General features: G+C 44.1%; 1 protein-coding gene across 1 annotated transcript; it reads left to right on the top strand.

Annotated features, from left to right (window-relative positions):
* Positions 1-64,802: 64,802 nt before the first annotated feature.
* On the top strand, positions 64,803-273,094 carry TMEM132D (transmembrane protein 132D). The gene is made up of 9 exons (XM_048322962.1): positions 64,803-65,539; positions 115,221-116,109; positions 148,879-149,025; positions 189,817-190,000; positions 236,073-236,216; positions 264,397-264,602; positions 265,615-265,888; positions 267,206-267,397; positions 270,228-273,094. Exons 1-9 carry the CDS (start codon positions 65,461-65,463, stop codon positions 271,395-271,397), a joined length of 3,285 nt encoding a protein of 1,094 aa, XP_048178919.1. The 5' UTR covers positions 64,803-65,460; the 3' UTR covers positions 271,398-273,094.
* Positions 273,095-288,358: the final 15,264 nt, after the last annotated feature.

The following is a 288,358-nucleotide window of genomic DNA, read 5'->3' as shown; positions in this document are numbered from 1 at the left end:
TTTCCTAGTGTGTAAAGTTTTGCATTTCATGACTTGTAAATTTAGGAGACTGTCTTTTCTGAGAGAAATTAATACAAACATTATGGGATCTTTTACCTCTGTTGTTTCTAATTCCTTCTACACAAAACCTGTTTTTTTGATGGCTGTATTAGTGAAGGAACGTGTCTGCCAAGCCAGATGTTTGTATTTCCACTGAAACTTGTGTTAGGATGCTGGGAGAGTGCACAGAAAAGTGCATAGAAAAGTGCTAGAAAATCAAAGCTTAAAAAAGCAAAAAATCAGTGGAGACTTGAAACCAACACTGCCATAGAGTGCAGAGAGGTTCAGTAATTAACTCCTCCTCACTACCCCATGGCCTCTTCTAAAATCCACCTCCACTGCCTGTCCTGGGCTTTGGATCAGGCTGTCAACAGAGAATGCTCAAAGGAAATGCATCTCTGTGGCTTAGAAGTCTTCATAGCACTGTGGTGGATAATAGAATATATTCTGCTGTTTTTGTAGTTAATAACTGCCCTAATCAGTGACTCCTCTGCAAGTCTGAAGTTCTGTTTCTGTGCTGGGAGTCTCTAACCTCTGAGATGGAGCTGACAGCTGCACACAGCAGACTGCACTGTGGCAATGTGCACACTGCTACAGTCAAGCTCTAATAACAAGCAGTTAATGCAAGACAGTTCTTGATTACAGAATTTAAGAACTGAGTCTGGTGGTCTCTAAACACAGCTTATTAATGTCTATAAGAGATCTATTTGTTCTCCTTCCCCCCAGTTTCCAAGCTCTGACACAGAAGTGCCCTGCAGCACTGTGCCTTGATGACTCTTACTGCTAGAAATTTCAGTAGGAGAACCAAATTTGGATAAAATTCTCTTTCTGTCTGTGTAACAATGTCAACACAGTTAAGATTTTAGAAGCCATTAACCGTGTCTCCAGATCCAAGAATTGAATTCATCCTATCTTTAACATCTGTACTTCTTTGTCATAAGGTACAGATAGACTCTTGTAAAATAATTTTGTACAGGTACTTGTGCTTGGTTATTTTCAGATCTGTAAGGCTGTGATTGTACAGAAAAATCCCCATTAATAGCTGTTCCTGTATCAAGGAATACCTGTTGATAGTCAAGCCTCAGCCACAGAGCAGAAAAGTCACATCAGCCCGGCTATATCTTCCTCCCTGGAATAACCTCAGGGCTGAACTGGAGGGACAGGCATGGGCTGTGAAGTCAGAATTATCCAAAGTCAGCAGGACAGAGGTTTGGGCTTGATCCACTTGCAGTGGGTGAGCTGCAAGGTGCAAGGTGTGCTCACCTTGCACAGAGCATGTGGTGGTGCAAACCCCATATCTGATGTTCCAAGAGAACTGCTGCTGCTCAGACCCTCCTGTTCCCACCCTGCCACCTCTCAGCTGTACTCCACTCTTGTGGCAGCAGCATAAGGTTTTACAACACGTAGAAAACAGTATTCATTTTCTAAGAAGCACCCCTGATAGCAAATGTGGTCAGGTAGAAGCCGGAGGGGTGAACAGTGTGCCAGTAAAAGTTTGTTTTCTTCTGCCAAGGAAACTGCTGTTTCGAAGGCAGATTCAATGAAAGGCAGAGGATGTTACCTTGAGGAGCCACTTTGTTTACATTTCAAAGGCCTAGTGCTCTTGTTAGACTGATCCTGTTTCATGCAGCTCGTTAATGAAAAGCATTTGTTTGGTATTATACCTCAACAGCAAATTAGATTCTCCCAAGACAGTTTGACTATGTGAGAAAGCTTTTGTGACTGCCCAGATTTCTGCAGTGTCATTAAGATAACGACCCTCACATCTGCACTTTCAAATGCTCTTCCCAAGGAAAACATAAAAAATATTCAGATCTATTACAAACTTACAGGATTTATCACCCCAGCTTGATTTAGATGATGTATTTTCCCTCTAAATTCCTGAACTCAACTTGAAATAAATTACAGTACTGAACATTTTGGTAGTTCTTCTTACCCACTGCCTTTAAGCAACGTTTCTTTCAGACACTGACAGTGTCTGATTCTGGCCAACAGCAGCAGCAGCTTTTTCAGAGGGTTTTAGAAGGGTTCTCACTACACCAGGAAATGAAATCGATGGACAAGTGACAAGGAAAACGACTGCAATCATGGCACATATTTCCTGTCTCTTGTTTCTCTTGTATGATCACGAAAAAAAAGGCACTCTCTGCCTCTACTGGACATTTCCACTACTGATGGCTACAAAGTAAACTGAAAGTCTACCTGTAAGTTACATTCAAAGAATTTTTGTGATAAGGTCCTCAGAAAGCCACAGGAACCCCACGTATTTAGAGAAGCAAACTCTCCTGTAATGTCAAATACCTATAGAAGTGTTATATAGATCTATATAAAAGCTAGTGAGGAAGCATTTTAGTGCCCATCACTTTGATGTCTAGAAAATAACTGTAATTTATTTGTTGAGAGATCTATACAGTCAGTACTGTTCTGGAGTACATACTGATCAAAAAGCCCTCCATCTAAATGCTCACTAAAATCGAAAAGCCAGGCTATCATTTTTTTATTCCTGGTATGCTGCTGCAGCCTAGTTTGGAGTGCTTCCTGAGTGAAACACGGCAGGTTCATCCCAATACGCCAAATCTATTCAGAAGAAAACACCACAAGCAAGATTTATTTATATTCGCCTCTCTTTGGTATTGTTTGTTGCACCCAGAAACTGAGCCCGTGTGGGTCAGTTGCCAGCTCTACACTCAGTGGCTGGGCTTGCTGAACGAGGTACTTTTGGCTGTGCCAAACAAAGCTGGAAACGCTGTATCCTCAACCAGAAGAGCTTGAATGACAAGTGACTCATATTAGGAATTCCTTGTGTTCAATCAGCTCCCCTTGATGTGAGATAAAGAGACTTGATGAAAACAGACAGAACCCAGTTTCAGTCTCCTCTTGGGAGGAGTGAAGACCTTTTTTACATAGGGACAAATTCATTCCTGGCATAAGGCTTTTTACTCGAGCGGAATTATAGCAAGGATGAAAACAGGTCATCTTGTTTTGTAGTACATGCTTCACATCAGTGATGAAATAAACTGGGTCTCAAAGGAGAGGTGATAAAAAGTCAGCCCTTGTGCTTTTTTGTGATTTCTTTTAAACTATAAAACCTCCTAATGCTTAGTTTTTAAAATATATTAGTTTGATTTATCATTGACTTACACAACACTGTGCAATGACAACTAAAAGCTTTTCATGGAAAATAAAACACTCTCTGAAATCATCCAGACCCAGCAAAGCATATGTATCATAGCTCCCACAAAGAAACCCGGAATCACCTGTTTTAAGCAGCCAACTGCAAGGAGAAAAAAGACCAAAACAGCAAAACCCAGCAAAGGCTTCTAATCATTCTTTGTATCTCCCTTTTTGTATGCTTGATTTGAGATGCTTTAATGAATCCTCATTCTCAAACAAGTGCTGGGTACCTGCTCACTGGGAATTAGGCACATCACAGCAGTCACCCAAAGGCATTTAGGGGAATATTCAAGAACCTCAAGCATAGCTGAATATTTATTTTATGATTCTATCCTGGTCTGAACAGTAGTTTTTGTAACCTGAATATCTCTTTTGTACTACTCTGAATATATTTATAGTACTCCATAGTAATGGTTGCAAATGTTGCAGTCACACTCTCATGCAGAGTCAGCTGCATTGCTTTGATCATCCCATTATTTGGGTTATTTTACGACAGTTTTAAATGGCTGAGAACTACACAGAGATGACTCAATTGTACCATTAGCCATGAACAGCAAGTCCATGTTAACAAGCTGTAACTACCCCTGAACAATGTAAACAGGAAGCCTGGTGCTGGAAATTCATTTTGATGATTTCCACTCTTCTTGCAGGTCACAAAAAGAGTCACAAATTAAAAACTGTCTTCACAAAGTGCCAGCTAGGAATTTAACTGTTGCTGGACCTAAAGAATAGATGTTTTCAGCCATTCTGAAAGATATTTTATGTTACTATTCACAACTATGTGAAAAGTGTCCCAGCATTTTAATTTCGTTATTGCATAAAAAGCTCCTGGTGATATGTCTGACATAATGCACAAAAATGAATAAATATTAAGAAAATGCTTCAGAATCTTTAGTACTTTCTTGAATGTGGTTATAAGCATAAAAACCCTGGTTCTCTATCTCCATGAGTTCAGAGGGAAGTGACTGTGTGACTGAAATGCTGCCAGGAGATCCCTCTCCACTACCGAGTTTATTCAGCAGAATAAGTGTGTGGCCTAAACTCTTCTGTAATAAGGATATTCTGGAAAAAATCTAAATCTCAAATTGTGGCTATATACGCAGCATTGTAAAATGCTATGTGTTTGAAAGGTTCGGGTGTTTGGTTAGTTTGGTTTTGGGTTTTTTTTTGTTGTTTCTTTTGTTGCTGTTCCGACTGATCCCAAAAATCTTCCCAATAAGCTCCTGGGAAAAAACTATTTAATGTAATCTTCTGAAACTCCCATGACATCATCTAAGACCAAGCATTTCTACTTGGTTAAGAAATATTTGAAAGCCACAGCAGAAGGGTACAAATGTAAAGCTGCAGGTCCCACCCAGTGCATTTTGCGGCACAGGGAAGGGAACAAGGACTCCAGTCACACTGGTGACAGCAAGGAGGATGTCACTGCAGAATTAACTGCAAGGAAAAATGAATGACCTTATAGTTCAAGAATTCCTAGAAAATACATTCCTTTCAATACTCTGCCAAAAGAGTGCATTTAATTGCTCCGAAGTTGATTTTCAAACACTTATGAACATTACTGGTTTAGGACACCTTCGCTGATTTCTGTGTTTCGTGCCATTTCCAGACTCGGTGCGTCAGGAGACAGCAGCCCAGAGGGGAGCGAGTCAGGGTCAGCACCGGGCCAGCAGCAGAGGGGCTCCGAGCAGGTCCCGGCTCTCGGCAGCTTTTCCGCACGGGCACGGGAAGGTTCCTGTCCGGCAGGGCTCGGGCCGTGCTGTGGTGCCAGAGCCCCGCCAGCCCTGCCCTTCTCCGAGCCCTTCCCTGACCCCTCTGCTCCGGTGCCTGCGGACCCCGCTCTCCCCCAGATCTGCCCCATTCCACCCGCGGAACCCTTTCCTCAACCTGCTCCCTCCTGAACTCATCCTCGGGGATCACCGGCGCCCCACAGCTCCCCCAGCCCCTCCTGAGGTTCCCCAGCCCCTCCTGAGGTTCCCCAGCCTCCTGTCCCCAGCCCTCCCTTCTCTCTGTCCCTGCAGGAATGGCATTGATTTGGCTGGGAAGCCTCGGCTTGCTGGGTACATTTAGATCCACGCCCAGAGACTGAGTCTGGGGGTTCTGCCATCACGGGAGCCTTCCATGTCATGGGCTTGGTATGCCTGCTGACTTACCTGACTGTGGGTGGGGGCTTAGGGACCTAAAGCAACATAAGAAAACCAATTTTCTACTCTACGTCCCAGCCAGTTTGATATAACCTGTAGTGCAGAACAAATTGTGTCAATAATTATACTGGATCTTACGTAAAAGCAACCTCTATATAAACAAGAGAACCAATCAAATGAAAACACAGTAATCTGAACAAATGTTTTCAGTACTGGAAAGTGTAAGGTGAGCAAATTGCTGCCCTAAGGACAAGGTGAAAATCCCTAGCCCCCCTTTCCAAAGCAAACAAATAGTAGTGAAACGTAATTTGACGCTCGTTTCCACCAAGGGAAAACATTTTGTCAGCCACCGTTTTTGGGGGTTTTTTTGAGGTTGCCTTAACGTCGTTTCCTTGCAATCTGATCCTCGCAGGAGCTCCCCAGTGGGGATCAGCGCCTGTTGCCGGGAATGAGTGCTGCCTGCTGAGGGAGCGCAAACGTCCTCAAAGGGCTCGGTAAATCCCGAGCTGGAGGTGCTGGACCCGTGCTACATGCGGATCTAATGTGCCATTCTCAAAGGCACCAGCTCCAGATCCAGCAAGATGTTCAGTCTCTAGAACCCTGTGGAAGCTGCAGGTTTCCAGTGAGTGAAGATGTTTCTCCCCAGGTAACTCATATTTTACAGCAGCAGAAATTGAGGACTTTTAAAAAAGCTGGATGCAGTTGATGTCTTGAAACTCACATATACATCAATAATACAAGTAGAAACACAATCCAGAAGATTTAAAATGTAGTACTTTGTTCCATCCAGGTTAACAGCTGAGACAGACTGTAAATTTGTGTGTTGAGGACTGACTCTGGTATGGATTTATTAAGTGGGCTTAAAAACACAGCAAAGCACCACCAAAGCTTGTACCAAAGCTGTAGTTGGAATTTTTTTTGCTTTGATGAAGATACTATTTCACTTTGATTTTAGAGTTTCTTTATAGCTTTTGAGTGGCAGGCAGCCCTTTACATTATTAATAAATGTTTTGAATTTCAAGTCTTTAAACTAAGAAGTTTTTTGGGGGAGGAGCTTTGAAAAACTAAGAAATAAAGGAACTCATCATAACACTTATAAGATAAAGCTGCTTCTTTCACACTGAACTTTGGTTTAATGTGTCAGAGTCATGATTTTAATCACAAATTCTATCTAATGTTGAAATAAATGCCAAGGATGATGGCTAGAGGAGCTCTGTCTTTATAAATCTCCCATCAAATAAAATGGGAAGGTGAAAGTCACAAGAGTGTACCAGGAGGGATCACTTTATCACCTCAGAACAAAATTCAGGCCTATAGAGAGGCCAACCCCAGACACAGCTTGTGCCTTGAGCAGTGGAGAGGAGGAACCTGGTCCAGTCTCCAGCACCAGTGGAAAATCTCTTCTGGAAGTGCACAGAAGCAAATCAGTGTCCAAGGGTGTGAGATGCTGCCTCTGGCCCTAGGGAATTCCTTCAGATCTGCTGCTATTTTCTTTTACTGATCTGAATTCCTTTACTCATTAAATAGACAGGCTCAGTGCAGTGAAGAGTTTTCTTTTCCCCAGAGGTCAGAAAGCAGCAAAAGGGCTGCTTGTGCTCCAAGCCCTGAACACACCCAGACCCCAGGCAGCTGTGGTGGTCCAGAACCGAGGCCCAGCCAGCCCAGTGGCCCATTCATGTGAAATCCTCTCTCCAGGCACAGGAACAGCACGCACAGGTATAAAGGACATCCCACTGCTGATGAAGCCACACAGTTATAGTGGAACTGTCTTCAGGAGAGTAGGAAAGCTGGGAATGTTTGCTGGCTAATGACCAGCTGGGGCATGCAGAAAGGAGCCACAGGAGGCACTCTATGAAACGAGAGAACGTGGGGAGAAAATGAAAGCTGGAGGGGAGAAGTGGAGTTTGGGAAAAGTTAAGCAAAAGGCTCAAGGGCCGAGTGAGTTTCTAATGGCTCTGTGCAGGTGAAAGGTGGAATGACTGAAGGTGACCTCAGAGCAGCCCCCACTCTTTCTTCCATACCTTGGCTGCTGCCATCTAACACCTACAGGGAAGCAAAAATAAAGGCAGGGGATGAGCCCACTTCTGTCTCGAGGAGGGCGAGGGTGTGAGGTGGAAGCAAAAGCCCTTCCTTACTGAGTGGTGGTTTCACTCCTGCAGCTGCTAAAAGATGGGGCTGACAACTGCTACTGCTGCTGCAGAGATTGCTCCTGGTGACTCTCCTCCCCAAACATTATCGACTCCTCTATATCCACCTACCTCAGCAGCTTCTTTGGTTGCAGCAAAAGTAATAGAAAGGAGGGAACAAATGGTGTTTGAGCAGCTGGTGTCCTCTCGCCCAAGGGAGACAATCTGTCACCTGCCACTTTGTGTTCTGAGTCTGCCTAAAGCACCCTCTGCACCCAGACACGGATTCATTCGAACGTCATACTTGATACTGGCATGGTGTCTGGAGGGTCAGGAGGAGAGGTTTCCAATAACTGTGTGACAGAAAACACAGAGGTTATGTCACCTGTCAAAGCAGCAGTGGACTTTGGAAGAGAACCCGTATTTCCCACGTGCTCCGGTCTCACAGTAAAGGGAGGCATCACCCCTGCTCATCTCTGCTCTGGGATCATACACATGAACCCCCCAGCGAAGAGCATTTTCAGTTTTCAGAGATTTGTGCTCGAAAAACACCTGCCAGCTGTCATTCCCATTTATGGGTTCACTGGGAAACCTCTTAGAGATGTGCAGCAAAGTTTGTAAGTCGTTTGCATGGCAGCACAAGTGTGAGCAGCAACCAAATGTCACAGCCCTCTGCAAAGCCCTTCGCAACGACTGTCAGTAAAAGTCAAGTTCCTTGATTCCACTCAAGCAACACATGGCAGGAACACCATTCCTGTGAGAAGCAGGGCTGGCGTTTGACATGCAGGGAGTTCACATTGTGGTAACATAAAATCTTAACGTATGGTAATAAATATCCTGGAAAGAATTTAATAATATGTTTTGTTTCATCATAAATTGGCAGGAACCAGTGAATTAAACAGCCCTTTCTAGCTCTTTTCACATGATAACTCTCTTAATAATTGCAGAGTATTTCACCTTTCACAACATAAGGGTTTTGTAAAGTACATTTTAACTTAAAAGAGCTTCAGTGTTTATGCAGGGTTTATACAGATTGATCTGCAGTAATCTATCTAGAGTTCTTTGCCTTGATGAGAGATATTTGAAGTGGTCCTTACTGTATTCTGAAGCTTCACCCATTGCATAAAGAGCTACTTCTGAAAAAGCCCATGATGTACTGGGTAAAACATCAAGAGCAATTAGATTTAGTGAAATTATTCAGAAGAGGGCCAAGATCAAATAAACATTGCTTTTCCACAGCAGAGGGGAACACTCTCTTACTTTTTTGCCTAACAACAAGGTACTGACAGCGGTGTTTCAAGCAGGATGGGGCCAGCCTTTGATCTCTGCAGGGGGCTCGTGTTAACCACAACTGCGAGCTGTCTGAAAGCCCACAGGTCAAGCAGGTATTTTTAGTTCTATTTCCAAGACGTAGAAACATACTTTCTCTCATTTCAACAGCAGGACTATTCATTTTGGGGTGGGGAGGGAGGGGGAACTGCAGACAGATATATTGTTGAGATAAATCAAAGTAAAGGAGACATTCAATATTTATCCATTAAGAAAATACAGAATACTTCCTGTGTGACAGAATCCCTCCTACCTATTTCAATGGCTATATCCCTCATAAAAGTTAACAGGTAAGAATTAAGGAACAACATTCCACAGCAACAGTCCTAAACACTGCAATAACACTTTAAATTGCAGTATTTTGGATGATTGTTGCAGATAATTTCAGTGGTCATTGAAAGAAATGAAACAGAATAATTCAAAATTTATAATACTGCCAGGGTCAGAACAAGCTATTGTTTAATCCAACATGTAAACATAAAATAAAAACAGGAAGGAGACACATTATTTCTTGTCATTTACTGTCGGTAAGTACAATTTGAGTTTATCAAGGCAGCCTTAATGATCAAGCAAGAATGAATCCCACTGCCCTAAGCAGTGATCAGCAGCTCCTGATCTCCCAATTTCATAGCCAAGACAGACCCCACACATAGATTAGGAAAACACATCTGTCACTTGAGTACATCACTGGGATGCAGCAGAGAGAGCAGCAGATTTTGAACTTCCCGTGCGGTCAGGTTAAAGGGAACAAGCTCGAAGGAAAGGCACAGGAAAAAGAGGAGAGTGCCAGAGCAGAAGGGAGGCCGTGGGAGGTGTCCGAGGCTCAGGCGACAAAAGAGGGAAGGAGCAGAGTCTGGCTGAGGAAGGCACAGCCACACAGACGCTGCCAGGCAGACGCTGCCCTGCCAGGACAGCAGCAGCCTTCCAGGACCTTCCCAGCTCCCTGCAGCACGGGCTGCACTGTGCCCTCATCTTCCCTCCGTGCCTTTACCCCGGGGACACAGAGCACTGGGAGACAGGGGCTCCACCTGCTTCCTCCTTTGCTGCCTCGCAAAGGGCTGGGTTAAAGGATTCTGGTGAAAGCTGTACTGGAAATAGCCTGCGTGTGGTTATGCCCCCGAGCCTGCAAAACTTGCACACATGAGATTCCCACCGACTTGGATGGGAATTTTGTGCATAATCATTTCAGTGTCTGACCACAAAAACCATAATTGGAATTAAAACATCAACTGAATTGTTAAAAATCCAGAACCTTGGCACCAAGATAATATGGTTTAACTTCAGACTGAGTACATGACATTTACATCTATATACTATTGTATGTGATCCTGGGCATTTCAGTAGATTTTCATTTACTTCACAGAAAGAATAAATTAAGAGCTGCCCTAAATGATGTAGTAAGGATATTACAAACACATACCTTAAATCAAAGCAAATTGTCCCCCCAACACCCACTCACCCATGAAAATGATTTTTAGAAGTACAGTGCAAACCACAACTTTTTCCTTGTATTTATTATAAAAGCTTTCTTTCCCTTAATATTTGATCTATCTATAAAAGGCAAAAATGTTTTGTTAGTAAAGCTCAACCTTTGGCAGCCAGCAAAGTGACTAAATTTCCTACAAATAATTTCAGTTACTCTTTTGTTTACCAATGTGCTTGTTTCCCATAATCCCCCTGGGAGGAGATAATGTCCCTGTGCAGATGTTCAATGTTCTAATTGGGCAGCATTCAGCAGAAATGTCATCAGTGACACAACACTTTAACAATAAAAGAAAATGAAACAGACATCACAGGGGACTCCCATTTCAAAGCAAACCTTTAAGAATCTGAACAGGAAGCATATTTTCCATATTACAAGTTCTCATTTAAATTACAAAAGTACATTGACATTTATTTCCTTAACAGATGAGTTTATCACCGGTTTAGCAATGAGTATCAATGGCAACTGAAATTACAGTTCCTTTCATACTGAGCTTCTTTTGATAAGTCCTTTCCTTTACTTACATACGGATTTCTTTTATTCTGAATGTAACATCCAACGTTCTGCATAAATATAAATTTTCATTTTATTAAAAAGGGATGCTGCCAAAACACCTTTTTTTTTTTGCAGGACAGCAAGAACAAACCATTTGAGGCTGGCCTTGTGCCAAGTGCCCCTTTCCAGTCAGTCCAGGCTGAGTGCCTGCTCTCATGGCCTAAGAGAGCGAAGGGAAAGGGCAGAAGTGGCTGCACAGTTCCCATGTTTGCTGTTGGCTACAGAAGCTGAGGTGACAGCGTGACAAGTCCCAGGGCTGCCCCCCAAACTCAGGGAACCTGTGCTGAAATGTCTTTCTGTGCTGGAATGGCTCTGTTCCCACGCAGCAGGACATAGAGGTAACAACAGTTGTTTCTTTCTGACTACTGTGAGACCACCCACCCAGAAAACTCAGGCTCCCCAGGGATGTCTCCTCTGAATCATCTCACTAACAACCAGCCCTATGGAGACCTAATGTACTGGAAAAGCTGGGAAAAGCAATCCCACAAACTAATACTGGGGAAAAAGGTCTAGAGATATGTCAAAAATGTTACGAATCTGGATTTTGTTCTCAGATACACACTGGGTGACTCTTACCACATTTCTTCAGGTAAGAATTCAGAGAAATTCAGAAACTGAGCAAAATTCAGCTATATCCCATCAGCTTCATCCAGAAGACCAGTGAAACTGGCTTTTCTACATTCTCTCCCAGGATTTATAGAGTGGTGATTCCTGCCCAACTCACTAACACGTTACCAGAAGTGTGTTTAGGTAGGTACCACGGGCAGTCTGCAGGGAAGCTCTGGGGCACACACTGCAGCTGAGGATACTCCCACCATGCACAGCAGGATCCTGGGCCATTGGAGACTGACAGGATGCACTGATTAACTCAATATTGATAAAGAAATACCCAGTTTTTGCCAGATGCCAAGCAAACCGAATGTATAGCAAACAATGTCTGCTGTGTCACCTCTTATCCCCATGTACACAGGGCACAATTTCAGAGCCCCAGCAGCAGGTTCAGAAAGATGAGCCTCAGTTAAACTTGCCTCAGCTGGAGAAGGTTTTGCATTTGGCTGCAGAACAAACAAACAAATCTAGTTCAGTGCACAAAATAAAACTTCGAAGTAACTTCCTTACGCAGTCTGAGGTACAATGTGCTAAAGGCTCAAATGAAGAATTGCAGGAGTCCATACCTGAGGGGGAAAGGAGGGAGTATAAATTGGAGCAAGGAATTCACACAGTACATTTTCCTTCAAAGCATCATGTACATTTGCAAGCCTTGCAGCTGTAATTTGCATTTTTGTCATAAACATTTTGGTAACACAGTGGAAAAACACCAGTATCCAGAGTGCATCCCAGCTGCCAGGGTTTGCTGCACCAACTGTGTCTGTCACAGGGACAGAGCCTGTTACCCTCCACAAAGCCTCCAGCAGGCAAGGAGGGGTTTGTAGAATACTCTTCACTAACTCAATGCACCCCACAGTTACCACCACTCAGTGGTGCTTTCAGCTGCTGTAACAATGTTCTCCAGAATCAGAAGAATTTCCTTAGAATTTCTCTAAGTTTCCCTGGCCCTATCTATGCTTTGCCCTTCTTAGAAGTGGACAACTAAGCAAATGCTAATAAAAATTACAAATTTATCAGATGAACAGCATACACAGGAGGATCTCTCCATCTCCAGAACTTCAGCCACCAAACTAACACCCTTTATGCTGCTGCACTCCTCCAGAGTAACAACAGCACAATAAAACAACCCTAAAGCAAACTCCTATCCTGTCTTTTCCCAGCAGTTTCGACCCTTCCAAAGGAGACATTCCTGAGATTTTATGAAGTCCAGCAGGAACTTGGCTTTGTTATTGATCTTATGTGGAAGTGGCACAAATGCTACCAGCCAAGGATGATGGTTTGAAAAAGCTGCAGGAGAAATGCCATTACATGCACACACACGACCTCTAATGACAGGGAAGGAATAAATACAGCGCTGCAGCCACCTCCTCTGCCCTCCTCAACTGAAACCACCTGCAGACTTTGTTGCTTTCTTAAGCTCCTGCTGTTCTCACTGTGTCTTTTCCCACCTTCCCCAATCCTTTCATTCAATTGCATTTTCCTCTGCACTAAAATCAAATACTTGTTCAAGGCTCTGGGTAGGTGAGGGCACAATTCCATCTCTTACTTCATTTTTCCTTTTCTTCTCCAGCCTCTCTCCTGAAGGCGCCCTTAACTCAGTCTCCATGCCCTCTCTCCTGCCAAGTTCTTACGCTGACAGGAAGGTCAGAGTTTTGTCACCCCTGTTCCTCTTTCCTGTACAAAAACAATCTGCAGGCTCTGCAGTGATCTCCATATGCTGTGCCCGTATTTTCCCTTCCTTCTAACCACTGGCATAATAGTCATAACTGTGTCTTTAGTGCCACGAGCCTGTTTGAGCACCAGCTGCACGGTTCTGGTCACCCCTGTTAGGACTAAAAGCCACTAATTGGGTCACATTGGTGTGTGACATTTGTGTGACCGTGGGGCAGAGCTGGTGGCTGAGGAGGGAGGAAGCTATCCCATGTGGAACCAAAATAAATCATACTAATCCAGAATGCTGAGAGGAAAGGAAAAGGGAAAAAAGGAAAATGGCAGTGGGAAATGGTGAGAAATAGTAAATAGGAGAAATTTTGTATGGAGATTCTGATCATGAGCAGATCCTACACTCATTACCTACTCCTGAAAGAGCTGACCCTGACACTGAAAATCTTTAAATTTCGAAATATAAAGTGACGGAAAGAGGAAAATAGGATAACACTTTCAGGAAAGCAGTTATAAACCAGTGTTCTTCCCTGGATAACAGTATGAAATCCTGAGCTATTGCTCTGAATTTAACAGTGGAATTTCCATAATCAATGAACACTTTTTAGAAGTTACATTGCAGTACCTATTTTATAATGAATCAGATCTCAGTTTGCTCATATACTTCAGTATCTCAACAGGAACACAGCAGCTGGAAATAAGGAATTCAATAGCCTAACTGATTCTTCTGTCACAATCCACAAACTAAGATTTGGCATTTAGAACCTTTAAAATAAAATATCAAGGGCAATGAAAGGTGTTGAAAACAGCTTCAGAAATTTGCCTTAAATCCTCTACCATACTAGTGTATGTACATCTGTGCCGGCTTCAGCAGATGCTGGAAAGTTTGATTTTTATTTTTTTTCAACTGAAAAAGAGACAACCAGGCCTCTAACAGACCCTCTTTGATCTCACCTGGAAGGAAAGTTCTGATCTGGCCCTGAGAATCTCCGCAGTTCAGGCTTAAAAGACAAAAGAGAGGAGAATGTGAAAAGAACAGGAAGCAGCACATAAAGTAAAGCAAATGGGCTTAGAAACGCAGCCTGGTTCCCGGCAATGGCACTGTGGAGTTATGTCCTTGGAAGGTTGCTTTTTTAAAAAAAAAAGCTGTCTCAGAGATGTGCCAAACCACTTGCTTTTGATTTGGGTGGCAGCAAATGGGACACGACAAGTAGAGCAGAGCAGAGCTGTTGCACTGCCCACAGCGAAGGAAGTCCCACTTAGAGGAGAGCAGGAAAAGGGAAAGTGACAACCCCCGAAACTGCCCACCCACAACAGAGGGCTACAGAAAACAATGCCTGGGAAGCTGCATTTTAGAACACTTTAAGAACATTTATTGGCACACACACACACAATATAAAAAATTGGTGTCTCTCTGACTCTGTATTTTGTTTTTCTGCACACACAACAGGATTTTTTACATATTTATGGTAGTTAGTAGTCCTTAAATTACGTAAAAGGAAAATGTAAGAAGGTAAAAGGCACTGAAAATCTGTAATAGAAAATTCACAGTAGCTGCTCTACATTGGAATCTGTCCATTAATTAGGTTGCTCTGTACAGAATGTTACCAACAGAACTTGTATTTGATGAGTGAAATACGGAGTGACAGGGACTGTTTTTAGGGCCTATTCACCCATAGCAATAGATCCATTCACTTACCAGAAGTTTCTGTATTTACTTTTCACTTTTCCTAAGTTCCTCTTAGCTTACCCTTTTCCCCAGCAGACTGACACACAATTTTGCACTTAGCCAGTTGTTTATGTGTATCCACCCATGGGTGAAGTACTCTCATTTCTGTTCATTCCACTCCTCTATAAGAAAAGATTGCCTGCTGTCAATATTGAATACTACTCGATCATTTTCCACTCTTTGCATATAAAATGAAATTCTTTCCTCTCTGACTTGTACCATAAAACAGACCCCTCAGGTATGTCAGCATCAGCTACATACCAGCAGCAGCTGCTTCTGTGCCAAACCCTCGCCTGGTGCCACCTGTCCCAGCTCCACTGCCTTCCACTCTGCAGCAACCTGCTCTCACTGCAGGTCCAGCTCAGGAGCTGGAAATACCTGCACCCGAGCCACAGAGGCCTCTGCTGAACAGAATGCCCGTGCTGCCCAAGGCAAGGGTAGCTCCTCACAAGGAACCTCTCCTGTTGTGCTTTGGAGCAGCTCGGTGTCAGGAGAGGACGGTGACGTTTACACGAGGCTCTGCTCTGTGCACGGGCACAGCAATAACAAACACCATGGTGTGCACGGTCCAAAGCAAACACTGCCAGCCCTGGCGTTCCCAGCAGCCTTCCCTGAGGACGTGGTGCTGATGGATCTCATCTACTGCTCCAGCACAGGACTCACGAGGCTGCACGCTCAGTCTTTCTGCACTGTAAAGCATTGTTCCTCCTCAGTTCGTGTATCAGGGGAGGAACTCCACCAAGTTATCTTTTTTGAAGCTTTTTAGTTCTTTCTAGTTTTATTAACGAGCTGATGGCCATGGTACAGCAGTAAATCACTCCACCTTTCACAAACAGCCTAGCAGCCTGAATAAGAGTGATTCCACTCCAGCAATCCTACCTCCTCCCCCCACCACACACCCTTTTTAATTGCACATTTTCTAAAATAGTCTGAGATCAAGATCAGCAAATGGTCTTTTTGGTGCCAGCACAGAAACAGGAATATGTCAAAACGCCCTGCACAAACGTGCATATCTCTGTGTATCACAGACGGGATGTTTATGTGCCTGGTTTCAAACAAACGTGTTTCCAAGCACTTTTTCACACCAGAATAAGCTGCTGAAGCTTTTACCACACAATATTTTTTTCTTTCTTTACCTTATTTTGGGTGGGGTTTTTTGGGGTTTCTTTTTTTGTGTGTGTGCTTTTGCTTTTGGATTGAATTTGCTTGGGCTTTTTTTCACTCCTTATTAACAAAGCAAATCCCGTTTTACTTGTTTACCCCCAGGGAATTCTGCTATTACAGTGATTTTTATAATTTTAATTGTAGTGCAAATGTATGAAAAACGTCTTTCTGAAATAAGAGCTGCCTTACAATAGCACAGTGGTCCATGTTTGGGACCTGTTGTATTACTACTTGTAGAGTACTTGTAGTACTCCATGTAGAGTACTTGGATTACTCCATGCATAATAAGCACTGCCAGAACATACAGTCAGTTTCACTTCAGAGGAGTCTGCCAGCTAAGTTAAATATTAAAAAATTAGTATTAAAAATAAATTAAAAACATTTTCTCAGTGTTATGAGTGGTTCTGATACTCCAGGCACTGGGAATATCACCCCAGCAGCTCGGTACCTGTGATTCCACCCTGCTGGACAATCGGGCTGCACATGGAGAGCTGAAGGCAGAGAATATGGATGAATGGCATGTGACGATACAGAGAAAAGGTTCAACAGTTTGTCAGGCTTTCCACAGCTTGCTTGTGGAAATCTTTGACACTTTTTCAGATCACAATCTAGATACTTCAGCTTATTAAAAAAAATTAAATATGTGTGTAACGTATCAGTCTTAAATTTTTGCTTCTGGCTACACTGAAAATTTAAGTTATGGAGTCATTAACTAAAGAAAGGCATATCAGTTACATCAACATACATTGTATTTTTCTCACTAGAGGGAAAGGCTTTGTCATAAAAATATAAATCTTGCAGTTTCACATGTGAAACAGAAGGCAAATTAAACTAATAATGCATAGAAGATTTGCTATATATATGAATTGAGAGGCATTAAATAAACAGTCTCTTTTTAGCCAAAGTATTGTTCCAGTTAGTAGGATGTCAACACAAACCTTTGTAATACCTGTAAACTGATCCCCTGTAGACAGGAAGAGAAATCTAATTTGCATCAGGATAGTAAACATTAAACTAATCTTGATTTCCAGAGATCAAATTTATATTTTTATTTTGATTTACTGGATATCAAGTGTCAATGTAAAGTGAATGTCAAAGAACATTAGCTTTCAAACTCCAGAAAAGATGAAGAAAGCCCCTAGAGCAGTGAGCAAAACAGATCATGTGTCCTGTTCCAAGAGATTCTCATTATAGAACTTTGATGGTAAAATAAAACTCTTTAATCTGGGGCATAATCCTGAAGATAGCATGCTAAAACTTGAAGGACACCAGGATGCAGATGTTCTGATGTTTTTAACCCTGGGCTACCTTGCTTGCCAAGAAAATTTAATCTCCTGACATGTACCTTCACGAACAGTCTGCTGCTAATGGTGTCTGGGGGACAGCAAGGCTTCCTGCTGGCAGGAGACTGATCCTGGAGCTGCTGCAGCTGCTGCTCAGAGATGGTGGAGAATAGAGCATTGTGAATTTAACAGGAGCTGGGCAAGGATTGGAACCTGCTTTGTGGAAGTTTTCTTAAAAACCTTTATTGAAAAACCTCCAAAGTCTCACATAGGGAATAAACAAGTTAAGGAAACGTCTTGGATTTGTGCACCTGACACGCATTGAGCTGCACTGATGGGGGTAATCACCTGGAAACCAAGAGATGACACTTGCAGTCAAATGAAGCACACGTAGAAGGCTTTACAGAGCTGAAGCCTATTAATAAAAAACTCACTTTTACAAAAACCTCATGGGCTGTACACAATCCTTCTTATGCCTTCTCTTTAAAACCAGTAAAAAATGCGAAAATTGGCTGTTAAGCAAAAAGCAAGTTATCGTTTAATTGAGCAAACATGCTTTTTAGAGTGATCATAACAAACATTTTTGTATGTAGCCTCATAAAATACAATGGCAGTGCAGAGTGAAGCACACCTGAAAACCCCACATGAGGTGTGAGCTGGGAAGGATTTGTGCTGGCCACTGTGCTGAAGTTAGAAAAAAACTGTGGTTCAAATTGGTTAAGAACAACTGAGCCCTGCTTTTGGTAAGGTTTACTGAATCTCACCCCTGTGGGAAGGATGGGCAGTCAGAGGGAACCCAGCTCCATGTCTGGAGATGCTGTGCAGGGCTGAGTTCCGTGTGTGTGAGATCTGAAGGAATTCCCCATGCAGCTCATTCCACAGAGAAGATGGAGAACCCAAGAAAAGTGAAGGCAGCAGTCCTATAAACTGCACTTGTAAGCAGCTCGTTTGATTAAGATCTCAGTTAAGCAAATGTAGTTTCCAGCATAATCCATAAATCCATCCACAGAGCTTTGAAAAACCCAAGCTGTGTGAGAGAATGGAAACAAAGCTAATAAAAGACTCTTATTCCATTCTAAAACTCTGGAAGGTGGCCATGGGACTCGGTTTTGATCTCACCCATTAGAATCTGTACAACATTTCAGACTTACCAAGGTATTTAATGTAAAAGCCCAACGTTCAGGATTTCACCATTTCTGGTGGGGAGGTTCCCACTGTCCATTGGTAATTCCTTTTAAAAGGCCGTATTTCAGGTTAGTCCATCTAGCATACAGACTGAGAAAGAGATGGACTTTCTACGGATTTTGGGAGGTAAATCTTACAATGATTACAGACAGCTGCAACAATGAAATCGGTCAGAAAGCCGACTGCTGGAGATCCTCGAATTCCTCTGTAATTAGCACATCGGTAACATCCAAATGCCAAACCCTAGCAACCTCGAGGAGCGTGCAAAGAAGCTGAGGGACACAGCAAAGATGTGACATCTACATGACCCTGGCTTTTTACACAATATCAGGCAGCTGGAAGACTATTGCTCCTGGAGGAGGAGGAATGGGGGAAGGGGAGAAAGAATAGCTCAAGTTATTGCTTTGAAAATTTAGTACTTTAATAACTGGGACTTTAGCCTTGAGTAATTTTCCAGGAAAATTTAGTAGGAGGTAAAATAGGAAGCATTTTCCTCTTATCTTGTTTTGATTAGTCGTTATGAAAATATCAATACAAGCCCAGGACTGTACTGAAACTGAAGATCTATCATGACCTGAAGTTGCCTGGAATTTGAGTTTTATCTCTGTGTTTTTAAGAGATGCTCTTCTGAAAACGGGCAAGTTTGCAATGATCTCTGTAAATGGCTCTTGGTATAGAACCATGTCAAGTAAAAAATAAAAAGAATAAGCATAGTAAGTGTAAACACCCCTACTGCTGATCCAAGTTTAGGTTTCACAAATGTGTATGTGACAACAGATCTGCACCTATTAAATCTCACAGATGCACAAATTCCCATTAGTTTGATAGGCAGCAAAATATCACTCAATGTATCCCTCTGTTCTTCAAACTGCTGCACATCAGTGGGAGTCGTCCAAGGGATATTAATTGCAGTGAGAGATTCGTGTGTGGCCTGATAGCAGAACCAGCTACAAGATTTGGGCATCACTTTCACCTCTGGTTTTCCTTAATTATGCTTGAAGATTGATAGTAATTAAAGAAGAAATCCTGTATTTCACCACAAAATGACAGCAGTATCAGCTTCCCATACCCGTCCATAAATACCCTTTCTCTCTGACAAAGCAGTGACATTCTCTTTCTCAGGGTATTCTCACTTTTCATTTATTCCACACTTGAACAGAAAGCTTAAAATGCAGCCCATCAAGCAATGTTACTCTCTGAGCCGACTTTCTGCCTCTGTGTTGTTGTTCTAGGAAATTTAGAAGCAAGGACTACGTACACTGCATAAATCCTTGTGGAATGCCATATTGGAGAGGATAAGGAATACAAGAAGGATGATGTTCTTAAAGAAAAGTGAAAAATCAAGAGAGCAGTAAAGTTGGGGTCAGGAATTCAGTTGTCCTGATTCTCTTCACAGGTATTTTTGTGTGTGTGTGTCTCTTGCCCTTCCACAATGGAGCTGCAATAGTTTAGCCCTTTATTTGGCTCTGCAGAGCACTGAGGAATGCTCAGTAAATCAAACAGGTGTGAAGTGGGTGCAATAAGCCTAACCCGAGCTTTCCACATACAGAGGTTTTGTACAAAGAAACTGTGTCTGAAAAGAAATGTAGGTGTTTAAAATTAGATTTATTTTAGATCCTGAAGGTAAAAAACCCTCAAAGGATGTGAAGTGTTTTTTACCAAGTCTAGATGTCACCGTAAGATTTCTCTGAATTAGAGGATTTCTTGAGGAATGTAGATCTTGCTGTAAGAGTGAAGAAAAGCCAAACATGTATCTGCACTATTCACAAGGCAGCTTCTGATTCCAATCAAAGCAAGCCAGGACTAACATAAATGGATGATATATAACAAACGGAGAAATCAAAAGGTGGCAAAGCTTCTTGCTCCTTTCCCTGGCTCTCTGCAGCTTGCCACAGGCATTGTGACACGTTAATGCCATTCAGCAGCTAGAGGTAAGTGATCTTCCTTTCCTGCAGGCTTGCTGTGCACTGTAGTTCTGTAGTTTCTTCTCCATCTTTCACATATTATTGCAGTGTGGGGTTATTTTTCAAAAAAAGGATTTGATTTCTCTTTTGGTTGATCTTGTCTTAAATTAGATTCTGAAACTGTACTTTAGAAAACCATCTATTCCAAGGTGTCTAATCAGCACTGTCTCCTGATCCCAGCTGAGGAGCTGCTAATATTAATATCAACACTGAACATTGGCAGTAATCATTGAGCCATGGAGGCTGCATTTAATCCATGACCATTTTTGAACCACAGTCTTATCAGCGCTAACTAGATACAGCTCAATGACTTCAATTCAGCTTTGCAAATCAGAACCATAATGCAGCTTCTGATTCATTGTGCTACGAACTCCGGAATGATTTCCTGTTCTCAATTGTTCCTAGGTTTCTAAAAGATTTATACTTTAAATGGAAAATTTTCTTACTGCAGATAAGCAGGGTGATTGCTCCCTGTTCGATATAATAGGATACAATTCCTAAATACAGGGAAGATGTAGCTTGTGTTTTGTGAGGAGAGAACACTTGTTTGCGCTCGGCTGAAACTGTTATTACACATCATTAGGACTTAGTGAGGCACAGATGCTGAATGGATGTGGGAGGATATTGTTATTAAGAACGGTTTCACATGCCCCAACCACAATAGCTGCAGCTCTCCTCGTGTGCTGGCCCTTCTTTCTGCAATAACACCAACGCAGTACCATTTCCCTGGATTCCCTGCCTGCCCTCTCCCTGCAGGGCTGGCAGCAGCATGACTCTGGTTGCTGCCAAACTGTGGGTCAGCCTGCACTGGAAGGTTTTCTGCTTGAAGGCAGGTCAGACCAGTGAGCTGGTGAGGTTGTATATAACATTAACGTGTAAACAAACATTAAAATACAAACTACTAAAAAGAGATAACAGAAATGGATACTTCTAAACCGGCAGTGGTGCATCCCTGCTTCCTCACAGGTGAGTTCTTGTTGACTTGTTCCCAACTCTGCCCAAGCTGTAATCCCCACAAGCCAGCACTGAACACAGGCTTTGCAGGGAGCAGTATCTGGGATTGGATCTGCTGACTGGAAAATACGTACCATGGTCCTTTCATCAGTTCTGACAACAAAGCTGCTAAAACAGGTTTAACCTAATTATGATAATCAACCAGACAATTTAAAAGAAAAAAAGTAAGTCAGTGTGGAACAGAGAAAACGCCAGCAAAGAAAGAGGTGAAAGTTCCTGAAAGAAACTTTAAAAAATCTGTCTAAAAAAGTCAAACCATACCAAGTTTCTGGGCTCTTAGGGATGCCTGCCAACATCTCCTCTAATTAGTTAATTTTGCCATACCACATCTTCATTAAAGAATAAAAAAACAACTTCAACTAAAAGTCACCAACAAACCTCTCTCTTCTATTTGTCTCTCTGCCTTTGTCTTTAGACTCATTGATAAGTGAAGCTGAACAAAAATAAAGTGCTATGATTTGTAGGACCCCCTGTTCCCATTGCTTTGCAGCTACTTTTATGATGGAACCAACAAAAAAATATTCCCCTACTCTTCTTTCCTTTCAACAAGGCCAATGGAAAATAACCTTTGATCTGAAATAATCATCACTGGAGGAACATTTGGCATACAGTCTGTATGGCAACAGAACGAGCTCCATCAAAGGACAGCAGGAAAAGGAACGTGGGATAAGGCCAGGGAGCATCATTATAAATACAATGACATTAAACTCCACAGCTCGGGGCAGAGGGGGTGACAGAGCCATGAGAGAACCATCTGAACGTGATAAGAACTTACCTTCTTAAAAGGATCATACTATTAGTTTCTAAAAAGGTGAGAAGAGCTCCTAATCTGTGAACTAGCCTATCAACACAAAATATGGATTAAGGGCAGGTTTGGCTGGATTATTAAATATCTAATTGACATCAACTTTATCTGAAATCGTGTCCCTGACACTCCACAGGAGAGAAGAGTATTTGCAAATTCGCTGGTAGGAGATGGAGCTTTCACTTTTTAATTTATGCTGTACATTTTTGCTTCCTGAAGTCAGCTTGGCATTTATATCCCTAAGTGCAATGGCTTTGGAGTGCTCGAGTGCTCTTGGATGGAATTCTCCAAGGTATGCTTAGCTCCTATAGATAATAAAAAATTTAAGGAAGGAAAAATATCATACACAGTTTTTTACACTTGTTTTTAAATTAACCTTGGAAAAAGCATCCGCGTGCCAGGATCCACCATGGGAGAAATGCTTCAGCGTTAGGGAATGTCGGGATGCTCACACTGCCCCTCTGAGGCCACGTTACAGCGTGATAAAGAGAAGATGTTTTTAGCAGCCCCAGCTTTCTTCATTCAGTGCAAGGTAACAGCGAGTGAAAACTCATCTCAGGCGCTCACTGGAAGCTGAAAGTAGTGTAAACACGTCTTACATACATTCCTGTGTCTTTTCAAAAACATCTCAGGCCTTTTTAAAAATCCTACTTCTCTGTTGAAAGACTGAATAGACCAGGGAAATACAGTCTCCATACAAACTTCTGAAAGTATATTCTTAATTTTGTAGCTTTCATATGTACAGACAGTTGGAAGACTGGGAATATAGAGAAAATAAAGGCAAAATTCCTGGGTGCAAAGATAAAGAATGTTCAGGTACCTGGGCTCACACACATCAATCCCATCACTTTTGCAGATAAACTGCAAGTTTGCTGATAATTCAGTATTTTTACTGGCAATGTATAAGATTGTCAAACATCTCAAATTCACAAATGGAACGAGCAGAGAAGTATCTAGATGCTGCAGAATTGCACTGCCAATGTGTAGCAAGTTGGATAATTTCAGGAATGTTTCAAGACCTGAAAAGAATGTGCACTTTTCTGCTACAAGAATCCAAAGGGGGTTTTGGAAGTACAAAGCTTTGAATGTGTAACCCCTTCTCAGCTGACTGTACAATTTGAGGGGTGATTTTATTTACTCACGTTTCCCCAGTCGTTTTGAGGATTAATGTTTTTTAGAGAAAGATAGCCACTAGCAGATAGAAGGCTTTATCCTTCCATAGAGTTTAGTGAGTTGGGCATTTAACTTGTCTCAAAATTGACCCTTCTTAGCTGTAACTTCGAAAAAATCTTAATCTGTAGAAAAGGAATAATGGAACTGTTCGACTTGAAAGAGACACTGGGAAGATCTCTCCTCTGGGGACATGCTCATGCTGCCTGACAAGACCAAAGGAATAAAAATGAACAGACCAAAGGAGTGGAAATCCCATGTGCTTGTGACATCCCTGACACAAGCCAGGGAAGGAGCACATTTCCCATGACACAGCTTGGCTGTGTTTATTAGGACAGGACAAAGCAAGGTGTGGACACAACCTGTACTGGAACTGTGATCTCAGCCACAGTGTAGGGGAGGTCAAAGGCTCCCGCTCACGGCCAGGGCTGTGTTCTTAGGGGGAAAATATCCCCTTTGCACAGTAATGACCATGAGAGTCCCTGAACCTGCAGTCACCAAATGCCCACTGCACTGAGGGGACGAAGCAGCAGAGAAACGGGGTAAACTAACACAGGTATCCAAACTCCATCAAACAAATTAACGGCACAACAGGCTTCATGTGTCACAGCTGATTTACATTTCAATATCCCACAGATAGCCCCTCTGCTGATTGTGCCCAAAGGATATGCTTTCAACTTAGTTACCATCTCCTCTATTCTGTTACAGACTCAATTCATATTGGTTTTTATATCTGCAGCCTTATATGTAACTTTCAGAATCAGGGAGGATTACCACACTGCCAGGGGGTGCTTAGCTGAAATGGAGCATATGGCTATTAATATAACTATGAATCTGTTGCTTTAGGCTACATTGGATTGCCCTTGGGGTTCTGATTCTTAAGAAGAAAGGATTGAACTACAGTCACCCTCCTTTGGTGCAAAAGATTTGGAATAAATAATCACTTTTCACTTTTTTTTTTTTTAATTATTATTTACATGCTTCATTGAGGTAACCTCCAACATAGCAAAAATTTAAGCAGTGTCCTGACTCATCATATTATCTGTGGCATATTTAGCTTTAAGCATTTGGGTTTTTTGCCTTCTGTTGTTAAAAAAAAGTTCATAATATCTTTCTAGGGCTTTGCACTTTTAATTCATCGTAATAAAATTAATATTTAGCTTTAGAACTGCCTGCTTTTCTTCAGTTCAGTGTCTGGATGCATTAGTGCCCTTCTGTTCACTGTAACAGCAAAGGTGAGTTACTTTCTTGAAATAACATATTTCAAACTATTGTATCTTGGGTAAGAATAAACTGAAAAGCATTGGTCTGCAGACAGGAGCTAAATTAACATTTTATAAGCTGGGTAACTTGAATTGCTGAGAGCCAATTACATCAAGCATGGTTGAAGTCAAAGCTTCAACTTCTCTCTCCAACAGACCGACTAGCTTGAATTTAAAGCATCAGATAAACGGGGCTGGAAATTTGCATGTGTGAATGAGAGCTGAATTAGAAACAAATCTGAAGGGTTCCAATGTACTGAAGGTAAGTCCCAGATTTTCACCTGACACCTCCATCAAGCGGGGGAACAGGACACAGAGTAACAAAATTATGTCAGGGGTCTGGAAAGTGTCAAAGGGTTTTTAAGGCGAATGGAAAGGGGGTATTTGGAGGGATAGATTTACATAGAATTACAGAACTGGGTTTTCTAACTTTTGTCTCTACTGACAATCCTCCTTTCTCTTCTCAGTAAAATGAGAATAAAGGAATTTTCAGGGGAAGGGGGAGAACTGAGATTGCTTAGTACTTCAAGTCCCACAGCATGAACAAACAAACCCTCCTTTACAAGTGAGAGAGAAGATGGAATGAAAAGATAGATTTACTGGAATAAGAGAGTGTAAGCAGATACTGAAGTTCTGGAGTGGCTTTGATTCACAAGGAATTAAAAAGACACAAAAAGAAGACGCTGTGCAGCCATTTTTTATTTAAGACTTCACGTTGGGATGATTACTCGTTATCTTTCCTCAGACAAGAATAGCAACCTAAGGTGACTGAGCTTAACTGAGAGCCAGGAAGGGAAGGTGAGTGATGGTGGTGGAGTACATAGTCACCTGAAAATGAACTGTCAGCAGATCCAGCTGACAAGAGAGAGATTAAAATCAAGCCTTATCTCGTACGGAGCCCTGTCCTCAGGGAAATGTGCTCCGTATGTGGGGTTGGTCTTGTTTTACAGTTTGGCAGCGCTCAGCACGGACTGAAACAACCGTGATATTATATAAACAACCCATTGAGCTCCCACTGGGCTGAACATCCCGAGCAATAATACCCACTGAAAACACAGAAGTCATCAGCTAATTGCAAACTGCAGCCCTGCGTGTCTGAGCAGGCCCTGGGGAGTGCTAATATGAATCTGCAAGTACAGGTAATGATTTTACACACAATGTGCTGTCTCCTAAGGCAAGCAGTGCACTGTGCAGGTACCAGTTTGCAAACTGAGAATCCAGGCACTACTACTCATAAACATCTCAGGTGTAACTCCATTGTAGAGACCTGTAGTGCACCTTAAGTAGTTTACAGCATACCTTGCACAATATTTCACAAAGATCACTCACGTTTCTAGAGTCTCCTTCAAACTGCCATAGCCTGAGCTCCTTGCCCCACATACAGCAGATTTTCAAAGAAATGTTGATTCACACCCACGATTTCCCCTCCCTCTCCCTCCCGAAACCAGAGGCACATTTTCCCTGTAAGCGACACTTTCTCATAAGATTTTATTTTGATATGTCTTTTTGTCCTGCAATGTTTCACCACCCAGCAGCACTCTGCTCATCTGCAATTCAATGGCAGAATTCACCAGAGGTACAGGTTTAAATAGCACATCTTGGGATGGGAACAATGAGGGGGGGTGGGAATGGCTCTACAATAAATAAATAAATAAGTAAAGTCCTATCACACACTTTAAGCCAAATGCCTGCTGGGACTTAGGTTCAAAAGCACATTTGGAAACTGATCCCTTGAGAAGATATGTTTGTTACGGTGTTTGGCCTCAGGATTTAAAAGGATTTGCTTTCAAGCTGTTACTTTACTGCAACTATGTGACCGGAGGCCTCAGGTGTGAAAGTCTTTTGATAAAAGGGACCCGTGTGTGCCAGATAGAGCGAGTGAAAAGCATTAACACTCACGGGAGCGGGAAGGGGGAAGCGGGGGAAGGATGCGGACAGAGTCCATCAAGTTTAAGGGAAGCAAATGCTTGGAATGCAAGAGGGATGAGAAACCACAAAAGCCCTTGAACTTCTCGCTTTGCATACGAAAGTGATTACAGGAACAAACTGTCAGGGAACTGAGCACCGAAGTTGCAAGGAAGGGTCATTTCCAGTTAATCAGGTGAAGCCCATCTGGAACCTGAGCACAGGACCCTCCATAAAACCTGTGGCTGGAAGGAACCCCAGGGGTCACGCAGGCCCTTCGCTGCAGTGCAGGATAGCTCTGCTTAGGTCACCCCGGACTGACAAGGGTTTATCTACCTGCACTTAAAGACCTTCAGCAGGGGAGACACTGTAGTTTCACCGCAGGAAGTGTGTTCCACTGCTTATTCTATTTCCATCAGAAAGTGTTTCTTAATGTCTGGCTTGGATGCTTCGTGCTGCAACCCACGCCTGTTGCTGCTCATCCTGTCTGTAGGGGATAAAAAGAAGAGCCTAATCCCTTTCTCTTGGCCAATCTTTTATGTATTTGACGATCTTTTGGAGTCTGAGCTATGTCAGTCTCATCACACTGCTCTGATTCCACGAGCAAAACTGCATCTGCTCTCTTATCAGAGAATCTCTGCAGCATTTGCATTTTAGAAGTCAGGTGCACCATTTTTGCCCTAACCTCAAGATAATACTACATTGTTTCCTCCACCACTCCCATATAACAGAGAAACCTTTCTTGCATCCCAAAACCTGCTCTGAGAAAAACGGCAGTAAGCACAGAAATATGCAAAATCTACACTTCCCTGCAATTTGCTTGGCAGTGGAATTGAGCACTGTTTATTCGGTGCATTTTCAGTGCTCTGAAATGGCTACAGCTGCCAGACCTGTGGGCTGCACTTACAGTCTGCCAGGCACTGGACACATTGATGGCGATTCAGTATCAAAAGGTTATGCTGGATAGTATTTTAAATATATTTATTGGTTTGTTTCCACTAGAAAATCCTGAAGAACGTCCAAAACTAGAACTAGGCACATGAACAAAAAATGACGGTTCCTGTTACACATAAATTTGACCTAATCTGGAGTAAGTACATGCAGTCGTAGAACAGAACTCTTGTTAACCTACATTTCTCTACCAAAACAGCAAAAAGCAATAGCACTACAACATCTGAACTACTTCACGTCATTCCGCCACACGTTTTTGGTCAGGACCCATGCCATCAATTCCAGGGTAACAAAGAACTCTCAGTTATCACGGCTGCACTCATCACGCTGCGGGCGCAGCCACAAAGGAGCTACAGGCGCAGGGCTCCGGGCCAGAGCGGCTCTTTGCCTGCTGCGGGCCGCGGCTCCCGGGCCAGAGCGGCTCTTTGCGTTCTGCGGGCCGCGGCTCCCGGGCCAGAGCGGCTCTTTGCGTCCTGCGGGCCGCGGCTCCCGGGCCAGAGCGGCTCTTTGCCTGCTGCGGGCCGCGGCTCCCGGGCCAGAGCGGCTCTTTGCCTGCTGCGGGCCGCGGCTCCCGGGCCAGAGCGGCTCTTTGCGTCCTGCGGGCCGCGGCTCCCGGGCCAGAGCGGCTCTTTGCGTCCTGCGGGCCGCGGCTCCCGGGCCAGAGCGGCTCTTTGCCTGCTGCGGGCCGCGGCTCCCGGGCCAGAGCGGCTCTTTGCCTGCTGCGGGCCGCGGCTCCCGGGCCAGAGCGGCTCTTTGCCTGCTGCGGGCCGCGGCTCCCGGGCCAGAGCGGCTCTTTGCGTCCTGCGGGCCGCGGCTCCCGGGCCAGAGCGGCTCTTTGCCTGCTGCGGGCCGAGGCTCCCGGGCCAGAGCGGCTCTTTGCCTGCTGCGGGCCGAGGCTCCCGGGCAGAGCGGCGCCGGAAGCGCTGCGCGCGGAGCCGGAACCGCTGCGTGTGGCGCCGGGCTCCCGCCGGAAGCGCTGTGTGCAGCGCCGCCCCGTGGGCGCGCCCCGCTCCGCCGCCGCCGGGCCCGGTTTGATCGCGGCTCGGTTTGATCGCGGCCCGGTGCGATCATGACCTGCAGTGATCTCGGCCCGGTTTGATCGCGGCTCGGTTTGATCGCGGCCCGGTGCGATCATGACCTGCAGTGATCTCGGCCCGGTTTGATCGCGGCCCGGGGCGATCACGGCCCGGTTTGATCATGACCTGCAGTGATCTCGGCCCGGTTTGATCACGGCCCGGTTTGATCACGGCCCGGTTTGATCACGGCCCGGTGCGATCTCGGCCCGGTGCGATCTCGGCCCGGTGCGATCTCGGCCCGGTGCGATCACGACCTGCAGTGATCTCGGCCCGGTTTGATCTCGGCCCGGTGCGATCACGACCTGCAGTGATCTCGGCCCGGTTTGATCACGGCCCGGTTTGATCACGGCCCGGTTTGATCGCGGCCCGGTGCGATCTCGGCCCGGTTTGATCATGACCTGCAGTGATCTCGGCCCGGTGCGATCTCGGCCCGGTTTGATCATGACCTGCAGCGATCTCGGCCCGGTTTGATCACGGCCCGGTTTGATCGCGGCCCGCAGAGCTGTGCTGGGTTCCCGGCGGCTCCACAAACGCGGGCCGGCTCTCCAGCCCTCTTCTCGCCGGCTCTCCAGCCCTCTTCTCGCCGGCTCTCCAGCCCTCTTCTCGCCGGCTCTCCAGCCCTCTTCTCGCCGCCTCATCCCACCGCCACAAGCTGCAGGTGCTGGAAGGGCTGGCACAGAAGCGTTCCCGTGTTTTACAGCTGCTGCGAAAGGCTCCTCTCACGCACGCTGGCTGTAAACGGTGCAGAGGGTTTGGTAAACCCAGCCTTTATCTCACAGGTGCAAACTTCTTACGCACGGTGTTGTTTTCCACGCTGAAGAAAATACTTTGAAATAGGCGGGGTAGCATTCAGCCAACCACTCTGGGAGGTGTAGGGTCAAGCACCCAATGATGTCATTTCTCTATTGCAAACCAAGTTATGCAAACGAGGTGGTAATTAATTAAATAATGCCATTTATCCTGGACTTGAGTTCCGTGTCGTTCTTTGCGCCGTCCCTGCGGACAGCAGCGACAAAAGCCCAGCTTTCCATTTCAGCATCGAGTTGCTCCGTTTGTGACAGGGACAGGAGCACAGGGTGTAGTTACAGGCGTGATCTCGCTGCTCAGAAACTGTTGCTCTTTGCTGGATTCCCATTAGGCTCTCAGGCGATTTACTGGTCTCTGGGTATGAACTGTGCTGAACTTCATCGAGAAAAAAAAGTATTAGAAATATGGAATAGGAGCCTTCTTTTCAGTTAGAGAGGAAGATCTCGCATCTCATCAGGTCTGGATCTGACTGTAACTGTGTAAAGCAGCTGCAGATCCTACTTGTTAGACAATTTAAACTCAGTATTAGAGGAGAACTGAAACAGTATTGAGCAACAGAGAAGATAGAGCTCATTTAAAAAACTTTCATGTACGCTGAAAATCCTGAACCACAAATTTTTCAGACCATCCTATTCCAACAATACAACGTCACAGAGTATTTTGGAATTTCCAGACCTAGATTATTCACTACAACCAGTTTCAAATAAAAACGCAGTTCAGTTGCAGCTGGGATCCAAGTTGGAAAAACTGAAGTGATGCATGTAATCATACCACCAGAAATCATGACTCATTTTGCTTGAACACAACACAGCAAATACTGCTAAAAGCTGGCAAACACGGGGCTGCTGTAAGATCATGTGTCCCTGCTCTGGAACAGGGCGTGGCAGAGCAGATTAAGTTCTTTAAACATCCAGGGATACAGGTGGCTGACATCCCTTCTGGTAGAACAGCAACGGATCTAAAATCCTGGCAAAATTATATGATGAAAACAGAGGTAGAGGTGAGGTGCCTGATTTTGGCACCTTTTGAGCCTAAAACATTGCAGTATTTAATATTGAGAAAAGCAAGTGATTTTTTTTTCAGTTTTAGGTAGCTGAGATCCTTCACACAACAGCATTAAATGCCAAAGGGGGCATCTTGGCATTCTCTGTATTTCTTTTTTCCATTGATCTCTTTCCAAAGAAGGAAATTAAACAGACATAATGCAAGTGATAGAATGCAGATGAAGAAAATGGTTAATCATGTCAGACACAGTTTTGAAATCAGCAGCCCATGAATGCCAGGAAACATGGATTTATGTGGCATTTCAAATGCAACACAATCTTTTATATTCCTCCATATTGGGGCACTTTTAGATTTTTATTCATTAGATGGAACTGCAAAGTCAATCTCTAAAATGTGATTCAAATCAAATCAGCTCACTAAAAGCAACAAAATGGGCAAAGATAGTTGTGGTATTTAGTTAAGGATGCTACAACATAGAAAACAAAAAATATTATTCCCTTAACTCTAAAGAATGATTTGTTAGGTCACACCAAAGGTGCAGTAGCTCTGTCTGGTCACAGCCCCAGCAAGGCATGAGGACAAGGCAAAGGGACGGTGATGCTCCTCAGTCATCACCAGCTGCTGAAAATTTCTAATTCAGGACCTTTCAAACCTGTAAACGTGCTTCAGTCGAACAGTTCCTGACAGTTGTTTCCTGCATGATTTTGGCCAGTCACTTTTTGAGTATTAGCACTATTGGCTGGCAAAATACCAAACTCATGTATTGCCAGAATCGCTTTTGGAAGGACAATGGACATTCTCAACATCCTTCTCTGGATTTCAAGTTTTTGCCTCGGCATCTTGAAACACAATGATCCAACAGTTGGCCAGGGCTGAAAGCTTTTAATGTTGTCTCTGTAGCACCATTCTGAATCTTCATAAAACAATTTAACGGCCATCTAAAGGCTTTTCTGCTGCATTCAGTTTAGGTAGACACCCCATTAATGCGCCGCACTGACACGAAGGTGAACGCATTTTCTTTTGCAGAGTGTTTGGACCGCACGCCGTTAAGTTACAAGGAGAAACACGAGAATTATTGCACATCCGGGCGCTACAAAGCCACTGTAAGTACGGCACGGAGACTGAAGGAGGCCGCGCTTTTAAAAGCGAGGCGGATTCCGCAGCTGCCGCGCTGGAACCGCGGCTCTCCCCGGCCAGCGCTGCGGTAGGAGGGTGCAGGTGCCCAGTGCCGGTAGATGTCAGCAGCCGCCTCTCCCAGCGCTCCCGTCCCCTCTCCCGGCTCCTCAATCCCTCACCGGGACAGGGTGAGGATGCCACGCGCAAACACTTTGGCTTTGCCCCCGTCCTGCTATCTCCACATCACCCTGATCTGATTAGTTATCAATTTTGTTACGCGTGTGTGGGGACCAGTGCTGCTCAGCTCAAGCGTTTTTGGGACAGGGAGGTTAAACAGCTGCATTCTCACGAGGTCACGGGGCTGAGTTTAGGCAATGCTCTCTCCTGGTGCTGAAACCTTGGGCACTGTCCTGTCACATCATTGCCTTCCTGCGAATGCCAGAGTGAGAAATCTCATTTTATATCTTGACTCATAACTGCGTTTCATTTTTCATGAGAAAAATTCTGTAAGATTCAAGTCCCCTTGCTTCATCAAAGAAGAGGGAAACAAATTGACAAACTGAATTAGATGTGTGGTTTACATATTGTCACTATTCAGGTATCTCTGGCAGTGGCCTGTGATCAAATTTCAGAGGGAATATACGGAACAGACACCTTTGTGGGATCTCTTCTCCAGCCTCCAAATTAATCTTGTGTTGTTTAAAGGATGAATGTGACATCTCTGGATATTCTTCTTACCCACAGAGATACCCAATTCCTCTAGGTCTTTCCTTGCTACATTTCTTAAAATGGAGGCAGGATCCCTCTCCTCCTTTTGGCTTATTGGTGGACATCTGGGATTGTGTACAACGCAGGATTGGTCTCAGATTCATTCAACAATATTTGATGTGATCCCACACTAACAAGGCTATGGGAGCATTTGCCACTTTTTTAGGAGCAAAACTGTGTTCTTCCCCAAAGTCAGACGGGAGTCCTCCAACCTCGAATTGCTTTCCCTAGGCAGCTGGTCAGGCCCCAAGACTTATGGCAGCTTCAGGCTTCTGTGGCAGAGAGACACACTCAGCTGAGCTAATGCCAAAGGATAAATTGTCTCTGCAATTTGCATGAAAAGTACTCCAACCAGATATATCCTTTCCTGTTATGTTGTTTTATGTGGTATTTCAGAAATCATATTCATAGATCCATGAATTCAGTTGCTTTAATTCTCCGAATTTTACACTGAGGCTGAGCCCAACATAAAATAGATTGGTAGACTGAGGCAAAACAAGTTCCTGTATTCTACAAGCTATGAACATTATATCACATCACTTCTACGTCAAAGGGCTGATTAATGATCCTGGCATTTCTGAACTTAGCAATTCTTCCTTGTTCAGATATGAGGCATTGCAGAAGCCGTGACAAGTGTCCAAAGTTCTGTCCATTTAATCTCATTAGATTATGGCCCATTCATTTATCTTTCAGCTGTGTTATTTAAGAAAGGTTGCATTTTCAGGCAGGAACCTGAGCAATGACATCTTGGTGGGCTGGTGGGCATATCTGAGTTATGGAGCATTTTCTCCCGAAATGAATGCAAGATAATCTTGCAGAAGGTACCATCCCTTTTCTTGGTGGCCACAACTCTGCCAGTGTTGATTCTCATTGTCCCCAAGGCCACAAAAGGGGCCTGGGAGGAACTGCAGGCCTTGTTTACACGGGATTCCCTTTTCCCATCCTGTTCTCCATGACCAGAGCATAGTTGCAGCTCAACCAGAGGTGCTCCTGGATTACACAGGCCACTGGCACTGCACATAAAGTTTTTGAATTTGGGCCATCTGCCATGTCCCATTAACTTCCACAAAGCCTAACTCCACTAGGAGGCTTTGAAAACCCAAATCCTAACACATGTTTCTTCCTGACCTCTTTTGATTTTTTTTTCTCCTGCCATGAGCTGTGAGTTCAGAACCACAGCCAGAACAATCATAGTTAAAATGGCTGCAGTGCTTCCTTGAAAATGTAACAAAAAAGGGGTAAATACAGAAATTTCATGTGGCTAGTTTGAGTACAGTAAGAACCTTCTGTAAGGTTCTGTGAGGTTCCAATCTTTTCATTCTTCTTTGGCATGTCCAATTTAGAGAAACCATCACTCTTCCTCTTCTCATTAAATATGCTCAGAACATTTTGTATAAAATAAATAAAAATACTGACTAGTTTGAAAAATGTGTATTTTTGATAGGAGGAGGTTTAAAGCCAAGGCACTAATTAGCCAGCACAGATGCAGGAAGTTAGATTTTGATGATGTGATCAGATGCAAAAGAAGATAATACACAGTCAAAAAGGGGAAAATGATGCATTATACCCTCAAGAAAAGGATTTGATTTGTTTGGCTTTTAAAGTCAAGTGCTGAAGCCGAATGAGCTGAAATCCAATTTTAATGCACGGAGAGAAACATCTGTGATGGGGATGGTCCAGAATAAGCAACACATGGAATGATCAGACAAAACCCCATTTCACCTTCAGAGGGGAAAATGCAACCCTCCCCTGCAAGTGGGGATCGCACAGAGCATCGCATGCACAGGGAGGGTCAGCAGCAGGCAGCACACAGCCAGGTTTCAGATGTGAGGAATACACCTGTGCAACAGCTGCCACCTTGGCCCTGCGCTGAAGCTGCTCTTTCCTCTCTCAACAGCAAAAGCAGCCCCGTTTCCTCTGTGGAGCAGGGCAGGAGAAAGCCACAACTCACCCAGAGCAGAGCTGTAAAGTGGCTGCTAACATCTGCAATTCAGCCATTTGGTGCCCAAGATCTTTTTGCTGAGAGTGCTTTGTCTGCCAGTCTACAAAGCTCTTTTAAGACCCTCTAGTGGCATGAGCATCAGCACTCAGAGTGGATTGGACACCGTGCTGTTACCAGTCTGCAGGCTCACCAGAGAGCAGCGCTCTCAGTCTTCTCACTCGCCCTTTTTACCTTTATTCCAGGAATTTATGTACTGAACACTACTCAAAGCCCTTCCATAATAACTTTATTTTTGGCAAATATTCACCATAATAGTTCTATTCTTCTAGATTCTCTTAGGACTGAGAGACAGGCAAAGAGCCTGCAGAGACAGGCAAAAAGCAAATATCTACTTCAGAGTCTTTTTTTCCTTTGCTTCCAGTGCTGATGGACTTTGACATTGTGAATTTCAGTGACAGCAGAAGTTTGCCAGAATGCATCTCTATATAAACCGATAAAGTGCAAGGCAACTTCATTTTTAGCAATGATTTAGGGTGCTGCCAAAGCTTTGTGCTTCCCAACAAAATGAGTGACAAAAGTTGCATGCATAGTTGTTTCCTAATAATGCAGTGTTCAAGCTTTTATCATGAATAGAAATCAGATATTAATTAGAAATCTAGAAGACTTTAAAGAGAATTAAATTTGTTTGCTCAACCACCCAGCTGGTTTGGTAGAAAAAATAAATATTTCTTGGAATTTCCAAAATATTGTTTACCACTAAGAAGTTATTTCTGAAAACACCATTAAGAGTATTTTTACAAGGAGGAGAAGTGATATGCAATGTGATAGAGCCCAGATTTTTTCTCTCTCTCCCAAAAGCCTCTTCCAAAGGCCGAAGGTCAGAAATGTCAGATGTTCTGCATTGGTTTTAGGCAAAGAGTTGGCAATCCAAATTCTGGTTTCTTGTACATGGTCTTCAAGCATGTGTAAAACGTAAGACCATCCCCCAAAACTGTTAAATAAATATGTAAAGAGCCTTTTGGTAAAATCCACTCTTACCTTTTCACAGAAGTTTGAAAACATTTTTACTTCACTTCTCTTGTACTTCTAAAAGTGGTTCTACGAGAGAAAGAAGTTAAATATTAATATCTTCTTATGTTTCTAAGGTGATATTCAAGCAAATTTGGTTGTCAGATCAGAGAACATAAATCTCCCATCATTCTTTTTTCTCCATGATTTTTGAGGGAGAGCTCCTTGGTTTCAGAAGAAAAGCCAGGGAGCTATCCCACTGCATATGTAGGTGATATAAAAGAATCTTTCAAAGCCTTGAACAAAACCCTTGCATGGCAGGCAGGTACCATTACACCAATGTTCCGGGTGCGGATGGACAAAACTCAAACTCCTGCTGTTTTTAAAGAAGTGTATGTGTATATTCAGAATTTTTAAACATTGGCCCTTATGTGGGCAGCTCAAGGCTGCCCAGTGGATCAGTGTCAGCCACAAGCTGAACCTGGTTATTCAGATTTCCCAGTTTGTGATTAGGATTTTTCCCTTGGCAATAACACATTAATATTGCTATTTACTCCGTTAGCTTTTTGGATACCAAAATGACAAATATTTCATTTAGTAAATAGCTGCCATCTGTTAATATTCCTTGTAAAGCAGTGCAAAACACTTGGAATTAGATGTCAGAGGCATCCTAAATCAGGGCTAGAGGACTGCCAGGAGCAGAGGGGAGGCTCACAGTCAGCAGTATTTACAGTTGCCATTTCCCACCACTAAGTGTGGAATGTGCTTGCGGAGCTCCCCTGCATTCCTGCTTTCCTCAGCCTCCTTTTAATGCCGTGCTGATTCATGAATATACAACTCTGGCTAGAGCACAGTAAATCTGTGTGAATCACACGGGGCTGTTGGAGGCACCAGCACTAATGCGTGCAGGACTCCTCCCGTTCAAACGACAAAGCAGCACTCAAGGCAGCTCTCACACGAAATATCTTTTTTAAGCTCTGAACATAGAACTGGGCAACACTGTATTGGCTGGAATGGAAAATCAGATCCCTGCGTGTCAAAAACCAGAGTAATTGCATCAGAAATAGGGGCAGACTCAGAAGGGCTATTAAGGAAAACAGAAAAGAAGCTTTCTTTTAATTACTGAAGTGAGATATCCAAATTAATACAAGACTACATCTGTATAATTGAAAACTCTACCACATATAATGTGTGCTAAAATAAAAGGCAATAAAGCATTAAAGTTCATGTGACATTTTAATCAGAAAGCCAAATAAATGCTTTAGAAAACAGAATTGACTTAGGCAATTATTTTAGGTTTTAAAAATTAATTTGTTTACCATTACTTCATACTTGAACTTGTGCCATTAATCTCAAATACTGGTTTCCAATATGTCCATGAGAATATTCTGAGGGTATTTGAAAGCAGCTAAGAGGTAAGTGCTTATGAGAGATATGCTTATGAGAAATAAATTGCAACATTGCAATTTATTTAAATTTGCACACCACAGTGAAGAGGAGGAGGGCGTAACAGCAGATTTTATAGATCTGTGTATCACACCAAGGTCTATATCCACGCTGTTCCTCTGACTTCCATCTGCTGGAGCCCCCAAAGAGCCATCCCAGCCCTCCCCTCGCGGACAGGGGGAGGTTCCAGCTCCTGCTCTTTGCACAGCTGATGTTTGCCGTGGGAAGCAGGAGGGGCAGAGAGCAGCAAGGTTTCGCTGACCCCCTTCGCTGAACTGTCATCCGCTGGTCACAGGTGTTTTACCCCCACAGACCCTCATTTTTGGGTGACCCTCAGACATTACTTTAGAAGAACAGGTGGTATTTGGCTCTGACATCGTGAACATTGGACCTTTGCAGAAATTTGACAGGTTCCCCAAAGGGAAATCAAAGAGTAACTTTCTCTAGGTCCACTAAGTCCTCAGCTTTACATACTAAGGAAATAAAGTTAAGCTTTCGATTTACCAGAGCTTTGCACTTGTGTGTAACTACTTACACCCACATAAATCCAATATAATGGGATCATTTGCCCCCAAATTGTACAGTTCTGATTTCTACAAAGCCTTTAGTGCTACTGTGAGAAGACTTGGGTTTTTACTTGAGTGCAGTTTATTAAAAATGAAAACATGCACGTACACAAAAAGCAGAATGATGGATCACAAGTTTTATAGATCCTGCTCTGCAGGATACAGTCAATAGTGAAAAATTTCATTATTTCCTGATAATGAAAAGTTGCATGTGGCCATTTATCATTAATATGCCAACTATTTGTTTTCATCTGGAACTGCCAATTTGCAAGTTGGGACATACAAAAAACTGGTTCGTGACAACTGAGACATAAATTTCTTGAAAAAGGTAGCTTCACTTTTACTAAATATAAAAAATTATGATCCATCTTGCGTGTTATGCAGGAGGCTATCGCTGCTCACGTTTTGCAGCTCAGCTGATAACCTCGTATCTGTTGCAGCTTCCTTCTGTGCCTTGAGCTGGTCAGTTATCACAGGGCAGCCCCAGCACTGCTCCCATTTATGGCCAAACAAAGCACACTAAGATTGTATTTATTACTTTCAGTGTTCCTCTTCCACTGGTCACACTAATATTAGCTACTCAAGCCAGTGTGCACCAGTTTGCTTACTGAAAAAACCTGCTGGAAACATCCCATTCCCACACCAAATCCATGCACTGCTCATATCCTGATTAATTATTTATTCATTTTGTAAAACACTGTTACAATAGTCAAGGCTTACTAACTTGTAGCAAGTATCTAAAAGAAAGTGCAAAGCTATTTTAGGACACGAAGAACAAAACATTTACTGTATTTTTTTCCCCTGAGTCCCTTGTACGTCAAAAAAATATTTCTTCAGACAAAGGAAAGGATTATTCTTAGAAGACATCCTTAGGAAAAGAACAACTCGTGTTCTCAGACTTGGAGCTAAACTCCAAAAAGCCAGAATAAGCTTAAAATATCTGGTTTCATTATTTATTTAGTGGAAATTAGATCTCTAAATTCACCTACAGCCTCTTTCCACTGTCTTAGAGGTGCAGAGAAGGCAAGATAAGAATAGTTCATTTTCCTTTTAAAGATAATGTTAATCCTACTGTATGCACATCTAACAGGACTAAGCATAGGGGAAGAACAAGAGGAGATAAATGCTTCAATTGTCCTACCCTAAACCAGCAAAATACTTCAGAACAAAGAGGTCAGTTAAGGAACAGATCTATTCTTTCTCTAAACAACTTTAAACCCAAGATTTACCATGACAATCAGCTTTCAAAACTTCATTGACAAAAAATGAAGTCTCAGAAGCCAGGCCTGTTTCTTAAAACCTTTGGTCAATAAGAAAAAAATCACCTTTTGCTCTGATCCAACACAACCTGCTCTACAGCTGTTGTTTATCAGCTCAAGCACACTTTTATGAACTGAAATGCAATATCAAAGTGTTTGATGTGTTTTAGAGAACGAGGCATTATTGACATTTCCATATATTAGAAGCTGAGGGAAAATTGCATATTGATGATAGCAGAGTTGTTCCAGAAAAGAAGGAATAAGAAACCATTTAAGATTTTATTAGATATGTTCTGGATGTTGGATTACCCAACTTTAGCACTCACATAAGGAAAGTATTTCCTAGCTTTGGTATTTTCTACCTTCCATTTACTGCAGATGCACATTTTACCAGACAAGATGGTTTGGCTGCTTTTACAGATGGTCAACCACTTCCAAAAACTCTCCTGATGAAATCTTAAGCCCAAACAGATGAACAGCAAGTCTTATCTCAATTTCAATACAGATAGATTTAATTTTTGTTAACATACTAGTCCTTTAACTACTACCAAGCAGAGATATAAAAATTCATAAAGTAAACAAATCATCATAGAATTATAGGATGGTTTGCGTTGGAAGGGTTAAAGCCCATCCAGTCCCACCCCTGCCATGGGCAGGGACACCTTCCACTGTCCCAGGCTGCTCCAAGCCCCATCCAGCCTGGCCTTGGGCACTGCCAGGGATCCAGGGGCAGCCACAGCTTCTCTGTGCCAGGGCCTCACCACCCTCACAGTAAAAAATTTCTTTATAATATCTAATCTAAACCTACTCTCTTTCATGTTCTGTGTGATTTATTTCCCCAAAAGATAACTTTGCATTAACAAAATTAAAGCTGCTTTCCAATCACTACTGCTTCTTTTAAAATCAGGATTAAACGGCAATTACTTAGGAAGAAGCACTATGCCTAATTTGCTCATTTGCAGTGCTGCCAAGCAGCACACTAACTAGATACTTATCAGCTGTAAAAACCTTATTGAGCAGAAATAGGAATTAATTAAGGTTGCAACTCTAGAATCAGAGGGTCAGCATCCTAAGGCTGCATGAGGACTTTTGTTTGACCTAGAGGTGATTGTGCTCAGGATGCTCTCAGGAAGTTCACTCAGTGGGGAAAGTTTTATTTGCCACCTACTGACACTATATGACTAAATAGCATGATTGCAAATCAGGTTAAAATTGCTTATTTATTAGAAGGCCTTAAGATTTGAGTCCAGACTTTACTGTTGCATAATACATAAAAACTGTCTGTGATGCCAGCAGTCTAAAAACAAACACTAGGGCTGCTGGAGCTTTTTATTTCTATTGTACTTGCACGTGTAGTAGCAAGCCATATCTGTAAGTGTTTTCTGTTAAGAGATCTCACAGAGTGGTAGTTGTACACTTGAAGAAAAGAGAACAGCTTCGAAGTTTCACTCCATGTTGACATCATCCACTCTAGTACAGCCTTCTCTTCTGGGACGCTTACGTTGTATCTTATTAAAAATATATCTCAGAACTTGCTAACTGCCCATGTACTCAGGAAGAAAGCCCCAGCATACCAGTAAGAAAACCTCTCGCAATGCCAAAGTAGAAGGAAACCCACAGAAATTATAATTCAATTCCCATTTTAACTGAAATCTACTTTGGCAAAGAAGAAATAGAACCAGTGCCATAAAATGTGACTCTACCAAGAGGCCAAGATGCCGCTTTAAGGGCCAGTGAAGCCCACGCACGACAGGACCAGGAGCGGATTGCAATGTTTGCCCCTGCGGGCTCACACCGTCACAGGCCAACGGGCGCCATCTCGGCCTCGCCCGACTGGCCTCCCACATGTGGGGCACCAAGTCAGCCCCCGTCACTCCTGCTCACCTTACAGGTAGAAACAGGAAAAAGAATTCCTTCCTCTGCCCACCCAGCACAGGCAGAGTCGCCGTTACCTGGTGGGGACAAACCGGAGGGGCCACTGCGCTCTCTGGGGGACCCCTCACGGCCCTCAGGCCCTGTCTGGGTGTGGCCACTGCCCCTGCCCCTCACGGGCCCCTCGGCTGATGGGTTCTGGGCACCCATGGGCAGCGCTGAGGGGCTCGGGGGTGGAGATGAAGGAGACAATGGCAGGGGTGTGAGATGAGCTCCTCTGGTGCAGGGTCTGCTCACCAGGAGCACCTGGATGGAGCCGTGGATCCATGAGGGGAGGCAGAAACACGGCGGGCTGGGCGAGGACTCGGGCACAGGCATGAGGTGAGCTGGGATCTCCATAGGGATGCGGGGCTGGGAGCTGGAAACATCCCATTCCCTTGGGAGGAGTGGTGCAGGTGGGGGCTGCACCTCACGCCTGTGTGTGAGGAGGGAGGAAGGAGGTCCTGGAGCAGGGATGGGGGCACCCCTGGGGCTACCTGTGAGCACCTGCCCAGCTTGGCTTGTGCCCTAAGGAGGCTGGCAAGGTGGGTGACCTGTGGGGCCGGGCAAGGAGCAGAGTTTAGAACAGCAAGCAGGCTTTGTAGAGAAGGAAAAACTACACGAGGCTGCCAGGAGGAGCTGCTCTTAACAATGCTGAGAAAATGACTGCACTCCTTCTGTACATGCACGGCTGTGCTTGTATCGGGGTTTGAACCGACAGTGGGTTTTGTCTGAGGCATATCCCTCAAAACAACCAGCATCATCCTGAATATCAGATTTATCCCAATTCTGATTTTGTAGAGTTGTTTCTATTTGCTGTTGGAGCTGTGCGCTAAAGAACAGCCACAGCACAACCTAAATGTACATTTCACTTACCTGTTTAACAGACCGTGAAATAACACAGGCCACACCGCATAAGAATTCTGTTCATATTAGGCTAGACCTTTTGTTCTATTTCATTATAAGAACCTGTATACAGGGGTAGATTTATCTATGGTGTAACACAAACTGTTTATTGTAAATTTGTGAGGAAGTCTGTAAGGAGGATCCAACTTTATCACAAGGAAACTGACGAAACAAATGGAGCTGGTGCCTTGCACTGAGGCGACGGAGGCTGAAAGACACCAGCGCACAGGTAGCACTGCTGCTTCGTACCCTGAGATCAGGAATGCCACATCTCTGGCACTGCCGGGCTCAGAGGAGCCCTGCAAAGGTTAAAGGAAAGGCAAAGAGCTGGCTACAAGCATTTGTTTCTTCTTGGCCTTTTCTTTTGTGAGTTTCCTTATTAACAGAACACTCTCTCCCATCCCTAGATTTTTTGTCTGCCTTCCCCCTTTTCATTTCAGTTTTGCTGAAGTTACCATTCACTTCAAATATCACGTGTGTAGCTGACATTGATTTCTAACCAGCAGTGCAGTAAAATTTAAATGAAGGTGAAAGAGCCTTGACTGGGAAGAGGAACCATGACATTTATCACAGATGCATGGAATGGTTTGGGTTGGGAGGGGCCCTAAAGCTCATCCAGTGTCACCCCCTGCCATGGGCAGGGACACCTCCCACTGTCCCAGGGTTCTCCAAGCCCCAATGTCCAGCCTGGCCTTGGGCACTGCCAGGGATCCAGGGGCAGCCCCAGCTGCTCTGGGCACCCTGTGCCAGGGCCTGCCCACCCTCCCAGGGAAGAACTTCTTCATAATATCGACTCTAAATCTACCCTCTTTCAGTTTAAAACCATTATGCTTCATTCTGTCACTACCCTCATTTTCTGAAAGACTGATTACCTCCTCTTCTCAGCCACAGTGGTGCTGATCCCTAGAAATCCATGATGTATTCTTCTGACAGAAGGAATTAGATTTATCTGATCTCTGTTACAAAAACATATGGGAAATCGGTTTTCTTTCAGCACGGTATTTTTTAGCAGTGTAACTGTTGACTGAGGCAGATCTCGCATCATAAAGAAAGAGATAAGAACTTCTTGGAGAGCAGCAGACTTTTTTCACATCCTTAAACTGAACTATTTAACTATTAAAATGACTGTTTTGCTAGTAATTTTTCTTCCAAAAAATCCAAGCATACGCTTTCAGAAAGGAGCAAATCCTCCACAATACATCAGCTGTTGATCCTGCTTTTGTACTGGGGGATAGATTTGGAATATCCTTTTTTCTCCAGAAATTCATTGTGCTGGAATAGACTTCTGAGACATAATTAAAGGTAATAGCGTCAAATGCACTGAAACTCCTAAGTGTTTGCTGCATACTCTTCGTTATCCATAATTGAATACGCAGTTAAGATTTTAGCCAATTTGTCTGGAAATATTTCAGTTCATTGGCTTTACAAAATCTCCTGGGTTCATCAGGAACTGCTGCACACCTCCCCTCATCCCTTTCATTTTCCAGTTAATGCTCCAGCCTATTTCCATGCACGGGGCTGTTGCTGGAGACATGAACAAAGTGCATTTTGGTTTACTTGCATACATTTACATCCCAATGAAAACCATCACGCTGAAAACATCTGAGTTAATTTTAGGCATTAAATTTAGCAGGAATATTCATATGAGTAAATATTTTCACAATTGCTTCTGTCCCAGAGGATAGGCACGAAATGAAATTTGAAGCCTAATACACTACTTTTTTCCGTGAATATAAATTTCATAGCACAACATTGGTTTTTTCACTCTTTGCTTTTAAAAGAATAGTTCAAATGATCAGATTTATTAAAGGGAATCTATCAAGGCTTAATTTATGAATTGATAAGGTAACAATATAAAAAATCAAATCCATGCTTCCTTTCTGTAGGTAATGTATGGTTTTCTGTAAGACTGAAGTTGAGCCTGTGTAAAATACTGTTTTGCATTTGGATTGGGCAAAGAAACAGCATCAGTTTCTGACATTTAATTTCTTTTTTTGTTCTTTCTAATGAGCTAGAAAATGTAGCAATGTGGCTTTTATTACTATTCTTTCTTACATGCCTCTGTTTTTTTCTTCTAGACCATAAGAGGTTTTTGCATGTCTTAGGCTGAATGAATGTGTAGGTTCTTCAGGTGAAAAAATATTGCATATTGGAGTCTGCATATGGAGTCATAAAGATATTTGTGATGGTGCCCACTCTCTGTTTCTTAAAGAAGTGAAAATAACATTAAAAGAGGGGAAGACTAATTGTTCATATACTGCTTACACAAATCCATTTTTTCAGTTCACTTTTATATCCACATGGAGTTGAACTGAGATTGTTATTCTCAGTGTCCATGCATAGATGTGAGTTTGAAAGTAATGGAGTTAAAGGCTGTGGAATTCAAGCTTTTTTTTCTTTTTTTTAACATTCACATGATTGATGTAGATTATACAGTAATTTGTCCAAGAGGTGCAGATGCAAAATTATATGGAATTTATTTGATGACAGTTAAATCAGGCTCAGTGAGCCCTTTTGCCTTGCAGCCCAGCCTCCTTCCCAGGCTTTTGTTACTTTGCCATCATGAAGCGGGAGTCATCTGCTTTCTGCAGCTTTTTGGTTGAAGTGATCTTTTCATGTTAAATCAAATGAAAAGTATTCAACACTTAACTGTTGTTGCTGTTTTGTTACCTGAAGCATTTGCCTGACCAAAAAAAAAATCACTGCAATTTCTCATAAGGCTTCCTCTCATTATCAGATTGACAGCAGCGTGCTGTTTTGATTCAGATTAGTGGCTCATGATGGCTGCTGTTAAAACTTTCGCTTTCCCTGAAAACTGTATTTCAATTACCTTTTTTGTTTGTGAGAAGGTGAAGGAGCTGGTCCTTCACAGAAGTTACCTAATAATTTTGCAGTGAAGAACTCCTGTGTTTCAAAGACAGCATAATTCAAGTGAGCTGAATATACCTTGCAAAATTAGGATGTATTTATTGACCAGAGAGGTTTCCTTGAAGTCTTCACTTGCACAGAGCAACACAAGTGAAAAACTGGCTATGAACCCCTCTCTCTTGATGGCTGCAGGGAGCTGCCCCAAGGCCTGCAGCAGTGTCCCCCCAGCACTCAGGACTGCTCCTTAATTAGCTCTGCTTTTGTTTGACCTCACTTCAGCCTTCCCTGCACACATTCCATTCTGTGCACCGCGTTTCTGGCAAGCTTCCACCACACCTTCTTGGGGTTTGATTGGGATGGAAAGGAACACCAGGCCAAGCAACTGGGCAGAGCAGAGCTAAGCAAGAATGTGAATTATAATCTGCTTTTATAGTTGAATGGAACAGAAATATTCCCAGTTTCTGCTGTTCTAGTTGGAACTGTTTCATACAATTAATGAAGTTGTGCTATTTACCAGTGTGATAGTCCTGCTTGTAGTGGAGCTATAAACTCAGAGCTTGATCGATTTCTCCAAACATTAAAAAAACAAGAGGTGAAAACACTGCTTCATCTCTTACCTCAATTTATCATACTTTTGGAAAACATCAATTAAAAAATTAACTTACACGGCATGTACTGAAATCATTGGCGCAGAGAAAGATAAAGTGGAAGCAAACTGCAGCAAAGACACTTCAGTGTCTTTTTCTGGTGACCAACATGGCAGTAGGGACAGTGCCCTGGAATTAACTGTCCTGGGAGGCCACATGGCACTCTCTGAAGTGTCCAGCACTAGAGGACCACAAGAACATCTGCCATGAATGACCCGTATGTCTTACCTTGGAGAAGGTAGATATATTAGCCAACTTCTTTATCTTTACAATTTTAATATACAGTAAGATCCTTGAGACTAATTGATAAAAGATGTCAAGAAAGGGTTTATCCATGTGTTAATTGGGAAAATAACAAGAGAAAATAAGCTATTTTTTGTTTTATTCTTTATATCCTAAGCAGCAATGATCTCCCCAGACTAACCTAGAACACTTTAAAGCAAAGGATGATCATATTGCATTTAAAAAAAAATAGTTTACCCATAGGCTTTTTAAAAAATTCACAACAGTCAAACTGCTGGAGCCTTCCCTTCATTGTGGGCAGTGTCTGAAGCCATGTGCTCACAGTATCCCCAGGGCAATAACTGAAGCCAGAGGTTTGTTCTGGTGCAGGTTTCAGTACCAGGAGAGGAGAGCAGGGCTGGCTGGTAGAGTTTAGCAGAAATTCGCTGTGTGTGCTAGCATCTGGGTTGGATTTTTGGTAAATGAGTGCCAATAGGGTGATTGACAACAAAGGCAGCAGCTCTCTGAGTGAAGGAAATGTCTGATAAAGGATGCTCAGCTATTATGTGGCAGTAGGAGGACAAGTAATTCCATCCAGTTACCTTAACAGATCCTGGGATACGAGAACCTCAACCAGGCTCTAAGAATTACTTAATATGATTAAAATATTTATTTTTTCCTTGTATAATGGATGAGCTACTTTAAAATAGTGCCATGTGAATAAAACCCCCGAGCTCAACAGCAAAATGCTCAAGTTGTCATCACGTCTCTGCGTATGAGACATGACTGAATCAGTTCTGCTTAATTCAACCGGAATAATAAAATCATGAGACCTGAGGATTTCAGTTACCCCCAGGAAGGGCACCCCAGCATATGCAGAACTATTCACTGTGGTAGAACTTAGGCCTAAATTATCACGTAGGTGTGATTTGGGCTGTTGCCCTCAAAGGCAGTCCCCAAATACCTTTCTGCAGGATGTTTAAGTACCTGATGAATTGTGTGAATAAAAGAAAGGGACATTGAGCTGTATTTTAGTGCCTGGCAGTGGAACTGAGTAGCACCAAGTCTAGATGCGGTGTTAATGCAAATAGTAATCAAAGACATGGCCCGAGCAATATTTCTATTTACTCTTTTTAGTGAATATTTTGATACCAAGATTAGAGAGGAAATTACATCTTTTTAACTGTCCAGCAAGCACAGATTAAACAATTGAACAAAGAAGCAGTAAATTGTTATCAGTAACTCCAGCTTAAAAAGATTTAGGCCTGAGATCTGATTTGTTAATTCTGAGGCCAGGCCCATCTACTAAATTTTTTTCAATAAGCATTTCTGGTCAGGTTTTAGTCAGCAAGAAGTCAGTTCAGTTTGAGTTTATACCTGTCTTGCTTCCACAGTTTCCTTGACTTCTACTCAACTTGTGGGAATTTTGATTTAGAGACCAGTCCAAGAACTAAATATCAACAGTTGATGAGAAAATGCTTCTCTGTGCACTACATAAAGGCATCATAACTTACGCCCCCTCATTCTTCATTAATATACAGTTATACAATTTATATACCACTTTAGTCATTAGCATATAGATTGCCACCAATATACTGCATTCCCAGAGCAAAAATAAACCAGTGTAAGGAAAGGAAAAGCTACCACAAAATGCCTAGTATTTTTATATCTATAGCTGCTTCAGTGAATAATAACCCCAGAGAGTCAAACTGTTACACTTTGCTTCATTATGTAGAAATGCCACTGTGATCACTTCCTCACCGCTCTCAGTGCCTTACAATTTGAAATATCAAAGTATTCTCTGAAATGGAACCATTCTTTCCTGTTTGGAAAGCAAGCAAATATTTTTGTAGGATATTCTAAATAAAAACCTAAAATCAGGTTGATATTGTTTTACAATGTCACTCAAGCTCCAGACTGGAAAGCATTTTTTTCCCCATTCAGGAGAAGAATGGTAGATTGCATAGCATGTAGGAAGAAACAGCTTGATCCAGGGTTGTGAGATGCAGTCACCAGAAGTGCATTTTAGCTCAGAAGATGGCTTTCTTTTACCAATTGCTTTTCAAATCCATGTTTTGTTTCAAATCCTATTCCAGCTGTCTGTGAACACTGTTAAGCCCACTTGCCTTTCTAATGGAATGCTTGATCAAATTAATGCCTTGAAGCAACACTATCAGCCAGCTGCTTTCTCTATCATACGGTGGGCAGTATGGTGTAGTTTTTAAAATTATGAGAATGAACTCAGCACATGTACAGAAATCAGAGAAAGCAGACAGTAAGAAGTCTCGTTACTGGATTTGTAGTGGGCCTGGATAGATTTGGAAATCTAATTTGCTAGAGAAGTAGAAAATTATTGTTAGTTTAAAACTTAAAACTTACAAAATATAAGTCTGCTTAAAACTTAAAAATATGATCTGGGAAACCTGGAATAGCTGTGAGCTTGATTAGTGGTCTAGTTCTGTCAGATGGACCTGCAGTTCTTCTTTCCGAGATTGATATATTGCATCCAGATGAAGAACACTAAACCCTTGTAGATAAAAGTTTTGAATAATCAAACAAGACCCAAAATCAAATGTGCTCAAGCACATTATTCACCAGCCTGTGCAAGCTCAGGTCTGTTTGGTCTAAAGTGTTCCCATCTGGCCCAGCAGAGAGACATCAGCTCCTCTCCAGCTTGCGCCGAGGGTTTCAGCTTATTGCTGCCTTTTGTGCTGATAAGAACAGAACTCCTTCTGCCTCACGATGAACTCCAGCAGGAACATCTGGGGAAGCACAAGGTGCCTTGTTCACAGTCCTGCTGTCTCCACGTGTAGGAGTTCCATGGACCCTTGGTGGGGGCAGCTTCTCTCATAACAGAATTCATTAGCAAGCTTCAGCTAAAGCACTGCTGCTCTGATCTTGTCTCCCTATGAAGATCTCTTGATTTGTCATTGTAACTCTTGCTCTCAATGAAAACAGACAAAAAACATGAGACATGGTAAGTCCAGGGTGTGCTGGCAGAGCTGCAATACGGGCTGTCAGGAGTGAGCAAGAGACAGGTAACAAATATGTTACCACCAAAAATGTGGGAAACATTAAAGTTCTGTCTTGTCACAGTGCAAATGGGAACTGATGTTCCTGTACGAGCAGACTGGCTGTTCATGTGTGCCTGAATAAATAAATAGGGGAACTCATAAGCTCCTTTCCAGACAGGTAAGGCTTCCTATGAAATTATTCTTTCAACTGTGCTAACCCACTGTATGGTCACAGTCACTTCTGCTTTATCATGTTCACTAAAACTGCAGTTCCAAGTGCTCCCAACATTCTTGTTGAGACTTCTCTTCTGAGCCAGGCACTCTGCTTGGTGCACCATCCTGAGAGGAAGAATTCTTCATTTACCCCCTTCTTTTTATTGAAATGATTTATCAATTTGTGTGAGTGGAATTCTGTTTCCCTCCACTCTTCCAGAGGTAATGGCAAGGATAATGACCATAATAACAGCACTCCTGAACTGTAGATACTGATCAAAATATTGCCTGGAAATTTAATTGCCAACAAAGCCATGAACTCTCCACACCATGGTGGAGAAAGCCAGTGGGCTCAGCAAGGGCAGAGATCAGCGAATTGAGGCACTGGATATTAAGAAATTTGTCTTGATTTTTTAAATGTGCTTGAGTTGACTAAGTGGATTTATATAATGCCAAATTTTTCTGTGTAATAGATGATAATACCACATTTTACAGATTAGTTATCTGAAATGTGAGCTGGGTTTATAATTGTCTTTACTAATGACCTGCTTGCTGATCTTGATGACTTGGGTTAACATAAAAGTAGCTGTGAGGGCAGGAGCCGGAACTTGCAGCAACAGGGCTGAAATGATAACCCCTCTTGAGAGAGTTTTCTGTAGAGACATCTACATGTGGCAGGAGGGCAGCCTCCATCAGGGCACGTTGAAATAGGTGGCAACTTTCCATTAAAATTTTGGGGGTTTTAATCAGAGCTGGAGATGTTTATGTGATGTGGTGGATTCACAGTGGAAGATGATAGTGGAAATTCATGAAGCTCAGATGGGGAAGAGCAAGCCATCATGAAAAAAAAAAGCCCAAAACAAACTGTAAAAAATTCACTGAGTGAATTTGCCTAACTTTACAAATGGCACTTCATTTGAATTGCAATAAAAATACCAGCTTGCATCCTTTTCTGCTTTAGAGATGTATTATTAGCTTCTCAAGATCACAGTTTCAGGTAGCTCAATTGTTCCTCAAGAACACTTTTTGTTTTACAAGAACAGAGCTTTTTGAGAGTCTTGTTCAAGACATAATTAGAACAATTAAGTCATTTCAGGTTGACTTCAGCAGCAAAGAATCCCATAGACTTTAATAGGAGTAGGATCGGCTTTGAACTAAGCTTAGGCATGATTTTTTCTTATGGCTTTGAAGACACAAAATAATCTCTCTCACGTGGCTGGATTTGCTGGTTAGTTATCCACAGCATCTGCAGCACGGAATCCAGTCTTGGGCCTTTTAAGTTTTGGCAAGACAAATATTGGCTCTGCAGTCAGAAAACTGCATCCTTGCTAAAATCACGGACATCTGGAATTACCAAGAGCCAGGGGCTGGCCCCAGTTGGTGAACTTCCATGTGGGTAAAAATGTATTGCAAGGTGACTGCACATTCACCACCATTCATGTCTGGGCTTCCCATTGCAATATATCAAAATATATTTTGAAAATATTAAAAGTCTTTTATTTCTCACTGGAGGTGGCATCCGATAGCCTGAGAAAATGTGGAGGTTTTCCTACAATAAAATAGCACAACTCCTTGTACATTTTATGGAGTGTGAATGGCAAAGTTTTCATTTGGAACTGTAAATCACCACAGTTTTGGGAGTACTCAGAAATAAAATGGGAGTCAGTCCTGTGTAATAGAGGCTGTCACGATGTCTGTGTCAGATGGAAGTGCAAAATGGAGATACTCCTAACTGGGGTATTATTTCCCTCTCTACGGACAGATCTTCTTCCACAATTGCACATGAATATACATAGAAGTGACAGGAACTTCTCTTTTCTGGTCATCTCTGTGAGCTGGAAGGAACACTCTGAACATATCAAATAATGTCCCAGCCACGGTTTCCTTACTAAATGGATAAAATGAGCAGTGCTTCTCTCAGTTAAAATTTCTGTGTCACTTCTAGTATAAATATTGTCAATGATTATTTGCCAGTTTCTAAATCCTCTGAGTATTTTCCCCCTGAAATTTGGCTTTATGATTCCTTGATATTATTCCATATTGTGCAGTGCTGCTTGCTTCATTGCTGCTGTGGCTGAGAATGCTGGAAGTGCAATAGGCCCCACTTTGTCAGTATTATCTCTGCACTCCTGTTATTGAGATGGAGGCTACTTGGAAAAGGATGATATTTTTCACCATTTTGGGAAGTGTTACCGATCCCTGAGGAAATGCAAACATCCCACACTCAGTTACTTTATTCAAGTGTAATTTAAAACCGGCTCTCAAGCATAATGGGATGTTACAGCCAATATTTATTTTTCTTTCATTAGATAAATAGTATTAAATTGCAATCCTTGAGAAAATTGTACAGACTGTATCACATTTGAATGTGTTTGAGCTTGAGTCTCGCTCAGGCAAATTCTCATCATATTCAAATAACCATCATTATGCAAATAAGAACATCCTCATTGCCAAGCAAGTTTAAAATGGATGTTTGTTTTTTTATCGTGATGAATTATCTTCTTCCTGGTAGCAGATAGCTCCATGCAGCTCAGAAGAGCTGCACAGGTCCTGGTTATTCTTCAGATTCCTTTTGCCAGTTGCAAGCTGCCTTTTTTGCTAGCAAGGATGGGCTTTGATTGTTCCTCTTCCCATGTATATTGCTTGAAAAACAGCACAGCCAAGCTTTTCTCATCACCAGAGGTTTTGGCTTCTTGATTGTACTGAATTTTCATGTAACAAATAAGGTTATTCTGTGAGAGCCATTTTATTGTATCAGTAGTGCCTCAAGTAAAAATTAATTATAATTTTGAAAACTGTAAATATAAGGCTGCAAAAGTCATCTTTGTGTCTTTTCTCTGATGTATATATTGTGTAAAAGGAATGGCAGCTGCTCTAAGTTATAGTGTTTAGCCTAACAGGATCTCTACTATCAAAAGAATTTTTAATACTTAAAAAGAAACGGATTGTTATGGAGATGACAGTGTCACAAAGGTCTCTTACTCGATTTGTTAGAATGTTACCAGATTCCTCTACAAACTGTGCAGAAAATGCCTCATTTTCAGTCCAGTTACAGATACTGCAAATGAAATGTACTGCATGAGTTATTTATGACAGAGGAGCAAAGTGAAACATGACTCTAGAACTAATATCTGTGGCAGGACATTTTGGCAGGAACAGGTGATGTTCCATTTAACTTAAGAAACACTAGTTCTGTGAAATCAAAGAAATAAATTCATTAGAGCCCCAACTTTTTCACATGATACAGGATTCACTACAAATTCACCAGTGCCATCTATATCTGAACTATAAATCCATGGGTTCTTCTCTCAAAGAAGATGTCTACAATCTACCACATGTTAAATTATTTTTCATTTTTGCTTCTATAATGTTGAGAAGACAAAAGGTCTGCAGCAGAAATAATTCTTTCTGTCCTAGCTTTACAAAGTTTGATTAATGCAATGAACAATAAATAACAAAACCAACCCCCCTCATATTTGGCTTAATTGCAAGCTTCCAGGCCTGTTCTGTTCTTTTCTCTTGGTTTTCCTGCCAAGCATACCGAGGATTAAGAATTCAAAATAAATAACTGGAAATGAAATGCTTCATTCTCTGCAGAGCCATGAGAGAACATGCAAGTGAGTTATGGGCCAGGCAGGCTTGTTATGATAACAACATTGCTCTTATTTACATTTACAGTTAATGTTATAGCTCCTGTAAATTAAAAATGCCACCAAACTACTTGAAAAGGAATTAGAATCTATAAATAGCTACTTTATGCACACTGTATCATTTCCAGTTCTTTTAAGCAAATAGATTTTTCATCCTCCAGTCCAGCAGCTCATCCTAAGAAGTTATGTCTGCATGCAAGTATGTGCTACAGGCCAAAATCTGCTTCCATTTATCTCTTGCTTTTTAAGATCACTGTCTTAAAGAAGTGGAACAGGATATTTTCTGTGACCATATTCTATCCCTAGCCATTTGTGCGTGATCCTGAAATAACAACCAGCTCCTAAGCATGGTTGATCATAAGCAGTTGTTAGTGTGGGTAATTTATTAAAAGACTGATTTTTGTGTATTCTCTCATGTACATTTCAATTTCTTTGAAACTCATTCTTTCAGTAAAGTTAAATGCCTCTCAGATTTATGAATGAATGGAAGGTTTGTTTTAGACCAGGTCTTCACAGACACATGAAATCATGAGATCTAAACTACTTTTCTAAGTACTAGGGGATAGGGGTGGTGTTGACATTTTAGGCTTTTTGTTTTTAAAAAACAGAACAAAATATCTGTGATAGGAGGATTCTTGTAGATACCTAATGCCAGAGGGGAAGGCCTTGGGACGGAGTACTACATTTTTGGTAGCCTTTCCCAACAGCACTGACTTGGAACTCTTGCTCCCATCAACCACGGAGCAGATAATCAAATTTGTACTTTTAGTCTTAACACAGAGCTAAATCCTGGAGTGCTGAAATTTGCTTTGTTTGGGAAGGATCAAAGACGTGCCCGAGTTTTTGTATGCAGCACGCTGCCTGGCTGCACTTTGATTCAATTAGGAAATAGGTGATCAGCTCTTACAGCACTCGGGGGTCACTTGGATGGAGTTAATGAAGAAACAAAAGGTGTAATAAGGCAGAGCTCTCCCCTGAGTGGCTGCCGTGAGGGGGCAGCTCTGCTCCGAGCAGCTGAAGGGGAAGGAAAACGCATCCAGTCTGTCCCAACCCTTTATTGTCAGTCTTAGGGACATGGAAAAGCTGCGACTAATGCTCACTGGAATGAAAATACACAGATTTAAAATTCATAATTCCTTGTCCTGGGCTTGGGAAAAGAACTTAATGGCAAGGAACTGTTGCAGTCTACATTTTTTTTAAAAAAAGCACAGCTGCAGTTAAAAAATATAGACAGAGTAGGATGCTGAGCAGTTGTGTTATGACTCCTATTTACACCCAGTGAAACTTTGTAGGAAAAAAGACACATAGAATAGCCCATCTTGCAGGAGAAGGGATGTGCATACACGTGCCATGACATTTTGCGTAAGGCAAGAACGTATAGTTACATTTTAAAAGGCAAAAAACCCCATACTGGATAAATAAAATTTGTTTTTTGATTTCCTTTATTTTTAATGAAGGAACATGGCATTCTATTGCAAGAACCCTCTAACAGTTTGGATTTTTTATTTGGTTGGTTTTTTGTTTGGTTGGTTTTTTTAAGGTAATTATAAAAGCTTGGGGTATTTTCTAAACACAAAAGAAAACTACACTGAAAAGCAGTCCAGTTTTGTTTCCACAACCGGTTCTCTGGGGGTATCGATGGTGTCAAGGGAAAAGAAACAACAACATTTTAGAAAATGTTGCTGCAGCCCTTAAATGAAATAAAGGAGCTATAGCCTCTTTTCATTATAGAGTTGAATTCAGCTTTGAAAATTCTGTGTATTTTCCCGTCTTTTACCAGTCTGTTGTAGCTCTTTACAAAACAGGAATTGAGGCACCTCTCATGCTGTCACCTTACCACTAAAACAACTTTCTTGCACAGCCTGGGATTAAAATTATTTTTCCTTTGGCTAATATGAAGGCTGTTAATTCCTGTAATGCAAGTGTTGTTTATCAGGCAAATAATTTACTTATTAACAGCACACTTAATTGAATAGCTTCGCTGCTTAATGTGTGCAGAGCGTGTCATGTGTGTCCTTCTTAAATGGCAAATAATTTCTTCATTGTCATCATTTTCACTGGGTGGAATGGATGTGTAAATTAACTGTTCATGCTGTTTGCTTTGCTTCATCCTTTGGGTAGGCCAACACCCCGCTTTGCTGAGAAGTGTGTTGCTTTCACCTCTGTCATTAGCTACAGTGACATTAGAGACAAATCACTTTTTTCCCTGATCAGACCGTTTGCAAAGTTTAGCATAATCTACACTACTCTGTTGTGCTCTAAAATTGAATCCAGTGATGTTTCTAGCAGTCCTTGTCTCCCAGGCTGTAATTCTGGCTGAGCACAGTGACTCTTCTTGTCCTGCAGCAGCAGAGTTACGACAGCACCACAGCACATTCTTCAGTTCAAATGTTGTACCAGGCTCACAGAGAGAGAGTACAACAAATAAATGAAAATGAAATCAGCTGCTCTTAAATAAAATAAGAATTGCAGAAGGATGTAGCTTACCTTGTGAGCTCCATTTCGTAATGACAGCTGGTTTATTACACCTTTTACAGACCATGTGTTTAATCAATATAAAACTCTAATAATGTAACAAGATCCCGCAGTGTTTTCTGACAAGTACTTGTAAATTCTTCTGGAATATTTCTTGTTAAACAAAGATTAAATGTGGCTATTAAAAGTGGGCAATAATGTTCCAGGAAGAGAGCTTTATTTCTACACATGAAATGGGTACTGGGAAAGGATTGTTAGGCTCTGTAAACTTAAAAAAATGAGGTAGTGACAGCATAGCTATTACTTGATATAAATAGTCCAATAAGCAAAGCTGCACTTGCCTTGGACTACATATCTGTGAGATTTTCAGCAGTACAGAAAGCAAATAAGAATTGTGTTCATTCCTATATATCAGCACTTCAGGTAAAATAATCTGAATTGCATCAATTCCATGATACTAATTGATACTGTTTAATTAAATCACCTCAACATGCATTGCTGAGGTTATTACTCACTCTCCAATGGTGGCACCAACCTGGCTATTGTCTCTTTAAGTTTCTGAGTACAAAACAACTTGAAATGGTGCCGAACATAACTGAGGTTTTAATTTGCTGTCTGAATCAGTGAGTGCCAGATTATGAACAACCTCACTCCCACTGATGATCAGCTATGCATGGAAAAAGTCTTCCTGACCCGTTGTAACCAACTGTATGAGCTGATGTTCATTACAGAAGAAGAGAGTTCAAGTTTTTGACCCTTTGACAAGAGGTAGAAGGTTTCAGTGCTGCAGAATAATGACTTAATCCTTTAAAAAAAAGGATAAGAGCATGCCCAAAGCTTAGGTTTCTTATAGGAAAGAAAGTTAAGCTGATGCCAAAAAGCATAAGAAGATCAACTGCATGATAGAAGTTGAGCATGTCAGAAATTTGCAGGCAGCAGTTGACCTTGTGGGTGAAACATAATTCTGTGGGATAGAAAAAGCATTTCCTGGGTTTTCCCAGACCTGGTTTTGTGGCTCAGACCCCATAAAGAGCCTGATTTTGCTGGGCTTTGAGGGGTCTGACACCCACACCTGCTGCTCTTCCTTTTGAAGCTGAGTCATAGCACAACAGAGAATAAAAAGCACTTGGGTCTGGAAGGAGACAAAATAGAGCTGAACTGTCCTGTAGTGTTTAGACAGTCTGAGAATCCTGCTTGTCTAATTCTGGTGAGTGCTGAATATAAAGTTAGCTTGGGAGGATCGCTCCCTGTTCCCTCTCAGGTGAATGGCTTAACCACTAGGTTCAAGGGTCACTATGGTGTCATACTCCTGACAGAGAAATGTAATTTTACATTGTCATTGAAGATCATTCCAGACCTGCTTGGGCAAGATCTCGATGTTTACTGCATGTTGCCAGTTATGTAATTCAGTGTTAAATCTAGATTTATGTGATTTGAGATAACGATTACATTTGCTCTAATCCTGGGATAATCCTTGCTTATTTTTGGAGATCCTTGAAAACAAAGTCTGTGACAAGATCTATCCATAAGTATTCTTAAAAACTTAGGATGATCAATTAACAGCAACCCTCTTTTTTTGGCAATTCTCCTGGCTGAATAAAGTCTTTTGATGCTCATTCAAAGATGTAAGAGATTGCATTTTTCTCCCTGTGCAATCACAAGCCAGACTTTTGAAGTTAACCATGGTTTAATGATATGTACCAACATGAGTTAGATGAGAATCAGGTGAAGTGCTTAAAACCAAGTAATGAAAGAACTCGCTCATAAAACCCACCAACTAATTTCTTCATACTACTATGACTTCTGAAAACACAATACTTCAGAAAGACAATATTTTATTTCCACTCCTTCAGCTTTTTATATAAAAGTATTTATAATAACTCTGATACCTGTCTTTCAAGTGTTCAGAGCTAGTGGCAAATTTTTTTTAGGTTATTTTGTAGTTAGCATGACAGCAAATGTTACAGTTTCCAGGCCTCTGTGCAAGTGCATGAGTAACAGCCTGGGTGACAGCCCAGATCGTGAAAACACCGGCTAAGTGTAGGAAGGGAATATGCAGATCCGAGTCTGGGGTAGGATCAACATTGCTCAGCCCAGGGAATGAATATTCCGTGTTCTCTCTACTGCACTTCAGCTGAATGGCTGATGCAGGAAGGCCTCTACTTACAAACAACAAACTGCTTCCAATAAGATATCTATTGATTGATATCTAATGGATTATTTGGAAAATTCTTGTTTATATAGGAAAAAGTGGCTCTGGGAAAGACTTTCATCCTGTGTGGGTTTTTGTCCTGGGGAATGATGCAAGCAGACTGTTTTGGAGGACGGGGGGTCAGGTTCCTTCCCTGATGTGCTGGCGTGGCATTACCGTGTGTGCTGGTGGCTGCAGAAGTGGGAGTGGGGCTCTTCCCTCCGCCTGTGCTCTCAGCAGCCCCGGTGGCAGCACTTGCTCTGTGTCACACTGGAGTGCACTCTCAACTCAGTGCTATGGCTTTAAACGTTTACATCCCATTTTCCTGGGAGAAACTGAAAGAGAAATCCAGACTTTCATTTCCTCCACATGGGTTTTGGTGGATTCTTGGGTTTGCAGTGTAGTTTTTATTCACAAAACAAATGTAACAACCAACAAACTTGTGCCTCTTCTGAGGCCTGGGGACAGATAATTACAGCAGCAGTGCTGTGGGACCAAAGGCCAGCAGCTCCCTTCAGTGGAATTTAAATAGGTAGTTCCTGGTAAACCTGGTTTAAAATTAATCCATAAAAAGAAATAAAAAATCAATCTTATTCCTAATCTCCCAAACCATCTTATTCTCTCCCTTTATTTTTTCTTTCAGCTTTGCTACTGTGCATTTATTGCAGGTTCTAATCCCTCAGCTTTCCAATTTTGCATGCAAATTTGTTTCTTTTTCACAGGATCTTGTTTTCAGAGTTGTTGGTTTGGGGTTTTTTTTTGTCACACATTCATGGAGCTAGGGTAATTTTCCCCTCCCCAATTTCCTCTCCAGCAGCTCCAACTGAAAGGACAGCCAGTGTTTATAGTGAGAAGGTTAAAATATTCTGGATATCTTCCGTTGCCTTCTCCCATTTACTGACTCTGCAGTTTCAATATGAAATCTACTATAATGTGGAAGCTGTTTGCAATACAGTGTAAGGGCTTCCTACCATATGCTCTCCCATCTGTGATAAGAATGAGGGCTTTGGAAAAAAAGGCAAAAATTTCAGTGTGACTGGAGTTGAACTGCATGCAATTTCTGCCTGCTTTGAGGAAATCTTGAAAAGTAAATATGTGCATTGTACATGTCATGAATTCTTCTGCCTCCGGTTTATTCCCCATTGCTGATCAAGCATTTTCTGTGTAAAAAATAGTGGCTAAGATGCCTGGAGAACGAGTGGAACTGAATGCACCCCAGGAGCTGTGGTTCAGTAATCAGTTGGCAGACACTTTAATTGCTTTCAGTGACTTTTAGACCCTCAGTGCTGACCAACACTTTGGAGAGGGTATGTACAGCTTTGCTGTAAAGATGTTAAACTTACACACAAGTGTCACTGTAACTTCTTTGAGACCTTTTGTGGAACCTGCCTGCCCTGGTTACCTCTGGTATTTCCAATGTAAGTGAAGCCAGACAGGAAGAGGTATATGGGCTGTACTAGACATCTTAAACACCCCCCAAACAGCCAAAAAACCCACAGGAAAAGGCAAAATGAGGAACTGTTTAATTTAAAATGTCTTTATGGAAATTACTTTTAAATCTTACAAGGTTCTGTATTGCAAAGATGTTTCCTCTTGAAGTGTCTGATTTTCTGCCTCTTACCACTCTGCAATGGAGTTAGCAAATCTGGATTTGGAGTTAAAAGGTTCACTGTCCTTTACAGTAGGTTTGAATTTGGCTCTATATAACTACTCCTTTTGCTACACTGGATCTTCCATTCATAAATAGTTTATAAAGAGTCATTAAATTATTAACCTCTAATAGCATTACAACATGGATATAATAGCAAAAAATGTAATAATCACGTTACTGTTGGGTATTACCTATAAGCAAATAACAGACTTCATCAGACATAACAATCATTTATCCTCCATTAAAAATCGACTAGATGTACACTTTATAGACCAGCCCTTAATACACAGTGAGATCTAAAATACACAGAATTCAGCATGCAGACAAAATATTTCAGAAAAACAGCCAATATTTTGGGCAACAACAAATATTCAGTAGCCAAGAGAGACCCAAGAGGGGAAACAAACAAATATTTTCTGTATGATTAGCTAATTTAAGTAATCCCATTCTTTCTGAAACCAAATTAAGCAAGACAATCAGTCAGTGTGCTTTAAGGGACTCTGCTAACTATTCTTTGATACCTAGAAATGGAAAACTTTAAAAACTGGAAGCTTTGCTTTTTCTTCCAATGCTCTTGGTTTGCTGTTCCCTCATCTTCTTCTGGCTGTCATTTATTCCAGTATAATTGATATATTTATAATACATATTTAGTTCAGATGCCAATTTTTGTTTCATGGTGAGGAGACAATAGGTTGTGCTTTCCTGTCAGGGCTCTCCGATGATGTCTGGAGCCTCAGTGAGTAACTACAGCACTAGGGGTCACTGGCACTCCATCAGTAGCAGGCGTCTGGTGACAAACACGGTTGGGTTTGTGGCAGCAACGAGCCCATTTTCCTGTGAATTTCGGGAATATTGGTGCTGCCAAACAGGCGACTGCTTTACGGTCTAACGTCTACACACGAGTAGGCACCATATGTGTTTACAGAGAGACGTTTATGAAAGATCACAAACTATTGAGAGGCACTATTCCTTGGCTCTTTGGCTTTGTCATTCCTCCCAAATTCTTGGGCTGTGTTGTTTCTTTGTGTATTTCAGAGTAACCTATAGTCATCCTGTAACTGCTCTACTCGTGTTCCATGGGGGCTTGGAAAGTCCATACCTTTGGATCCAGGTTACAGTAATCAGTGTGGGGCACTAAAATGCTCTCCCTGTGAGGCTTTTGCAGCACTGGGCTCCTTGTTTCCAAGAGATGTTGAGCACAGAACAACAACTGGTTCTCAGAAAAAAATTCTACCTACTGAAGATCACACCTCTACTCACGGAATTGTGTTACAAATTATAATTAGTGTATTTAATGACCCTTCTACTAAAAATGTCAGTTGATTAAGCATAAAAGTTGCATTTTTAATCCTGTTGATAGAATTGCTATATTTTCAGTACTTTTTCATATTGAAAGTGAAGGTCTAAATGATGAATTAAGGAATCTCTGTCTTGGTTTTCCAGAAAAGAAAGCTGGTAGTACATGCAGGCAAATGTTTTCGTATCTCCAGAGTAATTTTAAATGGGGGTTGCCTTACTTGCTTGTATCACATCAACATGTCTTCAGTTACATCTCAGCTCAGGCATGGTCTGATCCTCTGTTCTGCTATTTCACATTATCTGCTCCTACAAACCAGTCAGTTTCCAACTGCTCCACTGGGAATGTTATCAGGTTTCCAACTGGACATGCTGCCCGTGAACATTTACATTCCAGCCACTTGAATCACTCTGCCTGTGGTAGCTTGGCAGGTATTGGTACTTTAGTATCTGTTCATTTCCTCACCATATATAAACATTTCTTCTTACAGTGGTTTTTCCCTGAGGTGCACACATATTGGTTTGTTTATTTATTGAACTTTTATTTGAGCTGGCCTCTGCATCTTGTGTGATTTGGTCCTTATAAATCATTGCATTTATTGTGATATGAGTACAGTAACTTGCAGCCAAATCAGCTTTTAAAATCCTACTGTCAGGTGAAGCAGGTTAATATATTAGTTCATTAATTCAAACAAAAAAGTCCCCTTAGATACACCATTGCCTATTAGAGTGCTGCTGATTTGGCTGATAAGAGCCTAGCTGTGTTGTGATAAGGTCCTTTGTCATTTTTAGAACTCACTTGGAACTGAGATATTTCTGAGTTTTCATTGGAAACAAATAAAGGAGAGTGGAAATTCTGACTGACATCATCTCCTGTTTCAGCTGCTGTGAACTGACAGCAAGGCCAGCACCATAAAGCAGTGCTGTAGGAATGCTGTTCCCACTGAGGTCAGTGTTTGATCACTTAGGGGGATAGCACTGGAGGGACACTGCCATGGACAGCAGAAATACAAGCTGTCAAATAGATCCTGGTTTCAGCCTGGGCAAGATTTGTCACTGACTCTGCTTTTCTGATAAAACAGAAGCATTATAAGGAAATCAAGTGATTTCATTTTTTATTTTCCTATGTGGTTTGAGTGAACAGATGAGAATTAGTTTTAAACAAATTAACAGAGATTTAATGCTTCATCCTGCTGTCACTGAAACAAAAACCTAAGTGCTGGTTAATGTCAAAAAAGAGTAAGATGCAGAAATGAAAAGGAAACTGAAGCGTGTGACTCAGTGTGGTCTTTGTGGCATCTCCCATTATGCTGTTTTGATTTTCAGAGTATTTCTGTGGGAGCATCACAAAGACACTCAGCTGTGAGTGTGGTGCAGCTGGCCAAGACGTAGGGTACACATGTACCCAAAGGAAGTCCCTTCCCCAGACTCTGCATTACACAAGCTCAGAGAAAAGATCACAGATAGATGTGATGAGGAAATATGAGAAACACAAAATAATAATGGAACGGCTTACGTTGTGCGTTCTAAATGGCAGTCACAGTACACCTGCTGCCTCACCACTGCTAAATGTTTTGAAGACAACACATTAAATTGTATAAAATTGCTGGGAGGTCAAGCTGATCATGCTGATGCCTTTTCATCTTCTGAATCTATGACTCTAATTGCTCCTCTCTTCGAATGTTGTGCAGTTACAAACCCAGATAATCCATTTCAATGCCCTCTGTGCAATCCCAAGAGAAGGAGAAAAAAAATAGGACTAAAAATCTGTCTCTGTAAAAATCAATGACTTCAGCAGCACAAGGATTTTTCCCTCAGAGCTTAATTGAAAGTGAAAAATATTTTTGGAGAAAAATGTGTAACTGCTCAGGTTAAAAGACTCAATAATATGCCCGGCTCTTCCAGGTCTGTGGGCACTGAGAGACAATTGTTAAATGCAACTGGCTTTTGGAATGAATTGTTTGCTTTCAGATCACTCAACATATTCTGTATTTCCATGTCTTTTTATCTATAAATTTATTTATTGATATATCTATATCTGGACCTATAGCTGGATCTATATCTATATCTATCTATATATCTAAATGTGAAGTTTTGGGCAGAGGAACATTTTTGCTCATGTACCTGGCTCCAGTCTTCCCCATGTCTGCAGTTCTTTGCCATGTCAGTGGGGTTTCCCCCAGACCTGTGCTTTTAGCCTGTCAAAGAGGGAGCATTACTGCCTAAATCAACCCAACCTCAAACAAAAATGGGAATTGATAAACTGTTTAGAACAATTAGCACTTTAATGACATAAGGTGTATTGCATATATCAGTTGATGTATCCCATTGCAGGCGGACCAAGAAGTCTCAGGGTGAGGACAGATCTCTTCATTACCTTGTTGGGTGTGGATTAATCAGTTTTCTACGTTTTCCATTAGGTTGTGGGGATTCAGGTCTCTCCACTCTCTCCTGTGTTTTCCTAATGCCAGCTCTTCCTTCACAATTAGTTGTGTTAATTACCCAGAAAAGATGAGGCATACTTGCCAAAATAACATATTGCTAATGAAACAGGAAGATGTTTTCTCATTACTGAGTTGTATGAATTGCTGTGATTTCCATGAGCAGTGCACAGGAAAGGATTTCATCACAGAAGCGTTGGCCAGGACAGAGTTTGCACAGCTGATGTGCTGTCACCTGCACTCGTAGGCACAGACTGGAACTGGGACACCCACTCTGCAGGGGGAAATTTGACAAGTGGCCTAGCCTTCCACTGGTACTGCAGTAAAATGCCCACCAAACCAAAAAGAAGATTATTTCTGGTAGGGCAAGAAACGGATGCATTTGCTCATCTCTGAAGGGACTGAAGACAACAGTTAATTCAAATGTCACTCGGCTTTGAGAAAGACTTGAGACCCAAATCTGGTTTGTGGGGATAACAGGATAGGGGAAGATGAGGAGGATGATGTTGACAAAATCTTGTATCCATTACTACCTACTAAAAGTAAAACGTCTGCAGAGTGCTTTGGAGGGGAAGGGTATTGATGCATAAAATTTAATAATTAGTTAGTGACCTTTCAGAATTACTTTAAAAAACATTAAGGAAAAAGTAATAGCTTAGATTAATTTTTTTTCCTCTCATAAGAGCAAAGTAAAAAATTAATCTGTTCAGTGAGTAGCAGCATCCTAGATGAAGGATCCTAGGTTCCACAGTTTCCATATTTGGGCTGAAAAATGAAATAAGTGCTTCCAAGTCTATTGTTTCAACAACCATGTTGCAGAATGTGAAGAGAAGGGAAAGACCCTAAATTTGCATACATAATATGACTGGCATTAAAACTCTCTCTCACTCTGCATTTCTGTAAGAACTTCTGCCCTTCTTTCATTCTGCTTACCCTGAATGACTGAAAGGCCTTAAAAGCCTGTGCACAAAACATCTCCAAATGGTGCACAAAATAACTGAATGTAAAAGCATAGAGGCAGAAAGTAGAAGTAAAAAGAAAAGAGAATCTTGGCTTGGTTTTCTTATTAGTCCAATATATTTTTTTCTTCAATTACTTTGGTAACAACACTGCCCACACCTGTATCCGGAGACAAAGCTCTTCCTTTGCACTCTTCATACTTTGCATAGACTTCTTTCTGGAGCTTTTTCACCAGAACACAGATTAACTGGAATGTTATCCTAGCACATTCCACCCTGCCATTGAATGAAGCTGAACACTGACTTCCTCCTCCAGAGCACGACTGTTTTGTCTGGGACAGAGTGTTATTTAATAATAATTCTTCTATGGTGTACAACACTGCAAGGTTTTGGCCACAGCATCTGTCAATAACAGGTATTTATCTTCTGTCAGGTAGGGGATATTCTGAGCTGGTACATTTGTGTTTGCAGTACAAGGCAGTTCTAGAGGTGTGCTTCATTTCAGCTCTGGGGAACATCTCAGGATCTGGGAATCCTTCCAAAGCTGACATGAACTTCTAAAATGAATTCACACCACCACACAAAATGCAGCCTTTTCTCACTGCATGGGTAATCATGTACTTCTCAGTGTTGGCAAACAGAAAGTGTGCAAAGTTTATTTTGATAGACTATTTACAGCTTCAGTGTTGTGGATGTTAATATACAGACGAATGTTTTTATTGCTCCCAAACAAGCACTCCACAAAGGAAGAAAATGACTATAGATTCTTGTAGCTCCTTTTTTTTTTTGGTTTTGTTTTGTTTGGGCTGTGGTAAATTGCATTTTGCTTCAATTCTGTCTGCCAAGGATAATACAAATCTCACTATTAAGCTTGACCAAATGTTTGGGTTAGTATTGATACCTTCTGTAATGGAAACCTGAGGTCAGTTATTTCCCCCCAGCACTTCTGAACACTATTGTAGACGAAATGTAGGTATTTTTGCTGCTGATTTTGCAGTATGTACGGAGTATTCCATTACGCACCCTTCACATTATTTCCGTATTCTGCTGGCACCACACTTGATTTGGCTTACTACTGTTGCAGTGGCTTGGGGAGAGCTGAAAACACGACAAATTGGGATGAGGGAAGGAGCCAAAGGCTCGCAACGTGCAGCAGCACACTCAAGCCAGCGCATCCCTCCCGGCAGCCGCAGGGATGCGGTGTTTGGGTGCCGGCAGGAGGGAGGCTGCTGCGCGTCCGTGCGAGCGGCTCTGGGATGCTGCTGGAGCAGCCGGCTGCGGCCGCAGGGATGCTCTGCCTGCCCGCACGCCCGGAGCCGCCTCTGCCCTGCGCTGCGGCCTGCCCTGTCCTGCCCTGTGCCCTGTCCTGCCCTGTGCCCTGTCCTGCCCTGTGCCCTGCCCAGCCCTGTGCCCTGCCCAGCCCGCCGAGGATGAGCCGGGGTGCAGCCCCCGGGACCGGCGCCGCTGCCACCTCCGGCCGCGCCCGGGGGGACCGGACAGCGGCCGGGCAGGAGCTGGGCAGGGCTGGGCAGTGGGGGCCAGGCGGGGGCCGGGCAGGGCCGGGCAGGGCCGGGCACGGGGGGCCGGTGCGCGCATCCCCGCCCCGCCCCGCTCCGCCCCGCTCCGCGCCCCCCTGCCCGGGGATTGGGGCTGCCGGGCCGCCGGGGCTGAGGCGGGGCTTGGACCGGCGTTATTTATTTATTTGTTTCCCGGTGCTGTGTTGTTGTTTTCGGCGGCGGTGGCGGCTGGAGCCGGTCCCTCGGGCAGCCCCAGGATGTGGCGGGGCCGGCGCGGGCGGGCGGGCCGGGCCGCGGGGGCGGGAGGTGCGCGCCGGCCGCCGCCGCCGGCCCCGGCAGCCCTGAGCGCCTCGCTGGCCGTGACCTTCTCCCCGTGATCTCCCTCTCGTGCCGAAAGTCAAACAAGTCAATGAGGAAATCGAGAACTTAAAAAAAAAAAGGAGCGCGCAACACCAAGCCCTGCCTGTGTGGATGATTTCAGGGCTGATCAGCATCACCTAAAGGAAAACTTTGGTGACGCCCGGGGAGCTGCCGTGCTGTTCCGCCGGGATGCGGGCGCTGCCCGCGTGAAGCGTATCCCAGCGGCGCCGGCAGCGGCAGCGCTGCCCCCGAGCCCCCGGCCCTGCGCAGCGCCCGGCACGGACACGGGGGTGCCGGGCACGGGGCTGCTCTCCTGCCTCGGGCAGCTGCGGCTCCGCACCGACATCTGAATCAAAGCTGATTCCTTTTCATTTATTGCGAGGAGAGGGGTTTTCTTTCACGGCATCATCTGTTTCGAAGAAAGGAGGGAGGAAGGGGGAGGGTTAAAGCTGAAGAAGTCTTCTCTCCGAAGGAAATGCCTTTTGCGCTTTCCAGATGACCTTTTCTGAAAATGTAGCCTCTCCAGCTGACCGATTTCTATTTTGACTACAAAGTCTGTGAAACTGAGCCTTAAGTGCTCCACAAACCCTAGGATGTGTGCTTCTGGGATTAGCAATATGGGGCATCTGTTGTCACCTCTCCTCTTGAGCCTGGCAGCAGTTTTTTCCAAAGGTAAGTCTCAATCTCTTCTGTTTCACTGCATCTTGTTTCTGATTTTGCATAGCCAGCCTTTGTCTCTCTCTCTGTAATGCCTTGAGTGTTGATACCCACAGTTCAAGCCGGAAAGGCTTGGGGGGAGCCATGTGCTAGTCAGAAACACAGATGATGTGATGGGAAATCCTGAGTGCAAGGATCTTTCCTTGGTCGACTACGACAGTCTCCAGTTACTGAGGCATTTGTTACCTCCTTACTGTACTTTGGGTCAGGTAGTAGATGCTGCTGCTGAGCTTAGCTGATAGCTCAGTTTTGGATTACTAAGAGTTTGTGATACAGAAATTTGAAGTCCCCAGAGGTCCAAGCTGTTGGAGTTGGCTGCCCCCCACCGTTATCTTCTGTGCCGTTTTTCAGATTAAAAATCCTGTATCTCAGACTGACTGGCAACCTGGTTTTACTGGACCAGAGAAACAGGTACTTAGTGAAACATTTAAAAGCTTTGATGAGATGCTGTAGCAGGTCTCTGATATCCTGCATGCTGAATGGAGTTTGAATGTCCTGATGGCATCACTTCAGACAACTCAGTGATTCCTTCTTGGAGCCCTCGAGCTTGTTTGCAGTTCGAATCAGAAAACCAGCACACAGACAGTGCACATATTTTTGTGTGCATTTAAAGCTTCCTTGGAACTTAGAAGTGTTCATCGATGGCCTCAGCCAAAAGGTGAATGCATTTCTGCAATACTTAATTTAGATGATTTCGAGCATTCCTGTGAAATATAAATTAGGAGAAATATACATTTCTACCGAGCAGATGCTGTGCATCAGCAGTTACATTTTGGCAGGAAAACAAAGTTTTCACGTGGTTTAGTCTTCAGAGGGGAAAAAGAGCATATGCATTTAATCTGTGATTTTGCAAACATACTGTTAAAGAGTCCTGCTTATAAATATCCCTTTCAAAAAAAGGTATTAGTTATTCTTAACACCTTTTTACACTTTCCGAGATCAGCACTTTTCTTTTTATTACGTGAGTTATTTTTACTAATTAGTTTTTATCCAGAACTGAACTTACTGACAGAAGGCAAAATACATAGCTGTGTATTTCTGTGGTGGTTCCCTGTATCAAATTCCCTCCTCCTCCTTTTTTCCTTAGAGCAGGTAAAGAAAGAAAGGAACAAAATTATAAGTCTTCTCAAATGTTCCCTAAATGCAGTGCCTACATAAGTCCTGTTCTAAAGTTGCAAATGGAAATGCATTAGCAGCAGGGATTAGAAGTCAGAGTCTTTTCAAGAGATTGCTTCATTCACATTGCACACTGGTAGCTTGTGATTGCCCAGCTAGGTTGTAAATGATGTATTTTATTATAAGCAATATCATCAGTACTTCGGATAGGCTAACAGAGCAGTAAGAGAATTAACTTCTTCATTCCCTTGGCTTTTGCTGTGTTTCAGTTTGCTGCCTTAACACTGCATTAACATAGTGTTGGACTGAGATTGCAGCTTGTTCCAGGATTGGAAAAAGTGGCATTTCAGTTTTACAGAATACAGCATTTCTTTTATTGCCAACTCAGCAATTACAGCATTCGTATGTGATTTTATTCTTAAATGTTACTTATATATCTTTTGAAAGACGTATTAGGAAAACTTGCCTCACCAAAAGGGTTGTCAAGCCCTGGCACAGCTGCCCAGGAAGTGGTGGAGTCCCCATCCCTGGAGGGATTTAAGAGGGGTGGAGATGTGGTGCCTGAGGACGCAGTCGGGGTGAATGTGGCAGTGCTGGGTTAGCAGTGGCACTCGACAGTCCCGGGAATCTTTCCAGCCTAAAGAATCCTGTGATTCCATGAAACCAGACACACGAGATCCCACCAGAGTTACTGGTCCTAGCTGTGCTATTGATCTTGCACTTCAGATACCCAAGACACTGCTACTGTGTGATTGCCAGGACTCTGCTGTTCAGTGATACAGATACCTATCTTTAATGCAATTGTTTATTTTTCCTTTGCTAGCAGACTCCGTCTGCACTGCTATGCCTTAGCACACTGAAAAGACCAGAGTGTTCCTGAGATTTATAGTATGAACTTGACAGTGTAAAAGGTTGATTCCCACCCCCCTCCACGTAGTAAGATAAACAGACAAAAAATAAATCAGGCATGATTACTGCTACAGGGCATGTTTCTTTGATGCTTTTCTGCTGCTAATAGAAAAACTCTCTCATTTATGACACGATGACAAAGTTTTCCTAAAGAGATACAAAAGCTTTTAACATGCAACAGCAATCAGCTGTCTGTTGTGTATAAGGCTGCTGCTGATTACTCAGAACCATGGCAACACACCTTGTACTGCACAGTTCCAAATCTTTCAGGTAATAATGTTGAAGACTTGAGAATACCATTGTGATTTTGCTTTGCTTTTATCTCGTAAAATGCAGAGCTCCAGCCTGAGAAATGAATTGTTGTTTCCAGTAATGAGCTAAAGTTCCTACCAGGCCAGCTTGTCAGTGATGATATAATCCATGTGTGTTAATGCACTGTCAGTCTAATCATATATCTGTGTATAAGGGCAGAGGCGATAAGGCTCTGTAAGTGGAGTTCTGGGGCACTTGTATTTCACAGCTTTGTCTTCAGCAGAGTTTTCTTAAGTCAGTCCTAAGGGGCCAATGCCTACCCTCAGTCAGTTCAGCATTTTGCTGTTTGTTAGCAAGAGTGAAAAGAAGTTATTGGGAAATCTTCAGTCAAAAAATAACCAGGTCCCACTGATGTTAATGAAAACAGACTGTATACAAGAGGCACAATAACGTGGACGTTTTGTTCCCTTGTTTAAATGGAAAGTCATCAGCTCCACTGGAGTAGAGTAAAAACTTCAATACTTTATTTGGGCTCCAGGTTCCATGCTTGGCTTAAGTCCAGAATGAAACCAGCATCTCCCTTAAGATGCTAAATACTTTTGAGATGTATATTGTGAGACTAAAGATTGAGGAGCCTTTTTCATTATGAATATCATCAGATAAAACCAGATTTCATTGATTTCAAATTTCAAGTTTAGGTTGACAGTAAAAACCCAAGTAAATAATTCAGTGACTTTTTTCCTGCTTGTGTTCTGCTGAGCATTTTGTGTTCTTCTCTGTCATCCTGGGCAGAAATTTCCTGCAAGTTGCTCTCTAATGACATCTCAGGCCATAGAGCTGCTGGTTTGATTTTCTTTTTCTCTCAATTTTATTGAAATGGAGGCTTAGCAAGCATATTAGGCAGGATTTCCTTGTATCCCCTCAGGGTGTTCCCCATAGCCAGAGATGTGCAGAGCACATGTGCAGTGATGCAAATCTATTACAGCAAGTGAGCGTGGGGAAACAGGGAAACCAAACCCCCAAATGTCTAGTTTTGGTTACACTATAGGAGAGGAATATTTGCATATTTGGCTTGAAACTGCTCTTGCTCCTGTTTCCTTTGGAATTATCCATGTTGTACTGTTCTTTGAACCCTCTTGATTTCCACTGGGTCTTATACTGTAGATTTTTTTGTCTCATTGTGGACAAGCTCCATCTTTGCCTTTTTCTGTGCAATTCTGCTGGTATCAGAATATGTCATTTTGTCCACATTGCCCTTCACTTAGAATTGTAGTGTATTGTATCTTTGTGAGTTGCAGTTCTGTAGGAAGTCACTCGTGCATTCCCTGGCATCGTGGGGGTAGTGGTGTACAAAGAACCCCTCAGCTGCCAGAAGGCTGTGGGCCATTCCCAGAGATCTTGATGTGCAGGTCTTTGCTGGCATTGAAGTGGACTTAGGAACGTGGAAAATGAAAAGCTGAGGAGTGCAACGACTGCGTTTCAGCACTACTTGCTTTGGAGTTCATGCCTCTAGAACAGTGGTAGTATGTCAGTAATGGGATATAATTCTGTATACGGGATTAAAATCAAAGATTGTTTTATTTGAGTTAAGAGATGTATTCCTTTCCCCCCTCCATCTTGGTGGTGGCTAGACAGGAGTTCAGGGTTGAATTACAGTTCATGGTGACAGATTTTGATTGTGATGATGAGGCACACATTCCTTTTCTCAAAGTAACAGTGCTGGTGTTGCTTGTGGACAGACCCATCATAGGCAGCTGTTGCCCCAGCTGTGCAGCTGATCTGTATAGAAAATGTGGTGGTTGCTGCTTTTAGGTGGGCATAAAGTACAGATGTGGTCACTATTTCCTGTAAGCTCTGCCTGCAGGCAAAAACCCCGAAAGTTTTCTATAAAACCCCCAAAATAAATTAAAGCTTTCTAGCTTAAGGTTCAAGCAGTCTCTTTAAAACCAAAGTTTTTGTGCTTTGTCCCAGCTGCATTGAACTTGAAGTTGTTTGAGACAAGGGAAGGGGAAAATAACTTGCACTTTTTTGCTCTTGCTGTGTTTCTTGCCACAGAGTACTTGAGGCAAAAGCCCCATTCTGATTCCCTTTCTTTCAGTAAAAAAACCAATTCAGACTAAACAAAACATTCAGCTAGACCCATGTTTTATTTTTCAGCTGCAATACTGGCTTAATGTGATTTGGTTTCTAGTATTTCCCTGTAATGTTCTCATTTTTTACTTCTGTCTTTTCTTTTATTAGTTCCTTAGGACTGGCAGGCTCTGTGACACCAACCAATGTTTTAGATATTAATAAAAGCAGCTTTATTCAATAAAGATCAGTTTTATTTAATAAAGGAGAGAATCAAAAGATAATCTGATTTTTCATGCTGCATTCACATTAGATCAAGCTCCTGAGGTGGTTGTGGATGCCAAGTCTGGTGGCAGTCTCTCACGGGTCCTAGGATACATAAACATGACTCGAGACAGACTGATTGTGGGAAAGCTGAAGAGGCAGCTGAGATTCATCACAAGTTTGGTTTATAAAGTGGCACATTAAATTACTTGGTTTTCACCAGTCTTTGTAATGTTGCCTGCTGCATTATTAATGGCAGCTCCAAATGAAGTGGATTTTAAGTAGTTCTGAGACATGTAGATAACACCAATTATCATGAGCGGTTTTAAAGTACATATTTGAGGATGTTAGGCTACCCCACCCTGGGGGTGAAGTGTGGCCACAGTTAACTGTACAATGAGGATTGGCTTGTTCACATCTATGATTTCTTCTTTTATTGAATAGACTTAATTCCAGTGTAAGGTGTTGGTGATGGCCTCACAGAGCCAAGGGATTGAAACTCTTCATCTTCCCAAGTACAGCCTGTGTGGTATCTATGCAAACTTCCATCTTCTGCTTTGGTATTGTGACTTAAACTTGACCCAGAGGATGGTGTAACTACAGCTCTGTGACAGAAGGAGTTACATCCATCTATTGATCCGCAGTGGGTGTGATCTGAGCCCACTGCAGTCAGTAGAGGGGATTTCATTGCCTTTAGTAGGCTTTAATTCAGAGTAGACAGTTTTCTGGAGTGGTGTTTTTCAGTGTGTAGCCCACACACCAGTGGTGATTCATAGAACATCTGAGCAGTGTTGTGAAACCAGTGCCAGAAACCTTCTGCGTGCAAGCTAGAAAAAACCGAAGGGAGGAAATAGAAGTAACAAGGCTGCTTTCAGACTGCATCCCAGTTTGTGTTTGGTTGTAAACAAAGACCTTTGTGACAATACCAAAACCAGGGCTCTGTGTAAGATGGTCTGGATTTCTCTCAGAATGATGGCTCTTTTCCTTGAAAGGGCTGAGAAAAACCACTGTAGTGAGACTAACTGTGGTAGTTGGAAGTGTTGCTGTGAGCTGTTTGGTGTTGCCTCGGTGCTTCAGACACAGGCACTGCTGGTGTGAGTGTTTCTAATCCACTACAGCAGAGGTTGACTTAAATCAACACTGAGCAGTGGCTCAGTGAAGCAGGGCAGGAGTAGCCTGCCAGTCACTTAATGGCATCTGCGCTCCGGGGTCAATTAACTGCCTCAGAGGCTTCCTTCCACACACAGAGGATGTTTGTTTGTTCTCACACCCTCACTGTTGGGTTTTTTTAATCAAGGTTTCCAGAAAGGTTTCTTGAGGGAGTTTTCTGTGTTGCAGGCAATTGTCTCCCTGGCAGTGGTTCGGCAAAATGCATTTTTGTTTCTTATACAGAGTATAAAAGGTTGGTAGTGGATTCAGTGTTGAATCCACTGGGATTCAATCAGTGTTGCCACATTTCCCCAGATTTACAAAATAGAAGGCTTCTTTCCTCCTCCTGTAGTCACTTCACCTTCTCACAGGCCCATCTGGCTCTGTTTTTAAAGTTACTTCGAATTGATTTGGTTTGTGTAGTATTTTGGGGTCTTATTTGCAAATAAAGACTCTTCCACAGTGCCAGTAAGATTTGTTTTGGCTAAGGTGCTTCAAAAATTTGCTGTGGTAATGATTCATAAGCAAACCAGACCCACATCTGAAAATGACCATGTAGATTCTAAACTGTGAGAAGGGGGAAGGATATTGAATAATGTAGCTCCTAGGAAAAGCACAAAAGAAATGAGTTAGCCAGCTATGTCTGAAAAAGCAGCAGGGGGAATAATAACAAGCACCCCAAGCAGAGGTGTGCAAAGGTGTCAACACACTCTTTACCCTTGGGGGATACGGCTTTGAGACAGACTAAGGAGCAACAGAGGTTCCTCTCCAGCTGAACCAGGATGCTCTACATCTTGTCTTTTGATCTGTTTGCTTTCAAGGGAGGCAGACTGTTGAGCAGACAGTCTGCAGATCTCTTGCTGAGGAGCAAGGCAGATGTCCAGATTATCACACAGATGAGTCTGCATGTCCTGCATGCTAAAAAAAATCCTCCGAGTCACAGGGTTTAGTCTCATCTAACGCTGAGTTTAGTGTCATCTAATGCTGAATGGTCTCAGAACCTTGGATTTTGTGGGCCCTCAACATCACTTGCTTTTTATTTCTATTTTTAAAAGTGCGGTTTTATGTCTTCAGTATACATTGTGTAAATTCATCGTGCAAGAGGAGGAACCCAAAGCTGGCAGAGGTAACTAGTCACTGGTGTGTCTGAATATTGATCCATCCCACAATATAGGAAAGAAAACAATCCCACTTAGTCTTCAATCCACTCACCAAAGATTCTGGATTAGCACATAATTATATCCTCCATTTTCTGCTGAGCCATGGTGACTCATTCTACTTGTCTTCGTGAAAATAATGGTGATTTGCATCTGCTGATATTTGAAATATCTGTATTTATCCTTTAGTGTTGCATCTCTGTCCTAATGTAATCAGCCTTGCTTGGTTAATTTTAATTAGCTTGTACACATGGGGTAGTTAGTTTTCTTTTCTGTGTATGTCAAATTCCTACATTTAACTTGCTACTTTGCTGCTAGCAGTGGGGTGTATTGGCAGGTTTTCCTGCTTTGAACAAGGGCTTGGTGCTGTTTCTGTGGATTGTGGTTTGAGCTACTGCTGGAAGAACTGTCCAGCTCTGCAAAACTGTAAATACTGTTCTGTATAACTGTAAATACACCAAGTACCTGCAGTTACACTCCTGTCATCCTTACTTGTTCTCAGAAAAAAATAGGTTCTAGTTTGCTCAGGTCCACAAGTCTGTAGCTCTGAAGATGAGGAAGGATATCTTCATGTGGTCCACAGTACAGGACTTGGGGCAGAACTGAGCAGCTGATTGTGCCCAGCAGAGGCAAGAGGTGCACACACACTGGGAGTTTATTGCCACACGTGGTGCAGAGTACAGCGAATACCTTCACGCTCATTTTCACTCTGTTTAGGATCTGTTTAATCCCAAGTTAGGGGCTTTGTTAGGTGCTATGCTGACCTACAGGATTAGCCACTCATCTGAAAACACGTGCCCTACCTTCTCTAGAAGAGTGGAGAAGGAACAGATGCAGAAGGAGCCTTACAATGTACTGCTGCGTTAGTGCACGTCTGATACGTGACTTACCAAGCTTTGTCATCTTCTAATTCTGCTGTGGCAAGGCCATTTCTAGACATCTCTGATGAGTTCCTTTGTACCCACTCTTAGAAGTTCTACTGAAATGCCAACTGCTCAGCAGTCCTGTGAATCAGGGTGTGAAAGATGGGGGTCCAAAATGTAGTGGACACTTTTCAAAATCTTATTCTAGTCTTTGAGTTGTGCTGTCCCTCTTAGTGACAAAGACTAGTTACACCTTCAGTGAGTAAAAGCAGTGTGTTGTTTTTAAAGCCCCATCTGGTGCTCTGCATAGGTCTGCCCTTGCTCACATGGGGTTCCTCATCCTTGTTCCATATCATGTTCCATATTTCTGGGTTGTGAGCCTACCCTGACTTTCCTGTGCTCTGCTCTCTCCTTTGTGGCTGGCTGTCCCTGCAGCATTGTCTGATAGGAGATGATTTCGTGCATACTGAACACTTGTGCACAGTGGGATTCTGTTCTGTGCTTCTGACTCTTTGACACCATCTGCCCAGCAAAGTGGTTTTAATGGGTTTCCACTGAGCCAGGCTGTACTACAGCCCTGACAGCATGCTCTGTATTTTAAAAAATAAACAAAATCTCTTCAGACAAGCCACACATGAGCATTGGCGTCTCCAGCAAAATTGAGGATTACAGACTGTTTCATATTTTGTGGAGCAGAAATATCTCTATTTGGTAGGCTCTAAAGTAGGAAAATGACTGATATCTCAGAATGGTCTTCTAATAGTACTGGTTTATTTTTTTAAATGACCTTATAAAGCATTATTTTCCATCTCATTTTTAAAGTCAGGTATTATTATCCTATTACAAAAATGCAATCGTTTAACCTTGTTAGTGTTCTCTTCTTTACAAGAGCAGGGGAATGTAGTGGTTCATGATGGTGATTTAGGAGTGAGGGTACCCACTGGCTTTCTGTAACCTTTGTAGAACCACTCCAGTTCCCTGCTTTCCCTTTTTCTAAACTGTCTTGTCTGCTCAGAATACAGGGGTGTTCAGAGCAGGATCTGTTTTACTTGCAGTTATACAGCATCTGCTGTACGTGTCACCACATGAAAATAATTAATTTCTAGCATCTTGTTAGAACATCTAGCATCATGTTAAAAATTGGAATGTGATGTTCTGGTTGCTGGACAATGTGAACTGCTCAGGGGCCTGTAAGAATAGAAAAGAGGAGTGGGGTAAGGAAAAAAATGAAGATATCATGAAAGCATCTGTGTGATTAAATATTCTAAGAGATTGGGTAGATGCCATCCCTTGATGTTACAATTAATAAGCTATCTAAGCCTTTCCAAACAGCAGCATGAAAAAGGGAACATAAAAAGCCTTTTATAAGAAGATGTCGTAAAGATGTTTTTGTACTTATTTCTGTTGTAATCTGTGTTAATAAACTATTAAAGAAAGTATGTTCAATGTCGGTATTAGCAATGCAGCAAACCACTTATATGAAAAAACAGGTTTTTTGGAAGATGGTGCAGATCTTAGAAATATTTCATTCCTTCTTTGCCCCTTCAGGTCTTTGGGGTTTATTTTAAGCTCCTTCAGTTTGGCAAGTTGTGAACATAATGGGCAGTGGTGGTAATGAGATGGTGAAAGAAAATGTTGGCTGGTCCCTTATGTTATCATCGGGACTTGAAAATTGAGAGTCAATTGGATTCTTCTGAACTCCTGAGCTAACTTGCTATGAACACACAGAGAATCAGACACAATCCTGTTGGTTAGCCTTTAGGTTCTTTTATTCTAAATTACGTGGAGTCTGACCTGGATCCAATTTCCGGTTAGAAGAAATACAAAGCAAATATCACTATGAATTCCCTTGACAATGAAGGTGGCGTTTCCCAAATGCTGTCCAGCAGACTGATGTTTTGAGTGGTATCTCAGTGTTCTGTGTCTGTTGTTGTTAGTTACTCGTTTGTGTAAAGCTAACTAAGGTTAGGATCTGTGGTCTTACCCCGGTGTTTGCTGCTGCTGGTACCTTTTTTCCCCATTTGTCCTGTCGTAGCTTTGGATGTTGCTGAAGATGTTTCCTGCTGTTTCAGCTGCAGCAGTTTACAATACATGTATCAGCATCAGCTGGGGCTTCTCTTGCCTTTTTATTTAGCCTCTTTATCTGAGCAGCAGTAGATCAGAGTAATGGTGCAATAATCACTGTTGAAGCATGTATTTGTTTGTTTTCATTTTATTTCTATGCAGTCATATGCTCCTTTCATCCCTCCATCTATTCCTATCAGAATTACGAGTTTGGTTTGGATCAGACTCTGAAAAAAGAGAAATGCTTGTAAGTGGAGAATACTAAATATAGCAGCCCTTTGTTCCTGTATTTATAGTCTTGGTGCTTAGAATGTCTGCGTGTGCATTATAGGTCCTCATCAAATAACCAAATTGCATCAATAATAATAAAAAGGATGGTTCATGAAGAGATTCTCTTCAACTGTTCTCTTTTCAGCAGCTTCAGAAAAGAACGATGAGTTTGGCAGCATATCTGCAGTGCTGACAGCTCTGGGCTTTGGCAGCCTAAGCGAGGAGCAGTGAGTTCAGGTTTAGGTGCAGAGGGGAGCATTCCCAGACCTTGTAGGATTTTGCTGTTGCAGTAGGTCAGATGATAATTTCTCAGGTATTTAGCTCTCCCAACCCTTAGGTATTTATGATCTACAACTTGTCTGGAAAGTTGTTGGGAGACAGTGAAGACCAAAGGATGAAGAAAAATTCCCCCCAAAATGCTAAAAGAGTCTTGCAGGATGTTATTTGCTGTAAGAGGGCTTTTCTGGTGTCTCAGTTCATACTGTGAAGTGCTAAAGCCCATCATCTTTTTCATAACAAGCACATTCTCATTCGTGTTTTCTACCTGAGAAGAGCAGCCCTCCTAATCTTCCCATCTGTGCCTCTGCACCATTTCCTCAGCCCCTTTTGGGCCTGTCTTTGACTTGTTACAGATGTTTGCTGCCAGTCTGATCCATTTGTCACAGAAATTACACATTCTCCCACTTGTTTTATCTCCTTCCTACAAACAGGCACTATCAAAATCTCATCTGAAGCCTGTGGAATTGTTGTGGCAGTTTCAGTTATCTTTTGTCCTTCTTTGACATGTGTCTTAGGAAGAGTTGATCATTGTATTCCTTCTAGTCTAAATCTGACTGGGCCTTAGCAAATGTTGCTTCCAGTACCTCGTCATTTCCTTCTCCAGTAACTGAATAAATGTTTCTCTGAGATGCTCAGAAAGTGAATCCCTCCATAATTCCTGCACTTTCTCTTGCCCCCTTATTTATAGGTCAGTGCTGTTACTGTTTTCCTTCCAATTCCAAGTCTTGTTTTCAGCAATGGGATGAACGGAAGGAATCATGGAGGAGAACAGACTATATATAATCTTAGATTTAGAGGTGACATTGAACTTTAGTACTGACCTTTGCGAGTTATCAGAAAATAATTGAAAATCTAGGCTGGGAGCCCAGAAAATCAAGATTGAGGGCAAGCAAGAAGAAATTTATGAAAGTTGGAAGACAAGAAGAAGAAGTAAAGATCGAACTCTGTGTTGTGCTACTACTCTGCAGAGTAAGAACTGATAGTGAAGATGGGATTGTGAAAGCTGCATGATAAAGAAAATCAGAACACCTGTGCTCTGTGGGCTGCTCCAGGCAGACAGGCTGTGCACAGCCCCTCGCCAGAGCGATCCCGGCAGGTCTGATGTCTTCAGTACACATATATTTGGTCTTATCCTATGAAACTTGTATTCTACCAAACTGCAGAGTTGCCCTCACATTAATTAAAGCAATTTGAATTAAGAGGACACAATCACTTCTTTACCCTTCAGTTTCAGACTAAAACAAATATTAAACTACCATAAATTTTCATGGAATAAATAAATCTTAATGTTGCTTATGCTGAATTCAAGTTGCAGCAGCCAAGATAGAGTTTTGCTTATTTTCATAGTAATCCCATGTGAAATGGTTTGTACTTTATTTCACCCACCTGAAAGGAAAATCAGAACAACTGATGCTCAGAAACTTCTTTACATTCAGTGGTTGAAAATAACTCCTTTTGTTTTTGCAGTAAAATACTCTCACGTGCATGCAAGCTTCATAATTCTCACCTCTTTTTTCCAATAGTAGTAAGTCTCTCTGCACATTCTATCCTTTGCATGACGGAAGCTCTCCCACTTTCCAAATACTCTCAGTGTCTTCCCTTGATCTGCTGGCCAAGGGTGATACCAGGAAGGCTTTTGTTTCGTTCTCAGATGAGCAGATTGCCCAGCTCTCACAATGGAACTTGCCTTCTGCCCTGCATGAGTAGCTGGGACCAGAGAAATGCTGCATTGTGTGCTCCTGGAGATGCCACAAGCTCGAGAGGAAGAAATAATGAAACTGCAGTAGAATTGTGCTAAGTGCTGTGAAAACACAGCTGGGAACAATAAGCCTTTAGGAGTCAAGGTCTAACTTCACGGGAACAATGTTCAGGATTTTTGTAATTTGGCTGTAGAAAATGGTTCTGACAGACCTTTCCTGGAAATTAAAAACCCCCACTTCTACAGGCATAGTGCAGGTGCAGTAGTTGACCTGTGGTGCTTTCCTGTATTTTGTGTGCTGAATTTGGTCACTTAAATCTAGACTGTAAGCTGTAAACAGAAAAAAATTACAATAATTCTTTACAGGGCTGAATCTGATCTGAAAATGAACGTGGATGGTAGGGCTGCTCAGGAGCAAAGCCAGCCTCAGCTGGGGCTGCTGCAATCTCTCTTTCTTGTGTGGCATTGCCATTTCTGCAGTTGAGTAATGAGCCATGCAGAGAGCTCGCAGAGACAGCTGAAAACTAATATTTTTTCCTCACTTACAGAGTTTGGGGTTTTTCTTTGCAGGAACCAGCTCCAGTAATACTGCAGTGGCCTATTGAGGTGGTTGAGCTCCTTGATCTGATGGAAAGCTAACGGACCAAAAAGAAAAGCTTTCCAACAGAGATGGGACTGTGGGTAATCTCACCCCGAGGCCACACGCTCACCAGATCTGAGATGAAAAAGGGCTGAGTGCCTTCACAGGCTGCAATTAATGCTTTCTTTTTGTAGCATCAAACTGTGCATCCAGTAGTCTGTTCCCAGGCCTCTTCATTCTCATTCCCTTGCAGAAAAAATCATGAGTGTGGAAACCAGGTGGTGTTCAACCTTAGCTGTTGTTCAAGCATAGAAACCAGGCAAAATGGAAAAAAGTTTGACAGCGATCACTTGGTATTTTTATAATTGCCATTTTCAGCTGACAGGCGTCAGCAAACTAACATCCCATTGCAGCTACAAAACAAGACACGTTTTAAATAAGAGTATGGTAACAATTTTAATGAAGAACACGGGAAAGCCATGAAAGTTAGATAATTTCATATAACAAATACTATCAGTCCCTTCTTCCTCAGTAATTCCTTTTCATGGTATAGCTGAAATTTTTGAAGGGAAGGGAAAGCCTCCCTCTGTTGTTGATAATGTGGTGATCACCACACTTTATATTTTTGGATGCAGCTGCAATATTCCAGCCCTAAGTGGACACTTGAATGCTGAGGATTTTGATGGGTGAGTTGAAAGATTTTGGAAATGATCTTTATATTCTTAATCCAGCGAAACTAATTCTGAGGAGCTGAATTCTGCAGCAGTGATGACAGAGGCTGCAGGCTGGTAACGAAGATGGGAGACACAGGAGCTTCCTTTAGGTTTTGTGTCCTTGCCCCAGTTGCAGAGCTGTGGTCACTGGTGCTGTGACTGAACAGGTTAAGTTCTAAAGGCTCATCATATCCTGTGTGGGCTTCCTGCGTCTCTCCCACCACCAGAATCACTCAGGAGTTGACAAATTCCATGTGGGAACTGTAAATCTGTCACAGGTACCACTGCTGTTGGTGTGTGTGCAGTAAGATGCAAGGACTCTGAAAATTCTCACTGATGTGCATCAGAGTTACCTTTTTTGGCCGTCTGGATTCTTAAGGCATTCAGCCTTTAGGTCAAACTCTGCGAGTTCACAGGAGGGTTTTATTCTATTACAGCGAATGGTGAGACCGGCGTGAGGGCAAGTGGCTGTTTGAGTCATGGCCCAATTCCTAATTACACCTGTGTGCTTCCTTAATGGAATTCAAATAAATGATTTTGTTGTGTGAAAGCAGTGATATTGTATTTATTTCTAAATTCATTTGAAGATGTCAGCATGGAGCCCTGAGGATGTGAAAGAAAGGTAGAGCTTGTCAGCCTCCCTGGCTGCTCTGAATTACCCTGAACCTATTGGAAATGAAAGGTTCAGAGAGCACAGATGGAATAGATTGAAGCTTTGAGTGAATTGAAAGGGCAAGTTTGCTGGCTAATGGTGATCTCTGTGGAGAGAGGGATAGCTAATAGATCGCAATCATCAGACATTGTGAAATCCTCCACAGAACTGCTTAAGGCATTCAGCTTTCCAGTTCTAGCTTGTGTAGTGGCCTTGTCTTTAATTAAAATAGCTTTTGTTTCCACATAATTAAAATAAAACATGGAAGCATGTAATACTTAGTAAATATGTGATGCAGAAATGTCCTTATCTTGGTTGATTATTTTCCTTCTTTTAAGATAACAAAATTGCATTAATACATCTGTTTAGCAAGTGCTTTTTTTCTCTCTGTAGATGAAGGCTAGATTTTTAGAAGCATCTGGTTCTAAATTTAAGAACCAAAATGCTCCCAGCTCAGTGGATAGAATCTTGTCTGGAGTTTAGGGATGCTGACGTGGTGTTAAGAACTGTTACTGTTACAACAGAAATTGATGAAATTGATGAATTCAGGATTTCTGTTCCCCTGTATAAATTCAATTTCACTGTGTTGTCTTCTGATGGCAGAACTTCTTTGTCTTGAAATTCAAAGTCACTTTCAGATCAGTCACCAATATCTGAAAGTTCATAATTCACTCCAAACCCATGTCCACGATACAGAACTTAAGATTGCTTTAAAACTGTCTTGAATTAGTTTTACAGTCATCAGGTTTTTTCACATTTTTGTGTGTTAGAGCCAAGTCTGAATTTTGTTGAAAGAGCAAAGAAACCCCATAAAATCCTAGGCAATATGGTGGCAGTCCTGTGTGCAGCAGGAGTTTAGTCTCAGAAAGCTAAAATGGGATTAGAGCATCAGGAATTTCAGGGGTTTGTAGAGAAGCAGCCAAATCAGCCCAGCCCTTCCCTGAGGCAAATGAACATCAGCACGTCCTGATGTCCTTTCCAGAGAGATTCACATTGATCGGATTGTTCTTGAGATTTTCATTGATCTCAGAACTGAGCTGCATTCTCCCTTCCCCTGGATTGCACAAAGGAGTGCTATCTTGCGAGACAGTTTTTTATCATTCCCAAATAATGCTTTCATGCTTCCTGTATACACAGAACAATCCATATCTGCCTTCTAAAATTAAATTCCTCTTACATTGTTTCAGAGCTGGATAATATCACAATATTCACTCTCCAGCTGGTGGCCCCAGAAGAGGATGTGCAGGGCATTCTGTTAAATCTGACGTGTTTCCAAGCTGACCAACTTCCATTTTTTAGAAAAAAATCCTTTTTCAAATATTAAGAAGTTTCCATGCAGCTGTTTTTTCATGTGTTCTTGCAAGCTTCAGGCAGGGGAGCCTACTGTATGTAATTTCAGACATTGGCTGCTGAGACATGAGTTAAAGCATCGGAGTAATGCAATATTTACTTCCCTTGTGACTTTCCTTGGAATATCTGGTGGGCATCTTGTTCAGAGGCAATTCTCCTTGGGAGGCTGCCTAAGGAGATCCACAGTTACCATGACAAAGACCTTTTTTATTTATTTATCTGGGAGGGGGAGGGCAGGAGCAGCAAAAGAGTGGGAGAAGAAAGTAATCCTGAGAGAGGTGAACTTGGCCACTGCTTTTGGAATATCACAGGACGCCCTCACAGCCTCCTGGCAGGCTGTGGATGGAGCTGGGTGTCGCTTTGCTGGTTCCTGGCTTGGTTTCCCTGCCCTGGACACACACAGGGAGGTGACACTGTTGTCCAGAGCTCAGGTCTTAAAGCCACTAACCAAATTTACTGTTTCTACAGACAGAGGAGTCTATAAGGCCCTCTAGACTCACCATTTATAATGTCAAACATGCAATTAGACCTTTACTCATTGTTTTACCTTTGTACTGAGTCTAGTATTGCACATTTAAAAAGGAGCATTCTCCTTATTTTGATCACCTTTAAAAGGGCAAAGCTTGTTCCTGTTGATTGTCACCATGGTAATCAAAAGCTCTTGCTTTCCAGTTTGAATTTTCTGGTTTCCAGTTAAGCAGGTCCTGTTTCACCTTGATAAGGGACCCTCTCTGTTGGGTTAAGGGTGTCTGTAGTGCCCAGTATCGGGGCTTTTTTGATGCACCAAAATCAGCTCTCATCGGAGCCCTTCTGTGCACTGCGAAAGGGCTTTATACAGACCAGTGCCTCTCCTGGCCAGAGGCAGCTGTGATGGAAACAGCTGTAGCATTGCTAGCATTCCAATCAAATATAATAAATCAGATTTCCACCCCTGTCTTTGGTCCTTAGTTTGAGGGAACAGAGAATGTCTATTTCTGCATGGTTCCTGGGATCCTTTGGAATGGCATCAGACCCATCCCTCGGGCCTGACAGCCTCCACATCCTCCTGGTGCTCATCTGCTCTAAATGTTGTCTCTCTCAGTAACAAAGGAGAGATCTTGGCATAAAGGAGAATATTTAGAGGAAACAGAAATTAAGTGCTTTAATAAAGTGTAGGTGAGACATTGGGATACTGTTAGATTTTTGTTATTATTAATTCAAGGGGAGGGAAATACTGTAAAATTAACACAACCTTGGCTGAAGTTTATGGCTTTGAAGAAAATGGTGCCTCAGAGGAGTAGTAGGACTCAGGCTTGATTAAACTGGGATTTCAGAAATTCTCTGCACTGAACAAAATAAAAAGGCATTCAATCTAATTAGATAGAATAGTGGAGGGGGAGGAGGAAGAGAGGTACTTCTGACCTGTTGGCTTTTTATATAACCTTTAATCCATGGGATGTGCCTGTAGCTGTTTTGGTAGATTTGTTTTTCTTCTCAAGGGAATTTGGCCTTGAATTGTAACCTTTTAATAACTTTGCTTAGGAAAATCTGAGGAGAAAACTGTCTCGTGGTCCTGTTAATATATACAGACTTTCAGGAGGCCTGTTCTGTAGTTTTTCCTGATGAAGGTTCATATTTTGGCCAGATCCTGTGCTTCTGTTTAGTTTCTCTTGGGTTAAACGGCTTTCCTGCAGTTCTGATTTCAGGAATAAGCATTTAGTTTAAGGCCTATTAATTCTTATATACTTTCGAGGAGCTGATTGTTACTCGTTTTGCAGTTGCCTGTTAAGGCATGAGTATAAAAAGATGTAGAGATATGTTTAGAGATAGCTAACATAATGCTTTTTAAAATATGTTATAGGCACAGTTTTAGAAATGCCAGATACATTTTTGGAAAATCTCTACTACATTGTGAATGTCCTCAAGAAACAGAAGAGGGTTGTAATTATGTGTTTTGAAATGGAATTAATCCTTGACCCTTTGGAGAAGCAAAATGCTATTTCTGCTTAGAGGGTGGCATAGATTAATTTTGATCATTTACCAGTCATTCCAGGCTTTCCATCTTCTCCTTTACTTCAAGTTATCAGGCTTCAAAACTCCCTCTGAGCTCTGTGATAAACAGACTTAGGTCAGGGAAATGCTGTTCCCAGGGGTAGGGTTCAGGGTGACCCACTGACATTGCAGAACAGTTTCCAGTGCTGGTGTTCTTTGCCATTTTGGTGTAAATCTATATTCTTGTAATCCCTGAAGGGCTGAGCAGCCAAATATGTGCTTTTACTATCAAATTTCTGTTTGTATTGACAGCTTGGCAATCAATGAAAATAGCAACTAAGGTGCTGTGCACATTTGAGTAAAGCCTGCAGGGAAAGAATTCTATAAAACATAGCTTGGGCAAGGAGCTTCTGGGGCCATAGTGTGTCACGAGGTTAGACAAGTGTGAGTTATGTTTCTTTTTCACAGGATTTTATTTCTAATATTCTTAAATTAGGATGATTTCAAATCTGCAACCTACTACGAAGCCAAAGGTCAAACCCGAGTTTGATTTATGATGGTTGCAGCTTGTGTTAAAGCTCATTTGCTGGTCTCCTGTTTGCTGTTGTTCCATTAATGCTCCTTTTGCTTGCTGCTCATGCTGAGCCAGGTTGTTGGAGAACACATTACAGCTCTTTGTACTTCATTAGTTCGGTGTCTGGGAAAATTTGGAAGGAAGAGAAGGGAATGCTCAGCTCGTGCAGAGCGACTCGTGCTCCAGATAACATTCAGTCACTTTGGATTCACATTGCAGCACTGAGGGCAGAGTTTGCCTCTCTCTGAGGAAGTTCACCATTCTTTTTGCTCCTGAGGAGCCTGACTAAAACCCATTCAGTATGGATTGTTGTGTTTCCAAAATTGTGAAGGTTACTTGAAAGAATAGAAGTCATGGTCAGGACTGCTTCCTGTTTTATTTGTGATTGGTTTGTATGTACTAAGGATGGATAACAATTAAAACGGTTAAATAATTGTTATACTGTTCAAAAGCTTTGTGGTTAGTATGGAAACATGATTTGATGTTTTCCAGAATGTAAAGCTACCAGTTGTGTTTGTTTCTTTTACGATACTTGATTCTGTTATGTCTAAATATTTAGTTACATCCATGTATCCAGTGACAGAAACCACAGCAAAACATTTTAAAATAAATATACTGTATTAGTAAGAGAAGCATCTGTATCCCTGTATTAGTAACAGCCCACGTGGTACCTTCAAAGTTCAATCACTGCAGTGGCTTAAGTTGAGGATTTGGCTGTAGCAATTTGTGTAATGGAGAAAATACCTGTTACTGAGTGGTGGTGAATGACTGAATTTTATTGGTTCATAAGCAAACTTGGAGGTTAATATCTTTGTTTTGTGAAACAGATGTTTAATTCTGAGCCTGGGAAACTGGCTCTTTTCTGTCTGAAGAAGAAAAAACAATAGATGTGTTGGATTACTGTAGACTCTGTAACTGAGTGTGACAGATGTATTAAATTAGCCTTTCCCAAAGCTTTTGGTGTTTGCCTCTCTGAACTGTAAATTTTCTTTCACTTGACTTTCTCCCCTTGCAGGTGGCAAGGGACCATTTGGTGCATGTTTCATGTTTCTCTGACAGGACAAAATATTCCAGGCTTGCTGTAAAGTCACAGCCACTTCCATGTGGGTAAAAGACAAATTCTCTGGGATTTATGCTTCAGACTGTAACATGAGAGGATGAAAGGGAAGAGCCCTTAGAAATAAATTCTCCATAGGCTTTTGATTCTCCCCAGTGCAGAAACTGAACAGGGCCCAGTTTAATGTGCCAGTGCGTGTCACAGCCCCTGAGAGCACCAGGGCACTCTGTGGGTGTTAATGAACCAGACACTTCTAATTTTTATTAACAATACACAGCCTTCATCTTACCCTGTCATCGTCCCCTGCTGATTAAAGCATGACGAACCTGTTACACAAATGGGATGCTCTCTGTGTGTAGGTAGCACTTGAAGGGCTTAATTTTAATCTGATTTTCAAGAACCCTGACTAAATTCAGCTACTTGTTACCTTGTTATAATGGTGGAGTAGTTTCTGGGGGATTACTTTGGATTTACTTTGCTTTAGCAGGAAACAGAATTTATCCCTTTAGATTTCAGCAGGAGGAGAAACTTTCTAATTAGAGTAATTTCTGCTTTCCCAGCACATATATCTGATACATGTTCTTTCCCTGATCTTATTCCCTAATATGGCAAGCCTTTATGGGATCTTTAAAAATTGACATCTGTTTTGTTTCTGACTTTGAAAATTACCTTAAGAAAACTTTGCATTTGAGCTCCTTGTTTTAGGATTTTACCTTTTTGATGTATCAAAAAAGAAAAAGAATTTGAAATTCATATTTGGGGGGAAATAGCTTTGTTGATGTAATGTATTTATGGCCCATTAACAAAAGCAAATATTTTAAGAATTGATTTTCAGGATATATATATATATGAAGTAAATAACTGTACCAGGTAACGAGCAGTTTAACTTGTACGGGTAGCTTCTAACAAAATTCATTTTCTGCTGTTCACTCACCTGCCCTACAAGCTGAAACAATGTTCAAAGCAGAATTTTCTTTTGTATGATCTTCTTAACTCTTCAGAAAAGTTGAAATCAATTCGGATACATTTATTAATGGTTCCTTTAATTAGTTTGCTAATGTCTCTATTTACAAGACTGGCTGCTTGCGTCCTGTTACCTGCTGATGAGAGTATAATACTTATTGATCTCTGTACAGTGTCCTGGGAAAAATCCATTCAGATTCACTGCTAACAAAAGAAGCCTGTACAGATAACTCGTTCAGATTTTTGGAAGGCATTTGTCTGTTCCTGGTGAGTTATTAGTCCTAATGGGAGTCAGAGGTGCAGCGGGAGGCAGAAGGAGCTGTTAACGTGTGCATAGCAAGTGTGGAGTGTTTGAAATCCTTCCTGCCTGTGTCATGACGAGGTCCTTTGGTGTGAGGCTGGGGGTAGATAAAGTACTCGTGAGACTGAAAGGTGGCCGAGAGAGACCAGACACAGCAGGGACTCTGTGGTGGTGCAAGTTCTGCCCTGCCCCTTCCTGTGAGCGGGAGAGGCTGGGGAAGGCTTGGAGATGCTCAGTCTGAGCCTGAGAGCACGGACTAGTTGTGCAAGGGCAGTAAACCCCTACTGAGATGTGGTTTACTCCAGCACATTGAATTTGCTCTGGTTTGTGGGGCTCCGTGATCCAGTAGAGCTTCGTGTGAACTGGGATAGTTTCAGAGAGCTTCAGCGAGTGTGTAAGCTACTCTGATGATACCATTTGTGTTCTAATGACAGCCTCAAACAGGGAATGGTGACTTCCACAAGGCCTTTCACTGGCCTCTTATGTTTTGAATTACTTAGAACATGATTTTAGAATAAAATCCTTTTCTTCGTATAGACTGGAGCCAGCAGCTGAAAATTACTCCTGGCAACTATTTTGAAATCAGTTCCAGCAGAAGAAAGTTTCAGTGTTCCTTTCTTTTTTTTTTTTTCCCCCCCATGGAGTCAGTGGGATTTCTCCCTAACTTTTATGAATTCTCTGTGTTACAGCACACACACAGCCCTGAGACCATTACTGAGTCCCAGCTGGCTGCGGGCTCCTGGCTGGCCTTTGATAAGGTGCTTCAAACCAGCGCGAGTGGCTCTTCTGGCAGCAGCCGGGTGGCAGCTGAGCACAGGGCAGTGCCTTCTGGGGCAGAAATGGTGTTCAAAAGCCACCGTGGGATGCTGAAGGATAGACTTTGGGCTGCGTATTCCTGTCAGGTAGTACAGAAATAACTCTGGAATTTTGGGAATACCACTTGTGGTAGACAGGAGAAAGGGGGTATCTGTCTTTGTTTATAGGAATGGCATCTGACTGCTCTTTGGGAGATGAAGAGGAAAACCTTCCCCAAAGACATTTGGTTAATCTCTTACGGTTTTAAGAGTAGGAGATACTCTAGAGAGAGTGGAGGTGGGAGTTTGACTGCGTACTCTGAACCTTCTGACAAAGCAGCATTTCCTAAATATTGGTGAATATTGTTCCTTTTAACTTTCTGATGCAATGAACCTTCCTTAGCTGCATTTCCTTCTCAAGCACAAGATAAATGTAAATTCCTACTTGAGCCCCTCTGTACTTGCAATGAGTGTTGCTGTATTGATCACTTAGTCCAAGAACAATGAGAAATTGAGCTCATGACTTTGATTAATACACAACATATCTTTTCTCTTCTCCAGATTAGCATAGTCGTTACAGACTGGGAGTGTGTTTTCACTCGCAGTATCCTTGTGTAATGGTGAAGGAATTAATTACACAAAGAATTCTTTGCTAGGAATTTTGTAAGTTTGGTTGTTAAAGGAGCTCTCTCCTGCTAAGTCTTCACTAAAGCTTGGCCAAGTGGCAGGAGTAAATGTGTGGATCAGTGATCTAAGCCCTGAAGAATGGTAGGTGATGATCCATTCAGTTGTGGATTTGGGCTTAAGGTGGAGGGGGCACAGGAAGCGCAGGAGGGACCAGCCGGGCTCTGTCCTGGGTCCTGGAAGCCTGTGGCTGTGCGGATTGGCTTCTGCCTCCAAAGCACGCGAGGAAAAAGTGCCATGTCAAATATGCGCATTTTGCTTAATGAAATTCTGGAGTTAAATTTTCCACTGAGTTTGGCTCTGTTCCATACGGAGCCGTGTTGCTCCGTGCCTGTGAGTCTGGGCGAGTGCACAGGGAAGGAGGGAGGGGATGGGTGCGGATGGGGTGTGAAGGTTACTGTTGATTTTGAAAATAACTTGCATAGATACAGCTGCTTCTTGACAGCCGTGCTGTCCTCCCTTCATTCCAGATTTAAACTTCAATTTCCCTGACATGGTCTTGCCCATTTAGATCTCTGGAGGGAAAGGAAATAACCTCAGTTTTGTGTTTGCTTTCCAGTGCTTCACAAACCTTTATTGTAGGAAGCAGAATCGCAGACAAGGAGTACTCTGACATCCTTCAGCTGAACGATGCCAGAGGCAAAAGGGGCTGCTCAGCATAAGGAGCATCACCTCTCCAGGAATCTGTGCAAAGAAACATTGTGGAGTTGATGGGATGGCAGCTATGAGTTCAGTTTTCCATATCTGCTAAATCTGTGGCTCTGGAAGGATTCTGATGCATGAGTGAGGATTTCCTGGGATTCTTCTGGGACTGAAGGAAGTGTTCTGGCTAAGCTTTGCTCCTCATTCCTGGATCTGAGAGCCATCCCAAACATGACTTTGTAAGCCACCTTCCCTTGTTTAAGTGCAACAAAAAGAGCCTGAGGAGGGGTGTGTTGAGCCATGCCTGGAGTATCATGTAAGAGACACAGGCAAGAACTCTGTGCTTGCACAGTGACGCCTTGTCTCAGTGGCCACAAATATTTCCAGAACACAGTAACAGCGTTAGAGAGGTGAAGCCAGGGATGAACAAGAACATATGCTTGAGTTCCTGGCTCTGGGAGATGAGGAACACACTGGTCATGGTCACTCACCCTCTTGTGGAGGCCTCATCACCATCTGCCCACAAAGAGGATTGACCCCACACACTGTGCAAAGCCTTGAATGTATACAGCTTTCAGAAAACATGCCATGAAAAGCATATTTGCTAAGGAAGGGACAAATAGCTGTCTGGTTTGCATCTGTAGGCTTCAAACACGGGGAATTGTCAGATTTTAGGGCTTGAACAGCATTTAGGTAACCCTGTGATCCTCTGTGTCCTTCCCTCGCTGTGCCTTAGCACATCCCTGGTGCAGTCCCTGCAGTCAGTGCCCACCGTCACCGACGTGCCTGCTCTGAGCCTGCCTGAGACCGAGCCTTCGTCTGCACCCTGTCTGCAGGGCACACTGCATTTCACTGAGAACACCTTACCATCCATTTATCATCAGTTAGCAGGTTATTGACATTAGGATAAACAAATATCTGGCACACTTCTCCATGAAGATTGCCTTTGAGTCACGGAGGGGATGTGGCAAACTCTTGTACACGTTTGTCTTCATAGAAGTGCTCTGTTTCCACGTGTGTGTATGTAAATGGGGAGAAATTCACCTGTGATGCCTCTCTGCTAACTCCAGATCAGTTAGGAAGAGGGTTATGAGGCAAAGCCACAGCATTTCTTCCCCTTTTACCAAAGGCTGTCATGAATACCCCACTCTCAAAGCCAGTGTGCATCAATAGCAGTAGGTGAGATTCAATGCATGGTTACATTCTTCGTTGGAGGGGTTGCTGTGGTAGATGAATCACTCTCATGGCATTTGGTGGTTTTGAAAAGTTTTGAGGATTTAGCTATAAACCTCTCATTTATTACAAAAACTTCACATTTCTATGGGCTTGGAGGAAACCCTGAACATATTTGAGTCTTTAAGGTTTATGTCTAAAGACAAATAAAAAGAAATCCATAATACTTCTGTGCAGGTTATTGCAATTACTTCTTTCTGAGACACCAGAAAAACAGACTGAGACTACAGTTATGAGAAGTATTAACTCTTAATCCTGTAAGGGCAGGCTGAAAGATTAGAACTGCAATTGTTTTGTTTGTGTTATTTTTTCTTTGGTGATTTGAGTGGAAGGAAAAATTCAAGCAGGGCAATGAAGATCTATGTTGTTTGTTTAATTCCTTGTTATTTATTTTTTTTCAAAGTTTGTTGGAATAATAATATTTATTATAATGCCTTCAGTATCCTTATAAAAGGGGTGTTGTAAGAATGCAAAGTCAGGTTATATTGGTTAGTTACTGACATAATTTCTGGTCTTTGTGGACAAGAAAACAGGTGAAATATAGCTGCAAACTTGAAATTACAGACATGTATGTATTTCCTTCTCTGGCTCAACTAATAAAGCTTCCCAGTATTTTTAGAATGTTCTGCTACTGGTAAAGTCAACAAAATCTCTGGAGTCATGCTGGGGACTTGACCCTAATATCTTACCTTCTGCTGCTCCCTGAATTGGGTCTTCAGCTGCATTTGGATCGTTCTTCCATCTCTGCTGCAGATAAGAATAAAGCTGCGTGACTCCCAATGAGCTCTGGGACAATGGAGACCTAGAGATGACGTATTTCATACAGGTCTTGCATAAATATGGATATCGCCTTCCTCCACAAAGTTTCAGTGAGATGCAGTCTGTCTCTGAAAAACAGGCAACAGAATACCCAAATCCCATTGTATAAATGGATTTTACATGCAGCCTCCGAGTGCAGTGGGTTGCGGTTGCTCAGTTTCACTTCAGGCTCATTTCTTAATTCCAGTAGTATTTTTTAGCCTTTCTAACAATGCAAAAGCATTTTATGACAGAATGGGGAAAATGTATTCTCTTGGTACCTATTTCTTCCAAGGTTATGAAAAAATGATCAACTGGTGTTTTGCTCTAACTCCAGCTTCAATTTTTCCCTCCTGAGAAAAGAACTGCTGCACCAGGGCTGACGGATGGCTGGCTGGAGATGAGCTGTACAGCAGTTCTGCAACGAACGTATTTTACTTTCGAGTAACTTTGTCTGGAAGACATCTTTCTCCATAGCAAGGCATGGTTGGAGGAGTGATTTCTGAGACAAAAAAGCTGTTCCAGTGCCTGCCATGTTTTTCTTACTTCATCTGAAGCATTGAGGCAATTTACCCAGCCTCCTTCAATGCATGTTGTTATAATCCATGGTTTCTGTGGAGGAAACCTCACCACAAATCTCTGTTCTCCTTTATAAGGCTAAGTGGAAAAATGCAGTATTGAAGAGGTCTGTAGAAGTCCAACACAAAAAGTAATTTTTCCATTTGTTTTCTTTGCTAGATACCTCTGGCAACTGAAAAACTGTCTTTTTTTCTTTCTTTTTTCCTTGAACAGTTAGAAATTATCCTCCACTCTTAATGATCACCTTTTGAGAGAAATAGGGGAGACACAAGTTCATGATATTAACTTTGACTTAAAATGTTTCCCTTCGTCACCAAGACTGAAAGTTCCAATATCCATGTGAATGGTGTGAGGAGTGATGAAGGGGAAGAGTAGAAACACAGAAACTAGGTTGTATGAACCAAGCTGTGACACTGTGCCGGGAAAACAGGGAGGGAGGGAAGGTGTTGTTTTAATTTTCTCTGTTTCTCACTGTCCAAATCTATTTTAATTGCCAAGAAATGAAATTATTTTCCCCCAACTCGAGTCTGTTTTGATGGGGATGCTAATGAGTAAATGACTTCCCTGTCTTCATCGGAATCCGAGATTTTCAGCTTATTTTCTCCCCCGTCCTGTTGAGGAGGGGAGGTGAGAGAGTGGCTGAGTGGGTGTCTGGCAGCTGCTTGTGGTCAGCCCACCGCAGTCCTGCAAGGCTATATTTGTGTCCTGCGGGGGATGTCCATCATCCCAGAGCTGGGAGCACTCTGGGATTTCATCCTGACCAAAGCACTTGCTCATGTTAAGATCCCGAGCTAATTTGCTGGCACAGAGACCCTTGAGTCAACCCAGTGGGATTCTGGTAAAACAGCAGGACTTTTCTAGCACTGAATGTTGTCCCTGGGCGGTGCTCATCTGGGTAAATATTAACTGTTATTAACACTGTTAATTCAGGCTGTGCTCTGCAAACATAGACGAGGCACTTTCACTTCAGGAAGTTGCAGTTGGAGTGAAACATGCACAGTTGAAAATGACTGCAGAAGTTACAGGAGTATTGGCAAAAGGAAAGAGAGATTTTGAGGAGGAATTAGAAGAAGAGTGGGAGTTCTGGCTAACGTCAGCCCAGATCTGTGCGTCGGAGCTGGGAACAGCAGCATCGGCCCTCTGCATTCTCAGCAGGTGCAGAAAGTAAGGGGAGAAGCTTCTGGAGAAAAAGGAAGGAATTACAGGGGTGCAAAAGAGCTATGGTGCTTCTGAGTACGAAAGACAAATAGGATTTGTTCTCCTCTAACTGATTGCTCAGTGTTTTATTTCAGCCCGTGCAGATGATCAACTGGGGTTTGGGAAGGACACTTCAGGTGTTTGGGTTTTGCTGTTGCTGTCTGTGAATACACATGAAACTTCAGTGTCACTTTGCAGCCTGTTTTCCCTCATGCTTTCTGGAGCCCATACCTTGGCTTTCCAGAATTTTTTCATTCAGTTTATTACTAACCGAGTTGCAACTTCAGCTCTTTAAATGCTATAAATAACTGCAAAAATACCATCCCTTATGGAGGGAGAGAATAAAAGGTTCTTTTCATTCACATGCTTATTTTTCATTCATTTCTTGATATGTCTCTGTACTCTGGGTTTCTGAGCACAGTGATTATGCACATGCCTGTGCTGAGGCTGAAATTACTGATTTCTTCTGCAGCTTCTCTGCAGTAGGTCCTGCAGACAGTTGAACCTAATTTGATTGTGTCTTGCTGAGGACTCTCTCCAGCAGCAGACTGAAACGTAAAAGACATGAATGGCATCTATATTAGGGGTGTAAAATATCCAGCTGTGAATGGGAAATGGGAAACCTGTTATGAAACAGATATACTAAAGATTTTTAAAATGTAATCCGTGGCCAGGACAGATAACACAGAATCACTCTTCCAGACACCTCTATGGAGAGCTTTTCCATCATCTAGGCTTGCCTCCAGGGCAGATGGATTGATGGGCACAGAAAACGCTCCTTGGAAACAGCCTCAGGTCATGGAAGTCAAGGAAGATTTGACCCTTGCATTAGGCAGAGATCTGCTCTAAGCCCAGGAATTACCACACTCCAGTTTATAACACAGGTGCCTGCTTTGCCTCCTGATCTTAGAACTGGATTTAAACTTGGTGCTTTCGGAGGAAACTGCTACTGCCACAGCCTTTCAAATGCTTCGTGTTAAGTGTTGTAATTCTGCAGAGTAACACTCTTGTACCAGATCATTTTTATGGTCTTTACTCCATCTGCTTCCTTAAGGCACTGAGTTTTCTTGTTAATAATCGTGATCAGGTGAAATATGGAAGAAATGCTGGATGTGACCCTTAATATTCAGTTCTCCAATGTTTTTATTGGCAAACAATTTCTAAAGGCTTGGAGCTACAATATTTTCTATACTTGAAGCAGGAATTTCCCTTCTACTGTATATTAACAGCCAAATAGTAGCGTTTTTATTCTGTGCTAGGGGATAAAATTACTTGGACATTTTAATAACATCTGGCAAATCATTTTCATTTTCCCTCTTATATGATTAATAATGGTCTAGATAGATACGTAGATATACTCTTTACTTACCGTGTGGGTTCATGCATATATAATGTAATATGGAGATGGGATGATACAGAAAATCATAAGCAACAGTATAATGGTTTATAGTCAAGAACTCTAATCTGGGCAGTTAAAAAAACTTTGAATGAAATATTCTGGGATTGGAATGTGAGCTCAGTTCTGAATGTTACAGTTTCAGTTAATCACCACATCCGCTAAAGCACAGCTCCAAGTGCCCTGTCCAGTGTTTTCCCCAGGGGTGGGGACTCTACTTCAGACCGTGACAACCCTTTGACTGAGGAAATTCCTCCTGATGTCCACCCTGAAGGAGTGTGGGCCTTTGGAAACACAGGACTTGGACTTACAACATGTCACTGAATACTCGCTTGACCAAGGGGAGCTGAGTTTTTTGCTCAGTCAGGTCTCTCGTGGAAATTTATATCCATCATATAAATACCCATCAGCAGAGCTGTAAAGCTGTAGTTATTCAAGTTTGTGTAGTACTCAATACTTCTATACAAAATTCAGCCTGTTTTATGATGGTGCTGATTTGTCTTGAAAATCTCGTTCAATGGATTTGCCTTACAGCCACATTTCAGCATGAAGTGATTTTCAGTGGTAATAATGGAATTATTACAGATTTGTACGTCTGGATTTGGACCTTTTGATTCATTCCTGCTCCCACCTTTGCTCCTGTTTTTTCCTAATGGCAACAGAATCTGTTCCACTTAATAGGATTTTTGTTACTGCATGATTGCAGACTTAAACTTACTTGTGTAGTAGTGGCTGATGGTTTGTCTGTGGATTGGAGTAGTTCAGCAGTGAGGTTTCAGATGCTGTCTCTCCCACTTTCCTCTGATGCTTGCATCTCATTTTCCTCTCTTTCTTTGTGGTAGCTTTTTTCATAGTTCTTTGTCAACCTGCACCATTGTGATAAAATGGGGATCTCTGCTTCCATGTGGGCAACAAGAGCAGCTCACAAAATGCTCCTCACTCACCCGTGAAGGATTTTTTTCCAGTGCCAGTCTGCAAGCACAGCATTACAAATGTACCCTGAGTATTCATCACAGGTCTGCTAAATCCAGGATTTAAGATCTATCTTGGTAAATATCAGTGCTTTGTTTTGATTCCTAACTGTGTTCCAAAGGCCAGCTGAGGAGTTCAAACTGCCTGCCTTCACAGCCAGCCGTTCTCCAGTATTTATTTAGTGAAAGCTGCAGCCTGTACAGAGTAATCCCAGTGCAATATCAACTCACAAACAATTTTCTAAAGCATCTTTAATGTACAGTGTTACTGTACCCAGAGGTGCAGGAGAGCAGTATTAATGCAGGCATGATAGTTCTGAGTGTTCCTATGAGTCCTCCAGGAATAATAAACAGCTTGAAATAACAACCAGCAAATTCTCCAGATGCTTTTTATCCATGTGTTGGCAACTGTGTTGATTCCAGATCAATGCAGGGTATTAAGACATTTATATGATGGAGCTAAAAAGCTGCCAGGTTGTACAAGCATGGGGCTTGTAAAAAATAGGAGAGCTGAGTAAAGGCAGTGGTGTTCTCTTCACAAGCTGCAGGAATGGAACCTCCTGATAGCAGAACAGCTAGTGGCAGGGGGAAGATGTGGGGTTTCATTTAGCAGGTGTACTGGGAAACTCGAGGTGTGTGTAAGTCACTTGATTACCTGATCCCAGTATTTGAATATTTTGCTTTTATAAAACGAGGCTCCTGGTAGTAAGGCACAAGTCATTCCATAGACAAAGACACACAAAGCCTTTATTTCAGATGCAGCCTCAGCAGAGCTCAGAGCTGGGTTTGCCTCTCTTATTCCCAGATCAGCAGAGCTTTGGGATTCTGAGTGATGCCACAGCTGGGCACCATGGAACATCTCTGGACAGCAGAGAGTATCCAGAGTACTCCTGCGACAGTCAGGTGGTGCTTGGGCTGCTGTCATGGCCCAAAATCTGGACAAAGAAGCTGATCTGAAGATGATGAAGGCCTTTGGAGCCCCGTGTAATTGGCTGCGTGGAGATTTGGATCAGACTGTGTTTTTTTGATTGCATGTGTCAATTTATGTGGATAAAATGAAGTTTCGTCCAGTTTTTCTTCTAAATCATTTGGTAACATGAAATTCCCATGGCAGTGTAAACCCAGGTAAGATCTTGATGTAAGTGCCTATGAAGTGAAATGGTTTCTGTTCAGGTCTCGTAGCCACCTTTTAATGCAAGAAACATTACACGGAAAGCTCAAAGCTTTCAAATGGTTTTGAAATGTTTTCAGATAACAAACTTTTCCTGCAGATGTGTCTGTAGCTATGGGTGTTTAGAAGCTGAAAATCTTGGCTTCATACCATTTGTTTTGGAAAATGGCTTTATGTACTTCTTGGGCAAAACATCACGAAAAGCAGGAGGGTTTTGGTTTCTTTCTATTTGTACCTAATCTTGCATGTATTTCAGAATATTCTGGAAGCTCATACAAGTGCTGTCAGGTGTTTGAATTTCATGTGTTTTGCTTCAAGGACTGTTTTGTGTGAAAGTATGTTATTTGTTAGCTGTCATCTATTCCACTTTTTAAAAAGTTTTTCAGCAAGTTAGGAGATCTGAAAGTATTACTTTGATTTTATTGACCTAATTTCATTTTTAATTGCTTTTTCAGTTGAAATCCAAATGAGGTAATCTTCATCAAATAGAGAGAGAAAACAAGCAAAAGAATAGAGACTTTACTTTTTTGCTTTTATGCTCGAATCGTGATGAGTATAAAATATTTTTAAAAGTGGATATTAACTTCTTCAGAACCCCCAGGCTTTCATGTCATGTCAAACCATTTCTTCAGAGGAAAGCATTGCACAGTTCTAGCTGGATACTGCACAAAGAAAAGCTTTCTAAACATCATCACCTTTATGTCCCAGGGCTTATTTCTGCAGCCTTATTCCTGTGACAGATTTACTCACATGAGTAATCTCATTGGCTTAAATTGAATCCTGTCAGGAGTAACAACTATGTGAGTAAACTAGTGATTATTTTTATGCCTTCTTTTGAAAACTGTGTTAGAACTCTTCTCTCTTAAATATCTTCCCAGTGTCTCTTGCATGACTCAAGTTACACAGCACTACATAAAATTCATTACAACTCAATTATAAGGCTCATTAGGTAAGTAGTGGCATTTTGGCTATCTTACCAAGTTGTGAAACATACTCATTTATTATCCATGGTGTTGTTAGAATCAGAATGGTACAATGAAACCAAACATAACATAAAAGAGGGTTCAGAGCATAAAACCGTGGATCTTTGCCAAGAAAAGGTTTCATGTAACCTGCTTTGAATCTCCCTGTGCTACGTTCATGGCTGGAGCACCAGGGGAGAACTGTCCTTTGGAGGTGATAATGAACTCAGAGCACCTTTGACAGAGTGCCACTGCATGCTGGCTTATGCTGGGTTCTATCCTTTTCATCTCCTGAATCTATCCAGCAGGTAGAAAGTGTATTTATCCACCTGTACATCTTTAAATATGATCCAGCTCTTGCTTTCTGTGTTAATTAGCTGCGATTTCCACGGCAGAGTGCTAGCAACAGCAGAATCTGTGACAGGGACTCAAACTTCCCAAGCACTGCACACAGCCAGCAGAGTAATTTGTCCCGTTTCAAGCAGCCAGGGACAGTGTCCCCAACCAGGCTGGCATTTACCAGCATTCAGTGGTCATTCTTTCCTCAGTGGATTGTTAAAGCCAATGGCTGCTGATCATTTTCAGCACTGGATCTGCTGCTGCAAGGATGCTTCCAAGTGGGAGGTTCGGAAGCCAGGGTAGCTTTTGGATGTAAGTATTCCTTTCTAGAACCAGCTCTTTCTGTTGGATCAGTGACTCCATGTGCTTGTAAATGTTGTGTATGCTACCATTATGTGCAGATCTGTGCAGCTGACATGGACCATGGCTTACCCTGAGGTGCCCATTTAGTTGTGGTGTCACAGAATCATGGAATGGTTTGGGTTGGAAGGGACCTTAAAGATCATCCAGTTCCAACCCCCTGCCATGGGCAGGGAACCTTCTGCTATCCCAGGTTGCTCAGAACCCCATCCAACCTGGCCTTGATATCCTTTGTTAACTTAAACAGGAACAGAAGAAACCTCAGTTAAAGCTTTTTCCTTATCCTGTTGTTTCTTGAGTCAGTTCTGTTCAGACCTCCATGTCCTGCTTTAAATTCTTCTCAAGTATCCTCAAGGTACCAACTCCTTTCTACCTCTGAGCAGGAGCTGCCAGGATGTGACTGTGTCAGTCAGCTCAGGCTGAGCTGCTGGAGCCTGCCCAGCCAGCTGCTCTCAGCAGTGCCTGTACCCCTGTGTGCTGGGGGAGACCTGAGGGGACCAGGGAAGGGAGTCAGGCAGGCACATGACAGGGTGCCAGCCTCAGCAGAGATAACCCTGAACTCTGTGCAGCGATTTCTGCTGTAAAGATATGTTTCTTCTGCCTTTGTGGGCTATGTGCTATCAACACTTCGTTGTACACTGTGCATTTAATTTTAAATACTACAGCTATTGTTCAGCTCTTTTCTCATTAACTCGTCTTGTTCTGGTGGTCTTGAGTAAAGACCACAAATCTGTACAATCCCATTGCTCTGAACGCTTCCACATTCCGTGTTTCCTTCCCATTCCCATGGTGAGGTACATGGAGCTAACATTTCAATTTGGCCTGCATCCCACCCTTTAATCCAGTGAAATTCAGACAGCTTGTACCTTGCTGTTATTTATTGAGTCCCAACATCGTGAAGTTGGAACTCCCTTAGGTTGCACTTCCTTTACACAGAGACTGCCTCTCAGTTTGTTGTATTGTTTGTATCTTGATGAGTCTTCCTATCCTAAAACAACAGATGGGAAGTGACAGCTTTGAGCTGTTTAGAAACAGGCACATCCCCAGTGATGACTGAAGGCCTCCTGAGAAATGTATCAGAGAGAGCCCTGACTCATGCTCCTGTTCCAAAGGTGAAACCCACTGCTGAGCTTGTCATGGAGAATTTTGTGTTGATTGCCCATGACATGTGTGCTCCCGGGGTTAAGCGAGGGCTTGCGTCAGTCTGGCACACTTCATCCCCATGCTCAGAGCTGAAAGGTTCCCAGTGCCCCAAAGAGAGCAAATGCCACTGAACTGTGAAGCAATCAGAAGAGACTGGTCCCTTACTTCTCAAACATCATCCCCTCACAAAGCTGGGGCTCTGGGAGTTCCCTCTCTCAGTACAGTGGTCACAATCTGATTGCAGTTCCAGCCTGCCCTCGCAGCCTGAGGGAGATGTGTGCTCACCTCCCAGCACAGCGACAGCCGGGCATTCCCAGGGGAATATTGACCAGGTTTTACTCCTTCCCCTGACAGCCGGGCATTCCCAGGGGAGTATTGACCAGGTTTTACTCTTTCCCCTGCCACGCTGTCAGCGCCAGATGAAAAGTGTTGTGTTTGTTCTTTCCTCTCTCCTCAGTGGCGAGGCAGTGAATCTCCGTGGTCTGTCAGTGTCCGTGTCCTCTCCATTACTCAGAGACACTAAGCAAGATGGATGGTGCTGCGTAATGAGTGTGTAAGAATTCCAGTCAGGGTTTGTCCAAGTGGGCAGGAGTTACACACCGTCATCTGCAGATCCTCTTGCAGTAGGACTTTGAACCTAGCTTTTGATGTTTAAACTGGAGCCCTACTCCCACAAATCTCAGATTAAGTGAAGTCTTTTATAACGTCTTTTCTTGCATGATCACTTCTTGTGCTTCCTATTTGAGAAGATAATGGACTCTGTAAATTCTCCTGTAAGAGCACCTGTGTCAGTGAGAAACCGTGCCCCAGAAAATTAAATTCTTCTGCTGTATTAAGTGTTTGGATTCCAAGCTAAAGAAACCTTCTGAGTAAAAGCTACTCAGGGCATAGTTTCTCTATTAGCAAAGTGCTGTATACACTAAATTGCATTGTGGGGCTGCCTCCAGTTTAGATAAGCCCATAAATGAGATGTGCTGAATCTACTCTTTTCACAGGCAGCAGTTCAAACTGGGTGTTGCACTGCAGCTGAAACTTAAAAATGGGCATTATTCATATGAATGGGAGTAGTTACCAGTTAATGCTCACACCTTGATCAGGAAAGCAGTGCTGATGAGAAAAGTCAAAATTCAGCAGCCTCCTGAGATTTCTTGCTGAATTGAGTGATACAAAGTTTTGAGAAGAGTACTAAAATAATATAAGGAGGACATTTATTATTCTTTCACCTAATTGTAATCCATTTACCTCCCTTAGCTCTTCTCATTTCAGTTTTACTGGCAGACAGAAAGGTGTGCTCTGCATTAGTAAGTGCTGCTCTGCTTTGGGCAGGATCATTTCCACAGCTGTGTTGGGTAAGCACTGGTGTGTGTTTGTGCAGGGTATATGTGACCCTGTGTTGGCTTAGCCCTCATACAGGCTGATGAACACCAGAGAACAGCTTTACTTAAACCTCATCTCGCTGTAGAACCATGATGAGCTACTTGAGCTGCACTATAAAAGACTGCAAATCCTTGGTACTGGAAGCAGTGATGTGAACTGAGCTGTATTTTGGTCAACAGACACTATCCATGAGACAGAGTCCTTATGGTTTGTGGCTTTGATTTGGTTCTTGGTCTTCAGACATTGTTTTCTCTTAGTTCATTGACTTCATATGAATGCAAAATACTGATGCCAGGAGACCTTCCTAGTTAAGGCTGAAGCAGAGAGGAGTTGTTTGTTTCTGGATCTTGACTGTATTTGGCCATAGTTTAAGGTTTGAGCTAAAAAAAATGTAGATATGGTTTGAGATTAAATTTCTTACATTCTCTTGAGATGCTAAGATCAAATGTGTGCAATCCTGGAAGAATTCCTTTGTTTGGAGCTGTGCTTAAATCAGAACAAATTATAAAAGTAGTTGAAGATGCAGAGAAATGGACTCTGAGTATGACCACGGAGCCCTGTCAGCTCTAACGTTCTGCTTGTCTGATTTTGATCTTCACTCATGCCAGCTAAGCCTTAGCTGGATTCACTCTTGGCTTTCTTGGAATAAATTTAACCACAGCCAAGCTGCATGGCACTGAGATCTCTTGTTACTGAAGTCACAGGCAGGACATGTACCCTCAAAGGCTGCATAATTAAAGGAATTTGCTCTGGTTTCAATACTATTCTAACAAAAAGCAGATTTGCTGTTCATGTAGGTAAGACATAATTATGGCAACAGGCTTGGGTTTCTTTTTCTGTGTAGAATTATATCATGGTGTGGATAGTGATTAAATTCTGTGGATTAGTAGGGTTGTGGTGGGAGTGTCTGTGTGGATTTGTGTCTCTGCACAGCCCAGGAATGGGTGCTCAGCAAACCTGCGGTGCTCACTGCAGCGATGAGCGTGGCTGATGTTTGCCTCCTTGGTGAACTTAGGAAATCAGTTTTAATGGCAGCATAAAGGCTTCTCCACTACTTCACCAGAGCCTTTAACTTAATTTAATCCAGCATTAACAGGCATTGGGCAGCATTAGAACTCCTGTGGTCCAGTATCTAAGGCCTCTACTGCTGGTCCTGGAAGGCAAACAGTGCCTGACACTGCAGCTCTTACATCTGTCCTGATGAAGCTCAAAACCTTTACAGTTCATAGCAGAGCTTCAGCTAATACCCAATGGACCACATTCTCTGTCTGTTTTCAGACTGGTCTAATGAAATCATAGAGACAGCTGAAAATCATAATTAGTCTAGCCTTAGTCTGGGATTTAGCGAGCTACAGCTGAAACCAATCTTCAAAGAGTTTAGTCTCTTCAAATACTTGGAGAGTTGTTACTTCACCATGAGCTACTGCTCACAAAGTCAAATAGTTCTTCTGGTCCTCTTCCTCTTAGCAAGTTTATGAGACTTTTTGGTCTTTATTTCTTTCTTCCCCCCACCTTAAGTAATAAGGAACCTTTCCTGCTCAGGTCTCAATCAGCGTGCACACCAATTAAGCTAATTGGCAACACATTTGAAACACTCTCTAATTACAGCTGCAGAAACTTCCAGAGAACAGCCTTGCAATTTTTCCTTCAATCAAAATATAAGGAGCAATAAACCTCCTGCAACTTGTAACTCTTCCCTAATGACACTCTTAAAATACTCCCAGAAGAACTTGGTCAGGCGACTCGTGGACTTTGTGGCTGCTCGGGGCTGTTGGAGGTGTCTGTGAGGAGGTGGGCGCTCCCAGTGAATTTCCTCATAGGAAATTTCCCCATGAATAACTCTGGGCAGGCACTGATGTCAGGGAAAGCACTGCTAGAGACGTGGCATTCTGAGTTCTGAAGAGCATAAGAGCTGGAGAAGGCTCTCACAAACTAATTTAACTTAGAGCAGCCTTGGGGCTTTGCTAAGTCATGCAATCAGCCAAACCATCCCCAGGTGTGCCTTCTAATTAAATACAGCGTTCCTCCCTCAGTCCCCTTTCGTTTAAGGAGCAGCTCCTGCTACCTGCTCCTTTCCCTGTGTTGTTTCAACAGCTTTGGAAGGACAGTGTGTTACATAAAACCTGCAGATCCCGTTCTTAAAGAAAGTAAGTGGTTTGAGTTTTTTTGGTTGTTTTTTTTTTTTTTCCTTTGGTTGTGTTTTAGTGGAGGAGAATCCCAACTATCTAAATTAAAACATTATTAATAATCGATGGTATCTGACTTGCTGTTACAGCAAAGGGCTGAGCTCCTTTGGTCTATGAATGAGGCTGACTTCATCTTTTTTTGGTTTTTTGACCCAAGAGTGGGGAAAAGGTGCATCTTCTCTTTTAGTTTCATGCTTCCTGGGGGTTGTTTGGTTTATGCATCACGCCTTTCTATCCAGCATTATTTCTGCTGAACTGCCTTACTTTGTTTCCAGTCTCCAGAGCAGTTCCCAGCTACAATCTGCTTACAGAGAAGTAATTTGTTGCCTTTAGCCGTGTGGCTGAAGGGAGTAACGCTTAAGCAGGGATGGCACATGGAGGGGAAGACAATGACTTCTAACACTCTTGAAATGTCAGACTGTGACCTTTAAACAGGCTGAAGGGAAACAGAGGGCACAAGCCCGGAAGGGCGTTCTGCACGAACAGAGGTGGCTGCTGCTGTCTCTGCCTCCGTGAGAACGGTGATACGTTGCTGCCTTGGGTTATCCGGCCTATGGAATTACCTGTTCCTAAGCACAGCTCCTGTTGTGGTCCACTGAGCAAAACACTTCATCTTTTTATGAAGTAGGAAAGCAATAGCCCTCTCTCAGTACAAAAACTGCGCAGGTAAGTGGGCCTGAAGTCTTCAGCTGCCCTGGGAGAGAAGGCTTTTGTTTCACACCAGAGTTGAAATGCGCACCTGGAGCAGGAGGGCGGCAGTGCTGGTGGTGGGGGCACAGGGAATGTTCGCTGGCACTGCTCTAGAGTGAAGCTCCAGGTCCCGATGTGGTCGCGGTACCAGGCGGGAGCAGATTCTCAGGTGGCTCAGGGAGCAGCAGGCAGGGAGATGCTGCTAAGAGCACAGCAATAGTGCAGGTGTGAACCCTTCGCTCCTCAGGCTGTGCCGCAGTGACAGCGGCACGGAGGTGAGGCTGTTCTGCCGAGGCAGGGCGGGGTGTGCCGGCAGCACACGCACGGCAGCCTGAAGCACCGCCCCTGGGGCTTGGGCAGCACCCGGGCTGCTGGTGGCCACGGGGCTGCTGGTGGCCACGGGGCACTGCGTGCGCTCCGGGAGGAAGCTCGCCCTTGCAAAGCTTCTCCTATTTCTGTACGTTATGATGAGACTCTTCACCTGTTATAATTATTTCCTCCCAAGGTGTTGCCACTGAATCTGCTCTGTCTGCCTTCTTCAGGTGGCACAGCCAGGTACCAAAACTCCTTGCAATGTGTGGAGTTCCTCACTTTCAGGGACTATGAGATCAGTAATGCTCCTTGCTATTTGTACAATTTAAGGCGCTCAAGTCTTAAATTTTATATGTGGCACCTCTGTGAACCGTATGTAATTTGGCAGAACACTTTTAATATGTCATTTTAATGCTTTTGCTTTCCTTCACTTTCAGTGGTTTGTCTTGGTTGATTTATTCCTGGATATTTCCTAAAGTGCCAGTCTGTACATTCTGTGATTTGTGCCATCAAGTCAAACCATTTTTCAGGGGCTGGGAAAGGGGTCTGAAGCACTTGTAGACTGCATGCATGGGTACATAAAGCAGCTTATCTTAATTTGTAAAACAAGAGATAGTAACATAAATTAGATTAAGTAATCAGTACTTTTCTGTTTGGTCTTAATGATGTATTTGTTGTCTTCCAAACACAGGTTTAATCCTTGTCTTTGTTATGTAATAAAACAACAGTTGGTAGTGATTTGTGGATTATGATAACCAGGCATAGAAATATTTGCTCAACTATTTATTCCATTTATCCAGTGATTTGATTTTATCCAGCTAGGATAATGAGAGGTAGCTGGTATCTTCAGGAGCAGCCATTCACAGGGAAGCAATGTCAAGATTTAAAGGAACTGCCTTTATTATGAATGTACTAAATTAAAAAAAATCAAAAATTCCAGTAGCTCTTAAACATGTCAGTGCAGTAGAAAGGCTGTGGATTAAAATGGAGATGCAGAGTGGCTTTCCTGAGAAAATAATTTTCAAAAAGTAAGATGGAACTTGAGAAGAAAGCTTGGAGGCTTTAAATGCTTTCTTTTTAATTTTTAAAGCGTAACATTATCTTTTCCTATGGTTTTATTAGGGTTTTCTCCTTCCCTTTTGTAGTGCTGGGGTGCTGAAAGGTATTTCTCTGTGGATTGACCTGAGAGAATTGTTTTTAGGTTTTGATTAGTTTATCTTGGCAGCTGAAAAACCAGTTATTCACACAGACTTAGAGCAGAATATACAAACTGCAGCAGCAGTTCTGTAAATTAACCCTGATGAACAAAATGCAGTGGCCAGTGCAGCTTCCAATTGGAGCTGAAATCGGGTGATGCCTTTCTGCTGGGCTGCTGTGGCAGACAAATCCCACCATCTGTCTTGCTCCACCTGGCAGACACTGCTCTTTATTCTGGAGACATTCAATTAGAGAGCTTCAGCTTTTAATCTGTTATTTACAAGCAGTGATGTGAAGCATCAGTCAATTACACAATTGTAGAATCAATTTGGTACAGACTTAATATATACAACTTAATATGTTTGCTTGCAGTAGGATTTGCACTTAACTGCACACAAACAGCGACACTAAATATGAATTAAACTATTTCAAGTGTGCACATGGATTCACACATGCAAATACTGAGACATTGGTGAGGATAATTGGGTGGAATGTGCAGAGAACCAGCCTTTAAGAGCGGCTGTGGCAGGGACTCCAGTTTGTTTTGCTCACTGTAAGTGCAAAGACCTGCTTGGCAGAAAGTGTATTTGTAATTTGCTTTAAATGTACCGTAATTGTTTCTGAGCTTTCCATTGTGCGCTTTTCACCAGTGCTTCTGAAATCTCCTGTTGAAAGCTGCTCAGTGGGACTTGAATGCAAAACTATTCACGTCCAAGGAGCAGCGCTTTTTAAGTATCCAATCTAATTGCAGGGTAGGGGAAAACAATCTTGAGCTCCCAGTGGTTCTTGTGCAGCTCCCCTGCAGTCCCTGTTGCTGCTGAATATCGCCCATGCTCCACGTTCTCCGGAGGAACTGTCCTGCTATTAAATCACTGCAGCAGTCAGCTCTGTGTGTAATGGCATCCTCCTGGGGACGTTCTGACTGTGGCATCCAGCTGAACATTCCAGTTCCTAGTCAGCCTTCAGGAAAACAAGGTATTCAGCTGAGGTGGATTTTAACATGACCTTTAGGATCTGTGAGGAGATGTGAAAATGGCTCAAAACTGACATAGCAAACTCCCAGAGAAGTGCCAAGGAAAACATTGGAGACTTTGTCAGGCAGAATCTCTTTTTTGTTGTTTTTGGAGTGTTGAACTCTGCAGCAAACCCATCAGTATCAGCTCATCTAGAGAGCACTTTTAAATAACTGAGAGAGAATGAGGCTGGTTTGAAAAGGTACACTAATTTCCTGAATGAGATTTTGCAGATTTGCATGAGCAAAGAACTTTCCCTAGATTTAGTTAAATGAATACTGGGTAAGTTTGGGCATTCGTGCCCTTTGGAGTTTGCTGGGATAACGAAACAAAATGTTATGGGACTATAAAATGATAATGTCAATCCTCTTGACTCTCCTTGCTGTTACACTTCTGAGAGAGGAGCACACTGGTTTATTTCCATAACAAAGAGAGATTTTAATGATAGAGGAACATGCCAGGTATTGTAAAATATGTTTCCAAAGAGGCAACAGAAAAAGTACATTATTTCAGCCAGTCCAGATGAGCTGAGCCATCTCACCTGAGAGATGACCACCCAGTTTGGCCAGTGGGGAGAGCGGGATTTTGTAGCTGGGAGGAAAATGAGAAGAGAGGAGCCATTTGGCAGCAAGCTTCAGCCTGGATGGGCTCTTCTGCTCAGTCCTGTTTGGGAGTGGATTATCATGGGTACTCCTGGGGATGATGAAGCCCCCAAGACAGAGCCAAGTGCTGCCTCAGTTAGCTCTGCAAAACTCCCTGTAAGAAAAGTGCACATGCACACCAGATACCACACCTGGTGGTGTCAGAGGTAGCTGAGCACCTGCAAGAAGTTCGATGGCATTCAGTGGTCAGACTGCAAAACTGCCTGATTAATTATTCTGGTGTTTGGGTGCCTTTTTTTTTTCAGGCAAATTCTTTTTCTGAGAGATCTTGGCTCCCTCCTTAGTTGACAAGGAGATGAAAAGGCTCAGGAATGTGTCAGGTTACCTCGTGGCAAATGAAAACTGCATGGGAAGGATGGAGCCCCAGTGATTCAGAAGCTCATGAAAACACGTCAGGATGGATCTCACTCATCTCCATTAATGAGTGTAGCCTTTGTGTTTGGGGAGGGTGGTGAGATCTTAGTGGCTGCTGACAGATTTGGACTGTACATGTTATTTTAGAACAGCTTTTCAGGGCAGGAATTAAAGCTTTGTTTCCTGAATCCTCTAAGCAGGAGGACCCTGTGGATTGAGGACACTGCATTCCCAGGTGTGTAGAGTGTGTCTGTCCCAGAGATCACAGTGAAAGATAGAAACACCCAAGTGTTGATGAGCTCTGCCTGTGTCCCATGCTGCCAAAAGCAGATTTTCCATGTAGCTGTTTGTGTGTGTATTATCTCCTCTGGTGTCCCCCAATTTCCAGGCTTTCCAGGTACAAAAGGTACCTGAATAGGTACCCATTGCTATCTTCAGTTCCTTCTGAGAACACACTCAGGTATTTTTAAGCTGCACTTTCTTTATAGTATGCAAAATGGGTATGTATTTAGTGAAATATTGCTAGGTTTATTGAAATTCCTGGAAATTTACAGCATATACTAGCACTGTGGTGTTACTTAAATGAGTTTAAAAGATTTTCTTAATTTTTTTTATCTTGTTAGTGAATGTAGCCATCGAAGATCAATATTGTAATTGTTGGTTGTACGAATTCAGTATTAGGCACAGAGCCTGCAGCAAGATGTAGAGCTGTGATATGGATTAATAAAATTAAAATGAATTTAAAAAAACCCCACACTCTGGAGGGAAGGAATGCTCAGCCAGCAGGCACAGACACTCGTGTGCTGTGGTTCCCAAAGCAGGGGAATTGGGTTAGGCTGCCCACACGTGGGTGTCTCAGGAAAGGTCAGCAGCAGGAACTGGTCTGTTCCTTTTGCTGACTCAGGTGTTCATTTAGTGCTTAGAATTCTTTTTTCCTCCCATCAATAATGGCCTGGTAGCAGAACTGCAGCCTCTGCACAGCCCTGGCATCCCTGCAGAAAATGAAGAGGGAATTTTGCAGACATGTGAGGCAGAATCTGATCAGCTTCTGGTTGTCTGACCAGTGTCTGTTTAACCACTGTAAGGCTGTTCCCTGCCAGTCCTGTATTTCTGTCTCTGTCATGAGCAATCTGACAGTGAGTGTTGGACTCCTGTCACTCACTCCCCTGCTACTCAACCTTACTTTTCTTTCTGTTGGTTTGCAAACATAATTCACTGAGAAACTGCGTTTAAGTCAAGATATTCCTGGCAAGTATTTTACCTTTCTAGTTTTGTGGGGGTTTTTTTGCTTGTGTTTGACTTTGTTTTGTTCTTTAAATCTTTGAGATCTTCATTTATTTCTTTTTCTGCCTGTAGAGCCATAAGTGAGGAAGGGGCAGGGCAGAAATGGAGACCCACAAACTGTTACTGTTGAAAACCTCAAATATTTCAGTCTGTTGGATGCAGCAGCTCTTGTCTCCTGGTCCTTTTGCTGTTTGAGTGTCTGGAGCCTCAGGTGGATCCCTCCTGTCCGGGTGCTGCTTCCATTGGAGAGTCTCTCCTTTCGTGGTTCATTAAATAAACACACAGGACTGCAGGAGAGGCCAGGCACTGTGTGGGGAGGGTGAGGGCGTGGGGAGAGCTCTGTGCTTGCCGGAGCAGTGACACACGGCAGGGGGATGGATCTCCCCGTGTCCGGTACCTTTTCCCCCTGAATCACTCACAGCTGATGGACTGGGGACAACAGCCCTGGGTGGTTACTGATGTTCTGGGTCTGGAGGGCCAGAAAAGCTTTCCTCTGCCACTCTTTCCCTATCCCCCAGTGGTTAGTGTGACTGTGAGTTGGGGTTATTTTTTGTTTGCTTTTTTTTTTTTCTTTTTCTGATTTTCTCACTGTAAACTTTGTGGTGCCCATCACTGCTTTGCCCTTTCATGTTCAGGCTGACATCATTTTGTGAAACAGTGTCATATCCTTTTATCTAAATACTTTTCTCTGTAATTATTACTTTGCTGCCTTTTCAGGTGGAAACTTGCCTTTGTTATATGATCTTTCTCTGATCATTTTTGTATCACATGGTAATATAAAGGTGTATGTGTTCCTCTGAGGCCCTTTTATTTAAATGATTTCTTTGTCTGTCGGTGTGAATAATAAAACATCTTCAGGATTGTTCATCTCTCCCCTAATGAATGATGAGGTGTCATCTGTTCTAACATCAATGATTAATTTACAAAAGTTTCTTCAAACTTTAGTAAAATGGGATATTCAAAGAAAATATTGTGTCATCAGAGCTCAGCTCTGTTGTCAAAAAGGCTTTATGTGCCTGTTAATCAGGCCCACTAAGGCAGCTGGAGTTCCTGGATTGCTGCATGAGCTGGGAGCTCAGTCTGTGTCTGGGAGAGCATCGGGGTGAGCCCCTGCAAAGCCACGGGGTCAGGTACCAGAGTAAGGAGTGAGAGGTGCAGGAGCAGTGTGTGACCTCTGCTGATCCTGGGATGCTGTGCATGTCAGCATCAGCTGCCTGCTCTCACTCCAGACAGGATGGCGTGGAAATCCTTTGATGTTGAGATTAAAGTTCCAGAATTATCATTTAGGGCAGCCCACAAGAAGTTCCTGATGGTCAGGCTTGTGAAGATGATGAATTCATTTTGGTTTATTGCCCTGCTTTTGAAGCATCAGGCAGTGAATTGTGCTGAGACTGAGGATTGTTTCTGTGGTGCTGGTTGCTTCCTCTGGTGGAGCAAGAGCTCCCTTTGCAGAAAACCTTTTTCTGAGTGTTTGTAACAGTGGTTCAGGTGTGCTTTTCTGGACAGGCTGTGATGTTTCCCCTTGCAAAGGCTTCTGTTTAAACACATTAATAACTGAACAGTCTTATTGATCAGGCAGATCCTCATGAAGCTGAAGCATCTTGGCCCAGAGTACTTCCTTCTTTGCCTGACTCAACACTTACAAATTCTTTCTCACTGCAGTGGTGATGCTTGATAGTTTTTGTAAAAAGAATGGTTTGAAAATGTGCAGTCCTCTTAGCAATGATGGTACAGGTGATTTGTCTGCATCTTTGTGAAGTTTAATTTGCTTTATTCAGCATCTGCTGGTGTTAAGTGTATGTTGCACTCTTTAAAATACTCCAACTTGTTTAAAATTCTCTTGCAAGAAATGAGGAGTCACCTTTTCACCAAGAAGCTCTTCAGCGTGGTCTGCAAGCTTGATGTCCAAATCATGTTTCCCTGACTTTCTAACAAGCTCTGCAGAGAGATGCAGAGCTGGAATGAGAGTTGTAATAACTGGGGGGAGGGGGGGAAGTTGGCAGGTTGGGAACAGCATTGCTCTTGGAGGAGAATGATAATTTCCCAAGGATGAAGCGGTCACAGGGAATGTTCTAAAGTGAAGCAAGGCAGAGCAGTCTGAAATGCTAATATGGAGAGGATTTAAAAAGAAATTGGTGATTTTGGGCCTTGAAGCCATTTTTCTTGTTAATTTGTTACAGATAAATGCATGACTCTTGGGTTGCAGGGTTCTATTTTTGCTTTCCTCTTTGTGACACATCGATTTGGCCTTATCGCTGCTCTCTGGGTACTTGCCCTTTAGAATGGTGTTGGTTACCAAAAGCAGGAGTTTTTTTGGAAACTGTTCTTTGATGGTGTGACAGCACAGGGAGGAGAGATTTGGGTTCTTGCTGCAGATGGGCTCAATTATTTAATTTCTGTACTGGTATGCTGATTTTCCTCTTCCAAGCAAGTAGGTGAGGAGTAACAGGAACTCAGTGCTCCAGTGTGAGTAGTGACAGTTAATTGATAGTGATCAATTGCTGCTTCAGCCTTGTGTTGCACAGCTGTGTAGGGAATAATGGGATCACTGGAGACTTTAAAATAAATAATGCCTTCATAAGGAAATGCTCAGTTGGAAGAACAAGTTCATCTGCAGGGCAGAAACACCATTTGGGCCGTTCCTGTGCATTGGAGGCAGGGGATCACCACCATGCTGTGTCTGTGCTAGAGATGGGATGGCTCAGCTTCCTGGCATCTGTGTGTGACAGAGGTGTTCCACAAGAGGGTGTGGTGGCTTGGCGTGGGTTGGGTTGGTTTTTGTTTATTTCCTGTGGGTTTGGGGTTTTTTTTCATATAGCAGGGTAGTGGAAGTCTACAGGAGAATCTGACTGGTTTAGTCCTCAGCCTCCCTTACAGTTTGCCACTGTCATAAAGCTGCTGGCAATAAAGCAGAGCAAGCCCTTAATCCAAAGTTTCAAAGTGCAGTGCCAGTGATTCTAAGGAAACTGAAGCTGCCACAAGGCTGGCCAGAGAAGGAGCACAGGAAGTCATCCTTATTTGTGCTTAAGGGCTGTGGAGGGTGCTGGAACCTAAGGAGGGAACATGACACACAGCCTACAAATCCTGTAGGATGGGAATGATCCTGCTCAGATCATGGTGTAACACAGTCTGAATCCTCTCTGTCCACTGGAAGTGACATCAAGTGGCAGAGCAGGTCATCCCTGTGTTAAGAACTGGCTGAGTTACACCTGGGGAAGGGATTCACTCTGTTTATAGCTTGGCTTTACAATGCCTCCCTTTGGAGCATTAGCAGATTCAGCCACTTAACTAGGTGAAAATGGAAATACCTTAATTTTTCAAAAGTGAGCACGAAGTTTTATTGGAACAGACATCTCCTGTGACATTACATTCCAGAGCTGAAAATATATCACACTAGCAGATTTTTTTTTTCTTGATATTTTGGCTAAAATTATTTCAATTCATAGTAAACCAAGAAGAGCAGAAGTGTTCAGAAGTTTCAAGGAGAGCAGCTGAAACGAACTAAAAAGGTAAATTTTTTGGCCTTACTGAAAAGAGCCACTTATCTCAATCCCCAAGATACAGCAACAAATTCCATCTATTGCATTACCAGCCTGAGCCTGCAGCTGGGAAGGCAATTTTCTGAAGAAGTTGTTCCCTTCAATCTACAAGAAAAACACAATTTGCTTTTTTTTTTTAATAGTAGCATTATATAATTGATTGGAAGAGTTTTATCTCATGAATGCTGGATGATTGTGGATTGAACAGTTTTAAAAATAAAGTAACTGAGGGCTGAAATCCCAAGGATCTGGCAGTACAGAGTGAAGTTAGTGGTCTGGCAGATTCCTTCCATTTTCTGGAGCCATGGTCAATAACTTTGCAGTAAAACTGAGCTATGAGGAGTGTTTCTGTCACTGGCTGAAAGCTGCTGTTCCATGATACCGAGAAAGAAAGACTGAAGATTTTTGGCCAGGCTGCAGTACAAATTCATGGCTTAATGAGGAAAGCAGTGTGACTCTGGAAGGGGAATGCAGCAAGTGTACAAATGGCATGTTGAGGGATTGATGCACAAACTTTGGCTGTGCAGGAGCAAACTGAACACGTTGCCTTTTTCTCAGATGCTTTCAAATTCACTGACCTACAAATTGTTTGCTTCTTCCATCAATGGCAAGTATTTTTTAACCAGTATCAGCCAGAGGAAGATTTACTAAGGAGAGAGGAAAGAAAACCATCCTATGACAACATCTCAGGTGGTCATGATTGAAATCCTCAACAGACCCCTCACAGCATGAGGGGTCAGACACAGTCCTTGTTGCAAGAGATTGAGGAATAATGCTCCTGGCATAAGCAAGGCATCAAAATCAGGTTTTATTGGTTTCCTTCACACTGCTGGGGATCATCTCCTGAAACCAGAATGCTGTGAGCAGCTCCCAGCTGAGGTAGGGTGGCTTCACCAGAGCCTGGTGGAGCAGTTCCTGCATTGGGGGTCAGCCCTCAGGATTCTGGTGCTGTGGGGCATCCCTGGCTCTGCTCCTCCACAGGAATCTGAGTTTCCTCTGCAGTGATTCAGCTTAAGGTGAACTGTTCTTGCAGCTTGCACCACTGATCAGTTCTAAACTGAGTGCATGTCTCTGGGTTATGGCTTAAACTCCTCAGAGTTTTAGTCTGGTCCCACTCTGTGCTGTACATCCACACAGAATTGGCAGGGCTGGTTCATGCCCTGCACTGCTGCACTTGCTTATTCTGCTGCCAGGGTCTCCATGCAGAGAAGTTTTCAGACACAGTGGCACAGTAAAGGTAAATTGCAGTTAATGAATTTATTTATTTTTTTGTCTCTGTTGCTGGTTCCTTAACAGCACTCCAGTTCCCCCTCCTTTTTGTTTGACATACTTAAAGTGAGAGTCACTGTGTCATTCTTGTCTTAATTATTCAGGTGGGTTATTCCAGTGGAATTTTGATTATGATGGTGTAGATGGAATGTAATATTTAGGACAGATTATATAATTTAAATCTTTAAAACACCACTTCTATGCTGGGTCTATAACACACAAAATTGTAATCTTCTGCAATTCCGCCTTTGTAAAAACATGCATAATTTTTACAAAAATAGTTGTGGTTGTAATTAAAGACGCTGATAGTTGTTTTTGTTTTTAATTTCCTATCCTTCAGAATCCTTAAACTTTCACGGTCAAAATCCAGATGGTGCTGCAGAGCTCAGTGTTGCTTTTGAGCCCTTTTTTTTTTTCTGTTTGTGCTGATTAGAACTCTCCCCAGATAAAAGTTTAAAATTGTTAGAATTTTTGGCCTTTGGCTGTTTGGAAAGCTGCTGCTGGCTTCCAGCACAAGCCAGTTCATATTCAGTGCACGTTCACAGCTTGGTGGTGGGGGGAAGGACACAGTGAGGGACCAGTTTGCCACTGCCCAGAAATTTAAAACCAATGGACCCTGCTCCAGCTGGTGAGGCTGTTTCCTATTTTCATAGGCAGTTCACCTTCTCTTTTTTTTTTCCCCCATTTGTGTTGCTCTCCTACTCTTCAGAGTCATTGATTTTAAAAAATCTGAGGAACATTGTCCTGTGGAGATGGGGAATACAGAGGGAAGGTTTTTAATCCCTCACATTTAAGCACTAAAATAAATGATTAAAAAATTATGAGGTGAAACACTCTGTTAATTTTAATATAAAAATAATGTACTTCTCCCTGTGGAATGCAAGGGAGGGAGCTGCAAGCAAAATAAGGGGAATAAAAGAATGGAATACTCTTAAGTTCTTTGATGCCTTGCTGTGCTTTGCCAAGATGTTGGGAGGAGAGTGAAATGAGTGTGGAATTTATAAATGGGGCAATAGGTGGGGAAGGAAGTATGCTGGGTGAGCTGAGTACAACAGCACCACAACAGATCCTGCCTCGGGGCTGGAGAGGAGAGCTCCAGCCCTGCAGCTCAGTGCCAGCAAAGCCATCGGGGCTGGTGGAAATCTTTGTTGGAGGATTATCCAGAAAAAGGTCTCTAAAAACTTCATTTGCTCTCAGTGAGTATCTAGAGGAAGAGTGGGAGCTGAATGCTCTAAAGACTAAGGATAAAATGAAGGGTATTTTTGTGTGTAAAAAAGCTCTGCAATTTACTCTTTATTTAAAAAGATCTTTATGTAAGATCTAAGATGAATTTGCCACCTCTGGGGGAATCACAGGATTTCAGTCTTTTAGTGCTCATGCAGTTTACTGTCTCATATGTTGATGTGTTCTGGGGCCGTTTTCCTGATTCTTCAGATAGATTTTATTTCCAGTTCTTTGGGGTTTGAGTAGACCTTAATTAAACTTTTTAAAGTAAGGTTTTATTGCAGTTGTTTATTGGAAGAGGAATTCCACTTTTTAAAGATGTGGAGAAGGATTTTGTGAAGCTGTGAAACTCTTCTGAATCCTCTCTTCCTGGCCTCTTTCATTGTGGGATTGGTTCCTTCTGAGTGATGCCCACTCTTATCCAGTGTTACTTTGTTCTGGTTTGTTGCTGGTTTTTAGGTGTTTTTCTGGATTTTTTTTTAAGAAGTCAGCTGATTTTGCTTTACATCTAGAAAGTCTTTTGCTCCTTTTTCTAAACTTCAGTTTATTGTTTTGCATTGTGTTAGGGCCTGGAGACCCTAACCATGATCTCAGCCTTTGGATTTTAGGTGCTGCTCCTACATAAATAGTAAGATAAGTGTCATGTTTGCAGTCTGCACAGACAAAGGGGAAGGGGAAAGAAACAGTAATACCCTTTATTTTTTGGGCATAGAACAGCAGTACAGGAAAAATGACTTGTCTGATGTTGGTCAGAGTGGATTGCGATACCTAGATGGAAGATTCATGGTTAGGAGTAACTGGTATCAGTTTAGGCCACCACAGTACTCATGAGCATAAATATTTAGGTCAGATGCCAAAGAAAAAAATAAAGACTACTAAAGCATTTGTGAATTAGAGCTTGAGAAACTGGGTTGTCTTTGAATGCCATCTGTGGTAAGCCTTTGTCCCCTTTCTGAATAAGGGTAAGGATTTGAATTTGCTGTGGGGGGAAAAAAAAAAAAGGCAATTTATTTCATAATTAGGGTGGAAGATGTGAGCCCGAAGGTCAGCTGTTCAAACAGGAAAGGTGATACTGTGTTTGCATCTGTATTTTTTAACAGTGTGTCTGTCTTTGTTCTTCGGGACTGACAGTTCCTAGAAAGGATGCAGAGCTTATTCTTTAGCATGATAGCCTGCCTCAGGTGATTGCTGGATGGCACAGTTAAAATGGGTGCCCTGCAGTGGGAGAGGCTCAGTGTCACTGGAGATGTTCTTTGTGTGCAGTGATGTAGAGCCCCCAGATAATGCAGCTGTATTAGGGGACAGTGTAGGGTTAGGCAACAACAGCGGCACAAATCCTGAAGGTGGTTTACAGAAAAAACCCTCGACTCGGGGATAAAGTGAAATAGAAGGGACTGTAAATTGGGTGCAAACACAGCTCCTTTTGAAATCCTCGAGCACCAGAGTGATGTAAAGGAGCTGTTGTGTAAATTGTTTTATTGTACTAACTGTTTTTAAAGTGAAATTCAGCCTCGTGCAGGAAGCCTTTTAGAGTCCATGTATTGCCTGAGAGTGCTGAAAAGGTTGAAGTGAGCTCTGAGTGGTCCATTTGCAGCATTTGGTGTAAAGTCATTGCCTTGGATTCCTGTGCAGGTGGAGCTTGCTGTAATGATCACATTGGTTTAGATGTGCTTGTGCAGTGATCTGGGGTTGCTGCTGCTGACTGGGTAATTTTGTTCTCTGATGATAAATATCTCTTGCAAGTGAAGATGTGACCTTTGGCGTGTGTAAACCTACACAAGCTACTTCTTTTAATCTGGCTGTCATGCAGAATGTGTCATAAACCATTGTTTTCCAAGCTGATTAGATAAATCATCATCTACCTAGGCCACCTCTGCATGGACTGATGAGGTTTATTGCCACTAATCCCGGCTGCAGCACTGTTGATGCCCTCAGTAAAGTCAGTGAGGTTATAGCACAGCATGGCTTGAAGATCTGATCCTTTAAACTCTCCTTTCCTTTCAACAGTGACTGAGAGCCGAGGGATCCTGGAGAGCATACAGAGATTTTCCTTGCTGCCAACTTACTTGCCTGTGACCTATCGTATCCACAACGCGGATGTTTCCTTCTTTCTGAAGGAAGCCAACCAGGATATTATGAGGAACTCCAGCTTGCAGTCCCGAGTGGAATCCTTTCTGATCTACAAATCCAAGAGTCCGCCTGTGTTAAACGCCAGCTACGGACCTTTTTCCATTGAACAAGTAGTGCCCCAGGACTTAATGTTGTCTTCAAATCCCTTTGGATCTACTAACAAGTTCTCCTTTAACTGGAAACTTAAGGCCTTCATCATGAGCACCAAGATCTACCTGAGCAAGCCCAGGGTGCAGGTGCTGTTCTACATCGTGGGCAGGGACTGGGACGAGTACAGCCCCTCGGAGCGGCTGCCCTGCCTGCGCGTGTTCGCCTTCCGCGAGACGCGCGAGGTGCGGGGCAGCTGCCGCCTCGGGGGGGACCTGGGGCTCTGCGTGGCACAGCTGGAGCTGCTGCCCAGCTGGTTCAACCCCCCCACGGTGGTTGCTGGCCGTAAGAAACAGATGGACAAGTCTGAAGGGAGCCCCGTGGAGCTGTACTACTCCATCCAAGCAGGAGATGAGAGAGGGGAATGCGCCAAGGAGGATGTGAGGAAAAGTAACGGGATCCGATCAGGGCGCAATGACATCGATGAGTCAGGACCTCCCCTGCAGAGGATTGGAAGTGTTTTCCTTTACCAGACACGTGCTGCCCCTTCTTTAACTGAAATGAGGTTGGATAATAACGTTGTCATCCAGTATGCACCAAAGACTGTCAAGCAAGGGGACATTTTGACTTTCCTTGTGTCTGTTGCTAAGAACTCGACAGAAGATCAGTTCACACTGAGGTAAGGCTGTTTTGTGTTTCCTTGGTACCTTACAGCTTCTCTGCTCTTGGAAGTCACTTGCTCTGTATAAATTGCCTGACATCCATTGCTGCTCTCCAGACGTTGTATTGCGGTTGGTTGACTCAGCATTTCTCATGTTGTTCAGTCTGATTTTGTATGAATTGTCTGAGATGTGATCTCCTGGAGTGAGAAAGGCCTTTTCTTGAAGTTGTCCTTCGAGGAATGCTTACAAAAATTGAAACGGTAGAGCTGGGATATATCTATGTACTAAGAGGAGATAACATCTGAAGTCCTGGGAGCTGGAGTTTGCAGTTCTCCTAATCTCTCACTGGACTCATGTTGAGATTAATGAAGCTTAAATCTGCAGTTATTTATAGGAAATGAGCAAGAATTGGTTATCTAAGTAGGATTCACATGCTTCAGCTTCTCTCCCCAGCTTGTTGTGAGCCTGGTTCTGTATTACGGGATGTTTGAGGCTCCTAAGAATTATTGATAGACCAAAACAATTGCTGACAATGAGAAACTCCCTGAGGAGGGGTTGGTTGGTGTGTGAATGTAACATCAAGTGCCACATGGATTCACCTCATCCTGCCCAAGCACTGAGGTGTTACACCAGTGCAGTACAAGGAGGACCAGCAAGGGCTGGGCTGGGGCACACAGCAGATGTGTGTGGTGCCTGCAAGGGGGGCTGCTGTCCAGCTGTCGTCTTTCCAAGCTTGCCCTGTGCTCCAGCACTGCAGATGAGGGTTGTGTGGCTGACGTGTGGAAATCCGTGTGTGCAGAGATGGTTCTGTTCTTTTATCCCTTAGCAATGGCTTGTGCCACCTCTTCCTGAGCTGGAGGTAAATGTCAGACTCTGGCTTCTGGGGATAAGCTGATTTGTTTTAGGTGTTTGTCCTAGAAATGGTGGGTGTTGCCAAAGCTCCCCAAACATTCCTCTCAAAGAGCATGTGCATTGTGGGAGGGAGCAGTGACCTCCCCTCTTCAAGTAGCACACATCTGGAACTGTGTTCATAAAACAGCTGTGCTGAGCCCTGGAGGTGCTGGGAGCTGCCACCTAAGAAATCACACCCTGCTGTGACTTGAGATGAAACTCCTTTCTCTGGTGGTTACACATCTCACATTTCAGGGCTTAAAATGGGGCAAGGCCATAAATGGAACATTGTTGAACTTGGATGTCTGCCTTGGCCTGGAGCAAGGAGTAACTCAGAGGTGACACCGCTCACCTAAGTAGTAAGAGCTTAACAGAGTAATTTTTTTTCCCCTCCCCTTCCCCAGGAAGGTTTGCGGGGGATTTCTGGGGGAAATGGTTTGCCCTAAAATCAGGACATTTTTCCTTTGCAGGTGTGTGATAAATATAAACTGAGTAACCACAGCACTTAGCTGCTGACTTAAGGGCAATTATTTCTTTTTCATCTGGTGGAGGACAAACACCTCTCCTCACCGCATCAGTTTCTCATTTTCTGAGTCAATCTAAGATTTAAATTGTTTCCTGAGTGCTGATTTCAACAATCCAAGTTCCTCATAGCAAGTGTTCAGGGATATCTTGGGATATCTTTATTGTCTATACTGATGACTTAGAAGGGATCGCATCAGCAGACACAGGAACTTCTACTACATTTGAAACTAGGTGGTTTTTTGAATTTGAAAATATAATGTTTATATTAAAACCAATTTTTTTAATCTAAAAGAGAATTAAGATAAAAATGTTTATTGTTTTTACTCTGTAAATGTAGAGTCTTGGAAATCTCACTTCAAAGCATCTCTATTTCCATGAGCCGTAATCCATTAGAAGAAGAGCTAGTTACAACCATGATAATTATGTTACATGTAGGTTTATTAAATTTTCAAAAACCGTGCTTTGTTTAAATTAGGATGAAAACTCAGCACCTGAACTTTTAAAGAAGGCTTCTAAAATGAATTTTCTGAAACAAAAAGGAAAAGATGTGTTTGAATTGTAGCTTTTTATTTTGAGATCTAAGGGATCATAAAACAAAAAATAAGCTAAAAATAGGGAGCGAATATCAGCTCAAAATGAAAAGTGTGGCACTCTTGTCTTAAAAACAGCACTTTGCTGTTACCTTTTAAAAACAAACTTTTGTAACTTCTTGCTGTTACTCGTGTTGCTTTCTTGAGTTTTGATTTCTCTTGACCTGCTTTTCTGAGAGAACCTGGCTGTCAGGCTCTAACCTGCTGCAGTCCAGAGTAGTTATAACATTGTCTAACTGTGCTTCCAGGGAGCCATTCCTCTCTTTGATCTGGTTACAGCATCCCTAAGGCTTTTTTGTTGGGTTTTTTGGTCAGAACTGTGCTGTGTTCATCCCTCCATGATGTGTTCTCCATCCATCTGGTCTCTTCTCATTCTGATCTTCTCTCTGATAGAGGAAAAGGTCCCTTCTCCCCTCCCCCAACGTAACTCTTTTATGAGAAAAATTGTATTAATTTTTATTTCGAAGTTCTGCCTTGAGTGGCAGCAAGATTTGGAACTGCATTCATAAAGTGAGGCCAGGGGCTGCTGGCAAAATGCTTTTACCATTGCTTTTGCTCCAGTGGACTGGAAATTATGGCTTGAACAGATGGAAAATATAGGATATACGGGTCAGAACAGAAGAAACAGACATGCAAAACAGCCAAAAGTAAAAAATTACTCATCACTACTGAATATTTTTGGTTTCAGAACTATTATGTTCAGAGTAAACCTTATCCCCTTTCTAACAGGAAATTGTCTTCAAGGGGAGCCTTCTAGAAACTGCTGAGTACTAAAAGATGTTGGGAAAGGTACCTTTGGTTTTTATCTTGTGCTGTTGTTCTGCACAAGGGAAGATTTAGAGGAGTGAACATGAAACTGATGGACTGCTTTTAATTTCGTGAAAGAGTTGGACCATAAGAGCCAAGGTCTAGGTTTTGTTTTTTAATGAGCTAGGGAAATTAAAAATATTTGTCTTGACTCTGTATGGGTGTGAGAGAGAGGAAAGGAAGGAGATAAAATATAGATGGTGGGTAAATATGGAATATTGCTGTAGGTTGAAAGCTTCAACTGGAGCACTGGGCCTTTGGAAACGGAGTAATTTCTCAGCTTCATTCAGCACTTGCTTCCCCTTTTTCACCTTCTTCTCACCTTCCCATGTGCTGCTGGCCAGGGAAGGCTGAAGGCTCTTCCTTCCCATCATGGGTGCTGAAAGTTCCTGAAGTTCATAGAAAATATCCCAGTCTGTTGTGTTTTGCTTTTTTTGCTCCAATTTCATGATACACATATTGGAAACTGAAACTACAGTGAGAACTTTATTTGAAGTGTTTTGCTGAGAAAGGAAAACACGAAGTATAATTTCATGTCAGTCCTTCCAAATGCTTTCAGCAGTTCAGGCCTCAGAGCTCTGCTGTTACACAATTCCAATTCCTGTTTGCAGCAGTTCCTGCTGGTTATTAACTCTGTGCTGTTACAGACATTACAGTCAATTTGTGCAGGGGTGCCGGTGTTTCCCAAAGTTAGGAACAGGAGTTTTCTGAATCCACGCTGTAGGTACAGTTCTGGTTTTTATTAGCTTTTTTTAGGCTTTGCTGGGCCTAATAAACATAACCTTCTATTTTGTTTTAAAGTCAACAGGATTGATACTTTCTGCTTGCAGCCTTTTAAATTTGTTTTCCTATTTCTGGAGATGAATCAGCAAAAAAATTATAGAGCTAGAATTGCCTTAAGCTACTGAGTGTCAGCCCTAGAAATATTCATCAGTGAAAAAAGCAGGAGCTTTTTTTTTTTTTTTTTTTTTTACAGTTATTCAATTTATAATTATATTTAGTGAATCCTGTGTGAGGAAATGACTGAAGGTTGTAACAGAAGCTTGTAAACCTCAAATAGTTGGGGAAAGTAAGGGTTTTTTTTATAAACTCTCTGCTATTTCTTCATTTGTAAACCTGAGTTGGGGGTTGGACATCTGTAGGTACCAGTTTTATAAACGATTGAGAGGCTTTGTGATTTCCCTCTGGTATTTTTAATATCTTCTTTCTGATGATAAGTGTGGGAATACAGGGACTGGAGTGAAATTGTGGTAGTGAATAAGCAGTGCTTATTGATAATTGGGAAAATTTTCCCCAAAAGGCCCCTAGAGTTTATGGTACATGAACTTCTCTTATTTGCTGTTTTATCTAACAATCAATCGATAATAATCCAGCAAACATGAAAAGGGCTGCATAAGTACATGAGGGGGAGCAGAGTGGAGATCATTAGCACTCAATTTATACAGCAAGGAAATCTGAACAAGACTGGCATTTTATCAAATTGTTTGTGTGTTCTTCTGGTGCTGGGCTAAATCAAATCTTATTCTTAGTGCTGAACCAAATCATATTTAAGTAGCAGAAACAATCAGGGAGTAAGTGGTGATCAGGAAGGTTACCAGCCACATAAACTCTGTGATGAGATGGGCTTTTCCCTAGGCTGTAGATGATGTAGCTGTTTCATGGTACCCCAACCCTGAGTTTGTAGCTCCTCTGCCAGACTGAGAAGAGCCCTATTGTACATCTTTTACTCTTCCTTCTATAGCTCTGGTTCTGTCGATTAAACAGCTCCTTCCACATCCTGGTTTGAACAGCTTCTAAAATCTTCTCATAAATGATTCCCCCCCCCCCTTCTAACTGATCTCGTGGCCTACTTTGGCCAGTTTAAAACCTATGAGAAAACTAAAATATCTCTGTTTCTTCTGAAATACAACCTCTACATTTCAGCGTTTTCACTGCTCAGTCCTGATGTAAAAATGAGGTTGAGGTAAGCAGGAGTTAGGCACTGTAACCTAAGAAGGTGAAAGTCCTGTGTCTTCATTGCTTCATCATAATAAATGTTCTCTGCCAATGTGAGCTGGCACAGCGCTGGCCTTCCTGCAGCAGGGCTGAGGGGCAATCACCCCTCTGCTGCTGCCAGGGGAAAGGCTTCTCCAGCAGACTCCTGGGTTTTCTGCTGTGTTCAGCACACTGTATGAGCAGGAATTAACTTTCATAGCCTGTTTATGAGGTAGTCAAGCAAATATAATTTTCTCCATCTTATGGGTGGCAAAATAGCTTTCCTGCTTTCCTAAGTGACTTGCTAATGGCCCAAAATTGTCAGTGGCAGTGTGGAGACAAGTGCTTAAGAACTATTGACTTCTAGGGCACTCTATTACCTCCTGTTGCACTTGCAGATTATAGTAAGAAGAAAATAGTTCCTTCTGTTAAAATTATTCCAGTTAACATCCTCTGCCTTGAGAATCAACTCACGTTGACTGAGCCGGTGTCAGAAAACTGAGAGACAGATCCAGCAAACCATTACTCACATGAGTGGCCTTTGCAGCCGGCTGTTATTTCTGGTTTATTGCCTTGCAGCAGGACCCAGGAGCTGCAGTTGCACTCCAAGGCCTCTTATCCTCCTCTCAAATCCATCGCAGAGCCTGATCCAGCCTGGGCAAGGCGTGGTTGGGCCACCGATGGATTGAAGCAGTGTGAGCAGTGCATGGGGTGCTCTGCTAGCAGGCACTGGGGTGACTGGGGTGACTGCCTGCCCTCGGGGTCCCTGCGCTGCAGGGTCGCTGTCCCAGTCTCGCAGGCAGAGACTGGACAGGTTTATCTTGCTTGTCCTGCTGCAAGGGCTCCGTTTGCCTCCGTTCCGCTCCTGATCACTTGGAAACTACAAACCTTACAGGAATGGGAGCCCTTTGACACTGAAGCTGCGCTGGTTGGGATTGCACTTCTGGCTTGCTGATCTAGCACTTCAGAATTATTGTTCTGCTGCATTCTGGAGACACTGTAAGATTTAGCCAGGGAAAACTATTTTTTCAATATAACTCATTAATTTAGGGAGCTGAAGAACATTAGCAGAAAGTCAACTTAACCTGTATTTCCCAGCTATAATCAAGTTTGATTTGTTGTTGTTGGTGTTTTGTTTAGAAATGGGGAGGTTTGGGGTACTAAAAATCCCCCAGTTTATGGAATCGGTGTCTGAGTGTTTATTTTCTTCCCACGGAAGTGCTTAGTTCTCAGTGGAGAACACATTAGCAGCTCCTTTGTAGTAAGAAATGGAGCAATATGAAAGAGGGCTGTCAGGGCCTGCTGGGTAAAGGCAAGACGGATGGTAAGGGTGATTGGCACTGACAGGGTGTGAGCTGCCGTGTTTGCAGGTGCTGCTCCTGCCATCCATCACACTTGGCCCTGATTGTGGAGATGTCAGCGGGATGCGCTCAAATCCCGGCTGGCTGATGGAGGGGAGCGGGCAGGAGGGAGGGGCTGGCCAAGGGCAGTGGCTGGAGGTGTGCGAGCACAGATAACGAGGCGTCAAACACTGGGGCTTGAGATAACACACAGGGCTCTGCTGTGCACACACTGCCCCAGAGCTGTTTGATCTGCGCGAGGATTTCTCACTGTTGTATCAGCACCGGGGGATTACACATCCAGCACATGATGAACATGTCCATTCCAGTTCCTTGCACTTTCCTAGTTACTGCTGACAAGTTCAGGAGCTCTCTTTTTATCTATATTTTGGTGCCTGAGCATGTAGAACATTCTTGTAAAACTCTGGGTCAAAGAACTTCCTTTCTCTTCCTCTGATATTCTAGTAAAACATGAAATCTCATCCAGGTAAGGATTTTTCCTGTTTCCAAAGTACTTTTAAAAATAAAGGCTAAGTACACTGAGGAATAAGACATTTAATGGGAGGGAAAGTACTGTTTGATTTGAAATTATTGAAATAATTTGACTTTTCAGTGCTGCTTTCACATTTTTTAAGGGTAACATTTATCCAGGATGAACACACTCATATGAAATGCATCAGGCAATCTCAAAGTGTATTTTTGATCACAAAAAAATAGGAACGTTAGTTTCCCACTTCTAATGGCAAATCTGAATTCTTTTAGATTTTTAAGGTTTTTACTTAAACAGATCTGACAGATCCTTGTAACATCTGTGTGTAAAGCTGTGGTAATAAATGATCTTGTCACTTTATCAGATGCCAGTTTGCACAGCATCAGTCACTTTTCAGAACAGTTTTCTCTCTGCTGGTCCCTCCTGGAGCCCGTCCTGCCCGGTGTTCACAGCCCTGAGCAGTGTCTCACACCACAGCACCGTGTCCTGCAGTGAGCCCTGACTCCCTGATTAGCTGCACCTCTGTCTCCTGCCTTTGCACCCCTCAGTGCTGGTTCTATTTCCCAGCTTACTGCTCTGTAGTGTTTGTCACCTCTCTTTTTCCAGGCTGCTACATCCACACCCCCTTCCCATGGCTTGGAATTCCTATGGGAGTGGAGGGAAGGGGAGCTGCTGCTACAGAATCAGTGTTGGTGCTGGTTGATCTCTTCACCCCCATCACAGAGAATACCAACAATAAATAACCTAGGGTAGATAGTTCATTGCACAGAGTCATTGATCTGTATTATAGTAGATAGAATCTGATCTAAATCTATCACAAAATGGTGAAACTGAACCCTGGCTGCCAATGCAGAAGTTTTGCTTTCAGGATACCAGAACTGCGCATGTTGGACATCATTGGCCAAACTGATGTGGCCCTTGAGCACTTAGTGCAGCGTATAATCCACGGTGGGTGTCCTTAGGAGCTTCATTTCTGAAACCCAGGATCAGTGATCCCCTTATGTACATATTTAGTGGCAATAGTACAGGGTAGAGTTTGTGTTCAGCGTTGGAAGGTGACACATCTAGAGCCTGCGTCCAAACCCGAGCGCTGTTTTGTTTGCATCAGTTGTTTGTTGAGTGCTCTTAGAGTAAAGGCTGTTACATTCTCCTGTTCTCCAGGAACAAGAGGGCAATTCTGCCGTGTTCCAACGATGACAGCGTGCTGGGTTTGGTGCCACGTGAGCAGTGCTGGGCACAAACCTCAGCCTGTGCGAGTGGCCGTGCTTGGCTGCACTAAAGTCAGAGAACTGAGCTCACAAAATCTGCTGTAGCCACTTGAGTGGCTCTCTGACCTGTCCCTGTGGTTGTGCACTTGGCTGATGTAAGCAGGACAGACATCTGCTCTGAAGTAAATGGAGGGACACTTTATTTCCCTACTTATTTTTAATTGTGGTCTACCTGTTCCTTCCTCAGCTGTGCCTGGTGAACTCTGGTGCATTGTGCTGTGTAAAGGCTTATCAACAAAGAGATACCTCTTCATAAACCTTTAGATCTAATGCCTGAAAGCTCTGAAGGGTTTGGGTTTGAGGATTGTCATCCTTTTGAGGAATTGTCTATTGTAGGTATTCATTACTCAGGCTAACAGATACTGAAAATGGCTTTAAATCACCTGCTGAGTTTTTCCTTGCTTGTTTGCTTTATTTATTATTTTATTTCAGGGATAGGATTCTGAACTTTTAGAGCTCATCTATGAAGGCTTTTTTTCCCTCTGCAGCTAGAAGTGCTAACTGACTTTGATTTATCAAATAAAAATAAATTAATGCTATGTTGAGAGACCCTTTCTAAACCATGTCTGCATTCTAGATTTAGCTGAGACAGTAATTGCTTTGCCAGTCTGTAGTTTGGAGCAGTCTGTAAACCCTGAAAGAAAAATGTCAGTCATCAGCAGCTGAAGCCATTGTTTGTGGAGAAATTTGAATGCTCCCACTGTAGTTCAGAGAGGTGTTTAAATAACCATCAGCCCTTCAGTGGGAGGGGGAAGGAGGGGAGCTGTGGGTGTGTGCGTTGCTGAGAGAGAAAGGAGCTGCAGCCAAGAGAATAAACACCAAAGCTGCTGCAAGGAACAACATAAACTTGTGACAGAGTTTCAGCAAGAGCAGCTGTTGTATGGGCCTCTTGCATTTGTCCTGGCTCTCTTGGGCTGAAACACCTCCTTGTGGTAATGCAGCCTCTCCTCCAGGCCCATTCCCAGCTCTGGCACGGGGGCTGGAGAAGCAGAAACAGCTCCTTTGGGAGCCAGACTCAGCACTGCAGGGTGATGCTCTTGGGCCAGGGGAGGCACAGAGAGAAGGGGCAAAGCTGGGATCTCCCCCTCCACGCAGACAGGGGCTGCCTGAAGGGGCTGGGCTGTAGCACTGGATCCAGTGCGAGTTCTGGTGGTTTTGATTAATTTTCAAAGCCTACAAAAAGCTCTCAAAAAGCAGCTTGTTTGTGACCATACAGATGTTCAGCCCTCACTGAAACGTGGTAAAGAAACCAAGCTCTAGGACCCAACACCTCTGCAGTGACTGGGAGCTTACTTTGGGGCATGCAGGGTCCTGTGCAGGTTGGCAAGTTTCAGGAATTTACTGTAAGTTTCCCAGTATCTCTTAACAAAGAAGGAATGGTGGGGATTTCCTTTATTCTGTTATTCTACCTTCTCGACCCTTTTGTTAGAGGGAATATATTATTTCAGTTAAAAATTCCCAAAGTGAGATATCTGCAGAGAAAAGTTTTATGCATGGCTTTGAGATCTTGTAATAATTAGGTGGATAAAACAACTTGGAATGCCTGAAAAATCTCATTATTTAGCTAGAGATGTTTAGGCTTTCTTAATCACCTAGAGCTGGTGATACTTTTCAGCTCTGAGGGAAGATAGGAAGTGCTTGGCTGTGCACTTTTTGGAAAATAGACTTCAAATCTCAGTTTGGGAAGGTTTTAAAATAGTAAGCTGTTCACCACAGGCTTGCAAATGGCTGAACTAGGACCTGGCTGAATAAATAAGTTGGCTGCAGGGAAAGAATTGAAAAAGGAGGAGGGAAGAAAGAAGGGCATTCCCCAAGATAAATTAACATCTGTGAAATAAGACACTTCTAAATGTATGCTAATGGCCTAAATGTTTCCATATTCAATTAAGTAATAAGTCCCAAGTTGGCAATATCATCCCAAAACATTCATTTACCAAGCCAGGGCTCCACTGGGAGAGCAGAGGCACCATAATGAACTGATGTGGGCAGTAGGACATGATAATGCCTACTTCAGAGGGAATTACCGCTTTCAAAATGCAATTTACAACAAGAATTTAGTTGTTAGAAGAGTTTTTTCCCTCTTCATTATGACAGTGTAATTATGACTCCAGTGGCTCAGATTAATTTTGAGAGGAGTGAGTTACCAAAGCTTTTGTACTGAGTGTTCTCAGGCACTTTGAGTACAGGACTGAGGGCTGTTCTCTGATAAATAATAACCAAGTGGAAGTTCACATAGACAGCAGCCTCCTTGCAGCTGATCTCATCCTCCTTCACTCTGTCCCACCTACAGTGGGCTTCATGTGCCTTTTTTTCTTGCTGTGTATTATTATTTATCAGTTTGATTTAAAAATCAGGCCAGTTTGACAGTAACTCTAACGAGCTCTGACACAGTGTTTACAGATGTTGATTTCCAGATGTTGATGCAGCTGTAGAGAACAGCCAGTGTCACCTGAAAAGCTGTCATGTGTGTAGAGCTGTCTGTGTGGCTGGTGGCTGCTTGTCACTGGGTGTAGGAGTACTGGCCACTGTGAACAGACTGAATTTTCTGGAGCCACTTCTTCAGAACAAGTGGCTCAGTCCCTGTGGAATTGCTTCCAGAACTACATATAGATGCTGTGAAGGATGCTTCCAGGGGCTACTCAAAGCCACAAGCAATGTATGAAGTCATTGTCTGGGTGACAGTCTTTCACTTCAGCCTCTGAACATGAACGAGTGCATTTGAGCACGGAAACAATCCTTGATGTTTTGTGCTCCTCTGGCTGTGTTCAGGTTTTTGTTTGTGTTTTCAGGCCAGCCAGGCACTCTTGGAACTGCTCTGAACAGACTCAATGTTTGTTTTTCTTCCTCCACTGTCTTAGGAAGAGCTTGTAAGGATGGCACTTGGCAGAGATTGCTCTGGCCTTGTCAGACAGAAAGTGGCTGGGTGTAATGTGCTTTTTTCATCTCTCTGAGAGGCACCAAGAGATTGACTGTACATTTGTTTCTTAAGACAGTATTGGCAAAATCTTTTTCAATTATGGCAAACTTCTCATTTTCACAGTGTGGCAGACCTGGCTTTTTCCAGCAGCTGAGCTGGGTGTGCTGGAGCCTGCAAAGACGGCTCAGGTGAAACAGAGCTCTCTGCTCTGGTGAGGCATTTTGTACCAGCCTGAAATAAACAGCTCCAATGGAATGCGAGTCCTTCGTGCACCGCTGGCACTGTCACAGTCTGACAGTGACTGACATCTCCCTGAGCAGGGCGAGGATGCAGGAAGTCATTCAGATCACAGCTCGTCACTGATGGGTGTTCGTTTCCACAGGTGGCTGCAATACCACATGAAAGTCAGGGACTGGTAACTCTGAAACCATGCCAGGGACGTCTCCTGATGGCTCTGGATGTCACTTGAAAAAAAAAAACCCCAAAACAAAACAAACTGCATGTATGTAGAATTCGTTCCTAGAGGTGCTGACAAGAAACTTCAGTAGTCAAAGCTGATGTTCCTTGCAGGACTCCCTGAATATGCTGCTGAATGTGCCAGGAGGCTTTGGAAAAACTAGAAATGATGAGTATGGGGTTATCTGATGATTTGTATTGTTTAAAACTGAGTAAATGCTAAGGCAGAAAAAAAATAGATCAGAAGGAGTTTTGCACTTACAAGATTGATTTTATCTTTAGGTTTCATAGTCTTTTACAAAAAAATCTCTGACTGCATTTTGCAGTCAAGTGAGCTGAAGCAAGAAAGAAAAGTGAGGCTGAATTGCCCGGTGTCTACAGGAGAGTTGATCAGTGGTACTGGGATCTCACAGCCCCGTTTGCTGTATTAAACACACGGGCAGGGTTTGAAGATAGGTCAGACAATACAGGGGAACAGCGAGGGAGGAATTTTTTCTCCTTTTGTGATTTAATAGACTCTCTTGCTCTGTTTGCCCTCTGAGGGAGCCAATAGATTTAATATCCAATTTCTCTCATCTGCTATCAGAATGCAAATGTGATGGCAGATGAATATACTTTCAAGAATACTTAACCTAATGGGCATGTAAAGCCTGGTAATTATCAGTTGTTTGTCTCCTCTTGGATAATGGTTTTCAGTAATAGGCACGTACCACACACTGAGATCTTGGTGTGGGCCAGGGACAGATTCCAGCACAGCTTCTCCTGCTCTGGCAGTGGAAACAAACAAGGAAATGCAACGCACTCATTGCATTTGTTCCATTTTCAGATCCCTGTGAATACCAATTGGAATACCAGGTTAATAACCAAAATGAGCATTTAATCCACCTTTGATCCAGCACGTGTAGCAACAGTGACAGGCTGTCCATGTTGTATGTGCCACGCAGGCAGGAATGTTGACAGAGCAGGCAGGGCTTTGTGGCTGATACAGAAAGGATACAAAACCTTCAGTTTCTGACCCTCCCAAGCCCCATCTTGTATGGAAAAGAAGCAAACAAGAAAAAGAACTCAGGTTCATTAGTCTCAAATTTGATAACAGTGATAAAAGATTAAAAAAAAAGATAATGGAACAGCAACAGACAAAGTAGAAGTTGAGGCATCATCTTGCTCCCTAACTGCACCACGTTAAAGCCATTTGGAGCAATGAGCTGTAGTGGCCTGAGCTGGACTGGGAATAAATGCAGCAATTTGTTGTATTTCATAATACATGTTTTCATTAAGACCGCCCTACTGTGCCACCATTTTTTGAGACTTTGTTTCTCCTCTGTGGACTGAAGTACTTCAGCAGAGCTCAGATGTGGACTGATAAAGCTGTTAGCAATCATACGTATTCTCCAAAGTGAGAGCAAATAACAAACTGCTTTCTCCTAGGGCTGAGGTCCCACGAGCAGGGACAGAGTGGAGAAAGGGGGCTCAGAGATGCTGTGCTAGTGAAGGCTTCTTCCAGAAGCAGCCCGTGCAGGGGTTGCAGTGCAGGTTTGGGCCAGACTGAGTGGAGCTCACACTGGGCAGAGCTGGCTCCACTGCGGAGTCGCAGGGTGGTCACCACCCTCCTGCTCACACACATTCCTGGAGCACAGGACTGAGTCTGACTGACAGGACTGCCTGCCCAAGCTCCCAGGGATGGGTGAGGTGGTGCTGAAACTGCAGAGCTGCTGCTTTTGAGTCAGGTTTTCTCTCCTTAAAGCTCCAGCTGTGAGGGGTTTATGAAAAGAGAGGCTATATTTTGTTTTTGTAGACATTTCTGGGGACTGCAGCGTTCTACCTGGGGCTGCGTGACAGTCTAAGAGGTGTGAAATTTCTCCCTGGCATTAGAAATACAAAAGAAAAGTCACAGCCATCGCTTCAGTTTGAACCTTGGCAATGAAGGGACGTCCCATGGAGTGTTCCCTGGGAGGGTCAGGCTGTCAGCCTGAGCAGGGAATGGCTCTGGCAGCCACTCACTGATGCTTGTGCAAGAACTGCTGCAGAGGAAGGCTGGGAGCTGTGTGGTGCTTCGTGTCAGGGTTTCTTTGCAATGCAAGAGGGATTCATTTTGTCTAAAAGGAGCTAGAAAGTCTAATTGAGCCCGTAAATGTAACTCCCCCACGACTCTCTTAAAAGTTAGGTGCAGTAATCATGGATTTTTCAACTGAGCAATACAAAGTTGAAAATGAGTTTTTAAACACACTGCAAAATGTGTTTTAAAAGCTCTATTTTCTGAGTGATTAGCTCTCACTAAATCTGTGTGGCAGCATACGATCAGTAACAAGCCCAGCTCGATTAGAATCCTCTCTTATTTATGACTGACCAATATAGACTCAGCTGTCATCACTTCACTCTTACAATCTGTTTTCTAAATAAAATCACAACTTAACCATATGCTTGACAGAATTATGTAGCAGCTTTAGTGTGTTTATTTTTCACTCTGCTGTGTACATCAGTCCACACTCAGTTTGAAAGTCTGTTCTTTATTGCTGTTGTAAACTCAGCTGGGCCATTCATAGCCCGTGGGTATTCAGAGAACAGGAGTTTAGAGTCACATTTGTCCAATGATGCTGCAGAGGAGGCAGCATTCAAAATCCTTGAAAGATGCATTGCCCTTCCTTCACAACAATTACAGTTTAAAGGTCTGAGATTTAGAGGAAATTGTTTGATGTACCTGTCTCTTTTTTTCCCCTCTTATTGGCAATCAGTATTTCTTACAGGATGAAACAGGAGCAAGTTGTTCAGATGTTGGGCTTCTCTTTGGCTTGGCCAGTGTACAAGCAGAGGCTGGGTACCTGTGCCACAATCATTTAATCTGTGCAGAATGTTATCAGCTGTTTGGGGAATTAAAACCTGGCCAGCTGCCCTGCAGAACTCAGCAAGTGACCACTAAATCTGTGTGGTTCCTATGGAAGGGTTGGCTTGAGGTCAAAAAATAGACATAAACAGAGAGAGAAGACAAATGTATATATTTCAGTTCCAATAAATTGGACTTCAGTACCTGTCAGAATTGCTCTGTATTCCTTTGGAGCTGAAAACTGAAGCTATTAAGCCAAAAGAACTGATTGCCTCAAATCCTAATATAGACTGGGGAAGAGGAAAATGGTGCTGCGCCCAGGTGGAAAACGACACCTCGCTGTGTGCCAGTCACCCACGCACACCTTGCAAATGGAGCCATTAGGGGAGAGAGCTGAGCCCAGATAGGATCTGATGGCGGTTGGCACCTGAGTGCATTTTGTTTGGATTATGGGGTTGGGAATTTTTTTTTCTTTCAAGTTCGTGGGCAATGCTTTCAGAGTGTTTTCCAGCACCTCCCTGACTGTGCAGCCAGAGCCAGTTGCTTATTTGTGGTGCTGTTCCCTTGGTGTTGAGGAGCTCCTGAAATTGGGTAATGGAAAAAGAACATCTCAGGGTGGAGACTGCAGAGTTGGGAGTGGGATTTGCATGGGGACTTTCTGGTGTTGAATGTTACCAGTGAAGGGCTGAAAGAGCCGTGAGCTGATTGCTCTGCTCGTCAGAACCAGCAGCTGTAGGAAGTGAGGAACTGCATACAGGGGGTTTTCCTTTCAATATGTCAATACATCTTTTTAAAATGAGAAATATTTTCAAATATTTCAAAGATCATTTAGAAAAATGTATGAATGTGTACCCTACTGTTTGACAGAGACAACTTGGAAAATGTTATCAAAAATAGCACTCTTCTTCAGAATTACTGTCTGCAATATAAACCTCAACAAATCAGACTAAGTTCATCAAGTACATCACAGTAACACAGATAAACACCATACCAGATACCCTTGGAATCCCAAAAGCCTTCTACTTACATGTCAGAATTGAATTAATAATGTAGATGCTGTTTGTATTCTGATATTAATACATGGTTCTGAAGCAGAACTCAAGTCTAGAGTTCTTCTACTTAGTTATAGGGAATTTAAAAATAGGTTTATAAAGGGAAAGGTGAATTTGGTGAAGTGACAATAATTTCAGAACAACAAAATGCTTATCCATAATAGATACAGTGCCATCTCCCCTCTGTTCCTTTGTGTACACTGAGTACGCCCTTCCTTTTATCTTAGGTAAATTATGCACTACCTTGCGCTGTCAGGAGTTGTACTTACCTTTACTAAGCACTAATTAGTAACTGCATGGCAAGCTCCTGTTTTTAATGATCTGGTAACGATGCAGGAGGGATTGGACAATGGCATTAGAACAGCTCCTTTTCTGTGCTATGCCAACTGGAGACAGCCCAGGGAATGCTTCAGTGGATACAAAGCCCTCAAGAACATCCTGTGGCTCAGGAGATACAGATCTGCCTGGGAAGAGGGAACTGCAGCAGTGACAGGGAGAGACCTGTGTGTGGTAGGTGAGCTCAGGTACAGCAAATCACAGAGCAGAATTTTTGGTTAGTTGAGCCAATTTTGGGGAGCTTTATTCCCTTAAGAAAGCTAATAGCTGTGGTGCCTCTCGGGGTTTAAAAATAAAGGGTGTCTCCTGTTTCTGTGGGAAATTTATAAAATCAATTATACACGTCTGGTTTCGAGGAGATTTATTAAATCATTCAGAAGTTTTACAAAAACAAAGTATGTTCTGGAAGTAATATGGCTTATTTTGAGATCTCTTATGGATGCTGAAAGTGTTCCCAACCTTGAATAAATCATTTCACATATTTTTAACTACCTGTCTAGGAATCCTGAAATGAGAAATAGACGTAATAAATAATTTATTGTGCAGACCAGAAGCAAATATGTATATGACACCCTTTGATTTCCAAACACCTCTTGCTGAGCAAAGCCACATGGCTTAAAACAGCTTTGCAGTATTCCCCAGTGTCTCAAAATCAACTTCTGTGCAGTGAACCTGAGCTATCCTGAGTGCCCAGTGAAATCCAGGGGCAGTTCCTAGCAATAGCAGCTTTGCAATTCAGGGCTCTGGAGGAAAAGCCTTTTTCTGTTCTTCCAGTCCCGGAGCTGATTTTGGGAGGCGCTGCTTTCACATCAGCTCCCAGACGTTTGAAGAAGCTCTCATTTGTGCCAGTGGCAACAGCCAAAATCTCTGACAGGAATTCTAAATAAGCCAGAAAGAAATTAGGGTTCTGAGAAGTTCCTTGCTTATAAATAAATAGAATGTTTTTATTGGGTGAATGCTAAAAGGAAAAGACCAGGAAGGAGAGACAAATGATGAACAAGGACTGGAGATGGTGTGGGGAGCTCTTCAGGGATAAAAATGAGAATGAGGCTTGCAAATTTCTGGGCAGGGAAGAACATGCAAAAGTGGGAGTTTTCTATGTTTAGGGAAATGAGATTTGGATACTCCCAGAAAAACTATGAAGGAATGCATTACAGAACTTGAGGATTGGTATAAAAAGTGAATAAACTTCATGGGATTCCACCTAATCCATGGCTTCTGTGTGCCAGGACGAGAGAGCTGCGGGTAACTCATCTCCGTTTCTGCGCGTGGCCTCCCCCAGACCTTGTTGGCATTGCTTTTCCAGGATGGTACAGAGAATTTCTTCTTTCTGTTCATGTTTCTTTCAAAGCAGCAGCACTGAAGTGCCCTTTCCTCAGAGCCTTGCTGGCACCCTGCTCTATGTCCCCAGAACTGTCACTTGCTTGGCATGGCGTGGGATATGGCAAAGCGATCCCAGTTTCTCTCTTTGTCTCCCAGAAGTGAGTGGTGGTAGTGTTGCAGGGATGTGGCATGTTGAGGACAGCAGAGCTTATTTTCTCTCCTGCTTCTGTTCCAGTTGGAGTTCTCTGCTATGATGCCATCTAAAAGACCAACAATGCAAGGAGAGCAGGGTGAGGGTTGCAGGGCAGAGCCAGGGTGTGTGAGTGCAGGAATTCCAGCAGCTCTCAAATACCTTCCGCAGGCTGATGAGTTCTCTCTGTCGCTATTGGCTTGATGAAACCTCATCTGTGACCTCTGGAAGTACAAGATCCTGATGGGACTTGCAGTGTCTTTGCTTTCAAAGTGACTTCACAGAACATGAAACTCGTAAGAAGAACAGTGAAAGTATCTTGCTGGAATTAATTCTGAGCTGCCTTACACCCAATTTCATTCAAATCAGTGTAGATGAGAGCTGACAATTTGCATAGACACAGTAATTTGGAGAGGACGTGCAGAAGAGCTTTTAAAAATCCACATGGAGTTCGCGTCCTCAGTCTCTGAGCATGGGTAAAATCTAGGAAATTCTGAATTCTTAGTCCTTTTTTTCCCCTTTGACTCTCTTGTTTGCTCAAGTCCAATTATTCAGAACCAAAATATCCTATTATATCATGACTAAATAGGCACACTTTGCAGCTGTGTTGGGAAATAAATGAACATTTGAAAATGCGACTCTCATATCGCTGTATTATCGTTAGTTTGAGTATGTGCTGCAAGTAACATTTTGAAGACCAGGTTTCCTTTTAACTTTGAAAGAGACGTATGAATTATTGAAATAATGAGCTGAAGTCTTATTTCAAATTGCATTCTGTTTCTTTAAATGATGTTTTGCTATAAATTTTGTCTAATGTTGCAGTTATCCATCTTCGTTTTTCAGCAGGTAATAGTCTTTTCCTGCATCACAACTAGCAGGAGCAGTTAGCTTCAGTTTTAATTAATTCCTTGTTCTGAGCAGAGCACATCTCAAGGCAGTGCCATGGCACTGATCAGTCAGTGCATAACCAAATATGATAATGCCTCTGATAAGGAGTATCACACTCAGTGACCCAGTTTCCAGATTTCAGTCTGACGTTGCTCTGCTTCAAGGACAAACTTAATGAACATTTGCCATCAGGTAGTTAATTCCAGCTGTAGCTACCAGAGCTTCTGCCTAGCTGCTGATACAGGTAGGATTTCCAGCAGCCCTGCCTGGTGTTTGACTCTCCAGTGCTGTCCATGGCTTCTCTCCCCTCAGAGTGGTTTCTCGGCCCGGTGGAATGAAAGTTAATTAGTGAGTCCCTGTGCTGGTACAAAACATCCGTGTGTATAGTGATAGCTCTGTCAGAAACTCAGCTTCCTAGAGGGAAGGTCTTCAAATTAGCCTTCAGGAAGGCCTGTCAGATTTATTTTTTTTTTCTTTTTCAGTGTGTACCGTTTTAGTAAATCTCCTCTAGCAGTCACTCCCAGACTGCCAGGCGGATATTTTTGGAAGAGGAAAAATTTCTTTATGTAGCAGAAAACCTTGGGGCTGATTTATTGCCCCTTGTACCTCCAGCCCTGCTGCTGCTGCAGATAACCCTTGGTGGCTCTGTCCTGTGCAGGGGATGGTGCTGTGTGCCAGGTCTGGCACAGGTGACCCAGCGAGCCCATGGCAGCTGCTGTTCAGCCAGCACCAGCCTCTGCTCTCAACACCAGAGCAAGGAGCTTCCAAAACAAAGAGTGAGGTGTCAGGAAAAGCCTCTGCAAAGGAAGCTGCTCCCACACTGCCCATCCCCATGGGCTGCACAAAGAGGAGGATGAGACTTCAGTGACTGGTGGATTTAAGCTGTTTTTTCCCAAACTAGCCCTGTTACAGCAAGTAGCTCTCAAGGATGTTTTCAATATTAGCAAATAGGGATTCCTAAAACACATTAGGAGGTTTTTGTCACCGAGATATGGCTGAATTACAAGCTTTTCCCTGGATTTTATACAATCCTAATGGACTGTAATCCTTGTAATACGACAGGTTTGCGACTGAGGTTACTAAAATATTTATCCCTGGCATCTTTCTTTTTTAATGTATTTGTTTTTTATCTCTTAAGTGAAAGCAATACATTGACAGAAGACTGGAGATATTTCATCAGTCTCTTATCAGCAGCCAACACTAAAGCCAAGGAGAAAGGTTGGGGTTTCGAATAACATTTATTACACTGTGCTTTCTGTATTTCTTGACGAAGACAGTTCCAAGAGAACCCTTGTAGCCACACAGAGGGGACTGGCGCTTGCTTTTTTCAATTTATAATGGCCTGTGCTGAAACACGTTTGTTCCTCCAGCCCTACACTGACCTTCTGCAACTCTGCATTGTCACCTTGGGGTCCCCAGTCTCAGGGCTCTTTCCACCCACCCCAGTGCTGATAACAAATAGATTTAAACACACCAATGAGCTGTCAGTTCCCCCCCCCAGCCCCGTGGCAGGGCTGGTTGTTTTTGTGGCTGGTTCGTGCTCTTTGCTTGGAGCACGTGTGTCGTGTCACCAGCAGTTTGCTCCAGTGGGGCTGGTGATGACAGGGCCGTTGTTTAATTAGTGTCTCTGTGCAGTGCCTCGAGCTGAGGCCGCTGTTCAAAGCCCGTGTGACGCACGCAGAGCCACCTTTGGTGTGGGCTTGGAACGGGGCTTCAAAGGGAGCTTCCGTGTGAAGAATCAGCGTGCAAAACGCTCCAAAGGGCTAATTTCACTGGCAACTGTGGGCTGGATTCTTCATTGCCCTGTTTGTTGATTCATCCTTTACCTCTCCGCAATTTGAGAATAAAGCAGTGATTTTCAGAGTGATAGCACTGTGTGCACATTTTGTGCAGGAGAAACTCCAGCTACAGCTGGGAAAATGTTCTTTATGAAGCAGATGTCTGCCTTTTCCCTGTCTTAAACTCATTAGAAACCCCAAGCCCACTAACACAGTCTGAAAGGCGAGTGCTGTTGGTAGCCACACCAGCGTAGTGTTAGCTTCTGTCTGTTGGATCAGAAAGCCCAATGAGGTTTTATAGGTTTTTCAGTGCTGTGAGTTTTAACCCAGTTATCGAAATACCAACAGGCATTGTGTTCTGCCAGCCTGACTTGCCTGTGGTGTGGCACTGGGTCACAGAGGTGGGCTGGGGCTTCTGCAGGGACTGGTGAGAGCAGAACAGGTGGAATGTCTCAAAGCTGTTGCTATGAGGACAAATCTTCAGCCAGACCATGGCTCAGAAAGGGGGATGCAGATGTTCACAGAGGCCTCTGCTGCTACTGGCATCTTATTTGGGAAAGTAGGGTTTTAATGGGTCATACTCAGTCACATCCAGGGTTTGCTGGGGGATTTTTCTCTCTGAAGCATTCACAGTACCACTGGAATGCAAACATTAGTGCTCAGTGTTCGAGCATACTTGCAGAGTGAGTCTCCTATTTGCCCTCACCTGCTGTGCTTCAGCTCATGGTACAGAGCAGTCGGGAGGTGCACAAGTGGGGTTCCTTCCCAGTCAGGCTAAACCAAAAGCTGTGGTCCCCAAATGCACTCCACCAGCTAAAGGAGCAGAGCCAGGGGCAGTGCAGAGCCCAGCCTTGCCTCAGTGCACAGCCAAGAGGACGCTGCTGGGAGTGGCTGAAATGCAGGATCTTTTTTGAATGCAGATTTTGGCCCTGTGTCTGTTAAGCCTGTAAAACCCCCGTGAAGGGGTTGGACTTACTGAGTGCACATCCACTTGGCAGGAGCACAGGAGTTAATTGATCAGAGGCAGCTCTGAGCCAACAGGTGCTGCGATTTTCTGGGTCTGAGTGATGCCTTAATCCCTGGGCAGACTTAAATTCCTCCTTCCATAACTATACAGGTTTCCCAAGCTGAATGTGTTATGCCAAGCTGTAAAATCCTGGCTGTCTAATGGGAGCACGGGGATTCCTGAAACTGTGGCTCAGGTTTCTTGGGGTTTAAAGAATGAGGGGAAAGTCAATGTTTGATAAACTCGCGATTTAAGTTATTTTCCTGGGCTCCTTTTCTGCAGTTTTTCTCTCTCCATCATGGTTTCTTCAGCCTCGTGTTTCATCACTTTCAGCACTTCATCATCCAGCCTTTGTGTTGATGTTTCAGTTGCCTGCTAAAACAGCTTTTATTCTGCAGTGGATTTTGTCCTACCAGCTGGCAGCCAGGGATACAACATTTTTCCTTTCAAAAACAGCTGTCTGGTGGTCACTTCTTCCTAGACAATTTTACAAAGTAGCAAATGATTTAGAATGTTAATGTTTTGGCTGATTGCTACTGGACTTGTGCTGTAGAAGTAAAAAATGTCAGTCCTTGCTACAAGTAACATTCCCGCATGTCTGCTCATTAAAACTTTTAAAACCCTCTGTTTTCAATAGAGCAAATTGGTGCCTAAAATTCTGATGCGTTAGACCTGGTGTCCAAGGCTACAAGGTTTTAATACAAAAGAGAAGAAAAATTCATGTGCACATGAATTCTTGCTCAGTCCGTGTTTTAAGTTCCCATATTCTGTTTCATGATGTTTAACTTTGACCACTGATGAAGGACAGTGGGGGGTTCTCACCCGTTTGAATTCCCCAGAAGGGTTGTTAGAACAGTTGTGTGCTGTGACAAGAAGTCTCTCACTCCTCCTCATCTTTCTTACATTGAAATGCACAAATAGAATAAAGCAGTCCAAGGATACGCATGAAGTTTGAGGCTGAGAGGATACATAATTCTTATTTTTTCAGGATTTATATGTGGAGAGGATTACCAGCTGCCTTTGTGTTCCTGCAGAACAGCTCTGTCTTGGAGAGCAATCAACAAGGAGGTTTTTGTGTTATTCCAAGTGATCTCTTCTGCTTGCTTGGATCAGCCAGGCCTTTTTCTATGGTTTTCTATAGCTCTTCCAAGATTAAAATCATAACCATAACTGTGCTCTGACATGCACTGGAGTTAACTGCTGCAGCTGGATCCTGACAACACTGTGGGTACCCTGCATTAAGGGCACAGAATAATTTTGAGCAGTGTCATTTTTGTATTAATTGAACTCCCTTCTGCATCAGTGGCTTCACTGAGCTGTTAGGCTTTGCCTGCAGCAGAACTCCTTGCTGCTATTTAGCAAATGTTGCTTTGGTAGCCACTCGTGCAGATGACAGAAAGGTGGTTAAATGTGTCACCACAGAGGTATAGAGTTCAGCCTGGATTTTATGTATAGAACAAAAATTCCTATTTGAATTGCTCAGTGAATATCTATTTTATGCCAACAGCAACTCTTTGGAGCAATGCAGGCTTTTTTCTCCATTAAAGAATCTGCACCCTTTATTTATACACATCCTCTGCACCCTTTATTTATACACATCCTTTCCATTGTCTTTACTGTAGACCTGATCTGTAAACCTTAAGTAATGTCATCAGGAATCAGTGGAATGGCTCCCCAGGAGGGAGGAAGCGTCTTTGCACAAAAGGCTTTGCAGGCGCAGGGTTTTTGCAGCAAAGACTGTTACGTGCTGGATTTCTGTCTCTCAGATGCTGTTCTTTGAACATCTGACATACATGTCATTGAATGAAGGGCAGACACAGCACACATGGATCCGTGGGTCTTTACAGTTTTTGGCCAAGCGAATGTAATGGTCCAATTTCTGTTGATGGCTCCTGTGTCACCTCCTAGAGGGAGCTGCTCACAGCAGTGGATGAGAGAATTCCTGTGGAAGAGAACTAAGTATTCACAATTTCTGTGATGTCCAGAAAATGATTTTATCTGCAGCTGTGAGAAGTTGCTAGGGAACAGAGCTAACTCATTTTCACTGATGGCTCTTCGTTAGTGCTGTGGAGCAATGTTCCTTCCGCTCTCAGTGCTGCTGCCGCCTCATTCTGCATTAGGATGTGACTTGGAAATACCTCAGAACTGCCCTGCTGCTGGAGTTTGAAATAAACTTCTTAGTCAGGAACAGTTTTCAGGTCACCTCCCAGCACCAACCCGTTCACCAGGAGTGCTGGGAGTTTGCAGGTGTCGCCATGAAGGTCTGGAAGGGCGGGCAGCTCCAGTGTGGAGCCCTGGGGCTGCAGGGGCTCAGCCTGCCCTGGGAGGAGCATTGGGCTCACAGAGCATTTGTTGGGTTCAGTCCCTCCAGGAGAGGACAGGAACATTTTTGGAGGTTCTTGATGTTACTTGTGGCTGCTGATACATTTTAGCCTCAGCCTGGAAGCATTTGCTTTAAGATGCACGCTCCTTGTCACTGAGCATCAGGCAGCTGGGGGAGTTTGGGTGGTGGCTGCTTGGTGAGGCAAAATTCCTCTAGTTTTGATTGCTAACAGCATCCTTCCATTCAAATCTTGTAAAAAGGTCATTGGCCAGGTCATGGCTCTGAAGGAGAATCTGCATCCCTCAAAAAATTCTCTTACTGTGTGACTTCAAAACAAGAGGCCCTGCACCAGGCACTGCTTTGGAGATGAAGCCAAAGGACTGGTTTTACCAACCCCACTTCTTCTTGGTCGGTACAGAGAATATAAAGGTCTGTTCCTGTTTCTGCAGTTGTTTCTGTTGGAAGACTCGTGCTGCACAATTCACCCCTTTTTTCTTCGCTGTTCTGTGCTCAATGTTCTCAGCCAGTTTAAGTGAATCAGAAGAACTCCCCCACTTGTTGCTTTCCCGCTCAGCAGAAATGTATATTTGTCTACATAAACACAGAGAAATGTCCCTGCAGCTCTTTGAAAATGTTTTGTTATTGTCTTCTCTTTCTGACTCCATCTGCAGTAGGGGATGGGGTAATCCATCACTGCACTCGTCTCGGGGGCTGCAGGGTTCTCTGGGGCTGCTCAACACCAGCTTCACTCCCATGCTGCTTGTGCTGTGGTAGCTGTTTCATAATATGTTTTTCACCTGTGAAGTGGGGCAGATGGCTCTTTGTTTTCACTGCACAGAGTGCCCAGCACTGTGCTTTGTTTTTCCTGTCTTTTCTTAAATCTGAGTGTAATTTTAAAAAATTGCTGGTTGCACAAGCTGTGCTGTTAGCAGCTTTGCTGCTGTTTGGCCAGGAATGAAAGGGATGTGCTGCATTGTTTGCTTTCTTACAAGCAATTTTAAAAGATTTCAGACCCTATATAATATTTTTTGCATTTATTTTGGAAACAGTAGTTTGAAGCAGTCCATGGGGCTCCCAACCACTTTAAATCAGCAGGCAGCACTATTTATCTTTGCCTTTCATTTTTGTAAGCAAACACCTTCCCGCACACCCCTGCATACAGAAATGCTTTGTCCTGCTCAGGCTGGTTGCTCGTTGGTGCCCAGTGCTCCATCCTGCAGGGGAGGGGGCTGGGGAGGGGATCTCCTCCTCCTCCTCACTGCCTCGAGCATCCTGAACAGCCCAGAGATGAAGGGAGCAGGAGGGAGGGGGCACCAGCCAGGCTGTGGGCATGGGGCAGCCACGAGGTTTGTGAAAAACCTGTTTCTGGCCTTTCTGTCATGTTGGGAGTCCCAAGATGACTCCTGCGGGTCCCTGAGGGGCACAGTGTGCTATTCTTAGCTTGAACATCTCTGGAGGTCTGCTTCCTGAGCTCCATCTAATTCAGGGTCTTTCTGAAAAAAATACCTGATTCTGCTTCCCACTGAGGATGTGGCCCTCTGATGCCTTGTTTGGTGAGTAAATAGAGGTCAGAGCTGCAGACTCTGTATTTGTTTCTGCTTTAAATCGATTTGTATGCATCCTTTCCTTTTGGTTCTCCAGAGACTCATGTGTTCTACATCTTGAAAAACATGTTTTTAACAAGGACTTTGTGTTTGAAAGGCAGAGGAATAATACAGTGTACATGTATGCAGATATCTGCACCTGTGTGCATGCACACAAACTTTGAGCACAACAGGCACTTTTGGCAGCCCATGAGATACATATTACAGAAAAATCCATTTTATTTAACTCTCAGTATGCACAATTCAACTTCTGAAGCCTAAGTAGGTCTTGTGCCCTTTCGCTAATTAAATTTTGTTATAAATCCACCTGGGCTATGTTTTTGTAATATCTCCATTTGAATGAGGGTGGCTTAGTGTCTGTGTGGAATGGGTTTTCCTCCTGAAATGTTAATTAGATGGAGAATGTGTTATGCTTTGGAAAAGCTGCATTGCAAACCCATAGATAAACAGATTGATTTAATTTTAATCTGCTTTCATGGTGATGCATAATGATAACTGGTTTCTGTCTCACAGGGCTGAAAACCACAGACCTTAATAAGAGTTTGTGGGTATATCATACAGCTTTAAATAGCTTCTGTTGTGCTAGACTGCTCTCCATAAATTATTCTAACTCCATCAGTATCTCAGGGACTCCCGATTCTCTTCTGCTGTGGATTTTCAATCAGTGGAACTATTAGTGTAATCTGAAGAAACTTCGAGGCATCTTCTCTGAAAACAACTGACAACACTGGTTTGTGCATCAAGTATTCAACAGGGAGAACAGAACAAAAAAAAGCCTTGCAGAAGCCAGCTCTGCACGTTAAATCACAGCATCCAAATCCTACCTTTTATAAGCCATGCCAAAGTTAATTATGGAATTAAACCCAGACATTCAGATGGTTGGTAGGATGTGTCTTACTCCATGACCTATTTTTTGTGATCTGCCTTTCCTGTTGAACTGAGGAAGGTGCAATTCACTTCAGCCAGTTCTAGAACAGCTGGTTTAACCGGGCCCTTCTCAAATACAGTTTATTCCATTGAAAGAGTTTCAATGGTAAAGGTTTGTTCCTGATGGGGAAATAATTTTTGGGTTTAATGGTCTAAATTTCTTCAGGGGTTCATGATAGGTAAAAATCCAGAAAGGCTTTGTATGCTTGGTTTTCATCTGCTCACAGCAAATATGCCTCAAGTCTAACAAAACCGGGCTGAGTTGTGCCTGTTTTCTCAATGACAGGCACATTTTATTTCTGACTGATGTTCAAAGAGCCTCTTTCAGGATCAAATTCTGTCCTATATTAGCTTCAGCCATAAAAAGCAATGAAACTGCAGAGGGAAGCAGAAGAAGAGTATGGCCTTAAAGTGGATAAATTTAGCATTACCCTAATGCTGTACATAAAATTGGAAATGGAAATGCTGGAAACACGAATTCCAGCCAGCCCTCCTTGTGCTGTGGAATGGTTAATTTGGTCTAAGCTTCTCAAATGGGGCATGCATTTTGGTCCAAGGATGGTTTTTCAGGGAGAGTGGAAAGACAAAGGGCTAGCTGTGCATTTGATTACCTCTGGGTTTTGTTTCCACTGGGAATCTTGGCTTCATGATTCACCCTCTGACTGTTGTTAAATCTGGTGAGCTCTCTAACCTTCTTCATTCCCATTCCAGTGCTGTTCACGAGCTTACCAGCTTTTCTGGCTTTCATAAACCTGTGTTATCTTCAGTTTTGGTACTCCAAAATTTAAAAGAAATTCTGAAGTAAAGGTGGAAAATTTGTTGTTTTCCATTGTTTTCTGGTATTTTCATTCATTTGTATACAATTCTTTGAGCACAGAGGCCTCAGGGAGGGGAGGAGGTTGTGTGCAGGCAGTGAAACATCAGGATGTAAATGTCAGACCGAAGTGTTCTGGTATCAAAACGGCCTCATTTAAGCAACACAGAGCTCCAGAATGACCTCAGATCCTGCAGAGGGTGTCTGCATTTAATGTACTCCAAGCATTAACAGGAATCATTCTGCACTTACTTGCCAGCAAGAGACAGTTCCCAGGGAATTCTGTGAATACATCTACAGCTTAGTCGTGCCACAGTTGCTGTCTTTTAGATCCCATGGTAGCATCTGGACCCACACTACCTGATTTTCAAGCGTGACATTTAACTCTGGTCTTCAGGAGGATCCTGAGGAGGTCTGTCAGCTCCTGCTTGGTGTGTGCAGGGTGGCTGCTTTTGCCCTTCAGCCCCTCCAGGCTCAGGGCGTACAGACGAGATGTTTCCAGCTCCAAGAGCAGCAATTGTTATAGGATCAAGAGGGGAGGTCACTGGGAAGAGCCTGTGTGAGGAGCAACCCGTGGCATCGTCCTCAGCAAGAATGGGCTCTGGGCAATGAGATGTTGGGCATTTACAGGGTAGAATTGTATGGGTACTTGCAGGGTTTTGTGCAGGGAGTATTTTGCTGCTGGCTTACACGAGTGCATTTGACTTTCCAGTGAGTAAAAATTGACCTGATTTCTTTGTTTCATGCCATGCAAAGCTGTGGTCAGGTCCATTTCTGCTCCCATTTTGCTTGTCTTTGGTTTGAAATGGGCTGGTGGGGAAAAAGCCTCTCCCCACCCCTCCTACTCCTGTCCCTGCTGCCCTAAGGAGGTGGATACTGGCAAAGAGAAGGCTGCCAGTATCCGGCACAGCTCTGGTCTCTCTCCATTGCTGGGTTAAGGTCAGGCTCTGGGCAGGAAAGAACACTAAACAGAAATAGAAGCCCCTTCCAGTTATTTCTGAAATGCTCTGGGGAGATGCAGTGACAAGGCAATTCAGAGGCCACTGCGATGTCTGGTAGGTTCCTAGGAGCTCTCAAAAATGCCCCCTCCGCACACGATTTATCTGCCACCTTCTCGTCGCCACTGGTGACAAGATGACAACCAGTGGTAGCAGGGTGTTAACAGCCTCCCTTTTCTTGTTCTCCTTTGATGTTGCAAGTAACTCCCTTTCTCAGGACCATGAAAGGTTCCCACAGATCTTTGCCCTGAGCACTTACAGTAATGAAAAACTAACTTCGATGTCACGGGTCTAAAGCATCTTTATTTAGAGCTGTTTAGGGGCTGGATTGCCTGTTTATTTGCACCGTGTGTTGGGAAGGGGGATGTGTGATATTCGTGTGCTGTGTGCAGGACGCTGTCGGAGTGAGATGCGGAGGGGAGCCCAGCCCGGGCGGGGTGTCCGTGCTTGGGCCAGGGTGTCCGTGCCAGGGCAGGTGTCCGTGCTTGGGGCAGGGTGTCCGTGCTTGGGCCAGGGTGTCCGTGCCAGGGCAGGGTGTCCGTGCCAGGGGCAGGGTGTCCGTGCCTGGGGCAGGGTGTCCGTGCCAGGGCAGGGTGTCCGTGCTTGGGGCAGGGTGTCCGTGCTTGGGGCAGGGTGTCCGTGCCTGGGGCAGGGTGTCCGTGCCAGGGCAGGGTGTCCGTGCCTGGGGCAGGGTGTCCGTGCTTGGGGCAGGGTGTCCGTGCCAGGGCAGGGTGTCCGTGCCAGGGCAGGTGTCCGTGCTTGGGGCAGGGTGTCCGTGCTTGGGCCAGGGTGTCCGTGCCTGGGGCAGGGTGTCCGTGCCAGGGCAGGGTGTCCGTGCCAGGGCAGGGTGTCCGTGCTTGGGGCAGGGTGTCCGTGCCTGGGGCAGGGTGTCCGTGCTTGGGGCAGGGTGTCCGTGCCTGGGGCAGGGTGTCCGTGCCAGGGCAGGGTGTCCGTGCTTGGGGCAGGGTGTCCGTGCTTGGGGCAGGGTGTCCGTGCCAGGGCAGGGTGTCCGTGCCAGGGCAGGGTGTCCGTGCCAGGGCAGGGTGTCCGTGCCAGGGCAGGGTGTCCGTGCCTGGGGCAGGGTGTCCGTGCTTGGGGCAGGGTGTCCGTGCCAGGGCAGGGTGTCCGTGCTTGGGGCAGGGTGTCCAGTCCAGGCAGGTGTCCGTGCTTGGGGCAGGGTGTCCGTGCCAGGGCAGGGTGTCCGTGCTTGGGCCAGGGTGTCCGTGCCAGGGCAGGGTGTCCGTGCTTGGGGCAGGGTGTCCGTGCTTGGGGCAGGGTGTCCGTGCCAGGGCAGGGTGTCCGTGCTTGGGGCAGGGTGTCCGTGCCAGGGCAGGTGTCCGTGCTTGGGCCAGGGTGTCCGTGCCAGGGCAGGGTGTCCGTGCTTGGGGCAGGGTGTCCGTGCCAGGGCAGGTGTCCGTGCTTGGGGCAGGGTGTCCGTGCTTGGGGCAGGGTGTCCGTGCTTGGGGCAGGGTGTCCAGTCCAGGCAGGTGTCCGTGCCCTGCCCATCCCTGGCCCAGCCCGGGCGGGTGTCCGTGCCCTGCCCATCCCTGGCTCCGATGTGCTGCCCGTCCCGAGGGCAGGGCTCTGTGCCATCTCTCCCGTGCCTGTCCCCGCGGCTGCTCGGAGCACACACACGCTCTGTGACACTGTGCCGTGGCACTCAGCGGCACGCGTGTGTAGCGCTGTGATTTTTCACCAGGCAGCTGTTCCACTTTATCCAACACTTAAGTAACAATTTCACAGCCATTACCCGCCCGCGGTAATGACATGGGCTGAAAGCTAAGCGCTAACTGGTTGTAAACTGCAGAGACTGGGAGATGCTAAACCAGACACTTTGATAAATGAGAGAGGACAGTGCCTGCATTTTAATTGGAGTTGCAGCCTCTTCCATCACCAGAGTAAACATAATGTTTAGTGGGTCATGGGATGGAATTGGGAATCACTATCTTTATGCACTTAGGTAATGTATTTCCTTGATTTCAGTTGTGATGTATTGATTCTGGGAGTTCCTTCTGTGGGTTTTTTTTTGCTTCTCCCTTCCCTTGATTTATACCCTGTCAGCATTGACGAGTTTTCAGGGACTGTGGACTCCCAAGGGCTTTGTTTGCCATGATTGATTTGGTGCAAGGGGTGAGTTGCTCAGGAGCCTCGGTAACTGATGTGCTGCGCTGTGAGCAGTGATCCAGAGGTAACTAACAGCCAGGGAGGTGTTTAGCTGGATAGGCTCCTTGTTGGAAAAGAAACAACAACCCCAAACCAGACATGACTGAAATGTTTATAGCCTTTCTTTCCTCCTCTCTGCAAAACAGACTGGCCCAAAGGGAAGTGACGGGCACAAAACACTCCAAGAGCTCCACTTGCTGCAGCCCAGCCTCGGGGTTTTGAGCAAATGTACAACCTGTTGTACTTGGACTGTTAACTGAGAGCAAATACATGGAAGAGCTTTGCCATGCAGGTTTTTGGTGTATTGCAATGGAGAAATCTTAGGCTGAGCTGTGGCTGAACCAAGGCTGCCTCAGGAGCCAGGCCATCCCATACAGCAGATGTGCAGGAAGGTCACTGAGCTCTGGCAGCAGGCACAGTGCTTTCACCTCAGGTGATTTCAGTTTTATCTGGTGACAGAAACCACACCTTCAGTTGTTATTAACCCTGCTTTATCCAGGTCACTCTTTGGTAATTGCAAAGTGCTACTGCCATTGCGAATGGGGTGAATAAAATTCTGCAGTTGCCCAGCAGTGGAAAACAGAGCACTGAGATATACTGAAGGAAAAAACATTTCCTGGGATCGAGGAATTGAAGCTTCTGTGCTAATTATAAAAGCATATTAATCTGGTTCCTCAAAAGGAGTTCATAACCTCTAATTCTGTAGAAAACAGCAAACTTGGGTTACTGTTTTCTAAGTAAAGTCAGGGGAGTGGATCTTTTCACAGATGACTAAATGAGACTTTACCTCTTCTAAGAAATCCTGATCCATAGACTGCATTTACCCCAAGGATCTGCATTTGTTTTGAAGCATTAGAAGTCAGTACAGGATGGCAGTTTGTCACTGGATAAAGTGAATGTCAAGGATAAACTCAGCTTGTCCTGCTGGTTTTGTGTCCGTTTTCCTGCCTTGCCTCCTCAGCCTGGCATTTAAAGGAATACAGACAGAAGACATGAGGATGGTATCAGCTATGTGTCTGTGCTCATACACTTATTTTACTATGGTTTTTAGAGCTTTTTAACTTACGAGTGAGAACTTCCTTCAATTTTTAGTGTGTATCTGTTTGCTGAGCAGTGCTGAGACCCTGCACAGCTTTTCAGTTGCAGTACAGCCATTGCAGGTGTGCCAGCTGAGCAAGGTGTAGACCCTGCTGTGGTCTAAGGCTGCTTTTCCTGGACTCCATGCCAGTTTTGTTAATAAAATGTATAAAAGCATAGCTGCTGTGTAGTCAACACAATCCATTGTTACAAAGCTGAGGGGCCAAGCTGGCAGCAGGAGCATCAGGCTGTGGGAAATGAAAGCAGCCCCTTGCTCACAGCTGGGGGTGCTGGAGATCAGCTCAGCTCCATCCAGGCTGGGGCTTTTCAGTCCATCAGCTCAGCTCAGTCCCCCAAATCCCACAGTGACACCTTCAACTACAGCAGCTGTGTTAGAGCTCCAGGGGTGGGGATGAGTTTCTGAATCACAGCCAGATTAATGCACAGGGCCTGAGCCACCCAAATCTCCCTGGGGAGAGGGGATAATTTTTCTGTCACTGGCCTCACCTGATGCCCAGCAGTTTTCCTTCCTTGGGGTGGAGCAGGAAGGCAGGACCAGGTGCCGGTCACTAGGAACAGCTGAAGACGTGTGCTGAGAAATGTTTCCTCCAGATTGTGTGGCCTTCTCCTACCTCCCTCTCTGAGACATCAGGAGTGTAGTTTAATTTCCACTCTCCTTTGACCACTGATCTCTTGTCCTGAGGGATGTCTGCTTGAGCAGCAGCAACTGCACCTGCTTAAAATTCATTTTGTGAAATTAGCATAGGAGAACTTGCACAAAAATTGGCAGCCTTCGTGTATTTATTCTTCCAGGTGTGCCAAGGAAATTGCAGCCACTGCTATTGAGTTAGTGGTAAAAGAAATGAGATATAATCCTTTTTGTTCAAGACAGTTGAAGGAATCCTTTGGCTTTCATTCTGAAAACATCTGTGTGGATCTTGTCCTTCAAAGATTTCCTGAGCAATTTCATGCGGGGGCAGAGCTGACAGTGCTGGTTTCACTGCTGTTTGCATCTCTGCGTGGCAGCAGCTGTTTAGACAAAAAGCTCACGTACCTTTTTGGGGTTTCTGCCCGGAATTGAGAACTTGCCATAGCATGAATGGATTTTGTGTATGAGATTTTAAGCAAATATAATTAAACTGTCATTTCCTGACACCTCATACACGAGGCTTGACCACAATGGATTTCTTGTAAACACGTTCAGGAACCAGAAGTTAACACCAGGGACTCCTAATTCAGTAATTTGGCCAACATTATATTTTACATTTATACCTGTGGGGTCATTCTGTAGTGCCCTGAGGTACGTGTTTACTTCGAGAGAGACAATTAAAGAAGGCAACACCTGGTAAGAGGAATCGAAACAGATATTTGAAAGTGTCTCTCTCCCTCTCCCCATATTAAAGTCCCTCTTCTCCACTTCTGGTTAGTAACTTCTAGTTTTTATTCTGGTGATTCTTTTAACATGCAAACCCAGAAGTATTATGCTGGCACATGAGAACTAGAAAGTACCTCTCAGTAGGAACCAGTCCAGTTTGCCATATGGCTCTTCCTGTTGTTTAACCTTACACATGGAAACAGAGCAACAGAGAAATCAGTTGCTTTAGGAAAAATAAGAATTTTTAAAACTAAGTATTTTTAAGTTCAGAGCTGACAGGACAATTAAACCCAACAGTATCAAAAGAAAATGTTGTGGACTCAGAAAGATGATGAAAATTGGAGCAAAGATAAGGAATGTCATCTTTGAGTAACCCAAAGATGGGGGAGAAAAAGAGTAGATTTTTCTTGTAATGAGGCCTAGCAATGGCTTCTCGCTCCAGGTATAAGCCCCAGCACCAACCTGACTTCTTTTTCAACAAAAATGGTACTTTCTGCTCCAATACAATAACTTGTAGCCAGGAGAGAGCCTTAACATGCCCAGTGGTGCCCTCAGTGTGGCTAATGGAAGAGCAGCAGTGAGGAGCCTGCTCCAGAACATACCTACCCTGCAATTTAGCCATGGCTAAAGCTGTAATTAACACTAGTTCAATAAAATTTCTATCTTGATATTATTTCTTCAAAATATGGAAGTCTTAATTAATTCTCTCACCTCCTTTCCTTGTCCTGCTGTTGAGCTCTTAATGAGCGGTGGCATTTTCTGTGGGGCCTAATGAGAACTTGATGAAGAAATAAGGACTAGATTGAGCTGACATTTCCTATCTAATTGGTGAAATATCTCCTTGTTCTCCCAGGGCGAAGGTGAAGAAAGGTGTGAACGTTTTCAGCGTCAGAGCCAGCAGCCCCTACTTGTGGGACATCAGAGAGAGCGTGGATTACACCGGGAAATCCGCACCCGCTGTAGTCGTTTGCCAGAGGAAATCTGCTGCCTCTGAGAACAGGTAGGTCGCGTCCAGCAGCCTTGCTTTTCATGACTGATGGGTGTTGGTCCTTTCCAAATATTTTGCCATGATTTTAATACATTTTCCTATGGTGCACAAGGAAATGCTTCTGGAAAAGCTGTGGCTTTGTTTTGTACTGCGTTGCTCAGCCCACCACACAAATGCTACTCAGTCCTAGTGCTCAAAGGAAGTAAAAACTAGCAGGAAATATTGTTGTCACAAATTATTTAAAAGAACTTGTTTCATATCTTAGAATTTGATTGTGGCTAGTTTAATTTTTTTCAAATTATTTGATGTCAGACATTATAGCAGGGGGTCATTATAGGGCTGTTTGTGGTGGGGTTTTTTTGGTTCGGTTTATTAATTTTACTTGGGCTTCTCTTGGTGGGTTGGGTCTTTTCCCTTCATTTGTTTGGGTTTTTCTTTCCTTCTTTTTGTTTTGGTCTTTTGTGACTTGTTGATGATGATGTTGTTGGTGAGATTTTTATGAATTTTAAATCTGCAGAAGGAAAAAGATTTTCTATTTTCCATTCCCATTCTGCAACATTGACATGTCTTAAAATGCCTTCATCTAGCAGGTGGATGTTCCTTTTTTAATCACAACTCTTTGGTTTAATGAATACATTTTTATATAATTTGTTGCTTTTTGTTCACTGCTTATGGAACTGCAAGTCAAGTGCACAGTTACAAGGACCTGACTGTGTTTGCTCTGTGGTTGGCATTGCTGTTAGAAAACTTCCTGTGTTACATGTGTGATTCACTTGTGAAATTTTACAAAATCTCATAGGTTTTTGGGGATTTACTATGTGGTTTATAATATTTAAGTAAATACCCTCTGAACCTAATAATTAGGAAGTTTCATCTCTTTGCAATCTGCACGTATGGAAAAAAGGAGGAAGGGAGGAACTTCCCTTGGTAATCATGGCAGGAATCACTTTCTCCATCTTGTAACTCAGATTCTGCACAATCCCTTTGCTGTAGTATCCTGAATTTTCTTGATTAAAGCATATATTGTTGTATACCTGAGTGAATGTTGTTGGTCAAAGAAGAAACGTGTGTGTGTGCCAAGGTGGGAGCTTCCTTCTGCCGAGCACTGTCTGTCAGATTCCTTAAAATCCCCGTCCAAAGCTACTGGAAGAAAGTATGAATATTTTCATTGACTGACATGGGCATTGGATCAAAATCAAAGATTATTTCAGCGATGAGTTTTCCATCACACTTTATCTTGCTGGGCCCATGGAGTGCATTTGCCTGATTTCTCTTCCTCAGAAGGAAAATACAAAGCAGCCTCGTGGGGGAATTGAATCTTGGCAACTTAACTCCCCTTCACTATTCATCATTCAGTAGCAAGCCTTTAAAATGACCCCTGGTACACAAAAAAATAAATTATTGTGTCGTGGTTCATGCAGTGGTTGTGGATTCTGTGTACTTGCACATGCTGAGTATAAACGCTGCATGATGTTTATTAAAAGAAATATGAGCTCATACACAGATTGTCCTGGAAAGGAAACCCAGTGAGGACAAGGTGTGTGTGTAACTGTCCTGTAACTTCTGGTTTGATTTGTTCCATCAAGTTCCCAGCTGAGATTTTGTAGTTCTCTCACTTTTGAGAGCTTCTTCCTCACTCTTTGTAAACACGAGCAAAATATTTGCAATGCATTACCCAGTATATTGTTTTCCTCATTAAATTTAGTCCCATCTGTTTAGCTGTGCATTTTAAGAAGCAAGATGAAGCATTATATGGGCAAAGAGAGTGTAGTGTGCTCTGCAGTTTTTGGGAAATAATTTTATCCTTATCTAGACGTGCTTGATGTCACCAAATAGGCACACTGGGTAACAGGTAAATATTGATGTCCCTTACCAAATTTTTTGCCTCCATAGTTATTTAGAAATTATACAAACTCTGTGTTTGCATATTCTTTAATTTCTTCTAAAACCAGAGGTCTGATCACATGGATGCAAAGGTGGCAGTGTTAATTAACTGCACATTCAGTACCTTTGTGTTCCTGATAGTTTTACATGGATCAGAAAATAGTGTTAATAAAGCTAACTCAGTGTGACAAGTGTAATTTCACGGATTTAGGAGGCACTTGTGCAAGTGACAAACCGGAGCAGAATGCCAGAGCATTTCCTTATCGGGGTTTGAAATATATCCGTCATTTTGTTTGGAGAGGTTCTGGCACCGGGAGCTTATCGTAAAAGGATTAACATATAAATATTATCACAGCCAGCAGGGTGTTTTCAGATGAATATTAACAGCAAATATTATGATTCTGTCTGAGAATAACTAATTAAGCCCATCTGTCAAATATGATTTGAAGTTCTCGTGCCTTGCTTATTATGGGCTTGCGACAGTGTCCCAGATTAATGGTGAAGCAATTAGAAAGTTCTCCCCAATTCTTCTGATTTCATTCTCAGGCAATAATAATTCCGTAACACTCTAAATCCTGACCCAGGAGATTATTAGTTGGGTTTACTGCTTGTAGCATCTGCACAGCACTGCTGTTCCTCCCTGTGAAGCATCGATCTTCCACCCCTTTCTTGGCAAGTAGATGACCAAAGAAGCAAAGAGAAAATAGTGTGGTGGGAATTAAACACTGATCAGAAGTGTGACTTGGGAACCCTTCAAACACCGACTGAATTGGGGGATGCATCCTAATCTGTGCCATCCTTTACTTACGTCTTTTGGAAGTTGGCTGATTTTATTTTCCTTAATTCCTCGGGTGACGAGGTGAATGGAATAGGAAGGGGAGATTAAGGAGTGCAGCATTTCCGTGTTTTCTTGGGTTAGTGCTGTTTTTCACTGTACCTGAAATGGGGCCTCTCTGCTGTGCTAGTGATGACTGAGAAGAGGAAGACCAGGATTCCTGCCTCTTCTTCCCCTGTGGGTGCTGTTGCACTGGAAGCGTGCCAGGTGGGATGGGCCTGGGAAATTGCTGGGGTGGCTGAAGATGGAGATTTATTGGATGTTCCTCATCTGCAGAACACGATTGATAGCACTTCCCTCTATCCATAGCTGCTGTGGAGACATTAGGCAAGATGTTCTGATGTGACACTAATGGGTGTCGTGATCCTCTTACAATATTTTATTCGTGTTTATATTTTTGGGTATAAATGTTTGTTATACCCACTCTATTACTGTTCTCTGTGCTTGTGGCAGGGATGAAGCCATTGATTCAATCAAATGCAAAATGATTATAGACAAAGCGTGGCTGTCTTTGAGTAGAACCTTAATGACCATTTCCTGCCTTATCTCCAAATCTGTTTCAATTATATAACGGATAAGCTTTGCTCAGCAATTTTCTTTCCCTTTTTCTGGAAGTGTAACAAGGACAGCACTTGTTTTGATACTTTTCAGTTCTGCAGCACTGAAGGAGTTGCTGGTTTGTGCTGCCTGAAAGCAGATACTGCTATCAGAGAAACTGATTTTCAGTCGGAACTACAAGTGACTAAATCGGTCTGTGAGGATGTGGACACAGTGAGAGGCAGTAACAGGATTTTCTAAGCTATATCCTTCATTTTTTCCTGCAGGTCTCATTTGTTCATGGTACTATATTTCAGTGCTTAATTTTCTTAACACTTTTATAATTGAAGAAATTAACTTGATATTAAATAATAACAAGGGACAGGAAAATGCATGGCAACATTGCCTTTGAATTTCCTACACAGTATTTTCTTTCTATTGCATTTATGCCCTTGTCCTTAGTGCCCTGCTTCTCTCATTTTCAAATGCAGTTATTTAACATTTCGCTTTCATGTTGTAAGTGCAGTGAGCTGTTGCCTCATTCTCTTACTTGTTGCCCATGCTAGTACATTTGATGGACTCTCAAGAGTGCTATAGTCCTAAAACACTTCTGAAGCCAACAAGAGCAACAAATTTAACATAAATAACAGCCTAATGGCCACAATAATTACACTCTGTCTCTTGCTGGTGTTCATCCAAATGCTTCAGAGAAGTTGTTTAATGTTTTAGATCACCATTAATTTTTTCCCTTGCTCCCATGTGCTCACGTGCCATTGTCACCTAGAAATGTGTTATTGCTTAGAAAGAAAAAATTCTACTCAATTAGACAAAAAATTGCATGGTGTAGCAAAAAATTCCCGTGTATTTTGTCACATGGCATCCTGTGGGAATCACGGGAACTTCACCTTGTCATGATGAGATAAAAGCAAGAAAGAGATTGCAGAAATCAGACTTTCAGGTGGGGTATGTTCAAGAGGGATGTTTTCAGAGCTGGGCAGGCCCAGGGGGTGAAGGGCTGGGCTGGGCTGGATGTTTGGGGATTTTGGTGGCAACCTAATACGTTCTTTGTTTATGTGAATTCTGAGCAAAAAAGATTTCTCCTGTTCATTTTTTAATCCTGGTTTTATTATTGAGGGAAACAGGAGGGAAGGGAGAAAGGGGACACTTTCATGTGGTTCCAAAATTGCTTTCTGAGAATAATTATTCAGCCCTAAAAAATTGTCTGTTCACTCAGCATTGTTGGTGCTGATGTAATTTGTTAAGGTATCTATGGTAGGGCAGATAAAATATGTTAATTTAATTTGGAATAGGAGAGTTTAACTCCATTTGTACTTCTGAGACATGTGGGTAATGATCAGCTGTAAACATACTTACCCTGGGTACTTTCAGAGTTTCATATCGTGTACAGTTTGGGTTTTTCTGTTTCCTTCCTGTGTTATTTGAAAGCTCCAGGCTTCCAAGAGTTTATATATTGTGATGATGTGAAAGTACTGAACATCTCAGAAGTCATGTTTACATTTCTCTGTTTGAAGGCAATTAGTCACAAACTTCTATTTCTCATTTTAAAGCTTAAATGTGCCCTCAGAGAGAGAACCCCCTGAGATGTTGAGGCAAAATAAATTTGTGTGAACCAAGCCTCAGTGCATTATTTTACACACTGACCCACTTTTTCCAGTTTTTTAAAAAGAAAACTATTTTATTTAGCAAGAAATGCAGACTGTTTCTGTAAATCATTCTACTCAGGGCTGAAAAAATATTTATGGTTATCATCTTGAATCAAATCAAAACGAAAGAGATGAAATAATAACCAATTATTAGATAAAGGCATTATTAGCCAACTTTTCCACCTTTTTGTTTAAGGCTCATTCATTTAAAAACAAAAATTGCAGAAAGCACTTCAAAGGCATGGAGATGGCCTTTGGCATCTTAGAGGGGGCCTCCTCTCTGACACTCATATGAAAGAGACAACACAGGGAATTTCAGCTGTCATTGCAAAGATGATTCCCTTTAATCTCAGCTGAATTTTGGGTTCTCCTTAGAGAGCAAGGCTATTCCTGTTCCTTTGGTTTTGAGCAAGATGCTGCTGAAAGTGGGAAAGGTGACAATTAGCGCTGTCTTTTGAAGCAGGTAAAAGAAATAAATTCCCTCATTCAGGGATTATCCTTTTGAAATACTAATGTATCACTTCCATGGTGCCCCAAAGTCTGCAGATTTCCTGGGACTGGGATTCTTGGAGCCGAGTTGGGATCGCTGTCGGAGTTGTGCTGACTCACCACACACCCCAGGGAGAGCTGGAGCTACCAACTGTCAGCTCTCATTGCACATGTGGGAATAATGACATCATTTATGAGCAAATACAGTCAACCGATAAAGATGTTGTGTGCATTTCAGAGGGGTGTGCAGTAGGTCTCGTTTATCTTGGTCATTCTTACGCTTGGCTCTGCTTTGGTGACAGTCTGTTCCAGGTGGACATAAGCCCAGGGAATAATGACAGACAGTGGTGGCTGCAGACTGGTGTCCTCAGGGCCCAGCTGGTCTCAGGCCAGTGGCCATTCCCTGGCTGTCCACCATCTCCAGCACAGCTCTGGAGTCCTCCTCTGTACATCCAGAAATGCTGGGAGGAAATTCTGTATCCTGTGCAATGCCACAGCTGAAGACGACCTGGAAAAATGTTTCTTAATGCGAGTTGGACCCGTTCCATGTTCCCATATGCCAGCATCAGGGTAACCTCTCCCAGCTCAGCCAGCTGTGGCCTCAGGGCACAGCTTTGAACAGAAGGAATTCTGGCTGCAGGAAGTGTGCTTGTAAGGAGGGATGGATTTCATTTCCTGGCCTAGTTAATCTGAGAGCATGTTATCCCCTTTGTATTTTTGGATTAAATCTTACTGGCTTTTATTTAATGTATAAAAATCATCATGGAAAGCAGGGATCCATGGGTACTTCATCTATGGGGTTCCCAAATGATACGAAAATTGAACATATAACAGGTACTCAGTATTCCCTTGTTCATGAGCTCAGCTAGGGATTCAAGGAAAGGTGTGCTGGCTTCACCAGCAGTTACTGTGACAGCTCAGAGGTGGAGCTGCGGATGAAGCTGAGAAGTCCTGGGAGGAATTCTGATGCTTCCTGTGCTCACATAATGAGGGACCATTTTCTAAGGCTCGCATGGGAGTAGTCAGAGTTTCATTTTTGGCATTTCAAGAGGTTCTCAAGACACAAAGCTGCCTGTGATGTGCGGCTAATGAGGCTTGTTCTTTTTGAGTCATGCACATGGTACCGTGGATAAAATGAGGTTCTGTAGCACAATGCTCAGCATGGCTTTGCTAAAAGGAGTTGTCAAGGGAGCCTTCTGAAGGTACTGCAGCTCTTCAGTTAATTGATCTGCAAACAATAAATAATGCTAGGGGCTTAATCCCCTTTCATTGAGAGTTCTTGGCATGAAGAGCTGGGAATCAAATAATTTGAGGGAAACAACCTAAGGCAAAGTAGTCTGCTGACAAAAGTCACTTGCAGAAAAGGCAGATAATTCATGGATGGGCTGGGAATTTTGTCCTCTCTCCTTGGGTGATGTGCAGGTGTTCTGTGGGTGTTTCTGTCACCTCCCCTGTACAGCAGAGGCCCTTCTTTCTGTCTGGTGTTGAAGGAGCTAAAGGATATTTCCAATAGTCTGGATAACCTCATTCATATTTAGTGTCTGTATTTTTACCCTGGTGTTACCCAGTGTAATAAACATAATTTTAGACTTGAGAAGGAATGATTTCTCTTAGGAACCTTCAGGATTCATCATCGTTATGCTTGCTCTGTGTTTGTGGTACTTAGCACTGTAGTTCTCAAACCTTTAGTAGCCCAGAGGCTCAAAATAACAATTCCAGTGGGACAAAACCAGTTTGCTTTCTATTACGAAAGAGACAGCAAGTGAGTAATCTCCTGTCTATTAAAAATCTTATATTAAATGCAAAAGTGTGTCTTGTGAAAATATCTCTAATGATGCTGTTGATTTTTTTTTCCCTTGGAGGAAATCTTGTAAGAAGTGATACTAATTACTGAGAGAGTTGGAAAGTTGAGTGGATGACTTAGAATATGAGCTGAGGCTAAAAATATGCCTGTTGCTGTTGAGACATGGGAATTCCCATGTTTTGGATGAAAAAAATCATTAAATCTGTCACATCTAAATCAACACACAACAAAGTGTGGGCCAGAAGGTTAATGGAATTATGTAACACAGTCTGGCATCCATGTAAATCGTAAAACCAATCCTAAATAAATTCCAACTGCAAGTACAAGGCTGAAGTTCACTGGGCATTTGCATTATTTTATGGCTACAACTCTTACTGTATAGATACGTCAATGGCACAGTTCTCTGGAATTGCTAGTGTGTCTTAGATCTCTTTTTGAAGTTCCTGTTGGCTTCCGTGCCAGTAAAAGGTTTTTATGTTGGGATAATAGGATTCCTGGTCTTTGTGGGTGTCACTGATTCTGACATAGACATGTCTGTGTGTAAAAACTGGGAACAGGACAGAGATCTGGGCTGTAGGATTCCTTGCAGAGCTGTCTTGCGTGTTCCCTGGATATTTTGGGCTCCATGAAAGGAGTGTGTAATGTGATTCATTCCTCCCCCTGAGGAGTGTCTCAGGGCACCAAGCAGTGCCTCCACTTCTACCAACACACTCCAGCTTGGCAAATGTTTTCCAGCCCAAGGTGTAGTCTGGAGTGTATAAATCTGTAGTGTTATCTGGAGCTGATGTAATGTGCAACACACATTGCATTTGCATCTCTGTTAGAGTCTGGAGCTCTCCGTTTGAAATCCATCCTCATTGTGTAAATTATGAATCATGTGCTCTGTGTACGGTAGTGTGACACCAGATCTGAGCAGAGCAATGCACAGAAAAAGTGTTACATAAGAGCTTAGACAAAAGTACATTTTAGAGTGTGTAGGAGTGGGGATCCAGGCTGTATCTATGGATAGATAGAGCCAGGCAGGGAAGAGCGGCTTGTTGGATGATTCTCTGGAAAAGCACAGGAGCCACTGCAGCGTGCGTTCCCTTTTGTTACTCGGGAACTCTGAGAGTTCTTCGTGTCAGAAGTAAAAATATGGTTTTGTATTAGGTGTACCTGGAAATTTGAGTATCTGCCAGGTCTGCTGTTGTGCCTGTGATGTGAGCCTGGCCTGGGCAGGATGTGAAGTCACAATCCTTGGGAACGTGGTGCCCTGGCACAGGATGTACCCACTGCTGGCTCCGTATCCAGGATGACCCCAACCAGACCCCGTGGCTGTGGTGTCTCTGTGGCTGGAATTCACTGTCAGGGTGGGAGTTGAGGGATCACCTGCACTTATGCAAATGTGCTAATGTTATTCTCAGTTCCAGGGATTACCTGAAGCTAATATTCAAATGTGCAATTAGCCGAACGGATGGCTACTGTCTCCAGCCATTCTTGAGATAAATTTTCCCTGGCATATTGCAGGAATGCCTGCCTGCCTTTTTCTCAGCTTTAGCTGAAATACTTGAAAATACCTTCAATGTTGACAAGATACTGTCTTTCCTAGAGGTCTTTGTTTACTGGAAGCTTTCTTAAATCCCAGTTTTGTGAGCTTCAGCATGGAGTCAGTGGAACAGGATAGCTCTGCAATGCCTGCTGCTGAGAGTGAGACCGTGCTGCTTCCATCTATTCCTTACATGGCTTTTCTAAACCAACTGTGAAATCAGTCCCAAGGCAGCTGTTCCTGCTACTTCTGTAACTCCTGTTTCAGCTCCACCTTAATGCACCAGCACCTCCACAGGCTGGTTTGTAGCAGCAGTGGCAAGGTGTGCTCTTACCCCTTACTGAAGGCTGTTACACCAAGAACAGCCTGTGTGGCACAGAGTGGTGCCACGTGGAGATAAATGGGCCACCGTAACTGTGCCACAGAGCCACACACTCCTTCAGCAAGTCCTTGGTCACAGGATGAGCAGAATCCTTGAAATTAGGACTGTCTGGTACAGGACCTTTCACTGTGAGCTCATGAAGTGCTGAGTGGAGCTTCTTCATTTTCAGTTTATTAGACTCTTCATTTAATCTCATATTAGAGAGAAAATAATTAGCTTGACTAATTTTCAATCCAATTAATCTATTCCTGAGTGGCAAATATTGTACCTGGAAACAGATCGATTATGAAGTGTTTCCTCTGAGGTGCATTTTCCTGTTAATTGTTGAAGCAATTAATTTTCTTACAGACACATGCAGGTCTTTGTGTGAGGTAATGAAGGCAAGGAAAACACAAGCCTGGAAGAGAACCAAAGATTACTATTGAAAATTGACACAGGATTAATAAATAACTATGTGTGTACAGTGCATTATCTGTGTTGTCCCTACGTTATGCACTTGTCAACATGCAGAGCGGAGAAGCTTTCAGAAGTTGCAGAAATCAGGACATGTTGGAATTAATCTTTGATGCATATTCATTAGGAGCTGTCTTACAAGAACACACAGCACTCATTCCACAGGACATGGGCACAGAGGAGTTTGGCAGACGAGCTCTGACAAGTCTGGATATGACGCGTGTTTCAAAATAACGTCTCCCTCCTGTCCTGAGATCCACAGTTCTGAAAAATTTGGGTAGATTTTTATAGGGAAGACAAAGTTCTGGTTTGCATTTTGGATGCAAAATCCAAAATTTATCCAAACTTGTGTCCCTTGCCAGTCTTTGAGTCCTTGCTTGGAAGCATAAGAAACTTCATAATGTTCTTCTATTTTTGAATGTTGATTTCCAATTCTAAACATCTTTTAATGTACACAGACAGTGCTGTTCTCCTAAATTCTACTGTACATGGCAAAATGGCTGCAATTTAACTCGGTTTTCCCAAAAGCCAGATACACCTCTGACATGAAAATTTATATCTTTATTTTATAGCTTCATTTTTTTGCCAAGTTCTCAACTACTGAACAGAGGATGGTGCGACAAATAATTCGGAATGGTCTTAATTATTTTTGTAGCTTTCAAACCCCCATGCTACATTCCCATGCTCTCACCAATATCTCTGTTTTATGTGAGAGATGCATTTACACATTCAGGGCCTACCTGTTGTCTGTGCTGAAATTCTCTTTGAGTTCTGATCGAATGAATTGGGTTTGATTTTATGCACATTCAATACCGAGAATGCTGGGGAAGAGAAGGGGGTTGTGTTTGTGTTCTACATTTGTTTTCTATATTTTAGTAAGATAAACCTCTGACTAAGTCCTTAAGAGTCTCAAAGAGAATTACAATGTCTTGATGAAAAATTACTATTTGTTCAAAAAATCAAGACTTTGTTCTCATAAGTGACATGAAAATAAATCTTGTTTGCAGTGGCTCTCAGCAGCAAATGATCAGGAATTTAGCTGTCTCCAGAGTTTTGGGATAAATGACAGTTTTAGAACTGCAGCCTTACGATCAAATCTCTGAGATGGTGGGGATCAGCAGTTGTTTTGTAAAAGCTGTATTTTTGCTCTTTACTTTAGGTTTCTGGTTTTGGCACTCTCATCATTCTTATGTAATTCTCCGGGAAAATATCTCTTGTTCAGTGGTTTAAGGGATTAATCTTGTTTATGAAAAGAAGTGCTGCTTCTGCTTCTTGAATAAACCACAAATAAAGATTTTACTCTTCAATTATAATCATGACTTGTAAACACACCCAGAAGTCCTAATGAACAGCTAATGATAATCCAGGTGCTTCCATCAGAAGCACAAACTGCAGAGTTTAATTGTATGGAAATGCACAATTATCAGACAGGTGAAAACAACCCTTAGGTAGGAGAATTACTGTCAAGCACAGCCCTGTGTCTGTAGATCTGCTGGCCAGCTGGGGTGAAGATGATGCTCTCATCCCCCTTTCACCTGAGAGACTGAATATTTAATTTTCCGTAACAAAAAAAATGCAAGAAATGGAAGTTTTTAACGTGGAAAAGGAAGAGTTGTGCCAGGGGCAAAGTAGAGAAGGCAAATATTTAGATGAAGTCTACAAGGAAAAGCAGGATGTATATTTATGAAGATCCTTACAAGGCAAACACAGGAAGGAGTAAATGACAGCGCTTCGTTTGTACCCCCAACATTGTTTTAGTGTTTTAATAAATGCACTCGTTAGGTTGGTCTGTAAATGCTGCTGGCAGTGGGTGGTAGAGCTGAAGGGTCCCTCTGGCTGTTAACGCTGGTTTGCTGCTTGCCCAGGGTGCCGGGTCTGGGGCAGTGGGGCTGTGCAGGGGTTGCCTCTCCCTCTCTCAGGTTCCCTTTCAGCTGGGCTCAGTTCCTGGGATGGGGCAGGGCTGTCTGGCTGTGTCCGAGCTTTGTGGGGTCAGGTTTGGGTGATGTGTGCCAGGCACTGCCCGGGAGGAGGGGAATTTAGGGAATTCTGCTCCCCATGGCACAGCAGGGAGTTGGTGATGCTGGGGCAGGTGGCCAGGCCAGTGTCACCAGGGCCAGGGCCAGCGCAGGCAGGGCTCCTGGCCATCTGTGGGCTCTGCTCCTCCCCTGAAGCCACAAAGGCTGGCAGGACCTGTCTGCTGCCTCTCTGAAATCAGGTCCCAGCGCCAGTGTGGCCCCAGGGAGGGGTAGCCAGGGCTGTTTTAAACTGGCACCTCCCAAGGAACAAGCAGTGTCAGCATTGTTGTTTAAACATCTGGCTGTGGGGCGACATTCCTAAATACCATTTTTCATGGCAAGCTCAAAGTCCCTCAGGGGCTATGGTTTTTCAGAGCATAAATCTGTATTTAGATCCATCAGAAAAGGAGCATTTTTGGTCTGTGCCTGTGCAAAAATCTCTGTTCTAAAATTAGAAAGTCAATTTGTCTGTTAAGGTAGGGGAAGAAGCAGCTCTACATGCCCTCTGAAATTAGCAATGAAACAAGCTGAATTGAATCATCTATAGCTTTACACCTTCAGGGCAGTGGCTGCAACCAAGACACACAATATTTCTCCAGGCTGTCACAGTTATTCTACAAGAAAAGGAAGAGGGGGAGCAGAGAGTTGCTTTAGTCTGATCTCTAAATGAAATAACCAGCTGAACTTTTAAAATCATCCAGAAGATTAAAGGACACTTCAAACAGTGTGGTGTGTCAATTTATTCTGCTGAATATCTCTTCCTTAATTGTCACAAAACTAAGACATTAAAGTTAACAGAGTCATGTGCTCTGTTAAAAGGTGCTGTTACTTTAGAGGAAGGTGTTACTGGAGAAGAGAAATGCAGAGGCAAGTCTTTCATGTAGTATAGACCTAGGGGAAAAAAAAGAAAGAAGGCAACGATTTTAATGCATTTGATTTTCTATGGATAGTACTTGGAAAGGATTTAACATTATTGTGGGTATGCAAGGATCTGTATCTCTTTGTCATAGTGAAGCGAGGGTCACTGCAGAGGTGTTAAGTAGATGGGAAGGCACTGACTGACCATAAGCAGCTTGAATCCCCACAGTCTTCTGCAGAACCTTGAGCTTAGAGACGTGAGGATTTGGGAAACTCCAGAATCTTTCACGGATAAAATGAGATGTAGTTGTAAAGAAGTGCCCACAGCTTTTGCTGCTTCCCCCCCGCCTGCCCCTCCCCAAAGGCCTGGGTCCAGATATGAAAGAAATTAGTGCAGCAGCATATCAGGCCTTAAGAATGATTTCCATGACTAATAATTCAAATTAAGTTACGTACATGTATGTGTTATTAGGTGATTGCAATTTAAATGTATTCTAGATTAAATTCACCTGAAATCTGTGTCGTGTGAGCCACATCTCAAAGAATGTGCATAAAGATGTCAAGTCAATTTCTCAAGCTTTTTTCTCCTAAAATATGAGATTTTTTTCCCTCTAGCTACATTAGGTCTTAATTTACATATTGTTTCTGCGTTCTGTGGATATTACTTTCTTTTTTGTTTATACATCAACAATATTCATGCTTTCTATTTTTAACATTATAATATTCCTCCTATTTTAGAGAGGTGTCAACAGGCAAGTGGATACATTCAAGTGGTGTAGTGTGTTGTGCAGATCTCTCACTAATAATAGGTGTAGGATGTTTTATTTCAAAGGAAAGAACTTATGCTTATTTCTGTCATAAATACAGCCAGCAGTACTACACATGTGCTAACTCAAGAACGCATTTGTCATTTTTAATGAAGGAAGTAAAGCGAGTAACTGTAGGTAGGTCAATTTTTCATTAATTTCGTTGGGTTTTTTTCTTCGGAGAAAAAAAGGAGATTTTAGCCAGGTTTTGTGAGAAAATGAGTCTCATGCTGCCTGTGCATGTGTGCCTTGGATTTGACAGCAGCACAGCTGACTCAGAGATGGTTATTTCTTAAATGTGTCATGAAAATACACAGAGTAGAGGAAAAACATAATAGAGAGTCTCCAGGCAGCTGAATTCTTATCAATAGGCAATTATGGAAAAATCTTAAATAAGAGCTTGTAGGTTCTTGGATACAAGAGCCAATCAAGCATGAGACAGAGTTCTGTAGGAAAGTGCCTTTTTCTTGCTCCATCCTCATGGAGCTGCTTCTTTTCCATGCTTAAATAATTGCCAGAAAAGCTTGGCTCTGTAGTGCAGACCTGGCTTTGGTGTGTAATTATCAACACGTGGAACTGGGAAAAAGCTGAAAGCCGTGTTCTGGAAGCCAGATGTAAAAGTTCCCTTTCACTGGAATGCAGAGAGGCATTTCCAGTGCCTTTCTCCCCTGCTCTGTGCCAGTCCAGGTGTGTTTGGGGGGCTGTGTCCCCCCTGGAGGAGAACACGACTGCTGTGGTCTGATGCTGCCAGTCCCAAGGGCTGGACCTACCTGTGCTGAACCAGGAGCTGCAGCTGCACGCTGAACTGGGTAACCTCTGACTGCTCTGTGCAGCTGCCCTTTGTGTCTTCTCCTTTCCATGAACTGGATTATTTATCAGTGCATGGCTCCTTGTAGCACACTCAGCACTGGGAAGGCACACCTTGCTACCTTTACTTGACTCCCAAATCTAAAGCAGCAGCTCTCTCAAGAGGGAAGTGTCTTAGCAGGGAAAATGGAAGTCGAAATCTTCAAGGTTAAAAAGTTCTGTCTAACCTTTCATACTATTGCTCAGAAGAATTATTTTTTAAAGTTAGTAAACCACGTGCATTCACCTCATACGGCTATTTCCCTCCCCAAACAAATTGCTTTTATTGTCAAAACTACAAATTTGGGCATTGTGATCAATACCATTGTTTTATGAGCTGTCAGGAAAGGGACTTGAAGATGCAGCTTTGCTTGATTGTGTAGAAATAAAGATTGATCAGCCCTGTTGCTGCTTCTGTACAGATCCTGGGCTGATTCACATACAGTGTACAAAGCACAGCACCATCCCCTCGTTCCTCTTCAAAATCACATAGTCGATAGCTTTTCCTCTGTGCTTCTCTGCAAGCACTTCAAAGTACAACCCCAATTAATATCTTGTGAAGGGCAGAGAGGAGGAACATGTTTTGGTGTTGGGGGGTCTTTCCCTCATAGGAAAGTGGGATTTTAATTCCAAACTTTTCCTGGTTCATTTCACAAAAGGTACTGAGCCAAGACTGTTTGCCAAGGCTCTTTCATGTTTTCTGTTACTGTTTTTTAAATGGAGGCAGGGAAGAGAAGAGTGCAGGAAGAGAACAAGGGGCTGCTGGCCTCAGCAGCTGCTGAATCTGGAGGGGCACTGAGGGACTGCAGCGTCACGCACTGCTCCAAAGGGAAATGAAATCTTCTGTATACTGGTGTCAGAGTTTGCTGAATATAATTATTTCCAGCGGAAAAAAGGGGTATTGGCTGAGGTATTTTCATTGTCTATATTCATTTACCAAAGCAAGTATTGCTGTATTTATAGCAATACAGGTGACTTAACAGACTTGTGCACGGTGCAGGTTGTGCAGTGTCCTCAAGCTGCACCTTAGTTAGACCCTAAGTAAGTCAGGAATTGCATTCCTCAGCTGCAGGTTTGTAAGCAGGTACGAGGCTTTTCCTACCCATGTCTGCCCTCAGCTGAATTACAGCGGTGCCTGTTGAGAGGGGAGCACCTTCCCTCCCTTCCTGCTTCTGCTTTGTCTGGAGGGGAGCTGGTTTAGGCTTCAAAGTGCCAGAAGACAACACTGCCAAAATATTGTGTTGGGTCCCCAGAATGGCTCATGACCATCCCAGGTGAGTGCCAGAGCAGGGCAGCAGCTGCAGGAGGAGGAGAGGGCGCAGGGATCACTGTGAATCCAGGGGGCCACCAGCACCATCCCATGGGTGTGACCTCAGCCAAGGGATGACACATTCTTGGTTTGGGTTTTCACATAAAGAGTGGGGACAGTAATAATGTCTGGATCCTGAGACTGGGGGATAATATTCAGCGTTGCATGCTTAGTGCCTATAAAAGCTTTTGAAAATCTTGGATAGAAGGCTTATAAAACAAATACAGAGATACAGTGGGCAAGTTCTGTGGCAAGTCTGATAGTCCTGCCTTTACTGAAGAGTTTGGTTCCACTGTATCTTTCCCTTAGGTGTGTAACTTTGCTTTTGTAGTCTTACCAGGAGGCCCTGTACTTAGCTCTCCCTGTTCAAGGGTCACTGCCCCATAATCCCCCTGGAATGGAGTGGAAAGCCCATGAAAATTTCACTGCATTTGCACTCAAGTGACATATGGCCATGGTGTTAATTAAAAAAAAAAGTGATGGTCCTGTAGTCTCCATGGAGACTGAGCATGCTGAAAGAGGTGGGAGTATAAAATATTTTCAATTTTAGGTTGAAAAGCAGAGATCAAAAGTTGTTCTGGTTAAAATGCTGGTGGGTGTCAACATGCCCAGTTGAATGATAAGGCATTTTGCACAAATGCTTTGCGAAATGTTTTGCAAATGAGATTTAAAGCAGGTTTCCTGGAGTATTTTTTAGTGGGTTTCTGGAATAGATCTGGATGTGTATTGTCTGTGCCTTTGTCAAATTCCTACCAGGATGCATCAGCCAGGAAGGGTAATACCCATCTTGGCAACAAGGAATCCTTGTTTTGCAAGTTAGCATTCAAATTCTTTTAGAGGATCATAAAAACTAAATGAAAGAAGACCCAGCAGAAATGGAGACATTCCATGTGATTAAGATGTCTGGCTGTCAAGCCAATAAAAAAAAGCTTTCCCAAGCTTGCTTTGGGGAGGAGAGAGTAAGAAAACTCCACATAAAGTATTCAGTAAAATGAGCTAACAGGCTTGGGTTTGTTGGTAGCTGGTACATTTGGTTCAGTGCTGTTCTTCAGTCATTTGGAGAGCAGGACAGCATTGCTGAGGAAGTGTTACAGGGGGGAAAAAATCACCTTCGTGGTTAAATGCAGAATGGACAGCAGGAAAGGATGCATTTTGTGGCTTTTTGTTCCCAGGTGACTGTAGAAATAGCATTGCTGACATCCAAAACCCCGGCTTTGTGAGCTCCATGACTGAAAAACCGCTTGTTTGATGGGCTGCATCTTAAATAATCGTGTTCAGAGTGGGACTGACAGGTAAATGGACAGACAATTTGCCTCTGTAAGATGATTTCCATGGGGAAGACAGTTAAAAAAAAGCAGAACTGGCAATTCTGGCTATTTGCACAAAGAGTGCAAATCTGGCTATTCTTGGTGCTTTTGCTGAGGAAAGTTTATGGAGTCCTCAGTGGCTGATAGTGGACAATACTTGTTTATTTTAATCTCTTATATCTATGGATCTGTTGCTAAAAGCCAAGGATGTCTATAGATTAGCAGACTAAGAGGGAGGAGGAAAAAAAGAGCAGCAGAATTGAGAGAGGAAGGCAGATGAGAGGTTTGTGCAGCCAATTCCTCCTGTTATTGGTGTCCCTTGCTGCCTTCAGAGTCCTCATTTACTGAGCAAACACAGGAGCAGTTGGATATAAAGGCTTGTGCTTTCTGGGGCTGAATGTGAATTTTCTAGAACAAGGATTATGAGCTTGAATCTTATTATTTTGGAATGGAGTTTCTCCAGTGATACAACCATAACAAGATTTCTTTATTAAAGTACTTTTTGAGCATTATTAAAAGAAAAGTTAAAAAGAAAAAGGTACTGCCCTCTTTCTCACTTTAGATCACAGCTGAACAAATACATCATTTGGGGAAGAAACAAAGGGAAAAACCACACATGAAATGCAAAAATACATTCAGTACCACTGTCTGCCTTGAAATTAGCTTTCTCTGTCCATAAACAGATGGAGAAGGTCTGAAACAAAGGAAAAACATTACCTAACAAAAATGGTTGGTGCTTGTTACCTGGACAGAGTGTTTAAGTGAAGGCAATCCTAATTTAGGCAAATAGATGAGAGGTTGGCTTGCAACATAAGGAAATATGAATTTTAACAAATTATGGCTCTTGAGTTTTGTTTTAGGAAATGTGGTAATGCTGAAATGAAAGGGCATTTTATGCTATAGGTGCTGGCACCACCAAAGATACAGATGGTTTTGGTAGCTGCGAATGTGTCTCAGCAGCCAGTGCAGAGTTGTTCTCGTCGTGTTCTGTGTGGGAAACTCAGCTAATGCCCTGCTTTGCCCTGCTTGGTACTTTGTTCCCTGGAGTCAAACCAGCAAATGATTCCCTGAGCTTCTTCATTTGCAGGAATAATTTAGGAACAGGAATTTTTGTGTGTCATGGATCCCATTCTGTATTTCTCTGACCCTGTAATAGACTGACATCAAATTATGGCTTAAATTTAGGCACCATGTTATGCAAGCAGCACTTTGGACAGTAATTCTTTATTTCTCAGAGGCTGAAAAATTACACCTGTTTTTTAACAGCTTTTGATTTGTTAGCATATTTATATTGAATCTGTTTATTCTTCCCTAACTCCATTTAATAGAAATTAGACCTGTAATTAATTTAATAATAGCGCCTGGGTCAAATTAGTTATTTCCTGCCACTTCTCAGTTAATAGGAATTAAGATATTTAATTCTGAAGACTATTGTGTATGCAGAAATTTTCCATTTCAAAAAGAATAATTAGCAGTATTGTTAAATTAACTGGGTTTATCTTTGGTCAGCTTTACATTCCAGAATGACTGAGGAAACAGAATAGTTTAAATGTTTTCTCTGCTGTTCAGTTCTGGCATGGCACATGTAAAGTCCTTGGATCAATGCTAGTGCAGTCACTTTGATTTTTGTGCTTAGCCTGACTTGGAAATGGAAACTGCTTCTGGCGTGCACCTGGAAAAATGTGTGCCCAGCTCCTGGGGTGGCTTTCATCATACAGCCAGTTCTTACTGACTTAATTGAAATGTTAACTGTTGGTGCGTGTGGGGCACATTCAAATGGAATGTACTCTTACAGCTGAAAACCTCTGCTAGTTCAATTCTTTTTTAAAGTTCTGATTTCAGAATAGGAAAATGTTGTTCCTCTCCTCCCAAAACCCAACTAAACCCTTTTTGTCTGTGTAGTTCAGGCACAAAGCTCTTAAAAAATACTCGACTCTCAAAAAAACGTTCACTTGTAACATTTATTTTTTTGCCCAGGCTCTGAGTGGCTGTTTAATTTTATTTAAAGGACAGTGTGAATCGCCTCTGGTGCTTAATTTAGAATTTATACAATTTCCCACTTCCCTTAGATAAATCCCAGTGAAGGAAACATCTTTTTTGTGTAAAGAAAATTGTGATTTCCACCCCATTTAAAGTCATGTTTTATTTAGACCATTCTATTTCCTCTTCTCTTGGGGCAGTATCTGAATTCCTTGTCAGGTCATTAACTGTATTAGATGCATTAGATAAAAACATTTGAACATTTTTTGGTCAGAGAAACAACATTTCCTCAATTAATCCTGTGTACACGTTCTCAGTGGGAGCTTTGTGCTCTTTTCCTGCCTGTCCAAAATTGCAGGAGCTTTTGCAAGGTCTTAATGGAAGTGTGCTGCTGAAGTGGGTGCTGAAGTGGGCACGTCCCTCTGCGTGCTGGAAGCTCTTCAGGGGCTCTGATGGTAAATTCTCCGCATTTTCCTCCTCACTCTCCGGTTTAGAGAGGTCAGCACCGAATGAGCCACAAGAAAATACCATTTTGTGAGAGGGTATGGAAAGCATGTTGTGCCTGAATGTGATGCTCCCATCCCTTGGGCACCGAGTTCGCTCCCAGCGCAGCCCTCTCCCGGAGGCCACCAATAGCAGCTCCTTGCCCGAGGGCTGACAGAGCTCCATGGGAGGAACTAAAAGGCCGTGGAAAATGGCTCAAATGCATGCCAGGCAGCACGGCCAAGCAGTGTCTTCAGTTTGGGGGCTGGTAGCATGTTTATCCAGCTGCAGCCGAATTTGGGGTTCTTTGGGGACAGTGGAAGAGGAGGAGCAGTGGAGCTGTCACTGCGTTGGTTGCTGTGAACAAAGAGTAAGATTTTATAAGAGCTGAGATGCTGCTTTTTTATCCCTTCTCCCCCAGCTGTGCCCTGCAGCTTGCTGCCTGAAAGCAGCAGTGGTTCTGTGTAAAAACTGAGTACGAACCCGTGCCCGGTGCTCTGGCACATGCGTGGCACGCAGGAATCCACACGCTGTGGGTTGTGAGATGCTTTAGCTGACACCAGGGAAAAGCTGTCAATACACAAATTAAACAGCCACGATGAAAGTGTGGGGGAGGAGTAGCCAGCAGTGCACTGGCAACGTGGAAAATGACAGCAGTGACCTCTTTCTTGGAAATGGGCACTCGTTCATTGCTCGCACCTGAAGGGAAATTTGAAACTTGCTTTGACTGGTTGTTATATTCCTATTGATTTTACAGTTTTCCATACAATTAACAGATAAGGTGCTTTTCTACCTCCATTCAGGATGTTATTTATCCTCCCTAGACAAGGGTTATTACATGCTGCCTCTTTTTCAGGCAAAATCCAATAAATTTTCTGATGTCTGCTGTAAAACTGGGGTAAACGGATAGTGCAGAGGAGTCATCCGTCATGATTCCTCCTCAGTGTCTTGCAGGAAATGAGTAGCTGGGAAGAATATACCAAGGCTGAAGGATGGCATTTCCTTCTTTTAGCTCGACCTCAAGGAACCCAGCCTCAAATAAAGGAGTTTATATGAAATTCTCCACTTATTTCTCTCTGCCCCTGTTGTTTTGTTTTGAAAAAATTGAAAGCCTCACAAGCTTTCTGAGGTTTCTGTTGTTCTTTTGAAATGTTTTATGGATCTTTGGCTGGCAAAACATATCGCTTCAGTTAGCACTGGCACCATTTGTTTCGTTGCACTTCATTAGCATGCACATACTTAGGCTGCTCTTGATTGCTCTTGCTGCCACACCGGAGGAGGGGGATCAGTCAGTGGAACCAAAATCCATCTTTGGGCAATAGATAAAACCGTGGTAACGTTAAAGAAAGAGGAGTGATTGCTCTTCACAGAGCATCCCAGACTGGTGTGGTTAGCCAAGGAGAGAGACCTTGTTATGAGACAGCTCATACGTGAGTTTTAGAAGTGTGGGTTTGCATAATGACTATCCTGCAAGGTTCACATCTTGGCAACCTACCTCTGTAAGGCTGCCCCAGAGCATGAGTTCTGTCCCTTCCCTAGCTCCTGAGTCGCTGAAGTATTTCAGTTTAACTGATGTAGGATTTGGACACTTGCTTGAAATTCAGCAACGATATTTTCTTGACGCATTTATTGAAAATGAATTCACTGGATGGGCAGCCTTGGAGCATGGGAGTAATGTGGGCTCTTACAGGAAACGTTGCAAAGATATTCTAGGGTGAGTAGGGGGTTTTGGATGCATCAAATTTGAATCTTTCAAATTAAAAACTGAACTGACATCTGATTGTCAAAAATGCTTGAATAGTGTCGGGATGGTGGTGAGGGGAGGAGTGGAAGGCTCAGGCCCATGTGCCCAGTCAGGCAGGTACATTATTGGTTTCATTAGCAATCCTGACCAAGTGCAATTGAAATCTTTCTCCCTTTTCCCATGCTCTCTTCAGTTTCTCCTTTCTCTGCTGCTCAGCACTGGTGACACAGAGCACGGAGAAGAAAGTTCTCACTGTTTCTTATCTGGTTCCGGAGTGACCAAAAGGAGATAAACCTGTCAAGTGTTCGGGCAGGCTATTGTGGCAGACTTCCTCACTGAGGAATTAATACCTGGGATCAGAGTAGGAAAGAGGATCAGTCAACTTCGAAGTTGTGAAGTGACAGCTCCCTCAGCTGTGCTCAGAGGTGGCAGCTTGGCAGGGTACCCACAGCTGGGCTTGGATTAGGGGACACGGGAGCTTTAAAGGTGCCAACATAGAAGGGGGAGAAAAGAAACCTTGCCCACAATTATTTAAAACTCGGGCAAAAAGGGAGTTTGAATGGTGAAGGTCACCAGCACTGGCTGAAGTCTTTGACAGCTGTGGTTCTCCATCTCTGGGGATTAACATATTTTCCATTCCAACTGATAGCTAGATAATGCTGTATTCAACGTTTTGGAGGTATTTGCAGTATTTTAATAGTAAGCTCAGTAGAATAGGCATTTATTTCATAAAGAAAGTTTATGCCAGTCTGGTCTAACTGCAGAGTGAGCTGATTAAAGTTTGGCAGACCCTACTGACATTTCTAATAAAGAAATCACTACCACAGCATTTTTCTCTACTTAAAGCAACAAGAGCAAGAATGGTGAAGAAATAAAACCTTTCAAGAGAAAGACGCTGTTGACAGCACCTTTTAACTTCCTCCATTTAATCACAAGTGCTCAGCTTTTGCCACCACTAGAACATAAAAACCAGTAATACTGTAATACATTCATTACTCACCATCCTCTGGAGTGCCTGGGAATTAGGAGTGTGCAGGGGCTGACTCTCCATGGGGTAAGAGGAGCATGGAGAGGCTGTGGAGAGGCCGTGCCACGGTCACAATGAAATAATCCTGTGGCACATTTATTCCAGAGCTGCTGATGAGCTCATTGACTTGGATCTGCCCCTTCTGTTCAGGTTGCAGATTTCCCAGGGAGCTGCACACTCTGGGTCCGTGGTGTTACTGCCTCTGTGAGCCCTCCTCAGGGTGACCGTGCACAGCCTCACCCACGCTGCCTCCACAAAATGAGCTGGGAACAACCAGGGGCCAGCAGGGTGAAATGGAAAGGCAAGGTGTGAATACTGGAGCTGATTTTTACAGTCCACAAATTAAAGGATACTTTATGTCCACGCATTCAGGCAAATTAGGCACCGGGGATCGTTTAGTTAATCCTTACCATATTACAGTGCAAACTGGATTATTAATTACACAACAATATTAATGGTATAATAATGGTAAGAGCTAACTGAGAGTTTGAAAAGATATTCCCCCACCTATGTACTTTGGGATAACCACTGCTGTGTTTATTTGCCTAATGAGGCCATCTCAGTGTGACCACTTAGATATTTAGGAGCTGCTTATTTTGGTTGTCTCTTAGATTATTCTTCAGATTTTAAATAAATTCCGGGGAATATCACAAAGTCATACCTTTATCATCCTTAAAGCCTCATTTTAAACTCTCCAAGCTCACCAACAGCTTATGTAACTCATGGGTGTGTCCAGAGCTGTGTTTCCCTGCTCTGTGTCGTCCCTGTGCTTCCCTGAACATCTGTGTGAAGTCCTGCTCGGGAGTTTGTAACCACGCTGCAAGCTCCGGGGTCAGGAGCCGTCTGCTGTGCTGTGTTTGCCACCACACCTGGTGCCCTCAGGTGCCTGTATCATGTTCTGCATGACCTCTGCTGAGAAAATGAATAATGAATTATGTGTATCTGCAGCAGTGCAGAACTGAGTTAACTCTGTTGCTTGGGCATTCTTCTGGGAGCATGTGTTGATGAGAAAAATGCTGTGAGCTGTGTTCATCAGATGCTTTGCACTGCTTCTCATCTTCCTGTAGTGAATGACAGCATTTGCTGTTAAATTTAGCTTTGGTTTTATCTTCTGTATCTCTCACTTCATCATATTTATCCATCACTTGCCAGGCTATTACTCACCTTAAAATAAATAACACGGAAAAAAGGACAAAGGAAGTTTGTAAACCATAGCAATATTTTCCATCCCATGTGTCCATCTTCCCTTTCCTCTGAAGGAACCAAGGAAATGTGGAAAATAGCTATGAATTCTCCAAAAGTCTGTCTCCCACATGATACTACTTTCCAGGCAAGCCCTTGGCTGCCACTGCTGCTGTATATTTATGACCAAAGAGTACTTCAGTCATTTCTAGGTAACTTCGTAATACCCTTGTATTGTCCAAATCGCCTGTACTGCACACAGATTGGGCTGCCCCACGTGTGTGCAGCAGACAGACACAAGTAATTTGAAAATCTTACCATTCAAATATGTACCTTTTGGCAAATATCTATATCAGTAAACCTTAAAGACCTGGCAGATCTTTTATTTAAATTATCTTTGCATCCCCAGGGAGACAGACCAGTTTTCTCTGCTAATGTCATCTTCCTTCAGACGAACTTTTGCACACGTGCTGTGACAGTTTGCATGGAAAAGGCATTGTTAATGTGCATGGTTCAGCACCCTCTAACACGTTCCTAGCTTGGAAATTGAGTGTGTACAGAAGATGCAAAAATCAAATCTAAAAATATATCCAAGTGTCAGACTAAATTAAAATTTGTGCTTCATTAAGTGGGTACAGTACAAATAAAAGGAGTCTTGGTTAGAAGCAAAACTGCTTCTTCTGCTTTTTAGCCAGCTGGGGCTAAACCTCCTTAGAAATGCCCATGGTGTTGAGTTAATGGTGTTGAGCAGTTGTGTATTCCTAGTTTGTCACAGTACCTGATTCTGCTTTTCCAACAGTTGTTATGGCATATCTTCAAACTGAATTTAGGCTTTATACATTGCCCTTATGTTTGATCAACCATCTTCTTGCTGGGAGTTAAAATACATGGCAGATGCTGCAGCACACCTGTGATTTGCAAACTATTACTCGTATGTGAAATATAAAATACCCCTTTGGTGACCCAGTGGGTGCTGTCTGAGCAAACACAGCCCATGGAGCTGCTGTGGCTGCAAGGATTCTGTGGAAATAGAGCCTTGAAAATACATACAGATATATGTCTGGGCTGGTTTATTCCTACCCTTTCATGTTTAGCACTCAGCCTTGCTTTAGAGAGGGACTTCAGAGGAACAGCTTTTCTGTATCAAATGCTGAGAGCTCTGCAGGCTGGGAATCTCTGCCATGGTCCCAACAGGTTCCTGGGCCCCGCAGCAGAAGTGCTGTGGCTGAGTGCTCCACGTCGGTGCTGTTTCAGCAGCGCAGGTATCAGGAGATCTGAGCACCTCTTTGAGCAAGAGCCATGGCTTCTTTCAAAGTATGAAATCCAGCAGGGTGCTTTTTGAAATAGGCAAGCTGACTTTTGACACAGAAGCATCGATTTTCTCCCTCTCCTTTGAGTTCATGTTTTCACATTTCTTTGACTTGTGACATTCTGCAGATTTTTGCAAATGAATGTGATGATAGACAGGAATAAACTTAATTGTGAGAGTCAAAGATGAACCAGAGAGGAATGCAGAGCAGGTCAGGAAAGGAAGAGGTGATGGGAGCATTCTGGCAGTGACATAAGGGACTTTTCTGCCAGATAACACAGGGAAAGGTTTCAATCCTACAAAGGAATCATAAGGCATTTCCATCCCTTTCTCCATTGCTCGTTAACCTTCACAACCCTAAGCAAAGTCCTCTGGTGTCTTTCCTTAAACCCAGAGTTTGGATCAAACCTGGAATATGGTCAGCTGGAAAACAGCTCCCAGCCCAGCAGTGCTGATGGAACACACCTTCCTTTGGGGAGTTGGTGTCCTGACTCCTTGGGGCAGCCGTGAGTGGGCTGGGATGCACCTCACACACAGCTCTGTCTGTCTGTGCCAGCTGGGCAGGAGCTCCTGGGAGGGGAGCTGCAAGGAATGATCCTTCAGTGATGCTCCCTAAGAACTGGCTGGTCACATGGCATGAAGGGCATTTTTTGAAATTTTTTTTTTTTTTTTTTTGGTGGAACTGGAAAGAAACCTCACAATACATGAACCAAGAGACCAGGAGACATGAGAGAACAGCTCAACAGCCAGCCTCTAGTATAAACTTCTCTTTTTGTTGTTTTCCCCTGGCCTTTCAAGCAGTATCAATTCTACTTTGAGTAGATGTTGTGTCAGAGATTGTTATGTTAACCCATCACTGAGGTACTTCAGTGATCCAGGGCTCCAGAATGAAGAGTCCTGCTGATACTTTTGTCCTTCCCCTTGTTTCCCAGCACCCACAGTGAGCCCTTGAGTACTGGAAGTGCTGACTGGATTTACCACAGAGGTCAGGGGCTCCAAGGAGGTTTCTGATTATCCATTCTTCCTCTTGGATAAAAACTTGCTGCATAATCTTAGAAATGTGTTTGGATAGAAAAGACATCTGCAAAGGAGAGAAGAGTTTGTGGTAGGGGAAAAGACAGCGTTAGGTTTAAGTCAGTTTTATTCAGCTTTCTGCCAGGGTATCTCTGCTCGTCTCCAGCGGGCCCTGCCTGACCTCAGACAGGCAAGTTGCAGAAATGAGTTTGCCTCTCTGAAGTGCTGTGTGCTTTTTGCAAATTCATAGTTAATTAACACTGGAGTATAAGGAGAGGGGACAAAGAGAGGAGACGTTTGAAATTGTGATGCTGTGTGTTCTGTGTCTGGAAATGACCCAAGAATATTGGGTGAGAATACGAGGAGCTGGGGGGCAGTCCCAGTGCAGGAGCAGCCCCGTGCTCTGCTGCAGGGCTCTCTACAACCATCCCGTTCAGTCTCTGCATTTCTGTTTCCCAGGTTCTAATGGGTAGAATGCCTGTTGCTGGACCTGCATCTCCATAAAGGGTTTAGGATTTCTACAGGAAAGAGACAGAGGGACTGCAATGTTAGGGGTGTTATTGCAACTATCAAAATACATCCTCAAAACAATAATTCTAACTGCTATGCCAAGGTCTCCAGACATATGGGTAGAATCTCAATTGACTGCTTTATGGCTAGCTTGGGTTTTTTCCCTCTTTCTCTCCTCCTTTCAGTGTTTGAAATAAGAATTGCCTCTGCAGAATTCAGGGCTGAGGCTGCAGCTGCCATGTATGAAGATCTCCTCTGCTCCACAGCAGGGTGTATAATTGACAGTAATGGTTGTAAAATCCAGAGCTCAGAGGCTGCATTTGTTTTTTCCTCCCAAGCCATCCCTCTGGAAAAGAGTTTGATCAATGGCTGAGCATTTCAGTCTGGTATTAATAAATTCAGAATGTTAAAGAGCCACTTCAGGAATAAATAATCTAATTCAGTTTATAATCCTAACTGTTGTTTAAAAAGAAATAAGAGTAATAATGAAAACAAATTACCCTTTATTTAAATATTAATCTTTTATGGTAATTGTGCCTGAATAAATATTTCAGTTGCAAAGAGTGGGTTGTATTGTCAGACACTGAAAGCTGTGCTGTGACTGAATCCAGTGTCCTGTGTTCGTGCCTCGTGGAGAAGAACTGCGATGCTTTGAAAGCTTTCTGCTGCTCTGTGACTGTCACTGTGCATTACCAGCAGCCTCCCTGAGTGATGGATGTTTGTGAACGAGGGCAAGGACATCAGATTGGCACAGACTCCTCGCTGGGATTGCTCCAGTCAGATCAAAATTATAATTTTTTTATTTTTAAATTTTTTTTCATAAAACCAGCAGCATTCACAGCACTGAGGCCTTTGTGTTGTCTAGGAGTGCAAAGCACAGCTAAAATTCACTCTGTAGTAGTTTTAGGGGCAGCTGGTGGAGCTGATGCTCTGAGTTCGTGCTTCTAACCTAATCTAGTTGCAATATGATGCACCACTGAGCTTTCTTCTTTAAACTTGGACCTCTGGTCATACAAAAACCTGCATTATCAGCTACTGCTTTTATTTTTCTTCATTTCTCTTTCCCTCTGAACCTTGTGGAATGCCAGTGCCCTGGTGCAGACCAGAATTACCACCCAGACAGTCCCCAGATTTGACGGGCTTCAAAACAAACTGATGGGGGACTTAATATCTTTATTTTAAAGACTGTCAAGAAGGCAAATGTTGCAGTGGCCTAGTACAGATCTAAATGCAGTGGAGTGGAATAATCTAGCTAGAAAAGAACTCAGCTTCTGAAATCTGAGTCTTCTGTTATGGACTGCCATGAGCTTTGCAGCTGATGGAGATCAGGAAGGTGTGATACAGAAAACCTGAGCATTCTTCAGGGTATTCCACGGATGGGTGTGCTGCAAACCAGTCTGATCCTCTCATGTGAAAGGATGAGGTTCTGTTTTTGTAGGATCTCAATGATCAGGATTTGTTCCTTTGAAAATCTTAATTTATCCCTGAACTCTTCCTTTTGGCCTTCACTGACAGATCTGAGAGCCCTGAATCACATTCAGGATGTCAGAAATGTGCAGTGATGAGTGGGGAAGTGGCTTGCACAGGGTCACTCACCAGAGCAGTGACAGAGCCAGACGTCTCCTGTGCTCCCAGCTCAGTGTTTCATGTCAACAGCAATTTTTCATGACTGTGTGGCTGCTCCTGTTGTATTCCTGCTTGAAAATGGACCTGGTGCTGTGGTATCGCTGAGTTCAGTCCAGTTCTGATTCCGAATTTCACCTGGAACCTCAGCACTGGTCTAGGATTAGTGGAAGTTTCTCTTTCTGTCACCTGTATTTTATGAGATAGATGAGAAGAATGAAGGATCATCGTGTTTTCAAATGGGACTTTGTGAAAGAAGGAGCACACTTTAATTTACTCATCGATACTGAGGGAGATGTCGCTTTTCTCGTTCCTATGGGAGAAATACCTGCTCTGGAGCCACTTGCTGCCTCAATCCTCCTCATTTCTCTTTTTTACACAAACGGCTTCCAAGTTGTTTCTACTTCGTCTTTTCTCCACACAATTCACCTGCCCACTTCTCACATTTATGTAAAAACTTTGGCACCAGTCCTTGACTGTTTCGTATTTTAGATTATTTTTCTCCTAAGCATTGGAAAAGTCTGCACCAGTAATTCAGATATGATTTTGTTGCTTCTTGTTTTACATCTCCACAAATTCTGCAGAACACAATGTTTCTTTTATGAACAAAGAGTAAGAGTTCTAAATTATTAAACGTAGAAATAAGAGATAGAGACATATTTTGTAGCGCTTTTCTTTTGGAATTGTCAAAGAAAAGTTTGATTCATTCATGTTATTGCATGTTTTTTACCATGAAAAAAGAGTTGATTCCTTTACTTTCCTTCAGTTTTGGAGTTACTGCTATTCACTGTGTGTCCTAGGATGCTGGGATATAGAAAAGAATCAGATTGCATTTTAAATTTCCATTAGCTGTGCTAACAGTCATAGCAGCCCACCAGATAGCAAATGTACTCTGTGCTGAGAAACTTCCCAGTGAGAGAAAGCCTCATTTGTTCCTGATAACATTATGGACTTTGCTTTGCTGCTCTCCTCATGCAGTCAGGATGTCTGGCAGCAAAAGTTGGGTCATGCTCTTAATTATGTGGGAGACCGGATTCCAGGTTCTGTGTCCCTGCAGGGGTCATTTTCATGCACCGCTGAGCAAGGGTCAGGAATAATTCTCTCCACATATAATTTGGTGAATTTACCAAGTTGAACTGCAGATTTCACTGATAAATGAGAGCCCAGCTCAGCAGACCACTGAGATTCCTTCCTGTTTAGCAGAGTACTTGCACATTGCTTAACTGAGGAGATTGAGTCCCAGAAGACTGAGCAGGGGTCAGCGGTGGAACTGGAACTCGAAGAAAATCAGGAAGCCATAAAATGTAAGGAGTGTTTCAGTCAGCAGCCTGGCTCCTCTGCCTTTGCTGCAGAGGAAGGAGTGCACTCGTGGATTCTCAGGGAGTGCTCTGCATCTGCTCTCACACAGGCGTCACTCACTCGTTCCCTTTTGCTTCCAAAAATTTAACAATTCTTAACCTCTACCCTTCTCTCTGATTTTGTTGAAATTGGTCTAATGTGCTGGAGGGAATGACAGAGACTCAGATGTACTGATTGCATAATTCTTTCTTTATTAAGGAGCTTGGAAAAAAGAAAACCAAAACCCCAACCAGCTTGTTATAGCCATATATGCAGAAATTATTTCTTTCTAAGCATTTTATCCTGTCTAATTTTAAACCTTCCCAGAGATTGTTTGCCATTTCTTTCTGAGACCCTTCCACTGTCCCTTTTGCTTTGAATTTGCTCTGTATTTCCTGTTGTTTCTAATTATACTCTCCTGCCTACCTGCTCTAGCAATTTTCTCTCCTTGACGCTTGAATCCTTGAAATATTTGTGGAAAGTTAGCACTTTCTGGTTCTTGTGCCTTTTAAGCCTCACCTACTGATTTCTTTCAGAAAATCACCAACCTACCTTCTGCTCTACTTGACGTTCCTTCAAGTATTGCACATTTAGGCTCTCTGGAAATGTGGCAGATTATTTCTTCTACCGTTTTTCTAAAAACCCTGTCCATTTCCTGCAGTCATTGTGGCTGTTTGTTCCTTATCCTGCTGTGCAATGACAGCGTAACTAAAGTCAAGCAGCTTGAGCAAAGCAAATGGAAAACCATGCCTAAAGCCCAGTTTGTATTCACAGACTGTAGTGATAATTTTGGCCGTGCTGTTTTAATTCCTCGTGTCGTTTGGTTGCTTTTAATACCCACAACAGCTGCCCATCAGATTTCTCCACACAAATTCCAAGAACCATCCTAGTTAGGAGGTTTGGAGTAAGTTCTCCATCCAAATTTTCCACTTTGCTTGCTTGGAGAAGATATTTTAAGCCACATTTTTGGTGATTTTGTGTCCCAGCTTGTACACCCTTGAGGATTTTCATTGCAGTGAAAGAAGAGCAGTGTCTATATTTGCAAAGGCTCCATGTTAGCCTTGCAAAGAGAGTTTACATTCAATTAAGTCATTAAAGACTCATAATGGGACTGTGAAACTCTGGGCAGTAACAGTAAGAATATAAACTAAATAAGAGTGAGTAGTTCAAGCAATCCAGTGTTTAGGTGTGTGCTATGAAATGTTAGTGGCGTGGAAATTGATCTTCACTTACTGCTTCTCCCCATTATGTGAATGATTTATGAACCTGTTGAAACTATTAATGATTACTAACATTACTGAATTCCTAATTATAACAATTAGGGTGTCTCTTCCCCTGCCTCCAGCTCAATGAAATCAATATGTCTTTTCCAAGGGCTGGATGTGCATCTTTCCACTCTCAGTTGCAAAGATTTCTGAGTTCAGTCCTGATATTCCTCCAGGTAGGAGCAATGCTGTGCTGAAGCTCGGGCCCCAGAAGTGGTGGTTGTTTGCCACAGAATCCAGTTTTGAGGTCCAAGATTAGTACCTGCAAACTAAGCTCTAAAAGTGGCTTTAAAGCCCCAATTACATTATCTGGAAGTTTGCCACATAAGGAGGGTTGTGTGATGTGTTCTGTCCCTCCCCCATTATGATAGCATGAGCTCCTCACTCTGGTTAGGTGGTATTTCCTAGTCCCAGTGGCACATTTCTTAACATTTCATGGAGCATCTCATGCCATGTCTGTTTCTCTCTCTCCTTCACTTTCCTAGTTATTATTCTGATCATGTTATTATTTTTACTGAAAGAGTAATTTCCTTTTGGACATGGCAAACGACTGCAGCCACGTTGTGACAGAGTGTATTGAGATAAGGAAGTGAGAACCCCCCATTCCTCTGCCTGCCTCCTTAGATCAGTGAATATATTTAAAGTCCATTTAAGTTTATCTGCAGTAATGGTTTTGTTTACAGCTGTTTGGCTGGAGGTGGTTTGAGGACACAGAAACTTGGAAGGAATAATTCTGGATGAGGGAGCTATTATCAGCCATTACATGTTTCCAGAAGTTCTGCAGTTAGGCAATGGTTTGCTGTGAGCAAAAGGAGGAGCTGTGAGGAGGAGGAGGTGCACTTGGCCATTATCCCGTGCCGTGTCTGGGGTGGGATGGGGTCTGGGCGCTCTGAGCAGTGGCTCTTTGGAGACTTCAGCTCCAGCCAGGGTGGCTCCTCTGGCTGCTTCAGCCATTAGAATAATCAGCTTCTGGAAGAGTCTTTCAGGGAATAGGCCTTTAAAATCCCTAAGTGCCTTTAAAATGGAGCTTGATAAGTTGATGCAGAGATGATACAGTGTGGTGGATGTGCTGGCAGGGAGCTGCCCTTACGGACCCGATCCGTTCCTGCCCAGCCTGGCACAGGATGCGGCTCTGCTCTCTGCCCGTGCTGGTTTGTGTTCCCTCTGCACTGGAGCCTCCTGGCTCTCCCTGGGGTCTCTGGTGTGTCTCAAAGGCTGGACTTAGAGCTCTCATGGCACAAAGCAGAGCAGGTTGTTGCTGATTCCTGCACTGCTCCTGCCCTGGGGCACTCTGCTGTCTCAGGGTACCTCCCACTGGGGAATTCCCTGCAGCGTGACAGCCACAATCATAACCTGCCACTATTATTATTATTATTATTGTTATTGTTATTATCGTTACTATTTTCTTCACTCCCGAGAGAGTATCCAGGGATTGCCAGCATTTATGTATCCCTTTGTATCTGACCAGTCCTGAGCTCAGGTGCTTCGCAGCCTCAAAGGGGGAAACTCAGGTGCACCAACAGTGGGTGCAGTGGAACCCAAAATGATTGACTGCAACAGTTCATGCTAAATAAGAACATGAGTTCTGTGAGCTTTTGAACTCACACAGTTTCTAATGTCACACAGACATCAAAAACTGTGATTTGATTTGACAGGACCTAGGACTCAGCTGCAGACCTGTACCATCATCCTGTCTGTATGATTTCCTCATGGCTCTCAGATTATCCCAAGGTGTATGGAGGGGAAACATCTGCTCCAGTAAAAATGTACCGTAGCTGGAGCAGGGCAGGGATCTTATCCTGGTGGTTACAGACAGAAGAATTTACTGAGAAATAATTTACCTTGAGAAAGGTGTTAGACCAAATGGCTTTCAAAGGTCTCTCCTAACCAAGATTGCCCTGTAATTCTGTGATTTAAAATATATTTCAGCCTAAAGCTCTTTCAAAAAGCTGGATTTGGAGGGAGGCAAATAAACTCTCTTCAGTTTATTTTTCATACTATTGTTTAAAAATAAGAAACAAACAGGATTATGGAGGCTTCTTCTGTTTTAATATTAAGAAAGCTGGAAGGTGTTTCCTTTTTTAATTCTAGACTTGGCAAACACTGAACAATTGTGCAAAGAAAACTTTAACATTTTTATTTTAATTGAAAAGAACTTTGCAGTTTGGCAAGATGTATGAGTTCAGCAGAAATACTTGCTGAATAGTTCACAGCAGAGGAAATTCCTGTAGCTGAGGGTACTAATCTCATATATTGGATGTACCTTGGCAGGTATCTCCAAGTAAGTCACTGATTTTGAAATATATTGAGAGCTTGAGTCTCATGGAATGTAATACAGCTTTTATATATAATTGCATTTGTTGAACCAGTGTGGACACTAATAAGCAAGGCATAAAAAAAAGCGTTACAGATCTCACTGTGGAGACGTGGCTGGAGCTAAATGCTGGGATATTGGGTCTTCCACTCTGGATTTAATACCACAATTAAATTTAAAAAAAATGAGTAGGGGGTATAATTTCAAAATCATTCTGAATTCCAAAGTTAAATGCCCAAGATGGGCATCAGCCTGAATTCATCAAGTCTAATCCCACTTTCATTTATGCACAAGTGTAAATTTGCTGGTCGTTTATAAGAGGGGTTTTTAGGTGGATAAATACTTGTAGGATGAGGAATGAATTTTGCTGCAGGGTTGTGTGCTGAGCACAGTGCTTGATCTCATGATTTGGTGTGCTGGGATTATGCAACAGTAAATATTTGCAGCGCTGGCTCTGGAGTTTTTTAGCACGAAAATCCTGGGTCTCGTTCCCTCAGATCAGTGCTGTGTTTGTGCAACTCCTGCCATTCAGAAAGAGGTTTCTTTCATTTCCAGGAGACTGTGACAGTGCTAACAGTCTGCCAAATTGTAATGTGAATGAAATATCTAAAGCTTTTTTTTGGAATGCTCAAGAGTGTTACCGATCCAAAGGCTCAGGTCTGGGGGTTATGGTGTCAATTCCCACAGCACTGCCAGTGCTGGGCAAACACCTCACTTCCACATGTGCTGACCTGTTACTGGATTGAAGCCTTTGTACCTGGTTTTCCTACCCATAAAATGACAATTGTGTTATCATTTTTCTGCTTTCTCCCCTTGTGAGGACAACCATCAGCACATTCCGTGGGTTTCTTGCGCAGCGTGGTCTGAGCCCTGGCTGGGTCCTGTAGAAACTTCACCAACTAATAATGAACTCTTGTGGCTGTGTGCCTGCTTTCCTCTCTTGCAGTTTCATCACACTTATAAGGGAGTTACCGGACATTTATTGTTATTTTTGTGCTGAGGACAATAAAAAGAGCAGGTAGAGAAAGCTAGATTGACAGGGTATTTGCAGGGTTTAGTTATTCTTTGGACTGCCAGTAAAACCATTTCTGTAGCCCTTCGGCTCTGCCTCCTGCACAGGAACTGGGGCTGTTCTGCTCGTGCCTCGTGACTGGGCTGCTCCAGAGGTACCTGGTGTTCACTGGCTGCTGTGGGGAGTAATTTATTGAATGATTATTAGACTGGATGGAATAAAGACAGCGTTGATTTACCCTTCCCTGACACAATGTGGTGAATGATGCCTGCGTTTACCACGTCAGGAGATGCTCAGAATCCTGGTTCTGAACTGAAATGCTGACTCGGTGGGTAATTATGTTTTAAATTTATATTATGTTAAGAGGTTTGCTAATTTTTGCTCACTTTTGAATTGAGTTATTTGGGAAAAGTGCTATCAACAGCTGGAAAATCGTATAGTGAATAATTTATTTGACAATAGCAAAAAAAAAGTCAAATAATTCAGCAAATATTTCTCAACCAGCACTACTGATGTCAAGCTCCAGAGAGATGGATCAATTTTTTAAAATAACTTTATTACATGATTAGCAGACTCATTTCTTGGTGATTTTTCTTGCTAGTTGGTTCACTTCATATGGTGATTCCCGAAGAAAAATGGCTTTTCAGCCTACCTATCCTGAATTTTTAATAGTAAGATGACAATGAATAAAATGAAATTTTAATGTAGTGCTGTATGTATCACCTTCTCTTGATATATCAGCGGTGAATAATGATCTTTGCTGTGGCATAGTACTCCAGGTGCTACAGATACTGGGTTTTAGAATGCCCTCTCTGACCTTGGGACGGTCTGAGTCCCAAGTCTCACTTTCTTGTCTAAAATATTTTAGTTTTTATTATTTGTGTGGGTTGGGTGATGTGTAGAGGATGATCTGGCAGCGTGCTGGCAGCCCACGGGGCAGGTATTGCACCATATTGTTGGGTTTGGTTTCATAAAATTCCAGCTTTTTGGGTAAACTCAGACATGTTATTTTTAACTGCCAGGGAAGGCTGGGAATGCTGCTCACTGTGCCAGCCAGATTCCCACCCACTGGCTGGATCTGGGAGAACAGACCTGGATGTGGTGAGCTCACACTCTGGAGCTGAGCCACCCCTCGGCTGCTGGCGGGCACCATCACACTGTTATGCTTGTTTAAACTCAGGTTTAAAGTAAAGTTCTTGCAATATTTGATTTTTTTACCATAATTCCTGGTTAAGGAATAAAATAGTCCACAGAAGATCTGCGGTTGTTATCCAGTATAAAAACTTCCTGCAAAAAAAGCCGAAAAATATTCGTGGATTGCACTCTAGCTCGGAAACCAGAAGGAAAAGTCAGTCGGATTCATTAAAATAAAAAACGTCTCTTTGCCTGTAAGAATACTGTGAGGGCTTTTAGCTTGTGGTACATGGGAGTGGTAGAAGGATGTGACCAGAGAAGCTTCCAAAGGGTGCCCAGGCGCAGTGGCACCCTTTCCTCAGCCCTGTCTTCCCAGGTTGTACCAGACATCCCAGATCTTTCCACGTGGCAGCAGAGGAGTTCGTGTGCTGCGTTTCAGAGCAGACCTGCCCTGCAGACCTCAAGGCAGCGTGTTCTGATGGCTGCAGTTACAGAACAAACGCACCAGAAACCACTGAAAAAGAGCTGAAACGTGCAGGTGACGTTTGCAGCATCACACCTCTCACAGGGGGGGTTTAAATCACCTCTCACAGGGGAGGTTTAAATCCCCGCTGCCCAGACTGGGGAAGGTTTTGAGCCAAGCCCCAGCTGGTTGGGAGGCGATGAGCACCAAGGAGAAGCGCAGCTGGCTCAGCCTCGCAGGACCCAGAGTGCTCCTGCCTCGGTCTGCGCCCTCCCTGCCTCGGGTGGCAGCACTGGGGGCTCCTTGCAGGGTCCCACATCCTTTACTTGCACAGCCCGTGCACATAATTCCGAGGGTGCTGTCAGACATGCTAAGCAGAAGGAGTTTATTGCATTGCAAGGAGCTGTTTATTCCGCAGAGATGTGATCTCTGCCTCCCTGGCAGGTGTGGAGAGGAATGCAAATGTCCCTCCTGCCACAACAGTTTGACTCGGATGCAAAGGCTTCTTAAGACAAACAAAAACCCCTCACAAATGAAAGTATTCTCTCTCCTGAGACCAGAGTCGTGGGTATTTTTTAAGAATTCAGCAAAGACTAGACAGACAATCTTTTCTTGGTGAAGATAAACTAAAAGATTATCAGGATTCTCTCCTGACTACTTTAAATATAGATGGATATATATAAATATATTCCTTCTGGTACAGGAGATTTTTCACTCAGTGATTTCTTTTCTCTTAATATCTTCTAGTTTCCTCCTCCTTTTTTCCCCTACCCAAAATCTGTTTAGGTGTGAAGACAGTTTGTTGCTGGGCCGCATGTTCCCAGGAGCACTGCAAAAAAATGGATAAAATCCACTTTATTTAAAGATTTCTGGCATTTGTGGGGATCTGCTGCTCTAGGGGAGCGTAAGTGTAGTGCCCATGTGCTGTAGGGGAGCTCGAGGACTGGGGAGAGAAGGGAAGGAGGTACCAAACAGCAAATATTCTGGAGGAAGGGCTGATTCTCCAGTGATCCTTTGATTTCCTTTCCACCTCCTCATTTTTGCTTAGGAAACAAGTACTGTTTAGTGATAATATCAAGAGTAATGGCTTACAGTTCCAGAAGAGAGGAGCAGAGAAGGTTTGTAAAATCCTTTTAGTGAAATTGTTTGCGTTCTGGAGAAAATACCATAGGAAAAGATGTCTTTTTTCTTTTTAAACAGAATCTGTGTCAGAAAAGAAATGTTTAAAAAAATACAGAGCTTTGCTACAACATGCCAAAGCTTTGGGTTTTTATGCATTTATCCTACATCTCCTGTTGGTTGATGCTGTTTCCTCCCACACAGGGAAGGACTGTCGAACACTCGGTGCCAGTGCTGGCCCTGGGCAGGGGCAGGGCAGTGCCAGCAGGGCTCCGAGCCCTCCTGCAGCACAGCTGGGAGCTGGCCATGGCTGTGTCTGTGTGACAGCTCAGCACGTGGCCTTACTTTTACCCAAAAATTACCTTCTTTCTGAAATGCAGCGTTGTTCCACTTTGTGGTGCATAAATCACCTCATCCCCTCTTTTTATGGGAAAGTAATTTTCAGTTTAATTTTCTCTCATGTGAAATGGGAGTAATGGTTTTCACAAACTCCTTCAGGCCTCCTTGGGCCAGCTGTGCTGCTGTCACTCTTCTCTCAAGCTGGAAAGTTTTCCCAGTTGTCCCTGGACACATTTCTTCCTTTTCTGAGCTCTGCTTTTCCACCTCTTGCCCTGGCCCATGCAGCATTTCAGGCCACAGACTCCTGTGGTGCCCTGCAGGAGATGTGCTGGGCACGTTTGTGGAGGTACAGGAGAATAAAATTACCTTTTCTCTCCCTCCCGAAGGCTCTTTCATTAACTGTCCTGTGATACGTCCTATTTTGCATATTAATGGCTGTAGGCTGCTCGTGTCCATTACAGCCTTCTGCAGACAGTGGTGAAACTTTATGCAGTTTATTGTGAGAACATTCCAGGGGTCACTGGGGGAGGTTCAGAACGAGTCTCGTGTTGGAGCATTACACAGAGATCAAAGCTGATAGCACAGCTGGGCAAGTCACCAGTGGGATCCTTGATCTGAGCAGCACTGCCAGCATCCAGGAGCTGTTCCTGGATTTACAAGGGCTCTCCTTGAAAGCTGTGGCTTGCAGGGCGGGACATCCCTGAGGAGGAGTGGCTGGTTCTGTCCCTGAAGAAATGGGATGTCACGGCAGAGGCATCAGCACTTGGCCAAGGGCTTGGGCACTCCCAGAGGCACTCCCAGGCTGAAAGGGCAGAAGAGAGACTTTATAAAAAAGTATTTTGCCTGTGTCAGGGATGTGTCAGAAGCAGCAGGTGCAGGATGGCCCTGTGGGGGTAGGAAATACTCCCCTAGAGACAGGACAGGGTTTCCCATTGTTCTTAATTTGTAAGAGCTGCTTGATCTCTTGTTAGGAAATAAAAGGCAGATCAAGAAATACAGCACAAAACTGTCTGTGCCGTCCTGGCTGGCAGAAGGAAAGACCTGACTACTCCATTCCAGTGAAGTTTTGGGGTTTTTTAAAATCATCCTTGTCTTCAGTTTGGGCTGAGATGCTTTAAAGCTGTGTCTGCATGACACAGAGCTCAGCAGGACCCTGCTCACGAGGAGAACTGCAATGAACTCCATTGCAGTTTAACTCTCAGCTATAAACAGCAACACCCAGGTGAGGGATTTGACTTTAAATTGGCACCAAGAACCGTTTTACTTCGACCACTCTTCAACTCAGCCTGAATTGCTGTTGTGAACCTTTATGTTTGTCCATCCTAAACTTCCTAACCACGTCGCCTCCCCTATTGCACCTAACGGTGTTGCTGCACCCTGGACAGCAGTAATGGGTTTAGTGTTAGCAGAGACAAGCTGCCAACAAGCTGCTGCTTTGTGGTGACCATAAAGTGGATGTCCACCTTGAGGAGGATTGGGCACTGCATCATTTTGAGGAGCAGTGCCTGAGTACCCAGCAGAAACATCCTTGTAATGAGCAGCCTTGACTTTAACAGAAAAGCCACAAATATTTTTATGTGACTGAACTCCATGGGTGAACATTACTTGTCCACATTTCTCCATTTATGTTTTTTACCTGTATTTTCTGAAAGGTAACTTTTTTGCCCTATTTCTGTTTTGAAAAATCTGTTGCCAAATGCAGCTTAGGAAGGTGTAGATTGGGAAACAGATCCATGGGGCTTGCACATGGGAGGGCTGACACAGTTAGTGATGAGTAAAGTAATTGAGCCCAGTTCCTGACCTGGTGCTGACACCCTGGGTCTGATCATAGGTCATGCAATACTTTCACATTTTAAACACATCTTTAGTGGCAGTAATGAGATTCTTACGGATTTTTGTGGTGCTTTGTAATCTCCTCTTTTGGAGGTGTTTAGTATTTTTAAGAGGATCTAGGTCAAATAATTTCTATCAAAATCGCATTTGGTAGCTGGTAGCAAGGTGTGGGGTTTTGCTACAAGAAATGCTTCATTAAAATACCTGCTTTGAAGGAGAAACTAAAAGAAATATTTCTGTGCCTTTGGGTTCCTGTAGCTGTGCCAGTGGGAGCTGTAGTTCATGAATGTGCTCCACTTCTCCCTCCCTGTCTTTTCCACCGCCTTTTGCTCCCTCCTTTGTTTTACTCTGTCCTAATCACTTCTTTTCCCCTCCTCTCCAACATACCTGGAAAAGATTAAGAGGTTTTCCTTTTTTTGACAGTGTTTTGGTGGTTCCAAAGCCTGGCACTGCACCCTCAGTGCCCCCTGTCCCTCGCTGCTGTTCCAGGGCACATCCTGTGACAGCACCAATCCTGCAGAGCCGGGCACAGGGAGCGTCACACACCAAGGCAATAATGCAGAGAGGCACTCTGAACAGAATCCCAGCCCCAAGGTTCATTATATGAAGATTCAATTAGCTCTTTAAACACAGGAACTGGGATAGAACACACTGTACAGACCAGGCTCACTGCCAGGGATTTATAGGCAATGCAGTGCCCATTCCTGCTCACACAATTAAGGTAACTGAGATTCAATAGTCACAGCTGCAGAAAGCAGCTTCTGATCTTACCTAGGTCAGCATGAAATAAGACTGCTTTCAGTGCTGGTTTGGAAATCATGCTCCTTTTTTTCATGACATGAAGAAATGAGAAATTGAACACAATGTGTTCCATTTTGGAAACAGAGAGGCTCCCTTTAAATTCCATCCAGGAGAGAAAGAACACAGTGCATTCACTAAAATGCAAACCTTAAAGATGATCAGATCAACCTCTTCAAGAAGTAGCATTGGATAAAGCTCTGGATTTAGCCAGCACAACAGAAATCTCTGAGTATCCAGGGAAGAGTCCCAATCTGGGGCTGTTGTCATAACTGGTCTTCATCAAAGTGTATCCTTAGTTTTAGCTCTTTTTCCACATCAGCTGGGAAACCTGCTGCAGTTTGGGTGCATTTTGGGATTCTCTAATCAGTTGCTGAAATGTTCCCTCCTTTTCTAGTTGTGCTCTCCAGCAGAAACGGCTTGTGACACTTCAGTGCTGTGCCAGTCTTCCTCTCCTTGAGCATTGTCCCACAGACAGGAATTCTGCTCTTTCCCTTCCCCTCCACACAAACGCTGAAGGTGGTTCAGCGTTCAGTGCCCCAGGAGTAGCTGTCATTCTTGGTGTCCCCAGGATTTGTGCACTAAGAACTTCCACATTCCTCTACAGCTTTACAGGAAATCGAGTATTTCCTTGTCTCTCTCGATGCCACTGGCCTAAGGAGCTCACCTGGCCAAGACACACAATGGAATCTTCACTACACTTCCATGCAGGTAGTGGTTTTATATCAAACTTCGCAGGAATTGCATCAGTTCCCTTTCCCATCTTCCCTCTTTACATTTCTGCTGTGGGGTATCCTCTGACACGAGCCATGGAACCCACAGAAGGACAGCTCATAAAGCCACCGTGGCTGCGGGAAGGTGCCCCCAGTGCCCCCAGTGCTGCCACAGCGTCACATCCAGTCAGGCTTCGCTCTTCTCTGGTGTTTCTCGCTGAAGGATCCTGGCAGGATTGGCTGATACTAAACAACCTGGTTTTGTAACTCTGTCACAACAAGCTCCATTATCTATAATTCCTAGTTTAGCAAAGGACAAAAGGAGCTTCACACTGACATTCACAGCAAGGTAGCAGTATAGCTAAAAATTAATTCCAAGTTTTCCAGTCCTCTGCTTCCTGCTGCCCTTGTTCATGGACCCCATTCCGAGCTTTGACCTTTCTTCCATGCCTCTCTTTTTAAAAAACAGAAAATACTTTTGATGCAGTGCTTTCCTGTTTCAAGGAGTGATTCCCTTTCGATTTGTCCATGTGCTGCTTTCATTGCAGGAAATGCAATGTGCTCATTTAGAGGGAGAATCTGGGAGTCAGTTTGGGCTGTGGTTTTAGCCTCTGTTTTGCCTTTGATCTGGTTGTGGTCCTCCACCCATGAAATGGAGCAGTGCACAATGATCCATGTCACAAAGTGTTACTAAGCCACTTGAATTGGTGGGAAATACCCTGCAATCTTAAGACAAGTGCAAATGATTAATTCATTATTGAATCCATCATGCCACCAAATCCTCTCTTTGAAGGGGCCTTAATCCAAGGTTTTATTAATATAAAAGCAATCATATTCCTGGCTTATCAGTCATGTGAATGGAACATTTCTTTTCCTTTCTTTGCTGCAGTGCGGATGGTCCTTCCTCTGAAGTCATGCAGATTGACTTTGAAATTGAAGACCTGACTGACCTACCTGAGACCCAGCTCATCACCTGGCAGGTGGAATATCCTGGAGACACCACATCTGATCTGGGAATCTCCAAGATCTACGTAAGCCAGAAGGACCTGGTAGGAGTTCTCCCTTTGGCTATGGTAAGGAATTGTTTGGCATTTTGCAGGGTTTTAGTTCTGCTTTACAGCTGCAGTGTCTGACAGGTGCAAATGATCAGCTGAAAGGGGAGGGAGGGGCAGAAGGAAACACCTTGAGAATCGGACCCTGGCTTCTGAGGGGAGAGCACAGCTTCCCATTGGAGGCAAAGTCCTGCTGTTTCACTGATGCACTGATTTTTTGGGGGCAGAAGCTGAGTTCACAGCATTTCCATTGCTCAGAACTCCCTCTGGATGCAGCAAGAGCTGTACCTGGACACTCAGTTCATTGTGGTACATGTCTGACATGAATCAAGAGTACTCTTACATTGGTCTAGGCTTCCTGAATGACAGTTTGTCCAGGTTTTGAGTTCTGACTCCATATGCATTTGAGAGTGAGAAAAGAAATGAAAGGAATGGCATGAATTCTGAGTCATTTTTAATTACCTGGGGAGCACAAAATGCAGGGCGTAGCCAAGTGTCTGTTCCCCAGAAATGCATTCAAACAGGTTGCGTAATGGTGAAAACTGCAGGGCTTGAAAATTGCCTGATCCTTTAGCCTTGTTCTTATCTAAAAAAACCTGTTAGATACCCAAATTTCCAGTACAAACAGAAATTTGTGCATTTCCTCCTTTGTCCCTTTCACATTTCTTCGTTGTTGGGGATGAAGCATACTTGTGTATGGTCTGGCTGGGCCTCGTTTCTGTTCTTAGGTGATCTGTCAGAGAAGACTGCCACATTATTATTTAGTGCCGAAAGAAAAACAAAAATCAATCTCAGAGCATTTAAAAAAATGTAACCTGGATGTTTGCCTGGTGATAGTAAGTTAATTATGCCATTACTGAATACTGAAGGTGTTTTCTGCCCCTCCAGACTCACAGAACTGGCTATTCTTGTTGCTTATATTTACCAACTTCGGAACTACTCAGGTGTTGTGATTCTTTGTTTTACCCAAACCATGTTTTTCTCTTGTGGTGGCTCATGCCTTCATTGCCACGGTGCGTCTCACAGCTGTACCTGTGGCTGTCTCTCAAATGAGAGTCGTGTCACCCCTTTGCATGGCCCTTCCCATGGGCTGCTTCCTCCTGCTGAGCACTGGGAGGTCTCTGCTGGTGCGTTGGTAAGAGGAGAGGCTTTCAGAGATTCACAGAATATTCTGGGTCGGGGGGGACCCACGAGGGACATCGAGTCCAACTCTTTCCTCAGCTGGGCCCTGGAGTGCAGCCATACAAGTTCTGGGCTGGTGAGGGTTAAGGCTGTAGAACGATCTGATTTACGTAATCTGAGATGTTGGGGGTTCTATTCTCTCCATACATAATTGAAAAGATAAAAGGTTCCTTCCCCAGTGGTTCCAGTGGTGGCAGAAAACCACAGTTCTGCTCGTGTGTGCCCACGATCCGTGATCGCTTTATTATCGGGTGATATAGTGGCAAAATATAGCTCATAAGGACAAAAGTGGATTCTGCTGGCAGTTGCTACAAATCAGCTCACTCTCTTAATTTCCATTAAAGATGAAGAAAAGCCCATTTTCCAGCAGCACAGAATTGTGTGCTCAAAGGTCACATGCAGTCTATAAAGTCATCAGGAGATGGCATTTTGCAAGGCAACAGGTGTGGGGATGATGGGGAGGAGAGAAGGCAAAGATAAATGGCAGCAGTCCCTGGATCCCTGACAGACTGGGAATAGTTCTAACCTTCTTTGCATTACCTGGAGTGTCAGGGAAGAAACTCCAGGGTATTACAAACCTGCAGATCTTTGTCATGGTTCACTTTGTGCTGAGGAAATGATGATTCAGGTGCAGACCTTTCAAGGTGTCTAACTTTGAATAGTTTGATGCTTCAGTTTTCCCTGTGGTCTTTGCAAAGCCGGCTTGTAACTTGCAAACTTAAAATAAAATTTAAAAAAAAATTCTCCTCCTCCATTTAGAAAGAAGCACAATGAAAATAATGTGTTGTTATTTTTCTGGCTTTGGATACAGGGTAATTTGGGTTAGTTTTTTACTGGTCTTAGCAGAAATGTAATTTCATGTATAGAAGCACCAAACAGAAGTGCTCTTGAACATTTCAATTACAGCTTAATCTTTCCAAAGAACAATTTGAATGCTTTCCCATTAGGCAGAGCTTTGGTTTTTTAAGAGACTCGCACGTGCCGCCTCTGCACCACCTTTGCATCCCATAGTCTTTCCTGCTCTCTGTCATGGATTTGTAAATTGTAAAGCAAAAGATTGGCCAGTTTAGATGTTCCTGATTTCCTGAGTTACAAAATACTGCAATGGAAACTTTGAGATGTACCCATTGGCATCGGGACCCAGTGGCAATGCCCACCTGCTGCTGCAGTTGTTGGGACACTGCTGTACTCACTTTTCTCCAATGCTTTTTTTATTCCTATGGCATACTGGCGTTCCATAGTGTGTGTCCCTGCAATAATGGCAACACAGGATAAGATGTTGGTCCCAGGGTTGATAAATTCATTATTAGAGTAGTGAGTTAACTTTACTTTCTCCTATAATTCAGGAAGAAGTGTATGCAGGATGCTCAGTGTCCCTTCAGAAATTTCTTGAAAAGGTTGAAGGTTCATGACCTTCAGATTTTGATAAATTGTTGTCCATATACATCTTCTAGATTTCCAAATCAGCAAGTTAATACTAGAGTATTATATGTAATATATTATGTATACTAGATGGGATTTGCGACTTAATTAATGGCCCTTTGGTGAGGTTGCAGTCTGCTTGGCAGAGGCAAGAACTCCAAAGACAACCTTCCATCCCTCCCAGCTGTACTTCAGCAGGCACAGGTGGATGGTGAACAGTGAATTACAGCTTGTTTCAGCTGCTGAGCTCCCATTGTCTCTGGTTTTGGCCCATTATTTATCATCCTTAAGCACTGCAACATCGTCCTCCAAGACACTCAAGTGAGGGGTGAGAGAGAGATTTAAATCAAAGGTAGAAAAAACCTCTGAGAAGAGACTCCTGATTTGTGAGAGGCTTTACCAGGGCCAGTGACCAACAGCCAGCCCCCATTTGCAGCACGCAGGTTTCAGTGGGGGCACAGAATTGTCCCCCCTGCTCTGGATGTCCCCAGAGCCCCAGCGAGGGTGGCTGTCCCTGCTCGGCTCTGTCCTGCACAGGAAAGGTCCTGGGCACAGGGCAGCCTGAGCTGTTTGTAACCTGCTCATGGAGGGGGTTTGAACAAACTTGGGTGAGCTGTTAGGGAGAAGGATCCCCCTTATCCTTCATCTCCTGGAGGTCAGTAATCCCCAGGGAAGGATGGTGGTGGAGTGAAATAACCTTTTACAGCAGTGCAGGCATTTTTGCAATGTCCCCCCAGCTGAGACTGTGTGAAACACAGGGGAACATTTGTTTTATGAGGTCAGGTACATAAGGCAGCTGTGAAGAGTAAAGGTCTTTATTTGTCGACTAGAGATCTGGTATAATGCATAGCATGTAACAAACTCCATGTTTAAGGTGGTATGTGGTTAAAAGCTCTGGTTTGGTATGTCCTAGCAATTATCAAAGCAAGGCTGACCCTAAACCCATTCTCCTCTTGCTAAGGAACATGCTCCTGTCCTCAGACCCATTAGACACATTTTGGCTTCTGAGAAGTCCTATTTCTGGCAGTCATATTAAATAAATTTTATCCAAAACCTCAACGCCAATTTAACATTATTCCTTTTAGATAATTCATTGTTTCAACCTGTTCCTGATGTTATTTTTAAAACTTTAATGAATATGTTGACAGGAAGTAAACTGTTCTACTTGCCATCAGCATAAGAAGCTGTTTAAGTAGACCAGATAAATAAATAAAATCAATTGTAAAGAGGCTATTTATTATAAAGGAAACTTTTTTGGTATTAAAAGTATTTCTAATAATTACAGGGATCAGCTGTCATGGCAGTGGCTGTCACTGATGGATTTTAGAAATACCTAGAGTCTGAATGCCCTTGTAAATACAAGTATGTGAAAATTTCACTGTTAAATAGTGCTGTTCATGTTCTGGTAGAGACTGGGTATGCAGCTCAGGCTTAGCTACCAGAACTCTCAGTGGGCTGCTGGAATGGGCTGTTGGGGGCTGTTCCAGCCTCCTCTCCTCATCCACCATCTGAGCTGGCAGTCAGGGTGCTTTTGGATAAAGTCAGTGCTTTCCTGAAAGGTGAATCTCCCCCCTCGTGACTGATGTAGAGGAACAAATCGACTTCAGGGGGAATCTGCTTTTGGTTGGGACTGGGCTGGGTTCTGCCTGGCAGCTGAGGGGTGCAGGATCACATCAGCCAGAATCCTCTGTCCTACTCCAATTCAATGAGGGAATATTTCTAAAGACTCCCACTGACAGCTTTATGAAAAAGAAAAAGATGTCTAGAGAGTAGATAAAAGCTTTTACCTTCCTAATTCATAGCTTTTAAATTGCAATTACAGTATTCGGCAAGTTTTCAAATATTTAATTAAAATGTTACCATGGTCTGAAAAGGAGCCTTTTTAAATCAAAATGATTAGTGAATCACAGATGAGATCTACTCCTAAGAAAGGGAGAAACCCTTGGATCATTGTGCAATTTCCAGCAACCATTTTCTTTTCAGAAATATATCCTCTTGCTTCCTGAAATTAGACAGGTCAAGGACTTACAATTTCATACCATAAAAGAGGCTTGCCATTCTCCCAGTAATACGTCTCAGCACCCACCAGTCCTGATTTTCAGTCACCTTTCTTGAAAATAGACATCCCAGATGATGTCAGAATACCAGATAATGTCTCTTGTCATTGTTGTCCAAGTGTTTATGCCCTGGAAATGTTTTGTTCTGCATCTCAAAAGATGCATGCCAGGATTTGGTTCTGTTTTCTACGGGGGTTTGTTTAGTTGGTCAGAGCTTGTTCTCTACAATGGCAAATACTTGCCCTGTGATTCAATGTTATATCCAGATCTTTCTGCTGCTCTGTTGTTTCAGGCTGAACACCTCTTACTGAAATTCTGTCAGTCCCCATGATTAAACTTCTCAATGTGTGTGACTGCATTTCATTCCATTTCTTTTTTCTGAATCCTTGGGTTTATCTGTTGTTTCTATTTAATAGTTCAAACTTCTGTACTGACAATGCCTTCCCCACTGCTGCTGTTAGCAGATTTTAGTAGTTGTCTGTTCCAGGGTCATTACTGACAGCAGTTCAAACATAGATTTTCCCTGGGTGATTTCTGCACTATTGTATCAGTGTAATTCTGGAATATTGCTGTGTCAGCCCAGAGGAACAGATTCTCTCACTGACTCTGGGGCTCCCAGCTTTGCCTGGATCCAGAAACCTGCCTTATGGATTGGTTCTCCGTGCTCAGGCAACTTCCCCTGGAAGGAGTTTGTATTCCAGAGCTTGTTAGTCAATTTTTGTGCAGTATGGGAGTCAGATTAGAATCTGTTTCACATCCTGATAACTGCACTCAGCCTGTACAGCTAACAAAAGAAAGTCTTTCATTAACGTGTAAGAATCTGTGGTGCTTCAGGAATTAATTGAATCCCAGCCATCTGAAGCTACGAGACATTTTTCCCATATGTAGATGTTAATTATTTAGGCTCTTTCAGGACTTGTGGCGTTGGTACCTCTCTGTACCCGGGTAACAGACCAGGCACTGGGTACTGCCCTGCGGTGTGACAGCTCTGGTGTGCCCACGAGTCTGTTCAAGCAGTGAACGTCCTCAGCTGCAGTGGGGCTGATCTTCAGGGTTCATTCCCAAGGGGCTTGGCTTGGTCTTCAGCTTCCTGTTACTGCTGCTGCTCACCAAACACTGGCCTCGCTGTGGCAGGCTCCTGTTGTGCCCCTGCTAACACGGTGACAGCTCTGAGGGCACCAGCAGTGGCATTCGGGTTTGTGTACAGGGAGTGAAATGAGAGAATAATACAGGGAGTGAAATGAGAGAATAATACAAGCACTTGGCAATTGAGCACACCCTATCTGCAGAATCCAACAAATGCCATATTCTTTGGATTTTCCCTTCCAGAATTAATGATGACCCTGGGGTCCTTAACATTTGAAATAACAGGCAATAGCTCTTTCCCTGCACAATTAGACATTTTGTTGATGTGTGGAGCATGCACTGGAAGAGAAACTCTGTTCATTGCAACATCACACACACGTTTGGCTACTTAAATTCCCAAGCAGTGAAACCATCAGGCAGATCTCATTGTTCAGTCCAATTCCTTTTCTGCCTCCATTACCACAGGCAGATGGAAAGAGATCTTGATGATGATGTTGCCGAAGACAAGAGGCTGGAAATGTCAGGTTTGTCTCTGGAGCTGCAGTTGGGGCTGACTAATGCTGTAATCACCTGGAACAACAGAAAGCAGCAGCCACCCCAGTTCTGTGTGAGAGGGGCAATGAGTAATGAGGGCTGGGGCTGGCTGCCGGCAGAGCTGCTGACAGCCACACAATTTGATGTGGAACATTGAAAATTGGGTTCCCCAGAGGAGCAGGAACAAGCACAAGGATATTTTTCTTACGAATTAAAGCCAAAGAAAAATGGCTTTGCATAAGAGCTGCTGTTCTTTCTTAAGTGTGAGTTACGTGTGTTTTCTTTGATTAGACATGTGCAGTTGAACTGGGTTTGAAACAAGCCCAATCCTTCAGCCTGACAATCTTTGTGTTGCTCTGAAGCTACAAAATGTAGAAGGCCCAGGAAAACACGGCAGATCTGAATTTAGAGCAGGTTTCACCAGAACTTGTCCCTCCTTTATGTGGATGGACACAAGATTTAGAAATCCTGGCCTGTTTTCACACTGCTGTAAAACCACTGGTATTACAAATGTTCTGAGTTTAAAACAGAAATAATTCGGTGGTGAATCAAGTTTTTCAGAACGATGGTCTCGTAATTATTTTATCATTTTGTGGAGCAAATTTCAGACAGCTGAAAGGGACTCATTTTCAGACAAATGCTCTGAATGATTTTCAAGTCAGGATGTCTTAAGATGTCTCACACTTAGTACCCAGAATGACCAATATTCACTGGAAATATTGTGCCACCTACTTTGGATTGTTCTGCCAACTTCTTTATATCTTTATGTTAATCAGACTCAGTATTAAAGAAATTTCCTAAGGGGCTTTTTTGTTGTTGTTGAAAAAAAGCCAAACCAGGGATGATGTTTACTTACTTTTATTGAAATACAGTCAGATTGGGTTTATAAAAAGCAGATTAGTGCCTTCTGTTCCTCTTTTGTTTCATGTCTGGTTCCACTCACAGGATTTCCTCACACAGCACTGCCATGCAGTGCAGCAGCAAATACTGCAAAATACTCTGTAAAGCTGACTGCTGTATTGTTTTCACTGAAATACAGAAGATCACAGGTTTTCTTCTTGGCTCAGATTTGGCACATGGGGATTCCTTCCCACGGATACTCACTGAGGTGTCACTGTACCCCCTCCCTCCTGCCCAGTGTTCCTGGGGAGCTGTGAGAGCCACAGAGCAGCTGAGGGCAAAGGGAGCTCCAGCTGCTCCAGTGCCCTGCCAGGACAGACTCTGGCCCCTGCAGAGGTGGGGAGCCGCATCCCTGGGGAGCTCTCCGTGTGTGATCATCTCCATGGCAGTGTTTTCCCTGTGTGTTCTAACCTGTGCCTCCCACCCTGTTGCCAAACAAGCCTGGCACACTCTGCCTTCCTCTGCTGCGTGTGCCGTGAGCAGGCAGCTGTGGGAAGCAGACAGAAACAGCCCTCCTGGAGCCTGGGCAGCCCCAGCTCCCTTGGCTCTCTGTGTGCATTGGCTGCTCCAGCCTGGAGCAGCTCAGCTCGGTGGCCCTGCCCTGGCCTCACTCCAGAGCATCGTTATCCTTGGCTTGGGCTCTGGTCTCCCTTGGCTTCCCACCTCTTAACTGACGTGCTTATGGAAAGATTCTTCCCTTTTGGCTAATGAAGGGGATGCTGCCTTAATTGGTTCCCTTCAGATTAGTGATTTGAATAAAACATTGCTGAAGGAGAAGCAGAGTATTTCTCCCTGCTGAAATAGATCATCACCACTGTGGTGCTGCTGGAGCCGAGCAGGCTGGGATCTCTCTTTTCAGCTTCTTGACAGTATTTTTAGATGTTTTTTGTAATTTTGAGGTACCATTTGAGGGCTGGGGGCTTCCTTTTTTTTTTTTTTTTTCCTTTCTTTTTTTTTTTTTTCTTCTGGGGATTTAAGATTTTGAAATTATTTATTTACGAGCCATGAAAATCTCCCCAAAATGGATTTTAACAAGTGTGTAATTGGATAATTTGACAACTGGTAAGCTGAAGCCCCAGAGATCAGGAATTACGTTTCACCACAGAATAGTCGTTCTTCATGTAGAATTAATTAGATTTCCTCTAGATTACAAGTAGTAAGAAGAGTAGTCAATTAAGAGAATTATTCTCTTGACTTTTCCATCCTTCTTCCAGCCAGTGGTATTAAGAATTCCTTTTCCTGTGTGAGATGCCCTCAGAGGCAGGGTGCCAGTAAGAGGACGAGGGGCAGAGGATTAAACAGTGACCAGCACTCAGAAGAAATGGCAGGTGTTGTGTGCAGCTTTGACTCCCTCACCTTCTGAGGGGCTGATGATCCACGGAGCTGGAGAGCTGCTGGTTCCAGAGGGCGAGCAGCCCAGCGGGCCGGGCTCCTGGTGAGAGGAGGGTGATGTTTTCCAGCAGCATTGCTGAGTCAGGCCCAGTTATTCCTCCCCAGCCCAGTCCCAGCTGGGTTGGTACAGATGCCATGGAGCTGCTGCAGAGCTGGGCTGACAACTGCAATAACAATAACAATTCCTTTTTTGTTGGGCCGTTCTGAACCCAGCTCGCTTCCCTGGTTCACTGCCCACGCACAAGGAGCAGTGGCACCATCGCAGAAGGGGTTAAAAATGTGGAGGCAGAAGCCACTTGAGGCAGAATGGCTCTGGCAGAGACAGCTTTGGGGCAAAATACTGGCAGTAGCCTGAAGGGTCTGTAGGGAGCTTAAAGTGCACGGACAGGGCACGGGCATGGACAAGGCACGGGCACGGACAGGGCACGGACAGGGCACGGACAGGGCATGGACAAGGCACGGGCACGGACAGGGCATGGACAAGGCACGGACAGGGCACGGACAGGGCGTGGACAAGGCACGGACAGGGCATGGACAAGGCACGGACAGGGCACGGACAGCGTGGAAAACAGGGAGGGAGTGTGGGACGCAGCCGCTCTGGCCAGTGCCCCCGGGAGCAGCGCCTGGGCACGGCAGGGTCACCTCGGTGGGTCTGTGCTGCCTTGGGGTGTGGTCAGTGAATTTGACAATCTGGATTTCTGTGCAGGATGTGCCAGAAACCCAAAGCAATTTCCTGATCCTGTGCCTCCTCTCTCTCTCTCTCCCAGCCTGGCTTTGTGTGGGGTAGCAAAGAGCACGGGAGGGTCGCAGAGGGATGATGGTGTTTGGACAGGCAGGGATGAGGCAGAGCAGCTGGATGGGATTCACGTGGATGTTTGAGTCATCTTGGACCTCCTGAGGCTCCGTCTGGTGTCAGCACCTTCCCCTGTGCCTGGGGAGGAATTCGGTCTCTGGACTGTACAGAGATGTATTTTTAGGAGCTACCAAGTGTTGTCAGGAGGAGCAGCACAAGCACAGGGCCTCCAGAGCGTGGTCCTGCTCACCTTGGCAGAAGGGCAGTAGAGACCTGCCTGGAGGGAGATGACATGGACCCAAATCACCCAGAATAAGGATGTCAGAATTTAATGTTTCCTGAATGCAGAGAAAATAGATTTTGTAACAGGACCTTTGTTTCACTTTTATTGTGACCTTCAAAGAAGGGATGAGGAAAAAGTAAAGCAGGAAATCTGTACAGCTGAGATTTTGGAATACCTAATGTTGTTTTATAATGGCTGATGTCATTTCTAATTGTGAGGAGAATACAAAAAACCCAACAACATCAAAATGTGGAAAGTGTTCATTTTAAAAAGCTTGACATTTAAAGAGACTAAATTATAGGCATATAAGAAATGTAAATGTGAAATAAAAAAAGTCTGGTTCTTTTTCATACCATTTACTACTAGTTCTATCATAAAATAACAGAATCACTACCCTGGAGTGGGATTCTGCAAAATTACTCCCCTGGAGATACAGCAGTCACAGTTCAAAGTGACTTTTTTCTGCAATGCTGAACTTCTATTTCCTAAACCCACCAGCTCCAAACAGAGGGAATGTCAATATTTAAACCACTCTATACCTTGCCTGAAAATCACTCCTGACAATTTGAAAATAACTTGCCGGACTTTCAAATGTTCCAACTGGCAGTAAAACCCAATAATTGTTAACTTATATAGAAAACTAGTGCAGTTTCATAAAGAAAGGCAATACATTATAGTGATGAGATTTTGCGTTGCAATTCATGGTAAAAATTCCAAATTCTGGTTGTATTATTTGTGAGGCAAACCAGCTTTGATTTTAAAAATAATTGTCCCTGTTCCAGTGGAATCAAGGTGTGTTGTTTTCACATGTGTATTATCTCTTTGATCTTAAAAAGATGTCAGGAAATGGAGTTAAGTTTCCTTGTCAGAAGTGGGTACAATCTAATATATGCATAGAGCTCTTTTCTGATAAGATGATAACAGGAACCACTAAAAAAAGTAAAAAGCTTAGACATGAGGGGGAAAACAAAGCATTTCAACATTTAAAACAGAGAGGAAAAAAGCTGAACATATGTAAAAATATGTAAAAGTATACGTCTAATTTTGTCATAAACAGGAGCAGAAAAGAACAGATCTGTGCTGCAGCTGGCATCCAGGAAACCAAAGCTCTCCTTCTTTGGGGGCTTGGTTGAGCAGATGCAGGTTGAGCAGTAAAAGCCAGTATCAAATTTTATAGTTTATGGATGTGGGTTTTATTCTGTGGTCTGTCAAATGATTTATTAATTTCTTATTGTAAAAAACGTCAGTTTTTTAGACTTGGCTGTCAGCTTTGTCTCTGTCCCTCAGCTTCTATAGCATGAGTGGAAAGTCTTAAGGAGAAAGAAAAAGTTGAGTTATGTTCATCTTTTAATTTCCCTTTCCCATATTAAAGTGGGAAGAATACACAGAATGAGAAAGGATGGTGTTGGTATGTAGCCAGACCATGAATGGACTGTTCTGTGAGTTTGAAGATGGGTCCTTTCCTTGCTTCTGTTTTCCTTTCCATCTGTCTGCACACCCTAATTAAATAATACTCGTTCTGAGGAGAGGCTGCTTTAAATCCATAATTGATGTACAGTGTCCACAGCAGCACACTCTGATGTCAGCTGCATGTGCTGGGCTGCAATATAAAGCTAAGAATTATAGATGAGCAGGCTCGAGGAATGGAGAGTGGCTGCCTGCTCAGGTTTGCAAGGGGGCTTGAAGGAGCAATTCAGGACACTGCAATTATGAGACCTGCTCAAGAGGATTCTGGGGTGGGGGAAGCCAAACCCTTCAGTATTTCACAATAGTTCAGCTTTTTCTCACTGTCTGACGTGGAAATGTGGTGATGTCCAGCCTGGCAGGGTTTTGTGTTTTGCTTTTAAAAAATCCCTGTGCTCAGAGGATGCTGATGGCCCCGATCCTGGCCCACCACAGCTGCTCTGTGCTCTCTGCTGCTGTCCTTGTTCTGAGAGGAAAACATAACAGGGTCAGTCGGGGGCAGGAATCTCACCTTTTTCATTTCAGGAGGAAGATCTGCCAAGTTAGCCTCTTCTCATGACATTTAATTTAAAAGTAAGATATGGAAAGAGAAAGGGTTTCCGGGTGGAAGAAGTGATTCTTCTTCCAGGATAAGCTCAGCCCAATGACCCGAGGCAGAGGAAGGCAGTGGGTCTGCAGTGCAGATCAAAGTGCCCATTTCAGGCATCCCAGCAGCTGAGAATGAGCTTCAGTCTTAGGGAAACTGAAGTTTTGTTCATATTTGGGACTGGAAGTCATAAAGACCTGGGTTAATGACTGGAAAAGATTGGGAAATTCCTGCACAAAGTATTTTCCTTTAATTTCCATATGTCCCAATAACCCAGATTAACAGTCCTGGAGGAAGCACCATCAGGGATCTCTTAGGAGATTGAGGAGGCAGATTTTATTGCCTTGTCCACATCTCTAATGGTTTCTTATAGTCCAGAAGAGTACAAAAATTGAGGTAAGAGGAAATGCTTTTCTGCTTCTGATAACATCGCCCAGGGCTATCAATGAAGAACACAATCTGTGGAGAAACTCAGAAAATTCTCGAGTAAAGAAAGAGCTGCAATTGGTTTTCTTGCCTTTGCCATTTATCAGGGGCGTTGAGGTTCCTCTCTGGAGCTCTGTCACCTTTCCCTGCCCTGTCACGAGCAGAGGCTGAATGAAACAGAAGCCTGCACTCTCAGAGACCTTTGAGACCTTGAGAGCTGACCCGATTTCATCACTGGAGTGAATTCCCTCTGGGCATTGCACAGCCTGATAGCCAGGCTGGGTCTGCCTCTGCACTGCCAGCAACCCCTCTGGGTGTTTGCTGCACCCAGGGGTGCTGTGTGACCTCACAAACAGCTGGGCAGCTGCCACCTCTGCCACATCTGGCTGATGGGTGACCTGCCTTGTCCTTGGTGAGCTGGCTGGGAGCCAGTGCCCTCAAGAACCAGATCACCCACTTGGCCATCTCCAGGGCAGAGCAGGTGGTGGTGCTCTGGGCGTGTGTTTGGTTTCTATTAATATCCTTTCCAGATTTATAGAATTTCTTGTTGCTTTCTGGAGTGGCCAGCGTGGAGGCACTTTAAACTTCAATGACTTTTTAATAACTTTTAGTAATGTTTTGGTTCTCCTTCCTGAAAGAGCTTTGTTCAGCCGATCTTAATTGCAAGAGTTGTCGCTGCTGCCGCCTGAAAGCAGTTAGCAAACGTGAATCTTCTGGGCAGAAAAAGACTTAGCAAGGAGCCAAGCTATCAGTAAACCCATAGCACACCGTGGTTGATGTCTGGGGCTGTTTGTCTGTGTCTGTAGGTGCTCGTAGATTAACCAGGTAAAGCTCCTTGTGCTGTTCCCCCAGGGGGGAGGCAGCTTGGTCACTACGAAGCAGTTTGCCTGTACAAGCACAGACAAAGCTCTGCTGTAGAACTGGGATCTCTTTGTTACTTTTCACTCTGCTGAGCAGCACATCTGGCTGAAGGGTGTTGTGCAGGTCTCTACATCCTAGTCCCAGCACTGGACAGTCTTAGAGAAAGTAACAACAAATTTATTCTTAAAATACCCAGGGTATTTGTATGTAGTCACGACAGTGCTATGACATTTAAAACCCAAATTACAAGTGGGGATTTAATGGTGTAAAAGAAGCAGTTTGCTGTCTCTGAGAAACCACCTGACACTTTGGTTGTCCCAGGTTATAGATAAGACCAATTACAGAATTTAAAACTTGGCAGAGAAAAGCACTGATTTGGAAGCACATCTTGGGAACATTAGGTACAGAGTCAGGAGAAGGGACTTGTAATTTCTCTCTGACACTGGCTTTCTACATGTGCCCGAGGAATTCTGGCACAACAGAGTGATTTGTGAACCCAGCTGACCCTTCTGTACATCCCCCTCCTCACCTGTGTCAGACACCATGGCTGGTTCCTGCCTTCTGAAGCAGTACAGGTTTTACTCAAACAACATTTGTCAAACAGTTTGAATCCCTCCAGTAGAAATTTCACAGAGGCTGAAAATGGGAGAAGAATTTGGATGCTCTGATAAACTGAACACACTAATTGTCTTAACTTCATACCTGTCTTCCCACTGCCCTCTGCTGGGAAGCTTATCCAGCCTTCCCGTGGATGGAATTTCATCACACCTCAGTGTTTGCCCTACACCTGTGAACATCTTTGTGGGAACTTTTATCTGGTTTGCAGCATCCCTGACAGAGGAAAGGATGCCCAGTCATGCCCTTTCAAAAGTCACTACTTGCAGTAGAAAATGGGTATTTGCAAAATTCCTTTAGTAATGATAATTCATGCACAGAAAAGATGTTGGGTGGTAGCAAGGAAGAGGAAGGGTAGGAATGCAGCAGCAGCTGAAGTGTGTTCTGTTAGCAGAGTGACATTTAGAATTATCTGCCACTGGACTCTTATCTCCTCCCTTTTTTTTTAATCTTAAATGGATTCAATCAAGAGTTGCTTCATGAACAAATAGCTGGCAGAAAGCATTTAATTTATCTCCTGTTTTTAAAAGTCCTAATGCTAAGAAGCATTGAAGAACAATTGCTTAAGTGATTAGAGCTACTTAGACTCTGATGTTAAATTTACTTCCTAACTATGGAGTAGAGCCCCAGCCTGGGCCTGGTCACCCCCTCCCTTCCAAATCCTCCCCACTGTGGGAGGGCCTGCAGTGCGTTCCCCATTCCTCTTTCCTATCCAAACCAAAAATCACTTCTGAAATCTGTCCCTGTTTTGTTGTTGGGTGTTGGTAGAAGCAGCTTTCTGTGGTATCTGGGCCTTGGTTAGAACAGGCTGATGGCACCCAAACCCATGGAAGGTGTTGGACCCGCAGCTTTGGTGTGGGCTGCAGTTTGATGTTTCACTTCAGGCATTCGACAAATAACTCCAAATGTCAACCTATGAAAAACTCCTGCGGAAAACAAGTGTTAGTCCAGCTGCAGCTAAAGTGAGCCCTTACCTGTCACTGTGTCTCTGAAGGCACTGAAAGAAAACTCTGTTTATGGGCTCTGATTGGTTTTATTTAAAGAAAGACTGATCTCTCCATGGCCAAAGAGCAGCTTTTGTTTTGTTGCTTCTTTTTATGTCTGTCTGATTCTCTTTCCACATCCACTCTCTGCCTTTTGGCTGAAACTCGGGAGAGGAAGGCAGAGTGAACCTGTCACACCCTGCTTGCGTAAATGGTTCATATTTGTTGGAGAAGTCCTCACCATTGAGCAAATGGAATTATTTATGTCACAAGAGGAACACAGGGCTATGTGACTACAATTCTTTATGACTGCAGAAATCACTTGCAGCTGCCCTCGTGTAAGCTGCTCACAAGACATTTGATAAAAGGATTGATTTTCAGAATTCACTGGAAAGAAATGAAAATAAGCTCATTAATAAAGGTATCAGTACAAGAGCTGTGAGTCGCAGGCCTATTGACTTGTTCCTCCTGAACAGACTCACAGGCAGATCATCAGCTTGCTTTTGGAACAGAATCATTCCCATTTCAGAAGTGTTGATGATTGATGCCCTACTTCTGCCCCGGACATCAGCGTACAAGTGTATGAAAAGACCATCAGGTGATCTTCAAAATGATTTTAAAGGATTTATGTTGGGTATTTTTCTTCATGTGGGAGTGTCATTTCTATTGTTTCTTGCTAGAGGCCTTCCATGGGAAAACATGAACTGAGCTTCAGAGGTGTCTGTGTGTTTGCTGTATTTTATTTACTATTTCTAGGACAAAACCAGTAGGATTTAATGTTTTCCTGAATGTCTGCAAAGCACAAAACCTTTAATGCTCCCTTGGCTAGTGAAAGATTTGCTCCTGAGTCACATCTAAAGGGAAAAGGGAGTGTGTGAGGAGGGGAAAGGGAGGGCCAAGGAAAGAAAGACATTTGTCACCTATTAGTTTGATCCAGGTTTATTTAGAGAGTGCTAGAGAAAAGGGAATAAAAAGAAACTCATCCATTTCTATCTATGTGAGTTATATGTTGGTAGCTCTGTCTGGAAGTGCTCAGCAGAGGCAGGGCTGGTGCTGCTGCATTGTAAAGTTAAATGCTGATACTCTGCTCACCAGAGCAGGTTTGGTACTGCCTCGGATGAGATTGAGTTTTACTGCTCTTGCCTGCTAAATATCTCAGCTTGTGGATATTATTATTGATTTGTAGACTGTTTCTTCTCATTTTCTTAAAAATGTGGATTGCCACGTGTGTTTTCAGTTGTAAAGCAAACCCTGCTGTGTATGTAATTTCTGTAACCAGCCTTAGTTACATTGTCAGGTACTTGCAGATGATCTGGGATCAGCGTTTTGGGGATGAGGTTCCTCTGACAGTACCTGTGGGGTGTCATTGAAGGGTTGCAGTTTGGCTGCAAAGGATTTGATGAGCAGAGCAGTGCAGGGCTCAGCCCAGGCAGTCGGGGCTGTTTGGCACATACAAGAGCGAATGCACACGCTGAAGGCTCCAGAGGGCATGAACTGTGACCTGAAAACATCTTGATTGCTTAAATATGGACATCTCTGCATCTTTATTTTATAAAGCAGGAATGAACATGGGCAATGTTTCTCTTGAGCATTGCTGGAGAATAGATTGGAGCAGTCAGAGCATGTGAAGTCCATTTCCAGAGCATATCAATAAATACCCAATTCCGTCTCAGTATTCTCCAGTGCACCAGAGTGAAAGACTCCAACCAAACCCTCTGTTTATGCAGGCAGAATAGGAAATTGTGCTCTGCAATGCCTGGCTGAGGGCACAGGTACCCCCTGCACAAATACTGATGAGCCTATGCAAATGCTGGGTACAAGGAAAAAAGCAGCATCTTTTGAAAATTTATCCCTTTGGACCAAATTCTGTCCTTGAATTGCACACTGAACGTCCACTGTCGTTGGTAGGCTGTGCATGAATACATTGGATAGAAGAATTTCATCCTTAGATTTTCCTTTCTTTTCTGCAGCTTCCTGCAGGTTCTTGTTTTCTCTTGGTTTAACTGATCAGAGCATTCCTGTGTTGCTGCATTAAAAGGAATTTTCTTGAGACCATTTACTGCTTAGTTTAAAATCATTATTCTTGAAAATCAGTTAAATGAGATGTCTACTGTAATAAAATAAAACTTTTTACTTTATTCCCTGTGTATTTGGAAGGTTGCTGATATAATGGCTTTAGAAAATGTGCTGTGTGTAGCTACAACTGAAGGGAGCTTTACAGAACACAGACATGGAGCACAGATATCTGCCTAAAATCTTTAACAATAAGTAGGAGTTCCATACGTTAATTTGGGCATCGACCTTTTATCTTTGTTGAGCAGAGGATCTGTAAATTAAATACCAATCAGGAATGAGAAATAGCCTGGTATTTGAGCAAAACCAATCAGCTGCAGCTTTAGTAGGCTAAAAGAGATTGATTTTTTTTTTTTTTAAAAAGCCACTGACTCCCACTGTTGTGACTTGAGGCTACCCCACCTCCAGCAAGGCGTGAGAGCTTGCCATGCTGGTTCAGTGTGGTGACCATTTCAGTCAGGAACTGCTGCCCTCCTGCTGCCAGCCCCGGTGCCCACCTCAGACCATCTCTTGCTCTGTAGGGTGGCCAGGTAAGCGAGCTGGCCCGTTCCTCTCCTCTGTGGAGGGCATCCTGGGGTGAGCAGAGGCCTTCCTCAGGACAGATCTGGGTGTGAAGGAGGTGCTTTGTGTTAATGTTGGTCTCCCTGGGTGAGATAAACCAACCTGACTCTGCAAAGATGGTAATTTCTAATCACCAGTCTCTAAGGTGCAGCATTTAAACTTAGAAAATTAGAGGACCTTCAATACAAGGAACATTCTGTCATCAGTCCTGGTTCTCATTTTCATGTGAGGAGAGGAAGAAAGATGTTTTCCATCCCACTTTTGGCTAATATTTTAATACTTCTGTTGAACTTCCACCTTTGCCCATCCAGGCTGACTCATAAAAACAGCCTTTGCTTTGCTTTCTTCTCTTCTGCTCACTGGTAAACTTTTCTTTTAACCTCAGCTTTTACTGCTGCTCTCTGCATCTTCCCTTGCAACAACTGCCCTCTGCTCTCAGCTTAGGCAGCCATGGGAATTCAGGTGGCACTGCCCAGTCCCTGCCTTTTCCAGTACCTGTTAGTGCGTAACAGGAATTTCTCCTGTAGCCTGGGCCAGGTGGCAGATCTGGGCTCTGCTTTTCCCCCACATCTGAAGCCAACTTAGAAGCCAAGTGTCACTTGGTGTGGGATTTAATGCAGGAGAGAAGTCCCATTCCGTGGCATCGTCCTTCCCCTTTAGGAAAATGGTAATTTCCTACAGATGCCAGGGCTGCCGTGTTGGGTGTTCTGCCTGTTTTCCTTGAAAATATCTTTGGCATGGAATTAATATTTGTGTGTCCATCTGCTTTTCAGAGTGTTCATGCTGGAATAGCTTGTAAGCTATCTAAGTTTCTTTGACACAAGCCTGTTTCTGTCAGAGCATTAAGATTGTTTAAGTGTGTCAGTTATGATAAGTCAATCCCAAAACAATCCATGCTGTACAGCAAGTATGGAAATACCTCATTTACTTGCTGAAGTCAGGTATTCAGGGGATACCAACACTGTATTGTTGCCATCTTTACAAAGCCTCAGCTGGGAATAATCAGAGTATCTCACTCTCCATGACAATTTTTTGGAAAGCAGCTTGTGGCAGACTATTTAATGAAGCAGAAAGTGGAGTTGGGTTTGCATTATAGAATACTGAAATGAAATCTCATTCTCAAAAGAAAAAAACCCCTAACTTTCTAGCTCCTCTTCTTCAGATGTCTTCATTTAAATGCAAATAGCAGCTTCATCCACAATGAAATAAAAAAAGCCTCTTTTTTTCCCTGGGAAACAATAATGAGGGTAAATTTAAGTCATTTCATTTTTGTAATAACATAATCCTTTTCAATATTTGTGGTAATATTATGATAAAGGTTGATTTAAAAATTATTATTTTTGAATAAGGGAATGTATTTTTGGCTTTTGTAGAAGCAGGAATTCTGACTTCACTGTAACTCTGCCCAGATGCTGCTCCTGGGGTCAGAAAGTTCAAGGGGTCAATCTGGATTCTATTGAGCCCAGTGGGCAGATAATCCATAATATTATCTGCAAGCAAATCTTGTTCCACCTACACTTTATTTGGCTGATGAAAATGATGGTATGGCACTGGTGGGATTTCCTTGTGGTATTTGTGCACAAGCAGCTTTCAGCAGCCCAGGTCTGGGTGCACTTAGCCAATTTAGTGACTGTAGCGACAGGAGAGGGGGATGACAAGCTGATTATGAGCTCCTGGAACAACTGGTTTGTCACTTATTTTCCCTCAGCATCTCACAGATCCTGGCCCAGATTGTACTGAGGATGTCCAACTGCTGCTGGTGTGGAACAGAGAGCATTGGTTTGTGTGATGTATTTGCCTGACACTACAGTTCTGTATCTTGTAAGGTGTGTTCCGTGATCCCCTGATAGGCAGTGATTACAGCCTGATAAACTGCAGAACCTTCACCTGTTAGCATGAGCTTCTGATAACCTTATCTGCCAGCTCTCCTCGAGACACGTTACTCCAGTCTTACTGCATCTTTCCTAACTCTCAGCAGCTTTAAAGTTCTCTTTAAGAAAATCCCAGACAGAAACATTCCAGTATCTCAGTGGAGCGAGGTCCAGGGTGGATAATGCGCACTGGCAGAAAACAAGTTAGAGCCTGTAGATAAGAAGAATAAGAATTTTCTGTAACAGCTTAATACCCAGAACTGAAAATCTTGCTGTTCAGCCATGGAAGGTCTAAAGGCAGTGGGGTGTCATGGAATATAAACAGCGAGGTATTTCCAGCAGTCCAGAGAGCAAAATATACTTCTATTAATGTGTCTTGTGTTCCTCAAAACCCAAATTATTAATGCAACTGCTAACAGGTATCAGAGCACTCATTGATACAGGTCCTGAAAAAGAACGTGCTCCCTGCTGATTTCCAGTGAGTGCCCAGACCCACCCAGATGCCTTCAGTCGTCTCGGGGGATTTCCTGTCCAAGAACAAGCAAATGCAATTTTTTAGCCACGCACAGCTCTAATGGAAACGAGCAGGAAGAGTTTCAGATGGGCAAGGACCATTTTCTGCAGCTGCTGTTTATGAGTATTAGGAGTATTAGTTCTAATAGCACTATCAGCAGTATGGCTAGCGTTTTCTTGGTTAAATCAAGTCCTTCGGGGTATTTCACGTTCATGTCAGTAATTCCTGGCTGCTTCTTCAGATGGCTGGGTTCTGTCACGCATTTTGAAGTCTCTCTCAGCTCAGCAAGAGGGCAATAACATGTATTATGCCCAAGATGGTCATTGCAATATAATATAGGTATGTTATATTACCTGCATTTTGGTTTTCTTTCTATTGAAAATTTTTCCATTGTTAGACTTTAATTTGCACATTAAACACATAGTTTCCCTTTATGAAGCCAGAAGGGTTTTCTTTGCAGTGAAAATGAGTGGTTCAATTACCCTCCTACTAATGGATAAAATGTAATTAACATTGTCTTGAGGCTAATTTTCATTTTTGCTGCCATTCTGCGTAAGCTGAACATCATTCTCTGGAAAAAGTCAATGTGTCACTTTTATTAGCCCAGTTTGCACTTTAACACCAAGAAAATTAATTCAAGATACATTAAGGTACTTAACTTCAAATACATTGAAATGATCTGAGGACAGAGGATAACTCTAACGTGTCCTTTATGAAGCCACGCAGTTCGGTGGGGGGTGCTCGATAAATGGGCTCCTGTTTACGTGTGTGCACTTTGGAAAAGGGCGGAGTGGGAAAAGCAGTTCCCAGCCAGCTGCTGCTCCTGAACTGGCCGAGGTTTGCATCCTCCCACACGCGAACGGCCAGAAAACCTTTGGTAGGTGGATTTTTTCCCATCAGCTTATCTTCAGGGACTAAAGCTGGGCAGTTGTGGAAGTTTTCAGGCCTGAGAAATACTGACAATACCTGTGGCATCCGTGGAACACAATTGCAGAATGTTACACAATTGCAGAATGTTACCAGTACATTTTGGGGCATATTTTAGTGTCTTAGAAGCCTGTAAGGAAAACCACTTCAGAAATACAGGCAGTGGGTCAGAGCCTTAAGTGATTTTTTCTGCTCTGCATGTTTTTAAATACCTGGTCCATGCTGACATGAGTGAGGCAGCTGGGAGGTTTGTGCTTGCGCTGGGATTTTACAGTCAGCTGTTTGTTAGGAAACATTTCTCTGCGTTTAGTTTGGATTTTCCTTTGCCCACTTTAATCCTAAAGCTCCTGCTGAGAGTCCTCTCTGGGCCTCTCAACACCACCTCTTCTCCTCCCTTTTGTTTGGATAAGACTAATTCCCTGCTCTGGGAAATGCTGTGATGTAAATACAGAGTTCCCATCTCTGAATCAGTTACGGATTCTTCCTAGCAGTTACTGTGATTGCTGCTGCCCGTGGTTCACCACAGCCTGAGTCAGCTGTTGGACTTGCTCACCATCGGTGGTGCTACGAGGGGATCGTGAACCTCTCTTTACCCGCAGTGAGCCCACCCCAAGAGCCCACTCCCACTCCCGAGTGGCACAGCAGAGCTCTGAAATCTCCAGCATTTCCAAAGAGGCTCCTTGATGCCTGCTTTTGCTCTGCTTCCAAAAGTAGCAATTTGACTCTTAAATGTGTCAAGTGTTTCGCTCTTTTTATCAGTTCTTATGCATCCCCCATGGACAGGCGTTCAGCACCTGCAAAATTGAAACAATAATAACTCCAGTGATGAGGAGAGACTGTGGTGTGGCTATCGTTTTGCTTTGCTCTCTATTGGGAGCACCTTTTTATAGCAGTAACCTCTGTGTATAACACTGTAAAAGTAAGTGGGATGTGATGAAGGCGGGCCAGGTGTGCAGAGGGAGATAAACTCAAATAGTTCTGTATTATGGCAGCAGAATGTACTGGCTCTTCCAGCAAAACCTGCCTTTAGAAGAGACTGGACGTTTCCACAGTGAAAAGCTCAGCAGCTTTACCTCAGAGGAGGCAAGGTAGTGTCCTGAATTCCTGAATGGCCCCCTTGCCCTGACCTGGGTCTGCACAGAGCACCCCCACTACAGGAGTTATCTTGCCCCATGGAAAAAAGGCAATTTGGGGCTTTGCCATTTTTTAGATATCCAAGAGCAGAGCTTGTAACTAGATTTTGCAGAATATGGATGATAGCAGTATTCAGAGTGACCTTCCATCATGTCTTTGACTTTAGGAGTAGTTCTCCCATCCATCACCTGTCTCTAGGGTGAGAAAACCAGTAACAATCACAAATATATCCTGAATGCAAAAAATAGCTATTACCGATAAACTTTTCCTTCTCTATCTATTTTCAAGTCTGTTCTCAGATGCAAGACAGGTACCAAACCCTGTGCTCTGCAAGAGCAGTGCCGTGGAGGAGCTGAAATCTCCCTGGCTGCTTTCACTGTATGGAAGGAAAGCTTTCTGTAGGTTCAGGAGCAGGGAAACTTCACTGGCACTGCTGTGTCTCCATCTGGTTCCCACTCCATCCTTTCCAAGTGGCACCTGCACATCGGGGGGCCTTTCTGGGAGCTGTGGAGGGGTAACCCACAGACTTGCTGCCATCCCAGTCAGTAAGCCAGAAAATGTAACTTCTTAATTACATTTTGGCAAAAGGCACAGCAGCCACTAGGTATGTGGCACAGAATGAAGCTTTAACACAGCTGCCTAATTTCAGCACATTTTCAGTGTTTCCAGCTCTTTAGGCTGACCATGTGTTTTAATGGTTTAGGTCCAAGTGCATCAAATATATGAAGAAAAAGAGCAAAAGCACTAAATCCAGAGATAAGGCACGGTTTGCACCAAAGCAACAGATTTCTCCCTTTTCTGGATTTGAATGTCATTAGAAAAAGAAATATGTTCCAAAAGAAATCCAATTGCTCTGGCATTAAATATATATATATATGTGTGTGTGTGTATGTTGGTAACAAGGCTGTAAAAGGCCTGGCTGCCAAAGGGAACATGAAAAGACACTTTCTGTCTGTAATTCCCAGTCTGGTCCTGTGTACAGATTATGTTAAGAAGCAGTTTCAAAGGCAGGTTTTCCTGCCCAGGATCTGATCTCAGCAGGAATGCTCAGCCCACCTGCCTATTATTGTGCTCATTAAATCCCTGTGCCCAATCTCAGCTTACTTCAGGGTCTGTCAGCATTTCATTTCATACCCATCTCATGTAATACATTGGCCTCTCCCTTTGTGCTGCACAGAGGTTATCAGTATGCTGTGGACACTATTGTATTTTACAATATATTTAAGAAGCAACAGGATTTTAAATTTGCGGGAACAGTTTTGTCTGAGGTGCTGGATTAGCATTTCAAATGTTTTTTGTGCTAACCTCTTGGGAACCCTAATTATTTAAAAGGAAAAAGCTTTCAGAAATAGATGACATTGCTAATTGAAACAGTCACAAATGAAAAAATAATGTAAATGCTGTAAGTTAACCCAAACAATTTGTCTGTCTGTAGGGAACATTACAGCAATCAGAGGTAGATTAACTATGGGGAGGAGCAGAGGGAAACACGGAGTCTGTAGCAGCATTCACTAACTAGGAGCCAAAACTCGTTTGTTGCAAAAGCTTTATAGCCTCAGTCTTTCTGTCATCTGATGGTGTAAATTATTAGTGCACATTATGGGTATCTTGCATCATTTCATAATGGTATTCCTAGAAAATTGAATTTTGTTTTCCTATTAGGGAAAAAAAAAAAAAAAAGCCAGGAGACAATAAGAGTCAAAGAAATGCATTACCTTTGGACACCAAAATTCTGCCTAGTACTTTGAAGAAGATTAATTATTTTGAAGCAGTTCTTCAAACTGAAGTTTAAAAATTTTTTGTCCAGTAAGCATGCAGGGTCACAGTGGTTTTAGACAGCTCATTTAATCTGCAGCTTGAATACAAAACATAATTCGTGCATTACCTGGCAGCCAGAGCCAGGAGGGATCCATCTCAATGCAGCCTGAAGTGTGGTGCCATGTGAGCTGGGAGGTTTTTCCCTCTAACTGTGATCCCATTAATAAAGGTTTTCTCTCGAGTCAAGAGAAGATGTGACCAGGACTGACAGGGGAAATCATACAAAGCTTCTGCATCCCAGCAGCGCTCGTGGTTTATGGCAGCACTGCAGACAAACGGGGCAGGACGAGCTCTGTGCAAATCAGGGCTCTCAGCCAAAGGGACCTGGTGGATTCAGCACCTCCCAGCAGCTGCATCCCTGGGATTGCCCGGGAAAGGCAGTTCCCCCCTCAGCATCATCTCCCAGCAGCTGCACCCAGGGGGCTGCCTGAGAAGGGCAGTTCCCCCCAGCAGGGAATTCAGCCAGCCCAGCTCCTGCTGCTCTCAGTGCACAAAGCAGAGGGGTGATGAAATCTTGTATCCAAAGGCCAAGCTCCCATTTATTAATTTCTTTCCCACTATATGGACACCTTCTTCTGTTCAGAACCTCTTTACCCGCTTCGTAACCCTTGCTTCTGCCCTGGCTCCGTGAGTGCACTGTTTCAAGCACAAGCCAAAGGCCACAGGAATGAAAGCAGAGCCAGGAGCTTTATTACCAGATTCCCTCGAATTCAAAACACCTTTCCACTGAGCAGCAAGCCAGCGCTGACATCTCTGTATTTCAAAACTGAGGGTGTATTCTTCGCAGCGCTGGGGGTATTAAGAATTGTTCAGAGATAAGAGACAAAAATGTTCTGGGCTGTACTATTGAATTCTATCCATCCATCCTAATACAGTTTCAGAGCAAATCCCTCCATGTCATGTAAGCAGAGCATTAAAGGAAACAGCACTCGAGATGATGCTGTAAAATGTGCTTTAATACCACAATCATTTATTATGCTCATGTTGTATCTTTCGTAATAATAATAAATTTGAAAGCAAGTGTTTATGCAACATAAACCTAGCTTAAGGCTGACTTCAGAGTTTAGAAAGCTCCAAAAGCTGTTCAAAATCTCTCACAGGCTCTTAAAAAACTTAAATTCTCAGTGTAGGATTTTTTCAGCGAAAGCTCTTCTTTGTCCTTCTGGTGGACAGTCTTTCCCTGAGGTGGATGAGAGAGGGATATTTTTATGTCTTGAAGCTCTGCTCTTTGATCTGTCTGAAAGCCTTAGGTTCCACCCAAAACTCCCAGAGTACCCACAGCCTTCAGTGCAATGTCTCAGACCCTCGGAATGTTTTGCTGGCTTGGCTTTCCCAGGCTGTGTCTGCTGAAGGCTTTAATTGTGCTGTGTGTGCTCAGCAGTGCCTGCATTGCCACCAGATGGACATTCCCAGGGCCTCAGATGGTGGGAGCCTCTTACAATCCAGATTGCATTTGGCCAGAAGGAGAAAAATATACCAGGAGCCTCTTGATATCACGGCAGGGATGTGTCTTTCTCATTTTGGTTTCCCCTTTTTCATGCAAGCTGGAGCCATTTCTGTTTCTCAGCTTCCATAGCTTCAAACAGTGCTGTGTTGACTATCCACAGCCATCATCTGTCCCCCTCGACACTGAGGTGTCTCTGCCGTTTAGTTTTGAGGGCAGACTCTGGGAGAGCAGCTGGATATGCAGAGACACTGCACTGGGTGAGAGGGAAGCTGGGATGCTGCTGTAAGTTTGGCTGTCTGGGATGGGATTCAAGCTCTTGTTGAATTTAAAGAGCTTCCCCTCTGCAGGTCCAGGGAAGGAGACCTTACTGTCCCTTGCCATCTTTAGAAGGAGAGCCAAGTCCTCTGCCCAGCTGTGCAGTGTCCTGGCAGTGGTCAGTGAATGTCTCCTGGGCTGACCTGTGTGTGATGGAAGTCTGTGGGTGCTGTGTTAGAGGACATGGATGTAGAAATTTCTAGTGTAGGACATTCTGTAGGGTGGCAGCAGCTCTTTGTCATTACAGTGACCCTCACACACGTTCTTCTGCCAGTTCAGGAAATAGCTGAAAGCAAAGTTTATCCCAGGATACGTCACAGTTGGAGAGTGTGGAAAAATTCTGTGTCCAGCCAATCCATTTGTTGTTTTCATAATACTCTGGTCCTTATTCTGGCAAGGCAGCCTGCCCACGAGCACCTGACTGGTGGAATCCTCCCTGAAAATGCCCTCTGAGATCAGGACTGAGATCTGTAGAACCCTTTGGGTTAGAAAGGAGCTGTGTACATTTCAAAATTCATGTGCTGCTTCCAACTCCCACTTGCCTTGCTGGTGCTTCAGCAAGATTGCTCTGGTGCTGGGGAGAAGTGAGGACAGAGAAATTTCCCGTGTCACACACTGGAGCCCTGATGCTGGGAGTACCTGTCACCACAAAGCTGTATTGACACTTAGCAAACCCCTGCCTCTCCCAGGTCAAGTCTTATTCAGCTGACTGGCAATGGATTATATTTTGTATAATGAGGTATGATCTAGCCCAAGTATTCAGCATAATGGAAGAACAATAAATCATTCTGGAGCTGTCAGCGTAAGATTTGGATGCTTCACATTAGGTAAATAAACAGTGCCTCATTATACCCAGGAGTTTGTGTGAAATCAGGAGGCAGGAATTGTATTCTTTTGTTTCCAATGGGCGATAATTATTTTAAACCATTGGAGTGAATGGTTGTAATTCATTTGTACCTCCCTTTTGTCTGCTGTTGAAGAAGACTTGAGAAATTGCCGTGCTTGTAAGCAATGCTGTGTGTCTGGCACTGATAAATGTATCAAACTCGAGCATGACTTTATCTAGGGAACAGATTTTGATAGCTTGCTAGGATTTAGGTCATTGGATAATTCAGTGCAAACTGCAAATCTTAATGCTATTGACAGAAGACAGAGCACAAATAGGCAGCACTTTCTATAAATCCCAGACCTGTAAGTAGCTCTCCTTTCACAGATTTATAGTATATGTCCTTGAAAGCTGTTCAGGAAAATGAACACACTGGCTCTGGATTGACAGGTTGGCTTTTCAGATTCATGGCACCCACGTTTGCCCCGCAAGGTGTGTTGTAAAAGATCTGCTTTATAATGGAACGTGGATCTGTGCAGAATGCAAACTTCTTAGGATATACAAACTTTCCAGGATGCAGAGCTGACATCCTCCAGTGCACAAGGAGAACTCCTCTGAAATTACTGGGGTCACATGGCTGCCAGGCTGATTTATCTGGGACTGGAGTAAGTTTCTCCTCCTCAGCTTTTTGAATGTTAGAATTCTAAACTGAGAGACTGAGATACACTCAGACACCCAGGAGCGTGGTTTGTGTGGAGGAAAGAAAGAAGACAAAGAAATTTATAACATCAAAAGGAAGGGTAACATTAGGTGAAAAGTTTCATGCTTTTCTGAAGCATTATTTGTTTTTGTGTAGCTTTGATTAAAACAAACCCCAAAACAACAACAAAATATCCTTCAAGCACAGAATAAGCCAGGTGTGTCCATTTTCTGAATGACTTTTTGGGCCTTCCTTTCTTCCAGAGACTGGTCATCTTCTCCGTGCTGGGAATAAATCTGAAATGACGTGTCTGATTTCAAAGTTTCTTTTCTTTTTCAAAAATTCACATCTAGCCTAGCATGAAACACTCTGTGACAACAGTGAAGTAACGTATGTCACACCTAAAAGAGAGTGGAGACTGCCTGACAGACACTGGCTGGGCTCAGACTGATCTAAATCCTGGTTTCTGACTGCTTTGGCTGACACTCCTTCAATTCAGCTGTGGAACACAGAGGGGGACGAGCCTTTGCCAACCTCAGCACCTTCTCCAGCAGCTGTAAAAATTCCCAACACAGATGTCGTGTGTTTTGTCACTAAAACACATCCCTTGGGCTTTAATGTCATTTTAATGAAAATCAAGGAAATGAATACCACTGTTTGTCTCCTTCAAGACCCATGGGTTTGTAAATCAAGCCGTACTCATCAGTCTCAGCAGAGGTAGAAGTTTGGACATGTGAACTAAAACACCCTTAGTGTGCATTAGTACAGCACTGCTCTCTGAAGTGCTCATGAAACTTTAGCAGTAACTTTGTGTTCAGGCCCAGCAGTTACACATCTGTAACTGCTGCAATTGCTGTAATATTTTGACAGATGGAGAAATCTGGGGGTGTAAGTATTGGTATTAATAATTTTGTCAGATTTAAAATCGATTAATGCCTGTTTTCTGCTTATTCGCCGATAGTGGAAGTTTCCTGATTTGAGATGCATGTTCCAGAACTGCTCATTTCCCAGGAAAAATCAGAATAAGATTAGTAGGCATGCAGTGTGTACATTATCTGTAATGGCTGTGCTCCCTGTGATCAAAGGCAGAACTTTTCAATATGCAATTGCACAGTATCATGATCAAGAGCTGGCGAGAATAATCTCATCAGATCTGTGTAGGCAGGGTGATAACAAGTTGTTTATAGAAATTAATAGTGTGATCCTAAGTTTTTAAGATTTTCCCATGAGTATGCTTGACCTTTTCTTCTTCAAATGCTGTCATTTCATTTTCTGAGATTCTTTAGTTCTTCATCACTTACTTAGAGTCTGAAGGCAGAGTTCAGGTGTCACCTCTTGGTCAGGTGTAACTATGGTAACAAGGCAAGAATCAAGGTTTGTGGTCTTCCAATGCACATTTTGCCTGGGGTTAATAATGACCCCAATATTGGCAGCACTTAATATCCCCAAGCAATTACAGAAGGAATTGAATGAGGATATTGATACTGATAATTCTGGACATTAGAGACCAGCTGGGAAGGAAATTAAATTCTGTGATACATGGGGAAGGCAGAAGTTCAAGCTTCACTCTCTGCTTTTCTGAAGATCGGAGATGGACAGGACATGGCCTGGCCCCTTTTCCCTGCAAGGATCCTACTTCAGCCTCCTTAGACCCTTCAGCTGGGAGCTGCCTTGGAGATGGACGTGCTGGCTGGTGGTGAGCGCATGAGAGAACGTCTCAGTTCTCAGGAGTCTTTTCCAATTTTTATTTTAAAGGTTTAGTGTTATCTGTGGCTATCCCAGTCAGGAATCTCTGTCCCAACCTGGCTGATGGCTCAGCACTTGCCAGACCCAAAGCTGAGCCATTTCAGCTGCCTCAGCAGAAAAATGACCCAATAAATGTTCTCCACTCCCTGCTGGCTCAGCAGGACCGATGGGTCGCAGGGGAGCTGAGAGGCAGCAGAGGGGAGGGCTGTGGCAGCCAGGGTTGGTTCCTCAGGGAAGCTCTGTAGTGCTCCTCTTCCACAGCCCTGACACGGAGCTCTGGTGCTGTTGCAGCTCCTGCAGGAGAAGGGCTCCCCTGCCACTGCTCCTTGGCTCACATTTCTCCTTTTCCCAGCAGGGATTTCAGATCCACATCTTGTCCACGTCACAGGCCATGGGGGTTTAATCCCCTCCATCCTCTGGGCTGCCTGATGGGCTGTTCCTGTCACAGGCGGGGACAGGGCATGGACTGAGTGCCCCGTGTGCCCCCTGTGCCCCGTGCCACCAGGCTGCTCTGAGCACAGCTGTCCCCTCTGCACGCTGCAGATGGGGGATGTTCTGTGGGACTCGCTCCCCTTGAAGGCAGCAAAGGTCAGCCCCAGCATCAATCCCAGCCACCCTGCAGAGGTGTCCATTTCCAGTGGCAGCATCCCCCCTCTTGAACAGCACTGCCTGAAATGTGCTGCCCCTGGAGCTGACACTGAGTTCTGCCAGGATCATACCCGTATTAGGAGACTCTAAATGCTTTTTCCCCGTTTTTAAATTAGAAATAGATTGTATCAGTTTGTTGCAGATGAGCTTCTGCCACTCTTTGCATTTGCTGTGGTCAGGGGGTGGCTGAGCAAACCCTCTTTGGCCTGAGGCTGCGGTGTATTTACCTGCAGTCTTCAGCAGTCATAAATACCTGGTCCTGCCTGAAGTCTCTGCACACCACCCACGTGTGGCCTGGTGATGAATACGGATTAAATTGTGTTTTAAGTATTACTTCTCTGATTGCAATTTCGGGTCCTCCTCGTGAAATGGTCTGTTTTGTTTGTGTTATCAATGGGAATGCTTTGAAAATTGCTTTGGTGCTAAGGAGAGCAGGAGGAAAACATTGCTTCACAGTGAGCATTTTGAAAGAGTGTTTATACCCAGAGCATCAAATTAATTTCCCCAAAGAACAGGTTGAGCTGATCAAACCCAAAAATGATCATTGGTTTTTGCACATATTTGAATACAAATAATTTAATTTCAAAAAGTCTGTTAAATGCAGCAGCTCATGGTCATTTCCATATTTCCTCAAGCACAACATAATTGTTTTTTAGACTCCATTTTCTTGGTTTTAACCATGGAGTAAGTTGTAGCATCCTTTTCTCTGGGATGCAGGCAGGTGCCACTCAGTGGCTGGGCAGAATCAGGGCACAGCTTGAGCCCTGGTGTTCCTGATCTCAGTTCCTTGAGGTGCCAGCCAGGGGAGGTGGAGCAGCAGCACGTCATTCCTGTGTCTGCATTTTTTGTGTTTCTGTGCAAAGCTTTTGATTCTCAGTTGAACTCCTCTGAGAATCCTAATGGAAAATAGTTGAAAGCTTTAAAATATCTAGAAATTCTGCCAGATCTTTGCAGGTTCTCAGAAATACTTTAGCATTTGTGAGAATTGACAATCAGCAGCACTCACATACTTAGTTTTTCATACATATATATATATATATATATATATGTATTTTAATATGTTCCTCACCACAGCAGGGAGTGAATTGCATTACAGTTGCCTAATACCCCGCAGGCTGGAGGATTATGATCCTTTTGCTACACACAGAGAAGCTTAGTTAGAGTTCAGACCTGTTCTTCAGCCCTTTCAGGGCATTTGTGGCTGAAGCAGGAGTCTGTGTCTAGGTCAGCTCTCCTTCCTTTGTGAGTCCTTGGGTTCCACTTGGTAATTGCTGCCCTATTCCTTAAACTTGTTCTGAACCTCATCTCTGCGGGGGCAGGGGTCATAGACAGCAAAATAGACTGAAAAATGCCAGGACGTGCCATGGATTACAAAAGTCTTAATTTGTCCTCCCTAAAATCAAAGTTATTTAATGCAAGAAGGGCAAAAAGCCCTTCAGTATCAGCCTGCTCCTCTGAAGGGCTTAGCAATTAGGATGGAAAAGCTCCCAAATGAAGTAGAGCTGATGTAACAAACACAAGAGATGAGGTTGCAGCTGGGTGATTTGCTCTGCACAGTTGCATTTAGCTAGCAGGTCAAACAGGAGAATGGCCAATATTCTCAGAATAACCTTTGTAAAAATGTTAGGTAGTGGAAAAATAGACCTTTTAATTTGATTATAGGGAGCTTTATCAATCATTTCCATTAAGCCATGCACTGCTAGGAGGTTGTGTCTCTTTTTGAGTCGAAACAGGTATGTGGACCTGCCAAAACCTTGGAAGCCTGTCACAAACCTCTCTCCATGGGTAAATGTGAATCTCATTACAAGGAAGTTAAAGTAGAAATCCTGACATTTTCAAAGCAAGGACCAGATTCTGATGTGAATGGTTCAGGTGTGACACCCAAATTCATACCCAGACTCTGAATTACAAGGAGCCTGATCACTGAAACTGCTCAGCAGGCAATTCCCAGGCAGCACACTTCTGCTGAATTTTAATGGAGTAAATTCACTTAATTACATCTGTAAAGAAGAATCTAGGCGAGTAAAGGAGCACAAGTTTGAAAATGTTGTGCTTTGACTTTTTGGGCAACCTGGGATAGTGGAAGGCGTCCCTGCCCGTGGCAGGGGGTGGAATGAGAGGAGCTTTGAGGTCCCTTCCAACCCAAACCAGTCTGGGATTCTGTGACAGGTCTCTGTGTGAGCTGGGATGACGGGAGGAGAGAGCAGTGCTGTGAAGAAAAAGGGGTTACTTGGCAGACGGCAGGGCTCAGGATAACAGAAACAATATTTTTGTAGATAATTATGTAGAATAAATAAGCTTTGTATGGAATCTGTTCACACAGTTGTGGAAAAGCAGATTTTAATTTCTGAGCATACAGTTTAATGTGAGCAGAATCCCTAAACAGAGAGTTGACACTGTTAACAAAGGTAATATTAGATTTGAATGAGAAACTTTGTATGGTTAATTAAAAATCAAAGGCACAGTTACCACAGAAGTAATTATCCAGGAGTATTAAATCAGTTGCAAGTCCAAGCCCATAAAAGAATTAATCAGGAATAATTTAATATTTGATATTGAGGGCTTATATTTTCCACTAATGCCAAAATCCATTCCATTAACCAGTACAATTCTTCAAGTCTATCTGCAAACTGAGTCCCTAAACGCAGGACAGTAGAGGAACAATTCAATGGGAAGAAGCTTTAATTCTTCTTTTATAGTACAGTTCCAGTAACTAGGGTGGGGTTTCTGCTGAGAGAATCCCTCTGGCTGAGGCCAAGGATTGTTCTGATCCATTTCTGCGACAGTGGCTGAGAGCAGGTGCCAGAGGAATGATGTGAGAGCAAAGGAAGCTGCTTTCCAGCTGTGCAGCTCAGCGTGTTTGTGATCTAGAGGTGTGATCCACTTCTTTCTTCCATTAATTAATTTGATTTCTCTTTAAATTGCAGTGGAGGTCAATCCATATAAACATTCCTGCTTTCTGTAGCCATGAATTTCCTGATGCAGCTACATTAAATGGGAAAACATAGTCTTCTCTTTGTTTTGAGCCCTGCCATCTGATCATTTTCCCTTTTCACTTGTGATGGAAGACCACGAATCTCTGGTCTTGGTTCTGCTTCACCAGACCACTGATCCTCTTGTGAATTCCTGTTGTAGCCTCTCTCACTCGTCTTTTTTTCTTGCATCACCTTTTTGGTCCCTGTGGGGCCCTTCTCAGCTGTCCTGGACATGCACAGGAAACAATTCAAGCAGGTTAGAAAAGGAAATCAAAAGGGATGATTTGCTTTTTGCGAAGAGGGAGTTGAAATGCCGGAGGCATCGGGGGAAATTCCTGAAGAGGAAAGCAGAAAGGCATAAAAAAGCTCTGAATGTGGGGAGATTGTGATCACCATCTAACTCCTCCTAAGTTACCAACTCAGCTCAAAGTGGGTCTTGCTGAAGTCAGAGCAAGCCACCACAGTAACTGATTCTGGGAAAGAGGCTTTTGTTGAGCAGAGCTGTCCTTTGCCAAGGTAGGTCAGGAGCTTTGTACGGATTTTGGCTGCAGGGCCTCGAGCTCGCAGTAAATTCTGAACAAACAAGAAAACCTGACCAAATAAAAGCAAAAGTCAGATGATGTCGGTCCAATGTGTCTGGCAGTATCTTGAAGAAGAAGCATTTATTATTGCCATTTAAAGGCTTTTGTCTTCCTTTTTAACCCAATAAATAAGCTTGTCACACAGCAGTCCCGAGCCCCCTGCAGCCATTTATCAGCTGGGCTCCTGCCAGACCTGATGTCTGGGGAGGGCTGTGAACAGGGTGATAAATGGGCACACCAGGTCTGAGGCAGTTATTTATCAGATCAAGTGCTTTATCAGCTATCAATCCTTACCTTCCCCTTCCTTCTGAACTGTAAACTTACCCCTGAATAACTTATCTGGAAAAAACTCATTCCTCAAGCAGATATTTATTAACTTTCAGAATTTTCAAAAAAAAAAACCAAAACAAAAGACCTTGAGGTACTTGCAGTTGGATTTGTTTCAGCTCGTGGGCTCTCACATGACAGGAAGGCAGGTGAGCTCTTTGCCATCAGGTTTGCTCTCATTAAAAGCAGTGACAAGTTTGCAGTTGAAGTCAGCAGATCCAGAATGAGCCCCAGCCCTTGCTGGGTGTCTGACCTTGGGAACAGCCTCCCGTGCAGTCATCCAACACCACAAATTATTTATTTATCTGTCAGGGTGGGTGGTGCAGCCTGGAACTGTTCAGGTTCATGACTTCATAACCGTTATGGAGTGAACAGTTCTGAGCACAGGGCTTTATTCACAGGGGGTTTTTTCCTCATATTTAACATGAGAAGAAGCTGGAGGAAGCAAATGAAACTGTTACCCTTGCACTGACATCAAAAGAATTATTGGGTGCAGATCTCTGTATGCACCAGATTAGGAAAAGACTTCAGATGTCCTGGGTACAAAATACGTAATTTGATGTCAAGTCCAGATTTATTTCCTTGGGAACATTTGGCTGATACCAACACGAGTTCTCTACCAATCGTTCCTGAAGGATTAGGCATTAAACAACAGTAAAAGAACACACAATACAGTCTTAAGGGCATTGAGTCTGAGGCAAGCATGTTCCCCAGGATATTATTACAAGATTCTTCATGTCTTTTTTCTTATGGCTTTTTGGATTCCCTGCTTTCAGCCTGCCACAACCAGCTTTATAAGTGTCCAACCATTCTTTTCTCTGGTATTAAATTTTTTTTTTCCTGTTGTGAAGCATTTGTGATCATCCTTCTGTCTGTCTAACTGCTTCTTAAGTTTATTGCTTTTCTGTGGTGCTGTTAGGGGTTTTATTTCCCAACTGGTATTACTTTTTAACGACTCATGTAAATCTGTATCAGTTCAGATTCATGCAGAAAAAGCAATTTGTCACAAATCTGTAAAGGCTAAATGATCAAAGCAGAGCTTGCAGGCTCACTACTTTCTTTCTCAGCCTACTTCCAGACCTAAAAATATTCTATCTTCATTCAGGTTCTGATACTGCCCTTTACCATAGCCTTTATCTGTGGCAGGGGAGTCAAATGTACAGGTCACTTCCTTGGCACATCTGCCGAATCAGCAAAGTTGCACCCATTCATATCTCACAGTCCTGGCACTTGTTGCCGCCGGCTAATCACAGAGGAAAAGTTCTAAGTAAGTAGTGCCACTGAAGTCCAGGCACAAAAATACCTCTATGGGCACGGAATTTGTAACTAGGGAGATTGTTAGAAATAAAACTTCAGTTGTTGTGCTCTGTTAAAAAAAATTAAAATCGTCATTTTCTTCCCAAGCCCACATGCAGAGAGCTGAAGTTTGTGGCTCCTCAGCTGCGGGGACAGCAGTGTTATAACCAAAGTACACGGGGCTAAATGGCCCTCGCCCACTTTTGTGCCTAAAATAGGGTGTGAATCCCCTGTCAGCACGAGGGGTGATGAGTTTAGCCACAGTGGCAGGAGGGTGCAGCCTCTGCAGGCAGGGACCACTCACTTGTCCACTCACTGCCATGGATTTTTTCTAAGGACGTGCTGTGACCCAAATTCTGTCCTGGCCATCATGATGTCCTCACGAAGGTCACGGTCACATGTCTCAGAGCAGACTTTGGCCCCATTTGCCATATGGGAGCTGGAACATCATATTTTTTCTGCATGTCCCCTTTGTTTATTTTTGTGTTTCTGTTTAAAGCTCAGATGAAGAGCTAATTACGAAGCCAGCAGAGCCCGCTGGCTGCAGGCTGCCCCGCTGCTCTGCCCTTAGTCTGCTCATGAATGAATTGTTGGGTTGGAGGCAGCTTTCCAGGGCCCCTGTGATGGTCCCAATTTAGCTCAGGCTGCCTATTGCCTGACATTCCTAAGTACGACTGCGCTACGCAACTGCCTGGCCAGTCTGGACGGGAATTTTGGAGCAGGCAGTTTAGTCACTTCTCCTCTGCACAGTGACCTGGGGAACACGAGTTCTCTTTTCCTTATCCTTTTTCTTCTCTTTAGAAAAGTGAAAAACTAGTTTGGTCCTTGCTCTGTGGCTCTGCCACAGGAGTTTACATTGATGGCCACTTTTGGGCAGATTTCATCCCTGCAAATGTGCTGTCTTCTCATTGTCACTGCATCGTTTTCTCCTTGTCTTGCCACCACATTTGGTACATCATTGATGTTGCTATCAGGATTTTCCGCATGCAGCAGGGAAGTGGGATGGCAGAGCTCCAGGTATCGCTGCTGGCTTTGCCAGGGGAGGCTTGGGCAGCTCATAACCTCATTGCTGCTCAGCTTTCCCCTCTGGAAAACTGCAAGAGCAACAGCAGAATTTCTAAAATGATGGCAAAATCAAGTCAGAATTGATAAATGTGTTGATAAATCGATTTCATGATTTTAGAGGTCTCTTTCAACCTCTATGTTTCTGTGTGCACCTGGATTTGCCTGCTTTACTAGCAGGTCTGGCTAAACCTCCCGGAGTGAAACCAAAGCTGTGGGAGATGGGAGGAGAGGAACAAAGGTGGCTCCTGGAGATTTGCAGCATCCTGTAATCACTGTGACAGCAGCTAAAGAGGGCTGTAAAGTACCCAGCTCTGCGGGCGTCACGGGAAGCAGCGGACGTGCCGGTGGAAGAGGTGACTGGTACACATTAAAAACTGGGAAAATGGTAGGATATAATGGAGCAGCTTGGGAGGAAAGGGCAGCACGCCAGGGACTGCGAGGTGACCGTGAGGCAGCGGCAGCGTGTGCCCGGCTGGGGACAGCTCCCGGGGCAGGAGGAGCCCGGGGAGCTGCGGGCATCCGCTCACAGGCACTGCTGCCTCTGGCCGGCCCTCGGCTGCCAGGGTCACCGCAGGCGTGTGGCACACGGAAACCGAGCGCCGAGGCAGGCTCGTGGCAGCCTGCGATGGGAGCTAATGGAGTGTTTCGCTCCCAAGGACAAGCAGAGCCATGTAAAGCACCGGCAGGCAGAGCCCAGCAGATGTGCAGTCACAAGTTAGAGACTACACCGAAGTTGTTTTCAGCTGAGAACGTGTCTGTTGGTAAAACAATAGGAAAATCTAAACTTATTCAGAAAATGAACCGCTGAATCTCCTTTTGTTCCAGCTCTTCTGCATTTCTCAGAGGGCTCTGATGGGGCCTGATTCCCACGCAGTCCAGGTCTGGGGAAGCCTTCCACAGGAGCTCTGTTCCCCAGTAACACAAACGCCCATCATTTACACCCCTGGCATCCTGGATATGTAGCAATGCTTTTCCAAGGAAGTTCCTGCAGCTCTGTGACCACTGACTCGTCCATGTGTTCCTGATCTGTAGTATCCAGTTCTGGCCTGTGCACAAACAGGCTCCCTCCCACACGTGATTCCATGGGAGGGCAACGATGGATAGTGGATGGATAGTGGATGGATAGTGGATGGATAATGGAGTGTGGGAGCAGGGAGGGCTCTGCTACCACAGCAGCCTCTGTTCCCAGCCGTGCCCAGCCTTTGCTGCGTGTCCCACATTGCGCAGACCTTCCCCAAGTCCTGCATCCTTTACGAAGGGAAGTGGGACCTGCGGATTCTCTCATCAGCAGCTGCCCTTCCCTGGAGAAGCTGCGGGTCCCCGTCCTTCCCTGTCCCCTTCCCCTGTTCTGTGCCTTGGATTCCTTCCCGCTCCTCCTCTCCCATCCTTCCCAGCCTCAGCTCTCTCCCAGCTGGTCCCTTGCTGGCTGTGACAGTGCAGAAATGCGCTGGTGGCCAGAGCAGGGCGGGTGGGGGTGCCTGGTGGCACCGAGCCCTGAGTGCCCCTGCCCATCACCCCCGGGGCAGCAGGACGGGAGAGCAGTGAGTGTGCAGCCAGGGAATTACGCAGATTTCGGGGCTGTCTGGCTCTGGAAAGCAGAGAATGACAAAATAAAACCTGTCAAATTGCTCTGCTGGGTATTTCTGCATCCCAAGGGTTGCTCTGAGGTGCTCCTTGTTGGCCAGGCCCCAAGGAGCCGGTGGCAGATGGGGAAAGGGTTCCCCAGCTGTGTCTGTAGGATTCCCTTTGGACCACGGAGCACACGGGGTTAGCACAGGGTGGAAGACGGGAAGGATTCGTGTGCAGCTGGGAATACAGCCTGGGAATGACAGCACCAAGCTGTGAAAGAAACAGAATTTTAAAAGAACATACTAAACAAGGCTAGTGATTTGTTTGGGGATTGTTAATGCTTCCCTCCATGAAAGCAGAGCTGTTCCAGTCAGTCTGACCCCCGTCACGCTGGCTCTCCTACACATCCCACCAAATATTTACTCTGCTAAACTGCATTGCCAGAGTCTCGTTGGCATCTTTTCTTTGAAGTGATACCCCAGAGTTTTCATTTTGTTGCTGGAAATCCCTGCATCGCATCCCATAGTCCACCCCTCGCAGAGCTCCCAAGCCCCCTGCGGGCACCAAACCTCTGCATTAGGCTTCCCAGCTGCAGGCCCAAGAATCAAAAGAGCCTTCCCGCTGGCACATCAGTGTGGCCCCGAGACACTGACCCCATGTGTGAAATTCTGATTGGCTTTAGCTAATTCTGCCTGACATGTCCCTACCGGTCTCCTGAGCCTCAGCAATTGAGTGGCATCGGACACAGTGTTTGCCTGTACCTGAGGCCAGATTCCCAGCTCTGCTCCTCTGGAAGGTCTCCTGTGAGGATTTCCCTCCTGTGATGGTGTCTGACAGTGCTGGCAGCCTGCTTAGGGAGAGCCAAGAAGAAATCCTCCCCAAATACGTTTGTTTGTTTGCTTTTAAGAGCAAACCTTGTTGATTATCAGCTAAAGCAGCCTGTCTGGATCAAAATCAAGTATGCACACACAGCTTCATGGAGTTACAGTTTGGGGCCTGTGAATTAATTAGCAATGTCTCTGAAGAACCACAGCCTGCCAACTCTCAGGCTTCCTGGGTCTGACTTTGATAAGCAGTGAAGGTACATGACAGCTCCCTGGGATGGTGGTAGCCTACTTAGCACTGCAAACCACCCAGACACCAAAGGACGGCTCCCCAGAAGGATGCTAACACGATTCCTAAATGTTACACATCAAAGGGACTTCGTCATCTTAAACCTGAGACAAATTAAATTTACATTGCCTCTACAGCTAGGAAGAATGTGAACTCCCATGGGAGGGTTTTCCTCCCCAGCTGTCAGGGTGTGGGGGAGACCCAGTACAGCCTGGTGGCTTTGCTGGTAACGTCACAGCCTGTCCCAGTGCTGAGCAGCTCATTGCTCTCTCCAGACAGTTTGCCTGTGTGCTGTTTGCTCCCACAAATATAGAAACCACAGGTTTAAAATTACACATTTCAGCTCTGGGAAGTCACTGTCGGAGACCTGAAACCCTTGGGTGCCTTTATCCCAGCAGCAGAGCTGTAAATAACAACGAGCCCCGAGAAAGGAGGCAGCAGCCCTCACCGTGACTTTGTTCTTGCATTTGTTGTGTTTGCCATGTTTTACCTGCAAGGAAACTGTTCCCTGTTGTTAGCTGGAGCAGCAGCCTGACCTCGGCTTCGAGCTGTGGGCTGGACACTGCACAAACACAAAACAAAACAAAGATCCCTGTTCTGAGCCACTGAGACAGACAAAGGTGTGGAAAAGGGACACAACAGGCAAATGTGTTTTTCTCTCCCTGGGAATGAGATGATTTATTTCCTGGCTTTTCTCATCACTTAAAGATGCGGAGTTGCATCCTGCAATCCCAGGCAGGTGGGATTGCCTGTCTTTACCATGCACCCCTGGGAAACAAGGGAATTACCAGCCTGGGCAGCAGCATGGCTCTGCTGGGGCAGGTACAGCAGCACCTGCAGTTGGCTGCTGAGATGCATTTCTTTCCTTCTTGAGCTTTTTACTGAACATCATGGGCTGTGTAATGAGAAACCTCTCGCTGCTGGTCATCTTCTAATGATGCCACTTTTCCTTTGTACCACCTGCCTCTCGTTTGGCTCCTTCTCTCCCTGTTTACTACGCCCAGCACTGTCTTATATATTTAGCTTTTCTTCCCCACCCCCTCCTCCAGCCTTAGCCGTAGATTCTATCTATATCGAGATGAAAGTTCGTTAGTGAGAATATAAAATAGCTTAAAGGCTTTGCAAAAGTTAAGTCTGAGATTATATATAATTAGGTATTTTTTCCTGAATGCTTTGTGTGTGACAGTAGGAGGGGCAGAGAGTCTCTCTGATTAGCCCATGTTGCTTTTTCCCTACAGCACAATCCAGCCATTGGCTGTTCTCTGTGTTTTAACTGGAAAATTGGGATTGCTGGGCTTTGTGTATATTTGGGGTTTTGTTTCACCACTCGTCCTTGCCACATCTGCTCCCTGCATTGATTCTGCCCCAGTGAGGAGAAGTGAGAGCGTGGCTGGAGGTGTCACCCCCCATCACATGGAGTCTAAATTATTCAAGGAATCACAGGCTGAAGGAGAAAGGACGAAAAATATATTCAAGCATTGATTCTGCCACCCACTCCTTTCTAAACAACGGTTTTGCAATCACATTTTACCATTAAAAAAATCCATTTTTCCTTCTCTATCTGCTGTGTGGAAGAGTTGGAGTCAGCAGGTAGATCCATCCAGAGAAACTAGCATTTGGGTTTCTGTGGATGCTCCTTTTTAACCTTGTGTCAGCACATCTGACCGTGCAGCTCTCCTGCCTTACTGAGCAAAAAAGGAAACTGATTAAGTAGCAAGTGCTTGAATTAAACGTGATTAATTCCCTTATATCCCCCCTCCTCTCTCCCGTTCCCAGAGACTTGAGATTTCATTCTGCATGATGAAAGGTGCCCACATTAAACCAAACATTTAACCTTGAAGTTCATGTCAGTCTTTTCACATTTGCACATTCAGGTTTCACCATCGTTTCTCATACTTGCAGTATTTCAGCTTGTACTTTCAACTTTTCTGTTTATGTTAAAGGTCTCACAAATTAATGTGGGTTATTTCTGGCCACTGTTCTTTATTCTTTTGGACACAGAAGAATTGCAGCTAATTTTTCAATATTTTTTCCAGTGCATCCTAAAGAACCTGAAAACAACAGGGGAAATAAGGAAATCAGAATTATATTTTATATATTTCAAGCTGTTTTCAAGCTCAGAGCTGACAATAACATACTACAGTGAGGAAATCTGCTTTGGAGCAATTTAGGTTTCTCTGCACCACCTTGTATCTAGCCCCACCAGCTGCTTCTAAAACTTGTACTTCAGTTGCCATAATCTTATCATTAAAGGTGGATTTAGGTTTTAAGAACTGATGAACAAACCCTTTTTCCTTGCAGCCACAAGGCTGGGAGATGACTCTGCATTTCAGGTGCAAGCTCAGCTTTACTCCAGTGCTCAGCACTAATCCCAAATAATCGAGGGGTGGTGCACGGACCCTCAGCAGCTCCTGTGGAGAGAGGCAGCTCTGGGCTCCATTGTTCAGCTGCTGCTTCCCAGCTTTTCAAATCCCTTCTCTGTCACTCGTTTTGTTTCCTACCCTTGCAGTGGTAACAGGGGGAAAAAAGCTGGGTTTGACCCCATCCATGAGAACGTCAAGCATTTAGATTTTATTGGTTTAGAAGCTTACTAAATTTAAACAGAAGCATTAACATGGCCTTGGGCTCTCTTGACAGTTATAAACTCTTCCTTGGGGGGATTTCTGTAATGCTTTCTAATCAGCTTAAGGAGTTAATTAAACAGCTGTCACTTAGCTTCTTAATTCTGAGACTTGATGCTAAATAAGATTTGAAATTAGTTATGCATGAGTGAAGCATGGATCCTCTGATATGAGCAAGATGGCTGCTAGCTGAAGAGGAGGACAATCTAGGTCTTTTTTTAGTTAAATAGTGAAAAGATTCAAGGTGGTACCCTGTATCAATGCTCTACATGACTAATAGAAAATATGTAAAAAGAGGAGAATAGAGAACGTTAAGGAATGTCGAATGAGAGGGATTTCCAGGCAGCTGTTCATTCTCATTTGTGACATGCTTTGGACTTCAGGAGATTTCAGGGATCAGTTTATTCTCTTCCTGATTGCAGTCTGTACATAACCCAAAAGCCAAAATACCTATGGAAACCAGAGAGGGACACGCTTGATTTCTGAAATTCAATCTTTAGCCTGCAAAGATACATTCCACTGCTAGAGTGAAGAATGTCACTGAAGATCTGCTGTGCTCCTAGAACGTGAATTACAGTGTCGTGGGGACTTGCCAATCCTTTTTTCCCTGTGTATTGTAGTGGGACAAGCACTTCTCCTCCTGAAGGGTGTGAGTGTGGTGGGTGGAATGGTGCACTTCACATGCAAGAGAAAAGCAACAATATTTTATTGATAATTAAGGCAGCGAGTTAACAAAGTCCGATGGTAAATGTGGTTTGATGGGATTCAGTGGCAAGGTGCTCGAGTAGTTACAGACAGGGTCACACAGAACTGTCAGGGAGAGCCTCCCTCGGAGTCAGGAGGTTCAGGAAGGAGCTCCTTGTGTACTGAACTGAGAGTGGAGTTCAGGTGCAGCTGAATCAAAGCTAAACATGAGTTGGCCATGCATTTATTTCTTCAAAAAGTATATATATATATATATATATACACACACACATTCAAACATTAGGAAATACTGTGTATACACAGACGAGTGGGGGCAGAAACAGAAATTCAGAAAGATGTATAAAGATATTGTTAAAGTCCTTTTTATTCACCCTAGGAAATACAAGGCAAAAGATGTCTGAAGGGAAATTAAATTTCAGGGAAGCTACCTATTAAAATTGAAAAAACTAATAGGTATTCACTTCTGCATTTCAACTTAAATAGATGCCTACTGTGTACATCTTCTGAATATGTTTCTGCTGGAGGGCTTAATATGCTCAGTTATTTAATATGAATCTCTTCAGTAAGCAAAGAACACTCACTCCAGCATCTTCTTTAAAGTATTACTATTTATTTACCATGGTAGCAATTTCAGAGTAAAGATTACCTGGTCTTCCATTTCTAATACAAGGAGAGACATGTTTTTCTCTGATTATTATTTCATTTTATTATTGGAGGGGCTCAGTGTAAGTGAATTATAGAGATATGCAGTGTTAATAGTTAGAGAAAGTTCAGCATCTTTTTAATAGCTGCTGAGGGAATCAACTTTTAACAGTGAGACTGTTTGGCTGCAGCTGTGCAAAAGCATAACTATTCCCACCCTGAAGTGCCCTGACACCTTCTCTCCTGTAATCTATGTTAGTTATAGATAAAGAACATAATATTTCTTCAGGAGATTCCTTTTTCACTCAAGCAGCAAAAAGCAACAGTTTTAAATTAGTAACTATTTAGATTTATAGCTTTTACATGCTGAGGCTCTGCCCTGTAAATCTCAGTGTAGCTAAATAAGTATCATGTTCGTTTCCTCAAAATGAAGTAATTTTCATGTGCTTTCAGCAGGGGAACGCTCAGCCCTTTCTGGCCATTAAACAAATGCCTGAAGGAGCATTTTGCTGTGCCCCTGCTGTGTAAGTTGGTGTAAATGGTTATTACTGCTCTCTGTTCAGGGGTGAGATGCAAACCAGGTGCCCAAAGAAATCATCCTCGAGTCCTTCCACGTGGATGTACTGAAATCTCTGCCAGCAGAATATCCAGCTCAGTGACTGCAGGGCAGGTCAGCCCAGTGCCATCCCGGTTCCAACCCAGTGCCAGCCCAGTTCCAGCCCAGTGCCAGCCCAATTTCAGCCCAGTGCCATCCCAGTTCCAGCCCAGTGCCAGCCCAATTCCAGCCCAGTGCCAGCCCGGTTCCAACCCAGTGCCAGCCCAATTTCAGCCCAGTGCCATCCCAGTTCCAGCCCAGTGCCAGCCCAATTCCAGCCCAGTGCCAGCCCGGTTCCAACCCAGTGCCAGCCCAATTTCAGCCCAGTGCCAGCCCGGTTCCAACCCAGTGGCAGCCCAGTGCCAGCCCAATTCCAGCCCAGTGCCAGCCCAGTGCCAGCCCAGTTCCAACCCAGTGCCAGCCCAGTGCCAGCCCAATTCCAGCCCAGTGCCAGCCCAGTTCCAGCCCAGTGCCAGCCCGGTTCCAACCCAGTGCCAGCCCAATTTCAGCCCAGTGCCAGCCCAGTTCCAGCCCAGTGCCAGCCTGCTCTGCCCTCCTCCTGCTGCAGAGACCCTGGGTGGCTTTGCTTTCCTGACACTGAACAAGCAGCTGTTGATTGAAAGTCAGAGAACCACCTCAGCCATTTGTATGAACCCTTGGCATTCCTTCTTGCCCCTCACCTCCCTCATTTCTTTGGGAGAGACAGGGGACAAAGATTGTTTTGGAGATTTTTGTGATGGTCTGAGAAGCAGTAACACCATCCTGTCTTGCTCATTGCAGGGGTACAGACCATGCACAGTTCTGAAAACTCTGTGTTTCTGAACATGGCTCTGGGGTGTGGATCCAGACAAAAGCTACAAAACTTTGAATCTGGGATCTTTGATTTCAGGTAGAGACAAGATGTATTCGCTTCCTTACCTCAGTCAGGGAGGAACGTGCTCGTCTCGTGCTTTGAGTGCTGTGATTATTTACAGCGGGTTAAGCACGGAGCTGCCAGGCTGCAGCCTCCCACGGGGCTCTGGGGCAGGACTGAGGCCGTGCCACCGAGCTGTGCAGCCAGGGGAGCCCTGGACACGCAGCAGTTCCCGGTGCATCAGATGTGCCATAGCCCAGGAGAGCAGGGCAGTGGCAGGAGCAGCTGGGGCACCACAGCCCAGCTGTACAGGCGTTCCACACAGGGGCAGGGCACAGCTGGATCAGGATGCACTCTGTGCTCGGAATATCCAAAGCTAGCACTGGAAAACTTGGAGACTCTAAAGAAATTCGTGGAGTTTTTGAGAATTATTCTCAGTTACCGGCTCTTACCAGGGGAAATTACATTTGCCTTTGGTAAGCAGACCTCATTAATCACCCTGTTTCAAAGGCTTGGTTATTAAACTTCCCTTTGCTTTATGAAATAATTGCAAGGGTCACACTGTAATGGATGCACGGGAGGGAGCGAGCTGTTCCTGCTTGGGGGAGCAGCTCTTCTCAGCTTGGCACGAGGTGTGAGCAGCTTGGTAGGTGGTGTGGCTTTGAATAGTCCCAGTGAAAGGAGATTCATGCCCAAGTGTTTCCAAAATCACTAACACCAGGACATAGCACCTGGATTCTGTAATTACAGTGGATGCTCAACAGTGTTTGTTCTGTCAAGCTGCCCCCATTTGCAGCTCTGTGGAGCGTACAGGAGAGCAGCAAGAGTTTCTGAGTAACCTGCGTACAGTAGCTTTGGTACAAAGCACAGATGGGGAAAAAATCAAAGAACTGGAAACTTAATTGCAAATCTGAGAACTCAGTTGCTTGAGCAGTATGTTCTGCACTGAGAACAAATGCGTGCTCAAGACAGACCTGACTGTACAGGCAGATATTCTCGCCTTTGTATGAATTATAATTTCAAAATATCTGAAGGGCTTTTGTGCTGAGGGAGGGAGAGGATTTTCTTCTCAAGTTCTCTTTTTGTGAAATCCTCTTTCTCCCTTCCCTAAAGATCATGGTGAGGATGGGGCAACCTTAGCAAAGCAGCTATCAAGTGACCAGGAGGGGTTTTTTTCTTTCTTTAAATATCGCTTTGAGTCTGAATAAAGTGTGTCTGTTTCTTTAAGTAAGAGGAAAAGATCTTTTTGATCTGAATGCTTTAGAGGAGAGAGCTCTCAGCTTCTCCCCTTTAGCCCAAGAGGCAGTAGGAGCAGCCATCATCTTCTGGTAACTTGGTTCCAATCTGCCACTTTCTTGTCTTCCACGAGTAAAACCAGGTCTCTCTCAGAGCTCATAGTGGGAGCTATTTAGATAATGAGAATTTAGCACTTGGGGGGCTTGGGAAGCCTTTATTGCACAAGAGCCAGCTGAAATCAAGAGCCTCTTGTTCGACAGGATGGTCCAAGCTTCACAGGCACAGCTCTGAAAGGCTCAGAGAACTTTCCAGAAATGAGCAGGATCTTGCAATTAGGGGTGGAAGGACTCGGGCAGCAATTTGTGCTCTGAGTGTCTTGGCAGAGATCAGCGGTTCTGTGGTGCCAGACAGAGGTGACACCCAGGTGACAAAGAGCCCTGTTTAGTCTGATGCTCTTCAGATAATCAGAACTCAGCACTTTTAACTAAGAAGTGGTGAATCAAACGGAAGGAGTGTGTTTTGCAATAATCCTCATCACAGCAGTGAGGTGCCACAGGCACCGCTCCCCACGGAGCTCACTTCGTTTAAAGAGCCCAGGCCCTCTCAGCATCCCTTGTCTTTCTGGGAGAGGCTGGGTTTGCACAAGCCTCTTTAAAAGGTAAAGAAAGAGTTGTGGGTAAGTGCTTGCCCAGCAAGAGCCAGGATAAATCCTAGAAAACCGAGGAGGGCCTGATTCCACGCAGTCCTTTACATAGGACCTGAATCTTTAACTAATTCCACCAGAGAGGAAGCCCTGTGACCTGTCAGGAGAGGCAGTGCCACTGTTTACAGCCTCTGAGGTGCTGACTTGGCCAAGATTGCCTCCCCAGGAGCAGCTTAAATGCTGCCCCTCGAGCTGTGTCCATGTGCGTGGCCAGCCTGAGTGTCCAGGCACAGAATGTCAGTATTTGTAGGAAACTTCCAGAAAACAGATTTGTGGGTAAACCAGCAAGACTTGAGACATTTCTATGTGATAATCAAGATACTTAATGTGCTGCTTAGGCTGATGCCACAGCCAGGTGCTTTGTTTATGTGGTGCAGGGTCACTCCCCAGGTGCTGGGCTGCTCTAGCACTTGGTGAGCATTCCTGAAACAGCAATTAGGGCATGACAGGTCTCAGCAGCCCTGAATCAGAACTGGGAGTTTGGTTCCAGGATTGCAGGGAGGAAATCTGCCTTTCCTGCCTGCTGCACTTGGAGCACCGTTCTTGCCATAGGCATTAGGAATTACAGTAAAGCTCAGTCTAGGTGGTACTAATGCATTAATAGCAAAATACGGATACTAAAGGGCCCTTTTTTTTCTTTTCTCTTAGGAAGCAGAGATCCTGAACACAGCTATTCTCACTGGGAAAACAGTGGCTGTCCCAGTCAAAGTGGTTTCTGTGGAAGATGATGGGACTGTGACTGATCTCGTGGAATCTGTGGAATGCAGATCATCAGATGAAGACGTCATTAAGGTAGGACCAGGCTGCTCCGTCACACCAAGGCAGAGGCCCTGCAGAACAGTGCTGCTCTCTAATGGAACGAGTTCTTTTATTTTCCTGACTGCTCTGCTGCTGGAACACCAGCATTTATGATTGCTGTTACTGCTGTGTAGCTCGGTTCAGTGAAGCAACAAACCAAACACAAAATCACAGTTTTCCATCCTGCTCGTCAAACACTCGGGATTGTCTGACACTTCCCGCTTTCCAAGTGTTTTCAGAGTTCCCTGTCCCTTTGCCTTTCCAGTTCCATGGGCTGTGTAGGTTCAGGAGTGTTGGCAGCTGTACTGCTGCTCTCAGTCGTGGCTCAGGGTGTGCTTTGCTGGCCAGGGTGAGGTGAGAGCTCGCAGGAGTGCCTTTAACTTCCTTTTTCCTACTGAAATTGGAGGGTCAGACTGGAGCCTTAAGAAAATCGGTGCTTCTTGAAGGCTTTCAGCAAGTACCAATATTAGTACTAAAATCCTGTAAGAAATGGTGCGTATTTCTCTCTGCTTGATGAATGATTACGTGGAAGGAGCTGCTCAGCAGTGGTGGTGGTGGCAGGTAAGGCACAGAGGGTTCCAGCACGGTGACACACACTTGCCTTGTCTGCAGCAGCTTTTATCTTTTCACAAACTCCTCTGTGGCTGTCACTGGAAAAGAGGAAACAAGAGATGTGGCTACAAATAAAAGTTAAAATTGAATTTTTTTTTTTTTCCAGATAACCAGCATGTCACAAACTGATTACAAACCCTCCAGGCCACCCTCCCAGCTGCTGGGAATCGCTGTTATCCCATTAACTCCTGGGCACTGCTCCTTATTGAGGACTTGGCCTCTGGGAGGCTTGCCTTGCCAGGAGCTGCCTGGGTCGCTGAGGGTTCTGCCTCTCACCCCGGCTCCTTCGGGTGTGCACTGCAGCAGCTGAGGGCTCTGTGGAGCTCCAAAGCCTCCCTGAGCCCCAGCACCTCCAAGCCACCCTTCCTGGTGGGCGTTTTTTGCCTCTGTAGGCACAAATGAGTAGATTCTTGTTACTGTCATATGGGAAACTGTTGGAAGTTTGAGGCGTACCCAGGTTTGGTGGCTTCGTGTCACAGAGCCAGTGACAACTCGGGGCAGAGTAAGGGAGAAACAGAGCTGGGCAGAGGTGTGACTGGTCTTTCTTGAGCTATCTCTAAAGATCTTTTCTAACAACAACAAAAAAAAGGCGATTTTTATGCTCATTGGACTTGTTTTAAATAATTCCTTTGTGGTAATTTCTTATACATGAGATGAACCCCAGCAATTTCAAAGTTTAGTATTTTTTATGCTTCCCTTTTAGAATCTACTCAGTGTTCCTGTTTATCTGATCAGCCACCCTGTTGGTATCTTCTGATTAAATGTGTCTTTCTGACTGTACTGGTAGTAACCTTTAGGGTTTGAGGTTTTTTTCTTCTATGAAACCCTTTTGTATCTGGTAAATCTGCTAAATATAGCAAACTGTTGGACTTGATTAATCGAGATTTAAAAACAGAAGGAAATTATTTGTCCTTATGTGTGGGAGTTAATGGACTAAGTCCTGACAAGCTCACTCATCTACTATTTAATTTTTTTTTGGTGAATTGGAAAAAAAGATTTTGAAAGCAAATATATCATTTGGAAGATGTAAACAATCAGCTTTGCTTTCTGAAGTTTCAGTCGTTGCCTGTAAGGACATGAATCTACCAATCAATGCTCGTGAGTTTAATCTTATTCATGTGCACACCATTAACAGTGGTGTCAGTGCCAGCCCTGTGTCAAACCAGGCTGTCACCAGCAGAGATCAGGACGTTCTGGGCTCCTGCTCTCCCCTCTGCAGCAGCAGAGAGGTTTCTGCAGAGCTAAAATGAATTGCCAGTTTAAAGTGAGCTCTCAATTGGAACTGTCTCTCTGAGCTTCCAGTTTACCTGCTCTGTCTCAGGCCAAGCCTTGTTCACGGGCATCTAATGAAGATAAAGATATGTAATTACTGGCCAGCCTTCAGCATGCAGCAGTAATTAGAGTTTCTGTTCTCTGGGCGTTAGAGCAGTGAATAGAAAATGGAAGAAAAATCTGCTTAAGATGCCCATTGAAATATAAAGACTAAGATTACATTTCTCCGGGTCTTTACTGTTGCTGTTTTTCAATGCATCTGTCAAGTAGCATCTAACAGATTGATTATGTCTTCGTGGCTTAGCTTTTATTGCTAGTTTTTTGGTGTTGATTAACAATGAGATTAAGCTCATTTTCCTTGCACAATGAGGATACCTCATTCTTCTTTTCATTTCAGGGTCCACATTTATTACTCACTTCTTTCATCTGAGACTTCAAAGAACTTTAAAGAGCTGGTCCAAACTCTGCACTGACTCATTTCGTGCCTAACTGCACCTACCTGAACTTGGGTGAATATGTCAGAGCAGAACTTAGTCCACTGAAACGATACTTCTATTGACAAATGATTATCAGAAATTATTTGGTCCAGCATGACAGAGTAACCACACCAAAAAATGGAGGTTGTTACCGACTCTGTTTCACAAATGAGGACTGTGAGACACAGAAAAGTTAAGGTGTAAATTTCAAAGTGCTCTAAAGTTCTGTCCACTTGTAGATGGCAAAACTCCTACTGAATTAGTGGAAAAAAAAGAGAGATTTTTGAGCAGACTTTATTTTGCTGAGTTATTAGTAAGGGATAAACCCTCAAGATGATTTAAATCAAGAATGAGGAGAAAAGAAAAATCAGCTTCTTTTAATCTTCCATTTTGAAAAGACATTTCTGTTTCCAAATGGCCATTTTTTTTTCAAGGCTCAACAAAGCCTGGAAGTTTCCAAAGCAACACTTGCCAGTGCTCTGGGTTTTCAGTTTGATGAGTTAATTGAAAATCTGTGTTTTGGTTTCCCTGAAACAAAAACACCTTTATGTTCCTTTTGTTTGATCAGACACCTGAAAGTTCCAGTATTCTGAGCTCTGCTCAGAAGCCACTTGACAGAAGTCACACAGTGACTGGTGCCAACACTGGGAACAGGATTCAGTTCCTCTGCCCCTTTTTTGTGCTGTGCTGTGTATTTCATAGAGGACTCCACTCCAAATCTGTGTGTTACCCAAACTTGTGGCTTTTCCAACAAAGCACCTTCAGCTGATTTCCTCCTAGAGCACCTTGTGCTCCTGGGGCCGCGGCAGGTGGGCTTTTTGCTCTCGTGGGGCTCAGGGGGTGCAAGGAGGGTTGCTGCTGCTGGCATCCTTGGCACAGCCTGGGCATTACCCCAGAGCTGTGTGCTGTGCCCAGAGCCCTGCAGGGCCTCTCTCACTGCCAGTTCCCATTTCCCAAAGCTCTCCAGCCCGTCCTGCCTGCGGGGGGCTTGCCTGGCGCTGCTCTTGTCCTCTGCAGGGTCTCGTGGGTCTGGCTGGGCATGAGAGGCCGGGCAGGAGCGCTGGTCCCCCCTTGCTGCCCCGGGATGCTGCAGAGCGGGGCAGCCACCGCCGCAGCAGAGCTCCGGGCTGGCCCAGGGAAGGGCTGCTCTGCTCTGACACTTTGGAGTGTTTTAGAGGGGAGCAGCACACCTGGCAATTTGTAAAATATTGCTGCAGGCTAAGAAATCTTGCAATAACACTTAGTGTGGTTTTATCAGTGGCAAAATAACGTTGTTTTAATCATGTGAGAGACTTTACGGAAGCTGAAGTGTCAGAGCATTTAAAGTAGCCTGAAGCAGACAGTGTTTTAAAGCATTAAACTTTTAACAGCTGTTCCTTTTCTTTCTTACACTGGTGCACTTCAGGGAGAAGTTGAATCCTTCTAAAGTCAGTGGAGTGACAGAGTAAAAACTCAAAGGGAGAAAATTGAGTCCAGGATTTTATCTGCTCCATAGCTGAGCACTGGCAGCTCCAGTGCTGCAGATCTCAGCACTGTGCTGCAGTGGCAGTCCATGGGTATTCCTCTTACAGCACATTCCTGGATCCATGGGATCACGCACATTTTCAGCTGGAAAGGAGAACCCTCACAGCTGCAGGGCAAAGGTGTGAGCCCCCATGGAGGCACTGCAAGGATACACCAAACTTTGAAACCAAGGGTGGGAAGAATCCCAGTTTCCCGGTGATCTCTGAAGTTTAAGCCGAGCTTAGAGTGAGTTGAGATGTTCATTGTGGCTCATTGGGTCTAAAAACTGACCAGGTCAGACGGGGGAAGCCGAGTGCTCACCCTGTGCTTGCTGCAGGGGATTAGTGCAGGAGAAGGACAGGAGAGGAGGAATCCTCCTGCACTGGGGACGGGGCAAAGTGGGAAGAGCAAGCCCCTGTTAGAAAAGCAGTGATCTGGTAAACTGGCTAACCAGAATGTGCAGTATTTTATATATAATATATAATATATAATATATAATATATAACATAATTGATAAATTTGTGCCTTGAGGGTTCAGTGAAGATCAAGTTCATGCCATGGTTTTCCATAATGTGATTTATCTCACCAGCTGAATGGCCTTACTCCATCCAAAAAAAATTTGATCCATCTTGGAAACAATCTTGATTTAAGTCAGCAAATGTATGTTTTTGTTCTCTGCAATGTCTAAACATTTCATTTTGATAGAAAATGAAGAAGTCATGTCCTGTCATTTAAACTCAGTTTTACTATTCCTGACATTGGAATCTATCTGACCTTTTCACCTTAGGATGAAGCAACTTTAAAAATGAAAATGCTTTTTCTGCTCTGCTCTGGTAATCAGGATACAGGACAATCTCAGAAGAATGCACTGTCAAAACTGAAAGTTGTAATAATAACTGTAGAGTTCAGTTCATGTGCTGCTGGTGTTGGTTATAAAGGGACAAGGCACAATTTTAATCTCTCTCTGATATGAAAAACAGATGTGGCAAAGATGAATTCTGAATGTAGAACTGATACAACAGACTTGCCTCTCACAGGAATTGTATGAAACTCACCTAAAGCTGTTGAAGTTACTGGATTTGTCTCTTTCATATTCTGCCAATTCATCATTCTGATGTGAATCTTGGGAAGTAACAAGGTTTCTGCGGTGTTATTTGCCTATTTGTAATCATCCATACTGAAAGCCCCAGTGGGACAGCCACTGTTGCCTGCACTCCCTTTGTATTTCTGAAAGACTGGAAGCTCATAAGATAAAAAACTTCTCTGTAATGGAAAAAAAAATCCAAATAATTTCTGAATTGAGGCTTTTTCAAAATTCTACAGAAGATACCCAGAAATCTGGGGGTTTTGTGCTTCATGGGAAAGAATATGTGTTCTTGTGGAGCCAGGGATGGTAATCTCTTTCTGTGGGTATTTCTCTTCCTTTATAGCGAGGAATATGTCTATGTCCATAAAAAGAATGAGGCAAAATCTAAAGAACATCCCAACAGTAATGCCAAGGGGGATCCCAGTGAGCAAATTTAATCATTTGCTGAACCCAAAAGGGGCTGATGAATGTCCCTGATGTGCTAAAGCACTGCTAAGGTGCAGTTCTGTGACACTTTAAAGCTAACACGGAGCTGCCATCCCTGTCTCTGCTGCCCAGGAGTGAAAATGGATCCATTTCTTTCTCTGGTGAATGAACTGTCTGCCTGCTCAGCTCCCTGCCCCCTGAGTGAGTTCATTTGGGATGCTCACAGTGCCAGCACTGGGGAAGGAGTGACACTGGAGCAGGGATCAGTAGCAGAGGGTGAGGATGGCCAGGAGTGCTTCTTGCTGTTGTGTGCTTGCTTAAATGACACCAGGGCTTTGCACAGGCATTCCCTTGCTGTCACATCATTAGCCTGACCGTCATTCCCATCCCTGGAGAAGGCTGCTCCCATCCCTGTGCCTGTGAATCTCCTCAGGGAAGGTGCTCAGGAAGGATGGTGAAGATTTTCCAGGTGCCTCACCTGAGCGTCAGATCTGGGCAGTGGGAGACACCCCTGTGGGTATGTCCAAATCCCCTGGACTTGCAAAGGGCATTTAGGGGTTTTTAGCTGCTTTCCAAACCCTCCTCATTGCACACTGAGCCCTAGTTTTGAGAAATGCTTCCATGAGAAGAGATTGGTTTATCTCTAGAGAAAATGTGCTGAGGGAGGAAGGAGCAGACAATGCAAAGGGAAATGAGTTCCCTGCTTCCTTCCGCTGGGCTGAGGCAGCAGTGCAGCACTGAAAGCACGTGGTGATGTTCCACTGATGGGAGTGAGCTAAACTGGGCCCAGATCATCCACCAGCACCTGTCTCCAAAGCAGGAGCTTGCATTAATGACTATAAATTGCCATTCTTCCTCTTAAAAAGTTCCCAGTGCATTCTGCAGTTGCAGTGGCCATGTGCCACTCTCTCTGATGAGGTGAGGTGTTCACAGCTCCTGGTGCCAGCTCCGAGCCATCCTCCCGATCATGGCACAAAGCTCGGTGTTGCTGTTACCACAGTGAGAAGTTACACAATGCCATGTAAATGACTGTCTTCTCAGCCCAACTGAGGACTTCTCTGGACACATCAGGTACAGCATAGCCACTAAATTATTTGCTTTTGCTTATCATTTGCAGGACTGTCCAGATGTTGTATTGGGTGTGGAAGGGGTTGGTCTTGCTAAAATAAAAATACATGTGACAAGACATTTTCAGCTGATTTAAATGTGCTCAGATCCAAGGGCTGTGTCAGTATTTGCTGAGGATGAAGCTCATGTTCTGGAGTTACAGAGAAACTGGTGGTCAGAGCTGAAGTATCCTGAACATTAGCTATGGGATACTTGCAGGATTCCTAGAGGTCTCAGAGGCAATTGGAAGAACAGGGCTGATTCTGGACATACATCTGTGCAGGAAAAGGGGAGGCTGCATGTGTTAGGAAGGCTGGGGTCGAAAGGGCATCATGAACCTGAATTTTCAATGCTGTCCTGTTCTGCCTTCGTTCTAATGAAGGAGGGAATCACGCTCTAATGGCTAAACCTGGATGGGATTTTAGGTGCTGCAGATTCTAATAAGGGCTCAGCCTGCACACAGCGTGTGACACTTGATTTTCATTTCTTCCTTAATAAGATGGGATCACAACTGGATAACCCATTGCATGGTTTCTGAGAGGCTGCATTGAAATGTGCTGGTGATAGCGTGGGCTCTGGCATGTGCTTTCAGCTGTGACATCGCTGTGCCATTGTGGGCCCTGGCACGTCATTTATTTGATCTGTCTCAGCAGAGACACACACAAAAGGTGTATAATAGCTCTGAATTACCTTGACAGATAAAGAGCATTAATGCTAAATCCCTGAAGATTTGCTTTGAGACATAAAATGTAATGTATAAGCATCGTCATTATGGTTGTTAATAACATACATAACCCTAACTAGGACAGAGCACAGGCTCTTCAGAAATCACTCCTGTTAAATTTCACTTAATCACAGCCCATACAAAATTCTGTCATGATACAATATCAGTGCCTGAGTAAGGAAGGATTTAGAAATATTTTCAAATTTCTTATGTAACAGAGTCTGTGAAGGTTGGTTGACTGAAGATTCCTCTCTTTCGTTCACTGTCTGGAGCATTTTGCATTCCTTTTAGGATGGTGACTTTTGGCTACCCATGTACTTTTTCTCTTTGCAGTGCTGTAAAAAAACTATGCAGTACTTAAGGATTTCAAGAGAAAAGAAAGTATACATATATCAGTCAAACACATGTGAAAAGTGTTTGAGATGCCAGAACACAAGTTCTCTGAGTGCAGTTTATCACCAGAAATGATTATCTATAACAGTTCTCATGCTTTACACGTGGCAGGCTCTGGTCTCCTTTTCTGAGACTGTGGCTTGGGTGCTGTATTTGTTTGTAGGACACACTGGTGCTATGGTTTCCCCCATCAGCTTCCCACAGAAATGCTGAACAACTTTCCTGTTTTAGCCTTGGTTTGCAGCATTGTCCTGTTTAACTCGTTATTGGATGATAAGCCTGATTTCTGAACCAATTTAGGCATTCAAATCCAATTAATTTAATTGCAAATTAGAAACCTAAGCACCTACAAAAAGTGGCTTTAATGGCTCTTCAATTTTAGTTAAAAGTGTAACTGTGTATTTAGAGCAGGTGGGTATTACACAAAGCTGATATTTTCTCCCAACTTAAATAATCTGTTCAGTATAACAGCTATTAAAAATAATGTGATTATTTGCAAGCAGGTAATTATTTTGCAGCTGTAAAGGGGTTTTGTTTGAGTAAATTTAGGGCATCTTCTTTAGACTTCGGGATTTGAGTGCCCTCAGCAATTTCTTTGAGCATTTGTGAGCATGTAAAAGCTGTTGTAGTGTTTGAGATTTTGGGCAGACCTGGAGCTGATACCGAAATGAAATCTATGAATATGACATTCCATTACATGCTCCATTTCATTCCACTAAAAGGCAGAGAGGGAGAAGTGAAACTTCAGTAATGAAGGGAAGTATCATTTGTCCTGGTGAGTAGGCTTCTAAAGGCACAATGGATGGTACTAAACTATATTTTATGCATTGTCTGTGAGCATTATATTAATTGCACTTGACTGTCACTGAAAAAAAAAGTCGGTCTCACATGCACACACACACACAAGTTCTGTTAATGATTGGATGTCATTTCTGCCACTGAAAATCCAAATTTAACCCAGTGTAGTTAATGGGATTGCTCTGCACTGTATGTGATGAAGAGAAGTCTGTTCCTTCCTGGGAAATTGTTTGTGTCTGAGCACAGCTCTCGCTGTCACTGGATGGGTTTGTCTGGCATTGGCTTCCCGCTGAAAGCAAAGATCAGCCAGAGCCAATTTCACTTGTTCCAGTGCCGCAGCCATAAGTCAGCCCGTGTTTCCTTGAAAGTTCTTCACACGTTTTGATGATGCTGAGCTGAGTTTCAAGCTCGTAACAAATCTTGAAAACCTCTGTTTCCCTGGGGCTCAGCATTGCATCACAAGGATTTCACACAGGCCTGCAGACGGGATGAGAAGCAGCCCCTCTGGCACCACAGCTGTATGTGCTGTGCTAATTTTTGGAGACACCTTGACGTGTAGTTTTCCAAATGGTGCCCTTTGTTCCCAGGTTAAACAATGTGTGTGTCTAATCTCATCTGGAGCTCTCTCTTCTCTGAGCAGATTCAGCTGGACAGCATTCATTGATACTCATTTCTTGCAGCTCAGGCTGCTGGGGCAGCTGTGTGGAGGTGTGATTAACCTCATCCTGGGCTCTTTGGTACCCAGAGCTGACAGTTGCCATCTGATATCCTGTGAGGCTAATTACTGATAAGGGTTTTCTTCACAGGCTGGTTGGTGGTTTTGTTGCTGTTGAGTGGGTGAAACCGAGTGGCTAAAACAAGACATTAAGTAGCATAAAGTGTGCTCAACACAGGAAAACTGCACAAAAGAAATTATTGGGGAAGAAGAATGAATGGGATGGTCCCAGAACCTCATTATCTGAGAGAGGACTTCCTTCACGGACCAGCACAGGAAGCAGTGAGGACAGAATCTGTTCCAGTGCTGGTGGAGCCCAGTGTGTTCTGGAGCCAGTCCCAGGGCAGGCCAGGCTGTGCTGGCAGATCCCATGGGCACTGCAGGGCTGCCCTGAGTTTTAATGAGTTTTTATCGTAGAACCGCAATGAGGCCGTCACTCAGGCAGGCTCTTGTGCAGTTTGGTGTTTTCTTTCCCTGAGCCCAGCCTGGCACTTGAGGAGCTGCCCCTGCAGTGCCCAGTGCCGTTATCTGGAAAAGCCTCGTGTGGTTCCTTTCCCCTTCACAGCAGGACAGGAGTGCAGGTGGGCCAGAGCAGGGGACAAGGCTGACCAGAGTGTGTCTCTGAGATGTAACTCTGAGATATTCCATGCTCACTGAAGAAAGAAAATAAGGAAAAGCCGTGCTGAAAACAACCTGATTGTGTCTGCATGGGTATCATGGCAAAACAGAGGCAAACTGCTGAGGGTGATTTTCTTACAAAGATATAAAATGAATGCCAGCTTCCTATGGAATGGACCCAGCAGCAGGATCTCCCACTGTCCAATTGTCTGCTCCACTAAAACTTACCTAGCCTGGGGCTTTGGGGGGCTTACATCAAGCCTTTCATTTGTTAGAGGCATATTTTACCCTTTCACGTGAAATGTAGCCTCAAATACAGAAAAGAGCAGTTTCTAATTAAACTCCTGCCTAAATCCATTACAGCTTGTGAAGCCACTGAGACAGGGAGATAAAAAGAACTTTAATGATCCCAATATGTAAATAGAGATGTAAAAGTTTGTTTGGAGGAATGAAGGTTGGAGGCCAGATTGGAAACCAAACGTAAGCCTCTTGGTAGAAATTGAATCACTGCATTAGTTATCATGGATTTTCGTAGAAATAAAGTAATAATGCACATTCAAGTTTCAGTTCGTAAATATGAAGTGGCAGCCTCTGAGTTAGCAACTGAAATTATATTATAGACCTAAGAAAGAATAATAGAGGAAATTGCAAAAGCATAAGAGAGAGTTGTAATGGAATTGGGCATCGATATAAATACAAATCATGAGAGGGAGATTGATTTAGTGGAAGACATGAAACTCAGAAACTCGAGGTGTTAAAAAGATCATCTGCTCATCTGATAAAGAATGCCTAAGGCTGCACAACTTTTAGCTGAAACAGCCAGATTTGCTTAAGGTAGACGAACTTTAAAATTGCATGAGGAATAATGTATTGCAAGGGAGCTTGCTTCTGCAGGACTCAGTTGCTGTATTAAGAAAATAACCTTTTCTCATAAATGTAGTCAGAAGTTTTACAGAAGTTCTGGGAATGAGGAATTGCTATAATCCAAAGAGCCTAAACAGTGACATTTCCATGCTAGCCAGCAATGGGGGTTTGGAAGAAAGCCCTCTTGGTGAACTGAGTTGTCCAGGCCACTTCTCTTCTTTTTTGTCTGTAACAGGAGGTAGGACAGCTGCAGATTCCCTGTGAGTGGCTCCTCCACCTAAGGGTCTGCTAATGTGGAAAGATTTGTTTCAGCTTGTGAAAGCCTTGCAGGACTCACACCTATCCATCTATGACTGCAGAGGAAGGGAAATCTCCCCTGTCTGCACACGTCTGAGGGAAGAAGGCTCAAAGATCCAGATGAAATTGTGCTGAAACCTCCTCTCAATATCTGAGGGTGATAGAACAACTCTTTTTTTAGTTTGGAAACCAACAAATTGGAATTGCAGCTTCATTCCCAGCAGTCCTGAAGGTATGAATAACTCCACGCCAAGATTTGCAGCAGTCATGGTTGTCTTGCAAATATCACATCTTCATTTCCCTTCTCCCTCTGTTATATGGAGTCCTGCTTTTCAAATGACAAGAAGAGGGTTAAGGGACCCTGTTCCTACTTGCTGTATCTCAGTCCACTGAATTATGCACATCCATACACAGAGATTGGGTGAGACACAGCAGAGAAGAGTCCAGGGAGGAACCATGCACATCCTATAATCAGCTTTTCTCTTCTTATAACGTGATTTTGCATGGTAAGGATCACCTCTGCTTCTGAAAAAAAAAAATCTGAATAGCCTTAGCAAGTCCAGAGCATCTTCCTGAGGCAGACAGCCCTTATTCACCTGAGGGGGAGTTTGATAGCTCACCTAAAATTCTCACAAGGAGTTCTGGGGAAGTGTAGAAGGCTTTGTGGCGCCCACTGAATGCCACAGCAGGCAAAGGGCTCCCTGTTCCTCAGAGCTCAGTGGATGAGTGACAGCCATCAGACAACGACAGTTCTCGCAGAGAAAGGCCCCAGGCTGAGCTCAGTGATGGCACAGGCGTTCATGGGCAGCTGCAGCTCCAGCTTAGCTCAGCTTCACCCCAGTAAAGCTCAGCCCTTGCCATCAGCTGTGGCCTCAGCCCACGGTGAGCGTGCAGGATAAACCCAAGTGAGCTGCTGCCAGCTCGCTGTGCCAAGAGCTTGCATGAATTATGTGCATCTTCCCAGGGAACTTGCCATGGAGCTGAGCTGTCCAGTGTGTTCGTGCCGTCTGGAAACCGAGAGGAGAGGCTGCAGCTGCCCCCGGTGCCTGCAGGGACTTGGGGGATTTGCAGAGGGGAAGCACTGAAGGCACAGCACCCACACTGAATCCATGAGAGTGGGGGGGTTGGCCATGAGGTCTGTCTAAAAGAGCACGTGTGTCTGTGGAATGCCCGAGGTGGGACAGGCTGCCCTGTGGTGTCACTCGTGTGCCCGGCAGAGACCTGAAACTCTCGTGGATCTGCCTGAACCCATCAGCAGTGCCATGAAAACTGCTCCACTCATCTGCCTGGGAATGCTGAAGCTCTGCTTCTCCAACCCCTGTGGGACAGACAAGCTGCTGCCTGGCACAGTTGCCCTGTTCAGTGTCCAGAGTTTGCCTAAGCTTTAAATAGGAGTTTTCTGGAAAAGATCCAGCTACTGAGAACACAGACCCACCACCTGCTCATTTCTGCAGCTTCCACACCCTGGTGTCCTCACATGAAATACAGCTTCACTGGGGCTTCTTGATCAGCCATGAGACTTTGTTATTAACATCATCAATTCCTAACCCCTGAGAACATGCAAGATGTGTCGATACAACAGGGTAGCTGGTGTTCGGATGGAGTCTCTCTCACAATCTGGCTGTTCTTTCTTCGTGGTTGTTTGAAGGTAGTTCAGATACCAAGCTTCAGGACTCACCTCAATTTCCCAGTAAACAGATCCATGGTACGAGTGCTTGTCAGGATGGAAGGAGTGTGAAAGCATTTGGAAGATCAAAGCAGCACGACTCCCATCAGAGTCGATACGGAACAAGCAGCTAAAATCTTACAAAATGCTTTCAAATTATCATCCACCTTCGATTCCCTATCCTCGCTGAAACCAGCTCCTGAAATATTTTATTGAATGTGTTCCTCTGTCAGTTCTCTGAAAGAAAAAGGAAGCTTGGAGGAGCTGTGGGCTCAGGTTGGCAGCAAGGTCCTCTGCTTTCCCCTGGCTGCCCTGCCGTGCCACCCCCTTGGCTGCTCTGGGAGCTGGGGCACAGCTGGGCTTTGTTATTTGGTTATGGGGGAAAAGCTGATGTTTTTCTACTCTTACATTGACCCTGAGCATGTTCTGAGAGCTGTCCTTGCTCTGCTGCTGTCAGACCCAAGCCCCCCAGAGCCTCAGTGCTGTGTCTGGGCTGTGGGCACGGGCAGGGGTTTGCTCTTGCTGTGCTTGGCATTGTCTCTTTGAGCACATTTTTATTAGGAAAGCACCTGCAGCATCTCCCAGCAGCACCAAGCCTCAGTGCCCAGGAACTGCAGTGCCCCATCAGAGCCTGTCCTGTGACAGCCAGAACAGACATGAATAAAACATAAATGAATAAACAGCACAAAAAACGCCTTTTATGAGGTCAAATGGCAGAGATTAAATAGAAACTGCATCTCTTCAGTTCTCACCTGGACTTCTACCCATTCCACGAGTGTGGGTTTGTTTAATAATTTTTTCTAGACTATATGAGAGGAGATGCTTCTGGCCGGGCTTTCCTATTTATGCTAAATGTAGCTGTTTTCATTGTTTGGTTGATTATTCTCAGACATCAGAGTAATGAGACGTCATTTCTCATCCCAGATAGCACTTGCAGATAACATTCCCCAGCATTTTGTGGCCATGGGAAAGCTTTGTAAACAGTTAATTCCTTTCATTCCTCAATAAGGATAGTGATACCTGCACTATATAAACAGGTATTTATATGAAAAAATGCACACAGAGACACACATTTATGTCATAAGCAGAGCCCTCACTGTGATGTGCTTTACAAAGTGTTGTCAGGAAGGTTTTTTGCAAAATGCTGAAATGCTTTTAGATAATGGGAATAGTTCAAATATAAAATGTTCATCATCAGCACCATTGTTGTTATTATTTTACCTGACCGTGCAAAGAAAGAGACACAGAAATGAGACGGTATTGATCCGTGGTGATTTCACTGGGCCTAAGCCAGGCTTTTGTTTAGCTGTCTGAGGAAAACAGGATGCCTTTTCTTCCATCTTTTTAATACGTTTTTTTCCTTGAATCTTCTCGATTTAATGAAATGTGATCAATTTTCAGGCAGTGGCTTGTCTTGCACATCAGAATGCTTCACGAAGTGATGTAAATTATCACTGCTAGTGCTATAAATACAGGTGAGAGTATCTTCAGCATTTTCTCACTTCTCATAAGGAAAGAAGAAAGTTCAAAGTAACATTTACTTTGTGCACTGCAAACTTATTTAAATTGCGTTCCAGTAACTGAAACCGCTAAACTTTAGTTCAGTGCAGGGCGGCAGGAGGGTGCTGAGTACAGCCTGCCTTCGGAGGAGCTGTGAGGGGTGGCTTTCACAGGGGCTGTGCTCTTCTGCCTCTGTTATTGTGCAAAACATATTTTCCAGTGCAACAGGACCTGCTTTTGCTTTTGTGATCAATATTGAATCTGAGGAAGAAAGATGAAATACTTGTTTCCTTTTCTACCCAGAAAACCCGCATTTCTTGTGGATGACATGCATGGACTACAGACAGGAAAAGTTGTGCGTCCCATATCTCACTATAAGGCTTAAAAATCACTGAAAATTTCAAACTGAGATGAAAGGAGCAATATTTCCAGCTATGGAAAACATTCCTGAAAGTCATTTGTCTAAGCGGATCTTAACTATTACTGCAGTTGTTAATTATCATCTTCCAGTGCTCAGTGATCCCTAGAGCTGGAGAGTTTCTAGTCAGATCCTTTCTAGTTCAAATCCTTTTCTTCACTGATGTCACCAGGCCAATCCTTCCCCATCCTGCACTTAATTGGTTTTATCCTACTTTATACTTTGCCCTTACCTTTCTTCAGTCTCATCTATTTATTTCAAATAATTTTCTACACTACAAAATTCATTTTAAATTCTAAGCTCGTTCTCCAGAGAACTTCTAACCCCTCCCAGCTTGGCATCATCTGCAACTTTAATGAAATTAATTAAATGAAAATTAAATGAAAGGCTCCCATTGACTTCAAGGGGCATTGGAGTGAACCCAGACTGTCTTACATCTTTCAGAAGTGGTTCAAGTGAAATACACTTATTGCTTCACAGGCCATTTTTGTAAGGCAAAAAGACAGATGCATGTTGAATAATTCACGGTCCTCGTTGCTGACTGAGAGAGATTTAACTAATTTGTCAAAATAATGACCTCTGTTCACAGCGGGGAGCAAGTGGTTTTGGATTACTTCTGTCCCTGGAGAGATGCTGGAGGAGCCTGGGTTCAGCTCAGCACCTCACAAGGGGCTTGTTTAGGGCTGTGAAATGAAAAGTAAGCAGTGGGGTTTGCAGAGGGTGGGAGGAGTGTGGGATGATGATGAGAGCTCCCTCTCAGCCTGGTGGATGCAGAGCTGCTTCCCAGGGAAGCCAAGGTGCCCAGAGGGGTTTGTTGGGCACAGGTGTGGCAGGCACTGAGCCCCAGCCCGGTGCCACTCACACAGCCAGGGCCACTGGGACACTGTGTCACACCTTAACAGTGCCACAGCCGTGCCCTGTTCTCTTGGAAACCCCAAACTGAGGCAGCTGAGGGTGGGAGGGTTGTGTTGGTGGGGCAGGAGAGGACAGAAATCCCCTCCCTGCTCGGCGTCCCCGCCCACAGCTCCAGAGGGGAAGGATTCTCCCATTCCAATGCAAACTCTGGAGTCACTTTTACAGCAAGTGTGGCTTGGAAAACATTCTCTGGCTCTCCAGCCTGTCCGTGTTGGCTGATGCCAGCTTTCATCTGGCACTTGTGTATTGTGGCTGCTGCTCTGCTGTTGGAGCACAGTCCTGCTCAGATATGCTTCTCTGCAAGTGGTTCTTGGCTTAAAAAGGCACAGGTCTCTTTCAGAAATTTTTCATGCTTTGCTCTTGCATTATTTTTCCCCAGTCACTTCAAAGTGTTGGCCAGCTTTCCAGAGCCTGCTGTGCATGCATGAGTACATGTATATTGCAACAGATCTTTCCTTTTTTTTCCCCCTAAGTTGTGATGTTGGAGATCTGAGTACTTGCCAGAGGAGTAGAACTAGACTTTGCCTAGGCAAACTCTCTAGCAGAAAGAGGACTGGATCCTTAAAACTCTTTGAAGTCCTCCTGTTACCAAGATGGAAATCTCTTTGTCCTTGTAGCTCTAAAGTCTGCCATTGCTAGCCATATTTCATCTCCTTTTCGCTGTGTTGAAGTGACTGAAATGCAGTGCCCTTGCTGGGGTGGTGTCTGAGTTACACAAGTGATTTCAGCAGCTTTTGGTCCTTGTTCTGTTCAGTACCAGCTGAGAAATGGCTCAGCTCAAGTTGGTACCTGCAGATCTGGGCTTGTGGGACACTGCAGTCTGAGTGCACTGAGGAGTTCAAACTCCACTCCTTTTATCCTGGCATTCTCCTCTCCCTGCAGGGTCTTTTCAATCACTTCTCTTGTGAATCTCTCATCTCCTTTAAGTCTGTGGAGGTCTGGTCTCGTGCTTGGCTTGGGTCAGATCAGTCCTCACTGGTGTCCCTAATTAAAGTTTATGTATAACCCATTACTGTTTGGGCAGAGCTTAGAAACACAGGACTTTCCCTGTGGGAGGGAAGAAGTGTGGCTGTTTGGGGTAGGCTCAGAGCTTACCAGAGTCAAAGGGCAGTCACCTTGATGGATGGAATTTGGCTCTCCTCAAGACTGGATCCTTGAGCACCCAATCCCGTTTGCTGGTGCAGGGCTGAGCCGTCAGCTGCCTGTGGTGTGTGTGTGTGTCCTGCCACGGCCCGTGGCACAGAGATGCCCAGGCTGGTGGGTCTGCACAGTGCTGTGGTGTCCGGAGGGAGATGTGGAGCTGAATTGTGTGGGCACAGCTCCACTCCTCTGGAACTCCGAGCTTTTAGTGCTCAGCTGGCTCTGGGTGTTGTAAATCTCCACAGATCTCTCAGTTCGAGGATCCATGTGCCCACAGCCAGCCCAGGTGCCCCTTGCAGGTGTGCTTGGGAAGGTTTGGCAGAGGAGCCACCATCACCAGCTCCTCCTGTTCCACGTGCCTGCCTTCCCCTGCTGCTGCCTGCCCTCATGTGCAGCTGTGTCAGGACCAGGGCCAGGCTTTGTCATCCCTTTGCAAAAGGTGAAAGTGGGGTTCCCGAGACCTTGGTAACCACCGGTTGCTGCAGCACGAGCTGGATAATTAGAACTGACAACCCCTGTCTAGAGACTTCTTGGAAGCTGGAAAAATGAGAATGTTGTCAGAACAATAGCGATGCTGCTAGTCTGCAATGCAGTGATGGAGATGAAAGATGAGTGAATCCAAGGAGGCAGAGAATGTATCAGCCCAGTGCTTTTTTCTAACTAATTTAGAAGTCCAGAATGGTCTGAAAGAATTTACATTTCTCTTACGGCCTTAGAGAAAAAGCATTTTAAACTAGTTCCTCTATTTTTTTCTTTACAAAGAAAACCAACAGCTGTTGGTTTGTTGGACCAAACCCACAGCAAATTTCATAGCAGTCATGCTTAAAACTACAATAAGGATGGTCATTTCTTTTTTCATCAGTTGATACAAAAGAATTTTTACGTTTTATTTGGTTTTAAGCAATTTTCCATAAAGCTATGAAAACCCTTTAAAGGAGGATCTTATTTTTTTCTAACAGAGAAAAAATAAATTTCACTGGAAATGAAGCCAGGGTGTGTGGAGGAGCTGCAGTCCATGGGGATGTGCAGAGGAGCTTCAGTCCACACTGCTCAGCACATGGTGGTGGCCTCACTCCGTCCCACCCACACCCTTGGAAGCAGCGTCTGTGTAAAAGGCATTTGAATTCAGTGGTGAGGCAGAGCTCTCCTCTGCACTTGCACAATACATCCGAAATGACCTGGTCAGGATGGATGAGGAGTGACTGGAAGCGAGGCTCAGGGCAACGAAGAGAAAGACAGGAGTTCTTTACAAAGAGAGGCTTGTTAACATAATTGTGTTTATGTGTGATGGCAGTGCCAAAAGAGGAACTGCGCAGAGCCAGGGGAGTGTTGTGCTGTGCAAAGCCAGCAGGGAGGCAGGCAGCAGCCCCCGGCTCACGCCTGCCCGTGTGCACTGCAGAGAGAGAAAAAGTCCCACGAGAGTGGCAGCAGCAAAGCCTGGTGCTCCCACAGGTGGTGGGGCCAGGGGAACCCTTCTCTGGGCTTCTTGGGGCTGTCCTGTGCAAGGCCAGGAGCTGTGCTTGGTGATCCCTGTGGGTGCCTTCCAGTCCAGGATACTCTGTGATTCTGTTAGAGCAGAGTCTAAACAGGTCTGCCCCGGGCTGGAATAACAGGGCCCTGTTGGGAGGAGAGCCCTGGGATTTGGGGTTTCAGTTCTTGGCTGGGTCACAGATGTCCTGTGAAGCTTTAGGCGTGGGATTTGGCCACAGTCTGGGTCTGAGCTCCCGGTGCCCGTGTGCTGTGGGAGCGCTCCAGCCCCAGCCTGCTGGGACAGCCAGGCAGCACTGGGACTGCTCTGCTTTTGGGCAGATTCAGCAATTCCTAAGGTCCTTCAGCTGCCCTGGGAGAGCACAGGAATTGCAGGAAACACTTTCCTTTGGTCAGACGGGTATTGCAGGCATTTTGCTCCCGGCTGCTCCCGAGGGCAGGGGTCTCACACACGGGATGACAGCCCCTAGAGCCGGCTATTCCAAGCTCTCTGTGTGTCTTAATTACCTTCCTCTCCCCATTGGTGCTTCGCTGACTGGACCTGATGGATCTGGAAGTCTGACTGTCCCCTTTGCAGCCTGGTTTAGTCTGTAGGATTTGTCACATTGTTCATCAGCTCTGCTTCCCTTGGCCATCAGGTACTCATTACCCAGAGACAAGTGAGCAGCCTCCTTTTCACGAGTGCGAAGCAAAGTTGTTCTGTTGTCATTGCTCTTCTTTAGGCTTTCCTGGAGGGAGGGCAGTAATGCCATTCTCAGTTTAGTGAGGAAAAGCTTGGGGTGCTGGCTGTGTTTCTCATTCTTCTCCTGCTTCACTCGGATGGCTGCAGTGAGTGACACAGAGTGCTCGTGGTTTCCAGATCGAGAGAGAAAGAGGAAGATGTAACTTAATTAACAGGAGCAAGAAAGCGTTCTCACATTGATTACAAACAATTGTGGCTCCTAAAATCTCCCGCACGAGGTGGGCTGAGTCCAGCAGCTTTCTGGCAGCTCATGAGACAGTGCCTGCCTGTCTGAGGCTCTGCTGCCAGCCCCGTCCCGCTGATATACAGGATCGGACACGGAGCCGTCTCGGTGCTGTGCTCATCCCGTGCTGGCAGCATCGCCGCTCGCTGAGCATCCCGAGCAGCAGGTGGGCAGGAAGTCGCCACCTCCTTTTCCAGCTGGAAAGCAGGAATTGCAGCCCAGCCAAGGGCAAATGAGGGATGGCTCTGGCTGCAGAGGAGCGGGGAGCAGCAGCAGTGAATGAGGCCGTTTGAATTCTCTGTGTGTGCCCTGCTTGGCAGGGACAGAGCTGCACCCCAGAGCTGCCCCTGCCCTCGGCGGGGCCAGGAGCGGCTGCTGCAGGTGAGGAGGGGAAGGGCTGGCCCGAAGAGCAGCACATAAATGTTAATCAACAGCAAGGTGCAGTTGTGTAACTCCAGCACCTGAGCTCTTCCTTGTTTCTTACAGATTAGGCTTTGCAAAATCCCTGTGAAGCAAGGGGGATAGGATCCTTGTTTTACAAATACATCAAAGGGAGATTAAAGGCCGGATTCTTAGGGAGGTTTAACCACCAAACTCCCCTGGAGTTCAGTGGGAGTTAACACTTCAGTATCCTTGGGAGTATTGATCTCAATAAATTACACACAGCCATCTAGTAAGTGTGTGAGGGAGCTGGGAATCAATCCTGGGCTTTTGGAAAGGTTGTTCTGTGCCTTTACTTCCCCTCCTGCACGTGGGAGTAGCACTGTTCATTGTGCCAAAGGTACCACGGATTCTGCGTGATTGGATTTTAATTGAACAGAGTTTCATCGTGATGATTTTGTTTTGATTTGTGGCCCCAGTTGATTAAGCCTTATTGGGGAAAATTTGGCAGAGTTTATTCAGCCAGAATTTGTAGTCCTGTAAAGCAGCTTCATGAAATGATGCTAATTTCCCTGGAATTTCATTTCTGACAGAAAACAAAAGAAGAAAAGGATGCTACCAGGTTCCTGTTGTGTCAAGGAAACAACTTGTTGTGACATTTCCAAAATGAAATGTTTTGATTTTTTCATTTTAAAATAACTTTTCCCTTGATGTTATGTATTTTTACATAATTTTAATCATTTGAAATTGAAATGAAACTGAATTTCGTGACCCAAAAATGAAAGTAAATGTAGGTGTCTTGAAAGCCCTGCTGAAATGCAGCATTCATCCTCCAGGCAGCTCGACTGCCAGTCCCATGGCAGAGGGGACACTCAGCACATCAGGTGGCCCCTGGCTGGCCTGAGCTCAGTGGTCAGTGGGGACAAGCTCTTTAAAGGCAGCCCACGGACAGAAATAAATCACAGGTGAGGACAGAGTGTACAGAGATTAATGATGTGTTCACAAAGGGCTGGGCAGGAGCTGCTCTTCTCTCACTGCAACCCCGAAAAATGTATAAAATCTGTGCAAATCCACGGCACAGCGAGAAATTGACTGTTTGTAGTAGTGGAAAGGGGAGCAAAAGAAACAGAAGGGAAAAACCCACTGAAGTTTTATCCACCAGGTCTTGATTTTACAAAGCAAAAGGTGATTCCTGAGGAGAGGCTGTTAATGAGGGGATTTTTCAGTTGGTAACACCAACACACTGCAGGCGTTGTGTCGGATCACAAAGGAACTATTACACTTGCAGCTACAATTGGATGTTTGCCCAGAATTGTAAGGCCTTTTAAAATGCCCCATTGCGTATTTCACTCGGGTGTATTTGGCTGAGGATAACACATTGATGTTTGCCACAAAGCTGCAGAACAAACTAAAATATTTCTTAGAAATTAATTGCTATCAGAGCTCTCTTAATCAATATGCTCTGCGAGATGCTTCAGGTGGATTAGTGCAGTAGAAAACATTTTTCATGTGCACAGGTCTCTGCTAGTATCTGTTTGTAGCAGCGCTAGGTGGGCTTCCATCAGGACACTGTGGAAAGCCTGGCAGGAAACAAGACCCTTAAAAACGAAGGGAGATGTTTGTCTCTGGGTAGGAAAAGCAGATACAGCCGTGGGTGCAGTATTGTTTGGTGTCATGCTGCGATAGGAAAACCACTGCAGAAAGGTGCTGACACTTTGAAGGTGTGGACTTTCCAAATTCGGAGCACCCTCTGGTTTTTCTGAACCTGCAGAGTCCAGATGTGTCACTTGACCCTCCTCTAAAAAAGGCAAGGTCCTTCTGCACAGAGCAGAGAAGCAGCTGGAAAGGATGACGAGCTGGGAAGTCTTGAGGAGACAGCTCATCATGTCATAGGATCAGAGAATGGGTTGGGCTGGGAGGCACATCATCAAGGTTCAACTTTCCACTGTCCCAGGCTGCTCCTAGCCCCAATGTCCAGCCTGGCCTTGGACACTCCAGGGATCCAGGGGCAGCCACAGCTGCTCTGGGCACCCTGTGCCAGGGCCTGCCCACCCTCAGAGTAAAGAATTTCTTCCTAATATCTAATTTAATCATGCCCTCTTGCAGTTTAAAACCATTCCCTCTTGTTCTAATATTTATCACCTTTGAAAGGTTATTTTCAGATTTCAGCAGGTACTTCAACCCTCGCAGTTAAAATTCAAAATATTTAAAATTAAGAAGACCTTATTCAGTGTAAATCTCCCCCAAATGGGGAAAGCTTTGATCCAGGTGAGGCTGGGTTTGAAGTCTGTCTGGAATCCAGTCACCAGGGCTCAGGCCAGGTCATCCTTCTCTCAGCAGCTGTGGAGCAGCCCAGCCTGGGATGCTGAACCTGCAGAGTCCCTGAGCAGCCAAGGAGCAGGAGGAGCATCCCTAAACCTGGTGCGGTGCCATTTGCATTTACTGCTTCTTTCTGGGGAAGAAAATGAAGATCTTTCTCTGCAGCACAGGAGGTGCTGTAATTATGCCTCCAGAGCAGCTGTTCAGTGGTTGCTCCTGATTCCAGCAGCATCCGGGGTGGTTTTACAGATCTGCTGCTGCCATCGATCTGGTGATTCCTGATCCTCACACTCCTCAGGAACCCCAGACTGGGACAGGGCCCTTCTCGAGACCTACAGTGGGCTTAGGGCCGATCCACCCCTGTGCTGCAGCCTCATCAGAGTTATTTATCTGTGCCTCGCATCATTTCAGGCTGGGTTCAGCTATCTCAGAACGATCTCGCACCTCGGGTTAAGCGCGGGTGATTAAAGGTGACTCCGCCTCCCCCGAGTCATTTATAAGTGACTTACAGAGCTAATAATGGCCTCATCCTTTTGTACCTTGGTACACAGCTTGTGTTCTCAAGTCTTTTATAGCTCAAATGAGCTGCTTTTGCTTATTTATTTCTCTCCTCATTCATTTTTAATGGTTAGAAGAGACTCCCCCATTCTTCTTCTGACAGCAGTGATTTAGGCAGGGCTCATTATCATAACTTATGTTACTAAATATCCCCATTTATGCTGGTAGACCAAGGAAAATGTGTGCGGTGCTAAATCAGGAGAGATCCCATGAGCTTGCCAAGGTGGCAGGGCTGTGTTTGAAGTGTATGTTACATACAGAGAGTGCTGGTGTGGGGGAATGATCATTTACAGCAACGTGGATGGGGGCAGAGTGATTCCCAAATACAGATTTTTATGTGGAAATATCAGAGGCTTACCTTCCTAACTGGCCACCCTTGAAATGTAGAGACCTAAACTGCTCAAGGTACATCTTACTTTCAAAGACTTATTAGCTGGGACTTCGTAGGAGTTCCAGCAGAATTACTGCAGCAGAAAAGCAGTCTCCTGTGAGGGCTTTACTGTTATCCCATGGGAATTTAATAATGATAATGAGGTGGGGAAAGACTGCTACAGTTATTCCTGAGAGCTGACAGTGAAATGCTGGGTACCTCTTCTAGGAGTTATGATGTACATTCCCCTTCCCTCCCTCCCACTGTGTCTTTGGATTCTCTTCAGCGCAAAGCTAACGCAGGATTTATGGGACCAGAGGAATAGTCAGCCACAAATTCAGATCTCCCACAGACAGGCTGCACACCAGGGCAGTGGGAAAAGCACTAAAATCCTTTTAGGAAAGGGATGGGAACAATGTTCACTGGAGACATGGATGCAGGAGGTCGGTGTGACAGGGACCATGTGGGATTTGTGAGGGGCCTTATTGCTTCTTGCCACGTTCTCCCTGGGCTGGCTGAAGTCCTGCTTCCAAGAGTTTAGTGTGTTCTTCCACAGATAATGTAGCAAACAGTGAAATAAAATAAGAGAAATTACTAAAAGCTAATTCCTCTGGTTTGTGATCCTACCCCAAGAGTGTACAGAAGGTGGGGAGTTTTAGAGGACAGAGATGACCCCTGTTCAAACAGCACAATCAGCCTTTTAGAGGTAATGTAAAAAAGAAGTGCCTTGGACCAGCAATGCCCTCCTTGTGTTTGCCAGGGAAGGGCTCTGTGCTGGAGTGGCACAGCAGCATCCTCTGCCCAGCTGCAGGGCTGCCAGCTGAGCTTTGGGCTCGGTTTGGGGGCACCCAAAGTACAGAGCTGCACGTGGGGCCGGGCGCTGCAGATTTGCACGAGGAGCTGCAGGAGGAAGCAGCAGTGACTTCGCTCTCTTCCCTTTGCTGACAATCGGACTGGGGGTTTGAATTCAGTGCTGAGCACATCTGAAATGCTCCACTCCGCACATTTTTTTTGTAGCACTGATGATTGAACTCCACATCCAGCTTGCCAGAAGCTGCGTGTTTGGTATGGGCGTGGGGCACTTGGAAATGTAATTCCTGCCTCTGTGCTGTGCTGGCAGTGTGGGACGGACCTCTGCCCTCGGTGCCTGGCACTCAGTGATTAGATGTGTGTGTGTGACTCAGAGGCAGCTGTCTTAGCTGTTCACTGATGTCAGAAAAAGAGGGGGACCTGCAGGAGCCAAAAGAAACCCAAAGCACTTTTATAACCTACCAAGTTCATGCCCGAAAAAGGCCATTCAAACCTCAGTCCCTCAAGAGATAAAAGCCCTGTACCGAGAGAATTTCTGGAGCATCTTGTGAACGCTAAGTACAGCCTCGCTTAATTAATGGAAGTCAGCTCAGTGTAGTTGTGTGAAAAGCTCCAGTGACACAAAGCCTAGAAAAGCTTTAGCAAGGGAGCACAGCACCAGAAGGGTTTAATGGCATTATAATGTCCTTGAATCACGGTGGCCACAACACAGAGATGTATTCCAGCAGTACATTAGCAGTAAAAGAAAATCTACTCTTTCTCTCTTGAGCCGTTCTCACCTTTACTGAAAACTGGAGTTGCCGTCCCTGAGATACCAAAACTCAAAAGCAAGAGGGGGAAATGAGAGATGGGAGGGAGTCCCTGGATTCTGGAAAGCAAACAGCTTGGTTTTCCCCACAAATCACCCACCTTGCTCCAGTCCCTTTGTAGCTGCTGTTGCGTTTCAGACAGTGTTTGCTGGCTGGCTGGGATCTCTGTTGTGTGCCCAGGCTGCTGCAGCCCCACTCTGCCGGGCACTCCCAGGGCATGTGCAGGGCTCCCTGGTGCCTTTGTGCGCTGCTTGGATGCTCTGCAAGCACAGCCGTGGTGAGGCCAGCGTGCTGGGCAGGGGCTGGCGGCACTCCAAGCCCCTTTATATGAATTAATGCTGAAGGAAAGGAGCTGCCTGCCCGGCTGAGGAGCTGGAATCCTTTGCAGGCTGGGAAGGGAAATGCAGGCTCAGAAGGGGCTGTGGTAGCCGAAGCCTCCCTGGGCTCTTCCCATCAGCATCACTGGGAGAAGCCATGAGAGAGGCCCCAGGGCCCGTGCCAGCTGTGGGGACAGTCCCCAGAGTGCCAGCTGCCACTGCCTGGGACAGCCCTTCCTCCCGTGCATGTTTGTCCTGCAGAGGCTCAGCTGAGGCCCAGCAAACTCGCTGCACAAGATACTCCCTCTTTCCCAATAAACAGCTTGGAAAACACAATCTCAGAAGAGACAGAGAAGCTCGATTTTTCTTCCCCCCCCCCCCATCTTTTTATCCCTTCTCTGTGCTGGAAGATGAATGGTTCGGATGTGTCTGCAGGAACACGGGCATGGCTAATCTGCCTGTCTATTGATGACCTGTTTCTGAATGTGCTGGCCTGATTTATGAAAATGTACTGTACTTTGCCCCATGTTTTGATGTTGCTCTGTTAGGACTGCATGCAAACTGCAGCAGAACAGTGATGCTTATTCATCCCAACAGTGAAGGGCTGGCTGGGAACTGAATGAGCTCATAGTTGTTGCCGACTTCACTTACAGCCAGGGAAACAGGCACAGGCGGGTATCCCAAGCATAGCCATTTTTTTCCTGACCGTCAGTTTGTTTTATAAATCATAATCTTGAAGGCATAAGGTCATGTATTTATTTAATCATTCATGTAGTAGTCTTTTAGGGATGGATTCTTTTTTAACTCTCGTTGTGCAGTAAACCCTGATAAAGTTGGAATCGACGTCTGTTTGCCTGCCAAATTTTCTTTGTCTTGTTATTGCTTGAGTATTAATGGATTCCAAATCTGAGAGTCTGATTCCCATCTCTAACTAGCATAATTCAGCTGTTATCTCTGTGCCTGGGAGAGTGTGTGTTGAGTTCTGTGTGCTGGGCTGCTCTTTACATGCTCACAGATAATAAAAACAGCAGCAAAATCCCACCTGCACTGTGTGTGTGTGCTTCAAAAGTGACTGTTCAGACAGCAGAGCCTTACCCAGGCCAGGAGAGGTTTGGCAGGTGCCCTGCCAGCAGCCCTGGCCGAGTGCAGAGCAGGGAACACGCAGGGGATACACGGGGACAGGCAGGGGATGTGGAAGGGACATGCAGGGGACACGAAAGGGACCTGCAAGGCCCAGCGGCTCCACACGGTGGTTTGGAAGCTCAGCTCTGATTTCTGTGCTGCCAGGCACAAAAGCTTACCTGCTGCCCTCAGTCACTGGGAAGTGTTTCAGTCCCTAAGTGCCTTAAGACTTCAGTCCTAGGTTTATCACGTTTAATGGCCTAATGTGTTAATTAGCTAAGATTGACCAATGTGAGGTGTTGGTAGCTAGAAGCAGAGGTGGCAAGCTCTTACCCAGGTGCTACCCAGGAAAATCCTGGTGTTCAGAGCATTCCTTTGTGCCCCTGGTCCAGCCTGCAGAGCACAAGGGCGAGTGCAGGAGCCCAGGGCCATCAGCCCCCGGGCTGGTGTGACCTCGGGGCCACTCTGTCTCCAGCTTTATCTGTTGCCTCGCAGGTGGAAATCAGCACTCTGAGGCTCTGCCCAGTTTCTCTCCCCACTGGTGTCTCAGGGGAAGTGGGGAAGGCACAAAGCAGCAGACAGAGCTCATTAGCACATAAGAGACTTGTCTGGTGTGAGAACAGCACTTAAAATACAAAAAGGCAACAGGGATAAGCACCGTGCCAGCAAGCAGCAGACGATTTCCACTTAGCGAGAAGCAAGGTGGGAGAAGGAGCAGATGTGCCAGGCACTGCCTGAAGGTCTTCTCCCCTCCTGCCTGTCGGACAGGCTATCACACATTGCAGGAGGGAAGCACGGTGCAGTTCTTGCCCTGAAAATATCCCGCTCACAGTAGTATGGCTCCTGCAAGAAACAGGAATGTGTGCTCTGGTGCTGCTGCCCACACATGCTGCTCCCCCAAGGGGATGTGCTTGTGCTTCCAGCCTCCCCTGCAGCCATTCCTGCAGGCTCACATCGAGCTTCTCTGGAGTTTTGCCAAGTCCCAGGCCAGTTGGGATCAGCACTGTGGGGAGTGGATGTAACATCAGTGCCCGAGGCCCCAGCCAGCCTGGGACGTGTCTGTGCTCAGTTGCCTGCTCTGAGCTCCTCCCCTCATGTTTTGAGGGGTTTTTGACAGCAGCTGGGTTTTCCTGCTGGGCAACACACTGAGATTGGATCCTGACAGGAGCTGTTAGGAGCTGATGTAAAACAGGCTTACACGAGACAATCCCCAAACCCATAACTCTGCTTCTAAACAAACTCCTTACTTTCCTGCTGAAACCGACAGCAACTACAGGAGTTTGACCTTAAAGCAGACTTTGCTTGGGAAGGAGACATTGCAAAAGCCATGATAACCTTTTCTTGGTGTGTTACCTAGGCTCAGACAAGCCAGGATGGAAATGCATTCACTGTGGATCTGTCTGGGAGGGGGGTGTTGTTGTTTAAAGATAATAATATCAGGAATGCAAATTATCCTACAAAAGCTGGTGATATTTAAATATGATTTAAATTCATTTAGCATTTAAACAGAAAAGTAGAAAATGGCATTACATTCAGATGAGGATGAGACTATACATTCCAGAGTGAGAAATATTAAACACATTGATGGAATGGAATAGAAGGGCTGGCTGGTAATGGATTGTGAAAAGAGTTCAGGGTTCTAATAGATCATTCCTTCAGATCATCAGCACGGTAAAGTGGTAGTTAATAAATTATTTGACGTGCACATTTACTCATATATTTTAACTAACTGTAATGAACAGGTCCTGTCAGCTCACCTAGATCCTTGCAGTAACTGTTAAATTGCTCGAGTGAGATTTACTAACTCTCTGCAATATTGATGTCCAGAGCTGCAGGTAATAAATAAAGTGACATCAGGACTGGCTTGAGCTCTGCTCCAGAGTTGTGTAAGGCCTCTGCCAGGCTGGCAGCAGGGAGGAAGCTGTTTGGGCCCAGTGGACAGCCCTGGGCATCAGTGAGCTCTTCCCTGGGATTCCTTTTGGTTGTGACCTTCTATTCCCTGGTACCTGTGGCAGGACTCGTGAAGAACTCTGTCCCATTCTGGGGTTGATTAGAAAGGTCAGCCCCTTCTCAGTTCAGTTACCTCTTCCTGCTCCAGGTGAGTGGGGCTCCTTGGGCTGCACACAGGAGAGCAGGAGGACTGGGAAGTCTGGCTGAGCTTTGGGGAGAGGAGAGGAATCTTCTGTCCCTGCCATTTTACTAGATCTGTCCTGCGGTTGGAGTGGGAATTAAGGACAAAAAAAAAAAAGCTGTTCTCTTATCTTAAATTATACTAGAACTGTTTATAGCAGGAAAAGCCAGCCTGTTAAAACGATGCTGAATTATACAGGCTATGAAGGGCACACCAGGCACCTTTCTCGTTAGTCCTAGTTGTCCTCTGAACCTGGAGCTAGTTTAAACCTAGATCCTTTCTCTTCCTCCTACTCACTTACCCAGCATGTAGTGAACTTTATAATTCATGAAGAGACTCATTAATTTTTTTTCCTTCTCCTTTTTATTTCCAGGTTTCTGACAGATGTGACTATGTCTTTGTCAATGGGAAGGAAATGAAAGGCAAAGTGAATGTCATAGTTAATTTTACTTACCAGCATCTGAGTGCCCCTTTAGAAATGACAGTCTGGATTCCTCGTCTCCCGCTGCAGATAGAGGTCTCTGACACAGAACTAAATCAGATCAAGGGGTGGAGAGTCCCCATCATCTCTAATAAGAGGTAGGTTTCATTAGAGGATGTTCATTCTGGGCTATGCACTTGCCAGGGACCTGTCAGGGCCAGTGGATCTGAACATGCTCATTTGGCCTTAATGCAATTCTGCTGTAAATTTGAAGGTCACCAGACATTTATTCAGTAGGCTCCTGCACTGGACTTCTAAGGGAAATGGAAACTGCAGGCTGCACGAACCTATATTGGAAATCAATTTCCTTTTGTAGCACTAAGGACTAAGATGGGAAGAGCCAATTGGTCAAGTTAGGCAGGATCAGGCACGAGGCAGCAAGGAGACATCAGCAAGAACCAGCTCTGGCAAGGCTGGTCAGTCTCCAGCCTGTTCACAGGTCCTGGCAGTTCATGGATCCATTGTCAGTGGTCACAATTAGCACATACCTGTTTCAGATCCCTGTAGGGTCCCATGGCAGTGATCAGAGTCCCAGAGTCAGGACAGAGCTTTCAGACTCTGCCAGTGCCCACAGAACAGAGGATGGATGAAGCAGGTCAGAACTGTCTGCGTCTGTTGTCAGTGTTATTAAGAACAAGAGAAACGAATTGATAGAGTAGGTACTTGGTATTCCCACCTGCAAATGAAGACATTTGTGACAGGTTTCTGTTAGTACCAGAGCAAAGACATTTTGGTGGAGATGTGATTTCAAATTGTACTGTACAGAGAGGGATGTGTGTGTAGGTGCAGAGGAGATTTCCATGGCAACACAAAGATGTTTATGGGAAGATCCAGAAAGAAAAGAAGTGTGAACGTCCGGAAAGCAAGGACTTGACATGGAAAATAATGGAAGATATTTGGGGGGGACAGTGTGGTAGCAAAGCTGGGAGGCCAGTTGGTGATCTCAAGTGCTGTCCTGGAGTTACGAACAAGGGAAACAGGATAAAAGTGGGAGAACCTGAAGGAAGCAGCTTGGTCCCACAACCAGGCTGCAGACTTAGGTCAGCAGCAGCTCTCCTGTTCCAGGCTCTCCCAACACAGTTTCACTTCTCCCTGCTGTTGTCCCGGCAGGCCGGCCAGGGACAGCGACGACGAGGATGAGGATGAGCGCAGGGGCAGGGGCTGCACCCTGCAGTACCAGCACGCCATGGTCAGGGTGCTCACGCAGTTCGTGGCTGAGGCCCCGGAGCCTGGGGCCCCGCTGAGCTTCCTGCTGGGCTCCGACTGGCAGCTGGACATCACCGACCTCGTCAGGGACTTCATGCAGGTGGAGGAGCCGAGGATCGCCAGGCTGCAGGACGGGCAGGTTCTGGTTGGGCTGGAGCTTGGAATGACCACGATTCAGGTAAGGAAATCACTGATGTGTTCTGTTCCTCCCTGGGCATGGGGTGATCCAGCATTAACAACAAAACCTGGAGCCAACGATTTTTGAATGCAAAAGAATTGCAGCAAGAGCTAGAAGACATGGAGGAGATAGTTTTCTCTCCTTATCTTGTGCCCCAAAGTATAGTAGATCACAGTTTTATTTAATTTTATCCAACCTGTATATTGGGAGGCTTTTTCTGATTATTTTTGTCTAAGGCTGCTTTTGAAGCTGGAGCCAGGATAAGGGTTATCACAAGGCATGCAGCTGGTGGAACAGCTCAGTCTTCTCCCAGCCTACACTGACAGAGCAAAGGGTAAAGTGAAAATTAACTAGAGCTGGTTAAGGAAGTGAGACTGGAATATAATATTAATTAAAAGGAAAAGGAGATGGGGAGAGAGAGATTGTTTCAGTGATACTGAAGTAGAAAACATGTTAACAAACATTAGAACAGGGAAAAAAAATCTCTCTCTCCAAACATGCTTATCATCCCAAAGTGTCAAAGCAGAAACAACCAGCACACCTGTCGATACCGAGGTTGTCAAGGCTGCAGAAATTGGATTCTTCCTGCAAAATCTGTAAAGATTTTCTGAATGCCTTTCTAAAGTTCTGGAACTTACAATGCTCCAACCAGTGCACACAAAACTGTGCAAAGAAAAATCCAAGGGTAAAAAGCTGAGAGCAAGTTGTCTTTAAAGAACACCTCTTATAAGCTGCTTTAAAAATGCTCTGTACCCTGTATGGATCATTAAATTCAACTCGCTTGCTAATGAGCGTCTTTGGATGTCATGTATCACTGCACTGACCTCTGTGTGTATTTTCTTAACCAAAACAAATTTTCTCTGTCAATTTTGTATTCAGTACCATGAGAGGTTATTGTAGCAATACATTACCCTTTCTTTCCATAGGATAGAAATAAATACAGTTTATTCAATGGACTTTAGATAAATTTACAGACTGCATTTTATTTATGGTACCTCAAAACATGAGGATTAATAAAATACTTAAATTTCACATGAAGATTACATTTACAGCTTGTTACTACACCTGAAGCAGATGTAGTTGGCACATTGCAGAGGTGAGTGGCACATCTTATTACAGTTGCATAGGTGAAAGGTGTTACAAGGCCCCTATGATTGCAGAAGAGTTACAGAATATGAGTAGCCCTTTTTAATCATACTTTAATAGTGTCTGCTGTGTGAAATTCTTCCCATGACCATAAACATCCCTTGTCAGCACAGTTCTGTGTGGTATTTTATGTACAGAATGGCTGTTGCTAACTTCAGTTTTTCTTCTCAGATACTGTCCCCACTTTCAGATGCCATCTTGGCTGAGAAGACAGTGACAGTCCTGGACGAAAAGGTGACAATAACTGACCTGGGAGTGCAGCTGGTGACAGGACTGTCCCTCTCTCTGCAGCTCAGCCCGGGAAGCAACAGGGCCATCTTTGCTACAGCTGTAGCACAAGAGCTGCTCCAGTCCCCAAAGCAGGTACTGGTGCTGGGCTGTGGGAAGGACCCTGCTCTGAGTCATTGCAGCTGACATTTCCAGCTACTGCAACCAAGCAGATTTTTACTAATAGTGTGCTAATGAAACTTCTGCTTATGGGACTTCCCCGAAGGCCACCAAGGGCCCTAAACAGAAAAACAAAGATCTCACAAAAAGGGCACTGTGTTTAAACAGCCCCAGGCACCAAACAGCCCTCCTGTCATGGCTGATCCCATAAATAACACAGGCAACTCAGTGATGTGTCAGAATTGAGCACCAGCAGTCCCCTTGCACACACCCACACCCCCCTTTTCTGTCCCATCCAGCACCTACCACATTCCAGGACATCCTGCCATGTTCAACCTCTCACCACAGACATCCAAATCAACGCTTTAATTCCATCTTTACATGAGAAAGTGATCTGTGTTGTGCCCAACTCTTTTTCCTTTAGTTACTTCCTGTGAGCACTTTAAGAAGTCAGGGAACATCCCTTTCATTCTGATTCATTACTAGAATGTGAATCAGCATCACTGACTCATTTCCTGATTCATGATTTCATAAACCATTTTTTCCCCCTTATTACTCTTAGTTCCTTTATTAGGAACCAACAGTTACCAAGGGCTTTTGGACTTTGCCATGTCCTCATCAGTCCCTGCTTGGTATTTGTCCTTGTGCTTCTGTATACATTTGAAATTTAAACTTCTTTTCCAACCCAAATCCATCAGTCTGGGACTTTCATCAAGGATGCACGGGGCTCTTAACACTTAAGCATGTTCTGAGCTTTAAAGGTAAATGATCATGGCATGCACATTTGAAGTCTGGCCAACTGTTGAGGTGCTCTAATTCATCACAGAGTCTTATCCTTGGGATGCAGGATGAGAAATAATGCAGAGCTGCTGTCTTTATGGGGTGATAAAAATCAGGCTCCCATAGTGTTCCAGGAGTCCAGGAATCGATGCCAGGCAGGTTGAGGGAAGGCCAGTGAGCTAATCCACTGCTGACATGGGGAGTTACACAGGGTGCCCTGAGTCCAGCCCAGGAGCAGGCGTTGATGGCAGTCAGTCCCACTGCTCTGGCATTTCAGTTCCCAGAAATGGAGTCTGGACAGGTCCTTCCCTGGATGCAGGGGTGCAGTCAGGGCAGCACTGGATCCACACTAAACCAGAGAGGGAGTTGTGTGCCCTCCTCTCTGGAAGGGCTGACTCTGGTTTGGAAGGCAGCTGGGTCCCTCTGTTGCTCAGGACATGATTTTCAGAGCACAGTCCCTATAAGCAAAGCAATGCAAAATGATTAAATGATTATGCAGCTTTAAGCAACACAGTGGGAGGATGAGAGCTGATGACACAAATTCTATGCAGCCTTCAAGAAACATCCAAAGATTAATAAACACAAAGCCGGGATTTATGACAGTGTCAGCAAAGTCTTAGGGCTCTGTCCTGAAATAGAGACAGAGGCAAATCTCCCATTGAAGCAGGGGGAGCTCCGTGGCTCTGAGGATTTCGGAATCAGGCCAGTAGATTATGCACGATACAATCCCAAAAGACTGGAAGCTTATTCTCCATGCTCTGAGCAGGTGAATGACTTTGTGCTAGGAACAATTTAAAGGGTAATCATATGTATTTGTTCTCTATACATATGTGGAGTTAGAATGTAAATACTGTCTGTATGGAAAACTGCTTATTTAAAGAAACAGGACTTTTATATTCATGGTTTTCACAAGTTAATTTGTTGGCTGGATGTCTGTCTGTCTGGCAGACTGTCAGAGCAAGGTGATCCCAACTCTGACCAAAAGCCCATTTCAGACAGTAGAGAATCCACTGATGGAGCCAGGAGTCTGTCTGGTGGGGATTCTCCAGTGTCTACTAAGGTGCAGATATGCCCACCAAACCAGGGCGAGTCAGACCATCAGAAGCAGGAATGAGATTGCAGGAGAGCAACCTGAATTTTGTCTGCAAATGATCAATGTAGGAATACAAAGATTTTGTCAGATAGCACAACAATTTTCAGTAGCCATTTGAGAGTCCTTAGAGAGCCTGATTTTCAGAAATGGGTGAGGACATGTTTTCTGAAATTTAAAAATACTTTAAAATGTTTCAAGTTAGAAGTCAGAAGTCAAGGATCCCAGGAAGGCTGCACCATTAGGCACATTTGTTCCAGAATTGGTACCCAGGTCGGATTCATTTGCATTCAGAGAAAGCCTCCACGCACACTGGAGTACACAATCTGCATTGCTGTGACACAAGATTAAACTTTATTATTGTCTTGCTTTTAATTGCTAACAAGCGTAAAAATTACCCTGGCCATTTCCTAAAGAAGCAACTGATGGGTTTCCTCTGCTTACACAATCTGCTAATTTAATTTGAGAGACAGAAACCAAGGAGTGATGGTATGGAGTCATGTATGGGCCTGTTTGCTATATTAGCTGTCTTTCAACGTGTGTTTTGTGTAATAAGAGGAGACTTTGTCTTTTAAGTAGTTTAGAAATAACATTGGGGTTTTTTATTTAAATATACAACAGTAAATGATCTCAGTCACTGGTAATGCTTCCTGACATGCAATTAATTATGGTGCTGAAGTGGATTCTGCAGAGCCCAGGGGATACAGCTCCTTTAAGCACCTTTGTGGAAACAAATGTTATTATCAACGAGTGTTTTAGACTAGTATTTCTCTTCACATCTTGGCAAGATACTAATTTCACTGCTCTTCCTATTTATTTCTTTTCTGATTACTAATGGTACATGGATCTTGTGAGGAGGAGGGAATAGACCAGAATGGAGCACATTTCCCTCAGTGATCATTCTGAGTGTGTGCATATTTGTCTTACGTATTACAGGAGGCAGCCATCAGCTGCTGGATCCAGTTCAGTGATGGATCTGTCATGCCCCTGGATATTTATGACTCCAAAGACTTCTCCCTGTCAGCCACCTCGCTGGATGAGAAGGTGGTCTCCATCCACCATGACCCCAAATTCAGGTGGCCTGTGATTGCTGCTGAGACCGAGGGCCAGGGGACCCTGGTGAAGGTGGAGATGGTGATCAGTGAATCGTGCCAGAAATCCAAAAGGAAGAGCATCCTGGCTGTTGGGAGTGGCAGCATTAAAGTGAAGTTTGGGCAGAGTGATGCCAACCCGAACATCAGTGACAGCAAGCACAGGGGTGTTGGTGTCCACCTGGAAAACCACGCCAGCGACCGGCGCCAGAAAAACACCTGGCAGGAAAGAGGGGATGGGCAGTACTACAGCTCCTCCATGGGCCACGAGCAGGGCAGGGGCACCACCACGCACAGGTCTATTCTGAGCAGGAAAGAAGACAGAGAGAGCCTCCTGGATGATGACAGCCAGAACCTGCCCATAGACTTCACGAGCTTCCCTGCACAGGTGGATCTGCCAAGAGACAACGGAGACTCGGAGGAGAACGACCTGGTGCAAACACCCCGGGGCCTCAGTGACCTGGAGATCGGGATGTATGCTCTGCTGGGGGTCTTCTGCCTGGCGATCCTGGTGTTCCTCATCAACTGTGTCACCTTTGCTTTGAAGTACAGAAACAAACAAGTTCCCTTCGAAGAGCAGGAGGGCATGAGCCACTCTCATGACTGGGTTGGGCTGAGCAACAGGACAGAACTCCTGGAGAATCACATAAATTTCTCATCCCAACAAGATGAACGTATCACAGCCATCGACAGAGGAGTGGACTATGAGGAGAGCAAATACCTCCTCAGCACAACTGCCACCAAAAATATCAATGGACAATCTTTCAGGTCTCCTGAGTCCACATTCACTGAAGGGAAAGAACAGAAAAGTGAACCAACCACCTCTCCTACCTCTAAGAGGAAACGGGTTAAATTCACCACCTTCACCACCATCTCCTCTGATGATGGGTGTCCAACTGTCAACTCAATCTTGATGAGTAATGAGGATGACATTAAATGGGTCTGCCAGGATATGGACCTGGGGGAGTGCAAAGAACTTAAAAACTATATGGAGAGATTACACGAGAATGCGTAATGAGACACGAAAGACTTTTTTTGTTTGGTTTGTTTGTTTGTTTGTTTTTCATTCACCTTCTGCCTTTAATTTTGGGTAGTGGGGCAAAATGTTGTATTCTAACAAGAATCAGCTGGTGGATAATAACTCAGTGGAGCCCCAAGAAGCCGCCCAAAAGCAGCTGGGAGAGCAGAGATCCTGGACAGCTCTTAAAATTCAAGTCTTCTCTGTGCTCAGAGATGGAAGTGAGAGATGTGTGTGGTTTTTTGATACACAGTAAGATGAAAAAAGAACTTAGAAAAATAATACGGTCTCATTCTCTGAGCTTTCCCAGGAAATCAATAAATATAACAAACTCCAGTGCAGTTTGGATATTACAAAGCTCACACAGCTCTACTGTTCAATATTGCAAGCTTTGGTTAAAAGCAAAAGATTGGTCTCAAAATAAATAGATCCATGAAGGGAGCATGTCGTTCGAGCCACGTGCAGAGAATATTCATCCAGGAACATTAATTTAAAGCTGACAAAAACCAACAGTGTGAACGAAGCAGCTCCCAGAGCTGAGGAGTCATGAGTTTCCAAAGAATCTGGAGGGGATAGAGGATAACTGGGCTGTTTACAAACCAGCATGTTTGCCTCCCAAGCACTGACAATGGATACACATATACAGTTCAAACTGAAACTCTTTTTAAGTAGATGCCAAGGTAATAAACTTTGCCAGCCAATTTTCGGTATTTCTTAATTTGTAAAATAGGAGAGGATATAATCTATACTCAGAACATCACTCGTATTAAGGAAGGTCTGTTTTGGAAAGTTTGAGAGAATGAGCTATTTTTAAAAGCCCACTTTATTTGACTGTCCTGTTTTGAATTTGTATTCCCAGCCATTTCCCTGGACCCCCATCTGGTATCCTGAGGGCACTCACCAGGATCAGGCAGCCTTGGAAGCTGTGGTTCCTTCCCTCCCCTCCCGTGCACACTCACTCCTCCTTGGCTCCTGCCGAGCACAGCCCTGCTGGTACCACACTGTCCTGGCTGTCCATGCTGTCATTTCCCAAAGCTGGCCACTGTCCCTGGGCTCAGGGCCACTTGTGCTGAACGGGACACCACCAGCAGCTGCCTCTTTGTGCATCCCCTCCCCTAGGGGAGGTAGGGCTGTTCAGTTTCTTGTGCTTCCCCCCTCTTTAGCCCCCTGCCCAGCACGTTTAGAGGGCACTGGGAGGTCACAGGGGAGAGCTGCACATCCAACATTGAACCCTGCACAGCCAGACTCAGCAGATAACATTGGTTTCTCCCAGGGGTGATGATAATCTTTTGTTTTCTTCTGATAAGGATGTACATATGGTAGGATTTCAGTGATTACCCTTCCAACCTGACGTGCCCTCCAGCCCTCAAACCATGACATTTCCTGTGAGGTCCAACAGCAGTCTCCAATGGCCAGTGATAAAGTGCCAAAGCACTAACTAAAATCCAGGTAATGGATTTTATATATACAAATATTTCAAGTTTTCCTTTATTTTCTGGAGTAAGTCCTTGCCCCCTTTTTGTTAAGTCTTCCATCCTTGAATCTAGGTTGCTCAGTTTAATACACGCCCGCCCTCCCACAAACACTTAGATTGAATCCCTCTATATTTAGAATGTACTGTAGATTGTAAGAATGTAATATATATATTTATAAACATGCCAACTGTGAATAAAATTTGCATTTTAGTGGCTTCATCTTTTTTCCTACTCTGAATGCCTCTTTCCTTTCACTGTCAGAAGGTTTACCCTGCAAGAGCCTGGCAGCAATACGGAGCTGTGTCCTTTGATGAATCCAGGAACGCTCATGGCACAATCCCCTCACGGAGTTTTACACTGTGCAGTGGTGGGGCAGAACACACAGCTCCAACAATGTGTTATGCTACAAATGTCCGTGCAACCAAGTCACCCTTCCAAGAGTTGAAACTATTTGCAGATAAATCCACATGCTGTATTTCTAGCCTGAAAGCCCAAAAATGTGAGTTTCTGGGTTTGAGCTCTGGTTTTCTTCTCTTGGGAAGATCCACATTTGGCTAAACACCTTTTAAGGCAGTTTTAGGAGAGTTGAGTAAATAGAGCAAATGTGCCCAATACTTTGGAGATGAGATGGTCTTTGGTTTCTTTCAGCACCTGTGCTCAAGGCTTGGATGACCCAGTGCAGGACGAGGTGCAGCAGCAGCACAGTGCAGGACGAGGTGCAGCCCTGAGGACAGGACAGTGCAGGGTCCAGACAAGCTCTGGGTGAGCTCTCAGGTGAGGGAAGCAGCCTTGGTGCTGCAGCAAAGCGTGGCAGCCTCCGCGCAGGTCCAGCCGCCTTCCAGCCCAGCCTTGCCTCCAACTCTGGGGCTATTTCGGGTGCTTTTTGCACATCACTACGTGATGTGTGCAGTGAGGCAGTCGGGCTGAGAGTGCCCAGGTCTCTCTGGAGCCCAGCAGAGCAGAGGTGTGAGTGCAAGGTTGCCTTTCCAACGCGGCACTGCATGGCCCATCTCCCTCCTTGGGAGGAGCAGGTCCAAGCCATGCTGGGAGCAGCCTGTCCCAACTGCTCTGCCCACGGGCTGCCCTGGAAAATCCAGATTCCTGCATCAGCTGCCTCTGGGGAACAGGAGGAACTAACAGCAAGTTGCTCTGGTGGCACAAACCACAGGAATGTTCTCCGAGGACACACAGCTGCCAGCTCCAGCGCTGGGGATCCTGACACACAGATCTGTGCCTGTCTGCTTGCTCAGAGGTCCCTGTGTCCCCTGCAGCTGGAACTTGCTATTATCCCTAGGGCAGTGCTATAAATAATGCACAGTGTTTAGAGTGCTCTTCTCCCATGGATCCCACAGAGCTCTGAGCAGGGTGTGTTCCTTACTGACGTGGGGAACCCCAGGGTGCAGTGATTTGCCCAGAGTCACTGCAAATCTATGGCAAAACCCCACTGTGCAGGATCCTGAGAGGGAGTTGTGGCCATCTGTATGCAAGTGAACACTCTTAATTAATCTGCTAATAGCAGAATAAATCAACTTCCTGTAGAGGTTTTTGCATGTATGTATCTGTTGGGAGGGGCTGTTTGTGTACATTCCCTTTATGGGCCCACACTTCCAAGCAAAACCACCTGCACCTTGGAGCATCCCAGGGGAGGAAATTTGTGCTTCAGGCAATCAGCTGAGATCCCAACTGGCAAACGAGGGGCCTAAATTCTATTCCCCACCATTAAAGCAGTGATGGTGTTTAGATGTGCATACACACAGTGTTTTCCAGCTGTGGCTCCAGTTGGCAATCTCTTGTACCTGATAAAGAGCCCTGCTGACAGCAAGTAGTCTCCTGTGAGAGTTATTAATTACCTTATTGTTTTCTTCTTTGCAGTTGCCTCTTATTTTCATGTTTGAGTCTTTCTTCCTGTGAGTAGACTGATAGAGGCATGTTTAAAAAAAAAAGAAAACTTACGTGATACAGTTTGGTTCTTTTTAGAGACTTCATGCATGAATACAATCAGGAGTAGAAACTTGATGGTCCTATAAATCAGGTAAGGTGGTTCTTTACTCTCTTCCTTCATTTTAAAAGCTTCCCCTTCAGCAGTCTTAAATATATGGTGGTTTAGACCCAGCTGCATTAATACACCAGTGAATTCAAAGTCTCAGCAATGCAGCTAAATAATTGGTTTGAAACAAGGCTTCTCTGGAGGTAAGTGACTTGAAAAACCAGAATAGGTATTAAATCTGTGTGCAGCCTGCACCAAGTAGCTCCAGAAACTACTTTCACACCTCGTTTCCATAATGAATGGGATGTAAATGAAATGAGCACACTGGAGACACTTTAGTTCAGCTCTCTGTATGTTCAGTTTCTCCAAGACTGCCAGTTCTCAGTCTCCTGTGGCCTGAGGGCTGTTCTGCTGTGGAAGCTCCTTAGTGAGAGCTAAAGGACTCGTGTACCACAGCTTGGAAGAGCCTTTCACATGTGTTACTGAGGAGGGAGTGCTGGCTGGACTCACGCTTGTATTGATCGAAGTCCAGCAAACATCACTGAGGAATTAGCTCAGGGAAGGAGCTATCACTGCCAAGTGGTGCGTTTAGAAAATGCCTCAAGCATTTAAAAAACCTCCCAGAGATTAATTCATTTAGTCCTGAAAGCCCAGGAACTCTGTCACATATTTCTACATGTTTATTGTGGTACCAGAGCCCATCCCTGCACAGCCTTGGAGCAGTGCAGCCACACATCTTACTGCCAGCAGTACAATGCCTGCCACCAAAAATCAGAGCTGTCCTACTGCCAGCTGTCCCCATCAGACATTCCCAGGGTGAGGGACCTGTAAGGAGGAGGAGAGGTGTGTTCTGCAGGACAGGTACACGGTGCCAGCCTGAGCTCTCCACACAGCACGAGCCATTCCTCACTGCTGTGTCTGGCTGCAGCTTGAGCTGTCCCCTGAGGACAAGAGAGCTCTAAACCAAGTCAGGATATCACCTGCAAAGTGCTGAGGAGACAGAATTTGCGTTCTGCTTCCAGTTCATTTCTGTTTGAAAACTCCCAGGTGGGCCCTGCTTGTGCACCTACCCCAGCCATATGCTTAAGCACCTTTCTGAACGGTTGTTTGGCTTCCAACACCCATCACCTTCCTCATGCATAAATAACGTTCCTTCCCTGTGAAATCAGTGATGTGCTGTTGGGCTTCTTGGTGAAAGCTTTAAGTGTGTGAAGTTCAGAACTGGCAGCGCTAATGGCCTGAGGAGAGCAGAGCACCTGGTCCTGTTCCATCCTCAGGAGCATCAGAAGGGCCAAGGTCACACGAGTCAAGCAAGCGTGCCTGAAACAGGATCATTTTCTACCTTTCTGCTGATGGGATAGGAAGACCTCTGTCAACAAATCCTTCATTATGCAGGCTCCCTGCTCCAGCTCCGTGAGGAACAGCAAATGAGGCAGCCCACGAATGTAATATTAATGGCTGGAGAAGCAGCAGTGCTGCTCTGTTTGTGTGTACTGCCAATGCTCATTAGGAAACCCCCATCACACTGCGACGGTGGCTGGTGGATTACAGCGACAGGTTCCTGCCACCATCTCCTCAGAGCAGCGGGGAGAGCCTGCAGGGACACGAATGCCCCGAGTCACGTTGGTTTGCACCAGCCCCGAACTCGCTGGCTCCTTGCTGCTGTGGGTGCAGATGAGGCCTCCTGTTGTGCTCCCTCCTGCAGCCACAGCCCCTGCTCCAGCTCTGGTCCCTGCTGAGCTGACCCTGGCTGGGTAGCAGAACTCTGTGGCACCTGGCAGTGCCCAGGTCGGTGTCCCCAGCACCAGAACGCTGCAGCTTTGAAGTGTAACAGGGACTGTGCTTACTCATGTTCAGGCCTGTGTTTCTAGTAATTAAATTAGCATTTCCTACAGTCAGTTAATACACTAATGACATAAAAACCAATTCAAGGAGCTTCACCACTCAGCCCTGATGATATGAGACTGCAAAGATGACTGAGTCCCATTTTCAGCATTTTCCTGAGCTCAGTAAGCGCAGATGAGCAGAGAGGAGGAGAAATAAGGACAGAAGAAAGAAGGCTGTCCTTCACTCTCCCTGAGCACTGCTTCGGTCAGCACACCCTGGATGTGCCCAGCCCAGGATGATCTGTATCCTTGAAGAACTCACCACCAGTACAGTTGCACCTCATGCCTTCCTATTTCTTCAGCAAATCCTTTGTCTGATGACTGCGGACACAGATTTTCTACCCTGTTGTCATCAAGCCAAACCCCTCAATCACTGTACTCCTCTTGGCCATTAATAACTTTTTACAGCTTTCTCCCATCAGTCCCCTCTCTGAGGCCTAATCAATAGCTCTGCTTTTTGCATTTGGCATTCCCTCCTGTTCTGCCCCTTAGGATACCAAGGTCAAAGCATTCCCTCGTGTTTCTCCCTTAAATAAGTGGTATCAGCCTGCAAAATAGTTTGCAATAGTGAAAAATCCCATCTATTGATCAGGGCTTGCTCTGTGCCAAGCTCTCCACGCAGCCTTGACTTGAGTACAGCACTCAGTAACGTGTCTTTGCAAGAGCAGCTCATGCAGGTGGAGAGGCATTTTTGGCAGGCTGCAAATGCAAGCTCAGAAGGATTTTTTCATCTCACTGCACAGTCCTTGCACAATCACCCCAGCCCCTGAAGAGCCATAGGGTTTTAATAATTTCTGCTAACTGTTTTGTCCCCTCATCTTCTGCAGAGCTGGTGTCCCCCACTCCCACTGCACCCATGAGGAGGGACTTTAATTGCACGGGGTGCTCTTTTAACTCAATTGTCATGTGATTTGTGAGGCTGCTCGGGATGATTGCTGCAAAGCAGGAGTGGAGAGGGAGGACAGACAGACAAGCTGAGCATCATTACCCAAATCAGGCCTTAAACCAGGGGAAATTTCCAGGTTTTAGAGCAAGAGTCAGGCCAGAGTACTGAAAAATTTGCAAACAGCTACATTTTGCCAGTCTGATGCTCCTAAAGAAAATAACATCATCTCCTCCTTCAGAGTCACACCCTTACATCTTGAAAACCTGGTTCAGCTTCTCACCCTCCCCTGCAGTGACCTGGGCTATAAACAGCCTCTCCTCCCTTTGGGGTGTAGGCTTGGGAGCTCTGAAGGGGATGGAAAAAGGGAAAGCAGCAGAGGGGGGAGAAAGGAGCACAAGGGGACAGGGATGGCTGAGCTGGGACTCGGGGGCACTTTGGAGCCTGCCCTGTTGGGAAGGGAACTGCAGGACACACAAGTCTCTGGGCTTTGTGGTGCACCCGGCCCAGCCTGGGGAGGGCCTGGGCTGTGCCCTCCCTGTCTCCTGTCGCCAGAGTCCAGGTCCTGGGTGGGAAGTTGCTGCCCAAGGGAGCTCTGGGTCATGCATAGCACAAATCTCATGGGGAAATGCCCCTCATGCTCATTAGTGTCATCAGCTGCTGTGGCTTTGGATGGAGGCAAGGGGTGGGAGATGATGATTTTCTATTCCAAGGCAGCAGGAAGCCTTAAGCAATACATACTCAAGTGTTTCTGTGGATGTATAGACATATATGGGTGCCTTAGGTACATCCAGAGTCGCCTGTCCCCGTTTCTGGCTCTATTTCATTGCTTGCTTACTACAGCTCCCCCATTCCCCATTTTAGTATTTTCACTTAACTGTACTTTAAAGAGCCAGAAATAGCTTGTCAGATTGAGACAGCTCTTGAGAAGTTTAATTTTCCTAATGCTTGTTGGAAATCCCCTTTCTGAATCTGCAGGAATATTAAGGTTCTTAGCATGAGCTGTGCCGAGAGGGAATTTGCAAGTAAAGCTGTCAGGGAATTGCAGTTGGGTTAGGAGAGGCTTGATGGACAGCACGATGGGTGCAGGATGTGTCTCTGAGGAGGGAAGGATGCCTCGGAGCTGTGGGTGGCAGAGCTGGAGGGAGTGGGGAAGTGCCAACCATTTGTTTTCTCCCCGCCAGACCTGGGGAACAGAGAATTAGACAAAATTAGAGCAGACGCACATGGAGCGTTTACAAGCAACGTAAGAGCTCTGCTGGTTTTTGCTGCTGGTTCCCCACCTGGGTTTCTGTTGTCACTGCTCCTGGCTGTCACAGCCGACTGTCACACCCACTCGTGTGGGTGACAGTGGCCTCTGCAGAAGGTGACCCAAACAAGGGCAGCTGGGAGCCCTCTCAGGTTTCGGGGCGCAGGGACAGGGCTAAAGGAAGCTTGAAGGAGAGCTGGGACAGCACCGTGCGTGTTCTGAGTGTTCAGCGCTGTCCCCAGAAAGGCAGTGCCGCTCCTGGTGAGAGTGCTCTTCACGCACAGAGAGGAGCTCAAAAGGTTCAGGGAGCAGCGAGCGTGTCCCAGCTGCTGGCAGGGCCGGCAGGGCAGTCCTGCGGGAGCCCGTCCGTGCCTGCTGCCCGCTCCGCTCCGTGTCGCACGGGGGTCCCTGTGTCACCAGGGGAGCGCTCCCCTGCGCCCTCGGGGCATCCATCAGAGCCACATCGGCATCGCCAGAGCGGGCAGAGCCCGTCCGTGCCCCTGCTCCACCGGGGCATCCATCACAGCCACATCGGCATCGCCAGAGCGGGCAGAGCCCGTCCGTGCCCCTGCTCCACCGGGGCATCCATCAGAGCCACATCGGCATCGCCAGAGCGGGCAGAGCCCGTCCGTGCCCCTGTGCCCTCGGGGCATCCATCAGAGCCACATCGGCATCGCCAGAGCGGGCAGAGCCCGTCCGTGCCCTGCTCCACCGGGACATCCATCAGAGCCACATCGGCATCGCCAGAGCGGGCAGAGCCCGTCCGTGCCCTGCTCCACCGGGGCATCCATCAGAGCCACATCGGCATCGCCAGAGCGGGCAGAGCCCGTCCGTGCCCCTGCTCCACCGGGGCATCCATCAGAGCCACATCGGCATCGCCAGAGCGGGCAGAGCCCGTCCGTGCCCCTGTGCCCTCGGGGCATCCATCACAGCCACATCGGCATCGCCAGAGCGGGCAGAGCCCGTCCGTGCCCCTGTGCCCTCGGGGCATCCATCACAGCCACATCGGCATCGCCAGAGCGGGCAGAGCCCGTCCATGCCCTGCTCCACCGGGACATCCATCAGAGCCACATCGGCATCGCCAGAGCGGGCAGAGCCCGTCCGTGCCCCGCTCCGAGGGCTCTGCTGGGCCCGGCCCGGGTCAGTGCGGCTGCCCCCGGCCCCGAGCAGGAGGCGCAGCCCGGAGGGGCAGCCCCGGGGCAGATGGACACGGGCTGCTGCGGATATTGCTGAGGAAAGGCCGCGAGGGGTGAGTGGCAGTGCCAGGCCGGTGTGTCCCTCCCCGGCTGGCACCGGGGACTCACCCTGGGCTACTCAGGAGTTCCACGGTGCAGGGCTGTGACCAGCCCCCTCTCCTCCACCCTAAGCAGAGGCAAATCGTTAAGTGAGATCAGAAGGGCTGATAATTCCTCCTCCTCCCCTTTTACCACCTGCTCTTTTCTTCCTGAGTGTCTGGTCTCAACGAATTACTGAAATTAAATATAGCAATTGAGGCTGCCCATTGTTCCCTGCTCTGTAATGTGCCGGAGTGGCACCTTTGTATTCACTCAGCCATCCCATCTCCTCGGATGTGCTGCTCACACAATAGTTATTGTCTTAGAAAGGACCTGGAATGAGCTCCTGCATTATTCACTTCATTTATTTTGATACAATATTTGGAGCCACTTCATTAAATTCTCGTACAATGTCCTGTCGTTTTCCCCCCGTCTCCTTGCCAATGCCTGGCTCATACAGATAATGCAGCAACAACGGTGTGGGGAGGTGGGGAAATTGATTCGTTTTCTATCAAAGGGGAGAGTAGTGAATTATTTGACTTGCTGATCTGAGGATTCCCTCTCTCTTCCCCTTCTTCCCTCAAAAAAAAAAAAAAAAAAAAAAAAAAAAAGAACAAAAAAAGAACAAAAAAAGAACAAACCAAACCAGAAAAAGAGAACAAGTAGCTTGAAACACATCATTTTTGGGTAATAGATATAGGCAGTAAATACTCAGGGCAACTAAGTCTTGAGCAAAGAGAAGAGCCTCCAGCTTTACAACCAGTGTGGAGAGTGCAGAAGACAGGATATATAAGCACCTATTTACTAGCACTGTCTCCCTCACCTTTCAGTGTTTTCATAAATGCAACAGATCAGTCTCACGAATTGGTTTTTTGTTTTGTTTGTAATGTTCCAAACGCTGTGGTCTGAGGAGGGACTGATGGAACAGAGACTCTCCAGTGACTCAGGGACTGCTGCTTTCCTGGCATTGTAGAATGTGTCAGAGTTGCCAGGGAGCTTTCCTCCAGGTGTGGCTTGCAAATTGCTCCAGGGGAAGACTTTGGCTCAGCAGTTCAGACTCTCTAGTGAGCAGCGTGGATGTTGAAGAAGAGAGTTTTACGCAGTGGAGTTCAGAGAATTAACACACTGCAATTCCTCCCAGGTTAGGTGGGAGGTTTTTTTGGGATTTCCATCCTGCCTCCTCACGACAACAGTGCTCACAGTGCTTCGGGTGCAAAGGCAGAAGGGCTCCCCTGCACACACCTCCTGGCTGCATTTGAGCAGCTTTACAACATCTCCCCACACTCCTGGGGCTGTGCTGGTGCCTGCAGCATTTCTTTGGCTGACATCATCAGGAGGGATTTGTGTCTCCAGGTGAGGCTCCTGCTCTGCCCCCACACGTGCTTTCCATGAACACATAATCAGCTCATTGGAGTACCAGAGCCAGCCCTCAGCACCTGTGTGCAATCAGGTACAAGGTTTCACCTGTCTGTACGTTTGTCCTTGCCCTTCATCAGCCAAAGCCGAAACACCTGAGGGAAGGTCAGTACTTGGAGTGGAAAGCAAAGAGTAAACTGCAGAAAACTCTAGAGCTCAACAATTTACAAACAATCAGCTGTAATTTTACAGTAATTTTATGCTTTGGGGGAAAATCTGCCTTGTGGGACCATCCCTGGGTAAAGATTGCGGTGGAGGAATCAGACTCTGGACTCCTGTGGCAATTAAGCCAGGACGTCTCAAGCAGGAGCCACAGAGGTGAGGAAACCTTGGCCTAGAGCGAAGGGAACCATGCTTCCAGACTTTTGGGACAGCCACTGTAAGTATGAGACAGAAAGAGCTGATTGTGGTGGTGGGAATAGTAAATACTTGATTATTTATTATTTTCTGTGGTAGAAGCATTAACAAAAGGTTGTTATTGCCGTGTGTATTTTTGGGACTGCAGGAGAAGCTCCTGGCCACTGCAGCACCCACGAGCTGGGGGTGCTTGGACTCCTCCAGCCTCTAGTGCAGCCCTTTGCAGCAGCATAAATCTCCTTCTGTGACACACCAGAGCTGCTGAACCAAAGCAGCCAAAACTCTTTTCTATCCCAATTTCTCCGTGGCCTGGTCCTCCTTCAAAATGTGCCTCTGCTGAAAAATTGCAGTGACCATAAATTTTTTGGCTGTGTATTGGGGGAGTGGTGTAATAATTTGGCTGTTTAGGCTGTGTTGGCCCCTCAGTGCAGAGCACGTTCATACCTGGGCCCTGTGTGATGATGCATTGATTGCAATTAGTCAGGAGGCTGGGGCAGCTCTTTGGAAAGGAGTTGTTGATAGCAGCTTCCTTGTAAAGGTTGTTGTTAATGATTTGATTTTTTGGTGGTGCTGGGTGGTCACTCCCGAGCAGGGGGGACCTGGGGCTGCCTTTTTCCACTCCTAAAGCCTTGCCTTGCTGTGTGGTTGGTTTGCTGGTTTTTCTCAAGCTTTTCCTTACAGAAATGAATATTCAATATAGCAGAAAATGCTTTGTTATGTGGAATATATTATGATAAATATTCTGTTTAAACCCTTTGGGAGAGTTTGGTGGTTTTTTTTTTTTCTTTTAAATAAGTAAAGCTGGACTCAAAAGGCTTCATTTGCAGCTGTTCAAATTAACTTTTTCTGGTGGAAATAATAGAGGTGGAGAATTAAAACGAATATTTTATGATTTTTTTTGTAAGGGAATTTACAATCCACATGTTAGTTTACTTCAATTTAGGTTGCCTAGGAAAGGGCTAATAAGGAACACAGCCTGTGCTCCCAGCCTCCAAAGGCAATTTGTTATGTTAATAGATTTAAATATTTGGTGTGGAAGAGAAAAAAGAACATTTCACTGGCTGCAGCACAAACCAGGCTTGCAGTCATTCGTGATCTTTATGTAGGAGTCAATGAAACATTTACTGGAAAGCAGAGGTTTATGTGACAAAAGTCTGCTCCTGTTGAAATACCGCTTCCCATCAATGTCAACACAGAGTAGTATTCCACGGAGCTTTTCCCTGGGTGACAATTATTTTAATTATTCACGTGGCAGAGGAATTCTTGTCGCATTTCAGCACCAACACCATTACTCGGGAGCAGGTGCCGGGTTTGTTGAAGCCTCGTGAGCCGCGGTGGCCCCGCTCTGCAGCTGAGCCTGGTGAGCTCCCAGGTGAGCAACACCTGCAGAGGCTTCCCGGGACACAGAGGAGGGACAGCACACTATTGTGGGCACACAGGCACTCATCCCTCTTCCCAAAGCATACATGTGGCTTTAGTCCTCATTTTGGAGTAAATTAAAATAATACCCCTCCTCTAATCTTTATTTTGGGCTAAACCACGCCAGTTTGGCAGTAGTTGCTTTTCTCTAGCATTGCATTATCTTGCTGGATGACTTTGAGTCTTTGAGACTGTTTCTTTAACCTTGGGGTTTTTTGGTGGCTTCAGTTTGGTGTTAGGGCTGGAAACTCATCTTTGCATGCTCTGCTTTTAATCTGAGTCAAGCAGTAGCAATGGAACGGCGTGTTTGGAATAATTCTGTATTTTCTCAGTAGGATACTGAGCCACAGCCTTAACCTTCCCAGTAGTTCATGGCAGTTGCAGCTGAGTTATTTGATTAAAATATTATTTCTACCAGCTACTTGCAAGTGCTGCAGCAATCTGATTTATCCTCATTGTCAGCGTGTGTTTGTTTAGTCTTTCAGACGGAATGAACTCACCATTCATTTGGCACTAATGCCAAGGGAACTATTGTATTCCAAAATAATGGAGCGTAATATGCAGCAAAACATTTTGCTCGTGCAGTTGCATATAAGACACAATGGAAATTATTTGGTGGCTCAGGGTGTTAATCTGCTTCCTCCGCAAAGGGGACTTGTGGGTTTTGTATCAGCGCAGAGTTATCCCCACTCCGGGGAGGAGCTCCGTGTGTCCAAGGCCAGGGGTGGAGCTTTGTGCTCTGGGGTTACAGGCTGAGTGTTGTCACAAACAAACGACAACGTACTTGTCACTTTTTCCTGCAAAACCTGGATTTCTCTGAATTTGGCCTGAAAAATGCTGGGGAACTGAAGAGCTGGAACATTTCAATCCTCAATTTTTAAGCAGCATTGAGAGTCGAGTGCCCGGTGTTACGGCACAAAGGTGATTTCCAAGGTGCAACACACAGCCAATATTCTTAACAACCCCAGTGGGAGAGGGGAACTCCAGTGAAAATCAGGCCCTGGTGCCTCAGAGCAGACACACACGAAGGCTGTTTGTAGCCTGGCATCTCTCTGGCATTCTGCACTTCCCACATCTGAGCTCCAGGCCTAAGCCATTAGAGTCCTTCCAAAATGTCTCTGCAAGGCTTTTTATTTTTAATAATGTTTGCTTTTCTTTGCATTTCTTGACAAGATACTGCCAGTTGACACATGAAAAGGTAGTTTTCACCTCTTGTGTATATGGATACTCAGTCACACATAAACCTTACTGTAATTTAATTTTAACACTGCCATAGCAACATTTGATTTTTCTCTTTTTAAGCAAGACCTCACTTATTTCTGATTAGTGGGCAGAGCAGTTCTAGCCCTGGCCTGTGTTCCAGGAAAAACTGAAAATAAACAAAAGGAAAATCAGGGAAAGCATCAGCAGCACATCCTCATTATTGCATTTATCTTAAGGGGCTCTCTATTTTCCTCCCTCCCAAGAGATGAAGCAACGAGGTTTTATTTAAAGTAAGTTTCTCTTACTCAGTCCTTAATGGCTTGAAGTTAATGCCTTGAGGAATAATCTGACTTATTTTCTCTAATTTTCTGAAGCAGAGCTGCTGCACAAATCTCTCCCACCAGTACAGCCAGATTCCCCAACCTTCCCCTGAAAACTGTGCACAACCTGCTTTGAAAGCCTCCCCACCACACACGAGAGTGCAGCTGATCCTCCTGCCGGGGCAGACGCCCACCTCAGCCGTAAACTCTCCTGGCATTTCTGACAGGGATAATTGTGCTGCTCTGGGGCACTTTTGGCCTTACCAAAAATAGATGGGAGGAGGGAGCTGTGCATTTACAGGCACCACGAGGAGGGGGAGAACAGCATCTATTTTACGTGACAGCTTCTGAAAGAGCATCACAGAAGTGCCAGCTTCATCTCCAGGCTTTCATTATTTTTTGCCTCCCATGATTAAATTTCTGTCTTCCCAGAAACCTTCCCCTATCAAGACACATTAATGGCAGTCCTTGCACGCACATCATTTGTTTGTGTGGCAGCTGTGGTGGAGCAGGGATGGTTTCACAGCAGGCGATCCCGAGTGACACTTCAGAGAGGTGGCAATGAATCTGTTCTGGGTGCTCCTGTGCAAAGGGCAGCCCAGAGCTGGGCTGGGCAGGTCACTGCCTCCTGGCAGAACGGCAGCCTGGCAGCAGCAGGAGAAAGGGCAGGAGGGGCTGCGGTGTGGGACAGCGGTGCCTGAGCCCTGCTGGCTGGGAGCCTTCCCTCTGCGAACCTGAGCACATCCTGGTGTTTTGTTCCCACTGAGGCCGTGCAGGAACAAGTGTTTTAAGTGCGGAAGGGATGGAGAAGTTCTCTCGTTTAGCTACAGCACAGTGACTAAAAAGGGTTGAGGATGCAGCAGGTAACCAGACAATGCTCCAGGGACACCTTGGAGCACCTCCCAAGGCTGCAGGATAAGAGATGTAATCAGTAAGAGACTAAATACAAACAAGAGACTGAGCTACAGGCTCTGAGAAAGGCTTTAAACCTGTTCAGAACAGAATCATTTCTAGGGTCATACTGAGATGAAAAAGAGAGTGAAGTGGTATTAGAAGATGATGAATATTCAGAACATGTAATACTGATGTTCTCCTATTCCAGAAAGTGGTTATTAAATTTGTCCATTGCCTCTTACTCTGCTATGCTGTCATGCAGAAAAGGATGCAGCTTTGTTGCCTGACTTGTGGTGCAGCCTGTGTGAAATAGCACAGGGCCAAGAGAGCCTCAGTTCAAACCACCTCACACAGTGTGAGCTGCTGGAGATCCTGGGTATGGGCAGCCCAGCCGTGTTAGCTGGGCCAGGTGTGCAGTGCAAGGTGTGAATATTTGTACAAGCAGGAATTTATGCAACTTTTTAATGTGATTTCAGGTGAATTCTTACTTACCTAAACCTATTAAAAGCAAAAAAACTTGGGAAGAAGCTAAGAGCTGTAAGGGATGGCAAAGGTGACACTCAGGGATATGAGCTGTTGATGTATTGCTCAAATTAAAGCTTTGGTAACTCGGTTCACCTCTCTAAAATAACCACTAAAATAACAGTGTGGCTTTTCAATGGCAGGGATTAATTTTTGAAGCAGTAGAAGGGCATTTAGTTTCAATGAATGATGAAACTTGATTGAATCAGGCAAATGAAATAAGTGACCTCTATCTGGCAAGGTTATACTTGTGGCTGGACTTGTGTCTTAAGCAGATGTGAAGCACACAGGAATGGGAATTGCATGTAAGAAGCACATTAAAATATCATAAAAGGGGTGCCAGCACTTGTTCTGGAGCAGGAAGGGTTAAAGGGTGCTGCAGGGGGTTAATGCTCTTCCAGGTCAGGTGTCCACAACTGTGATTTCTCAGTAACCAGATGTTCTCTGCTGGTTTAATTAAAATGTATTGTTTAATTTCAAACAAATGTTTTAAATTAGCTGGATGGCAATGCTCTGGGGGAAATGAATTTCTAGAGTAATTTTTTTAGGCACTGGACAAAACAAATGCTGGCCTACATTTCTTGGAAAGGATGTGAGACTTCAAGTGCCCTCAATATTTGATACCTAAAATAGATGTCATAGGAATGACACAGAATAATTACTTGATGAAAATGTGCTTCATTTAGAGAGAATTAAATTGCAGATCATTATCCACCCCTTTAAAAAATGTAGATTGTTTCTTTAAAAATTAAGAATCCTGGTTTTTATACAGTTTGCTCTTCTATTGGTGACTGTGAGACTTTTTATTTTAATAAGTAGCTGCTTTCCTCTAAAATTCCCAATGCAATTAAGGCCCTGGAAGATCAAGGTTTTCCTTTGTCTGTGTCAGGCAGAATTAAAGGCACTGAGGAACACTGGGACAGGTACAAGGCTGTAAGGGACCTGCTCTGACATGAGGTTGAAGTTTCAAACATTAAAGGAACTGGGCTGGGACCGACCAGACAGAGGAGGGTGAAAGTGAAATAAATTCTGGAGTGATGAAATTACTTTGGACAACTTAATGAAAAAAAACCGCTCAGATCCCACTGAGGCATTAAATGACTGAATTCCACATGGAAGCACCCATCTCCTCTGACAAAACTGTTTCTTTATTTTCATGGAGAATGACTCCTGACCTAAAGATTAAAAAGACTGAGGGGAGAGAGGGACAGAACGAGTTATGAGCCTGTAGACAGGAGAAAATATGTTGGAGAAGAAGACTGAAGTGCTTGTGCATTCAGTAAACCTAAAGGTAGCATTTGCAGGTGTTTGGGTTGGTTAACACACAGGCTAAATTGATGGGAAATGATTTGCAGGAGAGGCACAGATACTTGAAAATCTTTCAATATACACTTTAACATTTTTCTTTTACAATTTTAAGTCCTGATATGGTTATAGCAACTGCCTGCTGCCAGGCTGGAGTGCTGGGGTTCTGGAAATGGCCAGCACCCCAAAAAATGGGAAAACTTACCCAGCATCAGTGTTCTTAGGGCAGATGCTGGCTAGGTCTGAAGGAGAATGTAGACAGTAACTCTGAAAATTGGGATATGTGTGCTTTAGGGCTAATTAAAATGAAATCCTAACTCAGAAAGCTCTCATTGCACGTGGCTGGGTTTTGTCACACGCCACCAAATTGTCTCCAGTTCTGGGGTGATTGTGCAAAGAAAGGGAACAGCATCGTGGTACCCATTGTACATGTCCACTGCTTCCATTCAGTTCCCATGGATTCAAGGGCAGAGTTAATTGCAAAATAAAATGCATGTAATTGGATTAATTAACAGTACATTTCAAGGTCCTGAAATACAGAAGTAGCCGTGGGGTAAATGCACAATGTAGGTTTTTTCCTGCAAACAGAACAAGTGCTATTTTTGGAGCTGTATCTGCATCTCATCAAGGTGTGCTTTGCTTAAAAAGCTGCTTGGGTAGGAGTGGGGCTTTGAAGGGGAAGATAAATACTATAATTAGGGCTGCAGGACAACAAAAGGATTATTCTTACCTATAAAATCATTTGAGTGAAGTTGCTGGAAAGATAAT

This window comes from Corvus hawaiiensis, chromosome 18 (assembly GCF_020740725.1).
Source record: "Corvus hawaiiensis isolate bCorHaw1 chromosome 18, bCorHaw1.pri.cur, whole genome shotgun sequence".
NCBI classification, from domain to species: domain Eukaryota; kingdom Metazoa; phylum Chordata; class Aves; order Passeriformes; family Corvidae; genus Corvus; species Corvus hawaiiensis.
Note: the sequence above shows the minus strand (reverse complement) of the source record. Positions and strands in the feature narration are given on the sequence as shown.

Coding starts and splice junctions, on each gene's coding strand:
- TMEM132D (XM_048322962.1), top strand. CDS start 65,461: ATGTGTGCTTCTGGGATTAGCAATATGGGGCATCTGTTGTCACCTCTC. Junction 65,540..115,220: donor GGCAGCAGTTTTTTCCAAAG/GTAAGTCTCAAT, acceptor TCCTTTCAACAG/TGACTGAGAGCCGAGGGATC. Junction 264,603..265,614: donor CCCATCATCTCTAATAAGAG/GTAGGTTTCATT, acceptor TTGTCCCGGCAG/GCCGGCCAGGGACAGCGACG.